The sequence below is a fragment of the Falco peregrinus genome, chromosome W, assembly GCF_023634155.1.
Source record: "Falco peregrinus isolate bFalPer1 chromosome W, bFalPer1.pri, whole genome shotgun sequence".
NCBI classification, from domain to species: domain Eukaryota; kingdom Metazoa; phylum Chordata; class Aves; order Falconiformes; family Falconidae; genus Falco; species Falco peregrinus.
This window is the reverse complement of record NC_073743.1, coordinates 29,434,978-29,697,618: the sequence shown is the minus strand read 5'-3', so window position 1 is coordinate 29,697,618 and position 262,641 is coordinate 29,434,978. Positions and strand designations below refer to the sequence as shown.

The window sequence follows — 262,641 nt, the reverse complement described above, 5'->3', positions numbered from 1 at the left end:
TTTGGTGGTGGACTATATCTTGGTGGAATAGTTGGTACTTCTCTCATGATCATGCGATTGATTGCAATTCTATTGGTAAACTTTCTTCAAACAAGCATATACTAGCATGATAATCAGAAAGACAATCTGTAGAGGGATTTTTAAAGGACTGAAGACATATGTTACCATTGTCCGGGTTGGACAACCCAGGCCTGTTAGTTGAAGCTGCAGAGCAACTTTAAATTGTCCTGGGAACAAGCAGTGTGAGAAAGAAAACAAGCTATGCCCAAACAAGAAGCCAGGTGCAGAGCAAGTCCTGGGAACCGGGGAATCAACACACTCTGATCGGCACACTCTGATCAGGCGCCTGCAGCATGCTCACCGATCAGCAACATGGACCCCCACGTGGCCAGAAACTTTTATCCAATCACCTGTGTGTAGAGTCGTATGAGCGGTTGGTTTAAGTTATAAATATGACCAGTTTGTTTAATAAAGGGAACACGGCATGTAGCTATATCGGTGTGATTGTTGTGACGTGGCCGACTCTCCACGGGGGACCCTCTTCATCTGGCGCCCGAAAAGGGACCCATTTATTCGCTTAAATGCGGTTCACTTAAATGCGGTTTGCTTAAATGATGTTCGCTTAAATGCGGAAGTCTCCGTGCATCGGACCCGAAGGGAAGTTGTCCGATTAGGGAGCTGGAGGTTGGAGGCGGGCAGAACCTGGAAGGCGAAAAGCGGAGTCCAGAGTTCGGTGTAGAGCTGCAGATCGCACCCCCGCCGGAGGTAAGACCGCGTCTAGTAAATCGCGGCAGGGGTCTCAGCTGAATTCCTCTCTGTGAGGGGGGGGCACTCAGGAAGACCGCAACGAGTGCGGCGGGGCTCCCTGCTGATACCCTTTCTGTGAGAGGGGGGAAGCTCTGAGAAGACCGCGATGGAATTAGACGCGGCAATTAAACCGTTAACTAGCATCCTCTTTGAGAGAGGGGAGGGCATTAAAGAAACAGAAATGGAGACCTTAGTTCGCTGGGCATGAAAAAAGAATAAGGTCCCCGAGCCCGCGTTATTGTTTAGTATTGCGGAATGGAGAGAAGTGGGAAATTGCCTCTGGGATACTACGATCAAAGGAGGCAAAGAAGGAAAGGAAGCTAAAGCGTTCGGAGCTACGTGGCGGTCTATAATTAACACTCTGGAAACTATGAAGGCGGAAAAAAAAGTAGCGGCAGCAGCTATGGAAGCCTTGGGAGGAGATGTGGTAGAAAAGCCGGTGGAGCAGAAGGGTGATTCACCTAAGCCTTCTCTCTTGGCTACATTTTTCGGAGTTGGACATACTCGTCCTAGGAAGGGTATGTCAGCCCCTGCGTGCTCAACAGTACAGCAGTATTAGATAAGACAGCAGACAAAACGGAAGTTACTCCTTGGGGGTCTGTTGTAACTGAGCCGGACCCGGAAGAGGCAGCTGAGCCTCCCCAGGAAGGAGGAGCAGCGAGTCCTGCTGCACCAATCGGAGCTGTGGGTGGAGCAAGGCCAAAACGGAGGGTGGCGACAGCTCGTAGGTCACATCAGGGCGGGTTGTATCCTCCTCCTGAAACATCATTGGACGAATTTGAGGAGGAAATCGGGGAGAAACTTTGTGATAACAATACAGAGAAATCCTTACAGGAGGTAATAGATAATTAAGAAACCTGGTAAAGCGAGTTTAAATGAACCTGCCTACTACTTCGATACCTGTAGTTCCTCCAGTTAGCCCAAGTACCCCACCGATGCTGAACTCGAGAAAAGATCCAATTCTACAGCGTTGGTTTGGTGTTGTTCGTGATGCTGTTTTGGAGGGTGATTGACAGGTGACCAGCACATTAGCTTGTCCAGTAGTAGGTTAATAATCTTGGTGCACATAACTGGAATATGATTTATGGAAGGTTAATGATCAGATGTTAGTGATTGGAGTGTTGCAACCTGGTCTTCCAACTTTTATGATGATCCCTCAGATTTGGCAAATTTTTGTGATAGACTTGAAAGACTCTTTTTCACGATTCCCTTACACCCTGATGACACACAAAGAGACTCACTAACGATGATTTGCAACCGTTCCGATCCTGGTTGCATGGCACCGAAGCCAACAGTCCTCGAACTTGTTCACCAGAACAGCGGGCTGCCCTAGATGTTGTGTCCCGCAAGATTCAGACTGGCTGGTGTGGTCGCCGAATGGCGAATCATCCGTTATCTGTTTTGGTTTGTAATGTTGCCGCTTCACCTTTTGCCCTTATTTTGCAATGGCAAAAGAAAAAGGGGGAAATACGGCGATCGTTTTAGAGTGGTTGTTTTTGCCATTGCAACCCAGACATCGTATTTTAAGTCGTCCTGAAGCAGTAGCAGCCTTGGTGAGAAAAGGAAGAGACAGGATTGTTGGAATTGATGGGACTGAACCAGCAGATATCAGTATTCCAGTCCGTGGTGAGGATTATGAGTGGCTCCTGAGACATTCAACAGCCATACAGGAAGCCTTGATGGGCTATACGGGTGTTGTTCACAACAACCGGCCAAAAGGACCTCTCTGGAAGATGTTAGAGCATTACCAGTGGATTGCGAGACCGTTATGCTCAAAAAGACCAGTTGAAGGTCCAACGGTGTTCACAGATGCAGGAAGAAAGATGAAGAAGGCTGCGTGTGTTTGGCAATCCGATAATCAGTGGCAGAAACACGTGATCACTGGTGAACCACGGGACAACCTTCAAACCTTAGAACTGAAAGCAGCGTGTTGGGCATTGGGAAGCTGGAACAACACACCTGTAAACATAGTATCAGACTCATTGTACGTAGTTGGTGTAGTACAGCGCATTGAAGATGCCTTGTTGAGAGAGACAAAGAACCAACATCTTGGTGAAATGTTTCTACAACTGCGTAGTACTCTTCGACAGAGAAAACATGAATTTTGTATTATGCATATTAGAAGTCATCAGCGGACCGTTGGTTTGGGCGAAGGTAATGCTAGAGCTGATGAAGCAGTGAGCTATCTGGCAATAACTCCTCCAACAAATAAGTTTGAAGACGCTCGTAACAGCCACGAGATGTTTCATCAGAATGCAAAGTCTTTGCATCGACAGTATCAAATACCCATAGCAGATGCAAAGGGTATTGTCTGCTCCTGTCCTCAGTGTAGTCATCATGGACCTGGTTTAGGTGTGGGCACTAACCCAAAAGGTCTGAAGGCACTTCAGGTTTGGCAAATGGATGTAACACATGTACCTGACTTTGGGAAGCTTAAGTATGTGCATGTCACAACTGACACCTATTCTCATTTCATATGGGCCACTGCACAAACCGGTGAAAAGGCATTACATGTGGAGAGACACTTAATGTCTTGTTTTGCTGTCATGGGAGTACCTGTAGAAATAAAGACAGACAATGGTCCAGCGTATAGTAGTCAACGAGTCGCTAGGTTTATGACAACTTGGGGAATTAAACACGTTAAAGGGATTCCTCACTCCCCAACGGGGCAAGCAGTTGTTGAAAGGGCAAACCGTACCCTGAAGGATTATCTTCAGAGACAGAAAGTATCGCAGGACATAGATGTAACTAAACGGCTGACTAAGGTGTTGTTTACCTTAAACTATCTCTCCCTTACGGAGGATAGAGAGGGACCACCTGTTGTTATACATCACCAAACAGCGCGAGGGAACCAAACAACTACAGTTCCTGGTTTGAATGTTCTGTATAAAAATATGGCTTCAGGCGTATGGGAAGGACCTAATCCGGTGTTATTTATCGGTAGAGGTTATTTTTGTATCTCCACAGATAAAGGACCTATATGGGTCCCTAGCAAGTTTGTGCGACCTGTATGTCAAGATCAGAAGACGGAAGAGAAGACTCAGAGAGAGAGCAGACAGAATAAACTGTCTGTGTTGTAAGGGATGTAACCCGCGGGTATTGTGCCAGTGTATGCTATGTGGGGTAAAACGGTTCTGTAAGCCAAAGCTTAAATGTAAATGGTGTAAAGAGTGTATGTGTTTGATTAGTAACCAGGCATGAAGCAAGGGAAAACATACGACTAGAGTAATATCATGCTGATTGGAGACGGTATACATCACCCGAATCTGTGAAAGCACAGATTTGTGGTGTGGAACGCAGTAAACTCATTTTTGTTTCTGAGATTTGGTCTGTTTTAGGGCAAGATGGGGAAGAGACTAAAAAGATTTGTTTAAAACAATTTGGCTGTAAAAAAAAAAAAATAAAAAAATGGAAATTGTAGGAGTAAACATGTTTGAGTGGTGGACTTGGTTTACGGTCTTGATGAATTTTTTACCCATTGGCCAAAGTATTTTTGACATCCGCCTAGGACAAACATATGGGTGACATGGGCAAATATCACGGGAGTAACAGACTTTTCTTTATTTCTGAAACATTCAGACAAACCCTTTAGAACTTGTTTAATTGGTATTCCCCTGCAAGAGAAGGAAACAAATTTTGATGTTTTTTGGAATGTTAAAAGAGTGGATCTGTTTTCCAATCAGAATGGTACATGTATGAGTCCAAATGGGCAATATGTTTGGCCTTCTATGCGTAATGCAGCGTGGCAGAAGACGGTTATTGAGAATTTAAATCAGCCACATCATTTACCTTTGCAGGAGCTAGACCTATTGGCTAGCGTTGTACCTGTTGAATATGTTAATGTAACTGCAACTGGTATGGCAGACTGTACCCGCATGTCATCACCACTTTAACCCGTGAATGGCACTGGAGTAATTTGGTTTGGTGACCCGTGGCAGTTATGGCTAACACGTCCAGGTGAACGGGGGTTTTATACAGGGTTTCAAAATCTAACCGGTTCACCTTTTTGGGGTGAACTGAAAACTGGGGGTTTCCATATAGATGTATCAGGGGGTTATCAGTTGCCACCGGGAGTCTTTCTGATATGTGGGGACAGAGCGTGGCCAGGGATTCCTTTGTATCCTGTCGGTGGACCATGTTATTTAGGGCGTTTGACTTTCTTTGCTCCATATATGAAAGACTTCTTAAAGATGACTCAACAATCTCATAGATCACGGAGGGCACTGCGCACCTTTGATGAAACATGTAATGACCGAGTCGATCTACAGTCTTTAACAGCAAATGTCCTAGCCTCCATATTTATGTCGGGGGCAATGGCAGCATTAAATGCTAAGAATATACGAAGGTTAGCATGCTGGGGAGAGAAACAATTTAATCTTACATCACAGATTTTAAGTTCGTTATTGCTTGATGTAGATAGTGTTAGGCATTACAGAATAGGGCTGCAATAGATTTTTTGTTATTAGCACATGGACACGGTTGTGAGGATTTTGAAGGGATGTGTTGTATGAACCTTTCCGATCATTCCATACCAATGCACAAGAAGTTGTCACGACTGCAGGGAAACATGAAGCATATTCTTGCTGATGACAATCCCTGCGATGAATGGTTGAGAGGACTGGGGATAAGAGGTTGGTTAAAGACGTTATTGATGGAAGGAATACGCTTTGTTATAATCATTGTTGTAATGTTTTATTTTTTAGCTGTTTATTTTCTTTTTTGAAGAAAGGGTTAACATCTATTGTGAAACAGACAGGGGCTGTCCAAAAAGAAAAAGGGGGATATGTAGAGGGATTTTTAAAGGCCCGAGGACATATGTTACCATTGTCCGGGTTGGACAACCCAGGCCTGTTAGTTGAAGCTGCAGAGCAGCTTTAAATTGTCCTGGGAACAAGCAGTGTGAGAAAGAAAACAAGCTATGCCCAAACAAGAAGCCAGGTGCAGAGCAAGTCCTGGGAACCGGGGAATCAACACACTCTGATCGGCACACTCTGATCAGGCGCCTGCAGCATGCTCACCGATCAGAGAAACGGACGCCCGCGTGGTCAGAAACTTTTATCCAATCACCTGTGTGTAGAGTCATGTGAGCGGCTGGTTTAAGTTATAAATTACCAGTTTGTTTAATAAAGTGAGCACGGCATGTAGCCATATTGATGTGATTGTTGTGACTTGGCCGACTCTCCACGGGGGACCCTCTTCAAATTTCATTTGATCTTTTACTTTCTGAGTCTGAATCATTTCTAGACACAGGGATAGGCTACATACAGAAATTGAATGTTTTAAACAACTTCACTTTACTGAAATGAGAACTACAGGACAAACACATAGGAGTAAATTATTTTACACTGATTAATTGCTCTTCAGTTTAGCAACTCAGTGTAATATCTGCACACAAAGGAATTGAAATATTGTAATAAACTGATGTAGAAATTATTTTAGAAATTATATTATGCAATGCCTGTGTGTAGACTTCATATAAGAACTTATTGTATCATGCAATCTGTAAACTGAAAATAAGCAATTGTTCATTTTCATAAATTTAAATTTAAAAGGTGTAAATCTCATTTGCTGTAAATAAGTCTGGCTAGAACTTATTTTCTATATTTAATAAAAAGTCATGTATACCTATTTTTGAAAAATATTCCTAATGCAAAACACTTCTCATGCCTGAGCATAGTCAAATTAAAAAAAAAAAGCTTTTTCTTTTGTTTCTTGAATAGTTTTGTCATACAACTTGTTATAAATAACACCCACAATCTGTGAGCATGATGAATGAAAAGTAAGAGACAATGTCCATAGGATGCAACATCATTTATTATAATATAAAGAGAATCCTGATACTGTATGAATGGGATTGTACAAAGCGAAGGCATTAATGTCAAATAAATATTGATACAAAGATGATTTAATTTCTAAAATTGGATATGCTTTCCCTTTTCTATAGGTTATGTTATTTTGAATCATAGAATCACTTAGGTTGGAAAAGACCTTTAAGATCATCAAGTCCAACCATTAACCCAGGACTGCCAAGTACACCATTAAACCATGTCCCTAAGCACCACATCTATTTTTAAATACCTCCAGGGATGGTGATTCCACCACCTCCCTGGGCAGACTGTTCCAATGCTTGACAACCCTTTCAGTGAAGACATTTTTCCTAATATCCAATCTAAACCTCCCCTGGCATAACTTGAGGCTGTTTCCTCTTGTCCTGTTGCTTGCTATCTGGGAGAAGAGACCTCACCTGCCTACAACCTCCTTTCAGGTAGTTGTAGAGAGCAATAAGATCCCCCCTGATTCTCATCTTCTCCAGACTAGACAACCCCAGTTCCCTCAGCCACTCCTCATTAGACTTGTCCTCTAGACCCTTCATCACCTTTGTTGCCCTTCTCTGAACATGCTCCAGTACCTCTATAACTCTCTTGAAATGAGGGGCCCAAAGCTGAACACAGTATTCAAGGTGTGGCCTCCCTAGTGACAAGTACAAAGGGACAATCAGTTCCCTTGTCTGGCCACACTGTTTCTGATACAAGCCAGGATGCTATTGGCCTTCTTGGCCACCTGGGCACACTGCTGGGTCATGTTAAGCTGGCCATCAACCAGCACCCCTAGGTCCTTTTCTGCCAGGCAGCTTTTCAGCCGCTCTTCCCCAAGTCCATAGCATTGCATGAGGTTGTTGTGACCCAAGTGTGGGACCCGGCACTTCCCCTTGTTGAACCTCATACAATTGGCCTTGGCGCATCAACCCAGCCTGTCCATATCACTGCAAAGACTCCCTACCCTCAAAGCAGATCAACACTCCCCCCCCCAACTTGGTGTTGTCTGCAAGCTTCCTGAGGGTGCACTCGATCCCCTCGTCCAGATCATCAAAGGTGTTAAACATTACTGGCCCCAATACTGAGCCCTGGGGAACACCACTTGTGACCGGAAGCCAGCTGGATGTAACTCCATTCACTACCACTCTTTGGGCTCAACAATCCAGCCAGCTTTTTACCCAGCATAAAGTACAACCATCTGAGCCAGGAGCAGCCAGTTTCTCCAGGAGAATGCTGTGGGAGGCAGTGTCAAAGGCTTTGCTAAGGTCCAGGTAGACAACATCCACAGTCTTTCCTTCATCCACTAGGCAGGTCATCTTGTCATAGAAGGAGATCAGGTTTGTCAAGCAGGACCTGCCTTTCATAAACCCATGCTGGCTAAGCCTAATCCCCAGGTTGTCTTGCATGTTCCACATGATGGCACTCAGGATGATCTGTTCCATAACCTTCCCCAGCACCAAAGTCAGGATGAGAGGCCTGTAGTTCCCCAGATACTCTTTCTGGCCCTTCTTGTAGATGGGCATCACATTGGGTAACCTCCAATATTCTGGGACCTCCCCTGTTTGCCAGGCCTGATGATAAATGGTGGAGAGTGGCTTGTTGAGCTCTTCTGCCAGCTCCCTCAGTACCCTTGGGCAGATCCCATCCGGCCCCATGGACTTATGGGTGACTAAGTGGTGAAGCAGGTTACTAACTGTTTCCTCCTGGACTGTGGGGACTTCATTCTGCTCCTCCTCCTCCCTGTCTTCCAGCTCAGGGGACTGAGTACCCAGAGGGAAGATGGTCTGGAACCTCTTAAAGACCGAGACAAAGAAGGCATTAAGTACCTCAGCCTCTTCCTCATCCTTTGTGGCAATGTACCACCACCCCACCACCACCACCCCCTGCATCCAATAAAGGATGCAGATTATCCTTAGCCCTCCTTTTGTTTCTAATGTATTTGTAAATACATTTTTTGTTATCTTTTATGTCAGCGGCCAGCCTGAGTTCTAGCTGGGCTTTCACCTCTCTAATCTTTACTCTGCATAACCTCACGACATCCTTATAGTCCTCCAGAGTTGCCTGCCCCCTTCTTCCAAAGGTGGTAAACTCTCCTCTTTTCCCTGAGTTCCAGCCAAAGCTCTCTATTCAGCCAGGCCTATCTTCTTCCCTGCTGGCTCATCTTTCAGCACATGGGGATGGCATGCTTCTGAGCTTTTAAGACTTCCTTCTTGAAGAATGTCCAGCCTTCCTGGACCCCTTTGCCCTTCAGGACTGTGTCCCTAGGGACTCTGTCAACAAGGCTCTTAAACAGGCCAAAGTCAGCCCTCCAGAAGTCCAAGGTAACAGTTCTGCTGACGCCCCTCTTTACTTCTCTGAGTATTGAAAACTCTATCATTTTGTGATCACTATGCCCAAGACTGTGGATAACTGGCTAGCTGAAAAGGGTCACATAGACATAGTCCAGCTGGCTGGACAAAAATGCACATTGCTCTCAGCTTATCTGAAGTAAAGCAAAAATAACTGTCTTTGGCTGTTCTTGTTACACAATAACAGGAAGATTTTGGTGGGAAAAGAATGTTGCAGGTGGGAACAGATAACTACAGAAGAGAAACTAGGGGCAGGCTTGGTATTTAGGCAACTAACCAATAATGAGCTTAACTTTTGTAATATGTATGAGCTAATTATAACAAGGCATAAAAGGTGACTGTAAGAGACAATAAACGAAGTCTGCTGATCACTCATATTGAGCGACTGTGTCTTCCCTCCGTCGCGACAAATGGCGCCCGAACAGGGACCCTAGAGAGGGCTGAACCTGCGAGCCACGGTTCGACGGAGATTCGGGTACCGGTCCTGAAAGCAGCGCAGGAGGCGGAAGGGCACAGTCCCCGCGCCCGGGAGCACCTACAGAGGGTCCCGCCGGCCACGCGTCGCCGAAGTCTCGCAAAGGCTGCAACAGCGCTGACGAAGGTATGGAGAGACAAGCGACGTACGATTCGCTCATATGCTTTTTAGAAAAGCGGAGCGTTCGGGACATAGATTGTAAAAAGGCATTACCCGGGTTATTAGCGTATGGGATAGCATCCGGGTCCCCCGCGGCAGCGGCGAGCGGCGGCGCGCAGCCCGGCAGGCCCCGTCCCGGCCGCGGTTTCTCTCCGAGGCGGCACCCCCCCGCTCCGATCGGCGCCATGGCGATGCAAGCGGCCAAGCGAGCTAACATCTGGCTGCCCCCAGAGGTCAATCGGATCCTTTATATTCGGAACCTGCCGTATGAAATCACAGCGGAGGAAATGTATGATATCTTTGGGAAATACGGACCTATTCGACAACTCAGAGTTGGAAACACTCCTGAAACAAGAGGAACAGCTTAAGCTTCTCAAGGAAAAATACGGACTTGATTACAAACCCACCAAAAAAAAAAAAAAAAAAAAAAAAAAAAAAAGTGCTTCAGATGTCACCTACAAGAAATGGGTTTCTGCCTTGAACTATCAAACATCTCTGTGCTTAAAGAGAAGCCTTTTTGCCTTGATGGAGATAATTTATTCTGTATTCTGTATTTATGCTGTATTCTGAATGTGGAAATTGGTTGGGACTAGGAGGCTGTCTTAAAGGCATTTTGCAAACGGGATTATTATTTTTGATCATTATTGTAATAATAGTTTTTTGATCAAAACCAGCCAAAATTATTTGTAAGCATTAGGCATATCTGAAGAGAATGCCTTTATTTGAATCAGCAGTTAAGGTGTAGTTTAGTCTGATGCTGTGGTTTTATCTGCTTCTGGTGAATTTTTGAAGTGATGAAATCAGAGATACTAAGAGTTATGAGGTAAAAAGGTAATAATCTAAGTAAGGGTGCTGTCTTTTATGTCTACAAGTGCAATATGCTTTTACGTAGCAGAGAGAAACTTTAACAATAATGTTGCTTGAGCAAGATGTGCATGTGACAACTTGGGAAAAGGGATATCACAACTGGAGTGCAACAGTGTTTCTACGTCTGGCAGAGTGAAATCTTTCAAGACCTGAGTTTAGACAGTCTAAAATAAATTGTTAGTATTCAGAAAACCCATCTTAAGCCTCTTTTGCTTACATAGTGTTATGGAAGTCAACTGCTATTGTAGAGAATTAATGATTTTTTAATACATATTAACAAATACTACTATTTTAACTTGAGGCAGTTGAGTGAGAAATACTCACGTGTAGCATTTGAGGGAATGTCAGCATAAATCGCACTTACAGTAAGACTGCATTTTTAATTACCGTACTCGTTAAGATTCGATGATGCCATAAGACTAAGGCCTTTTATCACAGATTGGTTCTGAACTAAAAGGTGTGTGCACATGTAGATATGCACATTTGTGTTATTTTCCTTAATTGGCTACAAAATAATATAATTAGGTTGGGGAGACTAGATCTTGGGAATTTGTCTATTATACTTCTGTTTGTTAAGGAACGTGCATAACATACAGCACCCATGTAGGCTTGGCTTGTGGCATAGTTGTCAAATTTAGCATAGACGTTCAGACAGATAAGCAACGTACTCTTCTTGTGTGTATCACCTACAAGCCATTATGGCTTAGTGTGTAAATCTGTATGTAACTATTGAAAAATCCCCTTATGAATGTATATAGCTTAGAACTAATTTTTTCCCTTTGTTAATTCTTTGATATCAATGAGGTATTCTTCAGAGAATGTATGGACTGGTTGGTTGCATAAGGGCAGTTGTTATTTGGACAGAAAATTGTTAATGGTCAGGGATTTTCCACTAAAATATTTGCAAATATTCCTAGTCAAACATCATTTTGGTTTCTTTTTGGGTTTTGAGCTTGCATTAGTCCATGTTCAGAACTTTAAAATTACCTTTGAATGTTTTTAAACTTTTTGTATCACTGGAACAGAAAGAGCATCTAAATTAAAGCTTCAAGCTAACTTTATTTTTCGAGTATTTCTGGAATTATACTTCTGAACTGAGATTTTATAAGTTGGCTGTGTATTTTCCTGTGTTAAAACGCTGTTATTGAAAATGGTCAACCAGGCCTATGTCGCCCAAAATAAAAACGGGGGAATTGTGGATAACTGGCTAGCTGAAAAGGGTCACATAGACATAGTCCAGCTGGCTGGACAAAAATGCACATTGCTCTCAGCTTATCTGAAGTAAAGCAAAAATAACTGTCTTTGGCTGTTCTTGTTACACAATAACAGGAAGATTTTGGTGGGAAAAGAATGTTGCAGGTGGGAACAGATAACTACAGAAGAGAAACTAGGGGCAGGCTTGGTATTTAGGCAACTAACCAATAATGAGCTTAACTTTTGTAATATGTATGAGCTAATTATAACAAGGCATAAAAGGTGACTGTAAGAGACAATAAACGAAGTCTGCTGATCACTCATATTGAGCGACTGTGTCTTCCCTCCGTCGCAACACAAGACATCCTCCAACCACCACATATCCCACCAGTCCTTCCCTGTTTGTAAACAACAGGTCCAGTGGGGCATCTCCCCTTGTTGGCTCACTGACAAGCTATATCAGGAAGTCATCTTCCACACACTCCAGGAACTTCCTAGATTGTTTTCTCTCCGCTAGGTCGTATTTCCAGCATACATCCAGTAGGTTGACATCCCCACCAGAAGGAAGGGCTAGCAATCTTGAGACTTCTCCTAGTTGCTTGTAGAATATTTCATCTGCCTCTTCATCCTGGTTGAGTGGTCTATAACAGACTCCCATCAGGATGTCTGCCTTGTTGGCTCTTCCCCTGATTATTACCCATAAACACTCTACTGCCACCATCATTCAGCTGTAGGCAGTCAAAACTCTCCCTGACATACAGAGCTACCCCACCGCCTCTCCTTCCTTGCCTATCCTTTCTCAAGAGTTTGTAGCCATCCATTGCAGCACTCCAGTCATGCAAGTTATCCCACCATGTTTTTGTGATGGTGACTGTCATAGTTTTCCTGCTGCATGATGGCTTCCAGCTCCTCCTGTTTGTTGCCCATGCTTTGGGCATTGAAATAGATGCACTTTAGTTGTGCTACTGATCTTGCCTCCAACCCTGGCATGCCACTCCTAGGCTTATCTCTAGCGAGCTTGGTTTTATTCCCTTCACCCTTTGAATCCAGTTTAAAGCTCTCTTGATGAGCCCTGCTAACTCCTGACCTAGAATCCTTTCTCCCCTTTGAGACAGGTGAACCCCATCTGTTGCTAGCATGCATGGTGCCATGTAAACTGACCCATGATCAAAAAAAAGAAATTTAGCCATTGACACCAGACCCAGAGCCTGGTATTGATCTGTGTGTTCTTCCAATTACACACATCATGCATCCCTGCTAGTGGCAGGATAGAATAAAACACTACTTGAGCTCCTGATTCTTCAACCAGTTGCCCCAAGGTCTCTCTTGACTGCCCTCAGACTTCTTGTCATTTGGACTTCATTGTTGCCCACTTGGAAGACCAATAATGGGTAGTAATCAGAGGGCTGTAACAGACAAGGGAGTTTTCTAGTAACATCCCTTACCCAGGCCCCAGGGAGGCAGCAGACTTCCCTATGGGTTGGATCTGGTCAGCATATCAGGCCCTCCATTCCTCTCAGAGTGGAGTCACTGATGACAACCACCTTTTTTTTCTTAGCAAAGCTGGTCTTGATGCATGGGGTTGACTGATTGTCCCTAGGCAACTCCTCCAACCTAGACAGGCTTTCATTCACATCATCGTTTTCCTGGCCTTCAGGTTCCAGAACCACATATCAATTGTATAGGGTACCTGGGAAGGTGAAGTAGGCCAGGAAGTAGGTGGATCACCTGCTGCCCCTAGCAGTGACCTGTTTCCGTTCCTCCCCATCACTTAGGACCCCTCCATCTGCCTGGTGGCAAGAGGGTAGGGGAGCCTCCACTTCTTGTGGTATGTCCATGCTGTACGTTTGTCATAGCTAGGTTTCTTCTGGGGGGGTGATGACCACTACTGGAGCTCACCTCTTTGAGCCATTAGGAGCCCTCCCTGCAACAACTTGCCACACCATGCTCTTAATCACTCACACTCCCTGGGGTCTGCTTTTGTACGTGGGGGGGTTTGGCTGCCTTCACTCCTGGCCCCGCCTATGCTGAGCTCATCTGGGTCTCAATGCTTCCCCCTCTAGTGGAGTGGGGGCTGGAGCACCCTGTCTCTCTCCCTGCCCTCGCTTCTTGGTTTTGCCAGTTCACAGAAAGCTCCCCACGGTCCCTCAGTGCAATCTTCTTCTCCGGAGCACCTCTGCTGGAGTAGCATGCCTCGGAGACTTCATTTTTGTTATATTAACATTATATTTGTTATATTAAACATATGATATAGCTCTTGATAATTTTATCTTATCAAAGTTGGTCCTGTAGAATAAGAACTTACTATTTCCACACCCTTATAAAGCCCTTTATAAGTCAGTTTTGTACACATGAGCAGTTCTATTAGAAATAATAGAAAGATTTGTCCAAATACAGACTAGCCCATTGAGTAAGGGTGTAACACCAAGTTCTAGGGGGTCAATTGTGCCTTTAAGACACAGTTTTGCATTGCTGCAGTATGGACATGTCTGATCCATCCCAGAGATTTCTGAACGTGATTGTGTATCGACGACACCACAAACATATCCAGATAGATTTATGCCATATATTCTGTCTGAAACTGCTGTGCCACAACCAATCAGGGACAATGGTGTCCATAAATAAACAATTATCTTATGTGAGGTTTTTAGCTTTTGTAATTAAGTTATATTCTCTTCTATGAGCATGCTCTTGAACTCTAATTGGATACTGGAACTATGAGCAGTGGCATACATTTTTCAGAACAATAGGAACTCAAGACAATAGTTAACACTGCATATATAGCTACCACAAGCTGGTCATTTACCTGTGCAAATGGCCTATTAACTAATGACATGATGGCACAAACTGCTGGAGATATACCCATATCTTCCTTGATCTTCACTAGAGAGGAGCTTTTTGGTGTTTCAAGAAACTCTGTTGGGTGATCATTATTTTTCACCAGCTGAAAACTAAGGGACTGTGACATAAGGCAGATGTAGGAAGTTGATTTTCTATGAAAAGTCATTTATGTTGTGTGTATGACCTGTTTTGTCACAAATGAACATGTGATAAAACCTGCCCCTTTAGTATCTTACTGTCCTCAGATATTTTTGCTTATTATTACATTATTTTTTTAAGAGGATACAGAGGCCTTCATTGTTGATCAACTTTAATGATGAACCCACATCAGATGAAGCACAAAATCTTCACTAAGGACTGCTGGTGCGTTATGTGATCACGCTTGGTGGCTTTTAGCTCCATACTTCAGTATCCATGTGATATACTGGCCAATAGTTTTGTGTTGTGTGACTAGCTGTAATGCAAAGGTCTATGCTTCATGAAAAAAATGAGGTTTTGATATGTTTGAAGGCTTTTGTTTCTGCACTGAAATAAAACCTAGAAGTTTTGAAAAATGTCTATGGGAAAGCTAGGAAAGGAAAAGTCTATGAGAGATCTGCACCTAGAAGAAATTGTTAAGTTTTCTAGCTCAGCTATAGTAAGAGGTTTGGGAAGAGAAAGAGGAATCACTAAGAGTCTGCCTTATTTCTTCTACTTCCTGTTCCTTCCTCTGTCTGCATTTTGCAATCTGCTGTCCCTAGTGGCACAGTCATTTCTAGTCTATAAGACCCTTGTGCCTAACATGGCTGAATCAGTAGCCTAAAGTTACTCTTTTACTGCAGCAATGAAAGAAAAACTAATAGTTAACAAGTGACTAGGACTCTTTATAAGTGCTGATCTATAGTCTATATAATGTGACTTTAAGTCACTGAGTAATAAATAGACTAGTGTCATACAGACGTGTCTGGAATGCAGTGAGTACCTCTCTTCTCTTTCACAAAGTTGTTAATGGCTCTGTGAGGAATCAGACTACCACTGTTCATGTTCCCCCAAAACACTGATCTCTTGACATTTTATGCTGACCTTTCTATTTTGTTTTGATTTGTTGTTATCTGATTCATTTCCCAAATCCTGTATTTTACAAACTTTTCTAAGGGGTTAAATGTTTTCAGCAAATTATTCTGTGAACTCAGTCCTAACGATAGATCAGAAGACCTCATAGACACAGCATTTCTCAATCAGTTCCTTTCAGGTGAAAAGGACCAGGTTGTTGCAGATTGTCTTAGTTTTACTGAATCTTTCTATATTTTGTGTTTGTGAAACAGTTAGCTATAGGAACATCTTGATTTTAAGAAGCCAACCTCTATGTTAGCATTATGTTAATTAACACTTATTAAACAATGATGTATGGCTTGTTGTGCTACTTGTCATTTGAGTCTGTGTTACTTGAAGTCTTTACTCTCTAGACCATAACCAGAGCACCTGGGTTCTATTGTGTATAGGATGAGTTATTGGACAGCTTGGCAAGGCAGATATTTAGCCGTCCAACTTGGCAACAAAACTGCCTTTTAAGGTGTCCCGAAGTGAACTACCTTCATTATAATACTAAAAACCACACCCACAGGTCAAGAAGACCCTTGCCCAAGTGAAGACCCTTCCTCTGCACAAGCGTAGTAACAGAAGAGGATGACACAGCAGATATTATAATTATATGCAAATTACTAACCAATCATTGTAACTGGGAATGTACGACCTTGTAATTTTTGTGTATAAATGTAATGGTGAAATCTGCATAGGTGTGCTTGATTTGTGGAGATTCCACTGAGCACCCAGTGCTGCAATAAAGAAGTGCCTGCTTATTTACTTCGCATAGATGGGGTTTTTGTTCCCCAGCTAACAATGTTGTTTGTGCCAATAGAATTTTTCCTACTGAAAGTATATAACTCTCCCTCTTCCCCACTCCAGAAACCAGTTTCCACTGCTTTGAAATTCTGAACACTGAAGCAAACAGGGAAAAACAGGAAATGTGTTTTAGAGAGCAGAAATGAAAACATATGGGGAAACAGTTTCTCACTTCTTTCTTTGCCTCTAAGACAAAATCTGAATGTAACGGTGGCTTCTGAAAACCCTAGCCTTGCAGAAAGAAACAATGTGAGTTTGGTCTCTGAGCTGTACTGGGTACACAGGATTTAATTATAAGAAGAGTGAAGGGATTATTTCCAAAGAATAAAAAATCAGCACTTTTGAAGCAGCAGAGCAGATTCATAACAATGTAAAATTCCATTAAAAAGTTTAGTAATTGTTTGCAGCTGCCTATTAAATCTATTTCCTTTAAATCCCATGGCACTGAAGGCAGAAAGAAAGAGCCTTTATGCAAATTTTTAGGGATCATAGTGCTGGACATAAACCCCTCTATTGTGGACTGCAAACCATTTTTGGTTTGTTTCTGTTTTTTTCCAAATACAGATAACACACACAGCCACTTAATGTTCCAAATCAAAAATAAAATAATGAAGAATTAAAGGAATGTACAGAAAATGGATTAAAATCCTTACAAAACAAAAGAGAAGCACTACTGGAAGTGCTGAGTATTGGACATTCTATTAAATACTGAATCTGCATCTACATCAGGTCATGCCTACTTTACAAAGATAGAAATAAGCTTGGGTAGACTCCTTGTCATGTAATACCACAGTCTGAGTCAAGTCTGAGATTTAGCATCCACAGACATTTTCAACCCAGCTTGTAATTTGCTTTGATTTTAAATGTATGGTATGTTGCACTATGACTCAGCAAAAAAATTGGCCCATGGATATATAAAGAAATGATGCCCTCAGCTAAACTCGTTTGCTTTGTAAAATTTACATCATGGTGGAGCTAAATTTTACTTTCAATAGAATGGTTTTATCTTTCACATAACTATTCCATGGCCTAATTACCCACAGAGGACCTCACTTCCTTGGAAAAAAAATTAAGTAAAAGCCTAAGGCATTCTGAACACAACCCAGAGGTGTTAGATCCAAACAATATCTATTTTCCAAGCACTATGTGCAGTGGAGAGTGAATGGAAATTTTTTTTCAAGGAATTTCTCTGTGAGGTCAGTACAAAGGCAATATCACACTGCGTTATTTTTGCACATTAGCAAATAAGGAAATGTGGGAAATCTGTCTTGTTATTATCTTCCTCTGATATTGGGCAAGCTATTCTTGGATTGATTCAGCAATTTCTTTCCCTTCCGTTCCCTCCCCCTCCATTTCTACACATGTGCAATAAACATCTGTGTTAAGGCAATGACACATTTCTCACTTTGGACCCATTCCTTTCCCTTTTTAGGGAAAGCTCCTTTCCAGAGGACTAAACAGGTGGCAGCATGTTAGTATTTATTTGCACTTCTTATATAAAAGACAATTTTCCAGCACTTTAATGTCACTGTTTGGACAAGAGTATGAGATAGAGAGGGCTCCGAATGCAATTAAAGAAAATTTTAATCCTCCCTAAATTCAGTCCACTTTGCCAAATGTTTCCGACAACTGCTGCAGATGATATACAGTAAGGGGGAAAAGAGTAAACAGATATATCTTATGCAAAGACATCTTCAGCAAAGGAAGGAAAAGAGCTGCAATCCTCTCAAAACTACTGTGTGGTTTGCTGAGCTAGTCCGTGCACTTTCAGAAGATTTCTCTGATGCAGTGATTGGGATGACACAAAAGGTCAAGAGCAGAGATTAAGTTAAATACATTTTTCACTGTAAGAATTTATCATTGTAGTTTACAGAATCTGTGCAAAGCATCTTGTTTAGTAAGTACTCCAGTACAGGTTCATAGAATCATAGAATGGTTTGGTTTGGAAGGGATCTTAAAGATCATCTAGTTCCAACCACCCCTGCCATGGGCAGGGACACATTCCACTAGACCAGGTTGCTCAAAGACCCATCCAACCTGGCCTTGAATACTTCCGCGGAGGGCATCCACAACTTCTCTGGGCAACATGTTCCAGTGCATCATCACCCTCACAGTAAAGAATTTCTTCCTAATATCTAATCTAAGTCTATTCTCTTTCAGTTTAAAACCACTACCCCTCATCCTATCACTGCATGCCTGTGGATAACTGGCTAGCTGAAAAAGTTCACATAGACATAGTCCAGCTGGCTGGACAAAAATGCACATCACTCTCAGCTTATCTGAAGTAAAGCAAAAATACACTGTCCTTGGCTGTTCTTGTTACACAATAACAGGAAGATCACAGTGGGAAAAGAATGTTGCAGGTGGGAACAGATAACTACAGAAGAGAAACTAGGGGCGGGCTTGGTATTTAGGCAACTAACCAATAATGAGCTTAACTTTTGTAATATGTATGAGCTAATTATAACAAGGTATAAAAGATGACTGTAAGGCACAATAAATGAAGTCTGCTGATCACTCATATTGAGTGACTGTGTCTTCCCTCCGTCGCAACAAATGGCGCCCCGAACAGGGACCCTAGAGAGGGCTGAACCTGCGAGCCACGGTTCGACAGAGATTCGGGTACCGGTCCTGAAAGCAGTGCAGGAGGCGGAAGGGCACAGTCCCCGCGCCCGGGAGCACCTACAGAGGGTCCCGCCGGCCACGCGTCGCCAAAGTCTCACAAAGGCTGCAACAGCGCTGACGACGGTATGGAGAGACAAGCGACGTATGATTCGCTCAAATGCTTTTTAGAAAAGCGGAGCATTCGGGACATAGATTGTAAAAAGGAATTACCCGGGTTATTAGCGTATGGGGTAGCAAGGGGTCATTTTGGGAATCCGGATACGGTTTTCAAACATGCAGAGTGGCGTAATTATGGGGACACACTGTTTGCCGAAGTAATAGCCGACAATAAAACAGCCAAAAAACTGATGAAACTGTGGCAAGCTGTCGCTAATGCCCTTTTGCAACATCGAGCCGAACAGAGAGCGGCTGCTGCTGCCTCTGAGCGACTGGGAGTTGCAAGCGGGACTGCAATAGCCACACAGCAGGGAGAATCGGCTTCCCCCCCCCGATTGCCCATTGCCTCCCTCGGTGCATACGCTGACGGTTCAACAGGGGTCTGCGGGAAGGTGGGAACAGTCGCCCTTCCCGTCGCCGCCCTCTTCGAAACCCTCAGCCCCTCTGTCGGGGAATGATGACGTAAGCGAGGAAATAGAGCGTAAAAACCCGATAGAGAGTAGCAAATGTACAAATCCTTTTGCAGAATGTCTTCAGGTTGCCCAAAATAGGCAAAAGGTCTGGAAGCAGATAGCAGAAAGTGCTATGCTTGAGGGTGAACGCAATTTTGCTGCGGGAATCGTGCATGAGGCTTTCCCAGTCACGTATTCACAGCCAGATGTGCAGGGGAATATCACGGTTTCTATCACTAACTTAGATTGGAAATTATTAACTCAGCTACGGGCTACGGTGAGTGAGTCAGGTTTGAAAGGGGAACCCACCAGGCAAATGTTAGATTATATTTGGGGAACTAATATCTTACTCCCGAGTGACATATGCAGTATAATGAAGTTAATCTTGAGCCAACATCAGCAGCTTCTGTTTAATGCTCATTGGCAGGCTGCTTGTCAGGAATCGATAGCAGTGGTTAGACAGCCAGGGGACCCACTGCATGGGGTTACTCTACAGGAGCTGATGGGTTTAGGACCCTATTTTTGAACCGAAGCTCAGGCACTGATGGGACCAGATAAGGCAAAGGAAGCGATGAGGCCAGCTAGACTAGCGCTTGACCGTATAAAGGAACCTGGGGGAATCCCTTCATATATGGGAATCAAGCAGGGAAGAGAGGAGCTATTTGGGTTATTTATCGATCGGGTAGCAAACGCCATACAGGCGGCTGGGGTGCAAGACTATCTCAAAGGCTCCATTTTAAAGCAGTGTGCCATACAGAATTGTAACCCAGCCACACGTAACATCCTAGCTACGCTACCAGGGACATGGACCATAGAAGAAGCTTTGGAAAGAATGGCACAAGTGCCGGTCGGGCCCCAGGCTATGTTAGTCGAGGCAATAAAAGAACTAGGGAGTGCTTTAAAAGAGCAGGCGCAGGCTACCCAAAGTCAGGTCTTGGCAGCCCTTGCTCCTTTGCAAGCCTTTGCTGGGCGATCAAATGCCCGTGGCCCATCTCATCTACGGTGCTTCCGTTGCGGTGTCACTGGACACGTGAGACAGGACTGCAATGTCAACTCCGTATGGTGTCGAAACTGCCGCTCAGACACTCACAACGAAGCTGCTTGTCGTTGATCGGGAAACGGGCGACCCAGCGGGAAGAGCCGCCCCGCGCCGACACAAAAAGCGGCTGCTTGCCCAGCAGCACAAAATCCTTTCCTCTCCGACCCGCAACCAGCGGGAGCCTCGGCTTGGACCTGGCAACAACAGTAGATTGTACCCTATTGGACTCCAAGCCTACAAAACTTGCTACTGGCATACAAGGACCAATTTGTATAAGCGGACAAGCTGTTGGAGCATTACTCATAGAGCGTTCATCAGCCACCATGTTGGGACTCAATGTTTTGGTGGGACTGATTGATAAGGACTTTCACGGAGAAATTCATATTATGGCTCAGACGCTGTTTCCCCCACTCTTTATACCTAAAGGGACCAAGATAGCCCAGTTGATTCCACTACCGCATCTTGCAGGCACCCTCCAACCATTGCAAGAACAACCTCGAGGACAAGGTAACTTTGGGTCTACGGGACAAATGGCTTTATTGACTATTGGCTTGCGTCAACGACCACGGCGATCGGTCACAGTGCAGTATGGAGACCAGACACTCTCGATTACTGCTCTGTTGGATACTGGCGCTGATGTCTCTATAATCAGTGCACACAAATGGCCGGCGCATTGGCCAACCTGTACGACCAATGCCACAGTTGCAGGAGTAGGAGGATTGACCCTCGCTCATAAAATCCCCCCTTCTACGATGGACTATAGCTGACAAAGTTATAAATTGTTGTGTCTCGATTATTCCACTGCCTGAGGGGGTGCATGCTTTGGTAGGCCGTGATATCTTGGCCCAAATGGGGATGGTCCTCACTTCAGACCTCCCTTTCTAGGAGCGGCCATCGCTTGGACTTTCCCGATCCCACTCCGATGGAAGACAGAGGAACCAGTGTGGATAGAGCAGTGGCCGTTAAAAAGGGAAAGTCTAGAACAGGTGCATGAACTGGTTAAAGAGCAGTATCAACAAGGTCATTTGCGTCTGACAACGAGCCCGAGAAGCCCATTCAATCTTCCATCAAAACGCGAAGGGGCTGGCACGAGCCTACAAACTCTCTATGGAGGAGGCTCGGGCCATTGTGAAGGCTTGCCCTATATGTAGTCACCACAACTCAGGCTTAGGGCTCGGTTGCGGGGTCAACCCGTGAGGACTAAAGTCTAATGATGTTTGGCAGATGGATGTTACTCATGTTCCTGCATTCGGTCAATTGAAATATGTGCATGTTACTATAGACACCTATAGCCATATGTTATGGGCCACACTACAGCCCGGGGAAAAGGTCCGGGACGTGCGCCAGCATTTAACTAGTTGCTTTGCTGTTTTAGGGGTGCCTATTACTATTAAAACTGATAACGGTCCTGCATATGGTAGCTGATTACTTAAACGCTTTATGCAAATGTGGAATATTAAACATGTTACTGCAACCCCTCATTCTCCAACTGGACAAGCAATTGTAGAGCGGGCTAACGGGACGCTAAAACATTATATAGAAAAGTTCAAAGAGATTCAGGATGTAAGAGAAAGGGTGGTGAAAGCCCTTTTTGTGCTTAATCATTTGTGTGTGTTTGGGGACAGTAATGAGCCGCCTATAATAAGGCACCACGCTGGCTCAGATCCCCCCAGGCCACCACACATGAAAGTACTGCATAAGGATGCAAATCCAGGACAATGGGTAGGTCCTGTGGAGGTGATTTATGTGGGGCGTGGTTATGTCTGTATTTCTACCAATTCAGGCACTATTTGGGTTCCCAGCCGTTGGGTAAAACCTGCTGTAGAGCACACTGGAGGAGCTCGACGTGAGAACGCTGCTTCGCCTGCACCTTGCGATAGACCCTGTTCTGGAACCTATTCGACATCTGTTCCGATCCCACATACAGGGGACCACGCGTGAAAAACGCGAACTTTTGACAGCAAAGATACAATCCCATAGCAAACGGGATTATTATTTTGATCATTACTGTAATAGTTTTAGTAGTGCTTAGCTGTGCATTTTCCTGTGTTAAAATGCTGTTATTGAAAATGGTCAACCAAGCCTATGCCGCCCAAAATAAAAACGGGGGAATTGTGGATAACTGGCTAGCTGAAAAAGTTCACATAGACATAGTCCAACTGGCTGGACAAAAATGCACATCACTCTCAGCTTATCTGAAGTAAAGCAAAAATACACTGTCCTTGGCTGTTCTTGTTACACAATAACAGGAAGATCGCGGTGGGAAAAGAATGTTGCAGGTGGGAACAGATAACTACAGAAGAGAAACTAGGGGCAGGCTTGGTATTTAGGCAACTAACCAATAATGAGCTTAACTTTTGTAATATGTATGAGCTAATTATAACAAGGTATAAAAGATGACTGTAAGGCACAATAAATGAAGTCTGCTGATCACTCATATTGAGTGACTGTGTCTTCCCTCCGTTGCGACACATGCCCTTGTAAGAAGACCCTCTCCAGCTTTCTTGTAGGCCCCCTTTACATACTGGAAGGCTGCTATAAGGAGTCCCTGGAGCCTTCTCTTCTCCAGGCTGAACAACCCCAACTCTCTCAGCCTGTCTTCATAGGAGAGGAGCTCCAGCCCTCTGATCAGCTTCATGGCCCTCCTCTGGACTCGTTCCAACAGGTCCATGTTATTTTTATGTTGGGGGCCCCAGAGATGAATGCAGTACTCCAGGTGGAGTCTAACCAGAGTGAAGTAGGGAGGTGATTCTCAACCTCTTGATCTCCTGGCCATGCTCCTTTTGATACAGCCCAGGATTCGGTTGGCTTTCTGGGTTGCAAGTACACATTGCCAAGCCATGTTGAGCTTCTTGTCCACCAGCACCCCCAAGTCCTTCTCCTCAGGGCTGCTCTCAATCCATTCTCTGCCCAGCCTGTATTGATAATGGAGGTTATCCCAACCCAGGTGCAGGACCTTGCACTTTAGCCCTGTTGAAGTTCATGAGGTTTACATGGGCTCACCTCTCTAGCATGTCAAGGTCCCTCTGAATGACATCCCTTCCATCCAGTGTCAACTGCACCACTCAGATTGGTGTCATTGGCAAACTTGCTGAGGGTGCACTCAGTTCCACTGTCCATATCACTGACAAAGGTGTCAAACAGCACTGGACCCAGTACAGACCCCTGAGGAACACTACTAGTCACCAGTCTCCACTTGGACATTGAGTGGTTGACCACAACTCTTTGAGTGTAACTATCCAGCCAATTCCTTATCCACTGAGTGGTCCACCTATCAAATCCATGTCTCTCCATTTTAGAGACAAGGATGTCATGCAGGACAGTGTCAAATGCTTTGCACAAGTCCAGGTAGATGATGTCAGTCACTCTTCCCTTATCCACTTATCCAATACTTCCCTTATCCAATGCTGTAACCCTCTCATAGAAGGCCACCAAATTTGTCAGGCATGATTTCCCTTTGTGAAGCCATATTGGCTATCATCAATCACCTTATTTTCCATGTGCCTTAGCATAGTTTCCAGGAGGACCTGCTCCATGATCTTGCTGGGCACCGAGGTGAGACTGACTGGCCTGTAATATCCTGGGTCTTCCTTATTTCCTTTTTTAAAAATGTGGGGTGTGTTTCCCCTTTTCAAGTCACTGGGAACTTCACCAGTCTGCGATGACTCTTAAAATGGAAAGTGTCTTAGCAACTTTATCTGCCAGTTCTCTCAGGACCAATGAATGCATCTCATCAGGTCCTATCCTGATTTTAGATGGGATCAACTTAACTTTTTTCTTAGTAGGTAGTGCAGTGCTGTGTTTTGGCTATGATGTGAGAACAATGTTGCATCTTTTTCTTGATTGCCTGAGGTGTCATGGGCCCATTGAGATAAAAATAATTCACTCTTATGTTGCAAATCCAGACCCACCTGAGCCACTTCAATCTTGGCTGCTTGATCTACCTGCTGGTTGTTTAAATGTTCTTCAGTGGCCCGACTCTTGGGTATGTGAGTGTTGTGCTTTAACCCCGTCCAGCAACCAAGTACCACGCAGCCACTTGCTCACTCCCCCTCACCCAGAGGGATGGGGAGGAGAATTGAAAAGGAATGTAAAACTCAAGGCTTGAGATAAAGAATAATTTATCATAGATAAAGCAAAAGCCACGCATGCAAGCAAAGCAAAGCAAAGCAAAGAATTCATTCACTACTTCCCATGGGCAGACAGGTGTTCAGCCATCCCCAGGAAAGCAGGGCTCCATCACATGTAACGGTTACTCAGGAAGACAAATGCCATAATGCCAAATGTCCCCCCCTTCCTTCTTCTTCCCCCAGTTTATATACTCAGTATGACATCCCATGGTATGGAATACCTCTTTGGCTAGTTTGGGTCACCTGTCCTGGCTGTGTCCCCTCCCAGTTTTCTGTGCCCCTCCAGCCCTCTGGCTGGCAGGGCCCAAGGAACTGAAAAGTCCTTGACTTAGTATAAACATCACCCAGCAACAACTAAAATCATCAGTGTGTTATCAGCATTGTTCTCACATCATAGTCAAAACACAGCACTGTACTAGCTACTAAGAAGAAAATTAACTCTATTCCAGCTGAAACCAGGAAAATATCCACCCCTTATTCCATACCATTTACATCATGCCACACTTTCCAATACAACCTCAGTAACCACCACCACATTTCCCATCCTTTGATATGATTTAAAGAATCAGTCACCAATATTTGAGTGAGCGGAGGTTATCTTTATTTGGCAGCACTGGGTTCATGGGGGATTGCTCCACCAAAGTCATGCACACCAAGGGGACATTTCAGTCCCCTCTTTATACAAGTCACTCATGTCTATTCATTAACTTTCTGGGAAATCATTAACATATCTGGCACCTGGACAATTAGCACATTCCATTCAAGGACCTAGTATATCTTCAAGTTAACAACATTAACATATCTCCTGCCTGGACAACTAGCACACTCCCTATGTCACCCATTCAAGGATTTAGTACATCCTCAAGTTAACAATAAGGGTCTCTTCAGATAAACATGAGCACACCATTCTTCAAATAAATCATATATGGCCCATTATTCACATATAAGGAAAACATTCAGATCAATAGAAACCCAGTGGCAGAGTAATAAATGAATTAGAGACTGAGGTCCAAAAAAGGATAGAGTGGGGCCAGTGGTAGAGACAGGACCACTAAGGGATAAAGTGCTGGTCCTGTAAAAGATAAAAGGGATTGTCAAAAGAATATGGAAAATAGTTTAAAAATTACTAAGAGATGGAGCAGATCAATGGCTGTGTCTAAATTGTTGTTTTGAGAGGCTTTGTATAGGAGTGAGAGCCAGGGGACTTGATTTCCAAACATTTTTCTTCTCCAAGAAGAGTAAGAAAACCACTCTCCCTATGTTTCATCCTCAGAATCAAAATGCAGATGCCTTCAGAGGTTTAGGAAGGGTCATGGTATTGTAGAGGTTGTGATACTTCTCCAAAACTTTGTTACACGTGACTAATGGGAAGAAGAGCTGTTAAAGATGTGTCAGCAGAAGTGAAAGGAACACCCAGCCATAGCTAGGAATCCAAGTTGCACAAGATCCTCTGATCCCATTTCATTCTGTGAAAACATAAGATCCCCAAAATGGTTCAAAAATACTTTGCCAAACTTTATGGACTGCATATGGCAAATTCCTTAGATGTCCCATTTTTAAGCATGTGTAATACATTGTTCTCATGAATTTTCCACACCTTTCAGTGATGACATTAAAAGTTGAGGGCCATTGTTCACAACTTCAGTGCAAGAATGTGGGTGAAGCTTTGTTTTTGTACATTTCTGTGTAATTTTTCTGTTCTTAATTTTTTACATACTCCCAAGTTTTGCACTGAGGGATGCAGCTGAAGGCAGCTGCTACTTCTGTTCATTTGAGATTTTTCCTGTTCAGAGTCCTGAACACTGATGGAGAATTTCTTTTATTCTTTTCTTGTTTGTTCAATTCTCTTAATTAGAATGCAAATCAGTATTCCATTTGTAAGAAAAAAATAGCTAAAAAAGACTTTTTATTGAAATGAACCCACAAGTTCCCTCAGGTTCTTAATCCCACTCTGTTTATTCAAATATAGATGACAATGATAAATATTAAAACTTTGCACTTACAACTTCAAAAAACAAAAAAGTGCACCTTTAAATATCCTTGTGTGTTATCTGGCTTAATCTATCAGGAAACATTCACAATATACTTACATGAGACAGATGTGGAATAAATGACTACAAAAAGGTCTCATATATGTATAAATATTCAAATGTTATCAAAAGAAAAAAGATATTAGGGCATATATTGCTAATTCCGACCTTTGAGTGTGAATGTAGAAAAAAGCAGTAGCTTTAATAAATGGTGACCAAAGTTTTAAGGAAAGGTATCAAGGTATGCAAGCTTTCTCTTGATGTCCTGGTTTCAGCTGGGATAGAGTTAATTTTCTTCTTAGTAGCTGGTATAATGCTGTGTTTTGGATTTGGTGTGAGAACAATGTTGATAGGACACTGATGTTTTTGGTTGTTGCTGGGTGATGTTTATACTAAATCAAGGACTTTTCAGTTTCTCAGGCCCTGCCAGCCAGAGGGCTGGGGGAGCACAGGAAATTGGGAGGGGACACAGCCAGGACAGGTGATCCGAATTAGCCAAAGAGGTATTCCATACCATGGGGCGTCATACTTGGTATATAAACTGGGGCGCAGGGGTTGACTGGGGCCTGCCACTCGTAGCTTGGGGACTGGCTGGGCATCGGTCAGTGGGTGGTAAGCAGTTGTATTGTGCATCACTTGTTTTCTTTTCTCCCTTCCCTTTGGATTTTGTTCCTCTTCCCTTCTCCCTCCTTTTCATTATAATTGTTGTTGTTGTTATTATTGGTTTTATTTCAGTTATCAAATTGTTCTTATCTCAGCCCTTGAGTTTTACATTCCTTCGTGATTCTCCTCCCCATCACTCTGGGGTAGGAGGGAGGGAGGGAGCGAGTGGCTGCGTGTTATTTAGTTACCACCTGGGGTTAAACCACAACAGCCAGTCACAGTAACTGACATACAGACTACACAGCTGACAGACTCCTGGTGGCCTAGCACACCTGCAGTGTAGCTCAGGTTCAGTGTTCAGCTTGCCCCAGCATCCTTGGCCACCACAAACCTTCCAGATGGAAAAATGCATGCAAGCAGCAACTTTTGCTAAGTTTGAATGTCTGGCAAATTCAATTGCAGGTCTGTTTTGAGCTCATTTAGCTGTCCTATGACATGGATGCATTTTATATCACTCTAGTTTGCAGGGATACAATTAGGTTATTGTACCACTTAACGGCTCTGACAGCTCGTGTCCTGTATTGTCCTCTGTCATCACATTTCTATGGCTTTTCAGATCTCATCATAAGTATTGAAGATTTTAGCCACTTCTGTGCCTCCTAATTCTTTTTTCCTTCTGCTGTTGGCCTTATACTAGCTGAAATTTTTCTTTCCCATCTGAACAACATTCGTAAACCATTTTTCTTGTCCATAATTTGTACCACATACTCTGTCTGGTCTGGTCTTATTACAGTAGTATTATACTGAGATGTTGGAGTCCTACTCTGATTTGCTCACACTTAGCTGTACTGTTAAGGACCTGTTGTCAGGGTACTGAGGCACTTTGCTGATGACAGATGGCAGTAGATGACAGGGCTTTTTGAAGCATTTTATCCTACCTACAACAACAGTTCTCAATCTTTGCTCAATCGTCTAGTCCCTGCCAAAATAAAATGGTAAGTAGGTAGCTAGGGAGTTGTGACGGGAGCCATATCTTGAATTGTTAGTGAAAATAATGCCAAAAAAAAAATCATGATCCACATATGCAAATCCAAATATCACAACACTTTTAAACATTCCTACTGTTTTGTCAGAGAAATACAATAGTGGGGCTGCTCTGCATGGCAGGGCAAGCTGGGAGCCAAGGTGATGGCAAGGCAGGCAGGAGTATGACCTCATGGCTGGGGCCCATTCCCACAGTGCCCAAGCAAGATGAACGGAGCAGGTCCAGTGGCAACCCACTGACTGCTGGACGTGTCTGTAGGGATAAGGCAGGTCTGAGGTCAAGCCAAAAAGACTGGCGAGGCAAGGTGAGAACCAGGAGAGCACAAGAGCAGGCCCAGCAAACCTGCAGCATAGCTCAGGAGACAACCAAGAGTAAGGACTTGATCCTGAACACAGCTCCCAAGCCGAGGGCCTCCCCCAGACAAAACTTCTGACAATCAACTGTTTTCACAGCAGCTTGATCCAAGGTTACTTGGCTGTGCTGTATCAAAGCTGATCTTGAACACAGCTTCCTAGGATGGGAGGAAGAATTTACAGCACTGGTTGGTGCACTCAGCACCCTGGCAGGTTTCTGGCAGCTATTGCTGAGGGCTTTCTTTTTTTCATTATTGGTCCCTGTACTCTGCAGCTGACCTGGGCCATGCAGAGTGATACCAACAGGAACACAGGATTAGACCCTGGGGTCCGGCCAGGCTGCAAAAGTTTTGCATTTCTTTGATGTCACATAAGTTTGGAATTGCAACATCACCAGTACAGTACCTATCACTGGTAAATAGTTAGGTAGAAATGTGAATAGGTACAGAGGGTATTTCCATGCAATGTCCCCACTGAATCCCAAACTATAACCTTAATATGCTGAAAATCTGCAGAAAAACATCTAACATACCAATACAGAACTGTGCTAGAGAGACTTGCTAGCTTTTGGCAGGTGTCTTTCAGAGAGTACTCCATTCCTAGAAGGAAATAGATGCACACATTCTCCATAATTTATGCTACTAGTTTACTATTATCTGGCCACTTTTTTTCTGTAGAAGTTAAATGTTTTGAAACACAATTTTTTTAGCATTGCTATGCTTTTTAATTTTTGGTATTGGTTGAGAGCTCTTCTGTTGTTGACTGAAAAATTAACTTCTACTGGTGCTTTTTGTTAAGGATAATACATGAAGCCTGTGATACTTATGAGAGGAGCATGGAAGCTAAGACGTGGAAGGTGTTTTCTAAACTCAAAACAGACCGTGTGGTCAGTATAGCCTCTAATGATTTAAGTGGTAAGTAGCTAGTTCTAAGAGCTAGTGCTGTCCCGCACCCAGATTGTTTGAATTTATCGTGAAACATTTAAGGACATACTTAGAGAAGGTTGGAAAGAGGAGGAAGAGACACGGGTGAGATGAAGACAGAGCATTATGGTATACAATTGCTGCCTGCTTTGGAGCAGTACACAACAAGGTGTGTATGGGCAATGGAGGAAGATCTCCCTCCAGCACAGGCTATATAAGTTCAAACCAGGAACTAGTAAGATCAGCTGAAGACATAGTTCATATCTCAGTCAGGTAATAGAGCCGTTCCTACTGTGGCCCTTCTAACAACCATTAGGAACATTAACGTGCATCATCAGTGTGTCAGCCCGCATACTTAAACAACATACCTTATAGGAGCTATATCAGTAGATTGCAAGTTACCTTCCTGTGTATTTTCAAATTCTGATTATCAGGTTTCTCCAAATTATAGAGAAATTCCATCCTTGTAGAAGATGGACATGCTTAAAAACGAGCAGATGGAAGCAACTTAGTCTGTCCTGTCACTAAAGCAGTGTGAGTTCTGCATGGGACACTGTTGACTCTTTGTGCCCTTGGTCACCTCCCATGCTCTGGTCCACTAGGCTGTTGGCTTTCTGAGATCTTGAGAGCAGGGACCATGGGTATTTGTACATGGCTCAGTACAGATGGCCTGATGTCAGATGACAGTTCAATGTAATAAACCAGTGGAAGAAAAACATTTACTAAAAGTTTTCAAAACTTTTATATTTATTTACTTTGGGAATTTGAATTTTTAAATATTATACTTTTGTCCCTGAAAAGGGGTTAGAAAATAGTTTTTTAAAATCTGAAATTGTCCAATTTTTTAGCCCATAACCAAGGCTAAACAGTTTGTACCTTCTGGATTTGGGGATTCTCAAAAGCTGAAGTGGTCATGCTGTGAGTTAGATCATTCTCAAGACTTATAGATTAAGATATAGATCTTCCCCAGCACAGCCCCTATGTGGAGTCTTGTGAAAGGGCAGTGCAACACCAGAGAAAGTAAGAAAATTAATGCCTGCTGTATTTACAAGAGTCCACATGTGTCAACCTTAGCAGGAGAACATAATCCACCCTTGAGATCAACTCTGTTGAAAATGAAAACAAAGTTTCTGGAATCACGGTACTGGAGAGGACCATAAGTCCAGGCTCCTACAGTCACAGACAACAATGTAAAGAGTTCATTAATTTAGAAGGGTCCCCACAAACCACAAAATACTTCCCAACACTCTGTAACAACCCTACGAACAATGGTGTGGAAGACCAAAAGCCACAAAGACTCCAGTGTGCCACAGGAAGAGGGCAGGGAAGATCCAGCTCACCACCAGTATCTTTGGCCTCTGCAAAAGCAATGCTCCTGGGAGATGAAAATTTTGTGAATTTGTCTTGGGTTGTGCCTTTTTGATTTGACAATTGTTAGTTAAATAAATTTCAACTTGTGCTAGATACCTAAAATAAGCTGCAAAATAAGCCCAAATATTATATTTCATTAGGAAGAGAAAATTAAATAGCCATGAGTCCCTAAAATTATTAGCCTTTTGTCTCAGCTTTGTTAACTACTATTCTGTTGCTTCCCAAAGGAGCTGCGCATTAGCGAACATTACAGATATAGGTATTGATATTATACTGAAGTGTCCTTCTTTGTAAGTAGCAACTGAAGACAGCATTCTTCAGCCTATCTTATAAAGTGTATTTGTGAAAACCCAAATGAAAAAGTGTTTAAGACACAAACCTGTGATTTTCCTTTTCTATTTTAAAGATTCCAAATCTGGAGTGAAGCCCAAATTTGGATTTTTCCCTCTCAAAATATCCTACAAGCATCTGGTTGGGTTGGTGGTTGGTTTGTTTCTGTGCGTCCTACATGATAAATTATAACCATGGTCACATGGAACCTAGCACATATTTTTATTGCATTTGCAAAAGAAAGGCAATAACAACAATAGCAAGAAAAGTTTGATTCTAGAGAGATGTAGAGCCAATTTAGACTCCGCAGGCAAATGTTGCTTTAAAAGTGGCCTGACAGACCTCCCAAAATATAATGAATATGGCATCAGAATATGCTGAAATGGGAATTTTGGTTTGTTGCAAAATTAGAGTATATTATTTTCCCTTCATTGCAGTTTTTCTGTCTAGTATATAGACTATTTTCTTTAAAAACTCTGAATCCTGCTGTTCTCAGTAGGAGTTGCATATTATGGCAGTGCTGTTGGAAGTCTTACTTAGAATGACTGAAATGTTTTTGCAGGGTGTCAACTTCCAAGTCATCATTAATGTTTACAGTCTCAATAGCAGCTTGCATTGCTATAGTACCCTTAAGGAAATATTCCTAACAGAAAAGTAAAATAAAAAGAAGACACATTTTATCAAACACTTATAAGTCAGGGATTGTTCCTGGGCTATTTCAGTAATTTATATTTAAAACAAAGGTGTCCTAAAGAAAAAGAGGGCCTCTCATACTATCAAATCAGTTTTACATACTACTGCATGATGGGATGTGACAGAACTTGGATAGATGCCCCCTCTTATATAACTTCTGTCAGTTCAAATTGAAGCAAGTATGAGAAGAGGGTTAAGGAAAGTGAGGAGGCTTCCTGATAGCAAACTTTTTTGTGAGGTATTCTGTGCCTATTAGTACAGAAAATAAGTCTACCATGATCTTTGTATTTACTTCTAGGCCAAGTTATGCAAAACAAAGCTGTCTTCTGAGTATTTAGTGCCATGCACTGTAGAGAGATCATTGATATAGCAGTTTATGGTCTATAGTGTCACTTCCTCAGCATGAGCTACAGTACATGCGGTAATAATTTTCCCAAGCACACGCAAATTGTGTTAAACTTCATACACTTTTATAGTCAGATTTATGTAGATGAATTTGTTCCATTATTTCTCTAATATTTCACACTGTTTATCAGAAATACAAATTTATTTCATAAAGAAGTAGTCTAGTAACTTGCATTTACTAGGAATATCCTGAATCCATTTTACAAACCATTTTTCTCCTAATAACGTCAGTGTGTTCTTATATTCCAGGTTACTTGAATGCTACAGCTGGGGAGAGGTGATCAGATTTGAGTATTCTCAAATTTGTCAAATCATAATCATTTTATGACATTACGAATGTCTTTTAACAGTGTTTTACATCAGTTATGACAAAGGAAAGCACAAAATCTAATTTGACTTGTAAAAATATCAAACTCTGAAAAGCAGCAAGAGGAAGCTTTTTAGGAAGAAACCTTTAGCAAACAGGAAGTCTAGAGGTATGGTCAAAGTCCAAGAATTAGAACTCATATCCTGATGCTGATCTTACAAGTACCCTACAAACTTTATTTAGTTTTAACCCACAAAATGGCTTTACCCCAACTTTCCTACCAGCCTGAGTAAAGCAAAGGCAAACTGACATGGTCAAAGCCACAGAGTGAACATCAAAGCTCCAAGACCTCAGGTGTCTAAGATGAAAACATCTCAAATGAAACAGGAATCATCTTAGGCTGTTAAAGCTCAGTGCCCTGAAGACAAGACATAAAAGGCCTGTTCTTTTCATACTTTCAACCTACAAAATGGGAAGAATGAGGTGACCTAGTGAAATGAGGCTGTGGAGCCTGCATATTTGACAGCAACTGTAGTGAACTCTTTCTGTTTCTTGTCTTCTATACCCAGTATTGTTGAGCCTGTATCTTCAGGGCCCAGATGAGCTCCTTTAAAGTTAATATGAACAAAAAGGATCACTGTTTATCCCTCATAGGCAAAGCATGACAAAGCTGAGCTTCAGTTTTCTGGTATAGGTCAGGAACATGTAATAGGAGTTTGCATAACGATCCTCTATGTCCTTTTCTGTAAACTGAAAACAAAAATATTAACTCCAGGTGAAATATAAACATTTCTAGGTGGCAGTAAGGATGGGTCAACTTGACAAAATATTAACAACAAAATTATGAAAATTTTATAATAAATGAAATGACACACGCAAGGAGAGAGATGGGTCAGTGCAGATGGTCTCCAAATGCAGCTTCAACAAACAGGCCTGGGTTGTCCAACCCGGACAATCGTAACATATGTCCTCGGGCCTTTAAAAATCCCTCTACATATCCCCCTTTTTCTTTTTGGACAGCCCACGTCTGTTTCACAATAGATGTTAACCCTTTCTTCAAAAAAGAAAATAAACAGCTAAAAAATAAAACATTACAACAATGATTATAACAAAGCGTATTCCTTCCATCAATAACGTCTTTAACCAACCTCTTATCCCCAGTCCTCTCAACCATTCATCGAAGGGATTATCATCAGCAAGAATATGCTTCATGTTTCCCTGCAGTCGTGACAACTTCTTGTGCATTGGTATGGAATGATCGGAAAGGTTCATACAACACATCCCTTCAAAATCCTCACAACCGTGTCCATGTGCTAATAACAAAAAATCTATTGCAGCCCTATTCTGTAATGCCTAACACTATCTACATCAAGCAATAACGAACTTAAAATCTGTGATGTAAGATTAAATTGTTTCTCTCCCCAGCATGCTAACCTTCGTATATTCTTAGCATTTAATGCTGCCATTGCCCCCGACATAAATATGGAGGCTAGGACATTTGCTGTTAAAGACTGTAGATCGACTCGGTCATTACATGTTTCATCAAAGGTGCGCAGTGCCCTCCGTGATCTATGAGATTGTTGAGTCATCTTTAAGAAGTCTTTCATATATGGAGCAAAGAAAGTCAAACGCCCTAAATAACATGGTCCACCGACAGGATACAAAGGAATCCCTGGCCACGCTCTGTCCCCACATATCAGAAAGACTCCCGGTGGCAACTGATAACCCCCTGATACATCTATATGGAAACCCCCAGTTTTCAGTTCACCCCAAAAAGGTGAACCGGTTAGATTTTGAAACCCTGTATAAAACCCCCGTTCACCTGGACGTGTTAGCCATAACTGCCACGGGTCACCAAACCAAATTACTCCAGTGCCATTCACGGGTTAAAGTGGTGATGACATGCGGGTACAGTCTGCCATACCAGTTGCAGTTACATTAACATATTCAACAGGTACAACGCTAGCCAATAGGTCTAGCTCCTGCAAAGGTAAATGATGTGGCTGATTTAAATTCTCAATAACCGTCTTCTGCCACGCTGCATTACGCATAGAAGGCCAAACATATTGCCCATTTGGACTCATACATGTACCATTCTGATTGGAAAACAGATCCACTCTTTTAACATTCCAAAAAACATCAAAATTTGTTTCCTTCTCTTGCAGGGGAATACCAATTAAACAAGTTCTAAAGGGTTTGTCTGAATGTTTCAGAAATAAAGAAAAGTCTGTTACTCCCGTGATATTTGCCCATGTCACCCATATGTTTGTCCTAGGCGGATGTCAAAAATACTTTGGCCAATGGGTAAAAAATTCATCAAGACCGTAAACCAAGTCCACCACTCAAACATGTTTACTCCTACAATTTCCATTTTTTTATTTTTTTTTTTTACAGCCAAATTGTTTTAAACAAATCTTTTTAGTCTCTTCCCCATCTTGCCCTAAAACAGACCAAATCTCAGAAACAAAAATGAGTTTACTGCGTTCCACACCACAAATCTGTGCTTTCACAGATTCGGGTGATGTATACCGTCTCCAATCAGCATGATATTACTCTAGTCGTATGTTTTCCCTTGCTTCATGCCTGGTTACTAATCAAACACATACACTCTTTACACCATTTACATTTAAGCTTTGGCTTACAGAACCGTTTTACCCCACATAGCATACACTGGCACAATACCCGCGGGTTACATCCCTTACAACACAGACAGTTTATTCTGTCTGCTCTCTCTCTGAGTCTTCTCTTCCGTCTTCTGATCTTGACATACAGGTCGCACAAACTTGCTAGGGACCCATATAGGTCCTTTATCTGTGGAGATACAAAAATAACCTCTACCGATAAATAACACCGGATTAGGTCCTTCCCATACGCCTGAAGCCATATTTTTATACAGAACATTCAAACCAGGAACTGTAGTTGTTTGGTTCCCTCGCGCTGTTTGGTGATGTATAACAACAGGTGGTCCCTCTCTATCCTCCGTAAGGGAGAGATAGTTTAAGGTAAACAACACCTTAGTCAGCCGTTTAGTTACATCTATGTCCTGCGATACTTTCTGTCTCTGAAGATAATCCTTCAGGGTACGGTTTGCCCTTTCAACAACTGCTTGCCCCATTGGGGAGTGAGGAATCCCTTTAACGTGTTTAATTCCCCAAGTTGTCATAAACCTAGCGACTCGTTGACTACTATACGCTGGACCATTGTCTGTCTTTATTTCTACAGGTACTCCCATGACAGCAAAACAAGACATTAAGTGTCTCTCCACATGTAATGCCTTTTCACCGGTTTGTGCAGTGGCCCATATGAAATGAGAATAGGTGTCAGTTGTGACATGCACATACTTAAGCTTCCCAAAGTCAGGTACATGTGTTACATCCATTTGCCAAACCTGAAGTGCCTTCAGACCTTTTGGGTTAGTGCCCACACCTAAACCAGGTCCATGATGACTACACTGAGGACAGGAGCAGACAATACCCTTTGCATCTGCTATGGGTATTTGATACTGTCGATGCAAAGACTTTGCATTCTGATGAAACATCTCGTGGCTGTTACGAGCGTCTTCAAACTTATTTGTTGGAGGAGTTATTGCCAGATAGCTCACTGCTTCATCAGCTCTAGCATTACCTTCGCCCAAACCAACGGTCCGCTGATGACTTCTAATATGCATAATACAAAATTCATGTTTTCTCTGTCGAAGAGTACTACGCAGTTGTAGAAACATTTCACCAAGATGTTGGTTCTTTGTCTCTCTCAACAAGGCATCTTCAATGCGCTGTACTACACCAACTACGTACAATGAGTCTGATACTATGTTTACAGGTGTGTTGTTCCAGCTTCCCAATGCCCAACACGCTGCTTTCAGTTCTAAGGTTTGAAGGTTGTCCCGTGGTTCACCAGTGATCACGTGTTTCTGCCACTGATTATCGGATTGCCAAACACACGCAGCCTTCTTCATCTTTCTTCCTGCATCTGTGAACACCGTTGGACCTTCAACTGGTCTTTTTGAGCATAACGGTCTCGCAATCCACTGGTAATGCTCTAACATCTTCCAGAGAGGTCCTTTTGGCCGGTTGTTGTGAACAACACCCGTATAGCCCATCAAGGCTTCCTGTATGGCTGTTGAATGTCTCAGGAGCCACTCATAATCCTCACCACGGACTGGAATACTGATATCTGCTGGTTCAGTCCCATCAATTCCAACAATCCTGTCTCTTCCTTTTCTCACCAAGGCTGCTACTGCTTCAGGACGACTTAAAATACGATGTCTGGGTTGCAATGGCAAAAACAACCACTCTAAAACGATCGCCGTATTTCCCCCTTTTTCTTTTGCCATTGCAAAATAAGGGCAAAAGGTGAAGCGGCAACATTACAAACCAAAACAGATAACGGATGATTCGCCATTCGGCGACCACACCAGCCAGTCTGAATCTTGCGGGACACAACATCTAGGGCAGCCCGCTGTTCTGGTGAACAAGTTCGAGGACTGTTGGCTTCGGTGCCATGCAACCAGGATCGGAACGGTTGCAAATCATCGTTAGTGAGTCTCTTTGTGTGTCATCAGGGTGTAAGGGAATCGTGAAAAAAAGAGTCTTTCAAGTCTATCACAAAAATTTGCCAAATCTGAGGGATCATCATAAAAGTTGGAAGAGCAGGTCGCAACACTCCCATCGCTAACATCTGATCATTAACCTTCCATAAATTATGTCCCAGTTATGGGCATCCAGGTTATTAATCAGTACTGGACAAGCTAACCATCTGGTCACCTGCCAATCACCCTCCAAAACAGCATCACGAATACACCAGACCAACGCTGTAGAATTGGATCTTTTCTCGAGTTCAGCATCGGTGGAGTAGTTGGGCTAACTGGAGGAATTACAGGTATCGAAGTAGTAGGCAGGTTCATTTAAACTCGCTTTACCAGGTTTCTTAATTTATCTATTACCTCCTGTAAGGATTTCTCTGTATTGTTATCACAAAGCTTCTCCCCACCTTCCTCCTCAAATTCGTGCGATGATGTTTCAGGAAGAGGAGGGGACATCGGACGGCACTTTTGCCCGCCCTGATGTGACCTACGAGCTGTCGCCACCCTCCGTTTTGGTCTTGCTCCACCCACAGCTCCGATTGGTGCAGCAGGACTCGCTGCTCCTCCTTCCTGGGGAGGCTCAGCTGCCTCTTCCGGGTCCGGCTCAGTTACAACAGACCCCCAAGGAGTAACTTCCGGTTTGTCCGCTGTCTTGTCTAATAACTCGTGCACTGTTGAACACGCAGGGGATGACATACCCTTCCTAGGACGAATATGCCCAACTCCTAAAACTGTAGCCAAGAGAGAAGGCTTAGGTGAATCACCCTTCTGCTCCACCGGCTTTTCTACCACATCTCCCCCCAACGCTTCTATGGCTGCCGCCGCTGCTTTTTTTCCGCCTTCATAGTTTCCAGAGTGTTAATTATAGACCGCCACGTAGCTCCGAACGCTTTAGCTTCCTTTCCTTCTTTGCCTCCTTTGATCGTAGTATCCCAGAGGCAATTTCCCACTTCTCTCCATTCCGCAATACTAAACAATAACGCGGGCTCGGGGATCTTACTCTTTTTTGGTGCCCAGCGAACTAAGGTCTCCAATTCTGTCTCTTTAATGCCCTCCCCTCTCTCAAAGAGGATGCTAGTTAACGGTTTAATTGCCGCGTCTAATTCCATCGCGGTCTTCTCAGAGCTCCCCCCTCTCACAGAAAGGGTATCAGCGGGGAGCCCCGCCGCACTCGTTGCGGTCTTCCGTAGTGCCCCCCCCTCTCACAGAGAGGAATTCAGCTGAGAGCCCTGACGCGATTTACTAGACGCGGTCTTACCTCCGGCGGGGGTGCGATCTGCAGCTCTACACCGAACTCTGGACTCCGCTTTTCGCCTTCCAGGTTCTGCCCGCCTCCAACCTCCAGCTCCCTAATTGGACAACTTCCCTTCGGGTCCGATACACCGAGACTTCCGCATTTAAGCGAACATCATTTATGCAAACCGCATTTAAGCGAACTGCATTTAAGCGAATAAATGGGTCCCTGTTCGGGCGCCAGACGAAGAGGGTCCCCCGTGGAGAGTCGGCCAAGTAACGACAATCACACCAATATGGCTAAATGTCGTGCTCACTTTATTAAACAAACAGGTTATATTTATAACTTAAACTGACCACTCACCCGACTTTACACACAGGTGATTGGATAAAAGTCTCTGGCGGTGAGCATGCTGCAGGCGCCTGATCGGAGTATGGCGATGAGAGATGAGAGTGTGTTGATTTCGCGGTTCCCAGGACTTGCTCTGCACCTGGCTTCTTGTTTGGGCATAGCTTGTTTTCTTTCTCACACTGCTTGTTCCCAGGACAATTTAAAGCTGCTCTGCAGCTTCAACTAACAGGCCTGGGTTGTCCAACCCGGACAATTGTAACATATGTCCTCGGTCCTTTAAAAATCCCTCTACAGTGTTGGTTTTGGATTTGGTGTGAGAACAATGTTGATAACATGCTGATGTTTTTAATTGTTGCTGGGTAATGTTTATACTAAATGAAGGACTTTTCAGTTTCTCAGGCCCTGCCAGCCAGAGGGCTGGGGGGGCACAGGAAATTGGGCAGGGGGACAGCCAGGACAGGTGACCCAAGCTAGCCAAAGAGGTATTCCATATCATATGACATCATGCTGTGTATATAAACATGGGGAAGAAGAAGGGAGGGGAGGGGCGTTTGGCATTATGGCGTTTGTCTTCCTTAGTAACCGTTATGTGTGACGGAGCGTTGCTTTCCTGGGGATGGCTGAACACCTGCTATCCATGGGAAGTATTGAATGAATTATTTTTTTTTCTTTGCTTGCATGCGTGGCTTTTGCTTTACCTGTTAAATCGTCTTTATCTCAACCCATGAATTTTCTCACTTTTCCTATCCTCTCTCCTATCCCACCGTGGGGGGAGTGAGTGGCTGTGTGGTGCTTAGTTGCCAGCCAGGGTTAAACCATGATATAACTATAGAGTCAGTCTTTGAAAATGCAATAGAAACCATATTAGCCAGGAAGTCTGCACCTGATTATTTTACATCAAATAAGATTCTGTGAGTTTTAAAACATTCTTCTGGATTTGCTTAGATCTAAATCCTCTACAATGTGTAATTTATTGAAACTTCATTTTACAGATGACAAGCATTAAGTACAATATTTCATGTTGATACATATAGGCAGGGAATTGTACAGCACTCCAAAGACTGGTTTCAATTAACTGAAATGAGTAAGACTAGGTTTATAAAGATATTTAGACACCCAAAGCATCAAGGCATTTTTAGTAGAATTTTCAAAGAGAGCTAAGCAGGTCAACTGTCAAACTCCTGTTAACAATCTGTACAGGTTAGGAATGATGGGCTAGACCTCAGAAGAGGCTCACTGTCCTCGTTTCAGCTGGGATAGAGTTAATTTTCTTCTTGATGGTTAGTGCAGTGCTGTGTTTTGGCTATGATGTGAGAACAATGTTGATAGGACACTGATGGTTTTAGTTGTTGCTGGGTGATGTTTATACTAAGTCAAGGACTTTTCAGTTCCTTAGGCCCTGCCAGCCAGAGGGCTCGGGTGGCACAAGAAATCGGGAGGGGACACAGCCAGGACAGGTGACCCAAGCTAGCCAAAGAGGTATTCCATATCATATGACATCATGCTGAGTATATAAACTGGGGGAAGAAGAAGGGAGGGGAGGGGCGTTTGGCATTATGGCGTTTGTCTTCCTGAGTAACTGTTATGCATGACGGAGCCCTGCTTTCCTGAGGATGGCTGAACACCTGCCTGCCCATGGGAAGTGGGGAATGAATTCCTTGCTTTGCTTTGCTTGTGTGCGCGACTTTTGCTTTACCTATTAAATTGTTCTTATCTCAATCCTTGAGTTTTACACTCCTTTCTGATTCTCATCCCCATCCCTCTGGGTGAGGGGAAGTGAGCAAGTGGCTGCGTGGTACTTGGTTGCCAGCCAGGGTTAAACCACGACACTCACATGACTGGATACTAAATATTATGAAGCCCAAAATTCAGGAGACAGCTGTGGAGTCAAAAAACAGAGCCAGAACATATAACACTGATGTGGGTTGATCTTGGCTGGATGCCAGGTGCCCACTAAGCTGCTCTCTCACTCCTCTCCTCAGCAGGACAGGGGGGGAGAAAATAAGATGAGAAAAACTTTTGGGTCAATATAAAGTAATTTTAATGAAGCAATAGCAAAGGCTGCACACAGAAACAAAGAAAACAAAAGATTTATTCCCTACTTCCCATCAGCAGGCAATGTTTGGCCACTTCCTGGGAAGTAGGGCTTCAATATGCGTACTGCTTACTGGTTGCTCCAGAAGACAAATGTTGTAAATAACGCCCCCCCCTTCCTCCTCCTTTCTCTTAGGTTTTATATCTGAGCAGACATCATATGATATGGAATATCCCATTGGTCACTTTGGGTCAGCTGTCCTGGCTATGTCCCCTCCCAAGATCTTGCCTACTACCAGCCCACTGGTGAGAGATGAGGGGAAGTTTGGAGAAACAGCCCTGATGCTGTGAGCACTGCTCAGCAGTAGCCAAAACCCTGGTGTGTTATCACCACCTTTCTAGCTATCAATACAAGCACAGCACTATGAGCGCTGTTATGGGGAAAATTAACTCCATCCCAGCCAGACCCAATAGAAATGCACACAGAGGGAGCTACAGCCAGCCAAAGTGAAACACTGGGAAGAGGGATGCATCTGAAATTCTCCCTCTCTTCTGAACATATCATCTCTCCAGGGAAGAAGTGCACCATGGCCAAAATCCCTTCCTCTATGCACATGCACTGTCATCTGGGCCACATTTTTTCCTTCAAGACAGAGATTGGTCTCCTCCCACCTTTTACAGAGTAGCCTCACAGTCAGAGAACATGGCTTGGATATTGGCCTTTCTTCATCTTGAGGGATGCCAAACTGAACTGGGTTTCAGTGACAGAAATGTCACTGCTGCTTCAACTGGCCATTGAGCCGAGCACAGCTGTGCTAGGAACAGAGGCACTGTGTAAGCTGCACACCGTGACCATGTTGTGTGACTTAAGAGTATGCCTACCCTCCATGCTGGCACACATCCACAGACAGGCCTGAGGCAAACTGTGGCTGCAGACAAGAAGAGATATGAAAAAATGCTGAACAGCCCCACAATGTCTCTCTTGTCTTGGAAGCCTGAATTGTGCTGGTGACCACATTGGATAGATAGAACCTCAGAGCTGGGGAGCCACAGAGCTATAATAGCAATGCATGATCTTCCAGTCCTAATATTCACCACCTCCTCTTGAAATATCCCTGCCTGAAGCATGACAGAAGGTAAAGTATTATGGGAAGTCATCCTTTCTCAGCCAAATATTAGCAGTCATCAGCTGAGATAGACGTTAGCTTAATTTGTTAGAAAATACCACTGAAGGCAATTTAAAATAATTGGGTTTACCTTGCATTGCAGCTGGTTAAGGCACAGACTGAGAATGCTATTGTACCTCAGCTGAGGGGCAATAGCTCTTACACTTCTCTTACTCAATTGCTTCTAAGTGGCTGAACATATTACCAATTTAAATCCCTGTGGCAGTCTAAGCCTGAGATGCCCAAACTTAGCAGTCTATTCTTGACTCTAGGAGAAACTATTTTCAAGACAGGTTTGAGGTCTGTCAGTGATCCAACATTTGGGTACCAAGGCTGTTACCTGTGGACTGCATTTCCCAGAAATATGCCTAGAGCTATACTAAAATGAACTATAGATTGTAATTTAAGATTTTTAAAATAGCAAGGATGATTTTTGCTTCATATATTCAGTGGACTTTAACTGATTTTTTAACAGTAAGTCACAAGTTTGCAAGTCCTCTTACATTTATTCAGTCACTTCTTGTGTATCTACAGCATCTGTAGCAGTGCAGGGAAGCTTCCACAAGCAAACAATTTACTTTACAGCAAATTCCAAGGCAGTATTTAAAGTTTAAATGAAATTCCAGCATTCAAAGTGGGAGGTTTTACAAAAAAAAGTTCCAAGTCTGTCAGTAAAAAGCTTGATTATGGACAAGATGACACACACATAGTAAAGCTCACAAAGGCACAGCTGTGGAAGCACATTCCAATAAAATCTTAAAAGATTACTTTAATAATAAACCATGCATTCTTGAGCATGCCATTGAAGAATTAGTTACCGCATTGCTTTGCTGCAAGCAGATTTTTCACAAACTGTTATTAATACTGCTTTCAAGGCACTCATGTTTCTAAAGTTAAAGTTGACGTCTTCCAAAGGTCTCTGCATTTTAGACCTGCAACGGTCTCTAATTTTAGACCTGCTGAAAAATGGCTTGTTAGGGAAGTGCTGAGACTGATACTGTTCTGTATAATAAGTGGTTAACTTAAACCAAAAAACCTTGGGCAGAACACTGAAGCTATGCCAACAGTAAGATCAGACACAACAAATAGGAGAAAAAGAAGTCATCATCCTAGAAAACATAGCACTGTTTTTGCTATAATCTTTTAATAGTCAGGATTAAAGTCATTGTCCATTTGATTTTGTTTTTACTGTAGCAAAATAAAAATCCTTTTACTTTTCATAAAGTGTAAAGCATGCCCTTTAAGTCCTGCGGTGCTGTATAGATGAAATAACTGAATTCCTGTGGGGCTTTCTGCCTGGATTCCTCCCACATTCAGAAGGAAATCCTATTATATATTTTTAATGTAACAGTTCTGAATTTTAGCATTTAGCTCAGCAATGTGGGACATCAGGGGAGCTGTTCTAAGTTTAATTACAGAAGTTGGAAAACATTTGTACTGCACTGAGAAACAAAATATGATAGATATTTGAATACAAATGAGTGGGAAGTACAAAGGTCAGGTCTGGATGTTGAATGATGAATGATGTACCACTTATCTATAGGATGATGTACTTATGTTTATCTAAAAGTTGGGAAACGTCCAAGGACCCTTATTGCTAACATGACGGATGTACTAATTGCCAAGTCCTTGGATTTGTCATCTTTAAAAAGGCTATCTGGTCCTAAGTTCCTGTTGTTTATGCAATGTGGCAAAGACAAAGACTTAAATCATGGTCACTAGTTTAGTGAGATATGTAAATGAGTTCCTGAAATTGTAATGAATACGTAAACGATTTTCTGGAAAACTAATGAATAGGTATGAGTGACGTATAAAGAGGGGACTGAAAAGTCCCCTCGGTGTGCATGACTTTGGTGGAGCGATCCCCCATGCACCCAGTGCTGCCGAATAAAGATAACCTCCGCTCACTCGAATATTGGTGGCTGATTCTTTAAATCAATGTGACCCAGAAACTGAATTGCACTGACCCAATATTTTGGTTCAGATACAGATAGCCACAGATTTGTGTGTGTGTGTGGTATTTTGATTTTGGTGCTTTTGTGAAACAAAACAAACAAAAAAAGCTGTTGGTTTAGATTTGAACTTTTAAATACCATCACCACATCCACGCTTATACAGACAGATGAGGGGACCCATTTTCTAGAAGAGTGTTTCAGGCCTATAGCTGCCTAAGAAGCATAAATATCCGTGCCCTGTAAACTGTGGATGCCATGCGTTCCTGCATCCCCGCAGGGTCCCCTGGCCCCCCACCCCACTCCCCTCCCGGCATGTTCTCTGGGGGGTTCTGATCTCCTGGTGTTATCACAAATCTGGGTTCTTCACCCGGTGTGCGAGAGCCGACCCACACACAGAGCCGAGATATTTGTTTACTGCATGTCTGTGCAGAGACGAGCACTAAGTGATAAATCCACAAAGCTATCACACCTCTTAACACGTAGTAGAACTTTTTATACACTTTGAACAATTGTTTACAATTACGTTTAGTCACACTTAATTCTCATTGGTTCTTACAAGCCGCGTTTCTATTTAAAGGTGGGGTTTTTTTTTTGTCGTGTTTTCCCCCTCCCCCGTGCATGTTCTGTGGGGAGGGCCTTTGTTAGTAGGGGGCTCTCTTTGCTCGAGGGTGGATCTTTTAGTATGCTAATTAGGATAGTTCACCCATATTTCCAGTAATTTTCTGTTTAGTTTCATTAACTATTTGGTTCTCCTAGCCAGGGGTCCTCAAACTACGGCCCGCGGGCCGGATACAGCCTCCCAGGGTCCTCAATCCGGCCCCCGGTATTTACAGAACCCCCCCGCCGGGGGTTGGGGGGGGAACCAAGCAGCCGCAGATGACTGCCTGCCACTTCATCCGCGCTGGCCCCCTGGTTAAAAAGTTTGAGGACCCCTGGCCTAGAGCTTATCTTGTGGTGCCTCAGCTTGATGTATTTATGGTGTCTGTTCCTTCTCCCAAGGCCATGTGTTGTTAACTGTTTGTAAGGATTTAACTAACAGCCTCTGTTTTTCAAATTCTTTCTTGTTTTTCACTATAGATATTTACTTTTTTTACTCTCTTTTTCTTTTTAAAGTAAATAATTCTTATATCACTGGGAGGGGGCTATTCCGGGCCCCAGCTCCCTGCCGCCCGCAGCAGGGGCCCAAGCGGCGGCTCGCAAGGGGTTAAGCTTGTGAGCACCGACGCGTTGAGGGGGGAGTAGCCAAGGCCAAGCAGCAAAAACATCATAGCACATTCCTGGGTAGATCTCAGCTGCCAGCATCTGATTAAAACCATATCTCTCGCTGTGAGTGGCTAACTAATCTGAAGGCGAGAGTACAACCGAATATTTAACCGGGTCCCCGGTTCTAGCCAGGCTACCGGTTGTAGTTGGATCATGTGCAGAGACGTATGAATTTAACCTGTAAGTAGCTGTGCCAGCGTGGCTGGGCTCCCGCAAAGCATGCGGGGGCTGTCGTCCCCGAGGGGAAAGGGAGAGCTTTTTTTCCCCCAAGGAAGTGACAGTAGATGTTTGTGGTGGGGCTGCCCGAGCCACTGGCTTTCTGGATTGGCCGGGCTGCGGGTGGTGGGCGCTATCAAAAAGGGGGCGCCAGGGGAGGCTCTAACCGCGGCCGGGGCGGGGCTTGGCCTTTCCCATCTACTCGCATTTTACTGCAGCCCCGGGCAAAAGGTGCCGGTGGGGCTAAGTTTTTCCACTGAAAGCCGGCGAGATTGCGGCGGTGTCAGCGCGGAAGGGTGGGGGAGGGTGCCGGGAGCGGTTGGGCTCGGCCGCGCCGCAGTGTGTGTGGGGAGCTCGTGCTACCCGAACTGAGCTGTGGGGGAGTGTGTCCCGGCTGAGACGGGGTGGAAGCCGCCTGCATCCTGCTCTGGCAGGGCCGGCGCCCTGGGGAAGCTTGATCGCAAAACAAATTAAATATGCGTTTTCACTTCTGTGTGCGTGAAGAGGAGGTGATTAAGAAATGCCAAAGTATGTATATAAGCACAAAATTTCACATAATTAACTGAGATGAAAGAATCTAGTAGCAGAGAGGAGGAAAGGGTTAGGATGCTGTGAAGCAGGGGTGGGTTTTTGTTTTGGATAGAGTATCCTTGCTGGGCACCCGTCTATCTGCTGGTGAATCTCAGGATGCTATTTGTGTCTGTAGTAAATAAGTATAGTTAAAGATGTCCAGGATTAACAGAAATGAATCTTTTCTCTTGTCAGAAAAACTAAATTCTCACTTGGTGAGACTTCAAGTCTAACGGTCATCCTATGATAACACTTATGTTGGGGTAGTACCTGTGCTCTGAGCAGTAAAATAAACGCAGGTGTTGCTAATAAAGCTAGATTTATCAGTAGCAGAGCTTCTACCCCTTGGATAAGCTGAGGCTGGTTATTTGAGCACTTACTAGGGAAGCATGCAAATCCACTAGTAAGGTAGGATTAACTTGGGAAGGAATTGTTTCCATTTTCTCTTAATGAAGCTAGTTTGCCTTTAAAAGGTTATATTTTTGACTCGATGTCTTTTGTCACTTATATAAGCAAAACTGTCCAAAATGGACCAAATCTGAGAGCATGTAGGCTTAGCTTTGCCCATTGTATGTTAAGGAATGGGCATAGGTATGCTTAGGGATGGGAACTCTTATGTAGATAAGTAAAATAGAGATGCAGATTCAATTAGAGAAAAGCAATTATGAAGCTATGTATTCTAGCTGGCTGTGAAGACTTATCAGGCACTGGTAAATTGAAAACATGTCCTGATATCTGATAACTGCCAATAAGTCACTATGCTAGTAGGTCTTCAGATAAGTTTCCATTAAGTGATTATAGGACCTTCGAGGAGGTGGGTGAGGCAGTAGGTGGCTAATCAGAGGAGCAAATCAGATACCAAAACAAGCCTTTTCAGGTGAGAAGGGGATTGTCTGAGGGAGTAATCATCTATGTATGTTTAAAGAATCACTGCAGTCACATCCAACAGAACTGCTCTTGAGGCATAACTGGGCTTCCAAAATTCCCTGAATGGTCCAAGGGCATGGTCAACTCTAAAGCAGAAAATGCTATTAATAGTAACTCACTAGAGTCTGCATTTACAGGAGGAGAACCAAGTGGTAGAAATAAATAATTTAGGTTGGAAAAGACCTTTGAGATCATCAAGTCCAATTGTTAACCCAGGACTGCCAAGTACACCACTAAACCATGACCCTAAGCACCATATCTATGCAGTTTTTAAATACCTCCAGGAATAGTGATTCCACCACCTCCCTGGGCAGACTGTTCCAATGCTTGACAACCCTTTCAGTGAAGAAATTTTTCCTAACATCAAACCTAAACCTCTCCTGGCACAACTCAAAGCTGTTTCCTCTTGTCCTGTTGCTTGTTGCCTGGGAGAAGAGACTGGCCCCCACCTGCCTACAGCCTCCTTTCAGGTAGCTGTAGAAAGCAATGAGATCCCCTGAGTCTCCTTTTCTCCAGACTAAACAACCCCTGTTTCCTCAGCTGCTCCTCATAGGACTTGTTCTCTAGACCCTTCACCACCTTTGTTGCCCTTCTTTGGATACACTCCAGCACCTCTACATCCCTCTTGAAGTGAGGGGCTGTCGTGGTTTAACCCCAGCTGGCAACTAAGTACCATGCAGCTGCTTACTCACTCCCCCTCACCCAGAGGGATGGGGAGGAGAATTGAAAAGGAATGTAAAACTCAAGGGTTGAGATAAGAACAGTTTAATAGGTAAAGGAAAAGCTGCGCATGCAAGAAAAGCAAGGAATTGATTCAGCACTTCCCATGGGCAGGCGGGTGTTCGGCCATCCTCAGGAAAGCAGGGCTCCATCACATGTAACAGTTACTCGGGAAGACAAATGCCATAATGCCAGATGTTCCCACCTTCCTCCTTCTTCCCCCAGTTTATATACTCAGCATGACATCCCATGGTATGGAATACCTCTTTGGCTAGTTTGGGTCACCTGTCCTGGCTGTGCCCCCTCCCAGTTTTCTGTGCCCCTCCAGCCCTCTGGCTGGCAGGGCCCAAGGAACTGAAAAGTCCTTCGTTTAGTATAAACGTTACCCAGCAACAACAAAAACCATCTGTGTGCTATCAACATTGTTCTCACACCAAATCCAAAACACAGCACTGCACCAGCTACTAAGAAGAAAATTAACTCTATCCCAGCTGAAACCAGGACAGGGGCCCAAAACTGAACACAGTATTCGAGGTGCGGCCTCCCCAGTGCCAAGTATAGGGAGACAATCGCTTTCCTAGTCCTGCTGGGTACAGTTTTGGATATAAACCAGGATGCTATTTGCCTTCTTGGCCACCTGGGCACACTGCTGGCTCATGTTCAGCCGGCTGTCAACCAGCACCTCCAGGTCCTTTTCTGTCAGGCAGCTTTCCAGCCACTCTTCCCCAAGCCTGATAGTAAGGAGTATGTGAGTGCTAAATGACTGTCAGGCAAACCATCAAAACTTTAGGTCACGAAGTTTGCTAGTTTAGGAACGTTCGGGGTAAAGTGTAGTGAATGTCTGTTGCTCTAAGTCTTAAATAGAGATCATTCTGCTGGGAGGGAATCTAACAAGGTCTTTTGTGCTTGTTACTGCAGACAGGAGACTGGGAGAATGATGAACCTTACTCTGATAGTCCTGTGACTTACGATGATTCTCAACTATTGTGCTTTTACTTCAAGTAAAGGTATTGGCTGAGCACCAGCAGCTGTGCTCAGCACTATTAGTTGGAAGGATGGGCCAAATGCCAAAAATCTGGCATCAGCTTCCTCTTCTAAAGGTAGAGGTGATTATCCATTCTGATGTGTGCCTTCTGCTGTGTTTCTAAGTATCTATATATATCTGCAGTATCCAACCCACTTTTTTTCATTGGGAAGAGTATTGCTTGTCAAAGTGCCTGCATAATTTTATTATTGGACACTACAGACTAGTAGCAGCTATGGATATACTTCTTGCTTAAGGCCTTTACTTCATGAGCTGATATAGAAAGAAGCACTCTAAACAGGTGACTATGATAGATGCAAAGGGTGGCAAAAAGAGGTCTACTACTCCCTTGCCTCAGCATGGACTCCACAGAAATACAACTTGGAGTTATGTTAGAAGGCTCAAATAGAATAAGGTGTCTAAATACCATAGCTCACAAAACAAACTGACTTTAGGAACCTGGTTTTGAGGCTGTATCTGGGTTCAAGGGTCTCAGCATTATAAATAAGCTGGATGAAGCATAGTGGCAGGCCTAGTCAATAAACAAGAGGTACCAGTTTCAACAGGATTATCTTGTTTACATAAGCTGGGCAGCTGAGTGAACAAAGCATCTTCTTTCATCTAACTCATGTCAGCTCTGGTTGATGGGGACATAGACTATTCCAGTTTTCCCTCTGTTGAAAGGATATGCCTTGAAAATGTTATGAAATGTTTGAGGATGAAGTGTCTCAGCTGAAATGCCCTGCAGACCTTTACTCCCAACTACGTGGGTTTTCTTAAAAGCTTCATAGCTGGTGCATGTCACCTTAAAGCTCAAAGCTCAGACATTACAGGGCTAGTTAAGGACAGACTATTGGATTTGGAGCTGAATTTCCTGCTGCCCTGTCAGTTCATGTTGTATGATGAAGCAGTAAGTGAAATGTTTCATAAGGATTATCTCTTGAAGAGAACAAGTAGGTCAAACCCAGGATAATAGACCTTTACCTTGGCTTTCAGGAGGCTTCATAACAATGTCAGCTAGGAACTGGCTCCTCTAACAAAGTATACTGAACTCTTAATGCTGATGTGTCACATAACTGCAAGTCTCCTCCTATGAGAGCTCTAATACACCTGCCCTATGGCTAAAACACTTAGGGATGAGACTCCCTTCCTAGGAAGGGACAGGACAAGTTGGGAACACTAAGGATGTAGTGTTGGTATTGCAACCTGCATTTCTACCTTACAGATTATCTTCTGTTCTCCCTCAAAACAGGGTTATTTCTGCTTTAAAGGAGGGCACATGGGTCACTGAGTAAGAAGTAGTTTTCTAGTAGCTTGAATAGTAGTTGTAGCTGCAAACAGCTGCTAGCCTGGTGATGGAAGGTAAACTCTAGAGCAGGATGGAAGGCTGACACTTGCCCTTGCATATGTCTGATGGATGGGGATATCCATATAATCTGATATCAAGGCCATCAGAGATGGAAAGTTAGAGGGAGCCTGGTCAGGATTACTTCAGAGTCTGGATTTAGGAGCAATAATGTAAACTTCCTCTAATGTACATCACAAACGTGTAACTACAACTACCTATAGGGAAACTTGACTAGCTGTTCAGTAGGGACAACTACTGAAGAAGCTGCAGTGGAGCTCTGAAAACCATGGTTAGATTTACTTTTTTTTTTTTTTTACCTCTGGTACAGATATTTCTGTACCTTCTTTTTAGATTCGTCTTATTTGTTGCCTTTTTTACTGCATATACAAGGGAGAGCTGGGGCCCTTGGTAACGACTAATCTTGAAGGCAAGAGTAACCCTTGTCTTAAGCAGTATGCTTGATACTACCTAACTGAGGGTTGAAACTGCTGTAGAAAAACCTGTCTCCATAAGGTGCAAACAAGTTAATCAGCCTTCTAATAATACATCAGGAACATAACTGCATAACTGGCTGAATAGCAGAGCTCAGAGGGTTGTGAACAGCAGCACAGTCTAGCTGGAGGCCTGTAGCTAGCGGTGTTCCCCAGGGGTCAGTACTGGGTCCAGTCCTGGTCAACTTATTCACCAGTGACCTGGATGAAGGGACAGTGTGCCCTCAGCAAGTTCACTGATGATACAAACCTGGGCAGAGTGGCTGCGCTGCCATTCAGCAAGACCTGGACAGGCTAGAGAGTTGGGCAGAGAGGAACCGAATGAAGTTCAACAAAGGCAAGTGTAGGGTCCTGCACCTGGGGAGGAATAACCCCATGCACCAGTACAGGCTGGGGCTGACCTGCTGGAAGGCAGCTCTGCAGAGAAGAACCTGGGAGTCCTGGTGGACAGCAAGTTGCCCATGGGCCAGCAGTGTGCCCTTGTGGCCAAGAAGGCCGATGGGATCCTGGGGTGCATTAGGAGCAGTGTGGCCAGCAGGTTGAGGGAGGTTATGCTCCCCCTCTACTCTGCCCTGGTGAGGCCGCATCTGGAGTACATCTGTGTCCAGTTCTGGGCTCCCCAGTTCAAGAGAGACAGGGAACTACTGGGGAGGGTCCAGCTGAGGGCTACAAAGATGATGAGGGGACTGGAGCATCTCCCTTATGAGGAAAGGCTGAGAGAGCTGGGCCTGTTTAGCCTGGGGAAGAGATGATCTTATCAATACCTAGAAATGCGGCGAATGAAGAGACGGGACGCAGCTTGATGCAAGCAAATGTCAATTTATTGTACAGAAGCACGAGTTTTTATACACTTTCAGAAGCTGCGCATTTTAAACAGATTGGTTCTTGAAGCTAAGCATTGCATACTAGGCAATCCCCGATTGGTGGTTAACTGCCATCAATTAACCGCAAGGTGTTACCTTTCCTTGGCGCCAAGGATGGCGCCATCCGTCTCCCACTCCCCTGTGCTCTGCAAACATGCCTCATCATGTTAATTGTTGTCTAGACAAGCTCGAGCAAATTCCCCTCAGCTAACTGATTGCCATGCATGGTCCTAGTTTGCAGACCGCTCCTGCATAGAAATACCTTGAGGACGAGTGTCAGGAGGCTGGGGCCAGGCTCTTTTCAGTGGTGCCTAAGTGACAGGACAAGGGGCAATGGGCACAAACTGCAACACAGGAAGTTCCACCTGAACATGAGGAAAACAGTCTTTACTTTGAGGGTGACAGAGCATTGGAACAGGCTGCCCAGAGAGGTTGTGGAGTCTCCTTCTCAGGAGATATTCAAAATCCACCTGGGATGTGATTCTGTGCAACCTGCTCTAGGTGAACCTGCTTTAGCAGGGGGTTGGATTAGATGATCTCCAGAGGGCCCTTCTGACCCTGACCATTCTGTGGTAACGTGCATCTATTAAGAGACACTAAGGAGTGACTCTTGTGACCAGTGACTGGTATGAGAGCTTATTGTTGTGGTTTAACACCGGGTACCATGCAGCCACTCGCTCACTCCCCCCTCACCCAGAGGGATGGGGAGGAGAGTTGGAAAGGAATGTAAAACTCAAGGGTTGAGATAAGAACAATTTAATAGTTGAAATAGAATAAAAATGAAAGAAAAATTATTACAATAACAGTTATAATGAAAAGGGGGAGGAAATGAATAACATCTAGAAGGAAAGGAAGAAAGAAACACATGGTGCACAATATAACTGCTCACCACCGGCCGACTAATGCCCAGCCAGTCCCCGAGCAATGATCTGCCCGCCCTGGCCAACCCCCCAGGCATATACCAGGCATGACATCCCATGGTATGGAATACCTCTTTGGCTAGTTCAGGTCAGCTGTCCTGGCTGTGTCCCCTCCCAATTCCTTGTGCCCCTCCAGCCTTTTTGATAACAAGGCCTGAGGAACTGAAAAGTCTCATATCAAAGCCAAAACACAGCACTGTACTAGCTCCTAAGAAAATAATTAACACCATCCCAGCTGAAACTAGGACACTTATATAACCAGAGTCCAGCAAGTAGCTGGGGGCTAGGTAGAGGGTTCTTCAAATTGTGCTGAAACAAATGTTTAAGCATAGGTTTCTGATTGCTCATGGTATCATCAGGCTGGGTAAGCACTTTCTGGATAAGCAAACTGCAGTACCTTGACACTGTGGTAATGACTACATGGTTTTAAGTTGGGTAAACTCAAAGAATAATACAGCAAAAACCTGTTTATCATGCAGATACATTTGTGAACAGGTAGAGAACACAATTCAGTATAGGCTATGCAGAACATATGCAATCTCTCAGTACAGCTTGCATACACCCAAACTGCAAAGAGGGATAACTCTGCCAGCACTGGGCAGTTAACAGCATGCAGCTGAAATAACCTATGATAACAGCTTCAATATGTGTCAAGTTCCTGCTCTGAGGAAGGGGGGGTGGGGTGGTGAAAAGCATGACTATTGGCAAGAGTCCTTTGCTGTACTAACTAGTAAGAAGATCAGAAATAATCCTTCTAGGCAGTAGGGTGTTAGGTATACAGTTGGAAGTGAAGTGTTTGAGCTGTTGTCTAGTTCAAACTCTGGTTTGCATCTGAGTAAACACTAGCTACCTTGATTAACAACTGCTTTGCTTCCCAGTTGCTTGGTATATCCAGTCTCAACAAGTAGTATTGACAGAAGACGGAGTGGTAGGCACTGCAGGCACATGGCCTGAGATTCCTCATCCTGTGAGCAGGCAGGTGAATACTTTCCTGAGCAATAGCTACAACAGACAACTGAACTCTGGCTTGGGAGCCACTGGCTTATAGGGCTTCAGCACTGGAGTCTGGAGTTAGTGGTATAGAGGTGTGGCCCCTTAGCAAGTTGCAAAGTATGCTGTCTTTCTGGAAGGCTGATATGAAGAAACTTCTAGTGGATAATCTAACTATATAATCTAAGCATAAACCTGTGTTATCAACTGAATAGCTCTCTAACAAGGAAGAATGTACTAGAGTATCAATCTCTTTGTAAAAGAACAGTCTGGAGTTAAGATGCTGGTATTGCTGATACTAAGACTGAATGGGTTTCTTAATCTGAGAAATTAACTAATAGGTTGGTATCCTAAATGCTGAACACAGAGGTTGGAAAGACCAAGACTTGTTGCAAGATGCTGCATTATTCCTGGAACAACTCATAAGTTGAGATAGACTAGCTAGTCTGTCTGGACACTACCTTTGAACAATGAAGTGCCTGGTTGAAGAATAGCTTGTCTATCAAATGGACTGTGACAGTGCTAGTTCCCTTCAACTTGAGATGAAGTTTTCAGGGAACCAGATAGCAATAGCACATGAAGAGCATTTCACTTTCTTCCTTAAAAGTAAGCAGAGGGTAATAGTTGCTAGCTTATATCATAGCAAGTTATTTATATCATACCAGCTTGTTTAAACCAGTCATGACTTCTCCCAAGACCTCTGTTCTAATTGTCCTGCAACAGCTACATTGATTCCCATGACAAGTGTGTGTGTGTAAATTTCAAAAAAGAGCTACTGTGGTAGCTGGGTTGAGAAGTAACTAATCATCTAATCAGTAACGATGTGCTCAAAAACATAGTACAATGGTAGAAAAGTACTGGTCCAATTGCACCACCTGAACTGAGCAATCTGTTCAGTTCCAGCTGTTAACTTAGTGATGTTCACTTGACTGTAATTCAAGTGTGTGGAAAGCACTTTTGGGAACTTAGCAAGAACACAAAGTTAAACTAAAAACCAAACAGCTCAGAGGAGACTGAGAATGCTGTTCTGTTCAATTAATAAAATAGCAGTTGGCAAATAGGCTGAAATGGTAAGATGTCTGGGTAGTGGTTCACAGGCATGATCCTGTGGTACATGCCAACAACTGTAGCTGACATGACTAATTAGAGTAATAAAATCTCTATATACTTCACAGTAGGTACTGGGGGGAAGGGAGCAGCATGGAGGAGGTATTCCCTGAGGTGTCTATTACCACACTTCTATCCTGCTAAGTAGATGAACGTCACCCTTCCCTGTTTCTCATTACTGGCTGTATATGATCAAGACAGCTGGAACATGTGCCCTAATCTCAGATATGTAAGTACAGCTGTAGCATATTCCAAAAGGGTATTCCTGCTGGCAGAGGAAGCCCTTGGCATAAGGCTGCCTTAACACCTCTGCAAAGTATTGATCCATAGTCTCCTAGGTGAGAGGACATCAAATGGGACTTGAAAAAACTTGCATGAAAGAAGTAGAGGCAGCTCCCTAAAGTAAAATCCTGTTACTCTGGAAATACTCTGGCCAACAGGCTAAGTGTCTGGCTTAACCAAGGCCATGATACCAAGCAAATGATCTCTTAACCACAAATTGCATTTCTAACTTCCTATGGCCTAAACAGGACAGCTGAATAGGTTTTTTAACTTGGGTTAAAACCACTGATCTTGGTTTCCCTGCTGTCAAGGAATCACTGGAGAAACTGAGTGGCGGGGGCATCGTTAATCTAGACCTTACTGGTTGAGGGAATGATAGCCTCATTTGTCAGGTAATGTAGGTCAACATCCTTTTCAGTTGTCTCTTACAAGGCTAAGCACAGGGGCTTGGGTTAGACTTGGCAGAATAAGAGCCTGTATTTAGTCAGCTTTCTGGCAAGTGATGCTGTTCTTGCATTCCAGACATGGCATAAACTGAAGGGGAAGAGTTCCCAAGCTGTCTATGAACTCTTCCACCACTTGTCTTTAAGCAGGTACTTGTTATGTATTAGTGTGAACAATATATATCAGGTATAGCCCTACCTGTAGGTAAGGCTAATGTCTTTCATGTGTATTAGTCACTGACTATGCTAGTTATTAACAGACTAATTTTATTATTTTCATAGAGGAGACAAACTAATGGAAGTACTTGCCTTGGGGTTTTGTGACTGTCTGGCTCTATGCAAATAAGTGGTCTGACCTCCATGGGATGAAGGCAGATGGCAATAATGGAGGGATGACTAGAGTATAAAGATGACAGCTTTCCATCTGGAGTTCTACCACTTTACAGTTGCCAAAGTGAGGTCTTGCTTGTGTATATTTGCTCCTTCCTAGGTTGTTTGTTATTGCCCCTTAACTTCAGAGTCAGATACTGTGGCTGTATAACACCAGAGCTGGGTATAGCTCTGCCAACTAAACTGGGGAAACAGAATCACTGACAGGCAGGACTTAGTGCCTTGAGGTTGCTGTTTCTTCTTTTCAGCATGGAGCTGAACAGAATGTCCTAAAGCTCAGCTCCTAGAGAGCATGTCTTCAGGCATTAGTGGGCTTCAATATTCAGCAGAAAACAACCCCTGGACTAACAGGTCTAATGAGAATATTTATTCTTCAAAGTGAATTATTATGTCTGCTTACTGACTGTTATTTTGTTTTTTAAAAGCTACAGCAAACATAGCTGACCACCATCTCATCATGTCTACTGAAGCTGAAACTACTACTATCAACAGCCAACCTGAGCAACAGGCTCCACTGAAAGCACAACCTTCAAAGAAGGAAAAAAAGAAAGGTAAGGAATACTTCTTGAACACCTCCTCTAGTCAGTCTCCTCAATCTTTTGCACTTGCCTAAAACTAAGATCATTCTCACACCATAGCTGAAATAATTCTGAGGTTTCAAGCTGACTAGAAGAGTGAATAAATAAGCTAGTAAAATAAATCTAACCAGAAAGCAGGCTTTTAGCTTGAAAGGGTGTGGTGGTTTTTTTTCTAGCTTTAAGATCTGAAGCTCTCAGTTCCACTTGTTAAATGACTCATTTGCTGAGCCTGACAAGTCACTAAAAGCCTATTGAGGAAGTGACCAGACTCAGGAACATCCTGGTAGCTGTCAGTCTGAACAAGAACTTGCTTTCTCCCCTCCCTCTAGAGAGGGAGTGACATGCTGGACATGGATACAGATTCTAGTCCAGAGAAGCCAGAAAACTCACTTCATAAGAATTATTGTAGATAAGATAATTGATTTTTTTTTTTATAGATTAGGTCATGTAAATGTAAAAACCTCAGAGGTACATACCTAGATGCACACACTGAGTATGTTGAGCATGCAGAGAAGAAAACAAAACAGTTCTGAGAAGTGGGAAGAGTGGAAATAGCAAATATAGCTAAAATATCAAGTGATTACAGGGATGGGGGTACCAGGACTTGTAGAAATGACAGTACTGATAGAAAGTTCTAGCACAGGGACTAGATGATTCTTGCATGCCAAGAAGAGTTCTGACTGTGCCAGAGCTAGAGGCTAACATCTGAAAGGCTTATTGAACATCCTGTATGGCCATGGGAAGTACCTCTTTGCTTGGTGTTGTTGCTTAGCACTTATATCTACTTGGCTGTTGCCTATAAATATTTTAGCCTTATATATGGCAAACAACTGTTCTTGAAGTCCCCAAATATTAAGCATTGGGCTCCACTCTAAACTGAGGCCGGATTCTGTAAGAACACTGTAACCTTAAAAGAGTAACTATCTCGCAGTACATGCACTACTGGAAGGACTAAGGTTATTATTCAGTTATACTCAAGGGATAGTTTTAATATGTACTAATATGACATATTTTTATATATATAAAAAAAAACTCTCAAAGCTACAGCACAGACGTTTCTCTCTTTAAAAAAAAACCAAAAACCCAAAAAAACCCAACAACAACAACAAAAAAACACCCCAAAATAACCCAAACCTTTCTCTGTCTCCAGGGCCAGAAAAGACAAATGAATCTCTCTTGGCCAGGTTCAAAGGTGATGGTGTAAGATACAAAGCTAAACTCATTGGCATTGATGATGTCCCAGAGGCAAGAGGTGACAAAATGAGTCAAGATTCAATGATGAAGCTGAAGGTAAAAGCTTGAGCTAGCATGTAAGGAACATCTTCCGGGTAGCCTTCAGAAAGCTGATCTAATAGTCACTTTAGCATAATTTAAAATACAGCTTATTGGTAACATGTAATAACAGCACCCTCCTAGATGGACACTACTTCTAAAGCTGTAACCCCTTACTTGAAGGACAGTGTTTCTTTAATGGCTTGGGAATACTCCTTTGGGTCTCTTGTTAGCACTCAGTATGGATGTTAATAGCATGAACTTGATTAAAAATAATGAGCTTGAGGTTTGGGTGAGGAAGGGGGGAACTTTGTGCAATTTAACATAAGAACTCAAAGCACAAGCTATCATCCTATGGCAATGGTGACACCAAGAGATATAGATAAGTCAAAGAATAAATGAGACCCTGCAGCAACAAAAATTACTACTTCTAGAGAGCAGAACCCTCACATAGCTTCAATCAGGCCATGAAAGCTGGTAAGGATGCTGCTACTGCAGCAGTTTTGTGAACTAAGATAAGAGGCTTTAACATTCTTAAACATTTACAGAGGAAATGCAATCTAGTTCTGAGGTAACATTTCTAACCTAGTCAGACATGTTGCAAGAAGAACGCTGCTCTAATTGTACAGTTGCATAGGAATATCTAGGTGAGCACTAGTACAGTCACAGCCATGTGCTTATAAGAAATGTAAGGAAACAAGTTAAAGCTCAGTCTAACAGAAGTCTCATCAATACTTTGATATTCATCCTCTTCAGGGCATGGCAGTGGCAGCCCGCTCCCAAGGTCAGCACAAACAGAAGATCTCGGTGAACATCTCCCTCTCTGGTATCAAGATAACAGATGAGAAAACTGGGGTAAGATAGGACTCATTCGCTTAATGTGATTCTTAAAGCAAGTGAGGTGATTGGAAGTTAGGCCAATCTGAACTATAGATTCATTAATTGCATCATATTGGTGAACAGCTAACATGGCTTCACAAAGGGAAATCATGCCTGACAAATTTGGTGGCCTTCTATGAGAGGGTTACAGCATTGGTGGATAAGGGAAGAGTGACTGACGTCATCTACCTGGACTTGTGCAAAGCATTTGACACTGTCCTGCATGACATCCTTGTCTCTAAAATGGAGAGACATGGATTTGATAGGTGGACCACTCAGTGGATAAGGAATTGGCTGGATGGTTACACTCAAAGAGTTGTGGTCAACCACTCAATGTCCAAGTGGAGACTGGTGACTAGTAGTGTTCCTCAGGGGTCTGTACTGGGTCCAGTGCTGTTTGACACCTTTGTCAGTGATATGGACAGTGGAACTGAGTGCACCCTCAGCAAGTTTGCCAATGACACCAATCTGAGTGGTGCAGTTGACACTGGATGGAAGGGATGTCATTCAGAGGGACCTTGACATGCTAGAGAGGTGAGCCCATGTAAACCTCATGAACTTCAACAGGGCTAAGTGCAAGGTCCTGCACCTGGGTTGGGATAACCTCCATTATCAATACAGGCTGGGCAGAGAATGGATTGAGAGCAGCCCTGAGGAGAAGGACTTGGGGGTGCTGGTGGACAAGAAGCTCAACATGGCTTGGCAATGCGTACTTGCAACCCAGAAAGCCAACCAAATCCTGGGCTGCATCAAAAGAAGCATGGCCAGGAGATCAAGAGGTTGAGAATCACCTCCCTACTTCACTCTGGTTAGACTCCACCTGGAGTACTGCATTCATCTCTGGGGCCCCCAACATAAAAATAACATGGACCTGTTGGAACGAGTCCAGAGGAGGGCCATGAAGCTGATCAGAGGGCTGGAGCTCCTCTCCTATGAAGACAGGCTGAGAGAGTTGGGGTTGTTCAGCCTGGAGAAGAGAAGGCTCCAGGGACTCCTTATAGCAGCCTTCCAGTATGTAAAGGGGGCCTACAAGAAAGCTGGAGAGGGACTTCTTACAAGGGCATGCAGTGATAGGATGAGGGGTAGTGGTTTTAAACTGAAAGAGGGTAGACTTAGATTAGATATTAGGAAGAAATTCTTTACTGTGAGGGTGGTGATGCACTGGAACAGGTTGCCCAGAGAAGTTGTGGATGCCCCATCCCTGGAAGTGTTCAAGGCCAGGTTGGATGGGGCTTTGAGCAACCTGGTCTAGTGGAAGGTGTCCCTGTCCATGGCAGGGGGGTTGGAACTGTATGATCTTTAAGGTCCCTTCCAACCCAAACCATTCTATGATCATGCCCCTCTTCTGCATGTAAGAATTGGCTTGTGGAATGGGTTGTAAAGCTACATCCTATTGTGGTTAGTCAAAGCCTGGTGAATCTGAGTCTTGAACTGGAGCCTCCTAAAAATGTTAATTCTAACTATAGAGAAGAGCAACTATTATGTCTCCTTCAATTTAAACTAATATTTACACACCCACCCCTTCTAGATCATAGAGCATGAGCATCCTGTAAACAAAGTCTCCTTCATTGCTCGGGATGTAACAGACAATCGTGCCTTTGGCTATATTTGTGGAGGAGAAGGCCAGCACCAATTTTTTGCAATAAAAACAGCACAACAGGTATGGATCAGAGGCCCTTTTTCACTTGCTATGAGTAAGTGTTTACACAATAGTATTGCTATCTGATAAGGGTGTAGTGTTTTGCTAGTAGCCCTATGAGGTGTAGGAGAACATCAGCACAGATGGATTGGCCTTTTTCTAGAAGGGCAGTAGGAACTGACTGCATCACAAGTGGCTTTTTATTTTGTTCACCTCCTCTGTAGTCCAGAATAAAAGCACTCTAGTAGCCTTGCTTACTATGATCTTGCTTAACACGTCCATGTGCCATGGAAGTCATTAGTGAGATGAATGGAGCCATTATCATGGGCTTTCCTGTACAGTGGCCTGTTGCTGTCAGTGAGAACGCTAATTCTTGAGTTAGATATCCAGAGCTTCACTCAGAATTAGCAGGAAAGTTGTTAGAACTGCACTAGTCTAGTTAGTTCTCATGATGCTTTGTCTTGTGCAACAGAGTTTCTGGGTCCAATGAATGGCATGTCTGGTTCTAGAGTTACTTCTGGGAGGGATACTGATCTTTGTTACAGGACTTCTGCATGGATGAAAACCATATGCAGGGTTTGTCTCTATGAAGAGAAGCTATGCATAAGCAGTACTGGAAACAAGTACTTGGAATTACTCCTGAGTATTATGCAGCTTTGTAAATGACATGAACTTAAGTTGAATATTTGACACTTATTAGCTTGTCATTATAATAGTCATTAAAATGACTTGAAGAGCCAAGGCTTCAAAGCTAGTAATTTCCTTATACACATCCCTGCCCATGCTCCTGGAGAATTGTTGGCAGCTTCAGATCCACTACAGGTGAGACTGAAGGGCTCCTTGTTGGAGTATGTTACTCCAGTAATAGCTGTAACACCCGTTCTTAAGCCTGTTTTATTAGTTTATAGAGTCCTGTGTTGTACTGGCTTCACTGGAATTGTAGATCAAGTACATAAGCCTTCTGTATGTGCTCTGGAATGGAGTCTGTTCTCTGAGCTTTTCACCATGGGGTGCTGCTTGCCAGCCTATAAGTATAGCCAAACTGTAGAAAGCTCTTGACTTGCTGCTAGTTGTTTTTAACACAAACTTGTCTAGCTGATGAGTAAGCACTTCTGCAGCTCAAGACTGCTGCAGCTGTACTGTTTGTCAAAGGTGATAACTCTTGAAATGGCTCTTCCTGCAGTTGCATGTTTAAAACCCTTGATCAGGAGAGGATGATGCTCACATGTAAACAGTGAGATCTGTTCAATACATTCTCTGCTTGAGCAGAAGGTAGTGCCTGAACAGGAGGACTTGTCCTGCTCTTAGATACTGACACAGCTGCTATGTGCCTCAAGCAAAAGGTCCAAATCAGTGTAGCTGAACCTGCCACTATGTCAGCAACTACTCAAAACATTCTTGTTAATGCACGTGCAGGGAATGCAGTGCCTTTCTAATTCTCACTAAACTTCTATCCTGATACAGGTATCACTTAAAACTGGTGTCTGCTCCACAAATTTGAGGTGATTATAATCTTGCCTTATGCTTGCATCATTGATTTACCATTTGCATAGTGTTTAAAGTAAATGTAGTACTAGCTATAGGAGCTTTTTCCAGGTTCAGTGTTAGAGTTGGCAGAAAACAGTGATGCAAATTGTTTTTCTTCTCATCAGGCTACCAGAGGGTTTGGATACCCTTTGCACTTTTGAGGAAATGTGATTAGGACTTGCTATGTACTTAAAGGGTTGCACTACATGCTTTTAGAAGAAAAAAAATTAAAAATGGCAGGCTTGGCACAAGTACAGTTACTTTCCCTGGGGAGTTAACAACAGTTCTAAGCTGGTTGTGCCCCATTACCCTTGGATTCTGCATAAGCTCTTTTATGCAGAGACTCAACAGTCATTTAAACTCTTGCTTTTCCCGTTATCTCAACCTTAGTGTTGCACCATTTAGGAAAGTTTGGCTTGCTGTTCTGTTGCGTTAAAGGGGATGGAGTAATTTGGCAGAAAATAAACCCCCTTGCCTTCTAACTCTCCTCACCGAGGTGGGAGGTTAGGTGCAGCTAGGTTTAAATTCTGAGTGGTGTCCAATTTACCACTATCAGTCCAGTCATGTTTAATAAGGACTTCTACTGAAGCAAGCTGTGAAATAGTATATGGCCTAAAATCTATATTCTTTTTCAGGCTGAGCCTCTAGTTGTTGATCTTAAGGACCTTTTCCAGCTAATATATAATATGAAGAAGAAGGAAGAGGAAGACAAGAAAAAGGCAAGTAAAATTGTAGAAACTGCATTAGTCTGCATAGAAATAAAGCTTGTTTCAGCTCTGGCTTGGTTTTTGGGCTCTTGTGAGACTTTACACTGAGGTCTGTCTGGAGCCAAGATCATTTGAGGCTATTGGTTGGTACCAGCAGTTTGATTACCTCCTAGATCTGGTAAGCTCTCCAAAGCAAGAGGCTTTGGATATTCTATGGGATATCTAGGTACTAAAAGCCTTCTCTTTAGAATGAAGAAGCAATAAGACTGAGGTAAGTCAGTCTAACTCAGCTTCACTTGATTTGGTATGCTGCTGCGATACAACTACCTTTAACTTTCTGCTAGCATTATGGAGGCAACATCAGATGCCCAGTTGCATTGGAAATGGGAGTAAAAGGACTCTCCACAATTAATATTATGTAGTGATCTTCCTCATGCTTCCTCTTTCCATTACTTGCTTTTTCAAGCCTGCAAGTTGTTTGCTTAAGGCAAGTTTCGATATTCCAGTTATTGACGCTATTGTCTAGCTATTACAGAATGGTAGTGAAGTACTACCTGCTGATCAAGCTGGCAAACAAACCAGTAGTCTGCATTTTAGAGTTTTATGCTGATGCTATTAAGGAGGTAATAACTGACTGTCTACAGTGTGGGAAATGTGGTATTTATAGATGTGTTTGCAATAGATCTGCATAATGCTTGATTCTTGCTCTTGTAAGAACTGTAACAGATACTGGTTCTTCTATTTCTGGCTTCAAGGGAATTGACCAGATGGACTTGTTCGGGGATATGTCAACACCTCCTGATGTGAGCAGTCCCACAGTAAGTAGAATCTATCTTAGCTGTCTTGGCTCTTGCTTTGAGAGCAAACTTTGTCCTAGTAATAGATCTGTGTTGTTTGTGGTTTGTTTTTGTTTTTTTTTTACTTTGTTAGTCCTGGTTTCACTGAGACATCTGTTTAGCTATCATCAGTGTACAAGTGTCTTAGGGCTATAATAGTATCTACTTACTAACTAGAATAGCTAATGTCATTCTTATCCAGCAGAGTTCACTTGAGACTGCATGACAGAGATAATTCTGTATTGTTAGTCAGATGCCTTTAGAAATATATACTAGCAGTATATGCCTCTGGTGTTATGAGAGCTATTACAGAAACTCAACTAAAGACCCTTAAAGCTAAAGCTCATTTTATGGACAAGCAAATATTTAAATAAGTCCCTCAGAGTAGACTCCAGGCCATTCTAGATGGGTGGCCCTAGCTCAAGATGTGGCCTAACTCCACAAAAGTATGCATTTAGCATGTCATAGCTCAGTGTGACCCCCCCAAATCCTACTGGCTTATCCTAGGACTATAAGCCACCATCAGCTGTGATCCAATTGGCGCTGCAATAGGTGACAGTCCAGCTAATGACCAAGTCTTACCCTTCTACTGCCAGCTTGGTGGAAAGATGGCATGTTCACCTCTTCCACCTGCAAATAGCTCTCTAATCTTACTCTGAAGCTGAGACAGCAACTTGAAGTCATGCTAAAGCAATGCAACTTCAACTTGTTGATTTCTAGTCCTTTGACAAGGGCTTCTTGACTCAAGTGAAAGTTTAGATACAATTAGTGCTTAATGACTCTACAGTCTCTAGGCTGTAGAACAAGCATCTGATATTTGGCTGTAGAACAAGCATCTGATATTTAACTAATGGATCTTAAAACAGGTGCTTTTAACATTGAGCTTCTGACACTAAATAGCTGTGATGACCACAGTTTGTGGTGCTTGCCCTAATGGCTTATAAGATGAAGCTTTAGTGTAACTTCACTGTGACATTGAATACTTATTAGTATGATGTTCCGGATACCAGGATCTCTCCTGTTTCAGCTATTTTCCTTGAGCTTGTGTATTATGCAGCAAGTAATACGTAAAGCCAACATATTTTTTTTCTTTCTGAACAAATAGGAAACTAAAGAGATTGTGTTAGTGGATCTAAACTCTGAAATTGAGACCAAACAGATTTTTGCAAAAGAGGATCTCTTCTTGAATGGCATCACAACCTCTCTTCTACCACCAAAGTCACAGCTACCCTTCTTGCCTGAGAGTTCTTTCTCTACCAATCTCAGCTTCTTTCCCGCACCTAATCAAGACCCTTTCAGTGATGATCCTTTTGCACAGCCAGACCAAGACCAACCTGCACTGCCTTTATTTAATTCTCTAAAGTCTGCTGATCAGAAGAAGGGAAGTCTGAGTACCTTGACACCAGTGAGTAATGGTGCTTCAAATAGTGATATTGACTACATCAGTAAACAGTTTGACCAGATTTCTAATAGAACTGGCAAACAAGAAGCACTAACAAACCAGTGGCCACTTGCAAGCAAGTTGCCTGCAGCAAGAATGCCAAATGGGGTACCAGAGAAAGAACAGAATGGCTTTCTTAATGCCTTGTCAAACCTGTTTGTGGAAGGTCCTTCCAGAGGAGTATCTCTGCAGAATGGAGTAAAGCTGGATTCTGAAAGCAGTATCCAGCTCATGTCACATGAGTCTATAACAATTAGTCCACCACCACAAAGTACTAAGCCAGGAAGAGGAAGGAGGTCTGTCAAGGTGAACAAGGTGAATTAATGGTGATATGCATGCTGTTACTTAAAGAAGCTGGGTGAAGGAAGCTTTTCTTTCTTCATATTATGTAACTATCTAAACAGCTTCACAGCACACCTACTCTTTTTACCTACCATTTTTTCTAACCTCTCTGCAGTCATGGTACATTCTAACATTCATGAATGCTTCATAGTAACTATGATCACTAAATTATATATTTTCTTCCTTAATGCTGCCATACTTCTGTAAAGGTCTAGTAAGTATACTGCTATGTATATTGTCACTTGATATGATATCAGAACCTGTTATGATAGTTATATGCCCATCAGCCTGTGGTTTCATAACAATGAACTAGTACTAGCTTACAGAAACCTATATAGTTTTGCAGTACCTGCCTATTGAGAGCAATCTCAATCACTTGCCTCAGACACAGGGTGGCTCTGAGTCAGCTGCATTTGTCTTGCACTGAAATGATGCAAGATTCAGTTGCTGACCTTGCCGCAACTGCAGGGGTCAGTGCAGACTGAGCAGGAATAAGGGGGGGGGGGGTGGTGGTGGTGGTGGTATGAAGCTCATTATGCTAGTAAATAATTTGGTCACTTTAAGTCTCATTCTTCTGCTGTTGACTTGCAAACTTGTAACTACTGTATATTATACCTACTTAATGCCATGCATCTCAGTAGGTGTGAACAAAATGGTGAGGTTTGAAACTCTTATACTTGGTCTCTAAAGGATGTGTCAAAGTCCCCTGCTCTGCTGTAGCTGAAATAAAAGCTTGTAGCTCTGAACTGGTGGGTCTTGATCAAGCTAGCATGTGTTCTGCCATGCATCTCACAACAACTTTTTTTCTTTCTAGACTGCATCAAATGACATATTTAGCTCAGACTTGTTTGCGCCAACTACAGAGAGCCTCAGCTTGACCTCGGTGGCACAGACAGGACCTATGCCAACTAATCCATTGGACCTCTTCAAAACAAGTCCTACCACAGCACCTCCATTGGCTGGTCTAGGTTAGTTCACAAAGTGAAGCTCTTGCTCCAGTTTAAGATATTTGTTAATACCCAACAGAGAGGTTCTACTTGTCCTTTACTTCATGTGCAGTACCTCACCCTTTAACTCATGTGCTGTCTGCTCTAAACTATTAAATTCTGTAAATAGACCCCTAAACTTTACATCCTTAACCAGAACAGGGTGTTTTGCTTAAACTTTGACAGCAGCTTGCTGCTTCAGGTAGACAAGGTTCAAGTTTGCCAAGCACAACTTAGGAGGACAGGGTAGCACTGCTGCAGTCTTTAGTAATCATTTACACAGAAGTAATGAAATGGTAAATACTTAGTCCCAGCACAGAAGTAATAGATGTGTGTTCCTACTTCTATCAAGCTCAATTCTGTTTTTCCAGGACCAAAATGGAGCCAAGTAAAAAAATGTTAACCCCCTTCTCCCCCTCCAATGACTTAAAGTGTAAATCAACAGTCTTTTGAAAACAGCACATGAAAAATGTTTTGCCAGTACCCTTGGTGGAATTGATACACTCCTACTAGAGGTCTTCAGATCACTGAAGTGCTGTGTAACAACAATCTTCCCCCCAGGTGGCTTGCCAGCAACTTCTTCATCACCAGGGCATGCACAGACATCTGCCTTCACTCAGGCTGCATCAGTCTTTCCTGTGTCTATGATGCCTGCTTGGCCTACAGGATTTACTCAACCACTTGCCTTTGGTACTCAAGCAGTGCCAAGCTGGAGCCAGCCTGCCTCTTTTGTTCCAGTAACCTCTCAGACCTCTGGGCTCTGGGCACAGCCAGCACAAGTTCCACCTACTTCATGGACACAGCCATCCATTGCTGTAAATCCTTTCCAGAGTAGTGTGTTCCCATCTTCAACACTACCCACTCAGACCTCATCTGTACTACCCTCCATGTCGACAACTAGCCCACCTCAGCCACAACCTACAACTACACCTCAGAAGGAGCTATCCAAGAGAGAGTGTGATGTTTTTATTGCTCTGGATCCACTTGGTGATAGAGAGATGAAGGATGTCAAGGAAATGTTTAAAAACTTCCAGCTGACAAAGCCACCTGCAGTACCAGCAAGGAGAGGAGAGCAGCAAAGCCTTTCAGGTGCTTCTGGATCTTTCAGCAATTATTTTAGTAGTAAAGTAGGCATTTCTCAAAATAGTACAGGTCATGATAACATGGAAGCTAACAAGCTGTCTGCCAAAATGACTGAAAAATCTCTTTCTGCTTGGATAGCTGCTCAGGCAGAGGGATGGCTGATCACTATTCTTTTCTGATAGAACTAAAGTTTTGATTTAATGGTTACTGAGACAGGATTGAAGGACTATCCTCTAATAATGTTAAAGAATTTTAAAGAATTGACCAATGTCAGTGGCCAAACACTGACACCTAGTGTCTTAAACTACTGTGCTAGACTGAAGTAAATTAGGTCTGTAGTGTTAGAAGTCCCATCTAGCTTAAGTGTATTGAGGGACAAGCAGGAGATAAAATTGTGAGGTTGCTCAAAGCAACTTCTGTGTGGGTTTTTGCACACCTAATTAGATGAGCTTTGGTTGCTATACAGACATAGCTGAGTGCTTGTTAAGCTGTTTAGTGATATAGCAGTATGTTTGTCTCTTCCCTAGAACCACCAAAGCCTATTTCCCAACAAACTGTGCTGCCAGCTGATGGCCTGTTTGAAAGTCAAGCTAAACCAGACCTTTTCAGTGCCTCATCTGTAAGTAATAAAACAAAACCAAAAAAAAACCAACCAAAAAACCCCCCAAAACACCAAAGCCACAACACCTCCCCCAGGAGTCTATGATTAGTACCCCAAGCTGCAAGTCCTACCAGGAAGTTCTTCAGCCCTGTATTGGGAGCTTTTACAAAAGACTGTAAAATAATGTAGCTGCAGAAGTCTTCCAATTTGGTTATGCTTACCTCTCTGCAGAAAGACTGAGTATGGATTGTGCAGCTCTAGCTGAACAAATGTGAGGCCCCCATGTTCAGTACCCCCTGGGGGAGGAAGTGGCTTAACCGCTGTTTGGGATACAGCACTTGAAGCCCTTGGTGGAAACTCTGGATCAATCCTGGAATACTGACTTGAGACATCTAGCATTTGGCTAAAACAGACCTAATGACTATACTGGCTCAGCTCCAAATGAGTGTTCATTAAGCACACATGACTTTTCTGACAGATACCTTGCCTCAGACTAGGATAACTGCTAACATGAATTTAGAGCTCTTTTCTCCTATTAAAGCAGTACAGTTAATATGTATTTAGCAAGCACTCTGCAGTATTCTTTTTCCAGAAGGTGTTTGGAACAGTAACTATACAAACTTGCAGAATAAATCTGATGAAACCTGTAAATCCACTAACAACCTATGATCTCCCTTTCTTAGAAGGAGTCTCAGAAACCACCTTCTGGTCCTCTTGGTGATTCTTTTGGCAACCCATTTGCATAGATTGGGTAAGTCTTCACTAATAAGACAACCTACTTCATTCTCCAAAATTGATTTGGAAAATCTTTGTCAAAGAGCTGTCTTAAACTACACTGGCTTAACTTTAATGCTTCTCTGAAGTATGTCAAACAGTCCCTAAAAGAACATTTCTGCTAGAGTACCTCTATTCACACTTGTATATGGCTGCATTCTGGCTAAGCCTTAGCTGGCTTTGCTTTATTAGAAATAAAGATTTTATTCTTCCACTGGCTTAAATCTCAAGGTCACAATAGATCTAGATTTCCCTTCCTTGAGGAAAGTTAATGAACAAATGTGCTGGAAAAACTCAGAGGGGCTGACTAAAATCTTTTGGATATCTCTTTAGGAACCTGTTAGCACACAGTGTCCTATACAGCTTTTTGAAGTTTAACCCCTTCCAGAGTAAAAACAGGATAAGGGTTATTAGAGCTCTTGTCACCAGAAACTAACGTAACTCAAACTTCTTATCATTGACTAGATAACATGAACTATCAGACTGGCAAATCTATTCTTCTGCCACACCTCTAAGTCTTCCTCTGAAATACTGTTTAGCTTCTAACAGAAGACAAGTGTTGCTGTTTATTGCTTTAGTTTTTGTTCTCTTAGTGGCTCTAAGTTAGTTTAAGCAATAGAACTATAACTTATAGCCATCCTAACCTTAAGTCTTTTTCATCATGCTAGGCATAACCAGAAAAGTACAAATGGAATATAACTGGACCTCTTCTCAACATGACTCTTTTACTTGTTTCATTTTGCTGTCTGCCACTCTTGCTGCTGTTCCATGATGTCTGTAATCTAAAACATGTCCAGGTGGATTGAAACATGAACCCTCAAAGAATATGCTGTGAAGATGATAATTCAGGGCAAAGCAAATGGAAAGTTGGACTCATGCTGAAGACCCAAATTCAAATTGGTGGATGTTCATTTTACTTTATTTCTTTGCAATCTTCCACAGAAGAGCTTAGAAACATTAAGTTTTGCATCTTGTAAATACGGTCACCACAATGCCTCTGTGGCACTTACTGTCTTTAAAATATAGAAACTGAATGTACCTGGGGAAGAAATGTTGCCTTCATGTAAGGGAACTGAATTAGTAGCTAAAACTGCATGCTTTAAACAACTAGGTCAGTTGCATGTTATCACAACAGCAGCCATTTGTAAAGTTAAGTGGACACTACTTCTGTTTGGTGACTGGACATATGACTTGGTCTCTGATCCACAAAGATGTAAACTGTAAGGTAGGAAGGGAAAAATCCAATACTTGTCCATTCAACTGATGGTAAAAGTAGCAATCTGCCATAAACACATAATACAGGGACTAACTGTGGGGTCTATAACAGAACTGCTGGGGTCCTGAGTACTAGAGGCCTACACCAGGGGTCCCCAAACTACGGCCCGCGAGCCAGATACGGCCCCCCAGGGTCCTCAATCCGGCCCCTGGTATTTACAGACACACACACACCCCCATCTCCTCTGCCGGGCAAGCTCAGTCGGCAGCCTCTGCACTGCGAGGTCCAGCCAACTCGGGCGAATCGCCAGAGCCCCGGCGCGGCAAAGTCCCTTCAGTCCCTTCTGGCCACCCTGTCCGGACTGCGCGGCCGGGCTGAGGAGGGGGGCGGCGGCATCAGCGAGGGGGGCGGCTCCCCCGTCTCTCCCTCCCTCCCTCCAGCTCCCAGGCAGGACAAGCAAGCCAGCACCAGTAGGAAGTGCGCGCACCATCATGTCAAAAAAAAGAACAATTGACTCTGAGTGCGGGGTGTTCCAAGAAAAGTGGACTTCTGATTATTTTTCCACGGAGTACAAAGAGCGAGCTGTTTGTCTGATATGCCAGAATTCAGTGTCTGTGTCAAAGGAATACAATTTGCGTCGACACTACGAAACTCAACATAAAGGTAAATATGATTCTTTGGTCGGACAAGTGAGAAAAGATAAAATATTAAGACTGAAACATGGATTGACAACTCAGCAAAATACGTTTGTGAAGCAAAAGCAGCTCAATATGTCATCACTTCGAGCAAGCTATCAAGTTGCCAAGCCCGTAGCGCGCACTGGCAGAGCATTCACAGAGGGAGAATTTGTTAAAGAATGCCTTCTTTCTGTGGCCAAAGAGATGTGTCCAGAGAAGGCGGATTTATTTAGTACAGTGAGGCTTTCAGGACCTGCAATTACACGAAGGACTGAAGAAATGGGGGAAAATTTGAATCTGCAGTTGCAAAACTCCTCAAAAAAACTTTGCTGTTTCTCATTGGCACTCGCCAAAAGCAATGATGTTCGTGATTCTGCACAACTTCTAATTTTCATTCGTGGGACAAATGATCGTTTCAAAGTCACAGAGGAGCTTGCTGCACTGAAAAGCACCAAAGGAACAATTACAGGAGAGGATATCCATGAGAAAGTTTGCCAAACTATGAACGATTTGGAGCTGGACTGGGGTAAACTATTCAGTGTGACACCTGGTGGTGCTCCTAGCGTGGTGGGGTCCATGAAAGGAGTGGTTGCACACATTAACAAAGAGATGGACAAACGCAGCCATTCACATCCAATAGCCATACACCGCATCATCCACCAACAAGCCCTGTGTTGTAAATCACTGAAGCTGGACTCTGTCATGAAAATTGTGCTTTCTTGTGTTAACTGCATTAGAGCTCACGCACTAAACCACAGACAGTGTCAGGAATTTCTGTCTGAGCTAAATGTTGCCTATGAAGATATTCTGTACCACACAGAAGTCCGCTGGCTGAGTCGAGGGACAGTTTTGAAACGATTTTATGACTTACTTCCACAGGTTTATGATTTTGTGCTTTCTAAAAACAAAGAAGTACCAGAGCTCAAAGATGCAGAACGGAAATGGCACCTTGCGTTTCTGACAGATGTAACAGAGCTACTCAACAATTTCAGTGTCCAGCTTCAAGGAAAGGGGAAGCTCATCTGTGATGTGTATTCACATGTGAAAGCATTTCAAGTCAAATTAGACCTGCTCATTAACCAAGTAAAGGAGGAAAACTTCTGCCATCTCCCCACAACTCAAAACCTGTCTGCAGAAAAACCAGCAGTCGCATTCCCAAACAAAACGTGTATGGATGTACTAGAAATGTTGCAAAAGGAGTTTCAAATTAGATTTAAAGAGCTTCGTCTCCATGAACAGGACATGCAGCTTTTCCGGAACCCATTTTCTGTTGACATTGAAACTGTTGATCCGATTTACCAAATGGAATTGGCCGAGCTACAGACTTGTGACTCGCTGAAAGATGCATTCAAATCAAGCAGCCTTACTAATTTCTATGCGTCTCTCCCCTCAGAGACATATCATAATCTCAGGAACCATGCACTCCAAATTGCAACCATCTTTGGCAGCACCTATGTCTGTGAGCAGACTTTTTCCCAAATGAAACATCTGAAATCTCCAGTCAGATCCAGACTAACTGATGAACACTTGCATCACTTGCTACGACTGGCAGTGACAAATATGGAACCTAACACTGACCATCTCATTAGCCAAAAGCAGGCCCATAGTTCACATTGAAATATTATTGGTTTTTGTTGATTACAATTGTTCTTAATTTAAAATATTGCATTCTTTTCCCTGTTTTTTGTGCACTACTACAAACAAAATATGTGCAGTGTGCATAGGGATTTGTTCATTTTTTTCCAAACTATAGTCCGGCCCCCGACAGTGTCTGAGGGACAGTGAACTGCCCCCCTGTTTAAAAAGTTTGATGACCCCTGGTTTAGGTCTAAAGGATTATATGTACACAGCCACTCATCAGAGTCAGCCTTTGCCTGTCAGAGCCCTCTCAAGGACATTCACTGAAACAGTTTTGTGGATAACTGGCTAGCTGAAAAAGGTCACATAGACATAGTCCAGCTGGCTGGACAAAAATGCACATCGCTCTCAGCTTATCTGAAGTAAAGCAAAAATACACTATCCTTGGCTGTTCTTGTTACACAGTAACAGGAAGATTGCGGTGGGAAAAGGATGTTGCAGGTGGGAACAGATAACTATAGAAGAGAAACTAGGGGCGGGCTTGATATTTAGGCAACTAACCAATAATGAGCTTAACTTTTGTAATATGTATGAGCTAATTATAACAAGGTATAAAAGATGACTGTAAGGCACAATAAATGAAGTCTGCTGATCACTCATATTGAGTGACTGTGTCTTCCCTCCGTCGCGACACAGTTTCACAAAGTTGAAATGATAGATGATTTATTAAGGTGACAGATATAAGAAGTTTGGAATTGCCGTTGATAAATGCACTCTACTGCAAAAATCGAGCTTGAGTTAAGAGTGCAATGCTCTTGTTAACTATACTGTCCTGGGTAATATCCAACATAGTCAGAGGAGCAAGTCTTACCAAAGCGGTGTCTGTGCTTGGGGAGGAGAGAGGTCCAGGCTCATCAACCCATCCAGTAGTTGGAGATCTTGTCCTCAAAAAAGAGGATTCTAAAATGCCAGATTTATACTCATGGCAAGGTAGGACTAAGTCAATTACTGTGTGCTGATTGGTCCTTAGCAAGGATTGTCAATTCTGGAAGGCCAGTGGTGTCCCATGGTTCATCACAGAGTGGGGGGGATTCAGTACAGATTTATGGTACACATTCATGGTACAGACTTATGGTTACAGATTTACGGGAGTTTTCCTTGCTTTTTCTGAAGCAACACATGTCACCCTGGGTGTCACTCAGTCAGTTTGCTTGTTAGACTGCATTTGTTATCTGTTTTGTGAGATAAGCATGCTGTTCAAGTCAAACTCCCACTACTTCCTGCTGATTCATGGCAGCTTTGGTGATTGGCACCAGAAACTCCGGTGTCCCACAACAACTCGATGTGCAAGTGGAAACCAATGATGAGTGGCATTCCTCAGGGGTCGGTATTGGGACCAGTGCTGTTCAAAAGCTTTGTCGGGGACATGGACAGTGGGATCGAGTGCACCCTCAGCAAGTTTATTGATGACACCAAGCTGTGTGGTGTGATCAACACATTGGAGGGAGGGACGCCATCCAGAGGGACCTTGACAAGCTAGAGAGGTGGGCATGTGCAAACCTCATGAGGTTCAACAAGGCCAAGTGCAAGGTTCTGCACCTGGGTTGGGGCAACCCCCAGTATCAATACAGGCTGGGCAGAGAATGGATTGACAGCAGCCCTGAGGAGAAGGACTTGGGGGTGTTGGTAGATGAGAATCTCAGCATGGCCCGACAATGTGCGATTGCAACCCAGAAAGCCAACTGAATTCTGGGCTGCATCAAAAGAAGCATGGCCAGCAGGTTGAGGAAGATTATTCTCCCCCTCTACTCCACTCTTGTGAGACCTCACCTGGAGTAGAGTACTGCATTCATCTCTGGGGCCCCCAACATAAAAATAACATGGACCTGTTGGAACGAGTCCAGAGGAGGGCCATGAAGCTGATCAGAGGGCTGGAGCTCCTCTCCTATGAAGACAGGCTGAGAGAGTTGGGGTTGTTCAGCCTGGAGAAGAGAAGGCTCCAGGGACTCCTTATAGCAGCCTTCCAGTATGTAAAGGGGGCCTACAAGAAAGCTGGAGAGGGTCTTCTTACAAGGGCATGCAGTGATAGGATGAGGGGTAGTGGTTTTAAACTGAAAGAGGGTAGACTTAGATTAGATATTAGGAAGAAATTCTTTACTGTGAGGGTGGTGATGCACTGGAACAGGTTGCCCAGAGAAGTTGTGGATGCCCCATCCCTGGAAGTGTTCAAGGCCAGGTTGGATGGGGCTTTGAGCAACCTGGTCTAGTGGAAGGTGTCCCTGTCCATGGCAGGGGGTTGGAACTGTATGATCTTTAAGGTCCCTTCCAACCCAAACCATTCCATGATTCTATGATTCTATGACATAATCCTATTACAAGAGTCTTATACATGTGTCATGACTTGATATGGCAGAAAAGTTAAAAGTGATACTACCACTGTTTTTCTGCTCTTTTTATTTATAATTTTATTTAATTTTATTTAATCTTCTAAATCAGTATTAACATTTTAGAAATGCAACGAATCATTGTAAAAACTAATTTACAATTTTTGAGATGAAATATAATATTCATGAATACTTGATAAAACCAGATTTTTATGAGTAGCACAGAATCTGAATTGAACAACTACCCTTAGAGAGAAGGGAAAACTAAGTGAAAAATGATGGACTGCAAAACAGGAAAACAATTACCTGACCTTGTGAAGCTATTTTTATATGGCTGGCTACTTCTATACTTCAATTTGATTATTATTTGCTGGGTTTGTTCCAGAGAAATTGGGAAGTCTGGGTGACAGAACTTGTCTTGGCTATGGCTGTCTGAAGCTTCAGGACATGATGTAGGGTATATCTGTTTATTTAAACTTTTTCCTAAGAAAGGAGAAGAGCAAGTATATGCAAATACTATTTCTTGTAGTGGAACTTCTTTTCCTTTATGAGTTAACATTTTTAGACATACACTGATTTTATTAGGTAAGTTTAACAAATGTCAGGGTAAGAAATAGATCAGCACTTGAGCCTGCAGTGAGACCCATTAACTAAATCAAGAAAGCAATGAAAAGATATATGTTTTCCCCTTTTTCTGTTTTTAATTACTTCATGTATTAAGGAGTGGAGCACTGAAAACATCTGGTGTATAATGCCAATGGTCATGCTGTATCCACTTGAATTACTATCTCATCACAAGGCAAGTGCTATTTAAAAAAGGGAAAGTAAGCAGGAAAATTCATTTTTTAAAAAAAGTAACTTTACTTGACAGACCAAAATCTTTAGATGTGGCGATAGAGCAGTTATGTAGAAAGTCATTTCTCAGCAGCGCGAGCTCTTCAGGAAAAGAAGGCTTTTTGCCACGTTTTCTGGCGGAGCATAATGCTTGCTACCGAAACCGGCGCACCGCTGCGAAGCGGGGGCAGAGGGGAAGCCCCCTCGGATGTCCCTTCGCCCCTGCCGGGCCGCCACCCTCCTCTCCCCTCAGCTTTAGCCTCTTGGGGTAGAGCTACCGGAGGTGCCTGCGGAGAAGTTCTACCCCGCTGAAGCCCTGCAGCGAACCCGTCGGCGGATGCAGCCCTTTGGACCGCGCGGTTTTAAGAACACCGGTGCTTCTCCCTGGATCACGCTTCCAGCATCCCTGTGTGGTGGGCACCTGGGTGTCTCCTGATACCCAAGCGCCCATCCCGCCACACAGAGGCGCTGGAAACGTGACTCAAGTGTTTTTATCTGGGCAGGCAGAGCCCTATATCACCGCTCCAGGAAGCCCAAGGAGCGGCAACTCTGAACCGCCCTCTGGTATTTGAGGCTGCCGCCCGCCCCGAACGGCCCCAAGGCACCACTTCAACTGGGAGAGGGGCTATAGCTAAGCAAGGCCTCTCAGGGGCGGCAACGGCCACTCAACCTCGCTCCAGCCACCCCTACGCTCTTTCCGTTGGCGGCGCGGCTACTGGGAGGCAGCGGCGGCTTCGCGGACTTCTCGCGAGAGCGGGCGAGGTTTCTGGTGTTGTGACTCTGGGAGCCGTAAATATGGCGGTGAGTCTTCGTGCTCGCTCGTTGAGGCACCTCCGCATCCGAGGTAAGGGGTTTGGGCAGGCCGCTAAAGTAAGCTACTTCCTCCGCTCTCCTTTGGCGGCTCTTGCTCTATGTCGTTTGGCTCTATGCCATTCCCTCTGCTTCCTTCTTCCTCCTCTTTCTTCGGTTCCTTCCTTCCCGCCAGCCTAACGCACTTCTCTCCCCCATCCCCGCAGGTCGGAACGATAGCGGCGAGGAGAACGTCCCTCTTGATCTCAGTCGAGGTACGGTACGGGCCGGTGAGGTGAGGGTCGCTGCCTGTCCCTTGCTGCGCGCCCGCCGAGTAGCTGCCGGCGGCGAGCGGCCTGGTGCCCCGGGCCGGCGCGGCGGCGCGGGGGGGCAAGGTGGAGTGGGGGTTGCCGGGTGCTGGTGCTCGGCCCGGCGTCCTGTAGTGAGCGGACCTGTCTGTAGGTGGAAGTCTCTCCCCAGCCCCCATTGCCTGTGGGGCAGCACGTGCCCACAGGGCTGGCCTCCCCTGGCCGCGGGCAAGGGGAGGCCCTGCGTGTGGGCTGAGACTCCTCGGCCGCTTCTAGGATTGTTTTCGAAGGGGGTTGTTGTTTGTAGATGGGGCTGTTTACAGTGGCCTGTCGGCGCCGTGCTTGTCAACCTCGCCCCCGGGGCTCCCTCCGGCCGTGGCTCAGCTCGGTGGGTCGGGACCGTACACTTCTGGGGAGCGCCTCGGCGGTGGCGGCTAATCCTGCCTCAATCCTTTGTCGTATATCCGTACCTGTCTTAGGCAGGTTGGCCGCCGTATTTGCCGTGAGACCAAAAGACTCGTCTCACGTTTATTTGTTAAGTTGCTCCAGAATGCCCTCCACTGCTCTCAGATTGTGTGTGTGTGTGGTTGGTTGGAATAAGAGGAAGGAAACAACAATAATGTTTGCTACAACACTAATTAGTTGTCTCTCAGACAATAGTAACTCGTTCCCTACCCAAATCTATAGCTCATCTAGTTTTGCTGAAGGTTAAGGTAAGGGTTACACTCTCTCCAAGAGCTGAATAAAATGCGGAAACCAAACTGGCCTAGTAGCAGTGATGATCTTCCCTCAGGCAGAAGATCATGATCTGGGGGAGGAAGTAACTGTTCTGCTTCTGGAGATTCAGGACTGATGCTATCCAGAATAGATCCATTTATAATTTTTTTTATTAAGCAGTTTTACCATGGGCTGAAAGTTATGTCTGCATATGTATTTTAGTTCCTGGGAAAAGCTGTGAGGGTTTTTCAGTTTAAAGCAACAGGCTCTTATGTCTCCTCTTACCTGATTTGAAGAATCAGTCAGCAATATGCAGGCGAGCGGAGGTTATCTTTATTCGGCGGCACTGGGTGCATGGGGGATCGCTCCACCAAAGTCATGCACACCGAGGGGACTTTTCAGTCCCCCCTTTATACAGGCTACTCATACCTATTCATTAGTTTTCCAAGAAATCGTTTACATATTCCTTACAATTCTGAGAATTCATTTACATATCTCATGCCTGCACAATGTTCTTGAGGAGTTGTCTCTATGTAGACTATTGCATAGCAGTCATGTTTAAAGTTTCCATCTTCGCCACGTTACATGTACAACAGGAATCTAAGACAAAATGTCCCTTTTTAAAGATAACCAACCCAAGGACTTAGCAGTCTGTGCATCCGTCATGTGGCAATGAGGGTCCTTGGACATCTCCTGACTTTTAACTAAACATAGGTGCGTCATCCTTTACATAAGTGGTACAGCATTCACTATTCATACCTTATCTCCAAATGGACACGATTGCTTTAGTGTGAGACACTGTCTTTAGAATTAAAACAAACAGAACTTTTGTCAACAAAATTGGGGACAAGGGCCTTAACGGTTCAAACGGGACACAATCACTTACTGTAAGCAGTGTTATCTGTTTAGATACTTACAGAATCAGGATTTTAATGAATGGGTTTTATTTGAATCTGAGGTTGCAATCTCCCACTGCCACAATTATCTTTGTCCTACTTTCAGCTAATTTTCTGTTCATGTCAGTGGATTGCAACACTTTATCAGCTTGTCTCCTCTTTTGGCCAGAACTTTCTCACTTGGAGGCTTCTTTCTGCATAACTTAGATAATGCTTTTCTTTTCACCATCCATTCTTTGTTTCTCATCCTTCCCAAGGCTGACTCCCTTGATTAGAAGTCCCTTCATTCATCACTTTTAACAACTTTAGAGAGTCAGCCTGACCTAAACTTTGTGCACAGATTTGTTTAACATACAGTTAAATGCCAAATCAGAGTTTGATAATTTGGGAGTTTGGACAGCACTGGAGTGGTTGCTGTTTAGTGATGGCTTGCCAAACATGAGTTAGCATACAAGTCAGACTTTTGCTAGTCCATAGCTGTGGACTATATACTAACTCCATTCTTTCCATGTGAGAAGTCAGTGCTGTTAAGTATTTCAGAACTAATAATAGATGCAGGGAGGGTGCTAGCCCTGTTTGTGCTGCTTTGACTCCTACTTCTTCTTGGCTTTTTGTACGGTAAGACTCAGAAATGCTTTGCTGCATGTAGAGCTGATCTAACTTTCTCTGTGTGCTTTTTGCTTGCTCTTTTCTATGCTGCTGTAGTTTGAGGGGTGCCCACGTTTTCCCAGAACACACCATGTTGTTCTCTTACGTATTTTTACCATGGCTGGTATAGTAGGTTTTACTCTTTGGAGCTTTTTGGTGCTCTGCTTCTTTAAAAATTATATATAATAATGTTTATGAAAGGCATTTTATATGATGGTGCATTTTGTGTGTGTGTGTGTGTGAACACTATGTACAAAGATTAGCCTGGTAAAAGATAATAATGTAAAGCCTGTGGTTTGTGGTTTCTGGTTTTGTTTTTTTGTCTTTTAAACTTCTGGGCCACTCATCCCTGGCTGTACCCCATCTCTTATTTTGATAAATATTCTTTTGGGACAATGATTTTCTTAACTTTTTTGTAGAAAATAAATTTGCTGAAAGGATGATCAACACTGGAAAAATTGACCCCAGCACAAATATGGTTGGGCATAATGCTGGTATAACAATAAAAAAACCTGTGCAGATACAGGCTAGACTGGTTGCTTTTGTCTACTTAAGGTCATATATTGTGTCTTCTGTTGATTACAAAATTGCAGTTAATAATTGGGATTCAGAGTACTTTGGGTTTGGCCTTGTGTTATATTACCTGCTCAGAATAGAACAGAAAAGGACAGACTCACCACCAGTGCAATTCCCATTGCAGTCATCTGGAAGGAATTGGCAGTAGGATGAGGCAGACTGTCCCTTCTGGCCTTAAGTTACAAGTCTGATTTCAGTAGTCTAATCAAACCAATTGGCATTATCAACCAGGTTATTGCATTCGGTAGGAATTATTACATTGAGTCCGGTCATGGTTGTGTATTTAACTATGCTACAAGTATTATATGTTTTTAGCATAATTCTTCTTCATCTGCAATATTTTACAGGGATTCCAAACAGAATTACAGAAGTTTATGTATCTCCCAAAGCTCTGGGCTCTGTAAAAGGGTTGTGTAATCCACACTTCGTTTGCTGCTAAGTTCTTTGCTTATCTCTGTAACTGAATCTACTTACAAACTGATTTTAAAAATTTATTACTGTTTCAGTATCACCTTATCCTGTTGGGTGACCAGTACCCCTTCCTTTGCTGGCGTTTCAGCTGTTGCCTCTGGGCTGTGAAGGCCTAAATAGTTTGGAACTTTCCTAGTTGAGAGCAGTGTCTTACAGTGCCTTATCTGTAGTCAAGCTCCTTTTTAAATCTTCCATTAAGGGATCCCTGTTTTTTTGGATTCCTGTAGCTCTGAGTCTGCAATGGCTATTAGGAATTTTTCAAGCTTGTTCATTTACTGAAGCTTTGGAGAGATACAAGGGTGCAAATGCTGATGGTTAAGTGCTGTTCATGTCTGTATGTCTTAGTCTTCACTTTCAAATATACTTTTTAATTAACTGAAACATACCTGTTACCCTCAAAAAGGAGGAAATTATCTGCAACATTAATTATTAATAAATGTGCATTATGAGATACTACTATGCTTTAGCAGCTCTTCTTGTATGGCTGATTCCTATATCTTATAAGACTCAACATTTACAGCAAGAACATGAGACAAATATGAATAAAATAGCTGAGAAAACTGGCTTTTTTCTCCCCAAGAGTGAATTTCACAAAAATGGCTTAGTGTTATCTGAAAAAATAAAAATAAAAATACCCTTTTCCTTTTTTCCCCTCCCTTCTCCATCATTTCCTTCTATCATGTAGATAAATGGAACTTTTGTATTTATTTTTAACTTCACATGATCTGAACTGTATTGCTTTTCTTACTGTGCTTACATCATTTTAAACCATGTTGTATTTGATTCCATGTGCCAAATTGTAATGTGTTGCATCCAGGGCAAATGTCTCAGGATGCTGTTTGTAGTTTACAGCCCACAAAAATGTTGGGTGTTTTTAAGGGTTATTTGCAGGATAGCTAAAGAAGGCTGGATGAATTTTGTCCCCAAATTCAGCTTGAAATTTAGTTGTTACCGAAATCTCGGAATGAAGAACTTATCAACACCAATGTGATGCAGATAAGCAGACACTTCTTTATTAACGGCCGGGTGCGTGAGTGAGTCCTCTCACGATCAACGCACACCAAGTTTCAAAATCAGACACCATATATAGAACTTATTCATACATATTCATTAAGTATTTATGCATAAACATAATATTTCTCGAAAATCATTACCATACTCTCCTCCCATATCCGATTCTGCGCAGTAAAGGTTAGAAAGGTCCAGAAATGGGTCTGGGGTACGATTTGGGTAGGTGGTATTTGGGTCGGTGGTCGCAATCTCCCCCTGCCGGAATTACCTTTTACTAAAGTTCACGGTTTCTTGGCAGGTAGCTACAAGCTGTTCCAGTCGACTCTCCCCAGTTCCCATTAATTCTACATTCTGACATTTCAATACACTTTCTACATACAGAAGACTGGTCAAATACAAAGAAATCTGTAAAATCCCAAATTTGTTACCTAAGTTTAAAACAATGATTCTAGCCCATTCTTCTGGCCTTGGTACAGGGTTGTACAGAGGATTTCATAGCAGCTTTTGCTGTGCAAGTACAAGTTTCATTAAAATATATTTGTTATTCCAAATGATTTTATAAAATCAAATAAAGTTAATTAATTCTAACTTATTAGCAGATCTGTAACATAGTGACCACACTATTTTTAGCTTCCTTCATCAATATGGAAAAAGCAGAGAGGGATGCTGCTCACTTGTCTGATACTGAGAGTTCAAGTAGCAGGGGAGGAAAAAAACCCTTTTGGAGCACTTGCAGCAAGGCAGTGGGGAACCAGCGCAGAGATGGTAGCTGATGTCTATACTTTCTTAGTGGCTCAAAGGCAGTTCTTCCACACTAATGGCAAAACTGTTATGGAAAGCTGTTCTTTGTTGTATGCTCTTGCAATACATGGTCTGGCTTGAAAAGATGGAGAAGTGGGGCTCCACTGCACCTCAGAAACACTATTTTAAAAATACCCAAATAAACAAAATGTGGGCACCTTTAACCCTTGCTTTGCAGTATGCCATCATTGTGGTGGGTGACTATAACAGGATGCTTGCGTGAGAGCAATAGCTCTTTTTTTGCTTCCTTGTTTGTGAATCTGTAACAGAAGCCATAATAGGAACAAGGCAGTATTTAGCAACTTTATTTTTCTTTTGGCTCTTCTGAGTTATAGAGGGGCAACTTGAAAAATAGCTGGAGGGAGATCTCACTTGCATTACTGAGTAATTCTCTACTGTATTATTCTTGAATATTGTTTTGGGGTTTTTCTATGTAGTTGGAGACTAAAGGGGAAGTTGTTGATAGTGGTGGTCTGCTAACTTCTTTGGCAACATGTAACCTTTTGGTAGGTTTTAAAAGTAAGGGACTTAGAGGTGCTCAGTATATGCACTCCAGAATTAATGCATATAATTAGCTTTCCTGTCTGTACTTGTGCTTCAGTCGACCATTGTTTTGGAATTGTATAGTACTCTGGTCTGGTTAGATTATTAACACTTGCATACCTTCGGCTTTGCTTCCTAAGGTATTACTGCTTTTACAATCTTAGGACTTTTCAGAAGTATTAAAATGGTGCGTTTACAATATTTTCACTTTCATTTCTTGAAAACAGGAACAACAGAAACACACCCCTCATCATAATTACAGTAAATAAGGAAGTTATGTTAATGATAGCCTTCCCAGAAAGAAATACATCAGAGATTTGCCTGATCTCATGATCTTTGTGCATACTTTACCAATTACCTGATAATCTCAGATTTTTTTACCTTAATAATATAGAAGAGATGCTCAATGTTCAGGTAGTGTGTTGTGGTGTGGTTTTCTTTTTTTTTATTATTTTCTTAAAAATGGGAAGAAGTTAAATACTTGGTTATAGTAAAAATTGGTGTTTTACAGACTGGTTATACCCATACAAACCCAAACACTGCAGAAAAGAAGAATGTTCAAGAGGGTTACAGGATGGCTTGAGAATTTGTTGAAATGATGGCTGACTAGTATTGGAGAATGTGCTGAAAATCAGATATGCTTTTTGTCTTTCATACTGATTAAGACTCCCGCCTGAGACTTTTAAAAAATAACAATAAATGTCATGAATAATCTGCCTTAAAACCAACTAGCTGCTTACAGATAAGACATAAGCATGTGACTTGAGGCTTTGATAACTACACAATAGATTACATAAAATAAGGGATTTGCTTTTCATTAGAAGTGGTTTTTACAGCATGCAGGTAGGCAGATGCTTATACCATAGTGCAGGTTTCTGCATAGAGCAGTGCTTCTGTGATTATTTCTAATACAGAAGGGAAGATGCCATAACACTGCTACACAAGTGCTGGTTGATATTTGACAAATTGTTTTAACTGGAACACTTTTTAACTTTCACTCTCACAATGAAATGCATTTTGCTTTATCCTAGTTTAAAACTCTGTAGTATTAGTATATTCGTGTATACTGCAGAAATTATTTTTTTTTTCTCCATTTGCCAACCATCTGTTGTGGTGAGGGAAAAATTGGGTAGAATGGATCAGAGAAAAAGTAGAAGTTAGCAAAACTTCAGAGCATGATTAGTAAGGACTGTATTCACCAGCTGCAAGGATTTAGTGAAGGAGGAATGCTGATAAAGATGTATAACTGAGAAAGTGAGAAAATAGAGTTAAAAAACCCCAACACAAAACCCAACAAAAACAACCCCAGTCCCAAAGAACAAAACCCCCTATTTAGTTGTATATTCTTAGGTATGTGCTAACAGTAAAATTCAGTCACAGAACTAAAAGCTCTATAGGACTCATGTTCTTATGTTTTTGTTATATTCGTCAGAGTATAGCAAGCTGCATCTCAACAGTGGCTTGAATAGGTTTGGGTAACTAAATATTTATGAGTAAGTCTCTTCACCCAAATTCTGCCTGAATAGCACTGTCTTTGAAATCAACATTGTTCATTAATAAATTAGTCTGATGAAGTCTTTAAGAAAGTTTTCTTAAAAGGGGAGATTTTGTTTATAGAATAGAATATTTTCAGTTGGACTAGATGATCGTTGTAGTTCCCTTCCAACTGCCTGACCACTTCAAGGCTGATGACAAGTTATGTTAAGGGTATTATCCGAATGCCTCTTAAACACTGACAGGCTTGGGGCATTGACCACCTCTCTAGGAAGCCTCTTCCAGTGTTTGACAAACCTCTCGGTAAAGAAATGCTTCCTAATGTCCAGTCTAAACCTCCCCTGATGCAGCTTTGAATCATGATTACGTGTCCTATCACTGGATATCAGGGAGAAGACATCAGCACCTCCACTTCCCCTCCTCAGGAAGCTGTAGAGCGTGGGAGAGGAGGATAGAGGATGTCTGAAGAGAGAGATGTATGAGAGGAGGATGGAGAATGTTTGACCTGGCAGGAGATGAGAGAACAGCTGGGTATTGTGAAGGAGAGTAGGAAAGATGAACATGGTTATCTAGTGTTTAATAGGTGTCTGCATGCTTGTAGTGATATATAGCTATGTAACTGCATGAATGGTTTCTGCCCTGAGCCTGGTGGTGCATGCAGCTGCGGTTTGTGTCCGGGCTCAGAGATGTAAATAGGGGCTTCTCTGTACAATAAAGTGTCTCTGGTTGCACCACAACTGGAGTCTGTGCCTTCGTACACCACAAATGGCACCCCACGGTGGGGCTTAAGTAGGAGGCTCATGGAGCCCGAACCTGTGGTGTAGCCTGACTGAACTGGGATCCGCGGAAATTTTGTGCACCCATCACCCACAAAAAAGGTGAGCAGTCAGGAACCATGGGAGGGAAGTTATCCCGAGATCAACAGTGCAGCCTGGATGTATTGCGACGGCTGCTTGCAGCTCAGCAATGAGCTGTGATGGGTCTACAGCTAATGACTCTGTTAGAATGGAATCGTGACAAAGTGCTGGACTTTCCACCTGATGGCACTTTGCAAATTCCTGCCTGGCAAGTGGTCATCAGATGATTATATGATGCTGCCGTGGAGGGGGACTCCGCGTCGGGAATGCATTTAGCACCTTGGTAGCAAATCCTGACTACTCTTCATCAAGTGTGGACTAATTCTACTAACATTGCTAAACCAGAGGAGGCTGTAAATTCCACCAACAGCGTGACTCTTCTCAACGCATCGTCAACAACGGCGACTCCATCCACACCTCCTCTGCCCCCAAAGCTCCTGTCAGTGATTGCAGCGACCCTCACAGCACAGGACCAAGCACGGGAACAGGACAACTCAGACAATGATTCCATTGACACTGATAAACTTTTTGATCCAGGTCCTATAGATTTGGAAAAGGAACCAGACCTTTTTCCTCCCCCTCCTGATGCATTGATTGTATTTTTGGGGAAGGTGAAAGGTGGTCCGGGGGATCGGTAGCAGGAATGCGAGCAGGAGGCGCTTAAGCGAGGGGATTTGGGAGTCGCTATGGCATGTCCAGTATTTTATTGGCCAAATCAACCTTGAGAGTGGCAGCCTGTGCAATATGAGGCTGTTAAAGAGTTAAGCAAAGCAGTGCGGGAAGGGGGGATTCATAGCACATTTGCTATGTCCCTTCTTGAAGTGATGGCAGAGCCTTATACACTCACACTGCATGACTGGAAGTTATTGCTTTGTATGGTACTAACTGATACAGTATATGATGTGGTTATCTGATTTTTGTGAGCTGTGTAGTGGCTTCGATTGAAAACCTTAATTGGAGAATTGCTGTTAACTATGAGCAGTTGGCTGGGGAAAATAATCATGCCGCTTCCATGACTCGGGCAGGTTATCCCAGGGACAACTATTTGCAAATTAAGGAGGTAACTATTAAGGCAGTCCTGAAGATACTGGAGTCTGGGCATGCCTCTAGTCACTCTAGTGAGTTGTTTGCCACGGTTTGGCAGAGTCCTAAAGAGTCATATACTAACTTTATTCATTGGCTTCAGAATATTTTGCAACAAGTTCAGCATGAGGAAGCTCGAGGGCTGCTCTTAAAACAACTAGATATGATAATGCTAATGAAGATTGCAAATGGGCATTGCAGCACTTTCACAATCGCAACCCCAACTTGTGTCAAATGATTATAACAGACCTCACAGCAGAATGTAACTCTCAGGCTGAGTTCTGGAATGCAGCGCAATGCGTTTTTTCTTCTTCAATCTCTTCTGATGCATTTTTTTCTTCTCTAGTCTCTTCTGTAGGAATAGCACATGCTCTTAAATTGCTTAATAAATTAGGCTGCTGGCTTGCTAAAGAAAGTAATGCTACAAGCACTGCTTTTTCTCGATTATTAGCAGGTGTCGATTCTGTCTGTCATGTGTCGCTACAGAACTGAGCTGCTATTGATATTTTTTTTTTATTGTTAGCACAGGGACACAAGTGTGAAGACTTTGGTGGGATGTGTTGCATGAATCTGAGTGACCACTCTGAATCAATTCACAAAAGCATACAAAACTTAAAAGCCTTAAACAAAGATCTGCAGCAGAGCCATGGGCGGGATGCCTTTGGTCTCTTCTCATGGCTGGGAAACTTTGGGCCATTGATCAAAAATATTGCAGGATTTATTATAATTGCCTTAACTGCCTTGTTGATGTTTGCCTTGTATCTCCCATGCCGTTTTTCCTGTATTCAGTGTTTAGTTGACTGTAACATAAATCAGGTCGTGGTCACCCAGCTACACACAATTTTTGCCTTGTCGCAATTAACAAGCAAAAAAGGGGGAGATGTGGGAGAGGAGGATAGAGGATGTCTGAAGAGAGAGATGTATGAGAGGAGGATGGAGAATGTTTGACCTGGCAGGAGATGAGAGAACAGCTGGGTATTGTGAAGGAGAGTAGGAAAGATGAACATGGTTATCTAGTGTTTAATAGGTGTCTGCATGCTTGTAGAGATATATAGCTATGTAACTGCATGAATGGTTTCTGCCCTGAGCCTGGTGGTACATACAGCTGGAATTTGTGTCTGGGCTCAGAGATAAAATATGAGCTTCTCTGTACAATAAAGGGTCTCTGGTTGCACCACAACCTGAGTCCGTGCCTTTGTACGCCATAGTAGAGAACAAAAAGTTTTAAATTTACTGGTTTTGTTCTTCACTGTCTAGACTTCTCTAAGCTCCTTGATTTTGTCTGAGTACTACTTATTGTTACTGTTTTGGCCACATCTGACCCATTTATTCAGGTAGCTGCTCCTGGAATATTTCAGGAAGCTACTTTTAAAAATTATTTTTATTTGTAGAAATGAAAGACACTTAATTGTCTGAGGTGTAAAATGAAAAGCACAAAGATTTTGAATTCGCACAGCTTCACCCTCAGAAGCACCATGGGAAATAATATGAAGGTATTCGGTTATCATTATGGGCCAACTTGAGTCAGCATCTCAGTGATAAATGAGGTAAGTCAAGAAAGAATAGACTATTGAGGGGTCTTAAAATTATAATGAGTAATTTATCTTTTTTTTTTTATTAGCTAGAAAAGCAAGAACTTCTGAAGGGTTAAAGAGTAAGGGTTGGTTAATCAGAACTAAGAAATCTCTGCAACAATGGTCTGAACTGGGGTTATAAATAAAAATTGTCTTTGTCAACACCAACATGAGCTGTTAGGCTTGACAATGAAATGTTAAGGCCATGATACTACTACTTTTGGGGGATAAATCTCTGATTGTGTGTCACATTTTTCCCATTTCTGCATTAGTTCATGTTCCTCAATGCTGTTGCATGAGATTTTGTGGCAGGAAGATATGCAGTGCTGTAACTGGTCTTTAAGAGAAAGTCACATGCCTTAGTTGGTAGAATCTAGAATGTATTTTATCTCTTTTCAAGTCCATTTTAATGTAAGAGACACAATAGTCAGAGACTATATCTCTATTTGTAAAGTCATGTTATTTTGTTTAAATATTTACATCTGCAAAGCATGAAGTTCCATTAGGTCTGCCTACCTTCCCTATTGTCTTTATTTTTATTAAAAATGAGTCGTGGTAGAGAAACAGTAAACTTTCTACTTCTTTCTAATATATCATGCATGTCCAGAAGAGGAGAAACAGGATAGCCTGTCTTTCCTTGAAGTCAATATTCAGAGGAATCCTAAACTTGGGATGGATCCAGTAAGATTTTCATTGTCTAATGCTCTGTGATCACATCAAAGAGTTTTTTGTTGGTGGTATGGGTGTATCCAGACAGATGCATACACAAATTCCAATTTAAATGCAAAGTTATTGCATGTTTGGTTTCATTATGCGTAGTGTTCTGTGCAATGCAAGGTGGTTATGTCTTTACTTGTGGCTGTGTATCTGACAGTTGACTTTGCTTCTTGTTGTGACTAAGGTTTGTGGAAGAGAATATTTCATACAAGCTGTTGATGATTGAGATTGATGCCTGTCTTGTCTTCCCAAAATCCCACTGACCCTTTGTCTGAAAAAAATCATAATTATGTGGTGTGGCAGTAGCATGTCTGTACATGTGCTAAAGTCTCATTATAAGCAGTGTAGTCAGTACAATTGATTCACCCTTGAGTAGACACCTTGCAGCTAGTCAGGTTAATTGTTTTAGACTTAATTGGCTGATAGATGAGATCTTCATTAACTACAGTGGGAGCTGAGACATCTAGCACAGGTTTATACACCTGAACTCAGGTGCCTACCTGTAGGTGTCTTAATCTTTAAATACTGTCTTGTATTCCTGATGGTAGTGCAAGTACAGGCTCTTGTCTTTCCAAATATGTTCTGGATATATCCTGATAAGATTGCTAGATGTGTCTGCTTTTTCAAATGTGTTGCTTTTTTAAGTTTTTAAACTACAGAAGTTGATAACAAACTCAGCTTGGTTTGTAGAGAGGTGGCGAGAAGGTCCTTTCTTTACATCTCTGATACCTTTCATTATACAAAGGAAATAAAAAGTATATAAATATCCTTTCAGAATGAACAGGGAAATAAAAGAATGTATATACTCCACAAATTCAACTGTAGCTGTTCATACTGTAGTAGGAAGCAAGTTTCTTTTACTGGAAGTTAGTATGGAGCACCTCACACAAAACCCTTCTCTTTGCTGCTTTCCGGATGTTTGGACTATTCTTCAGGCTTTTTCTAAAGACTTTATTTTACATAATGCAATTTTTTTTTTCTTTTTTGGTAATGTAATACTTCTTAACAGTTCACGTCTCCAGCATAGCCTTGGTATTTCATTTATTTCAAACTACAGTGCTGTTGATAGTGTTGTAGTGCCTATTGCAGAATGCAGTGTCTAATCCAAGATTGCACAAAAATCCTGCAGTCAATCATCTCTCTTTGAAAAATGTCCTACCCCAGTACTGCTGTGTACAGAGCTTATTGCAGTTTCTGTTACAGTAGCTCTGTGTGCAGCTCTCTGCCCAGCCCCACTACACTGCTTGTCCCCACTACCTCAACTCCCAGCCTTATTCCCAAAGGTGGGGCAATATTGTCTCTTCTCACCATGTTTGGTAGTCCTTTTCCACTTCCCAACAAAATGCAGGGTCATTGACTGGTATCTGAATCCCAGGGGGTGGAGTGGGGTGGATTGGGGGTGTTTGGTGGTAGTTTTTTTTGTGTGTGTGTTGTTGGAACAGTGGACCCTTAAGAAGAAAGGAGAAGCTCCTAGTCCCTCTGCTTACCCTGTAGTTCACTTCTCACTGAAAAGTCCCAGCCTTCTAGTAAGTTTAGGGTGATTGTGGACAGAAATTAATATGGAGAGCAGAAGAGAGACCTGTCTTCCCAAAATCTCACTGACCCTTTGTCTAAAGGGAGAAATCACGTGGTGTGGCAGTAACATGCTATCTTTTTACTTCTGTCCAAGTGTGCTTCTTGCCTTTAAATTACAAAGGGATTAAGGATAAAGCTTTTCAGTTATGAGATGCTAGGACTGGAGTTTCAGAAACTAAATGGATTTCTTTGTTAACTGTAAGTCCAAGATATTGATTAAAATCTGCTTTAAAATAGGAGTCTCTCCACCGTAGGCTTTAGCATTTATTCTAGAGAACTCAGGTATGTCTGATTTTGGTTCTAGGCATAAATCAAATTGATGATTCTTGAGGGAAAATGATCTGTGTCCTTAATTAAGACCAGGAGAGTACCTGTTATATTTGGGAAACTGTGTATTTTGAATGCATTTTTAGATTTTTTTTTTTATTATTTTTTTGAACTGTATCTGCTAATAACCTGTTTTCTTTTGCAGAACCCTGTGATAATATGAGAGAGATTCTCCAAAATGTGGCCAAGTTACAAGGTGTTTCAAATATGCGAAAACTAGGTCACTTGAATAATTTTACTAAGGTAAGAGCTCAAATGGTATTGAAACAACTGATCATATAGGCAAAATATTTTATATGTGCTTTATCAGGTGTTGGCTGGGAGATTCATGAAACAACTTAGTATTGTGGAACAGTACTTGGAATCTATGTACTGTGGGAGAGGAAAGGAGCAAATAAGGACAAGCAAATATGTGAATGCAGGGTTATGCTGAAGTTTGTCTACGTGTCCTACTGGCTGATTTTTTGTAGTATTTTAGTGCTTAGAAGCCTGAATTATCTCTCAATTCGTGGGTTAAGTTGCACAGAGCTAAAGATTGGTTCCTGCTCCACAGAATTGAATCAAAAATGTGAAATGCCAGACTTTGGATGTAAACTGACAAAGTATGGTAAGGGAGGGGACTGTTATCAATGAGCATGATATGCAGTGGTTTGGGCACTAATAGAATAACAACTGTTAACTTTCATTGCTGATTTCATAGTGAAAAAGATTTAAAGAGGTGATTTCTAGAAATGGTCTGTATTGCTGATTTTTTGAGGTGCTTTTTCGAAATACAAGCTTCCAAATCATAGGAATGTGAAAGGTACTTGCCTGAAAGTATGACAGATACATTGGAAGTTGATGTGAGCTGACAAGAGGTAAGAATTAAAAACTTACTGCAGAATAAGAGATGGTAGTCTGAAGAAAGAGACTGTGAAAGGCCTTCAGGAGAGCAAGTACCATTTTTTTTGGTAGAGGAAGAACACATGGAGAGCAGCAGAGAGGACTGATGGGATGTGAACAGGTAGTTATGAAAGGGGTGTTGTTTGTAGCATACTGGATGGTTGTGGTTGGACCAGCATTCCATTTGTTGAGGCAAGGGAAAAGTGCATTGCAGTCAGTGAGCTAGGAGACATCTGAGCTTCAGTGTGTTACCTGAACGGATGGACTGATACGCAGAAGGAGCTGCCTTTCTTACAGAGCGCCACAGATAGGGTGACATGCCTGAACATGAAACTCAGGTTTCTGTGACAACAAATGGATCCTGCAATTGGCAGTAGCCAAGAAAAATAAATTAGTAGTGGAGAATTTTGTGGGGAAAGCAAGGTTATTGTTGTAGATGAGCTGATAACAAATCACTGAGTAAGATAACTGGGAGGCTGCTTGACAGTTTTGAGACAATCTCAAGTGAAAGAATAAATGCTCGAGGGCAGGTTTGGGGGTCCGATTGATATGAGAAGGACAAACATGCATCATAATTTTTGAAGTAGGCATGCTTCTTGGCTGTTGAAAGCACTCTGTAAAATTGAACAACGCTTCAGTGATAGTGTATGAGATTCAGTTAGCAGGAGGGTGCATACGAGAACAAAATTATGATAGCAAATTGATCTTCTACTGCATTAATAACAAATCTGTAAATGTTCCATTTTCCGAGTTGGTTCAGATCACATGTAGGTACATAGCATTCACTGAGGAACAACTTATACTGACATCTTTTCTTTGGGTCATTGCCTTATTGCATCTGTCAGTCTATGTCAGACATCTACCATTGACAAAATGCTGCTGCTGTTACTGAGATTCCAAACTGTATTTCAAGAAAGTCCATTTTTCTGCTAGAAAAAATGATGTGTAGCTGTATTTCCTTTTTGTGCTGACCTGGAAACTTATAAATGTAGGTGCTTTCAAATTCTCTAGTTGCCTTAAAATCAGAGCTGGATTAATTTGCAGATGCATGATCCTAGTGAAAAACCAATAGTTGAAAGTATGGATCTTAAAACAGTGTTGATTTTACTACTACAGATGTTAAGCATCTATAAATGTGGTAAATTATTAAATATGCATAATGTAATTAAAGGATGAACCAAAAATTCTTTTTTAAAGTTAGTTTTGAAAAATTGATAATTGAATATTTGAAGAATTGGTTTCTTGTACTTTACCTAGTGTTAAAATTGGAAAATATGTACAAAACCACAAGGAAGGTTTTCATAAATTGAACTTAAGATTGGCAAGAAATGATGAATTTGTGAAAAGCATCTAGCTAAAATTAAATATTAATTTTGAAGACAGAGGCTGTTCATAACCTGGTTTTGATCCTGAATCAGTGTGACCCTGTATAAAGGAATCATCCAACTCTATTTGATGTTTAGCACTTGTTTCTTATATTCATTTTCCTGTAATACGTTTTACAAATGTATAACTTGTACATTTGGTTTTGGAAACTCTTCCTATTTTTGTTTGAACTGTAAATGCAGTTATGAATAGAATAAAAGTAGCAAATTGTATTGTATAGTCTCCTTTGTGGTTGGAACAGTTCTGTGTGTTTTGTTTTCATTGCAGTGTTTAAGAATGAAAGCCTGGAGTTTGGGGGAAATTTTTTTTAATTTCCTTTTTGTACTCTGGTCTTCTACCATGAGTTGATATAGTCTCAGTTCCTCCTTTGTGAGATAGGAATGTGGGAAAGATGGTGAGGTTTTGTGATGTTAGATGTGCTAAGAGCTGAAGATGTTTGTATTCTGTCTTGGAATTATATTGATGGTGGTGAACTTGATTTGTCTGTAAATTCTTGCATTTTATGGTCCATTTGAAAGGCTACTAGTTGCGACGAGCGAGGGGAAGCATGCGGCCGACTCAATATGAGTGATAGAGCAAGCTTCGATTTATTACGGCGCGATTATGTCTTATATACAGTTCCAGTTAATTATGCCTACTAGTCATCTGCTGATTGGCTAAGCTCTAAAGGGTTACATTTTCATACGTCCTCCTACTTGCGGTTTCTGCGGATAGCTAGCTACATATTTTTTTTTCCTCTCTTGTCTACGCGAATTCCTCAAAGTTATTTACAACATTAGGCACAAGGTCAGTGTTTTTCTCAGCTTCCTTATCAGCATGCCTCAGCATAGCTGCAAGGCCTGCTTCAGCTAACTTACGCTAACTTTGTTTCACAAAGATCTTTAAGGGAGTCATGGCCATGATCACACAGCCATTCTGCAACAACTAGTGATCTAGGATATTTTTCCTATGGGCAGGGAAAGTACCTTTGAAAAAATGTTTACACCATATTTCTGATAAAATAATACAGACAAAAAAAAAAATCTATAAAACTTAACTCTCCTGCTAGGAGTATTATTGTACTTAAAAGAAAATGTTGGCACCAGTCTAAGCAATTGTTCCTAGCTGCCCCAAATTCTTCCTTCAAAGACTGAGCAACTCTCACATTTGGAAGAAATACTGTTCTTTTTTGGTCAGAGGAAGCAAAATGTTTGTATTCATGTGGAAATAAGTAATGTAAGTTAACGTGGACTTTCCTGACAGAGATCATGGTAGACATTAAGTTTTATATTTGGAGACATCTGAGGTATGTTAGGTTCAAGTTTCTTTCCTTGAAAGAGGACTAGATTTTTAAGGCGGTGTGTGGAGGTATCCCCTATTTATTAAGGAGAAGGAAAGCAATCACCCTTGTAAAATTAGTGAACTAGACTCCAGGATTTTATTCAGAAGTTAATCAATTTTATATAGAGTTATTTAAAATAATGACGGTCAGCAATCAACAGAATTTGTTAATTTATCTACAGGAATAATGCTGTAAGGCAGATATTTTCTTTGACACTTGCATGCCTGAGAGGTGTAACTATTTTCATTTGTCATTCCCTTCAAGAGGAGTTTTAACTAGTGACATTCAAGTCACCGCAGCACCCATGTTTACTGTACAAAGTATGCTGTATACATATTTTACAAAAACTTGTATTTTGTGCATCAAATTTTAGCTACTACTTGTTATTAGTAAAAACTTCAATGTTTATGTTCATGGCTCTTTGGCTGTAGAACATGGATTATTCTTGCTTAACAGGTGCTGTAGCATCTTAAGTTTTCTGCTCCATGAAATTAGCATTCTCATTTCTGATGTTACTCAGGCTATGGAAAGTTATGAATTGCATATGTACAGGTTTGTACATATGTTTTGTTATGAATTGCAGCTGTACAGGTTTGGAAATTTTTCTCCTCATCACCTAATACCTGAAACTGCAGTTTTGTGGGCAAAAAGGCTTGTGAAGTACTGCCTAATCTGTACTGGACAGAAATAATCTTCTTTCAAACCACCTGCATTCCTATTTAAGCTAATCTGAATTTTGACCTGAAAACTGTTTGAGGATTTGACCTCTAGTAAGCAGTCAATGATGCTTTCAGTTGTCTCAGCAGTTTGCAAGTTCAGCAGGTGGCTTTGGCTCCAGTAAGCTGACTAGGTGTCATGATTTAACCCCAGCTGGCAACCAAGCACCACGCAGCCACTCACTCACTCCCCCCTCACCCAGAGGGATGGGGAGGAGAATTGAAAAGGAATGTAAAACTTGAGGGTTGAGATAAGAACAATTTAATAGGTAAAGCAAAAGCTGCGCATGCAAGCAAAGCAAGGAATTCATTCAGCACTTCCCATGGGCAGGCAGGTGTTCAGCCATCCCCAGGAAAGCAGGGCTCCATCACGTGTAACGGTTACTCGGGAAGACAAATGCCATAATGCCAGATGTCCCCCCCCTTCCTCCTTCTTCCCCCAGTTTATATACTCAGCATGACATCCCATGGTATGGAATACCTCTTTGGCTAGCTTGGGTCACCTGTCCTGGCTGTGCCCCCTCCCAATTTCCTGTGCCCCTCCAGCCCTCACTGGCAGGGCCCAAGGAACTGAAAGGTCCTTGACTTAATATAATAATCACCCAGCAACAACAAAAACCATCTGTGTGCTATCAACATTGTTCTCACACCAAATCCAAAACACAGCACTGCACTAGCTACTAAAAAGAAAATTAACTCTATCCCAGCTGAAACCAGGACACTAGGTTTACCCATCTTTCATTTATATGGCCAGCTACATAAAGCAAGCACCTTGAAGTTTCCTAACTTTTGCTGATTAATACTAAAACATTATTGTTATTTCTTTGGGGCTTTCCCCACCCCCATGAAAAGTAGTAAGTGATAAATTACTGAAAACCAGAAGGAACTGTACAATTGCATTTACCTAGTGGAAAATATATTTTGCATTTGAAGTATTCATTTAGAATCCTTTATTATAGAAGGTTTATTCCACTGTTAGCTTCTGAGAAATCCTTCATACCTTTTTAAACTTAAAAGCATATTTAAATAATGAACAGAAAAAAAGATCCACAGGTATTGTTATAGGGATTTCTGTTTTTCATTCAAAAAAGGTGCTGTTTTAAGGATGAAATGAAACTTAATTCATTTTAGCTTAACCCTAGCAATTGAATGGCATCAGTGATACGGAAAGTGATATTTTCAGTTAGCTCAAAACTAATTCTATCATTATTTAATGAGACTCTACTACTCTGCTTGATATATCTGTTAGCTTTTGACCATGCTGCTAAATTTCACTAGGATATGGATTGATTTTTGGGGCTCTCACGGATTCAGTCTTTCTGATTTATTGTTCCTTACATAGTTTCTTGCTCTGCTTATGTTGTCATTTTAGGGTCTTGGCTGTCCTTTGCAAATCCCGAGTATTGTAGAATCTGAATATAGTATTGACTGACTGTAACATTCATCCAAATAGCTATACAGCACTATGGGCAAAACTTGTTACCTCATGATGAGATATGTAGCAGATAGAATATCTGTTTAGGGGCATTCAGCTGTGAAGCAAACATGGAGAGCTAATGGGTCTAAATCCAGAGGACACTGTTTCAGTAAGGGCTTCTCTTAAGGTTAGGATCTACTAAGTAGTCTCCTCATAAATATTACCAGTGATAGTTCAAACTGTATTTCCAAAATTGCAGTATAATAATTACATTGTAGACACATGGAATAATATAATACTTTTACCTATTAATTGCTGTGACTATTAAATATAAATTTGAACAGTCTTGGCATGCACTCAACTTGTATATGCTGTTGACCTCCTGTGGTTTTGTTATTTTGAGCTATTGTTTCCAAGACATGTTGTGTTACTCATATTGCTATGACTCATCCAAGTAGCATGAAAAACTTGTAGCTGACAATAAACATGAAAAAAACCTTCACTGTAAGTTAGTCACTGTCTGGCCTAGCATAAGTATCATTTCGTCCTAATATTAAATCATCCACTCAAAGATTCTGTGCTATTCCCATTCATTTGCCTTTATATCAAAATTTTTTAATTTTAGAGTTGAATTATAGGCAGTTTTAACATGCAAAGTATACCCTCTGTGTGTGTATCTACACATTGAAATTTATTGTGTGTATATATAAAATATATACAGTTTATATAAAACATGTATGTAAAATATAAAGTATATTTGCATAGTTACAATATTTACATAATATGATAATCCATTGCCATTTTAGTAAAATATAGCGATGTGTAGTCAAATGCAGATTTTAGTATTCTAGTACTGCTTGTCTTCAAACTTAAAATACAATGATATGCATATTAATCGTTAAATGTTACAGTCAAAAACATGAGTTATACTTGACTTGTTAGGAATTCAGGCATCAACAAACATCACTGTATTTGGGCCAGAATCACTGACCTGCTTAATGTTGTTTGAAGTTGAAATGAGAAGAAAATGGCAAAGTTTTCCACTAAATGTATTTAAAACCAGACATTTACTTATAACTGAGCAAATACCCAAGCATTGAGACCAGATGAACAGTATCTTTATAGCAGCTTCCATGATGACTTCCCCCCCCCCCAACATATATCAATCCAACCCTACTTTTGTTATTTCTTTTCCCCTCGACTAAATAAATCCAATGTTTCAGCCTTCATGGGTGTATTTTCTAGATGCCTTGTACACTTTTCTGCTACAACTTTTTCCGGTTTGTCTGCTCTTAAAATGTAGTGCCCAAAATTTTGTTGTTTATGCAGTTTTGAGAGCAACCTGTGAAGTGGAAAAAAGGTCTCTTAAACATAATGTAGTCCTACTAGTATTTCCAAAGGTAAAACTTCCCTTTTTGGAAACTACATTGCTTTAAGTAATTTAGTTTATATATTGCTGTAACTTATAGATCTTGCTTTACTTTTGAAATTGTTTTTGCATTTGAGATTTTGAATGTTTTCTGGACATCTTGTATTTTTCTGCTGGACTCCTTTCAACTTTTCTGTCTCTCTTAATGTGTGGAACCTTGAATGATATGATATGCTGTTCCCTTTTGATGCATTAAAGGGGATGGAGTAATTTAGCAGAAAATAAACCCCCTCACCTTCTAATTCTCCTCACCGAGGTGGGAGGTTACATACAGCTAGGTTTAAACTGAGTGATGTCCAATTTACCACTATCAGTCCAGTTGCGTTTAATATGTATATTAAACTACCACGGGTCTGGATACACTGATAGCAGTCTGCACTGCCAGTCCAGTCTTACTTGTGAACTAGCACGGCTGCACTCTAAGGTAGGGTCATGTTCAATGAGAAACTGCGATGACCAGCTACTTAACAGTGCAGGGTTTTTTTGTGCAACAGATATATAGGTTCTTGGATTGCCAGCGATAGTGACTTTTTTCCAAAAAGGCACATGCAAATAAAATGTTATAAAGTATAAAATGCGCAGAAAAGTTACAAACAATACAGCCTGGCTATAAATGTTAAAGAATAACTCTCTAGAGATATTTCTAAGTCTCCCAAAGAAGCACTTAGTTAAAGTCTCACCCAAGGCATCCCAAGGAGGGGAGAAGAAAGACTCAGCCCATTGACTGATCCCAGGAGTCTATCTCGGTGGTGTCTTCCCCACTTGTCCCTTCATTCATTCACTTTTTATACTTTTTTTTACTCTCAGGTAGAGCTTGAGTGACTCTAGTCATACATTCCTTTATTATGATTGGTGCAAAGTTCTCTCGCTTTCATTTAAAGGTACAGTTAATTTTAAATTTATCACGCATGCTTCCCAAGCAGGGAATTCACTCTCTTTGGGAGGCCATTTGAGTAGGAGGTCTTGATCTCCCACTACCACTATTATTTTACCCTAGCATCCTTGAGTCTTATCTCTTCAGCAATTTGTTTTCTTTCAGCAGTTAGCAGTCCTTGTCTGAAGGCTCCTTATTTACATTCTTGTTGAGCTCATCTGCCTTGAAGTGCTGAGTGGGCCAAGTTCCTGACTTTCTCGCAGATAATGAAGCTCCTGCTTGTGTCTTTGACACAGTTGTTGGCCCAGTAACAGACATCTTCTCATATATTTTCCATTTGACAGCCGCTATGCAGCTTATCAGCTGTATGGTACCATCACGTTCCCAATCCTGCAGGGAGTACAGCAGAGCCTGGCCGTGGTTTCTCCACTCCGCTCCACCCTCCACTACTCCTCTAGGATAGCAGGTTGTGTGGCTTAGGGGACTGTGGTGATGTAGATTCCGTGCATGCCAACTGTCCTGAAGGCGCTAGCTGTATTTTAGCCTAAAAAGCTTTCCGTAATACTACACTTCTATTAGGACCCAATTTTTCTCTAATCCCCCCCCCCCCAAGGTGATTTTCCCACACCTTTATTTAATTGAATTTTCTTATCCAGTTTGGTCGCTTCTTTCAAATCACTGAAACATTTTGAATTCTGATCTTGCTGTCCATATTTTAAATTCTTTTCTAACTGGAAATCCTGTAAGCACATTACCGTGTGTAAATTGTAAAGAAAGCCAATACATAAGGTAACGGTGGCCTGTTGGAATGAGAGTAAACAAATCTTGTACTTACTTTTTTCCAGGTATTTTTATCTGTTCATTTTCTGAGAGGTGTTTCACATGTATGCACAGACACAATCACACACTTTGATAATAATTATCATCACATTCAGCAACTTTGTATCTACACAGCAGTTAAACTTTCCTCAAGTTATAACTGTTGTCAGGTTACATGACTATGAGTTTCAAGATAAGGTCAAGTTTCTTTCTACATCAGTGAGGGTGTGTGCAATGGGAGTACATACATAGAGGAAAACAGTTGGTATTGAGGAGCTAATATCCACACTATATATTTGGTAAGGAGTGGTTACTGAGGACTAGACTAGAGTTAGTCCAGCGAACTGAATGCCTTTTAGCAATTGCAGCAGGTTAGGTGGGTTCCTGGAATGTTGTCTGCTTTAGTTTCATCTCAGGACTGCCTAAGATGCAAACCAAAGCATGGTAAGTGTGATGACAGACTTGCTTAAAAAACGTCCTCGTGTTCCACACAATAGCAGCTTTCTCAGAAATAGGGGTTTGGGGTTTTTTGATTTTGGTTGGGTTTGGTTTTTTGTTTCCCTACATCAGAATTATGATTCTGGTTTGTTTTTTTTTAAGTAGGAAAAAAGACTTGAAGGTAATCTGGTATGTTAAATTAGGATTTCTCATTTGTGTCTGGGGTACAATGACAGGGAAAGGTTTAGATGTATAAAAGATGAGCCTAAACAACTGTTGATGTACTTGTCTGAAACTGAACAATGAACTGTTTTTACTCACTGCCTTATCACACTGTTTTGCTTACACTGCTAGCCAATTTTTAGAGTTCATAACTTGTCAATAGAAATGCTAGAGCAGCAGTGGTGGCCTTAGGCAGTCTAAGAACATGGCATAAAAATAGATTGATACTAGGAAGTGTCATACTGTCATAACCAGTTAATGCACATAACTACCTAGTTTATTATCACTTAAATTTGAAAGGTGGAAGAAAATAGGTTGTATAATAACTTTCCTTATGTTTTATAATAATCTGATTATATCCACAGTTAAAAATGTAAAATCCTAAATATTTCAACTAACTTTTATTATTATTTTATTATTATTTATTATGGAGCTGATCTAGGCCAATTTAATAATCTATCTCATTAACAACTTTGGATTTCAGCATTACCATTATGCATTTTTCTCACAATATGGAAAATAATTGTGGTAAAAAACCCCATAATGTGGTCCTTGGGAGAATTTCTACTTGTTGAGCATAAACCTAAGTGTCTGATCTTACACCTTTTATGCTAATAAAATGGGTTTACTTAAAAGCAGAGTTTCTACAATATGCTGATTTTTCACATGGAGTGAACAGTAGAACAGGAACATGGAATATGTTAAATATTTAAACTTACAGTAGCCTTCAATTAACTGTTCATTTAGATTATAAATTTCTTATTGTTGGTAGTAAATACACATAATGAATCATAGAATAGTTTGGAGTGTAAGGGACCTTTAAAGGGTATCTATCACCTCTCTGGGCAGCCTGTACCAATGTTTCGCTACCCCCATTGTAAAAAATGTTCTTCCTTATATCTAGTCTGAATCTACCCTCTTTCAGTTTAAAACCATTCCCCTTGTCCTATTGCTACAGGCCCTATTAAAGTCTGTCCTCATCTTTCTTATAAGCCCCCTTTTAATATTGAAAGGATGCAGTAAGGTCTCCCCGGACCCTTCTCTTCTTCAGGCTGAACAACCCCAACTCTCTCAGCCTGTCCTCATAGGAGAGGCACTCCATCTCTGATCATTTTTGTGGCCCTCCTCTGGACCCATTCCAACAGGTCCGTGTTTTTCTTGTACTGAGGACTCCAGAGCTGGATGCAGGACTCCAGGTGGGGTCTCACGAGAGCAGAGTAGAGGGGGAGAATCACCTCTCTCAAGCTGTTGGCCATGCTTTTGATGGAGCCCAGGGTTCAGTTGGCTTTCTGGGGTGCGAGCACACATTGCCGGCTCATGTTGAGCTTTTTATCCACTAGTACACCCAAGTCCTCCTTCTCAGGGCTGCTCTCAATCCATTCTCTGCCCAGCCTGTATTGATACTGGGGGTTGCCCCAACCCAGGTGCAGAACCTTGCACTTGGCACAGAACATGAACATGGCACAGTCTTGATATATTTTAATAATATTATAACAGAGAGATTCACTAGTTGGCACAAAGTCTTCCTGAATTCCTCACTGAGGAGAAATGGCTAATACCATACTGGCTCAGAACTGAAAGCAAAACTGGAACCTCCTTCAAAAAGGACAAAGTGCACAGCTATTGCAATCAGTATTAGTCACTTGAGTTTTTCGAAGTGCTTTGGGAATTGGACTTAATATTAAAGTATTTTATAATTTTAACTAGGGGTAGTAAATGAGATAAGTAGGAATTTCTTTGCCGCTCTTGCAAAGGAGAACAGCATCAGCTCTTCTTACAGAAGAGACAGTTTTCCTTTTCTCAAGAGGCTAAAACATAGGCATGTGCTAGATTGCCTGCCCCTTTTGAGATCGGTTTTGGACGTGAAAATTTTACTTGTAAATCTTCAGTTTTGTGCTCAAAATAGACAGATATGGTTCAAATGTTTGGAATTTGCAACAGTTTATTGGTGTCTTTTTATGTGTATAAATTCAGCCTTTGCACTGATTGTTTTCAGAGGTACAAATTCTATGGAATCGATGGCAGGCCAGGCCAAATGTCACTTAAGGGCTTTTGGTGGTGCCTTTTTTCTATGCCTGTGCTGCTGTGGCAAAATAATGACAGTGAACCATCAGTATCAGTCTTTGCTTCAAAACTCACCTATGATTTGAAGAATCAGTCAGCAGTATTCAAGCGAGCAGAGGTTATCTTTATTCGGCAGCGCTGGGTGCATGGGGGATTGCTCCACCAAAGTCATGCACACCGAGGGAACGTTTCAGCCCCCTCTTTATACAAGTCACTCATGTCTATTCATTAACTTTCTGGGAAATCATTAACATATCTGGCACCTGGACAATTAGCACATTCCATTCAAGGACCTAGTATATCTTCAAGTTAACAACATTAACATATCTTGTGCCTGGACAATGTCCTTGAGGAGTTGTCTCTATGTAGACTCTATTCCTCAGCGGCCGTGTTTAAAGTTTCCATCTTCGCCACGTTGCATGTACAACAGGAATCTAAGACCAAATGTCCCTTTTTAAAGATAACCAACCCAAGGACTTAGCAGTCTGTGCATCCGTCATGTGGCAATGAGGGTCCTTGGACATTTCCTGACTTCTAACTAAACATAGGTGCGTCATCCTTTACATAAGTGGTACAGCATTCACTATTCACCTAAGTCCTTTTTTGAATGCAGATGTGCTTTGACTTCAGTCTTTTTCATCTCTGCTCAGGTTACCAATTGCACAACTAATAGCCCTTCTGAAAATAACTTAAAGGCAGCAAGAGGAGCAATCTGGAGTTGAAAAATTAACCTGTAGGCAGTCTACATAATTGTGCAAACTTTTTTCTAGTATGAGAGGCCACAGGTTTGTGTTTCTGATGTATATAGCATAGAATACTGACAGCAGAAATTCTCAGGGAAGTCTGAAGTTGGTAAATTTCCTCTTGCCATCAATGAAATTCCTCAGCTTTCTTCGAAAGCATTTCCAGAAATCTTCAGTTTTACATAGTCATTTTTAAAGACTTATTAGTAATAGATGTTTTCTTCTATTTTCAGCTTCTTTGTAATACTGGCCATGCTGAAGAAAAGCTAGGTTTTACATATGACGGCATCATAATATGGTAAGTAGTAAGGAGCACTAGAGCAATACTAGGCTACTTTAATTATTCTAGGTGCAATTAAATAAATTTTTTTGTTGTACTCTTGAGCAAGTATTTTGTAGTTTTAATGTGTTTGAAATTTCACAATGCAAATATATGTGCCTTAAAAATATTTTAATGAGTAAAATTAAATACATTATATGCTTTTGCGCAAAGAGGGGGAAAACCCCCTCCAAAATAAAGTATGGATTTCTTTATTATATTCCTCATAAATGTAAAAGATACTTCTAAATATCTCAGTACTTGGAGAAAGCACTTTTAGTAAATGTGCTCTTACAGAATTTAGAGCATACTCTTGATGTAGAACCAGGATTTAAAGATAAATATTTTACATTAATTTGATGTGAATATCTTTGTAGCATTGCTTTCCTTGCTAGTAAAACACCCTGTGTATGTACTTTCAAGGGGAATTTCCCTATATTGTGTTGCCATTTGACAGTCAAAAGTAATTACATGCTTTTTTCCAGAACTTCTGTGTTTTTGCACAGACATTGGTAAACTTGTCTTGAGGCTTAGCATTGGTGGCAGAAACAACTAAAATCTAGTATTTAATATAATTTAGGTGTTCGTTCAGTTTAGTTATATGACTTTAAAAAGCAAGCAAGCTTAGAAAAGCTAGTTACTCTTTAGGTAAAAATTTGGGAAAACCTAGTACTTTTTCTTGTGGAAATATTGTAAGTTGTTTTGTTAAATAGAACTGATTTTCCTTGCTAGAGCTAAAAAATGTTAATAAGTGGTTTTGTGAATCTGCATTTTGCTGTGAGCTTTAATAGGTTATTGTCTTCTGATCTTATTTATGTAATCTATTATAGTGTTTTATGACGGGACTAAACATCACTTAAGAGTATAACTTCAAAATTCAGAGTTCTTTACCAAATATTTTTAAATACAGGTCTTAAAAGGTTATACAAATACTATTGTTTATTTTTATAGGAAAAAGTTTGCATAAAGATCTGCTAATCCAAACATAATTAAGGATATTGATAAGGAGCAGATAAAATTATTATTCTAAGCAGACAAGTGAAGAAAAACAGCCTTCTACTTAAAAAAAAAAAAAAGAAGGCAAAAACAGTTTCTCAAAAAATTAAAGACTGAGCAGGAAAATTATCTTGGTTAGCAATGTTACTTTGGTCAGTCCAGTGATTCTTCTGTGTATGTACATGAGAAGCAAATTTTTTATACATATATGTAATTATTCTGCTATAGTGATAATTTTCAAAGCTCAAGCATACAACCCAAATAGATATTAACAACCATAATTGTGCTGGTTGGTGCTTTTTCAGAAATATTTATAGGATGGATTGTTTTTATGAAATACAGATATTTCAAGCAATTTTAAAAATTTTGCCCTACAGGATTATAGCCATTCTGCAGTAGTATTCTGTTTGCAGGTTATTTTGCTATACAGCTACTCTGAGTAACCTGCATATACTGAGCTTTTTAATTAATTTAGGAAATTACCTTGAGGGTAGGCTAAGTCCTTCGGAAATAATATGGGAGTTCTGTAATTTGCTCTGATGTTCTCAAGTTTATCTTAATTTCTATAGGAAAACTTTTTTGTTCTACAGAATAAACATGTTGAGAAGCATGAATGGAAAACCTTAAAGCAGGGGTCCTCAAACTACGGCCCGTGGGCTGGATACGGCCCCCCAGGGTCCTCAATCCGGCCCCTGGTATTTACAGAACCCCCCTGCCGGGGGTTGGGGGGGGGGGGGGGGGGACGGGACCCAAGCAGCCGCAGATGACTGCCTGCCCCTTCATCTGCGCTGGCCCCCTGGTTAAAAAGTTTGAGGACCCCTGCCTAAGGGCAAGGAGAGAAGACACCCTACTTTTAAAATTGGTCTGAGACTTGGCAAGTGGGGCTTAAAAGCAACCTTAACTTTTCTTCTCCTTGGGTAGATATTTTCAGAACTTTATCATAGGTACCTGCTTGTAGAGCTTAACTTGTATATTTATATGTAAAGTTTAACATTTATTATTGAGGATAGGGAACACTACAGGCAAATTGTGTTGAACGGTTCATCTGGGCAGTGTCCCGTACTCAAATTCCCTTCATAGCTAAAGTTCCTTTATCCTTTAGGAAGTATTTTTCAGGGAAACAGTAGCAGATCATGCAAAGCCTTCTGCTAAAGCCTTTCATGCAGTTCTCTAGCAGAAGCCTACTCAAAGGACTAACAAATTATGAACTCAAACCCTACTCTAACTGCATACCTCAAAGAGGAGCCTGATAACAGTGTTGAAAACTTGCAAATTAAAAGTAATTGCAAACAGCTGTCACTGTTTTAATTGGCATTCATCACAACTGCATCTGTATTATGCTGACACTGGGATCCTGGTGTATTTAATCTCAGAACGTGTCATCTTCTGAGAGATTAGATCATAAAAGCATGAGGGCAACATATTTGTCAGGGTTGAAGGTTATTAACATGCGCTGAAAGCAGCAAAGAGTGAGCAAGCTATGTAGAGGAGCAACTAGAGCAAGCAGTGTTATTTTGTAAAACCGACTAGCTTTTTCGTTTGGATTCTCTTTCCCAATAACTTTTTTCCATGTTTCTGAATTTGTATTTTGCTGTTAGTGTAAGGCATAATTCAGTATTGTGACCCAAAGAGTCATGTAGGATGAACTCGCTCCCCTTGGGACCAGCAACTAAGTTTGTGATTCCCTTGGACTGAATTAAGGTGAAACAACACCAACCAGCCAGCTTTATTAACACAAAATACAAGATGTGGTTAAATTCAGTGACAATTACCTTACCTGGATAAGCAAGTCCCGTGCCACATGTTACTTAGATCTAGTCACTATTCAATAAAGAGAGGAGAATGAATATTACCACCTATGGATCTAAGAAGATCCTCTTCACCCTGGGTGTCTTGAAAGTTTGGGTGGGGCTTCTACCATCATCATTTCAGGTGTTATGCTTTAGAGAGGACACCTCCTCATTTACATACAAAGTGAGGGTGGGTGTGGTCTGTGTGTGAGCAGTGGTCCCAGGGGGTCCTCATCAGTGGTCGTGAGGGGTTTAGGCAACCCCTGCTGTGCATGAGCAGTTGCCTTGTTACCACGGAAGTTTTTTCCAGGAAGTGCTAGCTAGATCTTGCCTTTGCAAGACCTAAAGCCATTACATCCTGTGCTGATACAAAGATCGGCAGCATCCAAACCCCCTTGCTTTCTAACCTTGCTGAAGTGGGAGGCTAGGTGTGGCTGAGTAAGGAGTCTGACAGAATAAAAATAACAGCAGACTGTTATTAAACAAGGCATTCTTTATTACAGCGTTGGGGTAGGACTGGGGATAGTTCCACCATAAGTGCTCCAACAATCTGGCAAACTTTCAGAGGCTATATACCATAGTTACACATATACATGGGATTTCCTGGAACTCATTAGCATATGCAAGTGTCTGGTCCGCATGTGCAGTAGTCTCTCCTGGTGGTCTCCGAGTCTTCTATTGTTGCCATTCTTTTGTAACTTTCTTATCGTTATGGTCCTGCACATCTCTGTAAGGTAAAATTTTCCCAGAGCCTCTTTTGTTCAGGTAAGTACGTATGGTGCTTATGGCATCTTCCTTGTTCTTGGGCCTTAACCCTTTCAGTACCACTTTGTGGTTACCATGTTAGGCAACAGCAGCTCACTTTGCAATAGCTACAGCTGATTTGTTCCTCTCCAATTTGAGCAGAACAGCTTTGCGCCATTTCTGCTTGAATTTGTGCACTAAGCAATGTTTAAGGCAATTATCAATATATCAGTTCCTTACATTCAGAAATATTCATTAGCTTGTTAATGGTGGTGGTTAGGCAGATGTTTCTAGTTAGAGTGAGCACAGACACATAGTAATTGGGATTGGTTATGAGAGCAACTAGGCTATGTTTTTGCTCCTTGTTTACGAGTGCTTCATCATGTAGAGACACTTAAGTTATACTCTTTTTCTCCTTCTTGTGAATGTAGAATTATGGCAATGTTTGTTTAAAATCTTTTTGCATAAAATGGTTATAATGTGTGTTGGCCATCAGCTTGTAATGCTGAAACATGCTGGCTTACATTGGGAAAACTTCACTGTTACTGGAACCAGAAACATTTCTTTGGTTTATATGTTCAGAAAGAGACATTCATGAATATACTTTCACAGAGCAGAAGACTTATAACTTGTTACAAATATAGAGGAAATGGCTCACATGAAAAATAGGTATAACAATGATTCACAGAGCTGTGAACTTACCCATCTGAAAATCATCTTGAGCAGTGAGGAAAAAAATTCTGGAGACTTGGGGCTGTACTCTGGGACAAAAATGCAAACTGACATTTTATTTATATAAGGTTCCTTTTAAAATCACTCAGTAGTGACGGGCAGAATCAGACTCCACAATCTTATCAGATTGTAAAATAGGTATGTTTATTCAGCGCTGGGCAGCACTACCCCCCAAAGCCATACGCGCCCGGGTCAACAATTTGCCTCAATTTATATAATCAAATGCTGCATATACATAAGATTTCCAAATATGCATATACATATTCATAACCTAGCCCCGCTTCATATTAAAATTAGTTCCAAGAAGTCATTTCCATAAGTCCCTCCCAACTATGCTTGTGTGGTGCCTCTTGGTGGGGGTTGTGGGGACGAAGGTCTTGGTAGTCTCCCTCGCTCTGAACTTTTTACCTTCTTTCTTCGCAGACTCAGTTGTTCCTTGGTCTTTGTCCAAACTATAGAGTTGGTTTTAGCTAGTTCTCATCACGAACTGTCCTTCAGGAGGAAGTGTAGACTCCTTGCTTCAGTTAATTTACACAATGGTTAGTAAAACAAAGCATTATTTATCAACAACAGTCTAGGTAATCGTTAAGCAATTAGATCTACTAAAATTTCTTTAACCCCTTCCCTCAGTCCCCCCTTTTCTAGAAAATTAGTAAATTCTTTTACTATACTCAATCTAATACATTGGTTTTTTATCTAACAATTTTTCAAAATATTTGTTGGACTCTAGTTTCCATTGTAATTGATTTTTCTTCCATTCACTATAGGAATCTCCTGTGTTTTGGAAACACCACAAGCCGCGTCAAACTGTTATGCAAAATATTATGGACAACAGGATAATTATTATTATTATAACAATTGTTTTAACCATGTTAAATTTGGTAACCAGAAGGTCAGTTTTTCCCACAGCTCGGAAAACCCCCAAGATATGTCATCTTGAGTTACTTCATGTAAGATCTTTGCCTGTTTCCTGATTTCCTGTAAGTCAGCAGTGATTCGGCCATCTGGTCTACGTACATACAACAGCTGACATGAATTATTGTACATACCCCTCCTTGCGAGGCTAATAATAGATCTAAAGCCATACGATTTTGTGCTACTACTTTTGACAGGCTCGTAATTTCTTCTTGGAGGGCTCTGATTGCATCTATAGTTTTGTTTTCAATTGTTTATATTACAGCTGAGATGTTCACTATAGCTTTCTCTAACTCACTAACTCCCAATGATGGGATTAGCCATCGTATAAAGCTATGATAGCCTGTCGGCCTTTCAATTAAGGGGTTATCTGTCCTTTGATTTCTGATCAAAATGCTCCTCTGTCCTCTTCTCACAGGGTCTAGTGTTGTTTTATCAATAATAGTGATGTTAGGAAGCAGAGCGCCTAAGGTACACACTCCTTGCTACCCCAGAGGCAAAGTTTTCCGAGCTGCTGTGCCACACAACCAATACCACCCTGTTCCTACCGGAACTGGAAGACCAGTATAATTATGTGCCTGGAACGCTGGGTCTATAGTTGTCTTGTTCAATGAAATGGATTCGTTACACTTTGAGTATTTTCTGACAAACATGCCGTTTCCCGAACTTACCAAACAACGGTCTCCCAAGGTATTGGCTGTTATTGTTTCCATTTCTAGCTCCTAGTCCCACTTGGCTTGGGAATCTTTTCCAAGAGTGGCATTTTGCCAGAAAGTAACATTTGTCCAAGAAACATTCAATGGCAATGGAACACCTATTAAGGGCATTCCATGGCCAGAATGTTTTGGCATTTGGGTACAAATCCAACAATCAGTTTTATTTATAATTTGGGTAATATTCTGTGTTAACTGTACATACAAATTCTCTTGCCAAGCAGCCACGCTAATCACCTGTAGGTGCTGACGCAGAAGGCTCGGACGCAACTTATATGACCAATGCGATCAAGTTAGTGCCCCTTTATTAATAGACTCACAGCAATTTATACTCTACAGCTAAAAATACACACGCTACGCAGGCTTTGTTATGTAAAAGGTGATAGGTTAAACCTACTTGTTCACACGCTTCCATCTCCCCTATGATTGGTCCTGGTGTGGTGCCCACACGCTGCTCCCCCCTTGTGCAGGCATCCTGTTTTTTCTCATCTTTCTGTCCAAGTCTCTTATCTCTCTGTGAATACACAGTTTCTTTGTCTCCCTTGGCCTTGCATATGTCCTTCATAACACCTGCAGCTTGTTAGAGCTGCGGCCTGTTATTACAACCCAGTTATTCGGTCTGGATTGTTCATAATATGTCTGTTTTCTTCCAGCCACTCCACAAATCCCCCTTTTTGTTTTTGAGCAATCCAGACCCCATTCTTAGACATCTGTTTAACCCATTCATTATGCGTTGCAAACATTGAAACAAACAAGGAAGTAACAATCTCAAAATCAAGAACACTATTAACACTACCAGTGCTCCTTTAACTACAGTCTGCAACCATCCCCTCAGCCCGAGGCTATTGAGCCAGTCAGAAAAAGGATCATGTCTTTCAGTAACGTGTTTCATATTCTTGCGCAGTGCTGCTAATTGCTGAGCTATGCTTTTTGAGTGATCAGACAAATTGAAACAACACATCCCTTCAAAATCTTCACAACCATGTCCATGTGCTAACAATAAAAAATCTATGGCAACTTGATTCTGCAAAGTAGCATGTCTAACACCCTCTACATCAGTAAGTAGCTCACTTATCATTCGTGAAGTCAAATTAAATTGTTTCTGGCCCCAACATGCTAATCTACGTATATTTTTTTGCATTTATGGCTGCCATTCCTCCTGGAAGAAAAATGGATGTGGCTATAGCAGCGGCTACTGATGGCAGCTGTATGTTGTCATTACATGTATCATCAAACGTTCGAATAGATCTGCGTGATCTCCCATAATTCCTATTGGCATTTAATAAATCTTTCATGTGAGGAGCAAACGATGTTAACCGTCCAAGGTAACGAGGCCCACCAACAGGTTGCATGGGAATACCAGGCCATCCTCTATCTCCACTAATCAGAAACACTCCTGGCGGAAGTTTTAAAACCTCCTGTGGTGCTTACATGTAACCCTCCTGTTCTTAAGTTACTCTAAAGAGAATGCCCTGTGACATTTAGATAACCTACATACCGGCCCTGTTCCCCTTGCCTTGTAAACCAACTATGCCACGGTTTATCAAACCAGATAACTCCTGTACCATTCACTGGTTGGAGCTGTGATGACATGCTTTTACAACCTGGCATTGTGGTTGCAGTAACATTAACATATTTGACAGGCACAACACTAGCCAATAAGTCTTAACTCCTGTAAAGGTAACTGATATAATTGATTTAAATTCTCAATGACCGTTTTCTGGCAAGCTGCGCAACACATAGAGGGCCAAACATATCTGCCATTTGGGCTTAAACAAGAACCGCTTTCTCTGTTAGCCAGGCTTACGCTCTGTGGATTCCAATACCCATCAAAGTCTGTTTCATTCTCCTGCAAAGGGATACCTATCAAACAGGTTCGAAAAGGGTTATCTGCTTGTTGCAAGCTCAGATAAAAATCTGTTACCCCAGCTGTATTTGCCCATGTTACCCAAATATTCGTTCTGGGTAAAATGTCAGAAATTCCCTCGCTACCTGGCAGAAAACAAATTAACATAACCATGATCCACATTTGAGGTGTTGCCATCATTTTACCTCCTTTTTCCAACTGCTCCAATGCACCTGCAAGCTTCGAGGAATGTTTATTCTAATTCTACAAATCCTGTCAACTATCTTATTATTCTGATTAATACACTGCAAAGCTAAGCATCTTAAAAGCCTGAAAGTAATTTCTGCTAAAAACCCTTCACCTAAGGTCCTTAATTAAGCTTAAAACCTCAAGAAAACTATTGTTATTCTCTAAGTATTGACACTTGTCTTTCTATATTAACAGCAGATTACCAGTATGCTAACACAGCTACAAAGTCAGACAACCTGCTCGCTTCAGAACAAAACACAACCCGATCATTACATGAGTGACATTTAAACACACTATCCCGATCACATGCACGTGTGACTTTCCAAGTCTTCTTGTCACACCATGCGCAATGTATTAAAACCCAAGTTCAGACCACGCTCTCTGCAAGCTGTGTCGTTTTTCTTGATCTGTTCTGAGCTGAGCGGCTGCCTTCACATGGAGTCAAGACCAGGTTCAGTCGATGTTGGTGTCGTTGAAGTGCCTCAGGACGTAAGGCTACCGTCGATATTGACCCATGCCCTGTAAAACATAAGAAATTAAACCTGATCCTCTACTTCAGGGGTCCTCAAACTTTTTAAACAGCCTTCTGCACTGCCTCTTGAACCTCGAAAGGATGCCCCACTCCCCAGCCAGAGGGCCCCCCGCTGGAGAGTCAGACATTCTGGGGGACAGGGAGGATTGGGGGCAGCTTGATGATGGTCTGTATCCCTGGCATGATGTTAAAATCCTCCATCGACAATTAAAAGAGTTAAAGACTAATTGAAAGGAAGGCCAAGCTCCAATACAAGAGTGGGTTAAGAAAGACCATGTGTCCTCAAACTTTTTAAACAGGGGGCCGGTTCACTGTCCCTCAGACACTGTCGGGGGCCGGACTATAGTTTGGAAAAAAATGAACAAATCCCTATGCACACTGCACATATTTTGTTTGTAGTAGTGCACAAAAAACAGGGAAAAGAATGCAATATTTTAAATTAAGAACAATTGTAATCAACAAAAACCAATAATATTTCAATGTGAACTATGGGCCTGCTTTTGGCTAATGAGATGGTCAGTGTTAGGTTCCATATTTGTCACTGCCAGTCGTAGCAAGTGATGCAAGTGTTCATCAGTTAGTCTGGATCTGACTGGAGATTTCAGATGTTTCATTTGGGAAAAAGTCTGCTCACAGACATAGGTGCTGCCAAAGATGGTTGCAATTTGGAGTGCATGGTTCCTGAGATTATGATATGTCTCTGAGGGGAGAGACGCATAGAAATTAGTAAGGCTGCTTGATTTGAATGCATCTTTCAGCGAGTCACAAGTCTGTAGCTCGGCCAATTCCATTTGGTAAATCGGATCAACAGTTTCAATGTCAACAGAAAATGGGTTCCGGAAAAGCTGCATGTCCTGTTCATGGAGACGAAGCTCTTTAAATCTAATTTGAAACTCCTTTTGCAACATTTCTAGTACATCCATACACGTTTTGTTTGGGAATGCGACTGCTGGTTTTTCTGCAGACAGGTTTTGAGTTGTGGGGAGATGGCAGAAGTTTTCCTCCTTTACTTGGTTAATGAGCAGGTCTAATTTGACTTGAAATGCTTTCACATGTGAATACACATCACAGATGAGCTTCCCCTTTCCTTGAAGCTGGACACTGAAATTGTTGAGTAGCTCTGTTACATCTGTCAGAAACGCAAGGTGCCATTTCCGTTCTGCATCTTTGAGCTCTGGTACTTCTTTGTTTTTAGAAAGCACAAAATCATAAACCTGTGGAAGTAAGTCATAAAATCGTTTCAAAACTGTCCCTCGACTCAGCCAGCGGACTTCTGTGTGGTACAGAATATCTTCATAGGCAACATTTAGCTCAGACAGAAATTCCTGACACTGTCTGTGGTTTAGTGCGTGAGCTCTAATGCAGTTAACACAAGAAAGCACAATTTTCATGACAGAGTCCAGCTTCAGTGATTTACAACACAGGGCTTGTTGGTGGATGATGCGGTGTATGGCTATTGGATGTGAATGGCTGCGTTTGTCCATCTCTTTGTTAATGTGTGCAACCACTCCTTTCATGGACCCCACCACGCTAGGAGCACCACCAGGTGTCTCACTGAATAGTTTACCCCAGTCCAGCTCCAAATCGTTCATAGTTTGGCAAACTTTCTCATGGATATCCTCTCCTGTAGTTGTTCCTTTGGTGCTTTTCAGTGCAGCAAGCTCCTCTGTGACTTTGAAACGATCATTTGTCCCACGAATGAAAATTAGAAGTTGTGCAGAATCACGAACATCATTGCTTTTGGCGAGTGCCAATGAGAAACAGCAAAGTTTTTTTGAGGAGTTTTGCAACTGCAGATTCAAATTTTCCCCCATTTCTTCAGTCCTTCGTGTAATTGCAGGTCCTGAAAGCCTCACTGTACTAAATAAATCCGCCTTCTCTGGACACATCTCTTTGGCCACAGAAAGAAGGCATTCTTTAACAAATTCTCCCTCTGTGAATGCTCTGCCAGTGCGCGCTACGAGCTTGGCAACTTGATAGCTTGCTCGAAGTGATGACATATTGAGCTGCTTTTGCTTCACAAACGTATTTTGCTGAGTTGTCAATCCATGTTTCAGTCTTAATATTTTATCTTTTCTCACTTGTCCGACCAAAGAATCATATTTACCTTTATGTTGAGTTTCGTAGTGTCGACGCAAATTGTATTCCTTTGACACAGACACTGAATTCTGGCATATCAGACAAACAGCTCGCTCTTTGTACTCCGTGAAAAAATAATCAGAAGTCCACTTTTCTTGGAACACCCCGCACTCGGAGTCAATTGTTCTTTTTTTTGACATGATGGTGCGCGCACTTCCTACTGGTGCTGGCTTGCTTGTCCTGCCTGGGAGCTGGAGGGAGGGAGGGAGAGACGGGGGAGCCGCCCCCCTCGCTGATGCCGCCGCCCCCCTCCTCAGCCCGGCCGCGCAGTCCGGACAGGGTGGCCAGAAGGGACTGAAGGGACTTTGCCGCGCCGGGGCTCTGGCGATTCGCCCGAGTTGGCTGGACCTCGCAGTGCAGAGGCTGCCGACTGAGCTTGCCCGGCAGAGGAGATGGGGGGGGGGGTGTGTGTCTGTAAATACCAGGGGCCGGATTGAGGACCCTGGGGGGCCGTATCCGGCTCGCGGGCCGTAGTTTGGGGACCCCTGGTGTAGGCCTCTAGTACTCAGGACCCCAGCAGTTCTGTTACAGACCCCACAGTTAGTCCCTTTATTACGTGTTTATGGCAGAGTGACTTTTACACAGGGTGACTTGTCTGCAGAAAGAATCAGAAGATTTTGTCCTTGGAATAGCTGTTTACCATTCTTGACTATCCTAGAATAAGAAAAGATGAAATAAAATTTCAATTTGTATATGTTGAAATTCAGTCTCACTGACTGAAGTACTTAGTTTTTTAGATGTCCACTAAAACAATCCTACTAAAATATGTGGCTGAGAGTTGGTGTTCTTTTGATGTTTTGTGGTTTTTTTCTTGGTTTTGTTGGTGTGGGGGATGGTTGCTTTTTTTGTTGGTTTTGGTTTTTTTCTTTCTCTGTCGTCAGGCAAGAGGGGCAAATTTTTTTTAGAGCCTTCAAAACTCCATCTCTGGAGGTTTTCAAAATCTCCATTCTTTTTACTTAGCTTGTAAATTTAGGAAAATACATTATGATGATACTTATGTTTAGGATAGTTCACCTTGGTGCAAGCAAAATGGTTTCAAAATCTATTTAAAGATAAATACATTTTGGTTATATTTTGAAATTAAATCTCTAGAAATCTGTGATGTGTGGGGCTGCTTACGTTATGGCTTTCATATTTCATGTAAACATATTGGTGCTATAACATCTTTAGTGACTGGTGCATATAATTAAGGTGCAAATTTGTCTTTTAGGTATGAAGACATTGTGTTGAGGACTCATGGTTATGGATTGGCAGTCTAGCAGAGGAGGAAACGCTTTCCACCTGTTAATTTTCTTGAAAATTGCAACTAATTCAGAATATCTTTTCAGGACTAATATTGTGCTCAGCTGTTTTTTCAAATAACAACTCATATAGAAGTCTTAGTAATATATAATTTCAGGGATGTACAAACTGTTCTGTAAAAAAAATTTTAAATTGGTTTGTAGCTTTTTCAGATTAATATATTGTCTATATCTGCTGGCAGGGTGAAGTTTTGCCTTCTCAGCTGTACAGGTGAATATCTCAAAGACAAAATTAATGCAGTATTTCTCTTTAGAAATCAAACTTTATTTTAAATGGGTAGGTGTTAGCTGCATGTCAGTTGGTGAAGTCTATATGCTGCTAAATAATTGTTTGTTCCCCTTGTTTTTTTCATTGTAGTCTGCGGTTAGCTTTACTAAATGAAGCAAAAGAGGTGCGAGCAGCAGGATTACGAGCCCTCCGCTATCTCATTCGAGACTCCAGTATTCTCCAGAAGGTGCTAAAGCTGAAAGTGGATTACTTGATAGCCAGGTAATTTTCCCTTCCTTTCTTGTTGTAAATCACTTGTTTTTTCATGGTTGAGAGAGGTGACAAAAGGTATTTTCATATCTTCTTACATTCTTGATATGTAGCTTTATAAAAGTATTTTTTCTTTAACATTAATAATGTCCCTTATTAAAAATAGAGGGATAATACATAACACTAGCTAATCCAAATAAAAAGATGACCTAATATATGATATACTATGAGTAATTTAAAAATTAGACAAATTATAGGTGTTTTTGAATTGTAAATGTCACTAATCATAAATTAATCTGTGGTGTTATTAGAAGGTTGAAACTTAAGTAATTTTCATGTCTTAAGTTTGTTTTATGGGAGTTGTTCTGATTCTTTGTATTATCACAGTACTTCAGAGCCTCTAGTACAAAGTCAGGGGAAAAAAGTAGTTCATGCCCAAGAATTTGTAATTTAAGCATAATCCATGACGCAACAGAAGAATACTAAAGGACAAACTAATAACGAGACAGTAAGATCAATATCATGAGTAGATCTAAATATTATAGTTTCTAGCATTTCTTTTGTTAAAATCTTGTTAGATTTAATATACTGATATATATGTATTTTTATAAATATACACATATAGTCAATTTTAGCATGCTGTTTAATTTTGTTGGAGCAAAAGGACTTTTCTGATCTGAGAACACACAAAACAATGTGAAATGTTACAAATACTTTTAGTTTCTTTTGAAATGACAAATGCAGCTAGCTCAGAAAATATTTATTGAAGCTGTTACACCTTATCACTGTATATTTGAGAACATTCTAGTGATTCAATTATAATGAAGATGACTGGAAAAAATATAAAATGTAACTAATTGACCAGTCACGATGAGTATGCTTGCTGAAAGGCAGAATTTTTAAACAATCAGTCATAATATTCTCCTGTTTATTCAGTTGTATAAATATTAATGCAAGATGTTAACAACACTAACTTTCACCTTAACTGTTATAAACAAAACATGTTTTTAAATGTATTTTAGGTGTATTGACATACAGCAGAGTAATGAAGTAGAAAGAACACAAGCACTTCGATTAGTCAGAAAGGTAAAATCTAACTATATATGGTCTTATCAGCTATGCCAGTCAGCTGTGCTGATTTCAAGTTTTCTCCATCAGCATTTTTATTTTTCACACAGTCTTTAATACCTTACCTCACTTTATCATGTGAGAAGAAATTACTGCTGATAATTCAAAAGGGAGAAGGAAGGGTAATACTGAGACTTGTTTATATTTTAACCTCTTACCACTGAGAATCTTGAGTGGGCTAGAAAAATCCTCCTAATTTTTCTTTGATAGAGATCAAACTGGATTAGATTTGGAAAAAAAATTCAAATTATGAATGCAAGGGTGTAAGAACCATATTATTATGTTTCATCTAATGATTTAACTTTATTGTATAGTGTGTTTAAGCATCTGTAAATCAAGGATGGGACATTTTCTGCCATTTCAGAAATGAGGCTAATTGCTATTGCTGGAATAATCAATTGAAGGAATGCTTCTAGCTTTATTGCTTTATCCACAGAGGTTGAAGCTATCTGTAGTTCTTTTCTCAAATACATGATAAGGCTTATTTAGTCTGTGGTGGTTACTGTCCTGTGTACCCATGGATGTGAGATGTTTGAAGCTGTGGTAGTTGCATTTTCAAGTTAATCCTAGAGAAATTGGCATATGCAGCTACTGAAGCTTTTTTTTTTCAGGCAGTATAGTACTGTACCTTTGCACTGGACTTTTCTATTTTTTTATCTTGCTTACATTTTTTTACTTCTACTGAGCATCTTAGGAAAAACTACCAAAGACTCAAGTAAGGTTTGAAGTAGTTGGAAGAATTGTTCCCCAGCAGCGCTGTGTGTATTTAATCTGTTTTATGTGTATATGTATTTTTTGATAGATATATTTAGGTTGAAAATATGAAAGCTTGATATGCAATTTCTTTTCTTAAAATGAGCTCACTTGGTTTCTTACAGAAGAGACAATACGCTTGATTAACAATTGTGCCAAAAAGTTTTAAAGCTTAAACATCCACGCCACCCAAACAAAAACCACAACCATAAAGGAATGGATCCTTGAGGAAGTCACCATTTTAAAAAGTTCTTTGCTAATCTGGTTTAAAAAAGAGCTTCAGTGTAGGGGCAGAATAACTTAAATCAGAAGATGGAATAGAAACACAATTATAAGGAATTGTTTTTATATGGGTCAGAAATGTGTCCTCATATTCCTGGGCTTTCTTGAGTATTTCCTAGTTGAGCAGACTTCTGTCTTGCTTGAAAGAAACAAGAGGAAGCAAGAGAAATAAATCCATTAGTTTGACTTAAAAAAATGAACCTGAAAGATAAATGTTAAAAAAATATGGCTGATCACATGTGCTTTTTTCTTTTTTTTCTCTGTCATTGTACAAAGATGCTGTGCATGGGATGTACACGCATGGAATGTACATGCTTTACAAGGATGGTGATGATTCTCTGATGCCGAGAACTGTGTTGATGAATGATGTTTCATAACATCTTTTGCTACCTAGAACATCCTTGTTTCTTAAAAGATCATGTCAGACAAACAAAAAGCTACCCAACCTGCCTATAAATAAAGTTAACACCTTTTTCATTCCTGTCTGGGCTGCAGCAGTTAAGCATGCATTGACACAGAGCAGTCAATATTTGAGAAACTCTCTCTTTCACAAAGGATATTGTGGCACATGTCCTGAATGGCACATTCTGTATTTTCACAATGTCTTTTTATTATCCAGCTCTTGTCCTTTTCCCATCTTTCCTCATCTCTTGCAAGATTTCAGATTCAGTAGTTTGATACCAGGATTCCTAAAAGATTATATGAAGATCTTAAGAGAGGAGATGAATGGCAAATATAACAATCAGATTTAATTAATTTGTGCAGGAGATAATTTACCATAAGCTGTGGAAGAGCTAAACTGGGTTTCACTAGCATCTCAGAACTATTGTTTTCTGTTCCAAAGTATGGATGCAGTTTTTAACTTCATCTTTGATAACTAAAATGAATAGCATGGATATAAAATTTTAAAACATTCTCTCACTTCTCTTTGTTTTCATAGTCAAAGAACAAAATGTAAAATATTAACCCTGTTTTGTGAATTTATAAAAGACACTTAATAAACTTGTTTAAAAAATGATACAGGTTAAAGTAGTGTAGAAAAGAAAAACAACTTTAAAGTTTTTAAACTTGGTTTCTGATTATTATTTTTTTAGGACTTTGAGTGCTCATATTCTCTTTTGACTATACTCTGTGGGGCAGTGTTTAGTACTATCACCTCTACATTTCATAGTAAGAGCTTTGTAATTTAGCAGTGTCATCTTTAGCAATGCTTCAAAAAGTGTTTCTTCATCTAATAGAATTCATTCTGTCCATTCTTCAGTAATTTAATAGGAAGAAAATTTTATCTTCAAAGCAGAAGTCAGGATGAGGTATAATATGAACCACCTTCTTTCTTCCTCTTTTTTTTTTTTTTTTAAAGGAATCTTTAAAGACCAAATTCACAGTCCTTGTTACTTATTTCATCATAGCTGCTTGTAAGTAGCCTTGCATTACCTGTCCTTGGTCTTTAGAATTGCATTTTGATATGTAGAGCAGAACGAAGGCAGATGGACTGTATTTATTATTTGTATTTATTCTACTAAAATACTTGGAATTTAATATTACAAGGAAGAAATCTTTCCTTTTCATGTCTTAAAACCAAAGAAAACAATGAAACAAAACAGTTTTAGGAGGCTGCTTGTGTCCTCACGCTTAAGTACATGTTAATATCAGTAGAAAAAAAGGTTAGAATTCTGTAGAGTGGATTGGTACACCCATTCTACTGCTAATTCTTGTTATTTCATGCCACTGTAAAAGTGAAAACCTACGTGGGTGGGGAAGAGTTTGGGTTTTATTTAGAGTCCTATCTTAAAGCTTCCTGTTTTATGGGTGACAACATTATGTATGACAAGTTTCTCAAAAACACATCTTAAAAATAAACTTGTTAAAGCATTCAAATAAATTTGTCATAATTGTTGATCTCTTCATTTTAATATTCTCTGCAAAGATGGGAGGAAGTAATCCTCTGAACAAATAACTGTAAGACATCTAAGGGAGCTGTAAAATGAATATAGGACAAAGCTGTTTTGGAAAAATAATGGATATAAGTCTGCTTTTGTTGGAAACAAAAGGGATATTAAATTAAACCTTGGTTATTCATTCTTCAGTTAAAAACTAAAACCAATTTACAATAAATTTGAGACAGAATAGAACAGATTTTAACAGCCAGTGCTCCTTTATACTACTGAAGAGCTCCTGTGTCATGGAAATCCTCGGAAGCTAGTTTAGGACAAGCAGGATTTATACCAGATTAAAAGAGAAAAACCCTGTGCACACATTAAAGCCAAAAAAACCCCACTTCACCCTCCAAATGAGACTTTGACTACAAAGGCTGAGTAGCTCTCTATTCACATTTTTTCATAGTTTGCTAAAATTCAATATACATATCCTGTATACTATGGAACATGAACATCACTATAGTTAAACAGATGTATTAATAAGGGGAAATAGTTTTTTTTGTCTGACTGCTTAAAAAGGGAACAGCATAATTTGTTATAACCCACTCAACCATGTCACATTTTTTTCTACTAATAAATAAAATTGAGATGTTAAAAAATGCTCAGTATCCACTGAACATCTAAAAACTTTTAAAGTTTATTGTGTTTAAAGTGTGTGAGTTTTTTTGTGACGTATATAGCTATATAACTTATGATGAAGTTTTATTACACAGCAGTTTTAGGAAGATCAGGTACTTTACAAGAGGATATAGGGGTGTTGCTGACAGTTGCCTTCTAAATACTATAGCAGCTTCTTTTGTTGACTGTCCTTTTTTGTAGTCTGCAGCAGCCTAAGGATCTCTCTACAAAACAAGAGAGTTTAGTCTTGGCTAATTAAAAAAATTGAATAGGTATTGAAGATAGATATCTGGTGCAGCATGAATGAATCTTCTAGAAGAGTTTGTAATCTGCTCTGTGTTATTGGATAGTGTTCTCTTGCAATAAAGAAATTCTTGGAAAAAATCTGAAGGTAGCAGTAGTCCTCTCTGCAACAGTCAGGGTTTTTTTACTCTTTCTTATAATAAAATAATATAAAATAAAAAAAAAAAAGAAGCAGGAAGAGAATGGTAAATTGATGAATGAAGAATTTCAAGAACAAAAGAAAGTGTTTTTTGGATTTGCAGGATACAACCAAGTAATATATGGAGTGGTCTGGTAGTATCTAGGAAACAAAATGCTAGTGAATCTGTGAGTATATTTAAAGAAATATTATTAAGAAACAAGAGGGCTTTTTCTTTCACTTTTGGCAGATGATCACTGTGAATGCTTCATTGTTCCCCAGTTCTATTACTAATTCTTTAATAGCAGTTGGAAATGATGGTCTTCAAGAAAGAGACAGAATGGTTCGAGCGTGTATAGCCATTATCTGTGAACTAGGTAAGATAACTGAAAGCTAATTAAGAAAAATTTTGATGTGGTTGTCAACAGTCTTCTAAGATTCTTTTCTGTGGATTCCTATTACATAGATTGTATTCAAATAATTAAGGGTATTTGTTTAATAACTAATGAATCAGATGTTAAATGTTCTTAAAGTCCATTTAATATATTTTAGTCATTACTTTGATATAAAACAAAATCACTTTAACTTAAAATCAAAATCTCTTAAGTGAAGTACCTGAAGATTTCAGGTACTTTAAGACTTGCCAATTTTTGCATTACTTTAAAAATGTTTCCCTGTGCAGTTGATGTTTCTAAAACTAGTGGATTGGAAGTAGGTAAAGTTCCATACACGTGGTATTGACAAATGTACAAGTGTTCAGAAAACTAAAAAATATTTTCCTTTAAAATTTTTTACAGTGGGTATTGTGATTAGCTGTCTTCTGGAAGTCAGTATTTGTGTCCACGTAAAGGCTATCTGGACAGTGATTTATATTAACTCCCTATACTTGTGTGTGGGTGCTTATTTTTAAAGATTTTTTTCAGTTTTATATCAATCAATGAGAAATAACTTCAGCAACATTTTCAAGATACAAACTTCTCTTTTAAAGAACTAAACAATCTGTTACTCATTTATATTCTTATATAAACATTTTATCCATGTCAGTCCAGTGAAACACAACACCTTTTTGCAGGGAAATTCAGACGCTAATGTATGGAAACTTGGTTGGAAATAAGCTGGGAAATTGCTGCACAGTGGCGACTGACTGACCAGTATTTTTGTTGATTATAAATTAATCAAAAAATCTCAATTTATTGCTAATATCAGTCATTCAAAGCTTTATTGTATGCCTCAGCAGTGTTTAGGAAGGAAAAGATATATGTGCTAATCAGAGAAGTTTGTTGCTTTGGAAGTCATGAAATGTTTTCTTTCATATCGTTAGCCGGAGTGATGTCTTTTTCTTTATTTAGCACTTCAGAATCCCGAGGTGGTGGCTCTTCGGGGTGGTTTAAGTACCATCTTGAAAAATGTGATTGATTGTCAGATAAGCCGAATAAATGAGGCTTTGATAACTACAGTTTTGCACCTCATTAATCATCCAAAGACCCGACAGTATGTGCGAGCAGATCTAGAGTTAGAGGTGAGTTCAGTTTTACTTGTGTAGTGACAGAAGTTAAATATTGTATTACTAATGAAAATTTTTAAACATTTTCACTTCAGATTTCACCCTCTGTATTAGTGCAAAATGTTTAAATGCAACATTTTGGGCTAAGAGCTTAATTATTTATAAAGTAGGAATAACATGATGGATTGGACTGGGATTTGTTAACTATTCTCATGTGAAAGTAATGCATGTCTTTCTTTTGTTTAGCGAATTTTAGCTCCTTACACAGATTTTCACTACAGGCATAATCCAGACACAGCAGAAGGACAACTCAAGTAAGTGTTAGTGCTGCTACTTATGCTGCTAGTTGTGTTCATGGTATTGGAATTAAACTATTTTTCTTTCCAAAGTGACAAGATAAAGGCAATTAGATAATATTAAACTATTTGAAGTTGAATATGATAGTAGGTTAGAATGCAACTTACTAAAATATTGTTAAGTGTTTCAGATTTAAAAGGGAAAATTAGTTTTACCCTTCTTCCCTTCCCCTCATTATATTTCTTTTACTTTAAAAAATCATCACAATTTACTTCAGGTATGGGTTTCTTTTTTATCTAGCTTTAAACATCAGCAACGAGGAGTTTGCATTTGAGCTAGTTTTATGTTTGATGGTTGTATGATCAGGCTCAGAAATGGAAACAAGAGGTTCTAACTTGATATCGGGGGGGGGAATAAATATATTATGTGAGGCCAGTCAAGCGTTGGAACAGGCTGTCCGGAGAGGTCCTGCAGCCTTTGTCCTTGAGAGTTTCTAAGACCTTGCTGTAGTCTTACTGTCAGTGAAGGCTTCAGAGTGAATCATCCAACCAAATATAGATCACTTTTGATGTGAACCTCCTACTGTGGAACCTCCACTAAAAAAAGAAAAGTAACAATACTTTAAAAATTCTAACCTCTGTGTGTGTGTGTACACATTGCATACATATATATGTAGTAACAGATTTTTCTTACTCTGAATTTTGTCCCCCATCTAAAATTTCAGTTTACTACTTTTTACTTGCTATGTTAGTAACACTGTTTGTTTTACAGTAATTAACTGTGTATTGTGACATTTGTTATTTTAATGACAGAGAGGACAGAGAAGCACGGTTCCTAGCTAGTAAAATGGGAATAGTGGCAGCATTTCGATCATGGGCAGGTAAGGTTTTTTTTGTTTTTTCTAAGTTGGATGATTGGAAGGGGAATTTTACTTTCTAGTGTAAAAAAGTGATTTATTTAAGCACAGAATCTGTCTCTTGATCTGTATAATTTCTGTTGATGCCTTCCTACAATGGTACTGTTCTGCTGATTGACTTGTGACAACTTAAACAATTGTAAGAATTCAGTATCATATTTTAATGTGAGCTTTTGAGGTTAGAACGCAGTAGGCATCCATTGAGCTTGTAAGTTGATCAGTTGGGATATATCCTTTTCTCCCATCTTTAACTTATTTTGTAATGATTCTGTACCTGTACTGTTTACAAATCCTATACCAGCACCTGTGCTACCCAAGTGTCCCACCAAGCTCTTTTCCTCTGACATAATGGTAAATGTGGAAATGAGATATTAAAATGAATAACGTTCTTCTGATACTGTTGTGCAACTGAAACACAGGTGGCCAGTATTCTATTTAATTAGTTAGTATTAGTAACAGGGTGATTCCAAAAAACAGTTATATAATCAACCCAGATTGATCTATTTTGTATCACAGTAGCATTAATACAAAATAGCATATTGAGCATAGCTAAAGTTATGGTACCACTACTGCTAAAATTATACATATTAGTAGTATCATTAACACAACAATTACAAGCTATTTCTATAGTACATACGCAAGGAATAGAAATATTATAGCATTTGATAGCATCAGTACTATCATTTGATAAGGTCACTGTGTCTTGATCCATTTGATATTGCACAAAGAGATGTCCATTCCTTCCAAGGGCTCTCCACAAGGTCACTCCTCGTGAAAACATCAGGTTAACTATCTGACAAGGCTTATTCGCATCGCAGGTATAGTTGCCTTGTGTTCGTAAGTGGGTGCTATTTCTCTACCACCAGCTTGCAGTCGTTGTATTAATCTTTCTCAGATAGTTTCTTGGGGTAATGGCACCGTCCAAATGGACCATAAGATACAGGACAAGATTCAGGATCCAAAACAGGTAGTTCTGTAAAAGACAAGGCTAAAAGATATGATATCATTCTCAAAGATAATATCTGTTAGCGGGGACATATTCCCATTTGAATTCATATTTCTTCTGGGTTACTTTATACAAAGGAGCCAGAATTTGCCCTAAATGTGGAATATGATGTTTCCAGAATCCAAATAATCCAATAAATCTTTGTGCATCAGTTTCATTTTGTGGTGTTGCAAAATCCAAAATTTTCTGCCTGGCTTTTGGCAGTATTTCTCTGTGCCCACAATGCCACTGCATCCCTAAAAACTTCACTGTCTGAGCCAGTCCCTGGATTTTGCTTGGATTAATCTCCCATCCTTTGTTTTTCATATGCTAGATTACCAATTCTAATGGATTTTGCACCTCTTGCTCAGTTTCCTCCTGAATCATAATGTCATTGATATAGTGTACTATCTGTGTGGTGGCTGGTAAAGTGAATAAATCCAAATGCTCAGCCCATTGTTTAATGACAAATAGTGGGGATATGTATTCACCCTTAAGGCAGATGGGTAAAAGTATACTGTCTGCCTTGCCAAGTAAAGGCAAACTGATCCCAGTGCTCCTCAGCAATGGGTATTGTAAAGAAAGCATTAGCCAAATCAATTACTGCATACCAGGTTCCTGGATGTTATTGCACTTTTTCAATCAAAGTAATGATACCTGGCACTCTGGCCATTAACAGTGGAGTATATTTCTTCATCCCTCTGTAATCAACAGTCATTTGCCAGATCCCATCACTTTTTTTTACTGGCCACACTGGACTATTCCAGGTGGTGGTGGTGGGTTTTAAAACTCCTGTCTCTAACAAATTCTTTATTGTTTGTGAAATTTCCTCATGTCCCCCTGGAATTCTATATTGTTTCATTGTAACAATTTTCGCTGCAGAAGGAATTTGTATAGGGGGCATTCTTACTTTCCCCACAAGTACAGGTTTAGCCATAATATATGGCTTTACTCCAAATTGATATTGTCTTGTAAATGTAAAGTTAACCCTTTTAAAATATCAATTGCAATAATATATTCAGGGATTAGGACAATCATAAATAAATAGGTTCTTTTTGGCAAATTTCCTATTTTCATTTCAATTTTAGTTTGAACAGATTCAATTTGTTTCCCTCCTAATCCAGTAATAACAACTTTTTGACCTTTAAATCGCTTTGGATTTCCATAAATTAGAGAGGCCTCCGTTTCAGTATCTAAAAGGGCCCTAACCTGTTGGAGGGGAATCAATTTTTCCAATAAATTTGCAGCTCCACATGTGGGCGACCGTCTTTCTCATGGGTCATCAAAATACGGCCCACGGGCCAGATACAGCCCCCCAGGGTCCTCAATCCGGCCCCTGGTATTTACAGACACACACACCCCCCCCATCTCCTCTGCTGGGCAAGCTCAGTCGGCAGCCTCTGCACTGCGAGGTCCAGCCAACTCGGGCAAATCGTCAGAGCCCCGGCGCGGCAAAGTCCCTTCAGTCCCTTCTGGCCACCCTGTCCGGACTGCGCGGCCGGGCTGAGGAGGGGGGCGGCGGCATCAGCGAGGGGGGCGGCTCCCCCGTCTCTCCCTCCCTCCCTCCAGCTCCCAGGCAGGACAAGCAAGCCAGCACCAGTAGGAAGTGCGCGCACCATCATGTCAAAAAAAAGAACAATTGACTCCGAGTGCGGGGTGTTCCAAGAAAAGTGGACTTCTGATTATTTTTTCACGGAGTACAAAGAGCGAGCTGTTTGTCTGATATGCCAGAATTCAGTGTCTGTGTCAAAGGAATACAATTTGCGTCGACACTACGAAACTCAACATAAAGGTAAATATGATTCTTTGGTCGGACAAGTGAGAAAAGATAAAATATTAAGACTGAAACATGGATTGACAACTCAGCAAAATACGTTTGTGAAGCAAAAGCAGCTCAATATGTCATCACTTCGAGCAAGCTATCAAGTTGCCAAGCTCGTAGCGCGCACTGGCAGAGCATTCACAGAGGGAGAATTTGTTAAAGAATGCCTTCTTTCTGTGGCCAAAGAGATGTGTCCAGAGAAGGCGGATTTATTTAGTACAGTGAGGCTTTCAGGACCTGCAATTACACGAAGGACTGAAGAAATGGGGGAAAATTTGAATCTGCAGTTGCAAAACTCCTCAAAAAAACTTTGCTGTTTCTCATTGGCACTCGCCAAAAGCAATGATGTTCGTGATTCTGCACAACTTCTAATTTTCATTCGTGGGACAAATGATCGTTTCAAAGTCACAGAGGAGCTTGCTGCACTGAAAAGCACCAAAGGAACAACTACAGGAGAGGATATCCATGAGAAAGTTTGCCAAACTATGAACAATTTGGAGCTGGACTGGGGTAAACTATTCAGTGTGACACCTGGTGGTGCTCCTAGCGTGGTGGGGTCCATGAAAGGAGTGGTTGCACACATTAACAAAGAGATGGACAAACGCAGCCATTCACATCCAATAGCCATACACCGCATCATCCACCAACAAGCCCTGTGTTGTAAATCACTGAAGCTGGACTCTGGCATGAAAATTGTGCTTTCTTGTGTTAACTGCATTAGAGCTCACGCACTAAACCACAGACAGTGTCAGGAATTTCTGTCTGAGCTAAATGTTGCCTATGAAGATATTCTGTACCACACAGAAGTCCGCTGGCTGAGTCGAGGGACAGTTTTGAAACGATTTTATGACTTACTTCCACAGGTTTATGATTTTGTGCTTTCTAAAAACAAAGAAGTACCAGAGCTCAAAGATGCAGAACGGAAATGGCACCTTGCGTTTCTGACAGATGTAACAGAGCTACTCAACAATTTCAGTGTCCAGCTTCAAGGAAAGGGGAAGCTCATCTGTGATGTGTATTCACATGTGAAAGCATTTCAAGTCAAATTAGACCTGCTCATTAACCAAGTAAAGGAGGAAAACTTCTGCCATCTCCCCACAACTCAAAACCTGTCTGCAGAAAAACCAGCAGTCGCATTCCCAAACAAAACGTGTATGGATGTACTAGAAATGTTGCAAAAGGAGTTTCAAATTAGATTTAAAGAGCTTCGTCTCCATGAACAGGACATGCAGCTTTTCCGGAACCCATTTTCTGTTGACATTGAAACTGTTGATCCGATTTACCAAATGGAATTGGCCGAGCTACAGACTTGTGACTCGCTGAAAGATGCATTCAAATCAAGCAGCCTTACTAATTTCTATGCGTCTCTCCCCTCAGAGACATATCATAATCTCAGGAACCATGCACTCCAAATTGCAACCATCTTTGGCAGCACCTATGTCTGTGAGCAGACTTTTTCCCAAATGAAACATCTGAAATCTCCAGTCAGATCCAGACTAACTGATGAACACTTGCATCACTTGCTACGACTGGCAGTGACAAATATGGAACCTAACACTGACCATCTCATTAGCCAAAAGCAGGCCCATAGTTCACATTGAAATATTATTGGTTTTTGTTGATTACAATTGTTCTTAATTTAAAATATTGCATTCTTTTCCCTGTTTTTTGTGCACTACTACAAACAAAATATGTGCAGTGTGCATAGGGATTTGTTCATTTTTTTCCAAACTATAGTCCGGCCCCCGACAGTGTCTGAGGGACAGTGAACCGGCCCCCTGTTTAAAAAGTTTGAGGACACATGGTCTTTCTTAACCCACTCTTGTATTGGAGCTTCCTTTCAATTAGTCTTTTAACTCTTTTAATTGTCGATGGAGGATTTTAACATCATGCCAGGGATACAGACCATCATCAAGCTGCCCCCAATCCTCCCTGTCCCCCAGAATGTCTGACTCTCCAGCGGGGGGCCCTCTGGCTGGGGAGTGGGGCATCCTTTCAAGGTTCAAGAGGCAGTGCAGAAGGCTGAGCTGTATCCTCTAGTGATTCTACAAACTTTTCTGGCTATAACTATTTACTTTCTTACTTGGTTTGTTCAGTCCTCACTGTTTATATAACCTCCATATCTCATTCGTAGGAATTCCATCAATTTTATCTCGAGTCATCCCATCCTTTAACAAGGCAGCAAACATTCCTCTCCATGAAATCCTACTATTTTCAGCTTTATTATTTTCATTTCTATCACCACACCCTGCATTTTATTCCGGACCCCATTCTCCTAAACCTCCCAGTTGTTGTACCTTCTCAATTACTTCTGCTATAGGGTTCCCTGTCTCATTTATTAAAATCGTCATCATGACAAGATTGTCATATATGCAGGCGGAGCAGTTTTAATGATTGTATTCCTAATAGGTGCGGTTAACCCAATCTGTATCATTGTGTCAATGTCTCCTATAAAGATAGCAGTTTTCATCCCTTCCTCTTTAAGACACTGTATGCAGTCTTGTAATGTGTACCAGGGGCGATCTCCTCCTGGCCATTCCCCCTCCATGGGGTATTTGCAGTTGCAACCCGCAGCTGTCAAGGTTAACAAATTAGTGTCTCCCTGATAATGCTTTCAAAAAGTATCTTGCACAAAAGAATCAGAACTCAATATTACAACTTCTTGCTATCCACAGCATCCAGTGCAGTTCCAGACGCTCCTAAATCATACAGCTGCACCATCCAAGTGAGCAAAGGTTCCCCTGGTTTCTGCTGGAATCGCTCAGTCACATTATTAATTTCATGCTGAGTATAATCCTCAATTACATCATGTCTCACTTGCCATCCATCTGGCCCTGGTTCTAATTTTCTCCTGATGACAGGTTTTATCTCTACAGTCTCAGAAACAAATTCTCCCCCTATACTCGCATCTGAATCAGTTGAGTCCCATATATCACCATCTCACTTGTCAGGATCCCACTGTGTTCCTGCTTCAGCAATAACTGTGCACACCTTATTCACTCTACCCCACTGCTTATGATACTTATACTGAGCAGCCCTAACAGCTGCCTTCTCTGCCACAGTCTGATAAGCATCCAACTTAGCTGTCAACAAACAATACTGGCAATGTAACAGGACCACCTTACTTTGCAAATCACATATTTGTTTCTCTAACTTCACTTTCTCTACACAAATCTGCTCTCGCTGCTGATGCTGTTTCCTATAAGCAGTTAATAAAATCCATCCACGTTGCCCTAATGTGGCCACTTCCTTCCCTTTTTCAACAGGTATCTTTTGCATACATCTTAGCACATCAAGGGGTTCTGCTTCTCTCAAGCATGAATCCCAACTTTCACAGAGTCCAGCACAATGAGACCACTTGGTGGCCAAAGTACAATAAGGCAATTGTTCCCACCTGGGAATATTATCATTGCACTAGTGGCATTTGAAGTTACCTTTTTTTCCTAAATAGAGATAGTTTTGCTTCATATCCTCTCTGTGACGCCAATTTATATTTTGGTGATTGACTGGATACCAAGCAAAAATGAATTCCAAATCAAATATAAGAATAAATGCAGTTTATTATATTACAATATAATAAAGGAAAATAGCACACAATATGATAAAAGGAAACAGTACTAGTTATTATGCACAATATGATAAAAGAGCAATAGGAGCAAAGCATCACATCATTACTCCAAAGTGTTACAGAGACTAAGAAAAGGATACATCACCATTTGCCACCTTTAACATCATCCAGGCCCACACTTCAGCTGGGAAGCCCCATTGCAGCCAGCGCTAGGAGTCTTTCGGTAACAGAAAATTCCTGCACAGTGCGTCTACCTGTAGGTGAGGCTTCTGGCCCAGTCCCGGAGCTTGCCCGCCTTTATACTCAGTGAAAAACAGAAATAGTTTACACACCTAGTGTATGCAAACTTTTAAGTTTAGGCTAAGTGCAGGCATGCACTATCTCATGGTTCATAAGGTTCACACACACCAGGGATCTTGGCCAGATGCCCGAACGTGGTGGAGTCACCGTCATGACACAGCTGCACACAGTATTTATTGTCTGGATGGTCCTGCTCATATCTTGCTTGTTTGGGGGGCTCAGGACAAACACCACCTGCTCGTTAAAGTTGCCCTTGAACTCCCTGAGCTCCCTGTCCATGTTAAGCAATCCCTAATTAAAGACAAAGACTTTGTCATAAGCAGTAATCAATTTAATAAGTTTTCACAACAGGTACTAAGATGTGTTTTGATGCTGTTAAATTGGAGGACTCATACATAGTTTTCTTTGACTAACTACTAACAAGACACAGGTTGGGGGTTTTTTTGGCCTTTTTTTTCCTTAGTATAGAATGCCATATAAGTTGTACCTTGATTGTACTTCTTCACATTTGATGGGTGAGAGGATGTTGAAAATAGCATCATAAGATAAGAATTTCTCTTTGAGATGGTTCTGCCATTGTAAATAAGAAATCTATTTGCCTATGCAAAGAGATATCAACAGAATAGTTTCATTAGCGCCTGCTTTTACCAAGTGCTATAGTTGAAGATGAGCTGCAGTATGGACATAGTTTTAGATTTTTTTATGTGGTAGACATTTCTAAATTGAAAAATTAGATTTTCACATTTTTCTAAATCCTTTTTCTGCAATATTACAATATTTAACATGAAGATATTGCCTCAGAGAGTGCTTGTTCTTGTAGTTGAGACAGTGTCTTGCAAATAAACTAAATCAGTTGAAATGACCATTTACCAAGTGGTATCACCTCTGGGGTAACATATTTAAGAAAGGGGAAAAAAACCTGTGCAACACCAACAACAGTCAGAAGAGAGGAGTGAGAGTATGTGAGAGAAACAGCTATGCAGACATCAGGGTCAGTGAAGAAGGAGGGGGAGGAGGTGCTCCAGGCACCAGAGCAGAGATTCCTTTGCAGCCCATGGTGAAGACCATGGTGAGGCAGGCTGTCCCCCTGCAGCCCATGGAGGTTAATGGTGGAGCAGATATCCACCTACAGCCCATAGAGGACCCCACGCCAGAGCAGGTGGATGTGCCTGAAGGAGGCTGTGACCCTGTAGAGAGCCTGCGCTGGAGCAGGCTCCTGGCAGGACCTGTGAACCCCCATGGAGAGAGAAGCCCATGCTGGAGCAGGTTTTCTGGCAGGACTTGTGACCCCATAGGGGACCCATGCTGGAGCAGTCTGTTCCTGAAGAACTGCACCCCATGTATGAAACCCACACTGGAGCAGTTCATTAAGAACTGTAGCCCATGGAAAGGACTCATGTTGGAGAAGTTTGTAGAGGACTGTCTTTTGTGGGAGGTACCTCACGCTGGAGCAAGGGAAGAGAGTGAGGAAGGAGCAGCAGAGACAATATGTGATGAGCTGACCGTAACCCCCATTCCCTGTCCCTTTGCACTACTTGGGGGAAGGTAGAGAAATCAGGAGTGTAGTTAAGCCTGGGAAGAAGGGTAGGGGTGGGGGGAAGGTGTTTTAAGATTTAGTTTTTATTTCTCATTATTTTACTCTTGATTTGTATGGTAATAAATTAAACTAATTTCCCCAAGTCGAGTCTGTTTTGCCCATGATGGTAATTGCTGAGTGATCTCCCTGTCCTTATCTTGACCCACAAGCCTTCCGTTATATTTTTCTCTCCCCTTGTCCAGTTGAGGATGGGGAGTGATAGAGCAGCTTGGTGGGCACCTGGCACCCAATAGAGGTCAACTCACCACAGACCATTTTATACTCTTGGGGTGGAGGTAGGGGTGGGGAAAGGCCTCTGAGGTGCACTGTGGTGACTTGTGGAATCAGACTCCACAATCTATCAGATTGTAAAGTAGGTCACAGGGATAGTCCCACCAAAGCCATGTGCGCCTGGGGCAACAACTTGCCTCAATTTATACAATCAAATGTTGCATATACATAAGATTTCCAAATATGCATATACATATTCATAGCCTAGGCCCACTTCATATTAAAATTAGTTCCAAGAAGTCATTTCCATAAGTCCCTCCCAACTATGCTTGCGTGGTGCCTCTTGGTGGGGGTCATGGGGATGAAGGCTTGGTAGTCTCCCTCGCTCTGAACTTTTTACCTTATCTCTTTGCGCAGACTCAGTTGTTCCTCTCAGTTGTTCCTTGGTCTTTGTCCAAACTATACAGTTGGTTTTAGCTAGTTCTTATCAGGAACTGTCCTTCAGGAGGAACTGCAGACTCCTTGCTTCAGTTAATGGTTAGTAAAAAAAAAACTCAAAAAAACCCCCCAAAAACAAAAAACAAAACAAAACAAACCCCACCTCACAACAGTTAGTAAAACAAAGCATTATTTATCAACAACAATTTAGGTAATCATTAAGCAATTAGATCTACTAAAATTTCTTTAACCCCTTCCCTCAGTGGAACATATTTAAATGCCCTTAATGTCTATGTGGCCATGTGTACTTGTCATAAGTTTTTGTGACATGGAAGTTTCGAACTTGAGGACTTGATCTTCAAGTTCATATAAAACACATGTCATTAAAGTTAGATATGTATTAGTGAAAATAAATAGACGAGTAGGTAATAATTTTCATTTTTTAGTAAATATTAATGAATGAAGATTTGGGTTTATATATAATATGTAAGACGTAAAGGTGTGTAAACCTGGCTTTTTGTTCATTTAAAGTTGTATTTTGGAGAAACTTGTTTTATTCTATGAAAATTCTGGAGATGAGCACTTGTCATTTGGGTAAAGATGATTAAAAACGATGCACAGAGAATGTTATTCCAAGTATATTTAAACTCGCTGTTTAGAATTCTCCTGAGATTAAAGGTAACTAAATTATTAGTTTAACATACAGCTTTTGATGGAGAAACAGCTCACGGTTCTGCTAAGATGATTTATATCTTTCAGGTTTAATATTTATCCTTTACTGACAATTTTGTCTTTTCTTTCTGCCATTTCATCCACGTAAATGTTGGTTATGCAGATAATTTGAGAATATTGTTCACAGTAAAGAGGGTAAAAGTAGCTCTATTTTTTAATGAAGAAACAAAGTTTTGTCATTAGAAAGCTTTGTTAAACATTTATTAGAAAGGAGATGACATTATAGAGGTGAAAAATGTTTATGATTAATAATTTTCATCATCTGTGCTTGTACTCAAACTGGAAATCAAATTTAACAATGTGACTAATGCTTTTTTTTTGCTTGGTGATGGAATATTATGTATTTAATGTTTCCTAGGTATTATCAGTTTGTGCAAACCTGGAAATTCTGGGATTCAGTCTCTTATTGGGGTACTCTGTATACCAAATATGGAAATACGGGTAGGTAGTGAATAATTAGTACTGATATAGGAATAATATTGGATGTTTTAATGAACATTTAAAATTTTGATGATTTTATCCGTTTAGTGGTTTAAATGCAGACTCCAATTATGAGACAACTAGCCTTGACTTTATTTGACCCCCACGTCTAAGTCAATAATCCCATTATAAAACTCCTTAAGCAAGTTGCTTGCTTTTTCTGTCTCAGTTCCTTGCACATAAAATGATAGTGGAATCACACCCTGTATGTCTGAGAGCAGGGAGTGGAGGAGAGAAAAGTGCATGAATTAACTTTTACTCTGACCACAAGTCCAAGCAAAATCACAGTAGCTGCAGTTATGAGTTTAAAGCATTGAATCTGAGATAAATAAAAATGTGACTTCCCAATTACCTGCTAAATCAAGTGGATGGTGGCAGCACTAACTGTTCTAAAAAACTGTAATCCGAGTAGCCTGAGCTTCTGTAGAATTTATAGTGACAGTCAGGCACGCTTCTAAAGTAAACAAGCCCCTTCCTTTCTCTTCTCCAGATCACAGAATCATAGAATGGTTTGGGTTGGAAGGGACCTTAAAGATCATCTAGTTCCAACCTGGCCTTGAACACTTCCAGGGATGGGGCATACATGACTTCTCTGGGCAACCTGTTCCAGTGCATCACCACCCTCACAGTAAAGAATTTCTTCCTAATATCTAATCTAAATCTACCCTCTTTCAGTTTAAAACTATTACCATTCATCCTATCACTACACTCCCTGATAAAGAGTCCCTCCCCACCTTTCCTGTAGGCCCCCTTTAAGTACAGGAAGGCTGCTATAAGGTCTCCCCAGAGCCTTCTCTTCTTCAGGCTGAAGAAGCCCAACTCTCTCAGCTTGTCATCATAGGAGAGGTGCTCCAGCCCTCTGATCAGCTTCATGGCCCTCCTCTGGACTCATTCCAACAGGTCCATGTTCTTCTTATGTTGGGGGCCCTAGAGCTGAATGCAATGCTCCAGGTTGGGGTATTACAAGAGCAAAGCAGAGAGGTGATTCTCAACCTCTCAACCTCTCAACCTGCTGGTCACACTTCTTTTGATGCAGCCCAGGATTCGGTTGGCTTTCTGGGCTGCAAGCACACATTGCGAGCCCATGTTGAGGTTCTCATCCACCAGCACCCCCAAGTCCTTCTTCTCAGGGCTGCCGTCAATCCATTATTCTCTGCCCAGCCTGTACTGATACTGGGGGTTGCCCCAACCCAGGTGCAGGACCTTGCACTTGGCCTTGTTGAACCTCATGAAGTTTGCACATGCCCACCTCTCTAGCCTGTCAAGGTCCCTCTGGACGACAGCATCCCTTTCCTCCAGCATGTCGACTGCATCACTCAGCTTGGTGTCATTGGCAAACTTGCTTAGGGTGCGCTCGATCCCACTGTCCATGTCCCTGACAAAGATTTTGAACAGCACTGGTCCCAGTACAGACCCCTGAAGAACACCACTTGTCACCGATCTCCACTTTGACTTTAAGTTGCTGACCACAACTCTTTGAGTGCAACCATCCAGCCAATTCCTTATCCACCGAGTGGTCCACCTGTCAAATCCATGTCTCTCCATTTTAGAGACAAGGATGTCGTGCGGGACAGTGTCAAATGCTTTGCACAAGTCCAGGTAGATGACATCGGTCACTCTTCCCTCATCCGTCCGTGCTGTAACCCCGTCATAGAAGGCCAACAAATTTGTCAAGCATGATTTGCCCTTAGTTAAGCCATGTTGGCGGTCACCAATCACCTCCTTATTTTCCATGTGCCTTAGCATAGTTTCCAGGAGGATCTGCTCCATGATCTTGCTGGGCACCGAGGTGAGACTGACCAGCCTGTAGTTTCCCAGGTCTTCCTTATTCCCCTTTTTAAAAATGAGGGTTACGTCTCCCCTTTTTTAGTCACTGGGAACTTCACCGGACTGCAAGGACCTCTCAAATATGATGGAGAGTGACTTAGTCACTTCATCCGCCAGTTCCCTCAGGACCCGTGGATGCATCTCATCAGGTCCCATGGACTTGTGCACTTTCAGGTTCCTTAGATGGTCTCAAACCTGATCTTCTCCTATAGCGGGTGGTTCTTCATTCTCCCAGTCCCCCGCCTTTGCCTTCTGTGACTTGGGCGGTGTGGTTGGAGTACTTGCAGGTGAAGACTGAGGCAAAAAAGTCATTGAGTACCTCAGCCTTCTCCATGTCCTGGGTAACCAGGGTCCCCCGTTTCCTTCCAGAGAGGGCCCACATTTTCCCTAGTCTTCCTTTTATCGCTGACATACCTATAGAAGCTTTTCTTGTTGCCCTTGATGTCCCTGGCCAGATTTAATTCTATCAGGGCTTCAGCTTTCCTAACCTGATCCATGGCTGCTTGGACACTTTCTCTGTATTCCTCCCAGGCGACCTGTCCTTACTTCCATCCCCTGTAGGCTTCCTTTTTGTGTTTGAGTTTGTCCTGTTCACCCATGCAGGCCTCCTGGTGTTTTTGCCTGACTTCCTCTTTGTTGGGAGGCATCGCTCCTGAGCTTGGAGGAGGTGATCCTTGCATATTAACCAACTTTCTTGGGCGCCTCTTCCCTGCAGGGCTCTATCCCATGGTGCTCTACCAAGCAGATCCCTGAAGAGGCCAAAGTCAGCTCTCCTGAATTCCACGGTAGTGATCTTGCTGTATGCCCTCCTTGCTGCTCTAAGGATCTTGAACTCCACCATTTCATGGTCCCTGCAGCCAAGGCTGCCCTTAAGCTTCACATTCCTCACTCAGCCCCTCCTTGTTGGTGAGAACAAGGTCCAGCATAGCTCCTCTCCTCGTTGGCTCCTCTATCACTTGGAGAAGGAAGTTATCATCAACCCATTCAAAGAACCTCCTGGATTGCTTATGCCCTGCTATGTTGCCCCTCCCAACAGATATCATGGTGATTGTAGCCCCCCAATGGGACCAGGGCTTGTGAACTTTAGGCATCTCCTATCTGCCTCTAAAGGACCTCATCCTCTCATTCTTCCTGGTCGTGTGGCCTGTAGCAGACCCCCACTATAATGTCACTTTTCCCTGTCCCTGCCCTCCCTTTAATCCTCACCCATAAGCTCTCAGTCAGCTCTTTATTTATCCCCAGGCAGAGGTCTGTGAACTCCAGCTGATTGTTGACATAGAAGGCAACACCCCCTCCTCTTTGCCTGTCCTTCCTAAAGAGTCTATATCCTTCCATTCCAACACTCCAGTCATATGCATCATCCCACAACATCTTGTGATGCCAATAAGACCATGGCCCTACAGGCGTGGGCATGTAACTCCTGTTGTTTATTCCCCATGCTACGTGTGTTTGAATAGAGACATTTAAGTTGATGATGATGAAGCTGACTCACTGGCTGGAGTGGCTGGAATTCCTTTGTGCTGCTCTTCAGGTGATGTCCCACTGCCTTGTGATCCCTCTCCAGGCTCTGGGCGTCTATTGCTGTCACTGGCATCAAACTGGTAGGAGTGGGATGGATTGAGGTTCCCCTCCCCCAGCAACTTTAGTTTAAAGCCCTCCTCACCAGCTTGGCCAGCCTATGACTGAAGATGCTCTTCCCCTTCTCTTACAGATGGACCCCATCAGCCCCCAGTAGACTGGGTTTAAGTCCATGGTCTAAGTACCAAACTCCTGTCTGTGGCACCAGTCCTGTAACCATTTGTTGATTTGCCAGATTCAATTGGTCCTTTCAAGCCCCTTCCCTTTGACCGGGAGGACTGATGAAAAATCTACCTGTGCTCCATAGTCCCTTACTGCCGCTCCCAGGGCTCTGTAATCCTTCTTGATGCCCCTCAGACTGCTCCTGGTTTAACACTGGTGCCCATGTGGAACAACAGCAGTGGATAATAGTGAATTGTAAAGATTCGTAGCCTGTCAGTAACATCCCTGATATGAGTCCCTGGCAAGCAGCATACCTTTCCAGAGAGCACATCAGATTGGTAAATAGGTGCCTCTGTACCTCTCAGAGGAATTTTGCCTACTGCTGTCACCCATCTCTTTTTCTTAGTTGCACTGGTTATTATACAACGGGCAGGTTGGGCTGCCTTACTCAGCTCCAGCATCTCTTGTGATGTGATGGGTCTTTACTCTTCAGTTGGCAGAACAGCAAAGCATTTGATTCATTCAGATTATGAAAATAAGCATGTTATCCTAAAAGAAACCCTGAAACAAAGACACCAATTTTAGCACTCTAGAAATCACGACTTCAAAAATAATAGTAAACATTTTTGTAAATCTATAAAATTTCTGAAACTTCTGGTTTGTTTGTTTTTTGCTAGCATGGTCTGCTTGAGGTTCTTTATGATATATTTCGCCTTCCTCTCCCTGTTGTTGCAGAAGAGTTTATTGAGGCACTTCTCAGTGTAGGTAAGTAGTTTAGTACTGGTTCACATAAAAATTCTTTTTATTAAGCTCTTCTACAAATTTGAAGCCTTCACTGTTACTTCTGTCTTGTAAAGTATGTCAATCTTAACCATTTCATCACTGAATTCATTGGGTGTTCTGAAGCCCTGTTTAAAACTTTAGCAATTGTTCAGTGTTGATCAAGCTACTAGAAGTCTAACTTTCTTCTGGTATCCTTACTATATATCAGTTGTAAGTTTCATACAAGAGCAGTAGTGTAGCATTTACACAAAAGACTAAATGCGTTACTATAAATTAGACTTCTTTGAAGTGTTAGAAGCATTAGTAATATAGAAGTGTCAGTGCATGCTACAGAAGTTGTGAAAAAGGGTCTTTGCTATATATTGTGTATCTGCTAGCTATCTGCTGCACTTCAGCAGACTTACTTTTCCCAGGGCAAGTGTATGTGTTTTCATGCCTATATATTTAGCAGAGTTAGTCTTTTATCTTTAGAATTGCTCCTTTGTAAACCAAAGAGTATCTTCTGCTTTGTCTCACAGTGCAAAAGTATGAGCCCAAAAGAAGCAAGTCTCGGCCTTTAATGTTCCAGCAATTCTATTCAAACCCTGGTTATAAGTGTCTTTGTCATGCAGTTGTATCATCAAGCTTAATCCCTGTTATGTGCTTATAAGTAAATAAATCATTCTTTATCGCAAACTTGCTACTTTGCAACATATGGATGTATGGTTTAAAATTTTAGATGTTTATGATATTTTCTGTTAAACAAGTTTGATGTGTTTATGAATTGGAAATTTCATTATTTTGGTTGATACTTAAATGAGATCTTTGTCCTAGCTTTGAAGTTAGCCTTGTTTTGTGCAGGAGTGTGGATTTTATGACTTGTTAGAGATCCCTTCTGACAAAATTTTCTATAATTTTAAACCTGAAATAACAGTAGGAATTATTTACATATTGACAACTATTAAATTAACACCATGAAATCCAGTGATATAATTACCATTGTCCATATTTTCTTGTTATAGATCCAAGCAGATTTCAGGACTGCTGGAGACTTTCTGATGGCTTTGTAGCTGCTGAAGCTAAAACTATACTACCACATCGAGCCAGGTCAAGGTGAACATTTTGCAAACTCAGTCTAAACTCTTGTTTTAGTTTTCTGTTGTTGTTGACAAAAATATTTGTTGTTTTCTTGCAGACACAATAAGAAATGTACTTTCTAAACCATTTCCATACCTTTTTCTCCTTAGGCCTGATCTCATGGATAATTATTTGGCTTTAGTGCTTTCAGCTTTCATTACTAATGGACTTCTAGAGGTAACTAATGTCTTGAAGTTTAAATGGATGCTTGCTACTTTTTTTTCTATAAACATTAAAATAAGGTGTTATACATTAAATGTAATAATTTTAAAACTTTTTTGAAGGGTCTGGTTGAAGTGATCACAAGTAGTGATGACCATATATCTGTTAGAGCAACTATCCTTTTAGGAGAACTTTTGCACATGGTAAGTAAGACTTTTTGCTGATAATAGGTAGTATTAGTAGCTCACTGTAAATAGATATTTCCTATTATAGCTTTGAATTTATGTTACAAATTTGGAAGATCCACTTTTCATTCAAAATAATAGGTTATTTTATATTACAGCATATGTCACTTCATATATTAAATCCAGCATGAATCGATAGGAAGGCAGTTTGGAATGTGCTGAAAGTGCTAGGGCTTATGCTTCAAGGACAGTCCTCAGTAACCGGTTGTATTTTAAAGCTGGACTCCTGCAAACTCACTCATTGGTTACTGTGTTTGGGAAAAGGACTATTGATGCTTTTTGATTTTCCTAAAGTGATGGTAGCTCTGTGGCAGTTTGTTTAGCTTTCTGCTTCACAGGCTAGGCAGATGAAACTCTTTTCATGTTCACCTTGATGTGGCTTGGGAACTTCATGTTATTCATTCAGGCAACTCCAACTTGGAGTGCTCTTTCAGCACTGCTGTTGGTAGCCCCTGCTGCAGAGAAGCTGAAGGGACCTTGCTTCGTTCCTTTTCCCTCTCCTTAAAATCTCTCTTAGAGTAGCTTCTCTTTTTTTCCTTCACACTGTATCACAAGAAAATTAAAGTTTTACCATTCCATACTGACAGGATTTATATTTATTTCAACAGCTAGAGATGAGAGGAAATTGTAAATTTATTCGTAGAATCATAGAATATCTCCAGTTGGAAGGGACCCATAAGGGTCATCGAGTCCAACTCCCTGCTCCTCACAGGACTACCTGAAACTAAATCATATCACTAAGAGTATTGTCCAGATGCTCCTTGAACTCTGATAGGCTTGATGCCATGACCACTTCCCTGGGGAGCCTGTTCCAGTGACCAATCACCCTCTCAGTGAAGAACCTTTTCTTAATGTCCAATCTGAACTTCCCCTGACGCAGCTTCATTCCATTTCCTCGTGTCCTATTGCTGGTCACCAGAGAGAGGAGATCAGCACCTCCCCCTCTGCTGTCCCCCTTGAGGAAGTTGTAGACTGCGAAGAGGTCACCCCTCAGCCTTCTCTAAGCTGAACAAGCCAAGTGACCTCAGCCGCTCCTCATAAGTCTTGCCCTCGAGGCCTTTCACCATCTTGGTCACCCTGCTCTGGACACACTCTAGCAATTTGTTCTTCTTATACTGAGGCACCCAAAACTGCACACAGTACTCGAGGTGGGGCCGCACCAGTGCGGTGTAGATTGGGACAATCACCTCCCTTGACTGGCTAGCTATGCTGTGCTCGATGCACCCCAGGGCACGGTTGGCCCTTTTGGCTGCCAGGGCACACTGTTGACTCATATTCAACTTGCCATCAACCCAAACCCCCAGATCTCTTTCCGCAGGGCTGTTCTCCAGCCTCTTGTCCAACAATTTGTATGTACAACCAGGATTACCCCGTGCCAGGTGGAGAATCCAGCACTTGCTCTTGTTAAATTTCACACGGTTGGTGATTGCCCAGCTCTCTAGTCTATCCAGATCTCTCTGTAAGGCCTCTCTACCCTTGAGGGAGTCCACAGCACCTCCTAGTTTAGTATTGTCAGCAAACTTACTTAATGTACATTTGACTCCTGAGTCCAGATCATTTATAAAAACATTAAAGAGCACTGGCCCTAAAATAGAGGCCTGGGGAATCCCACTGGCTGCCAGCCTGATGTATCTCCATTTACTATAACCCTTTAAGCCTGACCCGTCAGCCATTTGCTCACCCAATATACTATGGACTTCTCTAGCCGCATGCTGGACAGTTTACCCAGAAGGATACTGTGAGAGACAGTATCAAAAGCTATGCTAAAATCCAGAAACACCACATCTACTGGCTTCCTTTGTTCAGCTAGATGGGTGACCTTGTCATAAAAGGAAATTAAGTTAGTTAAACAGGACTTTCCCCTCATGAACCCATGCTGGCTATGACCAATGCCTGCATTGTCTCTCAAGTGGTTTTCAATAACTCCCAGAATAACCTTCTCCATAATTTTGCCAGGCACTGAAGTGAGACTGACAGGCCTGTGATTATCAGGGTTTTCCTTCTTACTCTTCTTGAAAATTGGGGCAATATTTGACAGCTTCCAGTCGACTGGGACCTCTCCAGACTCCCAAGACCCTTGAAAAATAATGGAGAGAGGTCCCGTGATGACATCAGCCAGCTCTTTCAGTACCCTGGGATGAATCTTATTGGGCCCCATAGATTTATGCGCATCCAGCTGGAGCAGCAAGTCTCAAACAAGTTCAGGGTCGGCTGGGAGCTTATCATTCCTCCAGTCAGGGCCTTCCAACACAGGGCTCTGAGGGTCCCAGGGCCCATCATTGGTGTTAAAGACAGAGGTGAAGGAGGCATTAAATAGCTCTGCTTTGTCTATGTCCCTATTTGTGAGGTGAGTGAACTCATCAAGCAAGAGCCCAATGTTATCTCTGATTCTTGTTTTGCTGTTAACATATTTTAAAAAGCTCTTTTTGTTGTCCTTCACAGTGCTGGCCAGCTTGAACTCTAATCGAGCTTTGGCCACACATTTTCTCCCTACAGTGGTAAACAGCATCTCTGTAGTCCTCCCATGTTGCCTGTCCTTGCTTCCAAAGTCTGCACACTTTCCTTTTCCACCTAAGTTCTAGAAGATCCCTGCTCAGCCAAGCTGGCCTGCCCCACTTGCTTGACTTCTGATGCTTTGGAATTGCCTGCTCCTGCACTTTTAAGAGATGGCTCTTAAAAAGTGACCAGCATTCCTGGACCCCAATACCCTCAAAAGCAGATTCCCAGGGAACCTTACACACTAGCTCCTTCAGCAGCCCGAAGTCTGCTCTCCCCATATCCAGGGTTGAAGTTTTGCTGGCAGTTTTTCCTACTATCGCCAATGATTTGGAACTCAGCTACTTCCTGGTCACTGTGACCAAGACAGCCACCAATCACCACTTCGCCCACAAGCCCCTCTCTGTTTACAAACAACAAATCTAGAAGGGAACCTTTCCTAGTTGGCTCCCTTAGTACCTGCACCGAGAAGTTATCTTCAACATGCTTCAGAAATTTCCTGGACCTGTTCATGTCCACTGTATGATATTCCCAGCTGATGTCTGGGAAGTTAAAATCCACTCATAAGGACAAGGGCAGCTGATCTAGAGATATCCCTTAATTCCTTGTAGAATAATTCATTGGTGTCATTGTCCTGGCTGGGTAGTCAATAGTAGACTCCTACAACAAGATCTACTTTATTTGTTTTCCTGTTAATCCTTACCCAGAGGTTTTCAACCATGTTGTCACCAACTGCAAGTACCATACAATCCAACCCATCTGTTATGTACAGCACCATGCCCCCGCCTCACCTGCCCTGCCTATCCCTCCTGAGGAGCATATAACCATCCATCACAGCACTACTGTATTTGTCTTGCTCAGGTTGATTTAGCCTACTCTCGACCAAAACCAACCAAAAGAAACCTGCCTGAAGAGCAGAACTTAACCTAAATTATTTTGGTTTAGAGATGATATTGTTTTCATATACACTCTAGTGCCTTCTTTCAGCCTGCTGAGAAACTGTTAGTCATGTGAAGTGATATGATTTACCTTTCTTGCAAAACAGTTCTTTCTTTTTTATGGCCTTTCTTGATGGCAAGAAGCATATGCAGCAGAGCAGTTTTTGATCGGATTTCCTGTGGTTTGGTTTTTTATCTCTTTTTTTCCCCAAATGAACTCCAAAAAAGATGACCACAATCATCAGGTATAGGATTGCTTATCACTACAGTGATTTACAACAGCTCAGTTCAGTAGCATGGATTACAACCACAACAAATCTGTTCTTTAGTCTCTTCAGTGATTTTTTTTTCTTTAAGTAATTGGTGGAATTTTTTTTGAGTTTTCAGTCATCCATGTAGTTTAAAAAGAGGAATCTGCATTAATGTATACTATTAAATGTCCAGTAACTTATGAAGTTATTTCTATTTATCAGATAATTTTTTGGTGCAGAATCGTTGGTAGTCAAAAGTATTGAATGAACATCATAAATTGTGTTTCTGATTTTAGGGTTTTTTAGTACTTTTATACATGTGACATAAGGATATGTGATGCTTTGCATGTTTTTGCATTTTACAACTTTAAAAACCACCAATGCAAAAAATACAAATGAGAAGGCTCCAAAAGAAGGCTCTGAGTCCTAAAATTATCTTAAGTTATTTTCAGTTGTATTTCAGATTGATTAATTAGATCAAATATTCAAAATGGTATGTGTAATTATTTCTCTGCTATTATGCAAAAGGTAGTTTTGTTTTCATGCATTTGTGAAAGTCTTGTGAAAAGTGGTAGATTCTTCAAATGCTCATCCTAAAGAGATGGCTGAAAATGTTGTAATAAGTTATTCTAACTAGTCTTCTGTTGTTATTTAGGCAAACACAATCCTTCCTCATTCTCACAGCCATCACCTGCACTGCTTACCAACGCTAATGAATATGGCAGCATCTTTTGACATCATGAAAGAGAAAAGACTGTAAGAATTCTAAGTTACACTTAAAAGTGAAAATTTGTATGTCTCCTTTTCCCCCTGCAGTTGAGTGAAAACCTACACTACGAGTTTTCTGATGGCTGAAACCACTTCTGTCTTTATTTAAAAAAAAAATGGAATATAGAAATGCTCTGTGACACTAGGGAAATAGTTTCCAGTGCATGATTCCCAAAGTGTGATCTATTTACAGTAACAGTTTAGAAATTCAGACATTTGGAAAGAAAGTTTTGATAGTAGATTTCAGAACACTGTTGCACAGACTGCAAGATTTTATTACTTTTTTTACACAGAATTTTTCTTAAATTAACTCTAAGGCACTGTTTGACCAAGCACCATCTGAGACATGTTCTGTGTGTTTGACCTCTTCATTGTTTCACACTTCTTTTTCGGCATTTTGATACAGTTAAGCTTTCCAAACTAAAAAAGTCTGTACCAATTTTTATCTTTTGGTGTTTATCTATAGCTAATGAAATAGTAATAGACCAAATCAGTGAATCATTATTAGTGTGAACAAGAGCAAAAAACCATAATATTGGCATGGGGCCGTTTTTTTAAAAACTTTTTTTTAGAAGAAAATTATCATTGTAACAATAGTAATTATGTTAAAGCTTTCTGGTGCTTTTGTTTGAAGTTTGCACTGATAATTTTTTTCAGTTCAGTTCATTTCCATTTAAATAAAACACTGAACAGAAAATTTAAACATCTTCGTGCAGCATTCTGCAGTGGCATGTTAAGCAGCATTAGGAACTGTTTGGCACTCATGGTACTCGAGGTATTTTTAGGCATCTGACTTGAAACAAATGTTTATAGAAGTTTTCTATTCCTCTTTGAATGAGAAATACCTGAATTTTGAAATTTTAAAAACCTATGGGCTTTTTTGTTTTCCTTAATTTTTAGAATTTCTCTATACATCTAGTAATCTTGCAATTTAACCTCAGAAGTGCTCTGTCATAAATTAAATACTGTCTCCTGGGTATTTCACACAATTTAAACTCTCTTGTGTAAAATAATTTATTAGATTCCAGTGTCTTTAAAATGTGTTTCTCTAACTCAGTGGTCTTACTTGCATTTCTTTGTAGAACACCATTTAAATTGAGTGTGTCGGGGTTTTTTCTAATAGTAAATTATAGGAAATGTTTTTGTTAATTACCCTTGCCATTCCTGATCTGGTTTGTTAGGTCAATATTCTGATAAATGTATCGTAACTTTGTATTTTGTCTTCCGTTGTGTTGTCAGTGATAAAGTACAGAATCTTTTTGAAATGCTACTGTGAAATGATAAATGCTGCTTGTAGAGTGCTTCCCAGAAACTTAATGCTCTTCTGCTTTTTAGTTTTGAAGGTTTCTTGCATGTTACTAGAAGATTTTGATACGTGAAAACACAGCTATTTTTCAAAAAGATCATATCTGAAACTCCTTCACAGGGTATTCCACTTGGTCAAAGGTGTGGGAGGAGAGGAAGGATGAAAAGCAAAAGGAATATATTTGTGGATTACTTGCAGTATTTTTACTTTTTGGACATACCTGATAGAGTAGTAAGAAGTCCAGGTTTTGTTGGAATAAAGTGATTTTGTAGATGTAGTATTTGTGATATTTAGAGATCTTGGTTTTGGTCAACACTCTGCATTGTTTCATACTCTGAAAAACTGTAAACACTGTTACAGATTAAATTTATGTAATTTAGGTAGGTGATCGAATTCACAGGTATTTGTTTGTTTGAAGAGAATACAAAAAACCCACTCTCCTACTGTTAAAGGAAAAATTTACACAGACATGGGTACCACTAGGCTTGCTTTAATCACAACTCAGGATTGGGCCACCACCTCAGTGAGTGGCAGAGAACAAAGGGATACAGCACAGCTTATATACACTTATCAAATCATTAATCAATGTCTGAAGTTTTTAGAAGTTTCCTTTGGTCTTGTCAGTTCTGTGAATCCATCACCTGACCCTGTCCCAGTTGATTCATCTATTTGATTCCAGTCTCTGCCTCGGTTCCAAGGTCCTCCTCGGATCATGATCTTCTTTCTGCCTGCTTTAACTCACACAATCCTTCGAGCACATTTAGTCTTTGAACAATCAATTCCTATTCACATATACTAATTTTTTCTAGAAACACCTGTGTTTCTGAGAGCACCTGTGTATACAAATTGATCACCTATTATTTCTCTATTCTCCCACTGATTAACTTGACTAAGTTTTAAACCAGCCTTGGATTAAGGCTGTACAAGGGACAAGGCCTGGTTCTGCCATTTAGCAGCTTCAGCACTTTCAATTTCTTAATTCAAAATACATTTTCTTTAACACCTACCCTATGAGAATTTTTGTTTATGGGGAAGAAAGGTAGACTTACCTCCTGGTTTTTGCACATCCTTATTTTATTTGCTCAGTAATTTTTTTTTCTGCTACTGTTATTTTGCAATTAACTGTTTCTGCCCGTGTCAAATGTCATTTCTATTACTTCCTATTTTTCATAGAAAATTTCTTACATGCTTTTGGTGAGCTGTTTAGATATAAAGAGCAGGAAATATACTACTGATACTCCTGCCACCCTCTGGGGAGGGGAAGAGAATTTACAAGAAATAGTATTTTTAATCAGTTGAAGCTAGCCATCTCAACTTCACTGTGGAATGTTGATCTGCTGTGACATCTCACAGTACTTTACCAACTTTAAACTTTGCAATATCTTCTGGGAACTCTGAAAGGTACCACTAATTGCAGAGTAGAAGAAAAGTTATCAATAAGGCTCATACTTTGATACTTAGAAATTCTGAAATACATTTTTCTGTATAATTTTAGTACAAGACTGAGGGATATGGTAGTATAAAAACATATAAAGAGGCTTTGGAATTGTTGATGAATTCTTTCTTGAGCTATATTTATTTAACTCAAGATATAGCAGTGGCACTCTTTAGTTGAATAAGTTGTCAAATACCGATTATAGTATTTTTTTTCTATTAGACGAGCAAGTGCCGCCCTCAGCTGTTTAAAACGTTTTCATGAGATGAAGAAAAGAGGACCTAAACCTTACAGCCTCCATTTAGATCATATTATTCAGAAAGCAATCTCAACCCACCAAAAAAGGGATCAATACCGTGTGCAGAAAGACATCTTTATTTTAAAGGTATTACCATTACTGATTTTCAAAACTGAATTTGATTTTGTATTTTGGAGGCTTATATCCCACCCCCCAAGCTTCATTCTGTCATTTAATTCAGAGTAATTTATGTGATTTCTTTGTAGAATATTTTTCATTTAATTTTTCTTCTAGCTACTTGTGGATAATATATTGTATTTCTAGAAATTGAGGAGTGAAATTACAATAATTTTTAATGCTTTTAAGTCCCAATTATAATCTCTTACTATTAGATTTTTAATGCAGTTCTAGAACCATGCAGTTTACTTTCAAATGCAAAAAATACTGTGGAGCATAGCCCTTTTAATGATTATTACATGAACAGTAAGTATATCATGTGACAAGACATGATGCAAGGAAACTTACTGTATTTTTTTTATGTCTGTATTCCAGGATACAGAAGAAGCACTTGTAATGAATCTTCGAGACAGCCAAGTTCTCATTCATAAAGAGAACCTTGAGTGGAATTGGAATCTGATAGGGACCATATTGAAGGTGAGCATAAAATGGGCGTGATACTATTTTTATAAAATTATTGGGGGATGGGAGTGGGGTGTGTATTGTGTGTCTCCATTACACATGTGAGCTTTGACTTTCTAATATCAATTCCATACTATATCCTATAACCTCTTTGATTTCAGAAAATTAGGATCTCATGGGTTTAATCAGTGCTGATATAGTATCTTTGTATACAACCCTTAAACTATATACAAAAATACACTACAGTTAAATCACAAGTTTCTTAATAAGCATATATTAAATTTTAGACAACTTTATTTGTATAGAAATAGACTTTATGGAATGAGATATAGTGACTTTAAAGGTGCTAATAATTTAGACTTCAATCCAAACTACATAGGATACTGCCTTGTTCAGTTTCATAGCAGATTTTTTTAAAAAATAAAAAATAATGTGCACTGAAAATAAAGGCTGGAGGTGGGTTTTAGATCAAGCTTCACATGCTTAGACTGAGCCACATATGAAAACTTCAGTATTATGCAGTCTTATTGTACGTTTTGAACTAATACAAATAATTTCATAGCATCAAGTTCATTACAAAATGAATTTGTTTTCACAAATTATAGGAAACATCTCTGACAGAGGGAATTATCTTAAATATATTTAATGTACAGCTTTTAAGGGACTGCCTCTTTTTTTTAAGCAGAGGAGTTACTTTCTTTGAGTAAGAAAACCTTCTGAGTACTCCATATAGTCTTAGAGCCAAAATAGCTCCTGTCATTCTGTGCATCAAAGCCATCCTTCCATTGTTACCCCCAAGTAACATTTTCTAACATTTTCATACTGTCATATTTACTATGTTATTATAAAGATGTCAAAAGTACAAAACAGAGTTAATGGTGACAAACATTATCAGGATAATATTAAAAAACCCAACACCCGCCTGTCACGTTGAGTCTGATGAGTGGCCAGGGTGGGGGCAACAGCCCTCCTGTTGAGTCAGGAGGTTTGGAGAGGATCCCCTTGCTTTCTAAACTCCTTCTCAGAGAGGAGTCTAGGTGCAGCTAGATCCAATCCTAGTCTCAGACCTGGTCAATGGGTCTAAAGGATTATGTGTACAGCTGCTCATCAGAGTTAATGTTTGTCTGTCAGAGCCCAGTTAAGGATTTTCACTAAAACAGTTTCACAGAGTTGAAAAAAATAAATAGATGATTCATTAAGGCAACAGATATAACAAGTTCGGGATTGCTGTTGATAAATACATGTACTGCAAAAATCAAGCTCGAGTTAAAAGTACAGCGCTTTTGTTAGTAATATTGTCCTGGATAGCATCCGATGTAATCGGAAGCACAAATCTTACCAAAGAGGCATCCCTGCTTGGGGAGGAGAGGGGTCCAGGCCTGTCAACCCATCCTGTAGTCAGGGTTCTCATCCTCAGAGAGAAAAAAAAATAATCTAAAATGCCAGATTTTATACTCATGACAAGGTGGGACCAAGTCAATTATTGTGTGCCAATTGGCCCTTAACAAGGTGTCCATTCAGGAAGGTCAGTTGGGCCCAATGGTTCAGTGCAGAGCAGAGAGGATTCAGTACAGATAGATTTACGGTTACAGATGCGCAGGAGTCTTCCTAGCCTTCAACGAAGCAACACCAAGCTATGAGGCCCCTGCTTCACTCCAGGTGTCGCTCAGTTGGTTTGCTTGTTAGACTGCATCTGTTATCTATTCTGTAAGATAAACATGCTGTTCAAGTCAAACTCCCGTATCCACTTTGAGCTGAATACAGTTGTTCATTGTTAGGTCAGGATGGGAGGGGGGGGAAGAGGGGAGCACACCGCCACCCCATCCCACCACCACCCCCAAATAAAATCCCCCTAAAAATTTCTGTGTAGTTTTTCATGGACTAATAAACTTAAGAGAGTAAGAATCTCTCTGGTATAAAGACTTGAATAGGTACATGACAGTAGCTTTGTTCCACTGAATTCCACTGTTTACAGAATTTTTACTGTAATACTACTAGACTACTAGATATCTATGATTATTCATCATAGATATTTTTACCTTTGATTCAGTATTAAAGATATTATCAAGAAACTGTTCTTCAGAATCTCACTTTTTAATTAGTTTGTGTAGTACTTTGATAATGGAAGTTTTATGTAGTTGACAACCAAGGGAGTTTTTGGTTTGTTCTGGGTTTTTTATCCCTTGAAATTTAGGTCAAGCTGTCAGTTTTCTTGTTATCTCAGACCTCCCATGCAGTATATTTTCTAGTGTCCTGTCGAACAGTTCTAAATGTCTTAAAATCAGAGATGACTTCTGTCTCTCAGAATGAGAAGTTACTGTGTTTTCTGGTTAAATTCTAACCACTTTCGTTCCTGTTAACATTATCTTAGCTTACACTGGATTTGTGCAGTTTACTAGAGTGGTCCATCTTTAGTCCCTGAATCAGCAGGATCCAGATTCCAGTGTTTGGACTTCACCATCTCATGTGGCTACTCACCTCCCTTCTGTCTCAGTTGCAGCCTCACAGCTGCGGAGCATCAGCTTTCCTACCACCTCGCTACTTGCATCTCATATGCTCCCTTACTGCCTTTTTTTACTTGCTTAGCTTGCTAAGCTGCTAAAAAGAGCAGCAAAAGTGGCAGTGGTCAGGATGGAGGAATTGAGACTGTTAACAGTAGAGCTTCATACTTAATATGGTACTGTGGGTTCAATGTTACTAGTGTAGTCAGTTTTACTAATCATTAACTAGTGCACTATATGTCTTAATGTTGCTATACCAATTGGAAATATATAACTGTATTGCTTAGGTAGGAAAGAAAAATGTTTGACATACTTTTTTCTGTCTCTTCCAAGATACTAGTAGCAACAAAAATAAATCTAAAACCATAGAGTCAACAGATGGCTGTAAAAACAGAGGAAAATTTAATATGAAGAAAAGATAGCTCCAGAAGAGAGTATTATAGCTTTGTGTGATCCTTTTTAAAACATCTTACAAAGTATCAACAGAGGAGTTTAAATACCATTTTAATAAGCAATATTTAGGTGAGCTATAACAGAAAAATTATTATTTTTAAACCAAGTCAGATTAATAGTAACAAGAACAACAACACCTGATTTACCTGTTATGTGTATCAAAATGTTTGCTATTTGCAGAGAAGAAACTGAGAAAAATTGTTTATTTTTGTTAGCATGTCATAGTTTGCTATTTTCATAGAAAGTATTTAACACAGAGGTCTGCTTGAGTATCAAGAATTTTATTTTAACGTGGTTAAGTGCAGTGCTATATGCCTGGCCACCTGGGTTAGACTTGCTGGCTTTAGTGGCTGTATGATGAAGCTGTGATTCCTAGAGACTTGTTAGTCCTGGTGTGATGGGTTGACCTTGGCTGATCACCAGGTGCCCATCAAGCTGCTCTATCACTCCCCCTCCTCAGTAGGACAAGTGGAAAAAAGATGAATGAAAGCTCATGGGTTGAGTTAAGGCTGGAGAGATCACTTACCAATTACTGCCACAGGCTAAACATACTCGACTTGGGGAAATTAATTTAATTTATTGCCAATTAATAACAGAGGAGGATAGTGGGAAACAAAGACAAAACTAAAAACACCTTCCCCCTACCCCTCCACTTCTTCCCAGGCTCAACTTCACTCATAACTCTTCTACCTCCTCTCCTGGCAGTGCAGGGGGGATGGGGAAAGGGAGTTGCAGTCAGTTGGAGCAAGAATGTGGGCTTTTCAGTAAAATAAGAGGTTATTTTATAGATAACACATTATTAGGTGAATAGAACTGTAATAGAAATTAGTAAATTTTAGTGACTAATCAAGGACTGATGTACAAGTTTCATATAATGCTATATTTGCTGTTTTTTCTAGTGGCCAAATGTAAATCTAAGGAACTATAAAGATGAACAATTGCACAGGTATGTAAAAATTACATAGACTTCCTTTGAAGAAAAAAATTTGGAAAAACTGGGGTTTAATGTTCCAATAAATCATTCTTTGATGTGTCACACATAAAACAATCTATAGATAAGCAGCAGAAATAAAAATTCAGATAATTAGGTTGCAATATTTGCTTTAAATAAACAGGTCTTTAAGCTTTAGTGGTTTCTTTTCTGTGCACAGATACATTATATATTTACTCCCTAAAACAAGAACCATATTAGCTTTGCAAATGCCCTATTTCATTTTAAATGTTAAAGTATTACCTCTTTAACATTTCATACATTAGTGTTTGATGTCAGCACTTGACAAATTTTGATGGAATAGGTCTACAGTTGTACCACTATATAGTTAATAGCTTTCATCAAAACCCAAGAGGAAGTTATTTTTAGTTGCTATTAATGACAAGGGAAGCATGTGTGATTTGAAAAGACAGTCAGTACAGCTCTGATTCCTTTTTTATGTCTGTTGGCATTAAGGTATTTTTATTACTTTTGTGCATGTGTGGTAATAGCGTTCCTAATTAGTTCTTGGATGTCACTTTTAACATGAATTTCAGAAATTGATTTGATTAAACAAACTACTTTGAAGAGTAGTTCTGTATTTGTAGGCATGGAAAGCTACTTCTGCATGAATTTGAGGAAAAACCTAAAGGAAAAACATATCCTGAAAGGCTCACGCTGCATAATTTTACATTTTCCTACAAAGTAATCAGGCAACTTTTATATTCCCAGCATAAGTAGTAGTCCCATTGTAATCATAGTCATAATTTAATTTTACATTTGTGTTTTTTTCTGATTTTTTTTTAAAACCTTTTCATTTGGTTGATCCTTTCTACAGGATTGTGGGTTAGATGCTTTAATGGCTTTAAATTGCTGTTGTTCTTGTTGAATTATAACTATTTAACCACCAAATCTCTCTAGTTTCACTGCTGATCATAAAAAATTTTCATCCACTTTGTTTTTGAAATGTAAATTTATTTGTTCTTCCATAAGTTGATTTTTTTTTCTTTTACTGTTAGTGTGTTTGTGATGATCTTATGGCTGTTAAAGTGAAATTCAAGATATTTTTGATATAGAATAGATCATTTCATAGAGATACAGTTAATGCAGTGTGTGTATACACATGTACATATATATACATACATATATATACACTTAAGTATACATGTATATATACACTCATATAAATGTGTGCAAATATATGTAATATATTTATTGCTAATAACCCAGAGTAAAATACACTTCATTTGACAAAATTTAAAGAAGCCCTCAGATTTCCTTTATAATTGGTCCTGTGTTTGGAGTTGGGATAGTGGCTTACTCTCATTTTTTTAACTAAAGACAGTACTTTAGTTAAACTTTCTTAATGCTTGACATATCTACTTTCAGACAGAACATTCTGTATTCTTTTAAAGCACAAATGTGTTTATTTTTTTACTAAGAATTGATGGGGGAAGCTCTTTGCTGAAATTTTTTCCTGCAATGTGAAATTCAAACTATATTGCTCACCATGGTTTCAAAAAGTCTGAGAGTCTGCATTTGCGATCACTGTGTTGTGCTTCAGAAATGTTTGTGAGGTGAATGAAAATACTGTTGCTGAAAAAAAATGTTCTGCCAGAAAAAGGCCATTTTTTTTTTACAGTAGCGTTAACTATTTCTTTCTTAACTAAGGAAAAGTCATGTCACATAAACATTAAGACAGACTCGTCTTTAGCTCTTTGTAAGTCTAGATAGTATAGTCTTTGAAACCCACCACAGGATAAACTATAGCAGAATAAATAAGCATGAGAATGAGAACGAAGCTATGGCTTCTAAGAGCACAGAGATTTTGAGTTCCTTTGCTTATTTTACATCATGGCATAGACCGTACAGCTGCATCTCTGAAATTGTGTCTGGATAGACTCATTACTGATACTTGCTATTCTTTTTTAATAACTTTTGAACATTTATTGCCAATAAGCTAATTTAGTGATAAATTATATTTTATACCAGTATCATTTTGTAATGTGAGACTGTCCTCATCTTACTGAAATATAACAAGTTCTTTTTTATTTTCCATAGGTTTGTAAGAAGATTGCTATATTTTTACAAGCCTAGCAGTAAACTGTATGCCAACCTGGATCTGGACTATGCCAAGGCTAAGCAGCTCACTGTGGTGGGTTGTCAGTTTACTGAATTTCTTCTTGAATCAGAAGAGGTAAGAAATTTTCAGCTACAAGACTGGAGATAGAATGAGGAGTGCTGCTGTACGCCACTTAGAGGAAAAAAACTTAATTTTAGTAAAGACTTCTGTAGACTTTGGGTGTTAAACCTAAAATGATCAGCGTAATTAAGAAATATAACTTAAAATCTTGAATTGTCCAGATAAGACACTGGGAAGACAACTGTGTTTAAGTACGAGTTTCATTAAATACAGCTTTATTAAATGCAACTTAGGGTTTGGTTGTGGGGGTTTTTTTGTTTGCTTCTGTTGGGAGTTTTTTGTTTGGATTTTTTTCTATGTATATCCTTTGTTTGTCTGCCTCCTTTCTTCTTGTGTGCTAAAGACTTTTATGCCTTGGGCCAGAATTAAATGTCATTGAATGATCCTTTTCTTGGAAAGAATAGAATTGGTCCCAAGATGTCTTCAAGCTAAACTCCTTTTATTTGCCTTGAACCTTTTTCTTTAGTTTGAATTGTGTTTGCCAAACAGCATTTCTATTTTGTATCTGTATTGTGTTTGTACATTTTAAGGAATTTTAAATGATGGATTTTGGTAAAGAAGAGATGCCCAGTTCTGTTACTAGTAAATGCTATTACTCTTTGTTTTGTTAGGATGGACAAGGTTACCTGGAGGAATTGGTTAAAGATATTGTAAATTGGCTCAATTCTTCATCAGGAACGAAACCTGAACATTGTCTTCAAAATAATGGGTTACTAAATACCCTTAGCCAGCACTACTTTCTGTTTTTTGGTACTCTCTCTTGTCAACCTCATGGAGTGAAAATGCTTGAAAAATGTAATGTGTTTCAGTGGTGAGTGTTTTTATTCTGTTTGAATTGTACTTACGGGTATAACTGTTATGAAACTTGTAAACTGTGCATGAGGACCACTGAAAGCTGAAAAATTTAAAATTATTTTGATTTATTTTCAAGTAAAGATCCTTAGTTGTGCAGGTTTTGAGTGGTTTTTTTAAGTGGCCTTTTAGTCTGTCTTACTGAACAGATATGCGTGATTGTGTTACAAAATAGCTTACTTTTTCCTGTCCACACCTATCTGACAGAAATCAGTATCAGGAAAGATGATACTGTACTGAAATGTTTAAAAAAACAAACAAAGCAAGCCACCAAAAAAAACCAAAACAAAAAAAACCACAACAAAACCTCAACAAACTGGTAGGTATCATACTGTGTGTGAAATGTGATGATGCATGTTGTACCTAAACTTCAGTTCAAAATTTTCTTTGGGTACAAATAAATTTACCTTCCTTTGGGAGTAATTTGGCCAATGGCCAGTTTATTTGAAATATAGTAAATTTGAAGAGAAGATTCAGGTGGTTTGATGTACTCTGGGTTTTTTTTAAGTTGTTTTCATTGCTTATTAGAATGCAAGTTTTTTACTGGCTATAGAAAACTTCATTTACAATAAAATCTATACAGTTAATAGGACTAACCTTATGTCAAGCTGTATACACAGAATGTTTTATAATGTGGAATTGTTCACAGAGCTTCATGAACATCCAAGTATACTGACAAGACTGTTACATAGCAATTTAAAAAAGTGTTGGTTTGGTGTGGTTTTTTCCCTTGCAGTTTAGTGCATTATTTGGTCTCCCTTTGACTCTAACAGCTGTAACAGTTTAAAGTCAGTCCATTTCATGTAAGACCTTACTTTGTTTTCTTCTGCATTTATGGAACTGAAAATCTAATTCAGAGTATTCAAGTTTAAATTAGTGAGTGAGTGAGTTTTAGTGGATTCAAATACTAATTTTTATTTCCTCCCCTCCCCCCCCCCCAGTCTCCTTAATCTTTGTTCTTTGAAGAACCAGGATCACTTGTTAAAATTGACTGTTTCTAGTTTGGATTACAGCAGAGATGGGTTAGCAAGAGTCATCCTTTCTAAAATCCTGACAGCAGCTACTGATGTAAGTTTGATTCAACTTACGTTCCATTGTTATTTGCCACTAGAAGTTTATGTTGTTATTCAAGGTGTGTGACTTTAAGATAATATATATGCAGAAAGGTTTTTATGTTTGTGTTTAGAGAAATGAAACTCCTATTCATATAGCTTTTGAATTTGCTGTGGACTTCATGCCTTCATTGTATTTGTGCTCAAGAAATTAAGTCATTCAAACAGATGTTTCTCTCATGTATGAAGGGAGCTAAAGTCTTTAAATGTGTAAATCTAATATAAACCAAATATAACATTATTGTCTAGGTCAGTGGACATCCTAAATCAATGGTGAAGGCACTGTTTTCACAAACAGAAATGTGTATTTCTAGCAGGAATAAGCAGATTAACCTTCCAGTGATATATACTATTTTCATAATGATTGAGATTACTGTGGTGGAATTGAGTAGAAGGTATAGCTCCTGGAACAAGGGGGTGGTTCAGAAGTAGGCATTGAGATTTGCACTTCTGAATTAAAGGTGAGTGGAAATAACATGCAGACTTAGGAAAGGAAGCTCTTGAACCTTTAAGAAAAGAGAAATCAGGTGTAGCATAGTAGACAAACATTAATGTCAGGGAAATGACAATTATTAAGTTGAAATCTAACTAGGAAAGAACTTTCAGTACTTAAGGGAAAGCTATTCCTCTCACTTGGACAAGGCAGAGTATGCTCTAAAGTAGATACAAGAGGGAATAAGGTAGACACTAGCTTTAAATATCTCTTATTTAGGAAGAGGAGAGGGAAAGAAAGAAATCAAGGATATTTCCAAGACTAAAAGATGTGATAATTCTTATAGGTAAAGAGAGGAGTCTAAAAGTAATAAAGATAGTTAGGGTTGAAGGAATGACTCATTGAAAGAAGAGGGTAAGACTCCCTACTGACTGATTTTTAAGTAATTTTTCAAAGAAGTGATGACTTTGATATCCTTTCTCCAAAGGTGTTTTATGCCTAGTCTGAGCAAGGAAATAGAAATTCACATGTTGTGATGATATGCCTGTGTCTTTATTAGACTTCTAAGCTTCTGTTAGATGACTGCTGGTTAAAAGCTGTTTAGACAGTGGAATTTCATTTAGCTGTTTCTATTGAGATTTCATGTCAATGGGTACTGGCTCCCTCCACCGCCTCCCAGGAGGAAACAAAGGAAACAAACCAGAATACATTCAACTCTGATACAGGTATCACTAGCTGTAAGCAGACTGGCTTGAAGTGGGGTGGAGATAGTGTCTGAACATACGGTCCCAAGCGTATACAAAGCCAGAAAGAGAGCTTCTGCTGCTGTTAGTGATGATAACTAAAAATACAGTTTCCACCTATTTGTAGTTCAGCTTAATGAACAATGGGTAGTAAATACTTCTTGTACTTCAGTTGCAAATAGGATAGATGTCACTCTCCAGCACCTTAGAAATTAAGAAAGCTTGTAGAGACCTGTACTGGTTTTGGCTGGGATAGTTAATTTTCTTCATAGCAGCTTGTATGGGGCTGTTTTGGATTTGTGCTGGAAACAATGTTTATAACACAGAGATGTTTTAGTTATTGCTGAGCAGTGCTTACACAGAGTCAAGGCCTTTTATGCTCCTCACACTGCCCTGCCAGCGAGTAGGCTGGGGGTGCACAAGAAGTTTGGAGGGGGTACAGCTGGGATATCTGATTCCAAGTGACCAAAGGGATATTCCATATCATATGATGTCATGCTCAGCAATAAAATGGGGGGCCACTGCTTGGGGACTGGCTGGGCATTGGTTGGTTAGTGGTGAGCAATTGTTTCTTTTGCATCACTTGTTTTTCTTGGGGTTTATTTTCCTCTCTCTTTGTGTGTTTTTTTTCCATTTTTTTTTATTTCTTTGTAGTTGTTAAACTGTTTTTATCTCAACCCACACGTTTTCTCACTTTTACCCTTCTGATTTTCTCTCCCCCACGACCCCACTGGAGGGAAAGTGAGCGAGTGCTTTGTGGTGCTTAGTTGCTGGCCAGATTTAAGCCATGACAAGCCTACAGGTTTATCCATTTCAGTTCTGGTCTGTTTGGGATTGTGAAAAGGATTGAAGATCATGATCTGAATTTTAATAGGCTGCACTGGTATTACCATGAGTATTTAATGCCAAAGCTTGACAGATGTCAAGGTAAAACCCATTGGAGAAAGCTAAGAGACATTATACAGACTCAGAAACTTAAGAACTCAAATTTTGGAACTCCAACCTAAATAATTAAAGATGGAGATCTTTCTTGCTAGAAACACTGGTACTCACATCCGTGATGTTTTAAGGTCTTAGCCTATGTTAGTAGCCTATGACTGCTGAGTTCTAATGTTTCTGTTTCCCAGTCTCACATTGATGCATGGATCTAGCAACGTTGTCTAGGGAAACAGCAGAGATTAAATAACTGTCTATTTTTGGAAGTCTCTTGAAATGTAAAAGAATAGAAATTATTAGGATATATTTTCTCAACTGCCTAACACCAACTTATGAGAAAGGTTTCAGTTTAATTTATAAAATATGTGCATTGATAGGTCAGTAGTCCTTAATGCCAGAGTTAGGTGTGCAGTCAGGTATAGCAGGTCTCTAACAATAGTGATCTCTAGGAAAACTCACAGCTGAGATGTGTTGTGACTTAAATTCTCCTGTTCAGTGTTGTACTGGATGAGACTGTACCCTGATTTTTGTACCCTGCAGTACCATGAGAATCCCTTGAATGTTTTCTTAAAAACAAAAAGTATAACACATTTAAGAAATATAAAAAAATTAAATCTTGTTTATCACAGATGTAAATGAATCTTTTACTATCAGGATACTATAAGAGAAGGAAGATTTACTGTTTGAACCTCTTAAATAGAGCCTGACTTTCTTTGTGATAGTGTATTGAATCCTTAGGGATAAATAAAAACACTTCAGTGTTTTGTTTCCCAAATTAGTTGACCTGCTTGGAATTCATAAGAAAATATTTTGTATTTTTGGTCTAAAAGAAGAAAAGCACAAATAGAATGGACTGTCTTAGCCAGCAGAAATGGATCTACATTTGCATCAACCACTGATGATTTCATACTTGGATAAAATTTATTTACTTCCTTAAGAAATTCTTTTCCTGATTTACATGTGCCCAGCTGCATAAATTCTTATGGTGGAAAATGAGCTGCTGAGAATTTGAGGAGAAAATGTCATTAACTACTACTTGACAAAAAAACAAAATGCTGACCTTTCAAAGAACCCTTTGGTAATGCTTGGTGTACAGAATATTGCCAGTATCATCTCTTGGACAAAATGCTTGTATTTATTGTTTCTGGTGTTTGTGCTCCCAATAGAAGATCAAAGCATAAAGAGCTAATCCAAAGGATAAAACGTTTTGATTATTCTGATATTAACTGTATTCTTAATGGTATAAGTGGTATTTTTGAGCTACTGTAATTGGCAAAACTACAAGTCTCTTCCAGAAACTAAAATATTTGTGTGAGGTGGAAGTAGTAGTCAATTCAGAGAGGATAAGATACCAGAAAGAATATGGAAATAATGAACTGACAGATACTTGCATGGGCAGTTTCACTGAATGAGGAATAATTTGGAAGTATGTCTGCTTAGATGTTAGGGGAAGGTATCTGCCATTTTCTGATGTTTACCATCTGGAATTCTGAAACAGCAGCATGGTCAACAACAAACAAAGATTTACTCCTTTGTGTTTAGTAAGCACAATAGGAAAATATTGAAACTTGGTGCAGTTTATACCACTCAACTACTCTGTCCCACAGGGAGTATATATTTTTTAATATTACCAAAACTGTCATTCTGTCACCTTGGACAAGTGAATCCTAAGATTAAAAATGAACATGCAGTTCCATTCAAAGAAGGCACTTGCAAGCCCTTCCAACTTCCCTTTTCAAGGACTTCTGATGAGGATCTGGTAGGATGAGTAGACCCCATATAGTAAGCAAATGCCTATGGAACGGTTTGTATTGATTCAGAATCTAGAAGACAAATTGTGATTTTTTTGATTCTGTATGCTACCTCTGGCTTCTAAATTATGTTTAAAAACAATAAAAATGCATGGAACTGGGCATAATTTCTAAAAAGATGTGTTCTGTAAGGGAGAAAGACCATCTCCAGTAAGGCTTCTTCCCTACAGAAATTTTAATTCCCTGAGAAGTTTTTAAATGAAATATCTTACTTTTAGTATCTTTATTTAAGAGCTAAAGATGCTCTATTTCATGAGCTAACTGAGGTTATAGCCTCATACACCTTTTGCAGTTACCCAAAGATGTGAAGCAGGTTTGTTAGCCATTGCAAATGCGTGTCTCAGAAGAAGGAAAAGTCATTTCTGTAGTCAGTTTAGTGTTAGAAGGGGAGAGTAGCTTTTTTGGGGTGACTATATACAACAGAAACATTTACAGAGCAATATCTTTACAGATCAGCGAATCAGAAGAACATCTTAACCTACTTCCAGATGTGCTTTGGTCATTCATGCTGAAGCAAATTAATACTGCCTCAGTTGCCTTTCTGCCAGCTCATGGTAGAAATAGCAGAGTAGCCAGTGCTTCCTCAAGTGCTGCAGTTCATGACCTTTTTTCTTCATGAGTGACCAAGAGGTAGATTTATCCTATATCTACTGGCATCTATGCTGAGCTTTATGTAATCATCTGAGCATAGTGACCTCTGACTTGTGTCATCACTTCTGTGGGTCACAAAGACCTTTACTATTAAAAGTAAGAATCTTCTGACAGATATAGTACAGGGCTTTATCTATGTTTTTTATGTAGTTCATGCTTGGGGGAAAGAGGGGAATGCCTGTTTCCTCAGATATCCTTTACACTGGTTTTCCTTTTGTTTCCCATCAAAAGTAAAAACATTCCAGGATTTTGCTTCATCTTTTCCTTCCCCAAGCAGAAAATAAATTGTGCTATTTCTGCACTAGCTATCTGGATAGATTAATTTATGTTCAGGAAGTATTTCAGGAAGTGAAGATTATTATCTTTTGTTCTCTGTATCCCATTCAGTATAGTTATAGTAGTAACGATTTTTTTTTTATAGACAGATTTTAACACTTGAACTACAATGACACTGAATTCTGGTTTCACGTTATTGTGTTATTCTGTAGACTTAACATCTAGATCAAGTGATCATTTCAGCATAGTAGCTCTTGTTCTCATCTTTAATAGGTATGCTGCTAGTCATCTATTCCATATACAAGGTATACCACAAATGGGATGCAAGCCATTTCAAAACAGTTGTGCAGCCTAGATTAGAATTGCAAATCACTGTTGCCACAGTCATTCTTGGTACTTGTGTGACATCATTCCCACCTCCCTTCCAAAAAATAAGCCTCTGTATATTGAATAAATAGAAATGTGCACATGATACTTGAAATTGAAATAACAAGACAATATTTTTTAAATTAACTGTGCACATTGACATTTCCTACTCCCATTTTCTTTCAAGTCCTGCTTGCCAAGTATTTCTGGAGGGGGAAAAAAACCAACAAAACAGAAGATATTGTTAACCTAGGTAGTGCTGTCCAACCTGGACCAATTCACCTATCTGTTAAAGATATTCACATGCATCCCATCACAGATAATTTATAATTTAACATATAAAAAATGTACTTGATTATAGCTATCATAGCCTTAAAGGTGTAAGGACTGAAGACCTGAAGAAGGATTTTGTCTTTTATAGCTATGCTTGTCTAAGTAAAGATAACACCTTTCCCGGTAAGCATACGTTTTCAGGATTGTTCTGTGCTTACTCCAGAGCAAATTCTTGTAGATTAAGCCTGTTTGCTTCTATTTTGCATGTAATTTTTCTAATAAAAATTATGTTAATCTGTTTGTGCTGTTTATTTGGCAAGGAACTGACAAGGTGGTACTTTCTGCTGTCACTTAGAGAAATTCATAGTAGTAAACTAAGTGTTGGGAGACTATCATATTACAGAAAATAACATTTTTATATTTGGAAGGTTTTCTGAGAAGCTTTGAAGATCAGATACTTTTGGGAAATAAAATTTATTACAATAAATTCCCCAGAGATTCTAAGATTTTCTTGTTTTTTTCAAAACATTACATACATGATAGTATATACAATTGCACTGGTCATTTACAAGGTATTTCTACTGAGTATTCTGATGAATTTATGTGATGCCATCACAGCGAATGACTAATTGATAAGGGCTTTCCAAGGAGATTTGCAGTGACCAGATTACTTGTGATCTCAGACTCAAATTTCCCATTTGATAAGATAGAAATAGCTTTCAAGTAGACTGTAGTTTTGATGCATTAAGGTGTGCAATGCAGTTACTTGCTATAAAATATGGTAATTGAAATGTATTTTTAAAAGTGATAAATCATTAACTACATTAGCTATTTTTCTTTCATTCAAAAAAGTATTTTCCTTATTTTTGCAGAGCTGCAGGTTGTATGCAACAAAACACTTACGAGTATTACTGAGAGCAAATGTAGAGTTCTTCAGCAACTGGGGGATTGAGTTACTGGTGACCCAGTTACATGATAAAAATAAAATTATTTCTTCTGAGGCACTTGATATTCTAGATGAGGCATGTGAAGACAAGGTGAGCATCCTTTCCCCTTTCAACTTCTCTTTGGTATGCTACTCTGTAAACTGTTCCCCACCCTCTGCCCAACAGCAAAATAAAAGTATGCAAGAAGCTACTGATTATTTCCTTTCTTGATTGTCACTGATGGACTTCATAATAGTTTATAGACCCCTTACTGAAAATACTGCAGTATTAATGACAAGAAAATGTAGACTTCTGGATCATGCTTACTTTTAAATATTAATTCAGACTAATTCAGATATTTTGATAATTATAGTTTTTGTAAAGGGGATAATATTAGGATGAGGTTAGTGCTGTTTGATACTTTTATGAAAAACTTGCTACCTCATTGCTTGCAGACTGTTGTAATTGTTATAGTTTTCAGAATTATATAGTGCTTGGATATTCTTTATGCATTTTTAATTCTTTTAGGCCAATCTTCATGCCCTTATCCAAATGAAACCAGCTCTTTCTCACCTTGGAGACAAAGGTTTGCTTCTACTCCTAAGGTAAATGTTGAATATGCTGTTTGACTTTGCACTGTGGAAACAATAAGTTGTTTTTTTTATTCAAATAATGCAATTTAAGTGGAGTACTTACTGTCTGATGTTACTTTACAGATTTCTGTCCATTCCAAAGGGGTTTTCTTATCTAAATGAAAGAGGTTATGTAACAAAACAAATGGAAAAGTGGCAAAAGGTAATGCTAAGAATAAAATGTGTGTTTGCTTGAAAGTAGGAAGAGGAAGAGTGTGAATATGCAGGTTTAGAACGTCAAAGAGTATTAAAAATAGTGTACATTCATATATCTGCATTGCTAATGCCAATACATTTTTTTACCTCAGTGACTTATGATTTTGCTGAAAATGGTTGACAGGGACTAGAAGTTCCATAGCTCCTCTGTACATGCGTGCTTTTGATTTACCCAGGCCTTTTATATAATTTAGATATTCCAGCAAATATTTCAGCAGTCGTGACTTCCTGACTTGTCAAAGTAGATTGTTGTGTAAGGTCTTCTCCAGAGAAGTGTGGAAAGGAATACTGCTTTTCAAGATTCCTGTCATCTCTGGTTATAGAATCATTTAGGTTGGAAAAGACCTTTAAGATCATCAAGTCCAACTGTTAACCTAACGCTACCAAATCCACCACTAAACCATGTTCCTAAGCACCACATTTACATGTCTTTTAAATACCTCCAGGGATGGTGATTCAACCACTTCCCTAGGCAGACTATTCCAATGCTTCACAACCCTTTCAGGGAAGAAATTTTTCCTAATATCCAATCTAAACCTCCCCTGGGGCAACTTGAGGCTGTTTCCTCTAATCATACAAACATAGAATCATAGAATGGTTTGGGTTGGAAGGGACCTTAAAGATCATCCAGTTCCAACCTCCCTGCCATGGACAGGGACACCTTCCACTAGACCAGGTTGCTCAAAGCCACATTCAACCTGGCCTTGAACACTTCCAGGGATGGGGCATACATGACTTCTCTGGGCAACCTGTTCCAGTGCATCACCACCCTCACAGTAAAGAATTTCTTCCTAATATCTAATCTAAATCTACCCTCTTTCAGTTTAAAACTATTACCATTCATCCTATCACTACACTCCCTGATAAAGAGTCCCTCCCCACCTTTCCTGTAGGCCCCCTTTAAGTACAGGAAGGCTGCTATAAGGTCTCCCCAGAGCCTTCTCTTCTTCAGGCTGAAGAAGCCCAACTCTCTCAGCTTGTCATCATAGGAGAGGTGCTCCAGCCCTCTGATCAGCTTCATGGCCCTCCTCTGGACTCATTCCAACAGGTCCATGTTCTTCTTATGTTGGGGGCCCTAGAGCTGAATGCAATGCTCCAGGTTGGGGTATTACAAGAGCAAAGCAGAGAGGTGATTCTCAACCTCTCAACCTCTCAACCTGCTGGTCACACTTCTTTTGATGCAGCCCAGGATTCGGTTGGCTTTCTGGGCTGCAAGCACACATTGCGAGCCCATGTTGAGGTTCTCATCCACCAGCACCCCCAAGTCCTTCTTCTCAGGGCTGCCGTCAATCCATTATTCTCTGCCCAGCCTGTACTGATACTGGGGGTTGCCCCAACCCAGGTGCAGGACCTTGCACTTGGCCTTGTTGAACCTCATGAAGTTTGCACATGCCCACCTCTCTAGCCTGTCAAGGTCCCTCTGGACGACAGCATCCCTTTCCTCCAGCATGTCGACTGCATCACTCAGCTTGGTGTCATTGGCAAACTTGCTTAGGGTGCGCTCGATCCCACTGTCCATGTCCCTGACAAAGATTTTGAACAGCACTGGTCCCAGTACAGACCCCTGAAGAACACCACTTGTCACCGATCTCCACTTTGACTTTAAGTTGCTGACCACAACTCTTTGAGTGCAACCATCCAGCCAATTCCTTATCCACCGAGTGGTCCACCTGTCAAATCCATGTCTCTCCATTTTAGAGACAAGGATGTCGTGCGGGACAGTGTCAAATGCTTTGCACAAGTCCAGGTAGATGACATCGGTCACTCTTCCCTCATCCGTCCGTGCTGTAACCCCGTCATAGAAGGCCAACAAATTTGTCAAGCATGATTTGCCCTTAGTTAAGCCATGTTGGCGGTCACCAATCACCTCCTTATTTTCCATGTGCCTTAGCATAGTTTCCAGGAGGATCTGCTCCATGATCTTGCTGGGCACCGAGGTGAGACTGACCAGCCTGTAGTTTCCCAGGTCTTCCTTATTCCCCTTTTTAAAAATGAGGGTTACGTCTCCCCTTTTTTAGTCACTGGGAACTTCACCGGACTGCAAGGACCTCTCAAATATGATGGAGAGTGACTTAGTCACTTCATCCGCCAGTTCCCTCAGGACCCGTGGATGCATCTCATCAGGTCCCATGGACTTGTGCACTTTCAGGTTCCTTAGATGGTCTCAAACCTGATCTTCTCCTATAGCGGGTGGTTCTTCATTCTCCCAGTCCCCCGCCTTTGCCTTCTGTGACTTGGGCGGTGTGGTTGGAGTACTTGCAGGTGAAGACTGAGGCAAAAAAGTCATTGAGTACCTCAGCCTTCTCCATGTCCTGGGTAACCAGGGTCCCCCGTTTCCTTCCAGAGAGGGCCCACATTTTCCCTAGTCTTCCTTTTATCGCTGACATACCTATAGAAGCTTTTCTTGTTGCCCTTGATGTCCCTGGCCAGATTTAATTCTATCAGGGCTTCAGCTTTCCTAACCTGATCCATGGCTGCTTGGACACTTTCTCTGTATTCCTCCCAGGCGACCTGTCCTTACTTCCATCCCCTGTAGGCTTCCTTTTTGTGTTTGAGTTTGTCCTGTTCACCCATGCAGGCCTCCTGGTGTTTTTGCCTGACTTCCTCTTTGTTGGGAGGCATCGCTCCTGAGCTTGGAGGAGGTGATCCTTGCATATTAACCAACTTTCTTGGGCGCCTCTTCCCTGCAGGGCTCTATCCCATGGTGCTCTACCAAGCAGATCCCTGAAGAGGCCAAAGTCAGCTCTCCTGAATTCCACGGTAGTGATCTTGCTGTATGCCCTCCTTGCTGCTCTAAGGATCTTGAACTCCACCATTTCATGGTCCCTGCAGCCAAGGCTGCCCTTAAGCATGAAATGGTGCAGTTCAAGATCTTTAGGGCAGCAAGGAGGGCATACAGCAGTATCACTTACTGCTTGGGAGAAGAGACCAAGACCAACACCCACCTATTTACAACCTCCTTTCAGGTAGATGTAGAGAGTGAGAAGGTCTCCCCTCAGCCTCCTTTTCTCCAGACTAAACAACACCAGTTCCCTCAGCTGCTCCTCATAAGACTTGTTCTCTACACCCTTCATCAGCCTCATTGTCCTTCTCTGGACATTCCCCAGCACCTTTACATCTCTTGAAGTGAGGGACCCAAAAGTGAGCACAGTATTCTAGGTGTGGCCTCACCAGTGGTGAGTATAGGGGGACAATCATTTACTTTGTCCTGCTGGCCACACTGTTTCTGATACAAGCCAGGATGCTATTGGCCTTCTTGGCTGCCTGGGCACACTGCTGGGTCATGTTAAGCTGACTCTTGACCAACACGCCCAGGTCCTTTTCTGCCAGACAGCTTTCCAGCCACTCTTCCCCAAGTCTCTAGCATTGCATGGAGTTGTTGTGACCCAAGTGCAGGATCCAGCACTTCTTGTTGAACCTCATACAATTGGCCTCAGCTCATTGGTCCAGCCTGTCCGGATCCCTCTGTAGACCTTTCCTTCCCTCAAGCAGATCAACACTCTCCCCCCAACTTGGTGTCTGCAAACTTCCTGAGGGTGCACTCAGTCCTCTCATCCAGATCGTTGATAAAGATGGTAAACAGAACTGTCCCCAATACTGAGCTCTGGGGAACACCACTTGTGACTGGCCGCCAACTGGATGCTGTGGGAAATAGTGTCAAAGGTTTTACTAAAGTCCAGGTAAACAACATCCACAGCCTTTCCCTCATCCACTAAGTGGGTCACCTTGCCATGGAAGGAGATCAGGTTTATCAAGCTGGACCTGCCTTTCATAAGCCCATGCTGGCTGAGCCTGATCACCTGGTGTTCCTGCACATGCCATGTGATGGCACTCAGGATGATCTGTTCCATAACCTTCCCCAGCACTGAGGTCAGACTGACAGGCCTGTATGTAGTTCCCTGGATTCTTCTTCCTGCCCTTCTTGTAGATGGGCATCACATTTGCTAATCTCCAGTCAACTGGGCCCTCCCCAGTTTGCCAGGACAGCTGATAAATGACTGAAAGTGGCTTGGTGAGCTCCTCTGCCAGCTCCCTCAGTACCCTTGGGTGGATCCCATCCAGCCCCATAGACTTGTGTGTGTCTAAGTGGAGCAGCAGGTCGCTATCCATTTCCCCTTGGATTATGGGGGCTTCATTCTGCTCCCCATCCCTGTGTTCCAGCTTAGGGGGTTGGGTACCCTGAGAACAATTGGTCTTTGTTGTCGCTAATTAAAGTTAAATCTAGATCTCATGAAGAGCTTATGCTGTTAGGAAGTAAATAGGAACACATGACCCATTAAGAAAAAGACTTCATTGTCATGACTAGAATAAAACTCTTCATACATTATTTTGTTTTTATAATCCATTACAAATGCTTGGTTTCATTCCCGTAGGCTTTTCAGCATTTTTTTTAATAACTTACAAGCTGTCACTTCTCTAGGAATACTGAAATGCATGGTGATCTGTTGAGATTATTTGGGTTAGTCACATGTGGAATACTTCCTTCTTTCCTTCCTTTTTTAATAAATTCACTGAAATAATTATGGAATCAGTTGTCAACTCTCTGCAAACTCATTGTATGTATGAAGTACAGTAATTTTGATGAGCCTCACCTTCAAATCATAAAGAAATTCAGCCTTCCTTAAGGACCATTTGAATTGTACCACCTCAGTGTATTTTGTCAACCTTTGTCATCTTTTAGGAATATAATTTAAAGTATGTTGAATTGATTGAAGAACAACTTAATGAAGCACTTACAACTTATCGCAAACCTGTTGATGGTGATAACTATGTTCGTCGGAGCAACCAAAGGTAAACTCTCCAAAAGAATCCTCTTCATCTGAAAAAAACTCAACAGTAACTCATTGCATTACACTGCAGTGTATTTTAAAAGAAAATTTCAGAATTGCTGAGAAAACATGATTTCTCTTTCTACCAGATTACAACGACCACATGTCTACCTGCCAGTTCACCTTTATGGCCAACTGGTGCACCATAAAACAGGCTGCTATTTATTGGAGTCTCAGGTAAGGATAATAATAACTACTTATAACTTGAACAATTTTTAAAGAGTATTATAATCCTTTTAAAATATGTTTTAAAAGAGATGGAATTTAAACAGTCTTTGCAAAATAGGTAGTTTATGAAAGTCTCAAGTTACATGGGGCCAAAAAGTTGTGAAGACAGTTTTTGCCATCTCATGTAAAATTCCTTCCTGAGCACAAATATCAGAGAAATACCTTGCAACGTTTTTCTTAAAATGGCTACCAAAGCTTAGAATGGAAATCAACTCATCAACAGAAATAATGTTTCAGTCTGTGTGTGAGTGAATTTTGTATATTGACAAGTAAAACTGTACCTATCCTTTTATGCATACAAAAACATGGAGATGAGGGAATAAAATCTTTCTAATATCCTGAAGAGCTAAGAAAACAAACCCTAAGCCAATTCATAGTAGCTTAAATAAATTTACTTTTAATGTGAGTTTGCAAGATGATGTAATGAATTCTATATAATAGTTAAAAAGTTCAAGAGAAAGCTTATATGTTGTAGAGTGTTAATCTGATTAATCTTTTCTCTTTATGAAATCTGAATTAACCTGATGTTAACGTTAAAATTTTCTACCTGCATTACTATCGCTGTTAATTTACGGTTATTATGCTAGAACTACCACTATTTTATTTTAGGGTACATACTTTAAATTAGCACTTTATTTTTATTAAAACTGCAAGAGAACTTGTTTTACTGAGGTCTCCTTTTAATTTTCAACTGAGTATTTTTTTTTCTTCTGTTTTTCTCTTTCAGAATATTGTTACAGATCTAAGTTACACTGTTCATTCCCCAGTTCTGGATAAATGGGAAGGTATTAAGCAGCTGAAAGCAGCCCTTTGGGCCTTGGTTAGTAATAGATTTACAATCTTTTTGCAGCTGTTTGAGTTCTGTTATGTCACTTGATTCTGAAATAACTAAGCAAAATCCCTTAAAATCATTCTTTGGGGGTTTTGTCATAAAATGTGTGTGATTTTCCAGATTAGTGGAAAGTACTTTAACTGGACTTTCAGATGAAAATTGTTCACTGCACCTGTTTTGTTCTGAGTCTTTTAATAGTCAGTTTGTCTTTCTTTTTGGGGTTTTGTTTGTGGGTTTGTTGGTTTGGGTTTTTTTGGGAGGGGCAGGCAGGCAGGGGATGTTGTTGGTTTTTTTGAGGTTTTTTTTGTTTTAAACCAAATAAAAATAACAGACTGCCACGTATAGAAACAGTATTACTATGGAACCAGTAGTTGCCACTTGCTGTGATCTATTTTTCTACTTTTAATATATTTATTGTGGTGTTCCAAAATTCAGTTTTTCTGGAAGAAAATTGGCTGCCACTGTTGATGCGTGTGAATATATATGGTCATGACATCCCTGATACTTGGGATAATATGAGGAAAACCTAGTGTCTGTGCCTATACAAGCTACACTTCTAAAGTCGCTTTGCCACCTCAACTGTTTATCTACCTCTTTCTTGTCTTCCCCTAAGTTTATTTTGGAACATTTATCCAAGGTGACTATTACTGGAAGATATTGTAGGTATGTAATAAAATACCTGTTTAAGAAGAATGTAAAATGAGTAATTCAAGATCATACTGCTAAGTGTACTAGAATTGGTAAAATGAGGAATATGTAGTAAACTGTGACCAGTTTTAGGTATTATACATGGTGTCCTGAGTCCTTTTTTGGATTTGCATGACTAGGAAATGCCCAAAAGGGTGCTCAAATCTCTAATTGCTTTGAGGAGATATGGCTTGAAACTGTACCACCCACCAAACAAAGATGTCAAAAGCTTTACACTGATAGTGCTGCAGATCACATCAACATCAAAATCAAAACTTATTTGACAAACTGTCTTATTCCAGGGCAATATCGGATCATCAAATTGGGGTCTTAACTTGCTTCAAGAGGAGAATGTAATTCCTGATATAATGGCACTTGCGCAACATTGTGAGGTTCTCTCCATTAGAGGGTATGTGTATCTGTTTTATACATAAAATTTACAGATGGTAGTTCCAGTAGGTTTTCAAATAGCCTTACCTAATTTATGTGAATATAGTTTTGCTACTTACTTGAAAATAAATTTTTAAAGATCATTGAACAATCCCAGTCCTATACAATCTCAGAATTGTATAGGAAGTCTAAAAGAACATGCAGTAAGCAAATGAAACTTATGAAAAAAGATGCATACTACTTTTTTCCTTTTTTAAAAAAATAATTAAATATTTGCTACTTATATCTCTGTTGGAATCTATTTATTAATTATAATTTTTATTCAAATAGATGATCTTTTGCCTAATACTGCTACTGCATTAATGTTTGTCCTTTAAAAAAAAAAGGTACTTTTCTACTTTATGTATTAAGGTACTTTTCTACTTTATGTATTTGGCACTCATAATAATTATTTTTTATTTTTTATTAGTGTATTGTTCTCAGGTATTTTAGTGTATTTCTTAAGCTTCCATTGTTTTGCAAATAAAAATCAGGAACAAAAAGCTATTTAGCAATTTTGTGAAGTTTCTGCTGAATTGTTTTGAAACTGTTTCCTTTCAGGAGAGAAATAAGTTTAGCTAAATTTGATGCTATTATTGTTGCTTTTTTTCTATATATACATTAAATACAGAACCTGTGTCTACGTGCTTGGTCTAATAGCCAAAACTAAACAAGGATGTGACATTTTGAAGCATCATAACTGGGATGCAGTTAGACACAGTCGTAGACAGCCTTGGCCAGTGGTCCCTGATGACATGGAGCAGCTCTGCAATGAACTTTCTTCTATACCCAGTACTCTTAGCTTGAACTCTGAGTCCACCAGTTCTAGGCATAACAGTGAAAGTGAATCTATGCCTTCAAGTAAGTAACAACAACAACACAAAAAAACCCCAACCAAACAACAACAAAAAAAACCACCACAAAAATGCATTTTGGTGTTCTTACTGATTTTTTGGCAGGATGAGGTTCAGGGAAATGGTTTAAAGGTGGTATTGCAAGAAAGAAGAGTACAAGCCAGGGGACAGTAATATGCATTCAGAGAGATGTAATCAAGTGAGAGGGAAGAGAACAGTGTCTTAAATTTACATTTGGTGTAGAAATAAATTTTAACATTAGGGTAAGTTACTAGGTTTTTATGTCAAGTTATGGCAGCTTGCTATAATACCCTTCAGAAATCTCCATGCTTTAGGTATAAAGATACATTTACTTGTTTGTCCTCAAAGGAATAAAGGAATATTTTGAATATATATTCTGTGTATACACACACATATATATAGTATTGCTGTATTTAAATTCTTGTATATTTTGTGTATTTAATACATTTTAATTTTGCTATTGATATTTGAAATTTAAATCCAGAAATATAGCATATTTAGATATCGTTAAAGGAACGCATCAGTTGTAATCCTAGTAGCTGAATATTTGCACTGAAATAAGATAGTGTGGCTTTTCTTCAGCTCAAGTACACCTGAAGATAATTTACAGTACTAAGTTCTGCAGAAAAAATGTTGAATTCAAATTGTGGTAAAACACAGTGTCTCCCACTTTAGCTTTTATAGAATTGCTTACTTTTTCACAACATAGTTTATACACTTTGAAGAAACATCCATTTTCAGTGACAAATTTTCATATAATTTCAGGTATGTTCATCATGGAGGATGACCGTTTTGGTAGTACTTCCACTAGTACATTTTTCCTAGATATTACTGAAGATGCAGAACAAATATTTTATGACAGACCTGGACCTTCAAAGGACAAAGACCGTAGTCCCTTTCCTTTTTTTTCTTCTAGCAGACTTGTGAAAAACCGTATTCTAAGCTCTCTTACTCTACCTAATAAAAAACATAAAAGTAGCAGTGATCCAAAAGGAGGAAAGCTGACATCGGACAGTAAATCAGGCCTGAGGCGAAATCGTACTGCAACAGAAACTTCCAGTAGCATAGACTTTCTTGCTGAGGAAGAATTAAACCCTGTTTTCAGAGTTCCTAAAATCCAGGCTTTACGATTAGAAACTTCTTTTGTTGGAAGTAAGCACATGGAAGATACTGATTGTACTCCAAGTATTGGAGAACATGACCTAAAGCTGCCAAAAGGTCTTGGAAATGAAATTCATCAGGAAAACACAAGCAGAGAAAGGCTAATAGGAGATGGTACTACACAAACACATTTCAAGAGTCGTAGCCTAAGTTTTAATACAGATACTACAACAAGTGGCATAAGCTCAATGAGCTCTAGCCCTTCAAGGGAGACTGTAGGTGTGGACACTACAAACATAGATACTGACTGTGGAAGTTTGAGTACTGTGGTAAGCACAAAAACAGTTAAACCAAGTCACTGTTCAACACCACAGTCTAACCACCTGACTCTCTCAAAATCCAGCTCTGTATCCCTGGTACTCCCAGGGACTTCTCATACGCTTCCCCGAAGAGCCCAGTCTCTTAAGGCTCCTTCTTTTGCTACAATAAAAAATCTTGCTGACTATAACTTTAGCTATGCAAGTTCCCGAGATGCCTTTGGCTATGCTACACTAAAACGCTTACAACAGCAGAGAATGCATCCTTCACTGTCTCACTCAGAAGCCCTAGCATCTCCAGCAAAGGATGTGCTGTTTACTGACACTATTACCATGAAGTCTGGCAGCCTGGATTCTCGGCTGACCCCAAGCCGGTAAGGGATTATTATGTGCTTGTTTCTTGCTTCAAAGATGTAAGAGCAATTAAATAAGAAAAGTTATCTTTCTAATATTTTTTTCCATCTTCATCTGAAAGTGACAGTTGTTGCAGGACGATTCATAACTTTGCTGAAAGCAGTACCAATATTAGGAGGAGAATAGGCTAATGAGAAGTCTGAATTTTCTAAGTGCTGTCAGAGAAGCCCAGCTTTCATAGCTGTCCTCAGTCCCTTTAATGCTGTTAGTGACAAAGGGGAGTATGTTTCCTTCTATCACATTTGTTTCCTGTTTAACTTTTTTTTAATATTTAAATGCAACTGTACTGCTAACATTGCTGAAGTTACAATCACACAAAATTGCTCGTGCAGTCAGAGCTGTATTTCAGATGAGAATTTTTTCAATGTCATTTGGTGAGGTTTTAGGACAGGGACTCCTGCCAGTATGCTATATTGCTGTTCCCTGTGGCACTGAGGCCAGTGATGAGAAACTGGTACCACTGATATGAATGTGAGTTTGGCTTCTTAGCTACAACAGAGCAAAGATTTTACTCATAGGGTTAATTTTTAGATTGCAGTGTCACCTCTTTATTTTTGAGTAATATTAGCTCTTCTGAAGACTAATTAGTTATATATCTGTAGCTTGTGACATTGACACTGTTCCAGCAGCTACAGTCAGTGCTTAACAACTTTTCTCTTAAAAGCTCTTCTACTTCCCAAACTTTTCCTTTCAAATCAGCTTTTAGCTAGTGGATTGGATTTTCAGATAATTATTGAAAGGGAAAAGACACTTTCTATCTCTGTATTTACCTGAATATCCTGTCTCACATGAGAGAAAGGGGGGAATTTACCAGCACATTAGTCTTCCTTACTGCACAGAAGAGCAAATGCTGGTCCCTGAATTTCAATCCACATACCAAGTTGAATGTCTGTAGTGCCTGTTTATTACTACTAGTTTCCTTTCTGGTTAAGAGCAACATTAATTTTATTTATATTTTCACATGATTCTGCAAAGATGCCATAAAAGATAAGTTTTGTTCCCTTTGTTCTTTTAAGTTGGAACTAGACTGTGTGTGCCAATTAAATTAAGGATGATTCGGTAGTTAAGCTGCACCATCCTGGAAATCAGAAGTGCTGTTCCTTGCTTTGTCACTGGCTTCCTGTGCTAATGCAGGAACAAGTCAGTGTCATTTCAGTAGCAGTAGATTCTGTTCTGGCTGTAGTCATGCTGTACGGTTCCTTGCAGTCATGCCCTTGATATGTAAAGCAGCCTCCCTGCAGTGGACTTTCACCCTGAGACTCAGCATGCAGTGTAATACTAACGGTATTCATGGTGCTTAGTTGTTCATGATCTCTCATATCAGTGGTTAGGTGCAAGGATTTGAGCTGACCTGTTTTAATGTTTAACTGAAATGACCAGAGTGCTCATATCTGAGAAGGTTAAAAAAATTACAGATGTACATATTACAAAAGATTGTCAGATTGTCTTGGTTACTGATATAATTGATTGGAAAGACTGTGATTTAACTAGTATATGGGGTTTTTTCTTATTGGTTATAGCTCAGTATCTCCACTGCATAATTGTGGTCCTTTTAATTTCAGAGTATGTTACTACTTCCAGCTAAATATTGTCTTTAACTGCTGTTTAATAATAAATTGGAAAGAAATATTCTGTCCTTTTTTGTCTTCTAAGGCTATTCTTCTGTCAGTCTGCAGAAATTTTCTTTGATTCATGCTTCATTCACAAATTCAGGTATTCATAGCAAGTAGCAGCTGTAAATTGACTTCAGTGATGTTTCTAGTTCTTCCATGCGTTCAAAAGTTTGAAAGGCTTATTTCTTTGCACAAATTATTTTATGAGGATAAATTTTCCACCTCTGTCTTTAAAGACCAACCAAAAACGTTAAGGTGCATGTCTCATATCCTGATCGTGGCTCTTGCCCCATCCACCTGCATACATGATTTCATGAAAACTTATCAGTGTTTATCACTACTGATGATATATGTGTTAGCTTTTCCAACAGAAGCAGGGACAAATGTTTAGGATTAATACATATATCTTTATATTGAGAGTAATTATAGAATACTTTATTATGAAATAACTAATGCAATTGGTAACTTTGGGTTTTGAAGTATGGCTTGAGTTTTATTGCAAGTCCACTGCTACCTTAATTAGCATTGGTCAGAATTAGTAGCAAGAAAACTGTTGATGTCCTATAATCTGCGTTCTGCACATTCCCATCGCATAATAATGTCTTGAACAACACATAGTAAAACCATAATAATTTATTTTTATCTTGGTATAAATCTGTTAAGCTGCTATGGATGAGAAGACATTTTAATTGCCCATCTAAACAAAAAAAAAAAATGATAGAAAATTATTTCTAAGGCAAAAAGTCCAGCTCAAGAAATAAAACGTTCACTGTATTTACCTTCCAATTTATAATAATTTGCATTAATATAATATGAATTTACTGTTCCTAAGGAGCATCTCTTTTTACTAGGAAGCTTTAATCCACTGCATAGACCACCTGTTTAGGTTGATTAGCAGAAAGCATTTTATCTTCAATGAGAAGTAAAATGACAGATGGCCAAAAGAGAGATTTCCATTATCAGGACTTTTATCAGCACTGAGGACTTGTTCTCCAGCCTCCTCTCTCCTGTCTCCTTTCCCAACCTATTTCTTTCTTTGTTCCTCAGGCTGCTTGTCACAGTCAGCTCTGCTCACTGCTCAGGTTCAAGTTTATTCTTTGTTCATGTTGAGCAAATTCTTCTTCCGTGCTTGGGTGACCTAGTGGGTGGCTTCTTTAGAATACAGGAAAAAAAATGTTCTTTGCTCTCATCTCTGGTACTCAGCAGGCTCAAGCTCTGTGCTAACAGTTTAAAAGCCTAAATCTTTATTGACTGTGTCTGGGCTGTAAATCTTCAAAGCCTGGTAAGTTGGAGACAATTTGTGTTTTTACAGGGTTGGCAACCCCTTAAGCAGAAGTTCCATCCTGCTATCTTTCAAGTCCCTGTCCCAGGACTTTAAACAAACAAACAAAAAAAATCACAAATTTTTACCCGAGGTACTACCAATCCATGCAATACAACATGAGACAGAACAAAGGCAGTGAGCCTATAGCTGTAATTTGATATTGTAACAAGCTCTGGGTTTTACAGTGGGAAGATGAGGATAGTCTTTGTGTCAGCAGTCCTCCTTATTTGTAATGTGCCAGAATGAGACATTTACCAAGGTTGTGATTTATTATTTCAATGTTACAGGTTCATGAAAGCTTTAAGTTATGCCTCTTTAGATAAAGAAGATTTATTAAGTCCTATTAACCAAACCACACTTCAGCGTTCCTCCTCTGTTCGCTCCATGGTTTCTAATGCTACGTATGGTAGCTCTGATGATTACCTTGGCCTTGCTCTCCCAGTGAATATCAATGAAATATTCCAGGTATGTATGTGATAACAGATTAATTTGCATTTTCATACTGGAAGGTAGTTAACTGTTGCATTATCATCAGAATAGATTAGATCTACAGAAATGAGGAAAACTGGATGTAGTACTTTCAAGGAATGCATTTTGGAGAACAAGAGTTACTTTTCTAACCCTTTTTACAGAAAAGTGCTAGTCTGTTTTGTATTATTAGGCAAATAATGACACACTAGGTTAGAAGTGTGTTCAACAGTTGTAGCATAAATAAGCTGTCATAAGATTTTTAGTTGTCAGCTAGCTTTTATACTAAAATTAGCATAGTCTGTGGGCATTTGTTAATATCTCTTTAGCCAACCATATGTTCATTGGTCAACCATAAATTATGTGCATAATCCCACAGTAAACTTTCTGCTACCATGATCTTGATTTAATATTACTTTATTTGTATATTTATCATCATAGCATTAAAATATATTGTCTTTACTTAACCTTACAGGTATATTTCTTTAAATTAAAACAGTTTATCTTAAGTATCAATTGTCTTCCTCTCTCTACTTAGTTAAAACACATTCCCATCTAACAAACTGATGCATCACAATGTTTAATATTCTGTTACCTAATTATCAAAACCAGGATATGGTCTATGTCAAAGGTAAATCAGTGGCTTCCTTATCTTTAGTTTACTTAGTCTTTGCCTTTCAAACCTAAATTTCTTACTAAAGATAGAGCAAATGCAAGATTTTCCATCATACCTGCTTCTATTTCCCCTTTATGAAAAGACTACTTCATTTCTCTCTCCTCCACAGTCTTTATGCATATTTATGTTGCATCACTTCTTTTCTCTCAACTGTTTTTGTAGATAACATCTTACAGGCAACAATTTAGATGTCCTGGGTGGTTTTGCTCTACGTTCCCGAGCTCTCCAGTGTTGTAGAGTGGTTGTGGACAGATCATTAATAGCCACTTCTGGGTCACTGGTTTCCTTACAGCCTGTCACCACTATGTTTTACTATTTACTGACTGTTCATAAGCCTTGCTTAATAAATGTTCATTCACAAATGTATGTTTTTCTCATTGGCTTTTCCTTACTACTTAGGAGCCCATTCTTAATTTCTTCCTCCAATTGGATCTTTTTCCTGAAGTAAAAAATTGACAACATGTTATTTCCACCTGTGCTTATTTTAACTTTCATTTGAATATTCTAGGTAAAGGAAATTCCATATTTCCAGAAGAAAACTACACCCCCATTTGATGACTCTGGAGCTAGGGTCTTTGCACCTGATGCAGAAGGTATTAGTTTTGTTCCTCTTCTGTACCTTTCTGTTGTTTGTTTGTACATTGGGTGGGGTGAAGTGTTGGGGTTTATTTGTTGATTTTTCTTTACAGAAAAGGTTATTTTTAGCTGTTAATTTTTGAGAGCTGTTTTCTGGATTCAGGATAGCAGGCTATTAATTCCCTGGTTTATGTAGTTCAAGACAATGTGGTGTTGCTTCAAAGCTTGATCCAGCTCTAATAAACTAAGAAGGAAAGTCTACATATCTTTGATTATAATATGAGCTAATGTTAATTGAAAACTGGTAGTGATACTGCATTAAAGAAAGTAACAATTTAAGCTAAGATAAAATATGTATGCCATATATATATTGAACTGTTATATTTTGACTCCCCTTTGATTACACGTGAATTTATAGGAGCCAATAACAGTGTTAGATGCGTATTTCAGAAAGTAAATTTTGTCTCTCTGTGATGTTTCTGTGACATTTGATCAGTGGAGGTGATGGAACATGGTACAAGAAAATTGCAAGTGCTCAGTAATGCCTGGCTTGTTCTGGAATGCACTTTTGTTTTTTTACTCCAGAGTTGTCAAAAATCTGTAGGGCATCAATATGTATCTTTTCAGTAGGACAACTGAAAAAGAAACATCAGTACTGGTCCTAAAGTAGTATAGGATAACTATTGTCTTGCTTCTTAATTAACTGGAATTTTATTGCAAGCACTTTGAACATCCTAATAGACACATCTTACTGATATTTCTTTTTCTTTTGTGTTGTTAATGTAATATATAAAGATGACTTTCCCGAAAGTGTGGTTTTGTAGTTTACTGTTTCAGTGTAAAGTAGCGCCTGTTTAAGATTGTATTTGTTGGTAATTTCCACCCAGGGAAGGGCATGTCACTACATTGTCTTTGGCTTGTTTCTGCATTGTTGAGTCTAGTTTCATCCTATTACAGGCACTAAGTTACAGGGGTTTAAATTATGTTTCTGGTTTCATTGGTGCATATGTTGTTTATACATCTGGTATATTGTTGTACTAATCTTGTTTGATACTATGAAAATTCGTAACATATTAATGTTCCATGGGTATTACTAATGTTGATATGTCAGGATTTACCACATATCTTCTTAACAGTATGTTTGTTTAGAGGTTGTATTCTGTCCGTTGCAATGTTTCGTTATATATGATAAGACAGGGCTAAAATGTGATGTTTATTTCCCGAATGCCAACAAATCTTTGGAGCTTAACCATTAAAAAAAAGTTTCTAGATCTTCACACACACACCCCCCTCTCAGCCTTAAAAAGCTTAAAAGGGGAAATTTAATTCAAATAATATTTTATTAACTCTTTGTTGTGTGGGGGTTTTTTTCTGATGTCTAATTGCTTATATACAGGTCTTCCATCAGGTACAAGTGATGTTGTCAAAAGTCCTTTTCAGACGCTCCGACAGCAGATCAGTCTCACAGAAATAATGAATACCAGCCGTTCAGACGCCTCTCAGTTTTTAGAAAATACAGAGGATACAGGGCTACAGGAGCACACAGATGAGAACTGCCTTTACTGTGTCTGCATTCAAATACTGGATTACCAGCATAACAACAAAGTGAACTCTTCATATAGTCATACAGGTTAGTGTTCCTTGTGGGAAAGTATGATAAAACTGAATAAAAATATTGAATTTTGTTAATCTTTAAAATTGATGAATCTATAAGGAGTTTTGTTGGTGGGTTTAGAGTGATTGGGGTTTTTTGGGGGTGGGGGTGGTTTGGGGATTTTTTTCTTACTATTGACCTTGACATTAATTCTCCTTAATAAGCTCGCTATGTAACCAATGGTATTTCTATGGTTGTTTCCATCTTTTCTGTTTCTAGTGGTGTTAGTAGTTTAATATTTCTAAAAGCTAATAAAAATATAAAATTCAGAAGCTTATTTAGTACTTACAAATTGATGTCCTGAAAAATGAGGTTTGCGGTCAAACCAATGAAAAGTCTGACTTCAAAGCAAGTCTGTACTGTAAAACAAAACAAAGGAAATCTGATTGAGGAGTCTGTTGCAGTTGAGCTGTAACTTCTGGGATTTAGTCATCTTTCTTCATATTTTGAGATTCAGAACAGATTCAGAATGATTTTCTTCCTAACCTCCTCTGCAGAGCTTGCAGTTACATAAAAAGATAATCCCATAATGGAAATTCCAATTTCTTAGTAGGAATCCTTACCATTTTACAACAGTGTTATGCATTCAGGTAGTAACACATAAAGAGTACTGTTGTCAAGGGGGAAGATGCACAAAATGTGAGGAATGTCTGAGAGAGCTCAAGTTCAGTGTTGAGAAGAGATGGCAAATAAAATTCCAGTTATAGTCTTCAATTAGCATGAGGGGATTACAGGCAAGGCAGACCCAGGCTCTTGTCAGAAGCACAAAGCTGAAGGATGGAGACCATGGATATGTGCTATAGGAATGGAAATTCCAGTTAAACATAAGGGGAAAAACTCTTCGCAGTGTAACTTGATCTCAGTTTGAAGTGAGCCCTTCTTTGAACAAGAGATTGAACTAGTTGATCTCCAGAAGTCCCTTCAGACCTGTTTTTCTATGGTACTGTTAACTGCACAATAATTAAAAGCTTGGATTTTACATTCATCTCTTTACATCCAAAACACCAAAGGCTATGGATAGTGAAACCTCCCAGAAGTATCTTACCTGTCACATCTTTCTGTTGATGAAGTCAGAGCCCTTTCTGCAAGACCTGCAGTAATTGTATGAACAAAAAGCTTGTGCAAGAGCATCTTTATTATGTTATTGATATATCCATGCTCTATTTTACATGAGTTCTACATGTGATTACAGTTTTTTAGGCTTCTGTCAGTGCTAAAAATTTGATTATTTTCACTCGAGTATTATAAGATTTTTTTTAAAATGTTATTTTTAGATGTTTTGAGTATGATTTGTCCAAAATCAAACATCTAGTTTCCAGCTGGTTTATATGCTGATAGTTACCATATGCATGCTTACCACTGTTAAAAAATAAGAAAAGCATTTGAAGTGAGGAAAAGTGTGAATAACAAAGATGCAAAATCTTGTTTCTCTCATATTTTTCAGACATTCCATATACTGACTGGTGTGGGCAGACCATACACAATCACTTAGATGTGCATTCCTCCAAATTTTCTGGAATTTCAAGCTGTAGTGATGCAGTATCCCGTGTTTCATCTAGCAGCATCAGGAGTACAGATCTTGTACTAGGTAAGTTTGAAAGCCTTATGATTATTAGAGACTATAACTCTTAAAGTATTTTTTAGGTATTGTGGAAAAATAATATTTATATATACTGCAACAAAGTAATGCTCTTAATTTAAAAAAACCAACAACAAACAAACAAACAAAAAACCGCAAAAGCCCCTCTTTGGATGCCCTAATCATTATCCAGGAAGGTAGTTGCATTATCAATGACTATGGCAGATGGCATACATTCAAACTGTTCTGCTTTAGCTTTATGACTTTTTTGCAGGTAATGTAAATGCAGCTCTGTATCTGACATTATAATCAATTGCCTTTTTCCCCCAGAGTGTTGGTAGTTTAAAAAAAACCAAAACAAACACTTTAAAAAAATAATTACTGAATTTCTGTAAAGAGAAAGACATTTCTTTTTTAGGCTTGTGTTTTACATTTTGAATTATTTTAATTTCTTATCAAGTAGCTGGTTGCTAACTTCGCCAGTATCTGATACAAACAGAACAGGTAATCACCCAATTTGTAACATGATTTAGTGATAGAGACAGCACTGTAATTGAATCTCACAGATTTTTCTAAATGTCACACAGCATTTATGAAATGCTAGTTTACCTTTTTTTTTAATATTTCCATGTTAAATTTAATGAAAATAATATTTTTGTTTGGTTTAATTTTAATGGGAACATTTGTGGTAGTTCAGAATACACGCATAAATATGTACTCGTGTGTGTGTGTAATGCTAAAACAGACTTATGTGGCATAAGATTAGCACAATCAAAGACTGTTCTGGTTAAACTCCATACTGCTGAATTTGTTTTTCTAGGAGTAAAATCAATCCCAGATGATACACCAGTGTGCAGAATACTTCTGCGGAAAGAAGTCTTACGTTTAGTAATCAATTTGAGTAGTTCAGTAGGAACTAAGGGTCATGAAACAGGACTTCTGACGTAAGTTAAATACATTTCAGATGTTTTAGCAACATTTAGTTGTATGTATTTGCAAAGATCTCTGAGATAGTGATTCACCTTATTTCTGACTTCTCAAAAAATTGTCAGGCAGGTATAATTGTAGGTCATTGGGGATGATTGAACGTAATGTAAAAGCTAAGCAAAGAATTTGCCTTTTAATATGTTTGTTCTGTCTTTAATTTCTTACTCTTCCCCATTATTTTTCAAATCAATAATTCAACTGTAGTGATGTTTCATTACGTACCCAGTATGTCATGCATCTTTAAAAAAGAAATGATAATTCTTTTTTGTTATTTGTGCCAAATAATATATATCAGATAACCAGAATAACAATCTGAAAGTAACTTCTTGAGAAACACAAATCTGCTTTAAACAAGAGTACAACTACTGGAATTAATTTATAGAAAATCTCATGTTAAAATATAGGAATATAAATCCAGGGACCATGCATGATGATAAAAAATGTAGGTATATGGGCTAGTGATGTTGGAAACTGACATACAACTGCTAAAAGAAAATGCAGAAATGCTAATTTTAGTTTTAAAAATGCTTACAGGTAATTAAGTTAGCTTTTAGTATTTTTTATTACTGCTGTACATGTGGATGCCTATTCTTTGATATACTGTTCTCTTTCAACATCATTATTTTAAGACTAGGTGATCTCAGAGATTCTGTGCAACTTTCAATTTATATATTCTGTTTCATCTCATTAATAGGAAATTCTTCCAGTTTGGTACAAAATAATGCTTTCTGTTCTGATTTTCTTGCTTCATCAGATCCAGAATGTATAACGCCTATTACTGAAGAGTTCTATTTTCTTAATGATGTCAATCAAAATTTAATTGAACAGTTTTTAAAAATATGATGATAATTGTTCAAGACTTAAAATTTTGCTTTTCCTGTTGATCAGAATTAAGGAGAAATATCCCCAAGCATTTGATGACATATGCCTTTACTCTGAGGTGTCCTACTTGTTAGCACATTGTACATTTCGACTTCCATCTCGAAGGTTCATTCAGGAGCTATTTCAAGATGTACAGTTCTTACAAGTAAGTGGAAAGTTCAGATGCATTGAATGCACTAAAATGTGCCAGCTGGGTTCAGGTTTCATGTTCTGAATGCTTTCAGATATGTCTTAAAGGAAACCATTTTATGATGTTTTTCTAGTGACATTAATACTTTATCTGTCTTTGTCTTTTAGATGCATGAGGAAGCAGAGGCTATTTTAGCAACACCAACAAAACAGCCAGTAATTGATACATCAGCTGAATCCTGACCACTGTCTCATGCAGTGCATTGCATATAGACTTTCTGAAATCCTCAAACAACCTCCGAATGACTAGATAAAAAGCTTTAGAGCATCATTTTCTAGACTGTTCCAGAAGCTATTGGTACCTGAAGACTGAACTGAAAACTTTTCCTTAACCAATTACTGCCCCAGTCTTTTGTGCCCTTTGGGGAGTTATTAAATATTACCATAGTTTTAATAATAGTAATTGCTATTATATGCAAGAGCTGAGCACTGAACACCTCCACAAGTTTTCATTTCATATTTTGCCATAAATTAAAAAAAAAAAAGGACAACACACAGGGACATCTTTTATGATTGACTTCTGATTCTGTTCCAGAGAAGCAGAATGATGCCTTGCTTTGTAGTCCCTGGATACCAGGAATCGGAGAGATGAGGGTGCATTCCATTGCCAGCAATGGGGAGCCGTGCTGTAATTATGGACACCAGGGGATTAATGTTAGCCCTTCTCTGTTGGTTTTTGTATTGTTTATAACGCTACCTGGGGGGGGGGGGGTGGTGGTTTAACTTCAAACAGAAAGAAAAGCCTCTGAATCTGAGGTTTCCTTTAAGTTATTTTAATATTACTATAGTTGTAAACAATTTTATTAGCAGTCTCTCCAATTTCATTACACTTACGTACATGTATCTTATCTGAACCAGTTAAGGATTTTCACTACAGTTTAATTTAGAAATAACAAATCATTTAAACTTAAAATGCTGAAATCAGATTGTTTTCCCTGAATGATATGCACGTGTTTGCAGTTTCTATACTCATGCTCATATACTATGAATTTTGGTCTTACTCTTAACTAAAAACCTTTAAAAAGCATTATTTGTATCAGATAAATTAATATTTTATAAATTAAACTTGAATACATTTAATCATTGCTGCTTTTGTGAGAAGACATGAGTGTTTTCCAAGTTCCATGGAAACAGCCTTTTATAAAAACAAAGTTTTAATTGGAATTTTCAATGGATTAGTGATCAAGCATCAAATAGTACTAATAATTGTAGTGAAAAGCCTTAAGTAGCAAATTTTGAAGCAACAGTAATTATAATTTTATATTAGCATTTGACTTGACTTCCCCAATTACTTCCACAAGGGTCTGTTTCTCTCCACTGAGTGGGGAGGAAGACAAAACTGGGTGCTGCAAGTGTCCTTTTGGAGAGAGAAACTTTTTCAGCTGTCTGAAATTCAGAGATACAGAATGCTCCCAGCTGTCATGGACGTTGCTTGGAGCTGGAGACGTATGTTGGGCCCTTGGCATGTTGTATTTGAAACAGTCACTTTTCCTCATCTGACAATTCTTGTTTGACCTATGTACCCTAAATGTGCTCTCATTGGCTGGTGGCAGTGGTTTTTTCCCAAGGCACAATGAAGTGTTAAAGTATTCAGTAGTTTAGGGTACAGTGGCTTGGCACATTGAGGTAAGCTGCCCCTGTAAACATTTTAAAAGGCAGCAGTGAGAATACTGCTTGTCTTTTTGTCATCTTATTTCAAAACATATCTAGTGGTCTTGAACGAGAGAGTTGTAATTTGCAGTGAGAAGCTGAAAAAAACCCTATAGCACCTTTACTAGGTGCCTCAAGAGAAAAATTTGACAAATAGGTAATAATCAAAGCCTAGTGAGAGATGAAAGACTTGTTGCTGCTTCTTAGTCTATGTCCTGATCTTGGTATTTGGCTTTTTGGACTTCAGGAAGCTGGTATTACCTTGTAAGTGTGAGCTCAAGCTGAGCATAGTGAAAGAATTATTGCCAGGCTTCAGAGCATCTCTGAGGTTTCCTATTGCCTCCTGACAGGGCTGCACAGAAGTCCTGTTATTCAGGGCTTTGCTGTGGAGCCAGTTGAAAGCAAGTCCCATAACTTTTTTTTTCCCAGTTACACTTCTATTATCATGTGCTTATTAAAGGTATACTAGGTGAGAGTAAAATCTGATAACTGTAAAAGACCTTTGGGGACATGCTAGAAACCACGTTTGTAATTTGCTAGAAGCCCCCCATCTCCTTGGTTATTAACTCCTGATTCTGGTTCCCTGGATAGTTTTATTTTGAACAGATTTGTATGTTCAGTAAAGAATGTGGATTTTCTTTGGACTATTTTTGTAACACAGATGGATAGCAATGCCACAGCATGCAGAAATTGCACATTTTGCTTGAATTGCTTTGTAAAATACACTATTTTATTAGAGAAATGTAATTTATGCCAAAAAAGCGTAACATGCCATTTTGCTACTGAATAGGGTGTTTTAGCACAGGAATAAATGTCTTGGGGTGGGGGGGGGAAGGCAGATGTCTTCTAGATTTAATTGAAAAAATTCTTTCAATACTGGGCTGTCAGCATCCCTAAAAATGCATTACAAGAGATGATGTAAATTAATCATTCTGAGGAGGGAAGGGATCAAGAAAAATCTCAAGACTTATTCCCCTGTCCCATGTGGTGGTGGTAGTTGTTTTTTTTTTTTAGTAACACGCTGCTACATGTTTGGAGGTTCTAGTGGTTGTAGGTCACTGAACAGACATTGAAATCTGATTTATATTGTATACCTGTAATATAGAAAGAAAAAGTATTTATATTTTTTCCATAAGAATATTGCATTGAGCTGTGTATAATTTAAACAGAGGTTTGTCCCAAAATGATATTGCCTACCTTGATTTTTTGTGTGTGTAGTTTTTTCCTCTTTTTTTGTATAGCGTGTACAGTTCATCTCTATGCACATTAAAAGCCTCCTGAAGTGTAATCTTATCAAAGGGATGCATTGTTAATAAAATGTGCTTAAACTTCTTAAAGTTGTTCTGCTCTCATCTGTACCTCTCAGCATTAGAAATGGGTTGGAATTTTATTGATATTTGTAAGTTACTAATTAACTAGAACAACCTGAAGCTTTCCAAATAAACTTTTTTTAATCGAAAATATATTTTACATTAATGGTTTGTAAGATGTCTTATAAAAATAGTTTCATAGTTTGCCTTTTTTAAAAATTAAAAAAAGAGTACTGATACTGAGAAATCATTTTCCATTATGTGATGTTTGCACATTAAGTATTAGCATTTTGACAACAGATGTGAAAGTTGAATTATAAACAATGACAGAAATAAACAGTTTTCAGTTTTGAAATCATTCAACCATTAATGTAAGACAGATGTTTTAAAAAATTATACATGCCCTCCACCCACCCATGCAAAAATCCTTTTCTAATTTTTAGTTCTAGTGCCTGGACTGTATTGTTTGACTTTGGCGTTATGCTCTTTGGAATCTTCTGTTTGTGTGCTTTTAAGCACAGGTAGTTTCATGAAACACCACCTGTCAGAACCAGCAAGCAGATTTATAGATAAAAAGGAGCTAACTTCTCATCGCATCACCAAGCAAACTGTTTCCTTGCTTCAAGATAATGAAATTTCATTAGTGCAAAATCTCCCCAGGAAAAGACCAAGGGAGCTGTGTCTGCCAGAGCTGAGGTGGGAACTCCAACCAGGCCAAATTGTCTCACCTCACCATGAAGAACACATTTAAAATGAAGGCATCTATTCTGTTCTGTTGACTGGCAAACTGGTAACAATGGACGAGGAGAAGGCTGAGGTACTCAACAACTTCTTTGCCTCAGTCTTCAAAGGCATTCTCTCATCCCACACCTCCCAAGTGGATGGACTGCAAAGCAGGGACTTGGGGAGCAAAGTCCCTCCCACTGTTAGAGACCCCCTGAGTAACCTGAACATACATAAGTCTATGGGACCTCATGAGATGGATCTCAGACTCTTGAGGGAATTGGCTGATGTAGTTGCCAAGCCACTCTCCATCATATTTGAAGTCATGGCAGTCAGGTTAAGTCCCTGGTAACCGGAAAAAGGGAAACATTGCACCCATTTCTAAAAAGTATAGAAAGAAGGACCCTGGGAGCTACTGACCTGTCAGCCTCACCTCTGTGCCTGGGAAGATCATGGAACAGATCTTCCCAGAAGCTATGTTAAGGCACATGGAAGACAAGGAGGTGATTCGAGACATCCAGCGTGGCTTCACCAAGGGCAAGTCTTGCCTGACCAACCTAGTGGCCTTCTATGATGGAGTGACTACATCAGCGGACAAGGGAAGAGCTAAGGATGTCATCTATCTGGACTTCTATAAGGCCTTTGACACTGTCCCACACAACATCCTTCTCTCTAAATTGGAGAGATATGGATTTGATGGATGGACTGTTTGGTGGATAAGGAATTGGATGGAGATAAGCGACAAGTGGTGCCCCTCAGGGGTCTATATTGGGACCAGTGCTGTTTCAGTATCTTCATCAATGACATAGACAATGGGATTGAGTGCACGCTCAGCAAAATTGCAATGACACCAAGCTGAGTGGTGCAGTTGACACACCTGAAGGACAGGGGTGCCATCCAGAGGTGCCGCGATGAGAGACGGGACACTGCTTGATGCAAGCAAATGTCAATTTATTGTATACAATCACAAGTTTATATATATTATCAGAGGCCAAGCTCTTTAAACAGATTGGTTCTTTAAACTAAGCATTACATACTAGGCAATCCCTAATTGGTTAACTACAAACAAAGAACACTTTAAGTAAGTTTCTACAGTCATCAATTAACAGCAACATGTTACTTCTTGGCACCATCAGTTCCTCATTCCCTTATCTTTTCTCGGCCTGTGGGTTGTTATCTATTCACATTCCTTGTCCTCCCGAGGTTTACAGCTGTCCTCCCAAGGTTTATGGCTGACAAGCTCCAGCACATCCCCACTTATCAGCTGGACCATACTTGGAGACTTGCCTCTCAGGCCCTGTCTCACATCTCCCCTTTCCTGTTGCACAAAAAGAACTTTCTTCATAGAGCGTGCTATCCACTTTTGTAGACACTGCAACAAACAGGGTAAAAAGAGTAACAAGAAGACAAAAGATTGCCATTTGATTTTCATTCAGTCATTGATTAATTACCATTTGATTATTGTTTGATGATTAATAAACCCCTTTTAGGTAGCTCCATAACAATGACTTCTTTTAATAATTCACCTGCGACAAAAATTGGCATAGTCAGCACCATGGCAGATTCAATCACTGACTACTTACAGAGGCATGGAGTTAACACCACCAAAATTTTCAGATGACTGGGCATGAGAAAAGCAGGATAATTGGAATAAGATAAAAGAACAGTTAAACCTTGTAAGAGGGAAACTGAAAGATGGTAAAGAGAAGAGGATAAGATGCAAAATATTTGGAATGTGTTTGGGAGCTTCATAACAGTATAAGAAATTTAAAGAACAGGAGAGTGTTACAAGATGTGGTTAAACAAAGAAAGCAACAAGAAATGCTGTTATATCTGTGAATAGAGCAATTGCAGAAACATTTAGTGGAGGAAAAATAAAAATGCAGGAATTCTGAGGATAAACTAGAATTTATGAGAATTTTGGCTCCCAGTCTGCTAGATCCTGTGAAACTTTGTAAGCTAATTGTTTCCCTGCAAGATTGGGATGGAGATCTTTGGGACGATTCCCACCAAGAACTTTGTGATGAGAGTGAATTAGATGAATCAGAATTTAAGGTAGCCCCTATTATTAAAATTGAGATATTTGCTGGATCTCAAGGGAGCAACCAGAGAGATACCATAAAGGCTATTCCATAGGACCCCCTTCAAATGGCCAATCTGCACTAAAAATGTGGGTGGAAGCCTGGAAAAAGCAAGACTGAATATCTGTGGCATGTCTCCTTAAGTGGAGGTGATCATATTATGTTAGATCAAAGTGAAGTGTATGGCTTTTGGGGACCAGGAGGGACCAGCTCCTAACACTGAACCACACTCTATTACATGGCGAGTAGCATATCAGGGAGGGGGCATAGACCCTCAGGACAGCGGGGAGCCCAGTGCTATACCAATAAGATCATTAAGTGAACTTTCTGCTGCTGCTACAAAAGCAGCCTGCTCTCAGGCTATGTACAACAGGGGTGCATATGGTAATTATTCATCCCAACAAAGAAGAAATCAGGCCAAAATGCCAGGAGGACTGCATAGATGAACAAAGAGCTCCTGGACAAAATAAAAAAAAAAAAAAAAACAAACAAAAACAAAAAAAAAAAAAAAAGAAAGCCTACAGAAGGTGAAAGCAAGGACAGGTAGCCCAGGAAGAATACAGAGAAATTGTCCAAGCATCCAGGGATGAGGTTAGGAAAACTAAAGCCCTGATAGAGTTAAATCTGGCCAGGGACATGAAAACAAGCAAAGCTTCTATAAGTATGATGGCAATAAAAGGAAGACAAGGGAAAATGTGGGCCCTCTCTGGAAGGAAACGGGAGACCTGGTTACCCAGGACATGGAGAAGGCTGAGATACTCAATGTTTTCTTTGCCTTGGTCTTCACCAACAAGTGCTCCAGTCACACTGCCCAAGTTGCAGTACGCAAAGGCAGGGACTGGGAGAATGAAGAACCGCCCACTGTAGGAGATCAGGTTTGAGACCATCTAAGGAACCTGGCTTGTTTCCCCCACACCCGTTAAAATTGTATGTCTGGGCATTGTGATGCACCATGGCGTTTTATCATAAGAATGTGCCTTAAAAGGTTGAGTTTGATAAGTAGGACTGGGAAGTGAGTATGCCAATTAAGATTGGTACGAAGATGAAGTATTCTACAAGCAGCTGGGAGAAGTCTCACAATCGCTAGCCCTTGTTCTTGTGGAAGACTTCAATTTACCAGATGTCCACTGGAAATACAACACAGTGGAGAGGAAACAGTCTAGAAGGTTCCTGAAGTGTGTAGAACAACTTCCTGACACAGCTGTTAAGTGAGCCAACCAGGGGAGATGCCCCACTTGACCTACTGTTTATGAACAGAGAAAAACTTATGGGTGATGTGGTGGTTGGAGGCTATCCCTGTCTCTGCCCCTGTAGGTCCCTAAGCCATGAGACTGCTGATAAGGGGAGCCCCTGATGTTCTAAAATCCTGCCTCATTGCAAAAAGTTATGAAATAAGACAAAACATAGAACATAATGCTCAGGAGGGTCAGGACAGGCACTCCCACCTCCGACCCATCCCGACCTGGACAGATGTGGTGCATGGTATTGTAAATCATAGTTGAGAAATGGGGTGGGATGAACCAACACCAGCAGGGCAATCCTGAGCTGATGCAGACACCAGATGGATCTGGCAAGTAAAAGAGACTCTGCAGAACCCCTGACACTTTCCCCGATCTCTTAAACCCTGCAATGGAAGACTATCAATGAGGTAACACAGATGGCCCTCATATTTATGTTCTAATTGGCCCCCAAAGACAACTAGAGACATTTTAAAGTGACACAGTAGCTCAAATTTCAATACTTTCAAATTTGGATGCTCAAAGAATTAATGTTAAGCCCAGCCGACAAAGGGTTAAAATAATAGGATTTACCAGCAAAAGTTAAATATGCCCTGTAGCTAAAGTAAAATTGTTATTGCCAGGGGAGAAAAGGATATCAAGGCACCAATTAGCAGTAGTTTCAGGGAAGGAAAATGTTTTAGGCTTTGATGTATTACAAGGACGAGTTTGGAAAATGCCGGACAGTAGTGTTTGGTCTTTTGGCTGCCGAGAGCATAATTGGTTAGCAGCTACCCGTGTGTGTCAGTGAACTGGCATAGTTTGCTTGCTGTGAGCTGCATCCACACTGCCTGACTCAAAAATAATGAATGTCCCTCAGTATCCTATCTCTGCAGCTGACCAGATGGGAATTGCAGAGTTCATAGCTGACCTAGAAAAACATACGTGATCTCCCAAATGCAGTCTCATATAATTCCCCAGTGTGGCTGTTGACGTGGAAGGCTCGGACACAACTTGTACGACCAATGTGATCAAGTTAGTGCCACTTTATTAAGGGTTACACAGCAATTTATACTCTACAGGTGCTATTAATAGACCCACACCAATTTATACCCCCAGCTAAAAATACACACGCTACTCAGGCTTTGTTATGTAAAGGTGATAGGTTAAAACTACTCGTTCACACGCTTCCATCTCCCCTATGATTGGTCCCGGTGTGGCACCCACACGCTGCTCCCCCCTTGTGCAGGCATCCTGCTTTTTCTGATCTTTCTGTCCAAGTCTCTTATCTCTCTGTGAATACACAGTTTCTTTGTCTCCCTTGGCCTTGCATATGTCCTTCAAAACACCTGCAGCTTGTTACAGCTTCGACCTGCTCAGCCTGCTATTACAACAAAGTTACTTGATCTGGATTGCTCATAATATGTCCCTTGTCTTCCAGCCACTCCACATGTGGCCACTTAAAACAACAGATGGGAGATGGCGCTTAACCCTACACTATAGAAAGTTAAGTGCAAACACTGCTCCTCTTACGGCTGCCGTCCCAAACACTGTAAGATTAACTGCTATCCTACAAGCTGCTGCTCACCCCTGGATGGTGATACGACATGTAAAATATATGTTCTTTATGGTGCCACTGCAAGAGGAGGATAAAAGAAAAATTGCTTTTACTTGGGATGGGATACAATTTACTTTTAACAGACTTCCTTAGGGCTATAAGCATTCATAGAATCATAGAATCATTTAGGTTGGAAAACACATCTCAAAAGATCATCAAGTCCACCTGTAAACCTAACATTGAAATGCACCACTAACCCATGTCCCTTAAGCACCACATCTACGCGTTTTTTAAATACCTCCAGGGACAGTGATTCCACCACTTTCCTGGGCAGCCTGTTCCAATGCTTGACCACCCTTTCAGGGAAGAAGGTTTTCCTAACAGCCAATCTAAACCTCCCCTGGTGCAACTAGAGGCCATTTCCTCTCGTCCTATCACTTGTTACTTGGGAGAAGAGACCAACACCCACCTCGCTACAACCTCCTTTCCGGTAGTTGTAGAGTGTGATAAGGTCTGCCCTGAGCCTCCTTTTTTTCCAGGCTAAACAACCCAGTTCCCTCAGCCGTTCCTCATAAGACTTGTTCTTTAGACCCTTCAACAGCTTCGTTGCTCCTCTTTGGACACACTCCAGCACTTCAATGTCCCTCTTGTAGTGAGTGGCCCCAAACTGAACACAGTAATCAAGGTGCAGCCTCACCAGTGCCAAGTGCAGGGGGTCAATCACTTCACTAGTCCTGCTGGCTACACTATTTCTGATACAAGCCAGGGTGCTGTTGGCCTTCTTGGCCACCTGGGCACACTGGGGGCTCACATTCAGCCGGCTGTCAACCAGCACCCCCAAGTCCTTTTCCGCCAGGCAGCTTTCCAGCCATTCTTCCCCAAGGCTGTAGCATTGCGTGGGTTTCTCATGACCTAATTTTGAGAAACCTAATTTTAAGAAAAAAACCCTAATTTTAAGAAAATATGGGTTTTTCAGATGCACAGAAGGCAAGTAAATCATCCATAATTGGTTGGAATCAGGAACTTACCTGCCTTTGTAATAGTGGTGGTGTGGGTGTGAAGGTCTAGGATTAGAAATGAAAAGTTTCTAGGGAGGAGCTATAGCCTTTTTATACACCAAGTAAAAGTTTCAGTAAAGGGTGCAACTGGCCAAACTGAAAAGGCTTATTTTTGTAAATCTTTAAAATATAAGTTGGGAAAACAGATAGGGATCCATAAATTCCTATATACAAACAGGGTAAAAAGAGTAACAAGAAGACAAAACCGACTAAGGCATAAACAATCGTCTTCACTAAACTTCTTAACCATCCTGACAGCCCCCATCCTCCAAAAAATTTATCCAACCAATCCCAGCTGTTTTCTTGTGAAAGTTTAAAGACTACAGCTTTAAGTTGTTGAATGCTGGCATGAACCGATTCCGAATGGTCAGAGAGATTCATGCAGCACATGCCATCAAAATCCTTACAGCTGTGTCCTTGCGCTAGAAGCAAAAAATCTATAGCGGCCCTATTTTGCAGTGAAGCATGGTGAACACTGTCTACATCTAATAAAAGACCAGACAATGCATTGCTAGTAGCATTCGTTTCTTTAGCAAGCCAGTAGCCAAGCTTATCTAAAGTTGCTAATGCTCTTCCAGCGGCCGCTCCAGGTTTAAAAAAGGAGGCAGCAAAGCGTTGGCTAAAAGACCAAAACTCCACGTGGTCGTCACAATCGGGAGCATATGCATGAATGCCACGCTTTGCCCTATGAGAGAGACGGTGCTGTAAAATCATAGATGTATTAGGAGTCAGGACAGAAAGGCATCCGAGGCTACATGGACCTAACTATTAATTTCATTAACAAGACAGCCTTCACACCATCGTTTGGCTAATACTACTCTACACCACCATTCCTTTTTACAGTTATAACACACACATAAGACCCAAGGCTTACAGCGCCCGCATATAGTACAAGAAATTCCTGCGACTGATACTTCTCTACATTTTCAGTCCACAGCATTCAGTTTATACTGCTTCAGTTATTCATGATCCCAGAAGGTTCAGAAGCTTGTTGATCGAGGGGATGATCCGGAGGATGATCGGAGTCCTCACCGGATGATTGTGGTAGGGATTAACGGAAGGGTCGTACGTTCTTTGCCGGAATCCACCTGGGGCCTTTTTCTGTGGAAACACAAGCATAACGTCTTCCCCATGTCACAAGAGGATATGGTCCCATAATCTTACCTGTTTCTGGATCACGGACCAACACCGGAGGTTTAATTCATGCCTCAAGTGAAGCATTCGCATTAAAATGCCGAACTATCGGAGGATTATTATCTATTAAAGAACAATTCAAAAAATTGAAAACATACAGAGCTTTCTTTAGTCGTTCCTCAGGGGTTGCAGTCCCCATTCCCCCTTTTTGTTGTTGTAGTAAGCGTTTCAAAGACTGATGAGAGTGTTCAATCAAAGATTGACCTGTAGGGGAATGAGGAGTACCAGTAATGTGAGTTATGCCCCATGAGGCAAGGAAGTCCTTTGTTGCAGCTGAGATATATGTGAGACCGTTGTCCGTTTTTATTTGGGAGGGTATGCCCAAGGTGGCAAAAGCATGCATCAAATGCTTGCGGACATCGCGAGCTTTCTCTCCTGTGTGACAAGAAGAAAACAGAGCACCTGAAAAGGTGTCAATAGAGGAATGGACATATTTTAATTTACCAAACTCTGGATAATGTGTAACGTCCATTTGCCATAGTTGTAAGCTCTGTAGTCCTCTAGGATTAACCCCTCCTGCTATGGACGGAAAAGAATGCCTTTGGCAGTCAGGACATACAGCGATAATATAGACGCTTGATGGGAGGTAAGCCCAAACTGCCGTTTGACACCTCCAGCATTCTGGTAAAAGAAAGAATGGCTTAGTTTAGCCTGTGCTAGACGATCTGGTAGGACTTGTATGATATTTGGTATTTTTCATCTTTTGATTTGGATGAATCTCCTGAATCTTGAAATAGATATTTAAATAACATGTTTAAATAGGGTTTTTTAGTTTTACTACAGTTTTTAATTAATATAAGACTATGGAACAATGAGTTTTTGTTTCTACATTAATTGCCGCGGAAACATGATCCAGTTCTAACTTTAAATATTGAATAATATATATGAAAACAGTTAAAGACAGAGCAGTATTTTCCATTTAATAGTTCTAAGGAAATTGAAAGCATATGTTTAAGCCATGTGTCATTTATTTTGGTTGTTTATCTTGATATGGAGAAATAGTGTGAAATGGGGACAACGGACATCGATTGTGATTGTATATGTCTGCTCAAGGAATGTGGGTATGGTGACTAGTCATGGGTGCGGTGTCTGGTCACATAGGCACACAGCTCTGAGGAGACAACTACAGTTTTGAGGAGACGCCTGCCCTTCTTCCTCTAACAAAGGGGCTATTTAAAAAAGAATGAGAAAAGGATGAGAGACATTCCAATGCTATCTAGAGGGAGGGAGTGCTAAGTCTCCTTGCTGGAGAGGATCAGATGGTCACAAGGACATGAATCACCTACAAACCTGCAAGACCACCACATTCCAGGCAAAGGACTGATAAGCTAATTAACATACAAAGCAAGAGTAAGGGGGTTTAGGTAGCAAATATGTATAGGCATTAATTGAATATTCTTTTGTTTTATTGTATAAATGTGAGATGGTTCATCACTTCGGGCATGCACGCTTGTGGAGGAGCGATCCCCCGTGCATCTGCGCGCAATAAACATACCTACTTTATAACTTTCGAGTTATAGAGTCTAATTCCGCACGTCAGTTTGGCGAGCCAGGCAGGAGGATTTCTGCTCTGCTGAGGGACCAGCTGCAGAGCGGACGCTCCTAGGCGCGCCCCAGGATATTTCCTCGGAGGAGCCTCCTCTTCTCAGCTGTTCACCCGGGAGCAGAAGAGAAACCCCTGGATCCACAGATAAAACGGTATGTTTAGAAACGGGGCGGCTGGTGAGACGCAGGGAGACGTCCGGCGCGCAGCGTAGTCCCCAGGAGGAAAGGTACCTTGGGAGGGGGTTTGCTGACCAAGGGGTGGCCGCTAGCGATCTTGAGGGCAGATCGAGCAAACCCAAGGTTACTGCCATTCCTAAAAGCCCGGAGGCCTCGTGATGGAAAGCGGGGGGCAGGACGGAATAAGGCGGAATCTCACAGTAACAAGTAACAAGAGGGACCTCATAGCAAAAGTAAAAAGGAAACTTTTGCGTAGGAAAAAAAAAAAAAAAAAAAAAAGGGGAAGTTAAAAACTTCCTTTAGGTTTAGAATTGGGGAATTCCTAGAATGTAACAACTGAAATAGCACTCTGTGTCTTGTTTGTTCTATGTGTTGTCTTGTTACATGTTCAAAACTTGGAGTTATGAAATGTATGTTGAAAAATAATAATATTCTGGTAATTCTAGGCAAATACCGGAAAACTTAACACTCTGCTTAAGACCAGGAAAAATTTGGGGTTTTGTTTGTTGATTGGTTTTTTTGGCAATTGTTCATTGAAATGCATACTTTGTGAACTGTCACTGTTCCTATTGGTTGTACACAAGTGCACGGTACTGTATAACATACTGCTTGTGTGACTGAGGGCTGCCCGGAGAGTGTGAATGGTGTGATTGAGATGCACATTTTGATTTTCTATGTATAGCTTAATTATTTTGACTGAGTGTGAGTGCAAGAGTGCTTGAGACACGCGTTTGAGTGCAAAACGAGTAAAGAGCTCTATCCGCGTTTCTGACCTTGGGTGGCTAAGGTGGCCGGAGAAAAACAAAGTAATTAAAATTGCGAAATGGGAAATGGAAGAAGTTAGCCCTGTGAAAAATCACCCTTGGGTTGTATATTAAAACATTGGAGGGATATCGTAGGACAGGGTGGTACCGAAAATAGAAGGAAATTGATTAAATATTGTAATCAGTGGTGGCCTTTGTATAAATCAGGGAGTGATGCGAAATGGCCTCAGGAGGGAGGAACGTTAGTTTATAACACTCTCCTGCAATTAATGTTGTTTCTGAGAAGAGAGGGAAAATGGGACGAAGTATCATATGCAGACACGTTCTTCATCCTCCAGGACAAACCTGAGTGGCAAAAGGACTGTGGATTAGTACCCCCTCGGGATCCTATCGTACTAGCACTACAAAGAGAGGATAGGAGGGAGCATAAAGGAAGGTTGAAAAGATGTTCCTCAGCATGTAGTATTGGACAAAGGTGTATCAAATTAAACGGAGAACAAGAGCCCAAATTAAATGATTTATTCAATCCACCTTATAGAGTGGAGAGACAAGGTTCGGCCGGGGCTCCCAGTCCACCCCCAGGCGAACAAGAAGAAGAAATCCCACAAGTTATTTCTAAAGAAAGCCAAACACCCGCTCCCACACAAGGAAACACAAAAACCGCCATTACGGCTCCAAATAGTCCGGTGTCTTCACGCACCAGACAGAAGTCTATCTTACAGGCACCCCTCCGAGAAGCCATAAATCCGGACGGAGGAACAATGAAAATAAAAGTTCCGTTCACGGGCGCTGATCTGAGAGAATGGAAAGAGGTTGCCCGAGAATACCGTAATGATCCGATAAAGACGGCACAGAATTTTAAATTTCTAATAAAACAGCACAATCCTGACTGGAGTGATATACAATTATTATTAGATTGTTTGACTGAAACTGAAAAGCAACTAGTCATAAAAACAGCGGGGGATCTCACGAAGGAACACTATAATATAAAGGGAGATATTTATAGAGAATGGTTTCCTTTGTTGGGCCCGGAATGGGACCCAAACTGCGCCGCTGAAATGGGAAAATTACAGGCATACCAGGAATGGATATTCAGAGGAATGGAGAAAGCAATTCCTAGAACAATAAATTGGGCAGCATTATACAAGGTTAGACAGGGTCCCTCTGAAACACCTTCAGAATTCTTAGACAGAATAAGAGATGCAATGCGCCGGCACACGTCTCTGGACCCAAATTCGGAGGTAGGCACACAGCAACTAATATCCCTCTTTTTGGGACAATCACAGGGGGATATTAGGAGCAAGTTGCAAAAATTGAGACCTCCTGAAAATAAAGACTTGGAAAAATTAGTAGAGGAAGCATGGAGAATATTTAGTAATCGAGAAGAAGGTTACAAGCAGGACCAAAAGAAAATATTAGCAGTAGTAAGAGAGAATGAGAATCGAAAATCTAAAGTTAAATCAAGGCGTGGGCTGACACCCCTGGGTAGGAATCGGTGTGCAATATGCAAAAGGACAGGACACTGGAAAAACGAATGCCCTGAACACCGACATCAAGAAAACACTAAATGGCGCAATAATCAAGGGAAAACAATAGCTCACATAGAAGAAGAAAATTGACTAGCCGACCCATTAGTAAAAATAAAATTAGGAGAAGAACAGGAGGAGGTGGAATTTTTAATAGACACGGGAGCTACCTATTCGGTTTTTAACCAAGCTTTAATGCCTTTGGGAAATGATTATGTTTCAGTAAAGGGTGCAACTGGCCAAACTGAAAAGGCTTATTTTTGTAAACCTTTAAAATATAAGTTGGGAAAACAGATAGGGATCCATAAATTCCTATTTATGCCAAATTCCCCAAAGGCCCTTCTTGGTAGGGACTTATCAGAACAATTAGAGGCAACAATCAAATTTAAAAAAGGGGAAGTTACTCTGGAGGTAAATGATCATCAATACATACAGGTTATGAGCCTATCTTTGGCCAGTACTCCTATAAAAAGGGAAATTGATACCAGAATTATTGATCAGGTATATCCCGGAGTATGGGCAATTGACATACCGGGAAGCGCCAAGAATGCATCACCCGTAATAGTAAAACTGAAGGAAGAGCAGAGTGCGGTAAGAATTAAACAATACTCACTGAAAAGGGAAGATAGGGAAGGAATTTGTCCAAACATAGAGCGATTCATAGAACTGAAACTACTAAAAGAATGTGAGTCAGAATTTAACACACCTATCCTCCCAGTTAAAAAACCTGATGGGTCCTATAGGATAGTTCAAGACTTAAGGGCCATTAACAAAATAACAGAGGATCTATATCCTGTAGTAGCTAACCCCTATACCTTACTAACCACCCTGACACCTGACCTAGCTTGGTTCACAGTTTTAGATTTAAAAGATGCCTTCTTTTGCCTCCCCCTCCACGAAGCCAGCCAAAGAATTTTTGCTTTTGAATGGGAAAATCCCAAAAGCGGTCAAAAGACCCAGCTCACATGGACGGTGTTGCCACAGGGGTTTAAAAATAGCCCCACAATTTTTGGAAACCAATTAGCAAAGGATTTGGAGTTATGGGAACCACCGTCAGGAGAAGGGAAAGTGTTACAATATGCAGACGATCTTCTTATTGCAACCAGAACCGAAGAATCTTGTATTATTTGGACTGTGAGTCTGTTGAACTTTCAGGGACTACAAGGATATCGGGTTTCTAAGAAGAAGGCACAGGTGGTGTTACAACAGGTCACATACCTAGGGTACGAGATCAGTGCCGGACAACGGGTCCTGGGGAAGGCCCGAAAAGAAGCCATATGCCAAGCCCCCCGACCATGAACTGTAAAGGAACTACAGACATTCCTGGGAATGACAGGATGGTGCCGGCTTTGGATATGTGATTATGGCTTGCTTGTTAAACCATTATATTCCCTGATAGCAGCTAATCAGAAGGATCTTCAGTGGGATGCTGAATCAGACAGAGCTTTCCATGAACTGAAGAAAGCCTTGATGTCGGCACCAGCACTAGGACTTCCTGATGTGAGTAAGCCATTTTTCCTATTTTCCCATGAGAAACAGGGAATGACATTAGGAATATTGGCACAAGATTTGGGACCATACAGACGGGCAGTGGCATACTTCTCTAAACAGCTGGATGCCACTGCAAAAGGATGGCCTGGTTGCCTGAGAGCAGTAGCAGCTGTCATCCTAAACATCCAGGAGGCCCGGAAGTTTACCCTGGGCCAGAAAATGACTGTCTTAGTATCCCACACAGTGTCTGCAGTCCTTGAAACAAAAGGGGGGCATTGGCTCTCCCCACAGAGATTCCTAAAATACCAGGCCATAATGGTAGAACAAGATGATGTTGAGATCGTGACTACAAACATCGTCAATCCGGCCTCATTTCTTAATGGGAATATTGGAGAATCAGTCGATCATGACTGTCTAGAAACAATCGAAGCCACTTATTCTAGTCGGACAGATCTCAAGGATGTTCCTATTAATGGAGCTGAACATTGGTTCACGGATGGGAGCAGCTATATGCTGAATGGAAAGCGACATTCCGGATATGCTGTTACAACCTCTGAAGAAGTGATAGAATCGGGGCCGCTACCGGCTGACACTTCGGCACAAAAGGCTGAAATCATAGCCCTTACTCGAGCTCTGGAGAGAGCTCGGGGAAAACCTATAAATATTTGGACTAATTCTAAATATGCCTTTGGAGCGGTACATGCTCATGGAGCAATATGGAAAGAAAGGGGACTGTTAAACTCCCAAGGAAAAATCATCAAACATGCGGAAGAAATTTTGAAACTCCTAAATGCGGTCCAGCTTCCTGAAAGGGTGGCAATTATGCACATTAAGGCACACCAGAAAGTGAGCACAGAATTGGAAAGAGGAAATGAACTGGCGGACAGGGAAGCAAAACAGGCAGCCAGAAAAGCAATCAAGGTAGAGGGTGCGCTAATACCCGATGGACAAATATCTCTAGAAGGTAAACCAGACTATACAAAAGAAGATCGCAAACTGATTTCTGACCTAGAGGGATCATATAATGAGGAAGGGTGGGCTATAATCTCACATGGGAGAATAGTGATTCCTTCCTACATGGTATGGTCAGTAGTCCGGGAAGAACATAGAAAAAGGCACTGGGGGGCAGAAGCTCTATATAAGGATCTCACTAAAAACATAATAGCATGAAATTTGTATACTACTATTAGACAAGTAACCCAACAATGTGACCTTTGTCTCCAGACTAATCCTAAGATTACCAAGGGGCCAAAGTTGGGAAAAACTGGGAGAGGAAATGTTCCAGGGCAACATTGGCAGATCGATTTCTCGGAACTTCCTAGAAAAGGGGGGTATCGATATTTAATGGTACTAACAGATACCTTTTCAGGTTGGCCAGAAGCCTTCCCGTGCAGAACTGCTAAAGCCCGGGAAGTGACCAAAATACTACTCCAAGAGATAATACCTAGGTTTGGAGTCCCAGCGGTAATGTCCTCGGATAGAGGACCACATTTTGTGTCCAGAATAGTACAACAGATCAGCCACCATCTAGGAATAGATTGGCAATTGCATACCCCATACCGACCACAATCGAGTGGCCAGGTGGAAAAGATGAATCATCTAATCAAACAACAGATTGTCAAGTTAGGTCAAGAAACAAATCTAACTTGGCCCCAGTCTTTGCCATTAGCTCTTACACGAATACGAACTAGACCAAGAGCAAAAGAGGGGCTTAGCCCATTTGAAATTTTATATGGATGACCCTGTGGGGTGCAAAAGGGGATGTCTTCACAGATTGGTGAAGAAACAATGACTTCCTATATGGTGGCACTAAACAAACAATTAATAAGAATTGAGAAGCATGTGATGGGAACACGCAGTAGGGGTCTGGATGGACCTGTTCATGATATACAGCCAGGGGACTATGTATACGTTAAGTGTTTTACAGATAAAACCCTGGAACCACAGTGGACTGGACCTTTTCAAGTCCTACTCGCCACCTACACTGCAATCAAGGTTGAGGGACAGAATTCTTGGATTCATCATACCCGGATTAAGAAAGCCCCTGCAACTTCGTGGAAAGTAACCCCAGATAGAAAAGAACTGAAACTCAAATTTACTCGGACAAATGGGAACAATGTGGGTGGCAAGTAAGTGAACCTGAGCGGTTGTGGATCCACCATATGGGAAGGGCACCACAACAAACAATATAGAACAAAAGAGTCTGGGACTGAGCCAGTGGCCAGTCTTGCCCAACTTGTTATCGGTAAGCCCCAACTCAAACAAAGATATTTTGATCAAAACAGATTTTATATGTATATATGAGGAACGTTTAGATTCTTAAAATGATCAATAGTGGGTTTAAACCATTTGTGGTTTTTTGTACCCTCTCTCTTGCCTACAACCAAGTGCCTGATAACTGGCCTTGGAATCATGCCCAGAAAAAACACACTGGAATAATGGGAAAGGTGGACTCAAAGACGAAACTAGCTATGGTAGTTTTTTTCTGAAAATGAGGTGTACCAAAGGAATCAATGGGACCGGGAGGATGTACACAAAGTCGACCGATTATGGGGAAAATTAGGAGATAGGATAAAAGTAGGGTGTCAAACATATAATGAAAAGGATAACACCAAGATTTCGGGAGACACCCTGATTAATGTCAGAAAGGTAGATAAGGAATTTACCCTTCTAAATACAACCATGTGCTTTAATTCACGGGAATGTTGGCACAATTTTAACTTAAACGAGCCCATCTTTATAATATGCCTAGGAAAGGAATCCCCAAGAACAGCTCTGATTTATAAGATTAAAATAACAATCATACTAACCACTGTTCCTACCACCACCACAGTTACAACAATCCCATTAACACTTGATCTTAAATTAACTAAACCAAATCCAAAAATTTGTACAATTGGACCATATGTAATCAGAAATACAGGTCAGCAACAAATGTTGTTTAACCCAGAATGGTTGTTGCAGAATGGCTGTGTGATCACGGCCATGACTCCCTTAAAGATCTTTGTGAAACAAAGTTAGCGTAAGTTAGCTGAAGCAGGCCTTGCAGCTATGCTGAGGCATGCTGATAAGGAAGCTGAGAAAAACACTGACCTTGTGCCTAATGTTGTAAATAACTTTGAGGAATTCGCGTAGACAAGAGAGGAAAAAAAATATGTAGCTAGCTATCCGCAGAAACCGCAAGTAGGAGGATGTATGAAAATGTAACCCTTTAGAGCTTAGCCAATCAGCAGATGACTAGTAGGCATAATTAACTGGAACTGTATATAAGACATAATCGCGCCGTAATAAATCGAAGCTTGCTCTATCACTCATATTGAGTCGGCCGCGTGCTTCCCCTCGCTCGTCAAAGTGGCGCCCGAACAGGGACCCCCAATCCCTGTTCTTCACCGGACAGCGAGGACGGAGAAGCACTGGTAGCAGCGACCAGGGAGCAAAGATCGACTGATGCTGGCATCGTGCCCGATCCGTGCTTGAACCAACATTAATCAAGGAAAGGTTCGCCGTCCGTGAGTGACTACCCAGGGAAAAGGCTGCATCTTAATCAAGGAAAAGAACTGTTTAAAGCGCGCTATGGAAAAAGAGGTAGCACTTGCTCTTTTACAACGCTTTTTAGAAAAGCGGGGAGTAGGCCCTTTAAAAGATCTGGCCGCGTTAATTGCATTAGGTAGAGCAAAAGGATATTTTGCAGATCCTGAGCATATGTTTGAAGTAGAAGAATGGCGTAATTATGGGGATTGTTTATGGGATTCAGTAACTGATGATGATAAAGCTGCTAAGAAATTAATGAAACCTTGGAGAGAAGTTATTAATTGTTTAAAAAGATATAAAGTTGAAAAACAAATGGCAGCAGCTGCTTCCAGCCGACTCGAACGGTCTGACCCGGCTGCTGGGTGTCTTACGGCAGGAGGTGATTATTTTACCCCCCCTGCCTCGGGAATCCCTGTTCCTGTTGTTCGCCGACCCTCAGACCATCCTCCTCCCCCTCCTCCTCCGGAGGAAAAAGCTTGTCCCTCGGCACCACCTCAAGAGGAGGTGCAGGGAGAATCACAAGAAAGTGAAACTGAGGAGGAGACATGTGACAAAAATGAGAGGGCAGACGATGGGAAGTTAAAAACTGATTCAGCTAATAAAACTTTTAAACCGCCTTGCCTTCACCCGCAGCCACGACTAATTCGAGTCGGTTGGGACAAAATAGTCCGAGAAGCGATGGAACAAAAAGACTTTGATGTCGTAGCTCAAATTAATCATCAAGCCTATCCAGTGATTTACACTGTTGATAATGCAGGAAAAATTATGCCATGTGAAAATTACATTCCAATACCCCCTTTATCACAAACAGTGCTCTCTGTACCACCTATAGAGCCCACTGTACCACCTATAGACCCTTCGTGTCCTCTGCCCCCCCCTCCCCCCCGCCACAGTAGCCTCGGGGGGGCCAGAGGGCGGGGACATATCTGACGAAAGTGCTGCTGAGGAAGAAAATAGCAGTGGGCAGTCATTACAAAATTCTAAAAAAAAAAAAAAAAAAAAGGAACAAAAAATACAGTAAACAAACTGGTGCGTTCTACGCACATTAATTGGCAAAAAATAGCACAAGAAGCAGTTGCTCAGGGAATATTTGATATTGCTGAGCAAGTCAACCCTCCACAAGCTTTCCCTGTAACGTATCAGATGAATGCCGCTAACCAAAGACAGGGAACCTGGGAGGCTTTGATTGGAAAATATTGTCAGTTACGTAGTACAGTGAATGAGTCAGGCCTCCACAGTGAGCCCACCAGATATACCTAACTTTATGAAAGGGCCGTTATTGTGCCAGTGTATTCTGGAGAATAGTAACAGTTACACCAAAGGCATTTTAGTAACCCTGCCCTTAGATTCTTCTGTAGAAACAATGCTAGAGCGAATGAGTTGGGTGCCAGTAGGTCAGCAAGCCTTGCTAGTGGAAGCAATCCAAGCAGTAGGGAGAGATTTAGTGCAAGCCCAAAGTCAGGCTTTTGCAGCGCTTGCGCCTCTGCGCCCCCCTGGGGCTACCGCGCCCCCAAAGCCAGCAACCACCACGCGCCGAGACTTCCCCTGCTATCGATGCGGGAAGCCAGGACATACCCATGACTGATAAATCGAAGCTTGCTCTATCACTCATATTGAGTCGGCCGCGCGCTTCCCCTCGCTCGTCAAATGGTCTCTTAAAAGAATAGAGTTACAGATACAAGTCAATGTTTCTGATGTTAAGCCATCCTGTTCCCCCTTCTTACGGACCTCTTATGAGGGATGGACAACTTGGTTAAGAAAAAGGGGAAATATTTATCGAAACAGAATAGTGAGAGATGTAACTGGAATGTTGGGAACAGGACTCGGAGTATTAAATTACATAGACTCAGAGGTGATAATGAATAAACTAGCCGCCACCACGGCCGATCTATCAAAACTACAACAACCACTAAAATCTTCATTATTAGCATTAGGGGCACACCAATGGTTGATATCGAAGGTACTCCCCAGGTGGGAACAAATAAACATGGAAGATCATCAACTCATCACTAAGGCGTTAGGTGGTTTACAGGACGATGTCGCCCTGGCTCTAAGTTGTATCCAAGCCCAAATGTGGATGCAATCAATAGCTGCATCCATAATAAGAGAAGGAGAGGAAGGCATATTTCCTACGGAAATTCGAAAGATGGTTTGGGACAATGCTACGGAGGTAGAAAGAAAACTCCAGTCATGGTGGAGTATGGTGAACTTCACCTACGACCCCAACACACACACCATCACAGCTTTTGTATTAACCATACATAATGCAGTAATAGTTACCATACACCCGATTGTAGCCCTTGGAATTAACCATAATGGGGTGCTCCTATTGATGTATGGAATTAAACTCTATAACTCGAAAGTTATAAAGTAGGTATGTTTATTGTGTGCAGATGCACGGGGGATCGCTCCTCCACAAGCGTGCATGCCCGAAGTGACGAACCATCTCACATTTATACAATAAAACAAATGAATATTCAATTAATGCCTATACATATTCCTTACCTAAACCCGCTTACTCTCGCTTCCTATGTTAATTAGCTTATCAGTCCTTTGCCTGGAATGTGGTGGTCTTGCAGGTTTATAGGTGATTCATGTCCTTGTGACCATCTGATCCTCTCCAGCAAGGAGACTTAGCACTCCCTCCCTCTAGATAACATTGGAATGTCTCTCATCCTTTTCTCATCCTTTTTATAAATAGCCCCTTTGTCAGAGGAAGAAGGGTAGGTGTCTCCTCAAAGCTGTGTGACTATGTGACCAGACACCACACCTATGACCAGTCACCATACCCACATTCCTTGAGCAGACATATACAATCACAATCGATGTCCATTGTCCCCATTTCACACTATTTCTCCATATCACTATATCCTTTTGAACATAGAACATGGGTCAGAAAGACAGGCAATAAGTGGCAAACAGTAGATTTAGAATCTTGTATTATGCGAGAACAGCAGGGCTTCCTCTGTGAAAGCAATACCATAATAGCTCAGGATACTTGTTTAGATACAGATCAGAAAATATGTCTTTTCGAGGCCCGACCAAGTGCAAACTTGAAAACAGTAATAATATATGCAGGGAAGGGATGTGCGTGTTTGAGAACTAAGTGTAACACAATAACCGTAGATGGGGAGGTAAAGGAGACTGCACAATATTCAAATTACTGTATCTGTAATTTTACTACTATCACAGGATGCGATTTTAGTTACTCAGCCCCAGTAGTGTCTCATCAATTCTTAAAATCCAACTTTACCCTATCACAGATGATAATTCCTACCCCCATAGGACTAAATATAAGTAGTATAAAAGAACTATTAGAACATGCAGATTTACAACGTATAGTGGAAGAAACCAAAGAAAAGGGACACGAAACTCTTCTTATGATCCGTCATGATGTAGAGGGGATCAAGAAAGTTTTAAAAAAGGTTAAACAGGATGGAAACCATAATTGGTGGGATACTCTCTTTGGCTGGTCACCTTCTGCAACAGGAATTCTTAACACTATGGTACACCCCATTGTGATCTTATTGATCAGTTTAGGAATTTCCTTAATACTAACCATTATGTTATATTTGTGGGTTTGGAGAATGTTTAAAAGGTTAACACTTACGTATGATGCTTTATATCATTCGGGAAGACTGCTTAAGTAAAAGAATTTACTTAGTTTGATTGAAAAGGGGGGATTGATATGGAGAAATAGTGTGAAATGGGGACAATGGACATCGATCATGATTGTATATGTCTGCTCAAGGAATGTGGGTATGGTGACTGGTCATGGGTGTGGTGTCTGGTCACATAGTCACACAGCTTTGAGGAGACACCTACCCTTCTTCCTCTAACAAAGGGGCTATTTATAAAAAGGATGAGAAAAGGATGAGAGACATTCCAATGTTATCTAGAGGGAGGGAGTGCTAAGTCTCCTTGCTGGAGAGGATCAGATGGTCACAAGGACATGAATCACCTATAAACCTGCAAGACCACCACATTCCAGGCAAAGGACTGATAAGCTAATTAACATACGAAGCGAGAGTAAGGGGGTTTAGGTAACGAATATGTATAGGCGTTAATTGAATATTCATTTGTTTTATTGTATAAATGTGAGATGGTTCATCACTTCGGGCATGCACGCTTGTGGAGGAGCGATCCCCCGTGCATCTGCGCGCAATAAACATACCTACTTTATAACTTTCGAGTTATAGAGTCTAATTCCATACATCAATTGGGTCCAAGATGTTTCAGAAAGCACTAAGGTGTCACCTGGCGTTTCGCATCTGTCTTGTGGAGCACATCCCACAAGGAAATCTCCAGTTGCTTTCAGTACATTTATTGCATACTGTGACCTTGCTGTGCAGTGCCATCCTATCAATGTGTATTGGATTTGTATGGCAAAGTTTTGGTATCAGTCCCATCTGGGTCACCATTCCACCCCTTGCCTCTGTGAATCACATATTTAAGAATTATTATTAAAATCCACATTCATTACATAATCTTCACAAACTTTACTTACATCAACAAAAAGAATACCCCACACTAAAATCAAAATAACATCACAATGCCGACAAAAGTGGACAATTTACACACAATTCACCCCTCGTCCCTTCACCACAATTACAAACTTACAAAATACGAAATTCCCTACAGTCATTCTGCTCTTCGCTCTCTAGCTGAGTTCAGTCGTGTTTTGCCTGTTACGGCTCTTAATTACTCTCTTTATCTTGAATTCCTCATGACCCAAGTTGGGCTCCACAAAGGACTGTGATGGGTTGATCTTGGCTGGATTCCAGATGCCTACCAAGCTGCTCTATCACACCCTTCCTCAGCAGGACAGGAGGAGAAGAAATTATGACAGAAAAAAACTCATGGGTCAAGGTAAAGGCAGTTTAATAAAGCAAAAGCAAAGGTCATGTGCAGAAGCAAAGAAAACCAAAAGATTTATTCTCTACTTCCCATCAACAGGCAATGTCCAACCACTTCCTGGGAAGTAGTGCTTCAGTACATGTAACAGTTGCTCCAGAAGACAAATGCCTTAATGATGAATGGCCCCCATCCTCCTTTCTCCTAGCTTTTATAGCTGACCAAACATCATATGGTATGGAATATCCCTTTGGTCATTTTGGGTTAGCTGTCCTGGCTATGTCCCCTCCCAACCTCTTGCTCACCCCCAGCCTACTGGCCTTTGAGGGGTGAGGGGGGGAATGTTGGAGATACATCCTTGATGCTGTGTGACCACTGCTCAGCAATAGCCAAAACACTGGTGTGTTATCAACACCTTTCTAGCTACAAATACAAAGCACAGCACTATGAGGGCTGCTGTGGGGAAAGTTAACTCCTTCTCAGACAGACCCAATACAATCTGTCAGAACAATTACAGGCATAAGCTGCTTTTGAACATTATTATAGCTTTATTATAGATATCTTCTTTTAATAGGTCCTATTCTGTTGGGATTTCATGAATTATTAATGAAATAAGTTTTTGTTCTGAACTTTTTTTAGTTTTCAGTTATAGGCTCTCTTGGATATGGACAGTGCAGCTCCTCGGGCTCTGGTGTCTAGCTAAGCTTTCAAAGGAGAATTTGTCACTAATGCAATAGAAGTAACAATTTGTCAAATCCTTTAAGGAAAACACCCATCACATTGCAGAAAGCATAGAAAAAAGTGGATTCCTACTAGTATAAAGAGTTAGTGCAAGAAGGGCTATATTGCATTCACCATGTTACATCTGCATCAGATAGTGCTAATGGGAAAAAAACATCCCCTTTACTTAGTCTCAATCCAAGTCATTAATATAGAGTGAGACACAACTGGGTTGTGAGGATGGCTGTGTTGTTATTAAGAGATTTTTGGAAAAGGGAGGATTTTTTAATGAGTGCTCATCAATTATATTAAGAGAAGCACACAAAGGAACAAAGCCACATAGATAAATATTAGCCATGGGTTGATATTTTAACTGTTATTCTAAGACTGTATGTGCCATCAGAAAGGATTCATTCAGTTATTGCAACTGTAGTGTGCTGACTGAGAGCTTTTTTTTTTTTTAGCAAAGACAACAACTTGCCACTCACTGGGGACTAACACAATCTCTCCGTTGGCTCCAGTGACAGGGGCTTGTGCCTCTAGTGCACACACATGCACCCACACAAATTGATAAATATGTGAAATGTAAAACTGATGTAAGTTACTACTGAGAAGCTGCTTGCATCTGTTGAGTGTTTCAAAGTTCTGGGCTGCAGTGCTAGAACTTCTGATGGTTATAAAGTTTTCATTATTCCTAAATTTATTAGTTTTTTCTCAGACTGGCTTAGAGAATATAAAGCTAAAGGTACCATCTTCACAAATGTTTTATGCATTTCTAAGATGGCAGATTGAATATATCAGTAGTTTAATAGATTATGGCTTTTGAGGTTTTCTGCCTTTAGAAAATGCTCCTTAGAGAATAAATTTTCTTTTGTTGACACTGGAGGGAATGGCATTTTAGAAATTAAAAGTCCTGAGTTTTGGGCATAATGTTGTTTTCAGGATGCTTGAATGTGAGGACCCTGGTACCTGCTATTTATATGTGAATTTGTTACTGTGAGGCAAAAGAGCAAATCAATTTATCTGTCCACCAGTAGAAAGTCCTGGTCTTGCAAATCCCCACTCATACGACTAATTGTTGACATTTTCCATGGAGGTATAATGTGGATACATTTTTTGTAGGATCTCTCTCTTCTAGTTGTTTTTGCACTGCTGAACAAAGCACACAGACTCAACAGTGAATTGGAAGGATTCTCTACTTGGGGTAACATGCACATGACGTGCATTCTGATTTCAAAGGCTTGTCCATGTGACTACTCAGAGATCAGGAGTGCTCTATCTAGTATTTGTATCTACTTATTTATTTATTTATTTGCTTCTAAAATCTTAATTTTACTCAGGAAAATTGACTGGCAGTACATGTCAGTGAGCTGAGTCACTCATGCCAATGTCTCCTTTTCAGGTATCAAACACATGCCCTTTTAATGAACAGAGCCCTTCAGTCTAGACAAATAAACATTCAGATGAGACCCTTTTCCCACTGCTACCAAAACCCTAACTCACAGACAAATGAAAACCTGATGAAGGATATATGACAGGATCCATTCCTCTCCCCCTCGATAACCTCAGTCTGTCATGAATGGAACTGGCCTTCATCCTGGCAAGCAACTCAGACAACGGTCAGTGTTGTCAATAAATCACTGTAGTCCTGAAGTTATGAACTCCCCAAAAAGCTTGCTATAACTCTTGATGTTCAGGTAATCACATGCCTTAAGGCTGCAAAAGTTTTAAAATAGGTTTACTCATGTTGATATTATACTCATTAGATAAAAAAAAAATGTGCTCCCTTACAAAGGACAAAACAGGAGCAAGTTTATTGTTGCTTCATTCTCAGGGCAAAATGTCTCCTTTGCTCTCTTGTCTGTAACAAGCTGAAGTGCCCACCATTATGAGAAGCATATGACAGATGTTCTCAGAAGAAGAGAATGTTTTCTAAAGAGTGGGACTTCTGCTTCCTCTGAAGTAGCTTTCATGTAAATAGTGACTGGTAGCTAGTACTGAGCTAAAGACTGTTTATGGTCTTTTTCGCATAAGTGGTAATGGGTATGAGGGAGTTTGGCTTAGCATTACTCCCTTTGGTTATTCTAGCCCCTTTCTGGTTTTTTTCATCTTATCTGCCATGAAACAGAGGCAATTTTAAGTAAGAGAGATTTTATTTTCTACATTTTAGCCACTGATTTTCTTTGTTCTGTGTAGAGAGGTTTCATATACTGATATAATCATCATCATAATAAAATAATAATTCATTGTCACTTAGTTTCTCCAGGGTAAATGTGATTACAGTCCAGTTCAGCACAGTTAGATTTTAGCTCACTTGAGTCCAGAAAATATTCTGTGCAATAATACTAGCAGTGCTCTGGATGGACAGCATTGCAGTAAGTCTTTGCATCATAGTACAATGCCATGTAGCCTCTCTTTGTGTAATATAGTGCTAGGTACAATGTCTTCACTGCTTAATTCATTCCTAAAAGGACTTTCTTGTTGCATCACAGAATTTTTATTTTTTTTGAAGTGGAACAATGCAGCAATTACTTCTATGCTGAGAACAGAGTTGCTTCTGACTGTCTGATACTTTAATTCAATCATTTTTTCTTCTGCTTTTAAATTTTAGTGGCAATATACTCAAAGAAGGCAGTAGCTCTCTTGATATACTTGCCTTGCTTCCTGATGGTCAATTCACTCTTTTTCCTTCCTTCAGAATGACAGATATATTGTCTGAGCAAGCAAAGGCTTCATATCAATGAGTCAAATGCAGTTATGCTTAGACCAAGTAAAATACACATTTATTGGCATGTAGCAGAATAAAAAGGCAAGTGAAAATAAAACCTAATTTTAAGAAAATATGGATTTTTCAGATGCACAGAAGGCAAGTAAATCATCCGTAATTGGTTGGAATCAGGAACTTACCTGCCTTTGTAATAGTGGTGGTGTGGGTGTGAAGGTCTAGGATTAGAAATGAAAAGTTTCTAGGGAGGAGCTATAGCCTTTTTATACACCAACTGGTTTAGTATTTAAAAATATCCAATCAACAAGATTTAGGACACAAAAAAGTCTTATCTGGGTCTGAAACAGAAGTATCAAACATCAAACAAGGAGAGACCAACTTCTCTGAGCTTGATTTGATTATAGCAGTCAGTTATCAATTTGTGAGAAAAGATGGTTGCAACATTGTGCTAGCAGAAAAACTAGTCAAATATTCCTTCTATGATCCTGGGGTGAGATTGTTATCCACAGAAATTAGCAGGAAATTAATTATTTAAAATACCTAGTTATAAAAAAAATAAGAAAACCATAACCTGGCATGGTCTATTTAAAATGAGACAAAAACCTCTTTTTACATCCTATCCTGGAACAAAGATATACCAAGGAGGCTAAAAAAAAATAGAGTTATCAAATTGTGATACTCTGCTACAAGACTCAGACTTCCTCTTCTTAATTTTATTTTTGCTTTTTCCTCTCACTTTGACATTTGATTAATGATAATAACTCTCCAAATATCTTGTCCTTTATCTCTTAAAAGGCCTATGCATGGATGTATACTTTTAACTAGAGTTCCTGAATGTGCATGAGGTCTATTCAAGTGCTTTAAAGTTAAACACATGTAAAATGTGCAGATCAGGGCATTTATTGATAGACTTGGCCTGAATCTAAAATTGTTTTTCCAAAAGCACCTTGCTGCCACTTTTATAGGTATAGGTGTTCTACTTTGTCAGCAATGGAGCCGTAGCAGAAATGTAATTCTGCCCACCAGCAGAGTTTTAAGACTGTTTTTGGATGGAGTTAGGCAACAGATGAAGACTGATAGATTCACATCACCCTATCAATACAAATACTCCAGCCACTGGTGGAGCTCTACTAGTGGGAAAATATTGCCACAGAATCTTATAGCAGAAAAGACCTTTGTGTAGGTCAAAGAAGATATTTCCCCTACCCACTCCCTTGTCCTGCTACAGCTGGATAAAAAAGTGAACTTTAATGTCTCCCGTTACTCAGATCCTATTCCATAAGTCCTAATTAAACCTGCATATTCTGGCTAAAGTTTTCCATTAACACCTTTTCAGTATTTCTGAAATATTCCATTCCATACTGTCGTGGTTTAACCCCGGCTGGCAACCAAGCACTATGCAGCTACTTGCTCACTCCCCCTCACCCAGAGGGATGGGGAGGAGAATCAGAAAGGAATGTAAAACTCAAGGGTTGAGCTAAGAACAATTTCATAGGTAAAGCAAAAGCCACGCATGCAAGCAAAGCAAAGCAAGGAATTCATTCACTATTTGTTGGGGTCTGCAGCGGGTCTGCAGACAAGTTAGTTGACTTCAAAGACTTAGCCGTGTACCTTTAAGACAACCACAAATTGTCAGGTATGTAAACAGGGTGTGAAGAACCGGAACTTAGAACCGCAGCATACGGGCACCTACAGCAACAGCAAATAGCAAGCAAGAAGAAGAACACAAAAACCTATCAGGGTCTGACACATGTACTGTCTAAGATATATAAATAATTTGTATAAACAATAAAGGCCATTTTGTCCGAACCCAGCCATGCAGACATAGTGTTTTTTTAGTCCACCTTGACCTGCGTCACCACAACTATTTCCCATGGGCAGGCAGGTGTTCAGCCATCCCCAGGAAAGCAGGGCTCCATCACTTGTAACGGTTACTCGGGAAGACAAGCGCCATAAGGCTGAATGTCCCCCCCTTTCCATCTTCTTCCCCCAGTTTATATACTCAGCATGATGTCATATGGTATGGAATATCCCTTTGGCTGGTTCAGGTCAGCACTCCTGGCTGTGTGCCCTCCCAATTTCCCATGCCCCTCCAGCCCTCTGGTTGGCAAGGCCCAAGAAACTGAAAAGTCCTTGACTTAGTATAAAAATTACCCAGCAACAACTAAAAACATCAGCACGTTATCAACACTGTTCTCACATCATAGCCAAAACACAGCACTGTACTAGCTACTAAGAAGAAAGTTAACTATCCCATCTGAAACCAGGACACATATGTCCTCTGTCAGGACAAGAGGAAATGGCCTCAACTTATGCCAGGGGAGGTTAAGATTGGATATCAGGAAAATCTTCACAGAAATGGTGGTTAAGCTTTGGAACGGGCTTCGCAGGGAGGTGGTGGAATCACCGTCTCTGGAGGTGTTTAAAGAAACCCATAAATGAGGTGCTTAGGGACATGGTTTAGTGGTGGACTTGGCAGTCCTGTGTTAAAGGTTGAGCTTGGTGATCTTAAAGGTCTTTTTCAACCTAAATGATTCTATGATGCTATGAAACAGCATAGTAGAATTGCTTTAATAATAAGATTGAAATAGAAGAATATACATAGTGAGTTGAGGCCATTTCCTTTTGTCCTGTCACTTGCTATCTGGGAGAAAAGACTTATCCCTACCTGTCTACAGCCTCCTTTCAGGTAGTTGTAGAGAGCAATATGGTCCTGCCCTGAGTCTCCTCCTCTCCAGGATAAACAACCGCAGTTCCCTCAGGCACTCCTCATAAGACTTGTGCTGCAGACCCTTCACCAGCCCTCATTGCCCTTCTTTGGATGTACTGCAGCACCTCAATGTCTGTCTTGTAGTGAGGGGCCCAAAACTGAACACAGTATTCAAGGTGCGGCCTCACCAGTGCCAAGTATAGGGGGACAATCACTTCCCTTGTCCTGCTGGCCACACTATTTTGGATGCAGGCCCGGATGCTATTGGCTTTCTTGGCAAGCCACACTGGGGGTTCACATTCAGGTGGTTTTTGACCAACGCCCTCAGGTCCTCTTTTGCCAGGCAGCTTTCCAGCCACCCTTTCCCCAAGCCTGTAGTGTTGCATGGAGTTGTTGTGACCCAAGTGCAGGACCTGGCACTTAGCCATTTGAATCTCATACGATAGGCCTTGGCCCATTGATCCATCCTGTCCAGATCCCTCTGCAAAGCCTTCCTACCCTCAAGCAGATGAACACTCAATCCCCTCATACAGATCGTGGATAAAGATATTAAACAGGACTGGCCCCAATAATGAGTTCGGGGGAACACCGCTTGTGACCAGCCGCCAATTGGATTTAACTCCATTCACTACTGATGATAACTACAGGGTGACTGGTCTTACTATTAAAGACTAAGGAAAATAAGGCATTAAGTACCTTAGCCTTTTCCTCATCCTTTGTGGCAATGTTCCTCACAGCATCCAATAAAGGATGGAGATTATCTTTGGCCCTCCTTTTGTTTCTAATGTATTTGTAAAAACATTTTTTGTTATCTTTTTCAGCAATGGCTAGCCTGAGTTCTAGCTGTTCTGTTTTATTGAGATTCAGAAAAAATCCTGCACCCCCTCTGGTGAAGAACAAGAAAAGGTTACAGGTTATCACTAGCTCTCTAGCTAATAAAAGACATAAAAGATTAGTGCTTGAAGATTGCACAAACATCTTTTAACTGTGGACAAGCGTTTGCAAAATGGTCTTATATAGTAGCTGTTGATAATTTTTATTTTAAAAGGACGGACACTGGGAGTGCTCAAGTCAAGTTAGTAGCCTTATAGGAGTCACATCCTCAATTCATCTGTGTCATCGATCACATTTCAGTGGGGCTGTGGCAGCATATACACAGCTGGTGGCTGGTCTCCTTTCATTGACAGTGGCCACTGTCAGGTGTTTCAAAAGAACAGTGAACAATTCCAGTAATGGGAATTTTTCTTCAATTGACCCAAGCTGCTAATGACAGTTTCATGCCTCTTGGAAACAGGGACTTGGAATATTTAAACTATTTTTTTCATTGACAAGACATGCTTATATTATTTTTAGGAAGTCCTATGCATTGACATTTTGTGACAATGAATTTCACAGCTTTATTACTATTTTGCATAAAATAATGGTTTTTGCCTTTAATTAGCTGATATTCAGTCATTTAATAGCCTCTTGGTTTTATAGTAATTTTGAGAAAGCAAAAAGAAATTACTTCATGTAGTTTTGGAATGTGTAATTTCTTTTCTCCTGAATATCCTCTGTAAGCTAACTATGCCAAAGAATTAGTTTCTTTTTCTTATAGAAGTCTTTTCATGTTATGCTATTCTTTTGAATCCCTTCTATTGTTACTGCATCTCTTTTACAGTACCCAGAATTATAGAAGAGAGTACACCACTGATATACAGAGTGACTCTCTAATCCATTTGGTATTATATGCACATATGCATTAATAACCCTTAAAATCTCACACCTGTCCCTGCACATTACAAAGGTTGTTTGCACAAACCTCTCCATATTGTCACCAGGTTTTTTTATGAATTGTTTGCTTACAGTAGAAGAAATTATTTCTTGTGATACATATGGTTTTCCATGTCTTTCATCTGCCAGGTTGGTAGATAACTAACTTTCTCAAATCCTCTCAAATTTGTCATGTGTTCACTCATCTCAACAAACTGAAATAACTTTCCCTTTTTTTATAATTGTTTTTTTCTTTTCTGACCCTTTGTGGAGTTAGTTAGAATAGAATAGTTCCAGTTGGGAAAGGACTAAAACAATTGTCTAGTCCGATTGCCTGATCTCTTCAGGACTAAAAAAAAGATAAAGCGTGTTATTAAGGGCATTGTCCAAATGCCTCTTAAACACTGACAGGCTTGGGGCATCGACCAGCTCTCTAGGAAGCCTGTTCCAATGTTTGACTACCTTGTCGATAAAGACATGTTTCCTAATGTCAAGTCTGAACCTCCTCGACAGCATTCAGCTGTTTCCACGTGTCCTGTCATTAGATAGAAGGGAGAAGAGATCAGCACCTCCCTCTCTGCTTCCCCTCCTCAGGAAGCTGTAGAGCAGGGGTCCTCAAACTTTTTAACCAGGGGGCCGGCGCGGATGAAGGGGCAGGCAGTCATCTGCGGCTGCTTGGTTTTCCCCCCCAACCCCCGGTGGGGGGGGCGGGGGGGTTCTGCAAATACCGGGGGCCGGATTGAGGACCCTGGGGGGCCGTATCTGGCCCGCGGGCCATAGTTTGAGGACCCCTGCTGTAGAGCAATGAGGTCACCCCTCAGCCTTCTTTTCTCCAAACTAGACAAACCCAGAGTCCTTAGCAGCTCTTCATAGGACATGCCTTCCAGCCCTTTCACCAGCTTTGTTGCCCTCCTCTGGACACATTCAAGGACCCTTTCTTAAATTGTGGGGCCCAGAACCGAATACAATATTCAAAGTGATGCCACACAAACACTAAATAGAGCTGGATAATGACCTCTTTTGACTGTCTGGTTATGCTGTGTGTAATGCATCCCAGGATATGGTTTTCCTTTTTGGCTGCCAGGGCACACTGCTGACTCATATTGAGCCTGCTGTCAACCAGCACCCCCAGATTCCTTTCTGTAGAACTTCTCTCCAACCATTCCTCCCCCAATCTATACTTGTTCCCAGCATTACTCCATCTTAGGTGCAGAATCAGGCATTTCTTGTTAAATTTCATGCCATTGATGATTGCCCAATGCTCCAGTCTATCTAGATCCCTCTGCATGGCATCTCATCCCTCCAGCAAGTCAACAGCACCTCCCAGTTTGGTATCATCAGCAAACTTACTAATGGTGCATTCAACTCCTGCATCCAGATCATTGATAATTTTATTGAACAGAACTGGCCCTAGAATTGAGTCCTGAGGAACACCACTGGGGACTGGTTGCCAGCCAGTTGTAGCACCATTCTCTACAACCCTTTGAGCCCTGCCATTCAGCCAGTTCTTCACCCAGCACACTGCGTACCTGCTCATCTCATAGTTGGACAACTTGTTGTGAGGTACAGGCTGTTGTTTGGAAAAAAACAACAAAGAAGTGTGCTGAAGAAGGGAAACACCACTGAAGCCATAAAGAGAGGAACAGAACTGGGTGTAGGCTGGGTAGTTTCTCCTTTCTGAGGCCCTCAATCCCTCCTGTGTATTGTGAAAACAATGCCTCACTCACACCCTCCGTCTCAAGGGGAACAAAGCTCAAACACAAAAACTATCTATCATCTAAAGGGGAGCACACATCCAGCTTTGTAACACCTCCATGTTGTGTCTAAACTGATAAAAAAGGCTTGCCTATCAAAGTTATCCATATGAAAAGCCTACGTGACTGTGAGGATATAAAATCTCAGCTCAGAGAGTGCTCTATGGAGCTCCCTCTCAGCTGACCTGAGATCCCTTATTGTCACGCAGCGCTTTCCCTCTGAGCAGGTCATATGTCTATTTACTTTGTCCGCTTGTAGCTTACTATAATGTGTCGATCAACTTTGTAGTCTATTTCTTTACCTTTCTGTGTGTTGTTTATTATAATACTATCAAGGGTGATCAGCATATGATCATTACCTCCATTATATCAACAGGGATAGTGGTTTGCTTGTGAGTATTGATTTATGGTGTTTTATTAAAGTAATCATATTAATCACACAGTGAGTCCTAGTGTTTGGTTGTACCTCCTGGGTCTATAACCAGTGAAGCGGATTCCCCGCTCTGGGTAGCAGGTGGGAAGTTTGTCGGGTCACAACAATAATTAACTCATGCTAGCTGTTATTAGTGATTATAGTTTGGTTGTATATCACTTCAAGCTTCTTTTTGCAGACAGTACCTATCACTAGCAATCATGAATCTTGATTTGTCACGATTTTATACTAATAGTGTTATTCTGTAAACTGTTAGTGTTAGTCCTTTGTGGGCACTACCAGTTGCCAGCAGCAGGTAACATATTCAAATAAAGTGGGAAGACCTGCTGAGGGGTCCCCCTTATGCTGTTGGTGCATTTCTCTAAACAAGTCAGTTGAACTGCCCTCTGATCCAGCAGGACTGTTCAGTGAAGGGTCCCTATAATGGGATGCTGACAGACTGGTCAGGCACAAGGGTCTCAGCTTTCCTGGGGCACTGATAGACAGATCAAACACTAGGGGTTGATAAAATCTCCCCCTCCTTTCCCGTGACAGGAATAAGGGGTGGATACTGTCCTCGTTTCAGCCAGGACAGAGTTAATTTTCTTCATAGTAGCTGGTGCAGTGCTGTGTTTTGGATTTGGTGTGAGAACAATGCTGATAGGACACTGATGTTTTTAGTTGTTGCTGGGTAATGTTTATATTCAGTCAAGGACTTTTCAGTTCCTTGGGCCCTGCCAGCCAGAGGGCTGGAGGGGCATGGGAAATTGGGAAGGGACACAACCAGGACAGGTGACCCAAACTAGCCAAAGGGATATTCCATACCATATGACATCATGCTGAGTATATAAGCTGGGGGAAGAAGGAAGGGGGGGGGGGGGCATTTGGCATTATGGCATTTGTCTTCCCAAGTAATCATTATGCGTGATGGAGTGATGGAGCCCTGCTTTCCTGGGGATGGCTGAGCACCTGCCTGCCCATGGGAAGTAGTGATTGAATTCCTTGTTTTGATTTGCTTGCATGTGCAGCTTCTACCTTATCTTTTAAACTGTCTTTATCTCAACCCACGAGTTTTCTTACTTTTATTCTTCTGACCCTCTCCCCCATCCCGCTGTGGAGGGAATGAACGAGTAGCTGCGTGGTGTTTGGTTGCTGGCTAGGGTTAAACTACGACACCTTACTAATTGATGGTAACACCTGTTGACCTCCTTGTCCACTGTTTCTTTTTCACTACTGAAGCAGTTGATGTAGTTGTTTAGGTCCCTATCTCACCCATGGTGTCCTCAAATGCAGTTTGGGTCCCTGCCTCTGCTATCGTGGTCTCAGATGTAGTTTGCATCCTGGTCTCAGTCAAGGCATTCTCAGAGGTAGTATTATATATCTGTGCAAGTAATCTATCACAAGTATATCTGCTGTTAAATTGTTGATAAGTTTGCTTTACTAATGATAAGTTTGTAGTAAGCTGTAATAGTATATACCTACTTAGGTTTTGCTATTATAATGATTGTTGCCATAATATTGATTGTTGCTGTAATTAATTGTTGTTATAATTTATTGCTGCCATAGTATTTACTGACTATAATTTGCAATATCTTAATAACCTGGGCTGCTGTTGTGACTCGACAGACTTCCTGCCTGCTACCCAGAGTGGGGAATCCGCTTCACCTGTTGTTATAGACCCGGGTGGTGCAACCAAACACTAGGACTCACTGTGTGATTAATATGATTACTTTAATAAAACACCATAAATCAATACTCACAAGCAAACCACTATTCCCCCTTTTTTGTTTTTGCAGCATGTCTTTAAGAGACCGATGAGTTCGTTCAACAATAGCCTGTCCAGTGGGCGAGTGGGGAATGCCTGCCACTTGGGTAATGTCCCAATTTTGCAAAAACAGGCATGTGTGTTGTGCTATATATGCTGGGCCATTGTCGGTTTTAATTTGAGCAGGAACTCCCATGGTAGCAAAACAAGCAAGCCAATGACGGTAAACGTCACGTCTTTTCTCCCTGGTGCAGTGGCAAAAACATAGTGTGAAAAGGTGTCAACTGAAACATGAACATATTTAAGATTCCCAAACAAGGGAATGTGTGATATCAGTTTGCCAAATTTCTTGGGCTTGGAGGTCACAGGGTTTAACACTGGGATAAAGGGGTAAAGGGCTGACGTTTTGACAGTCGGGAAGGCCCTCACAATCTTCCGGGCCTATTCTTGTGTCAGGTGATATGAATGTTGCAGCGCCTTAGCATTTTGGTGAAAAAAGTCGTGTGAAAGCTTAGCCTGTTGATAAGCACCGGGGGTAACAACAGACGTGGTAAAAATGTCCGCCACCTTATTGCCTTCAACAATGGGACCAGGCAATGAGGTGTGTGACCGCACATGCAAAACGAAATAGTCATAACAGTGATGCTCCAATAGGAACAAAAGATGTTTCAACAAAACAACTGTTGGTTAGAAACCATTTTTAAAAATGAAGCTTCCAATCTAGGCACTATACCTACAACATATAAAGAATCTGCAACTAGGTTTAAAGGTTGTTGTCTGAACAATGTGAAGGCACGAACAGCTGCAGCTAACTCCACTATTTGTGTAGAGCCAGTAACAAAGATAACATCTGAGTCCCAGTACCCTTGCTCATTTTTCCATGATACCATGATAACAGCCTTTCCCAAAGGTCCCGAGCCATCAATGAAAACAGTCAGGGCATTTGGGATAGGTACATGAGAAATATGCATTTTCAATTGTAAGGACAAATCAGTTAAAGAGTGAAGCAATTTATGTCGAGGAATAGAAAAGGCAATGGTTCCACTAAAGTCGGCCAGAGCAGACTGCAGTGAGAGGCTTTGCTTAACCCAAAAATCAAAGTCCTGTTTGGCCAAAGGTATAAAAATGGTGGCTGGGTCATGGGCCATAAGTTCCTGCAGACGATGTTGACCCTTTTGAATGAGGAGCACCAACATGTCAATAAGAGTTATCAGTGTTTTGGAAAAAGAGTAAGGCAAAAAGATCCACCCCAAAATCCTTAATGAATCCTGGTGTTCAGCTGCCCATTGAAACAAAAGAGCATGAGGCTGAAATTCATTATAAAACAAAACCAACAAACCAGGCAAAGTTAGTGTAATGTGATGACTCTGATCCTCCTGTATGTTATTGGTTATGGTTTGCAAAGTCCTTTTGGCCTTGAAGGTGAGTGTACGCGGCGACAACAAATTAGAGTCTCATTTTAACAGGGTAAACAAAGGTACCAGGTCTTGCGTAGTTATTCCCAGATATGGTCGCACCCAGTTGATGGTACCCAGTAACTTTTGCAGGTCATTGAGGGTCCTGACATTTGTAGCAAGGTGTAAAGGTTGAGGAAGAATATCTGTCTCAATTTTCCATCCAAGATATCTCCATAGCGCTTGAGTTTGGACCTTTTCCTCTGCTATACAGAGGCTGGCGTTGCTTAATGATCGTCTTAGGTCCATCACGGCTTGAGTGACCAATGAGGAGGATGATGCCGATACTAAAATGTCATCCATATAGTGGTAGATGAAAACCTGCGGGTACCTTTTGCGAACAGGACTGATAGCCTGCGCTACAACATTTGACACATGGTGGGGCTGTTTAACATGCCTTGTGGCAACACAGCCCAGTGAAAACGCATGGTGGGTTCCTGATGATTAATTGCTGGTACCCTAAATGCAAACCGAGGTGCATCGTCAGGATGTAATGGTATGGCGAAGAAACTGTCTTTAAGATCAATCACTATAAGTGACCAGGAGTCTGGCAGCATAGCAGGAGAGGGGATGCTGGGTTGTAAAGCTCCCATAGGCTCAATCACTGCATTGATAGCTCGCAAGTCATGTAGAAGTTGCCACTTGCCACTCTTTTTTTGGTATTACAAAGACAGGAGTATTCCACAGGCTAGTGGAGGGTACAATACAGCCTGCTTTGAGTTGCTCCTGCACCAGTTCATGCAATTTGTGCAGCCTTTCTGTGCGCAAGGGCCACTGTTCCACCCACACTGGTGTATCTGTTTTCCAGGTGAGTTTAATCGTTGGCTGCACCTCAGTGGCCCTCAGGACAAATTTGTCTTCAAGGTAACCCCCCATTGGCTCAGCAAATCATATCCTCACAGAGTGCAGGGGATTTGCATGACATATGGAGTGATATGTCCTCGTTGTCCTTCAGGGTTGAGTACTAAAATTGGTCTGGCACTTTGTTTAGGCAGCTGTATTCCCCCAACACATACTATTGCTGATGTGGGGTCTTTCAAAGGCGACTCTTCCACCAGTCCAATTGCAAAACTACCGAAACATCAGCGCCAGTGTCCACTAAGCCTGAAAAGGGTCTTCCCTCAATATAACAGGTTAATAATGGTTGGTTGTGAGTAATTTGGTGTGCCCACATAATATGTGGAAGGTTGGTGCTGCCAAACTGTCCTGGTTTAACCCCAGCCGACAACCAAGCACCACAGAGACGCTTGCTTACTCCCTTCCACCTGGAAGGGTGGGGAGGAGAATCAGAAAGGAATGTAAAATTTGATGGTTGAGATAAGAACAATTTAATAATTGAAACAGAATAAAGAGGTAAGAATAACAATAATAACAATAATAATAACAATTATAATGGAAAGGTGGGGGGAAAGGATAAAATCCAAAGGAAAAAGGAAAAGGAAAACAAGTGATACACAGTACAACTGCTCACCACCCACTGATCGATGCCCAGCCAGTCCCCGAGTAACGATCCTCCCCTCAGCTAACCCTCCAAGTTTATATACCAAGCATGACATCCCATGGTATGGAATACCTCTTTGGCTGGTTCAGGTCAGCTGACCTGGCTGTGTCCCTTCCCACTCTCTTGTGCCCCTCCAGCACTCTGGCTGGCAAGGCCCAAGAAACTGAAAAGTCCTTGACTTAGTATAAATATTACTCAGCAACAACTAAAAACATCAGTGTGGTTATCAACATTGTTCTCACATCATAGCCAAAACACAGCACTGTACTAACTATTAAGAAGAAAGTTAACTCCATCCCACCCAAAACCAGGACACAAACCCACCTTGCCTTTTGCTTCTCCCTTTTGGACCCACATTTTGAAATAATACAAGCTGAGCTATTTTTTCTCCCTTTTGAATATGACACGGAGGGGATGGGGTCCAAGCCATAATTTTTATTTCACCAATGTAATTGGCGTCAATCACTCCAGGAAGTATAAACAGCCCTGAGTGAGTTACTGAAGAGCGTCCCAGCAAAAGCGCATTACAGTCATTCCCTAAGGGACCTGTCCTGGTTTCAGCTGGGATAGAGTTAATTTTCTTCTTAGTAGGTAGCACAGTGCTGTGTTTTGGCTATGATGTGAGAACAATGTTGAGAGGACACTGATGTTTTTAGTTGTTGCTGGGTGATATTTAAACTAAATCAAGGACTTTTTAGTTTCTTGGGCCCTGCCAGCGAGAGGGCTGGGGGGGCACAGGAAATTGGGAGGGGACACAGCCAGGACAGGTGACCCAAGCTAGCCAAAGAGGTATTCCATACCATATGACGTCATGCTGAATATATAAACTGGGGGAAGAAGAAGGAAGGGGGGGGCTCAACATTTGGCATTATGGCGTTTGTCTTCCCGAGGAACCGTTACATGTGATTTAGCCCTGCTTTCCTGGGGATGGCCGAACACCTGTCTGCCCATGGGAAGTAGTGAATGAATTCCTTGCTTTGCTTTGCTTGTGTGCGCAGCTTTTGCTCTACCTATTAAATTGTTCTTATCTCAACCCTTGAGTTTTACATTCCTTTCAGATTTTCCTCCCCATCCCTCTGGGTAAGGGGAAGTGAGCAAGTGGCTGCATGGTGCTTGGTTCCCAGCCAGGGTTAAAGCATGACAGGGACCCCAGACTCCGGTTGGGAGCAAATGTACAGTGGTATCAGTGATTAAGATTGACTGGGAGACGGACAAGTCCACTCTGGCATTGCACCGGGTGGCCAGCCAGAGGTCTGAGGCCAACTGTCAAGAGTCGGCTGTTGTTGGACTGTCATCACTGCCGGACTTTTTGTCTGGGCATGCCGCAGTTTCGCACTCCATTTCCCGTTTCCCTGATTTGGGGGAAGGGCATGGCCATCCTGATGGAATTTAGAACAGCACTCATTGGCCCAGTGATGCCCTTTTTGGCAGCGTGGGCAAGGTCTTGAGGGAGTCTTGGGCCCATTAGTTTTTTTCCTCTCTACCACCTTACATTCTTTTTTGAAGTGACCTACTTGATCACAATTAAAACAAGAGCCTCATTGTGCATTTGCCACTACCATTTGCCGTGACAAGGCAGCAGCAAGTATATCTGCGCAATGGGTCTCAGTGCCAACATTCTGGCAAGCCCTTATCATATCTGCTAATGCAAAGTTACTATTCTGAAGTGTACACAAAATTCTTTGACAATCCGCATTTGCATTTTCAACCACAAGCTGCATGAGAAGTAATTGTAAATTGTTGTCAGAGCATCTAAGTTCTTTTACAGCTTTGTATGGGAGTTACTCCCACACAGCAGGTCGCCCCGCCTGGTACCAGACGGGGAATGCACTGAGTAATTCCACATCTCCTTCTCATAGCCTCCTTTCTGCTGATCTACAGCACCATAGTATACTTTGGACGACTCACCGGAATGTGACAACTCAGCTGGTTTTGCCCAAAATGCAGGATCTGTGGGTGGGGGCGATTTTGGCTGTTTCGGTCCAGGCTCCTTGGTCATAGGGTTAAACAGAGCTGTTGGCTCAGTTGGAAGCACAGGGATTACACCTGCATCGTTGTTATCTGGTGGGTAGAGATCTGGCTCCTTTTCCGGATCTACTAAGCCTGGGTTGAAAGGATCATCAGGCTCAGGATCGTTATGCAAAGACAGTGGCTGCTGTTCTTTATCTCCGCTTGCTGTTGATGAGGCTGCTGCGCTATAATGCGGAAGTTTTGCCACATTAACAGTCTGTAAGTGGCTAAGAGTTGAAAATACTTGCCACGTTATCAGCAAACTCTTTGATTTCTCACCGTTTCGCTGTCCCAACTCATCCCCAATATGTTTCCATACGGTGATATTCAGCACGCCCTCTCTAAGGAACCAAGAACAATTGTCCCGAGCCTACGCCAAGAGGGTTACAATGGATAGCTGAGACACATTGTCCCCATAAGTCCTTAAAATTTTCTGCAAAACATCCATATGATTTTTCTGTTCCCATGGTAATGATTGTCCTGTGGTTCCCAGCCGCTCACTTGCCGTCCTGCAGTGGTGATGAGAGTGCTTGTGTATCCGTCTTCCCTTTTTCCCTGGTTCAGCTGGGCTATGCCATCAGAGTTGTAGTTTTTATCCCTCAGGTCCCTGTTCGGGTGCCATTTGTGGCATATGAAGGCACAGACCCCAAGTCAGTGAAGAAGTGAGATCTTTTATTGCATACATAAGTGCTGGTTATATACAATTGCTTATCTACCCAAGTTCTGCCCTGGAATGTGCCTACGTGCAGCAGAGCACCTGGGAATTTGTCTATGTGTAGCAAAGCAGTTGCTCATTGTGAGCTGTTCACACGCTTGCGGTTTCACTGCCAAGTTTGGCCACTTATCTGTACACTAACGGTTCTGCCAATGCAGCCTTGTTTCTCTACAAGGTCAACTTTTTTCGTCCCTTACAGAGATTGTAATGGATATACCTTTACATTGTTGCAACCCATGATATGAGTTTCATGCTATAGGAATGACTGTAGCAGGAACCACCTGAACCATTGGAGGACAAGCCTTACAAGAAGCAGTGCAAGTGCAGCAGTGACCTGACCTGAGCTAGCTTTGATTGGGCAGGACCAGCTTGGCTGGCAGATGCTCTGGTATCAACCAGCCAGGTAGCCTTTGCTAAATGTTTATCCCAGTGTTCGAAAGTTTCAACACCCATTGATTTCAGTTAAACCATGGCATGCGTTTAGTGCACCCCAGGATGCGGTTTGCTCTCTTGGCTGCCAGGGCACACTCCTGACTCATATTGAGCCTGTTGTCAACCAGCACCCCCAGATCCCTTTCCGCAGGGCTGCTCTCCAGCCACTCCTCTCCCAATTTATACTCGTGCCCGGCATTACTCCATCTTAGGTGCAGAATCTGGCATTTGGACTTGTTAAATTTCATCCCATTAATCATAGCCCAATGCTCCAATCTATCTAGATCCCTCTGCAAGGCCTCTTGTCCTGCAAGAGAGTCAACAGCACCTCCCAGTTTGGTATCGTCAGCAAACTTGCTAATGGTGCATTCAATTCCTGCTTCCAGATCATTGATAAAAATATTGAACACAATTGGCCCTAGAATTGGGTCCTGAGGAACACCACTGGTGACCGGTTGCCAGCCAGATGTAGCCCCATTCACTACAATTCTCTGAGCCTTGCCGTTCAGGCGGTTCTTCACCCAGCACACCATGTACCTGCTCATCTCACAGTTGGACAGCTTGTCCAGAAGGATGCTATGAGGGACAGTATCCAGAAAGACTACATCCACTGCCTTCCCTTCATCCACTAGGTGGGTGACCTTACCATAGAAGGATATCAAATTAGTTAGACAAGACTTTCCCTTTGTAAACCCACGTTGACTGTGCCCGATGATTGCATTATTCCTTAAATGCCTTTCAATAGTACCCAGTATGATCTTCATAATTTTCCCAGGAACTGAGGCTAGACTAACGGGTCTGTAGTTCCCTGGGTCTTCCCTCATGCCCTTCTTGTAAATTGGAATAACGTTGGCTAGCTTCCAGTCAGCGGGGACCTCCCCAGACTCCCAAGACCTTTGGTAGATGATCGAGAAGGGTACTGCCGTAACATCCGCTAGCTCCTTCAGAACTCTGGGGTGAATCCCATCAGGCCCCATGGACTTGTGTACATTCAGATGATACAGCTGGTCCCTTACAGTTTCAGTGTCCACAAATGGAAAGTCACTGTTCCCACGCTCATGGTCCTCCGACTCCGGGGACTGGGCAGCCCGAAGTCTCTCAGTATTATTAAAGACTGAGGCAAAAAAAGCATTGAATGCCTCTGCTTTTTCTGCATCGCTATTAGTCAGGTGACCATCTTCAACAGGTATCGGTCCAATGTTTACTTTAGACCTCCTCTTGCCGTTAATGTACTTTAAAAAGCCCTTGTTTGTCACAACACTGCCCAGTTTCAACTCTAATTGAGCTTTGGCCTTTTGTGTCTTCTCCCTGCATATATGAACCACAGCTCTGTACTCTTCCTGTGAAGCCCGACCTCGCTTCCAGAGATCATGCAATTTCTTTTTCCTCTTGAGCTCCACGAGGAGTTCCCTGTTCAGCCAAGGTGGTCTTCTGCCCTGCTTGCTTGACTTTTGACACACTGGAATTGCCTTCTCCTGTGCTTCTAAAAGGTGGTTCTTAAAGACTGACCAGCACTCATGGACTCCTAAGCCCTCAAAAGCAGATTCCTAGGGGACACTGCTAAGTAGCTCCCTGAATCACTTAAAGTTTGCTCTCTTGAAGCCCAGCGTAGCAACTCTGCTGACCTTTTTTTCTCACTACACTGAAAATTTTACACTCAACCCTTTTGTGATCACTGTGGCCAAGACAGCCACCTACCATCACGTCTCCCACAAGCCCTTCTCTGTTCACAAACAACAACTCCAGGAGGGCATCTTTCCTAGTTGGCTCACAGAGTACTTGTGCCGAGACATTATCTCCCACAAACTTCAAGAATTTCACAGACTGCTCATCTCTAGCAGTATGATATTCCCGGTTGATGTCTGGGAAGTTGAAATCTCCCATAAGAACAAGGGCTACCAATCCAGAGATTTCTCCCGATTGCCTACAGAAGAACTCATCAGTGCTGTCATCCTGGCTGGGCGATCGGTAGTAGATACCCACTGCAACATCTCCTTTGTTTTCCACACCCCCACCCCACCCCAGTCCTCACCCAGAGGCTCTCTACCACATCACCGCTAACTGTACGGGCTGTGCAATCAAACCTCTCCCTTACATATAGTGCAACACCTCCACCTTGCCTGCCCTGCCTGTCCTTCCTGAACAGCACGTAGTCCTCCATCCCAGCACGCCGATCGTGGGACTCATTCCATCAAGTCTCACTAATAAGAATGATATCATAGTTCTGGGAACTAACCAGCACTACCAGTTCATCCTGTTTCTTTCTCATATTGCATGCACTGGTGTACAAGCATTTCAGATGTGGTCCTAAGCCCTCCATGTTCCCAGAAGCAGTGTAAATGTTCCCACTATCATTGCCACCCTTAGGCGATGTCATGTCAACCCTTGGTTTACCTTCAGCTCTCCTGATGATATCCCCTTCCCACCATCTATTCTAGTTTAAAGCCCTCTCAATCAGTCCCACCAGCGTGCAACCAAAGACATGCTTCCACCATCAAGACAGGTGGATCCTGTCAGGCCCCAGCATACCCTGTGCCTTGAAGTCTCTTCCATTATTTAAACCTCCAAAGTTTTGGCAGTGGCACCAGTCTTGGAGCCAGGTATTTATATCTTGGACTCACTTGTTTTTTCCAGTATCTCTCTCTAATACTGGGAGGATTGAGGAAAACATACCTGTGCTCCTGAATTTTTTAGCTTTCTTCCCAGGGCCCTGAAATCTCTTTTGTTTTACCATGTACTTCTTGTCGCAACATCATTAGTACCCACATGAAATAGCAGGAATGGATAATAGTCTGAAGGCTGTACTAAGCTCATCAGTTTTCTGGTGACCTCCCTGATTCTGGCCCCAGGGAGGCAGTAAATTTTCCTGAAAAGAGGGTCTCATCTGCAGATGGGTGCTTCCATTCTGCTCAGGAAGGAGTCACCTATGACAGTAACTCACCATTGTTTCTTCTCAGACCTGGTCTTAATGCTGCTCTTGATGAGAAGGGTTGGTTGATCTGATATTGGTGAAAGGAATTTCACAGATTGCTCCTCTTCTATCTCATCATGTCCTTTTTCTACCATACTCAGAGTCTCATACCTATTCTGTAAAGGTAGCTGAGAGGGAAAGGAGGGGTTCCTCTTACAGCTCCATGCAATAACTTCTCTCTAACCCTTGTATCACTGCCTTCATCCAGGTGCCAAACAGATATTGGACCTACCTCCATAGTGGCCATGCTGAGTTGGCTTGTGTACAAGAGATGGCAGAGGCCAGCTACATTGGTCTATCTCTTTCTCAGACACTCCTCAGTCTGCCCACCTCCTCCTGAAGCTCAGCCAACAGGCAGAGTTCATCTGCCTGGACATATCTCCCAGAGTAGCCCCAGGAACACCCTGCAGCCTGGGTGTATATGCATGGGGAAGAGTGTACCCTCAGCAACTTTGCAGATGGCACCAAAACTGGGAGGAGTGGCTGATATGCCAGAGGGTCTGTCACCCAACACTAAGGGGACAGACATATTCTTTTAGGAATCCTTGGAAGAATGATGATGGCACTAAATTGTACTTACAATTAAAGTTTTATTTTCTTAGTAGGATTTTTACAATTAGCACAGAATTTATTATTAGAATGGCATAGGTTTTCTACAAGCAGAATCAATGTAGCACAAATTATAAGCACTGTAATGCAGAATTTATAATACAACTTTACTTATGATTTCTAATCACCTGGACCCTCTGCAGATTGGGTCAGAACTTCATAGGCAGTTTGCTGTATCAATATAAAAATAAAAATCTAGACTCAAAAAATCATATAAAAGAATACTAGTTACTCACTCAAGCCTCAGAGGAAGCAGACAACAGTGGAGGCATCCCTGGCCGCCAGGGATTCATGGGTCTCACTGCCCAGCAGCAGTTCGAGTCCAAGGTCCCCACTTAGGACCTGGAACTCCTTGATTTTATAGATAGTGCTCTGTGTGCTGTTATGCTTCCCTGTTCTGTGATTGGGTCATCAACATCATCTGGTTGACCGGGTGCCTGGGACCTTCAAGGCTGGTAAGGAGGGGAGTAATTGGCCTGGCACCCAGGAATCTTGAGGCTGGTAGGGAGAAGAAGAAATATATTTGGTTTGTCTACTTGGTTCACAGGACCTTCAGGGCCCGATAATGAGGGAAAGAATGAATACGTGACCTGCTCAGGGGTTGTGACATCTTATAAAATGGCATTAGTTATGCTAACCGCATTATAAGGGGTCAGGAGCAGAGGGTACCGATCACACCCAACCCACTGATACTGTTACAAACCAGGAAGGACACCAGTGGTGGTGGTACTGTCACATCTTACCCATGGCCTAGAGCTTAGAAACAGGGTCATAAGGAGAACTCCACGGCAGAATGAACTGCTTGTTGTCTGACTGTTATTCATCCAAGGAGGGAACAGAGTATAAAACATTGATTTTAGTAACTGATATGCATAAAGATTTAAAGCAAGATATAACACAAAATAACGTAATTTCAACAGCCAAAATAAAAGCTAAGATTAACAAAATGTGACAGGCCATTACTCTGAAGTCAAATAACCAAGACCACAGCCAAAACCAGATAGTTGATAGACCTTCTGACAAGGGTTGTTCTTACATTATTTGGTGAAAGTTTGTTGTGGTTTAACCCCAGCTGGCAACCAAGTACCATACAGCCTCTCACTCACTAACCCCCCTGCCCCCAGCAGGACGGGGAGGAGAATCAGGAAAAATTAATGAGTCATCTGAAGTGATATTCTGTCATCAGCAAAGTGCTGCTACTGAAGCATCTTTAGTCTTCTAAACTTTTGCTTTCAACAAACCCAGTTTTCCGTTAATACTACCACACTCACTGCTCTCTCCTAGGTGTTGAGTATCCCAGCAAGAAACAGTCAATGCTATGTCTTGAATGCTATGTCTTGTTAAGATCACAGTTGACAGAGCTACCCACCACTGTCAAACTGATTAAAAACTGAGCAGCTGACTGATGTACAGAAAGAGCCATTGCTTCCTTAGCAAACCAAGCTAAAACTTGAAGAAATAAATATTCCTTAATCCTGGAAACATAATGCAAGATGATGAGTACGAGTATAAGAAGATATGGCTTCAAGCCAAAGAAAAATCTTTCAAAATTATTAAACCAAATATGTCTAGGATGAGAAAACAAAGTTGGGATGGAATGATTGCCTAGAACTTTGTAAGAATGCTATATAGTTTATCCTGAAAGACATGGAAATCTAACAAAACAAAAAAAAATACAACTTTATAAAATGTTTTACATTAAATGTTCAACATTTCTGTCTTTAAGTATCTTGCATATCTGAATTAAAAGCAGCTTATGAAGAAAATGATAAAGATAATGTTGCTGTTCAAAGATACTTAAAAAGGCCTAAAACCTTTGCTTAAGTTAATAGTGTTTTGAAATGAGGTGGCACAGAGTTGGAAACACACTTACAATTTTTTTATATTGTGGTTTTTAATTAGTTTTTTTTGGGGGGGTTAAATGTGAAGAGAGAGATACTCAATAATTTAGCTAGTAGAAGTGTTAAATTGCTCATTATTTTAAATTTCTTCTCTATCTCTACTCATAAAAAGAAATGTGAAAAAATTAATTAATCTACTCTCACTATCTGGGGCTTAAAACTGCTTCTTGTTATCTTTGTTTTCATCTACAGAAACTGGCCTCCCCTAAGGCAGGCAAAAAATCCTCACCCTAAACCCCATACATTATTATCTGTAGTGCAAGTTGCACGACTATGACTATTAGACTGGCACCTTTCCCCACAAATTGCAGTATGTACACTGTAATTTTTTTCTAAGCCAGACCTGGGAAATCAAGGTAATAAAGTACTAAACACTGATATTCTACTTTGTACTGCAGAACATCAAGGCACAAGAAGTTTCTGCTGTAGTACCATGTCCTCTAGAGTTAGTATTTCATAGTAGCAATCCAACTGCTGTTAATAGCAAAACAGAAAACCTCAGAGACCAATGTTCTCATTTTCATCCCTGTGCCTATATCCAGCTCTGTCTGACAAAGTATAAATCTAAGACCCAATTGCTTGAAGATGCTGCTACTGTTTTTATGAGATAGTTCATGGTAAAGTTCAAACAAACAAAAAAACCCCTAACTTTCACCTCCCCATTTTTTTTCATCATCTCTATAATGAAGTATTTGAGACTTACTCCTTATTCATTTAGATAAGATAAAGAGAAATGGTGAGTCATCTAGGAAGCTTAAGCATTTCCTACTCCAGTACTGTAAAACAATCTAATCTTTCACAGTGGTTATCATCCATCTCTTTGCAGAAGATTGTTAGAGAGCATCTAGCCAGGTATCCACACACTCGCAAAGCCTACTTAACCAAAGCAAAAGGGGGGGTGGGGGGGAAAGAGAAAGGCAGACCAGAGGAAAGAGAAAACATTGCTTCTTTACTTTCCTTTGCTCTGAAAGGAAGCATTTTTCCACAGTTGCAAGTCTCTACCCACACTATTCAGACTTGGAGAAATATTAGGAATTAGCTACCTTACTAAGGTCATGTAGCTTACTGGGGTTTTGCAGTTAAATCCCCATACACAGGGAGAAAAGGTCAAGGAAACCTAAACAGGACAGATATCACCCTGATGTATAGGGTCCAAGATCTTGAGTCCAGAGCATGACCTTCTGCCTGCCCGTGACTAGCTAAAATTTGCACTTATGTGATTTACTCACACAAGAAATTCACATAAAGCTTTGTTAAAATACAAATATCTAGTTTATATATAGTTTTCCTTTAGAAAAAGGTAATATTTCTAAAACAAGATGACGGCTGGCAAATATCTTGAAAAGCAGAAATAGGCTCTTAGGGTTTTGTTGGTTTCTTTTTTTCCAAGAATATCAAGAAGCCACAAATTTAGTTTTTGGTGAAGCTCAGGGGAAAGCAACAATGAAAATCAAAGTACAAGCTTATACTTTAAAAACATAGAATCACTGAGGTTGGAAAGCAACACCTCTGGAGACTGTCTAGTCCAGACCCCCGTGATCAAAGCCAAGTCAACTAGAGCAGGTTGCTCAGGGCCATGCCCAGTCAGGTTTTGAGCATCTCTGAGGATGGAGATCCAAGAGCCTCTCTGGGCCACCTGTTCCAGAAGAAAGGAAGTACTTTGCAACACTGCAATATATGAGAGGCACAGATTCAAAAACATTTTTCAAAGTTATATTCTAAAGAAAACTTTTGAGAACTTTGAAATGCACTAGCCCTGAGTCTACCACATTATCAAAACCAGATTTCAGTAAAACTGCTTTGTATGAGTATCAAAGAGTGGATATAGGGTTTCAAATTTGCCAATAATCTACATGCAACCAAACATGATTTCAGAACCTAAGTCACGTTTGAAAAAAGGTCATTGTGCTTCTCAAAATTCTACAAAAATTTTTAAGTTTATATATAAATTAATTTATTTCTACCCTACACTTGATCTGTGTTCCTGAATACACCTTCAGGAATGACAGTAAAAACAAGTAGTGCAATCCAGAATGGCATACACTAAAAAGGAGAGAAGTAAAGGGGTGCTTTATTTTAACTGTCAAAACATCCTGAAAAGAGTACAAACCTATTGAACAGTATAAATCAAGGACAAAAAAGGGGGGAAGAACAGAATTCAAACCTTGCTTCTTCTCCCCACAAAACCACAAAAAATAATTGAGCCTGTATAGAACTATATGGAGTGATGTGAACAGGTTATAGGAGCCAAACATGCACAAAGCTCATTGACACAGAAGTCGCTTCTTAAAGAGTCAAAGTAGTGTCAGTGAGAGCTGATAATCCTTTCTTTCTAATTCATCAGAATACTGTATTTTCTCTACCACATTTATTTTAAAAGATAGGAAGGAAATACCAGCTTAGAGAGATTTTTATAGATTTCTTAATGGTCTGAAGGAGGACAAAAAAAGCTTTCTGCAAACTGTACAAGAAATTAAACAATTATACAAACAAATAGTTCTGTGACCTGCTTTACAATACTATTTGCATCTTATTAAAAAAAGGGAACAAACCCAGCATTTCCCCCACAAGTCAAACAGGAAATTAACACTGAATTAACTATTTTTGTAATCTACAGTAGAACAACATTATGAAGTAGCATGACAAATTTCACTATAATAATCAGAGAATAGCATAAAAACATATTTAGAAGTGGGGAAAATCAAGTCCTTTCAAAGGAAATGTTACGTTCCATTGCAAAATGTTAGCGTTGCCAAAAATATTTGTCTTTCTTGGATACTTCACATAATAGCAGGCATGAAACTAACTGCGGTGAGAACTTGGGCTTCAATGCACCTCTTCACTTTTTCTCAAACCTTCCCTCTCTCCCCCTCAAAGGACTCAAATGCTACTTACCTATACCATAGTTTTCAGCTTTATTTCATTTTCCTTTAGAACACAGTTTTGAGGATACATGGGACTATAATTAAAATCCCTTACAAAAGCAAGCAAGCTATGTCAATCATACCACTTTGGGTAGGCTCTTGCTTTTTTACTGAGCAGGAAAAAGTGCATGTTGCAGGGAATAGTAGACTATTGTTGTGGGTTGACCTTGGCTGGATGCCAGGTGCCCACCAAGCCACTCCATCACTCCCCTCCTCAGCAGAACAGGGAGGGAGAAAATAAGATGGAAAAAAAACTTGTGGGTCAAGATAAAGGCAGTTTAATGAAGAAATAGCAAAAGGTACATGCACGGAAGTGAAGGAAAACAAAAGATGTTATTCTCTATTTCCCATCAGCAGGGCTTCGGTATGCACAAAGGTTGCTCTGGAAAAGAATGAATGCCCCCCCTTCCTCCTCCTTTCTCTTAGCTTTTATATCTGAGCAGACATCATATGGTACGGAATATCCCACTGGTCACTTTGGGTCAGCTGTCCTGTCTCCTCCCAAGATCTTGCCCACTCCCAGCCTACTGGGGGGGGGGGAGGTTGGAGAGAGCCTGGATGCTGTGTGAGCGCTGCTCAGCAGTAGTCAAAACACTGGTGTGTTAGCACCACCTTTCTAGCTACCAATACAAAGCACAGCACTGTGAGGGCTGCTATGGGGCTCAGCCAGACCCAATATACAACTATAACCACACCATTTCACAGCAAATGTGGAAAGCAATCTGCCTATCTCGCCGCTAGAGATTAATTTAAGAAAATATAGTCTGCCACTGAATCACAAAATTTTCAACCACATGATGCAAACTGTTATGCTACTGTTAAAGACACCCTGCAACTAAAACAGTATGCCCTTTAATCTAAAGGACTTACGTCTCATGAGTGCCAAAAAAGAATATAGGCATTTTATTCATAGGAGGTTTTACTGCTCCATCTGGAATTTCATCCGCCTAAGAGAGAGAGAGAGACTAGAATTAAAGTTTAGTAACAGTTAAAAACACCCTAGGGGAAAACACTTAAGTGTTCAGTATTAACCTGAAGAAACAAAATACTATCAAAAAAGTGAAAAAGATTTAAACAAAACAAGACTCAAGGGTTATATATAAAAAAAAACCCAAATAAATGAGTGATATTTGTAAGGGTATGCAGAAGGACAGTGTTTGTTCCTTTAAGGGTATCTGGTCAAAGACCTTTTCAATGCAAAAAAGGGTATAATAAGAAAAGGAGGAAACCATAAACCAGAATATACAGGGACACAAACCTGACCAACAAATAATAAGGGATACAGTGACTAGAACCAAACCTGTTTGCTCACTCTAACTGTTAAGGATATGGAGGTGTGAGAATGTTTATTCCAGCAAGGTTATCTAATCAGGGACCTTGTCAGTTGAGAAATTAAGGAAAAGGGGGAAGCCAGAAACAAAATATGCAGAGACACAGACCTGACAAAACAAACACCTAGAGAGTGAGAAGAAACAAACCTTGCCACTCACACTCATTGATGGGCTATCAAGAAACTACAGGCACCACTTCCGGGAAGACCAACCTGGACTTTGCAACTAAGACCATAAACCAGGGGAGATCCAGGACACCAGACTGGGACGGACATGTTGGGCAAACGGAAAGCAGAGAGAAACAGACTGGAATAGAAAGAAAGGGTTGAAAACAGGGCTGGTCAGTATGCTTGTCTAGCTGAGCCCTGTGCCTGATCACTGCAGTCCTTCCTGTCTTCTTATTAAATCCTTTCTCAGCTGTCTCTCTGTGTAATCTCACTCTCCACCCCATGTGTATGTTTGCTGCAAAGACTAAGTGCCAGGTACAGAAGTCAGACTGGGGGTGTAGGCAAATACATGTATTGGGTTTACAAGATTATTTTTTTTTTGGGGGGGGGGGGGGAGGGAAGGGAGCAGAGCAGGGGCTGCAGAGGTGATCTCTGTGAGAAAATGATCTGCCCCTGTGCCAGACTGAGCCAGTTCCAGCCAGCTTCAAAACAGACCCACTGTTGGCCAAAGCTGAGCCAATCGCCAATCAGAGATGCTGGTGGCAGTTCTGTGACAACATATTTCAGAAAGGGGAAAAAAGGCTGTGCAACAGCAGCTGGGAGAGGGGAGTGAGAAAATGTGAGAGAAACAACTCTGCAGACACCAAGGACAGTGAAGAAGGAGGGGAAGGTGGTACTCCAGGTGCTGTAGCAGAGATTGCCCTACAGCCTACAGAAAAGACAAAGGTGATGCAGGTTGTCTCCCTGCAGCCCAGCCGAGGTCTATGGTGGAGCAGATATCCACACTGCAGCCCGTGGATGACCCCACACCGGAGGAGGTGGATATACCCTAAAGGAAGCTGCAGCCTGTGGAGACCCCACACAGAAGCAGGCTCCTGGCAGGAGCTGTGGCCTGTGGAGAGGACCCCATGCAGGAACAGGTTGTCTGGCAGGAACTGTGGCCCGTTGGGGATCCACGCTGGAGCAATCTGTTACTGAAGGACAGTTCCCTGTGGAAAGGACCCATATTGGTGCAGTTCTTGAAAGATTGTTTCCTGTGGGAGGGACCCCATGCTGGAGCAGAGGTACAGTGTGAGGAGGAAGGAGCAGCAGAGATGAAGTGTTACAAGCTGACTGCAGCCCCCATTCCCCAGCCCTCCTGCGTTGCTCATGGGTGGAGGAGTTAGGAGTGAAGGTGAGCCTGATATGGAGAAATAGTGTGAAATGGGGACAATGGACACCGACTGTGATTGTATATGTCTACTCAGGAATGTGGGTATGGTGACTAGTCATGGGTGCGGTGTCTGGTCACATAGTCACACAGCTCTGAGGAGCCAACTACAGTTTTGAGGAGACGCCTGCCCCTCTTCCTCTAACAAAGGGGAGACGGGGAGACGCCTGCCCTTCTTCCTCTAACAAAGGGGCTATTTAAAAAAGAATGAGAAAAGGATGAGAGACATTCCAATGCTATCTAGAGGGAGGGAGTGCTAAGTCTCCTTGCTGGAGAAGATCGGATGGTCACAAGGACATGAATCACCTACAAACCTGCAAGACCACCACATTCCAGGCAAAGGACTGATAAGCTAATTAACATACGAAGCGAGAGTAAGGGGGTTTAGGTAACGAATATGTATAGGCGTTAATTGAATATTCATTTGTTTTATTGTATAAATGTGAGATGGTTCGTCACTTCGGGCATGCACACTTGTGGAGGAGCGATCCCCCGTGCATCTGCGCGCAATAAACATACCTACTTTATAACTTTCGAGTTATAGAGTTTAATTCCGTACGTCAAGCCTGGGAAGAAGGGGTGGGGTGGGGTGAAGGTGGTTTTAGTTTTGTTTTATTTTGTTTTGTTTCTCACTATCCTACTCTATTTTTAATTGGCAGCATCAAATTAAATTAATTTCCCCAGCTTGAGTCTGTTTTGCCTGTGACTGTGACAGGTGAGAGATCTCCCTGTCCTTATCTTGACCCAGGAGCTCTTTCGTATTATTTTCTCCCCCTGTCCTGCTGAAAAGGGTGAGCGAAAGAGCAGTTTGGTGGGTACCTGGCAGCCAGCCAATGTTAACCTGCCACACCCTGGCCTGTGGTGTCAGCTACTAGAGTGGGTGAGAGTCTTGGCTGCCAGCCACTGGGGCAACATCAGGGTGAGTACTGAAAAGCAGCTACTGGGAGGGATCAGCATGTGTGAGACAAGTAAGGGGCTCAAAACCAGTGGCTGGAGCAGGACTGTGGGTTGTAGTGGAATGAAGCTGGGATAATTAGCATTGATAATATACAACTGTGGGTTGGCTTCAGGGGCAGTGGGTTGGCTGATGTAGGTAAGGTGCAGGTGTGGCTCGTTAAGTTAAGTGGTTGAGAGCCAATGAAGAGAGAGTAGAGTGGAAGAAGTAAGAGGAGAGAGAACACATGCCTTGGAGGTGAGATGAGGAGAAGGCAGTAGAGGGACTGGTATGAAGGGTATGCTGGTATAAGATGGTGAAAGATGTTGCAGTGTGGTAGTTTGGATAGTGCTGCAACAGTGGGTCACAGCCCATGTGCCTGCTGCCAGCTGCTAGGGGGGGCAGAGTGTCTGTATCTTCCTGAAACTGGGTGTGTGAGGGTGTGTGTGTAATTCACTAGCAAGCCTCAAGCTGGACTAGCTGGTGAGTAGGAAGCCCCAAGTCCAGTCAAGGGTATCACTTGTGTGGAGGGTCTGTGCTGGTATGTCTGGGAGGATTTGCGAATGTGGGGTGCCTGTGGGACAAGTGCTGCATATTTGTGTTTGCCAGCAAGCATCAAGCTGGACTAGCTGGCGAGTAGGGAACCCATGAAGCAGGTAAGAGGGCCTAGGATCAGGGCAGGAATGCCAGTACTAGGGGAATCGGCAAATGTGTGTGTGCGCTTGTGGATCTAAAGAGTGTCATGTGTGTGCCTTTGCTAGTTGAATTTCTGTCTCTACTGGCCATAGAGGAGAAGGAAGGGGACTTGGCTGTGTTTTATGTGAGTCCTATATGTAGGTGCTGTTGAAGGCAGCACCTTGTCTGTAGCAGTCTGTGTAGCCAGCTGTGTCAGTATCCTGTGTGTGCGTGTGTTTCTGGGATATGTGCTCAGCTTCACTACTGGTTGAACCTGTAAATGGGAAAGCAGCAGCCTCATCCTTCAGCCTGGGCATAAAGCCTGGGTTCACCAGACTGGGCTCCAGCAGACGAGCCAGAGGGAGTCCTGAGCTGCGGAAGGCGGCTGCGCTCGTTAGTATTGTTAAAGGATGTTACAACTGTTAACAAAAAAACATAAAAAAGCATTCACAATTTTCAAATTACCATTTACTTAAAGGATGGAGTATAGGTAAATAGCAGTATTCAGTTCCTCCCAAATATCACCGCCTCCTCACCATAATCTATAGCAACACTTCCTGTTCCCATACCCAGCTGATGACTTACCCAAGCCCAAATGTCATATGTTATGAAAAATAGTGGCTGCTTTGTTGTTTGGTTTTTTTTTTTTTTTTTAAATAATTTTACCCTCTGGATATTTTGTATATGAGCCCACAACCATGAACTGAAGTACAGCGTTCAACAAACTTGTTGTCACAGAATGTCAGACTCACAGAATGGTTGAGGTTGGAAGGGACCTCTGGAGGTCATCTGGTCCAAACCTCTTGCTCAAGCAGGGCCACCTAGAGCTGTTTACCCATGACTGTGTCCAGATGGCTTTTGAATATTTCCAAGGAGGGAGACTCCACAACCTCCCTGGGCAACCTGTTCCAGCGCTCAGTCACCCTCACAGTAAAAAAGTGTTTCCTGGTGATCGGATGGAACGGTGGCCTGTGTTTCAGGTTGTGCCCATTGTCTCTGGTCCTGTCACTGGGCGCCACTGCAAAGAGCTTGGCTCCGTCTTCTTCTGCACCCTCCCTTCAGATATTTATATACATTGATCCCCCCTGAGCCTTCTCTTCCCCAGGCTAAACAGTCCCAGCTCCCTCAGCCTTTCCTCATAGGAGAGATGCTCGAGCCCCTTCATCTTCATGGCCCTTTGCTGGATTCTCTCCAATAGCTCTGTATCTGTCTTGTACTGGAGAGCCCAGAATAAGTCACAGGACTCCAGGTGTGGCCTCACGAGTGCCGAGTAGAGGGAAAGGATCACCTCCCTCGACCTCCTGTCAACACTGTTCCTAATGCAGCTCAGGATACCATTGGCCTCCCTTGCTGCAAGGGCACGCTGCTGGCTCATGTTCAATCTGGTGTCCACCAGGACCCCCAGGTCCTTTTCTGCAAAGCTGCTTTCCAGATGGGTGGCCACCAGCATATCTCAGTGCATGGGGTTGTTCCTTCCCAGGTGCAGGACTTGGCACTTCCCCTTGCTGAACTTCATGAGGTTCCTGTTGGCCCATTTCTCCAGCCCGTCAAGGTCCCTCTGGATGGCAGCACGACCCTGTGACATATCAGCCACTCCTCCCAGTTTTGGTGCCACAGTTGTTGGCCCAGCAACAGACATCTTCTCATATAGTTTACAGCCGCTATGCAGCTTATCGGCTGTATGGTACCATCATGTTCCCAATCCTGCAGGGAGTACAGCAGAGCCTGGCCACGGTGTCTCCACTCTGCTCCACCCTCCACTGCTCCTCTAGGATAGCAGGTTGTGTGGTTTAGGGAACTGTGGTGATGTAGATTTCGTGCATGTCAACCGTCCAAAAGGCGATAGCTGTATTTTACCCTAAAAAGCTTTCTGTAATACTATGCTTCTATTAGGACCCAATTTTTCTCTAATTCCCCCCTCGAGGTGATTTTCCCACAGGGGACCCATGCTGGAGCAGGAGAAAAGTGTGAGGAGGTAGGAGTGGCAGAGAGGAGCTGTCATGTACTGACTGCAACCCCCCGTTCCCCATCTCTCCTGCACCACTTGGGGCAGGAGAGGGGTAGAGGAGCTGGGAATGGAAGAGTGAAGTTGAGCCTGGGAACAAGGGGTAGGAGGAAGGTGTTTTAGGTTTTGTCTTTGTTTCTCACCATCCTGCTCTATTATTTAAATTGGCAATAAATTAAATTAACTTTCCCCAGGTGCCCACCAAGCTGCTCTCTCTCTCACTCCCCCTCCTCAGCAGGACAGGGGGAGAAAATAAGATGATAAAGCTTGTGGGACAAGGAGTTTGCTCACCAATTACCGTCATGGGCAAAACACACTCAAATTGGGGAAGTTTAGTTTATTGCCAATTAGAAATGGAATTAAAACCACCTTCCCCTCACCCCATCCCTTCTTCCCAGGCTCAACTTTGCTCCTTCATTCCCAACTCTTCTACCTCCTCCCCACCCTGTGAGTGGCACAGTGGAATGGGAAATGGGGATTGCAGTCAGTTCATAACAGTTCATCTCTGCTGCTCTTTCCTCCTCATACTGTTCCCCTGCTCCAGCATGGGGTCCCTCCCATGGGATACAGTCCTTCACGAACTAATCCAACCTGAGGTGGGCCAATAACTCGACACAACACACCGCCTCTCCTGTCCTGAGCAACCACCATAACAGATGGAGTCCAAATCATTGGCCTAAATGAACTCAACAGACATTTCATATGGGTGGCCCATAGACTAAGGGAATGATGTCTATGGGCGGGAATGGAGGGATGGTTAATGAGGATGTATTGGATAGTGTGGGTCCTGAGCATGATGTATATGGTATGGAATAAGGGGCAGAGATTGTTCTTGTTTTGGCTGGGATAGAGATAATTTTCTTCATAGTAGCTTGAATGGTGCCATGTTTTGGATTTGTGATGGAAACAGTGTTGATAACGCACCGATGTTTTGGCTATTACTGAACAGCGCTTGCACAGTGTCAAGGCCTTTTCTATTTCTCACTCTGCCCTGCCAGCGAGTAAGCTGAGGGTGCACAAGAAGTTGGGAGGGGACATCTGACCCCAAACTGACCAAAGGGATATTCCATACCATATGACATCACTCTCAGCAGTCAGAGAAAAGAAGGGTGAAGGGGAACACAGATAACAGAAGCAGAAAACAGATGTAGCAGTTTGTGCAGCAATCTCTGGATTTTTCTTTGGGAGCTTCTAGATCTTCTGGGGACACAGGGTACAGGATCATCAGGGAACTCCTACAAAGCCTCCAAGAAACATGAGGTTTCCTACTGCTGTCAGGTAAGGGGAGCTAAAACGGTGTGGACCTGAGGAAGCTCTAAGCAGCTTCTAACAAGCTTGGTCATCTGCCCTTGACCCAGAGTGCCTGGGGCCTTTGTTGCAGCTACACTCTGATTAGGGAGGGTCAAGCACCTGCTTAGCAAGTGCCAGGCAGAGGCCCCTATAAAAGCCATGCCCAGTGCAGCAGATTATAAAAAAGTTGCAAAGAAGGGTTTCTCCTTTTAATGTGAACCAGCCTAAGTGTTTTCACTTATGGTGATGATACACCACAGGGTAGTTTCCCTGGCAGGTTTTGGAGCAGCTGCCCCTGCTATGGCAGAGGCTTTGATGCAGGGAGACCTTCAGGTAGTGGATGCAGCCCTGTGATTTCCAGGTTGTAGAGAGCGCCTGGGGGCCTCTCTCTGAGGCCAGGAGAGATGGCCCTCTGTCCTGCAGGAGGTGTGCTGTCTTGGAGGAGCTGTGTTACCAAGTGGAGGAGTTATGGGAGGAAGTGAGCAGGCTGCGCAGCATCAAAGAAGATGAAAGGGAGATAGACAGGATCTTCTCTGAGACACAACAGCTTGAAGAGCCCCAGATCCCAACTGCAGTAGAGACACAGGCCCTAGTACTAAGGTAAGTGCAACCTTTGGTGAAGGGGAAGAACGGAAGCAGGGGACTTGTGGCACCAAGCAGGCTCCTGCCCCACCTAATGGCTTACAGCTGCAAAATAGGTTCACTGCCCTCAAAGGTGAATCATAGAATGATTTGGGTTGGAAGGGACCTTAGAGATTGTCTAGTTCCAACTCCCCTGCCATGGGCAGAGACACCTTCCGCTAGACCAGGTTGCTCAAAGCCCCATCCAACCTGGCCTTGAACACTTCCAGGGATGGGGCTTCCACAGCTTCTCTGGGCAACTTGTTCCAGTGTCTCGCCACCCCCACAGTAAAGAATTTCTTCCCGATATCTAATCTAAATCTATCCTCTTTCAGTTTAAAACCACTACCCCTTGTCTTAGAGCTACATGCCCTTGTAAAAAGTCCCTCTCCAGCTTTCTTGTAGGCCCCCTTTAGGTACTGGAAGGCTGCTGTAAGATCTCCCTGGAGCCTTCTCTTCTCCAGGCTGAACAACCCCAACTCTCTCAGCCTGTCTTCATAGGAGAGGTGCTCCAGCCTCCTGTTCATGTTAGCGGCCCTCCTCTGGACTCGCTCCAACAGGTCCATGTCCTTCTTATGTTGGGGGCCCCAGAGCTGAACACAGTACTCCAGGTGGGGTCTCATCAGAGTGGAGTAGAGGGGCAGAATCCCCTCCCTCGACATTCTGGTCGTGCTTCTTTTGATGCAGCCCAGGATTTGCTTGGCTTTCTGGGCTGCAAGCGCACCTTGGCGGGCCATGTTGAGTTTGTTGCCCACCAGCACTCCCAAGTCTTTCTCCTCAGGGCTGCTCTCAGTCCATTCTCCGCCCAGCCTGTATTGATACTACGGGTCACCCCGACCCAGGTGCAGGACCTTGCACTTGGCCTTGTTGAACCTGAGGTTGAGGTTTGTACAGGCCCACGTCTCAAGCCTCTCAAGGTCCCTCTGGATGGCATCTCTTCCCTCCAGCGTGTTGACCGTACCACACAGCTTGGTGTTGTCAGCAAAATTGCTGAGGGTGCACTCGATCCCACTGTCCATGTCACTGACAAAGATGTTGAACAGCACTGGTCCCAGTACGGACCTCTGAGGAACACCACTTGTCACCGGTCTCCACGTGAACATTGAGCCGTTGACCGTATCTCTTTGAGTGCAACCATCCAGCCAATTCCTTATCCACCAAGTGGTCCACCTGTCAAATCCACGTCTCTGCAGGCAGTTTAGAGACAAGGATTTTGTGCAGGACAGTGTCAAAAACTTCACACAAGCCCAGGTAGATGACGCCAGTTGCTCGTCCCTCATCCATCAACGCTGCAGCTCCGTCATAGACGGCCACCAATTTGTCAGGCATGACAGCATGATAGCCGTGTTGGCTGTCACCAGTCACCTCCTTATTTTCCATGTGCTTTAGCATAGTTTCCAGGAGGATCTGCTCCATGATCTTGCCAGGCACAGAGGTGAGACTGACCGGCCTGTAGTTTCCTGGGTCTTCCTTATCAACTTCCTTCCTGAAGAGAAGCCAGGTGTGCTTTCAAGCAAAGGATCTGGGTGACCTCACCCCAAACCATGCAAGACCACCAGGAGTAAGCAACGAGTGATAGTGGGTGACTCCCTGCTGCAGGGGACAGAGGCACCCATCTGCCTACCTGACCTATCAACAAGAGAGGTTTGCTGCTGGCTGGGGACCTGGATCTGGGATGTTGTGGAGGGACTGCCCAGGTTTGTCTGGCCCTCTGACTATTACCCCCTGCTGTTCTTCCATGTGGGCACTGATGATACTGCCAGGGGCAACCTGGAGAGTATCAGAAGTGACTACAGAGCTCTGGAGGTGGCAGTCAAGGGCATGAGGGCCCAGGTGGTGTTCTCCTCAGTCCTGCTGGTGAGGGGAAAGGGTGCAAGGAGGAGGGCACTGATAATGCATGTCAACAATTGGTTCTGGAACTGGTGTCAGCAACAGGGTTTTGGTTTCTATGACCATGGGACCCAGTTTGCAGATCAGCGTCTGCTTGGGAGAGGTGGGATCCTAAGCAGGGCAAGGTATCATCAGTAGGATGGCTGACCTGGTAAAGAGGGCTTTAAACTAGGAATGAATGGAGGGAGAGAGTTACCAGCAGCCCTGTGAGGGAGTGTCAGGCAAGGTTGATAAGCAACTGGCCTGGAGTAATGTGACAGGAAGGGATCACAAAATCAAAAAAACCAGGACTCAAGCAAGGTCGCTGCCAGCATTTGCATGTAAGCAAGGAGGTACCTACAAGGCACCATTATGGAGGAACCCCCAAAAGCCTTTCTGGGAAATCGGTATGCTAGGTTGCCTCTGACCTGGTAAGGAGGGCTTTAAACTAGGAATGGTGTGATGGGGGAGGGGCCCTGGATCCCAGTCTCCTCAGTTGCTGGCTCCTGGACATATGAGCCCTCGAGGCCACAGCCCTACTCCAGTTGCTAGTACAAATCATTATGCATACACAGCTGGCAGCTACTGGGCAGACTGACTGACTGAGCCCAGCTTCTGGAGGGATCCACCTTGTACGTACGTATGTATGTTCTCACTAGTGGACCTCCATCTTGCTCAGCCAGAGAGGAGAGCATGATGAAGTCGTTGGTGCTGTCTGTGTTTGTGTGAGTGCTCTGAGTGTCTGTCTGTGTTGCTCTGCGTGGCTGGCCATGTATATATATCTGGTGTATATGTGTGCTGTGTGGGTGGGCCTGCTGGGAAAACACCTTCAGTCTTGCTACTGGTTGGACCTGAGGACACAGAGCAGCAGCAACCTCATCTTTCTTGGGCTGTTGGATCCAGCACGATATATTTTCCGCTAATACACATTGTCTTAAGGATTTGACTTTATTGGTAGCCAATTACTTTTCTGAATCATAAAGCGAATCACAGAACAAGAATTTCATACCTGGCTTTAAAAAAAAACAACCCTCACACACATACACACTGTTTAATACTTCAGAAGACAACATTTAAAAACAGTGACCAAATAAACACTAAAATAAATAGGCACGAAGACAAAGATAGCTTTCCTCTAAATAAGAAAGTAGCAACTACAGTTTTCAGCTTGCAGTGGTAAGACAGGAAAAAAATCTCTTTTATGTTGCCCGATGTATAAGAGAGTTTACTTTGCTTTTAACTTTTCCAAAGGGGTTTAAAGTTCACTTTCTAATTATGAGATACGCCTGATACTCTAAGTATTTCCAAGTTGGCAAGCACTCCTTCCTAGAATAAAATCTGTATTTGCTGTATTAAAATTTAAAAATACTACACTGGTCTAAAGGATAAAAAAATGCATATCACATCCTTAAATAACCAGGAATCTGCCCATCCTCTGTTGAGAAAATCTGAATATCTAAATACAAAACTTATAGGAAAAAACCCTCTCCTTCCATGTACTACTGTGAAGTTTCCCTCCACAGAACAAAATAATCCCACCACATATATGGGAGGAAAAATGAGGGGTAAGGGAAGGAGAAGGATATCGTTCATTTTTTCAAGTTTTTTTGGGGTGTGTGTGTAAATTCTAGTGATAAATAAGACTCTTTATATGGAGAGTACACAATGCCAGCAAACAGATGAAGAGTTTATGTGATGTAAACACAAAACATCTGTAATGATCCTAAATGGGTCAGGAATAAAGAGAAGACAGATAAGGGTGACATTCTAGTCAATGTCTGCTACAGGCCACCTGGTTAGGAAGAAAAGGTCGATCAGGCCCTCTACAGACAGCTAGGAGCAGCTGCACGTTCAGAAGCCCTGGTCCTCATGGGGGACTTCAACCACCCTGATATCTGCTGGAGGGACAACACAGCAGGGCATAAGCAATCCAGGGAGGTTCCTGGACTGCATAGATGACAAATTCCTGACCCAAGTGATAGAGGAGTCAACAAGGAGAGGCGCTCAGCTGGACCTCATACTCACCAACAAGGAGGGGCTCATTGGGGATCTGAAGGTTGAAGGCAGCCTTGGCTGCAGTGATTATGAGATGATGGAGTTCAGAATCCCGAGAGAAGGGAGGAGTACTAAAAGCAGAATCACAGCCCTAGAATTCAGTAGAACAGACTTTGGCATCTTCAAAGATTTTCTTGGAAGTGTTCTGTGGGTAAAGGCCCTGGAGGGAAGAGGGACCCATGAAATCTGGTTAATATTCAAGGATCACCTCCAAGCTTGAGTGGTCCATCTCAAGGAGTAGGAAGTCAGGCAAAAATGCCCAGAGGTCTGCGTGGATGAGCAAGTATCTCCTGGCCAAACACAAACACAAAAAGGAAGCATACAGATGGTGGAAGCAAGGATGGGTAACCTGGGAGGAATACAGAAACATTGTCTGAGCATGCAAGGATGAAGACAAAAGATAAAAGATAAAAGCTCCAATGGAATTGAATCTGGCCAAGGATGTCAATGGCAACAAGAAGGGCTTCTATAAGTACATAGGCGACAAAAGGAAGATGAGGGAAAATCTGGTCCCATTGCTGAATGGGGCAGGGTCCCTGGTGACACAGGACGTGGAAAAGGCTGAGATGCTGAATGCTGCCCTTGCCTCAGTCTTTACTGGTAAAACCGGCCTTCAGGAATCCCAGGCCCCAGAGACCAGGGGGAAAATGTGAAGCAAGGAAGATGTATTCTTGGTGGAAGAGGGTCAGGTCAGGGACTACTTAAACAAACTGGACATACATAAGTCCATGGGCTCTGATGGGATGCACCCACAAGTGCTGAGGGAGCTGGCTGATGTCATTGTGAGGCCACTCTCATTAATCTTTGATTGATCGTTGTGACTGGCAGAGGTGCCCGAGGACTGGAGGAAAGCTGTTGCTGCTCCTCTCTTCAAGAAGGGTGACCCAGGGAACTAGAGGCTGGTGAGCCTCACCTCGATCCCTGGGAAAGTGATGGAGCAGCTAATCCTGGGAACAGGCACATGAAAGACAAGAAAGTCATCAGGAGTAGTCATCATGGCTTCACCAAGGGGAAGTCATTCTTGACCAACTTGAGAAACTTCTATGATGAAATGACTGGCCTGGTAAATGAGGGGAGAACGCTCACTATACTGCTTGGACTTCAGGAAGGCTTTTGACACTGTCTTCCATAAGATCCTCACAGAGAAGCTGTTCATATAAGGGCTGAATGAGCAGACAGGGAGGTGGACTGAAAACTGGCTGAACGGCCAGACTCACAGCATGGTAATCAGTGGCACAAAGTCCAGTTGGAGGCCAGTAACTAGCGGCATACCCCAGGGGTCAATACTGGGTCTGATCCTGTTCAACACCTTAATTAATGAACTGGACAATGCGGCAGAGTGTACCCTCAGCAAGTTTGCTGATGACACAAAACTGGGAGGAGTGGCTGATATGTCACAGGGTCGTGCTGCCATCCAGAGGGACCTTGACGGGCTGGAGAAATGGGCCAACAGGAACCTCATGAAGTTCAGCAAGGGGAAGTGCCAAGTCCTGCACCTGGGAAGGAACAACCCCATGCACTGAGATATGCTGGTGGCCACCCATCTGGAAAGCAGCTTTGCAGAAAAGGACCTGGGGGTCCTGGTGGACACCAGATTGAACATGAGCCAGCAGCGTGCCCTTGCAGCAAGGGAGGCCAATGGTATCCTGAGCTGCATTAGGAACAGTGTTGACAGGAGGTCGAGGGAGGTGATCCTTTCCCTCTACTCGGCACTCGTGAGGCCACACCTGGAGTCCTGTGACTTATTCTGGGCTCTCCAGTACAAGACAGATACAGAGCTATTGGAGAGAATCCAGCAAAGGGCCATGAAGATGAAGGGGCTCGAGCATCTCTCCTATGAGGAAAGGCTGAGGGAGCTGGGACTGTTTAGCCTGGGGAAGAGAAGGCTCAGGGGGGATCAATGTATATAAATATCTGAAGGGAGGGTGCAGAAGAAGACGGAGCCAAGCTCTTTGCAGTGGCGCCCAGTGACAGGACCAGAGACAATGGGCACAACCTGAAACACAGGCCACCGTTCCATCCGATCACCAGGAAACACTTTTTTACTGTGAGGGTGACTGAGCGCTGGAACAGGTTGCCCAGGGAGGTTGTGGAGTCTCCCTCCTTGGAAATATTCAAAAGCCATCTGGACACAGTCATGGGTAAACAGCTCTAGGTGGCCCTGCTTGAGCAAGAGGTTTGGACCAGATGACCTCCAGAGGTCCCTTCCAACCTCAACCATTCTGTGAGTCTGACATTCTGTGACAACAAGTTTGTTGAACGCTGTACTTCAGTTCATGGTTGTGGGCTCATATACAAAATATCCAGAGGGTAAAATTATTTAAAAAAAAAAAAAAAAACCAAACAACAAAGCAGCCACTATTTTTCATAACATATGACATTTGGGCTTGGGTAAGTCATCAGCTGGGTATGGGAACAGGAAGTGTTGCTATAGATTATGGTGAGGAGGCGGTGATATTTGGGAGGAACTGAATACTGCTATTTACCTATACTCCATCCTTTAAGTAAATGGTAATTTGAAAATTGTGAATGCTTTTTTATGTTTTTTTGTTAACAGTTGTAACATCCTTTAACAATACTAACGAGCGCAGCCGCCTTCCGCAGCTCAGGACTCCCTCTGGCTCGTCTGCTGGAGCCCAGTCTGGTGAACCCAGGCTTTATGCCCAGGCTGAAGGATGAGGCTGCTGCTTTCCCATTTACAGGTTCAACCAGTAGTGAAGCTGAGCACATATCCCAGAAACACACGCACACACAGGATACTGACACAGCTGGCTACACAGACTGCTACAGACAAGGTGCTGCCTTCAACAGCACCTACATATAGGACTCACATAAAACACAGCCAAGTCCCCTTCCTTCTCCTCTATGGCCAGTAGAGACAGAAATTCAACTAGCAAAGGCACACACATGACACTCTTTAGATCCACAAGCGCACACACACATTTGCCGATTCCCCTAGTACTGGCATTCCTGCCCTGATCCTAGGCCCTCTTACCTGCTTCATGGGTTCCCTACTCGCCAGCTAGTCCAGCTTGATGCTTGCTGGCAAACACAAATATGCAGCACTTGTCCCACAGGCACCCCACATTCGCAAATCCTCCCAGACATACCAGCACAGACCCTCCACACAAGTGATACCCTTGACTGGACTTGGGGCTTCCTACTCACCAGCTAGTCCAGCTTGAGGCTTGCTAGTGAATTACACACACACCCTCACACACCCAGTTTCAGGAAGATACAGACACTCTGCCCCCCCTAGCAGCTGGCAGCAGGCACATGGGCTGTGACCCACTGTTGCAGCACTATCCAAACTACCACACTGCAACATCTTTCACCATCTTATACCAGCATACCCTTCATACCAGTCCCTCTACTGCCTTCTCCTCATCTCACCTCCAAGGCATGTGTTCTCTCTCCTCTTACTTCTTCCACTCTACTCTCTCTTCATTGGCTCTCAACCACTTAACTTAACGAGCCACACCTGCACCTTACCTACATCAGCCAACCCACTGCCCCTGAAGCCAACCCACAGTTGTATATTATCAATGCTAATTATCCCAGCTTCATTCCACTACAACCCACAGTCCTGCTCCAGCCACTGGTTTTGAGCCCCTTACTTGTCTCACACATGCTGATCCCTCCCAGTAGCTGCTTTTCAGTACTCACCCTGATGTTGCCCCAGTGGCTGGCAGCCAAGACTCTCACCCACTCTAGTAGCTGACACCACAGGCCAGGGTGTGGCAGGTTAACATTGGCTGGCTGCCAGGTACCCACCAAACTGCTCTTTCGCTCACCCTTTTCAGCAGGACAGGGGGAGAAAATAATACGAAAGAGCTCCTGGGTCAAGATAAGGACAGGGAGATCTCTCACCTGTCACAGTCACAGGCAAAACAGACTCAAGCTGGGGAAATTAATTTAATTTGATGCTGCCAATTAAAAATAGAGTAGGATAGTGAGAAACAAAACAAAATAAAACAAAACTAAAACCACCTTCACCCCACCCCACCCCTTCTTCCCAGGCTTGACGTACGGAATTAAACTCTATAACTCGAAAGTTATAAAGTAGGTATGTTTATTGCGCGCAGATGCACGGGGGATCGCTCCTCCACAAGTGTGCATGCCCGAAGTGACGAACCATCTCACATTTATACAATAAAACAAATGAATATTCAATTAACGCCTATACATATTCGTTACCTAAACCCCCTTACTCTCGCTTCGTATGTTAATTAGCTTATCAGTCCTTTGCCTGGAATGTGGTGGTCTTGCAGGTTTGTAGGTGATTCATGTCCTTGTGACCATCCGATCTTCTCCAGCAAGGAGACTTAGCACTCCCTCCCTCTAGATAGCATTGGAATGTCTCTCATCCTTTTCTCATTCTTTTTTAAATAGCCCCTTTGTTAGAGGAAGAAGGGCAGGCGTCTCCCCGTCTCCCCTTTGTTAGAGGAAGAGGGGCAGGCGTCTCCTCAAAACTGTAGTTGGCTCCTCAGAGCTGTGTGACTATGTGACCAGACACCGCACCCATGACTAGTCACCATACCCACATTCCTGAGTAGACATATACAATCACAGTCGGTGTCCATTGTCCCCATTTCACACTATTTCTCCATATCAGGCTCACCTTCACTCCTAACTCCTCCACCCATGAGCAACGCAGGAGGGCTGGGGAATGGGGGCTGCAGTCAGCTTGTAACACTTCATCTCTGCTGCTCCTTCCTCCTCACACTGTACCTCTGCTCCAGCATGGGGTCCCTCCCACAGGAAACAATCTTTCAAGAACTGCACCAATATGGGTCCTTTCCACAGGGAACTGTCCTTCAGTAACAGATTGCTCCAGCGTGGATCCCCAACGGGCCACAGTTCCTGCCAGACAACCTGTTCCTGCATGGGGTCCTCTCCACAGGCCACAGCTCCTGCCAGGAGCCTGCTTCTGTGTGGGGTCTCCACAGGCTGCAGCTTCCTTTAGGGTATATCCACCTCCTCCGGTGTGGGGTCATCCACGGGCTGCAGTGTGGATATCTGCTCCACCATAGACCTCGGCTGGGCTGCAGGGAGACAACCTGCATCACCTTTGTCTTTTCTGTAGGCTGTAGGGCAATCTCTGCTACAGCACCTGGAGTACCACCTTCCCCTCCTTCTTCACTGTCCTTGGTGTCTGCAGAGTTGTTTCTCTCACATTTTCTCACTCCCCTCTCCCAGCTGCTGTTGCACAGCCTTTTTTCCCCTTTCTGAAATATGTTGTCACAGAACTGCCACCAGCATCTCTGATTGGCGATTGGCTCAGCTTTGGCCAACAGTGGGTCTGTTTTGAAGCTGGCTGGAACTGGCTCAGTCTGGCACAGGGGCAGATCATTTTCTCACAGAGATCACCTCTGCAGCCCCTGCTCTGCTCCCTTCCCTCCCCCCCCCCCCCCAAAAAAAAAATAATCTTGTAAACCCAATACATGTATTTGCCTACACCCCCAGTCTGACTTCTGTACCTGGCACTTAGTCTTTGCAGCAAACATACACATGGGGTGGAGAGTGAGATTACACAGAGAGACAGCTGAGAAAGGATTTAATAAGAAGACAGGAAGGACTGCAGTGATCAGGCACAGGGCTCAGCTAGACAAGCATACTGACCAGCCCTGTTTTCAACCCTTTCTTTCTATTCCAGTCTGTTTCTCTCTGCTTTCCGTTTGCCCAACATGTCCGTCCCAGTCTGGTGTCCTGGATCTCCCCTGGTTTATGGTCTTAGTTGCAAAGTCCAGGTTGGTCTTCCCGGAAGTGGTGCCTGTAGTTTCTTGATAGCCCATCAATGAGTGTGAGTGGCAAGGTTTGTTTCTTCTCACTCTCTAGGTGTTTGTTTTGTCAGGTCTGTGTCTCTGCATATTTTGTTTCTGGCTTCCCCCTTTTCCTTAATTTCTCAACTGACAAGGTCCCTGATTAGATAACCTTGCTGGAATAAACATTCTCACACCTCCATATCCTTAACAGTTAGAGTGAGCAAACAGGTTTGGTTCTAGTCACTGTATCCCTTATTATTTGTTGGTCAGGTTTGTGTCCCTGTATATTCTGGTTTATGGTTTCCTCCTTTTCTTATTATACCCTTTTTTGCATTGAAAAGGTCTTTGACCAGATACCCTTAAAGGAACAAACACTGTCCTTCTGCATACCCTTACAAATATCACTCATTTATTTGGGTTTTTTTTTATATATAACCCTTGAGTCTTGTTTTGTTTAAATCTTTTTCACTTTTTTGATAGTATTTTGTTTCTTCAGGTTAATACTGAACACTTAAGTGTTTTCCCCTAGGGTGTTTTTAACTGTTACTAAACTTTAATTCTAGTCTCTCTCTCTCTCTTAGGCGGATGAAATTCCAGATGGAGCAGTAAAACCTCCTATGAATAAAATGCCTATATTCTTTTTTGGCACTCATGAGACGTAAGTCCTTTAGATTAAAGGGCATACTGTTTTAGTTGCAGGGTGTCTTTAACAGTAGCATAACAGTTTGCATCATGTGGTTGAAAATTTTGTGATTCAGTGGCAGACTATATTTTCTTAAATTAATCTCTAGCGGCGAGATAGGCAGATTGCTTTCCACATTTGCTGTGAAATGGTGTGGTTATAGTTGTATATTGGGTCTGGCTGAGCCCCATAGCAGCCCTCACAGTGCTGTGCTTTGTATTGGTAGCTAGAAAGGTGGTGCTAACACACCAGTGTTTTGACTACTGCTGAGCAGCGCTCACACAGCATCCAGGCTCTCTCCAACCTCCCCCCCCCCCAGTAGGCTGGGAGTGGGCAAGATCTTGGGAGGAGACAGGACAGCTGACCCAAAGTGACCAGTGGGATATTCCGTACCATATGATGTCTGCTCAGATATAAAAGCTAAGAGAAAGGAGGAGGAAGGGGGGGCATTCATTCTTTTCCAGAGCAACCTTTGTGCATACCGAAGCCCTGCTGATGGGAAATAGAGAATAACATCTTTTGTTTTCCTTCACTTCCGTGCATGTACCTTTTGCTATTTCTTCATTAAACTGCCTTTATCTTGACCCACAAGTTTTTTTTCCATCTTATTTTCTCCCTCCCTGTTCTGCTGAGGAGGGGAGTGATGGAGTGGCTTGGTGGGCACCTGGCATCCAGCCAAGGTCAACCCACAACAATAGTCTACTATTCCCTGCAACATGCACTTTTTCCTGCTCAGTAAAAAAGCAAGAGCCTACCCAAAGTGGTATGATTGACATAGCTTGCTTGCTTTTGTAAGGGATTTTAATTATAGTCCCATGTATCCTCAAAACTGTGTTCTAAAGGAAAATGAAATAAAGCTGAAAACTATGGTATAGGTAAGTAGCATTTGAGTCCTTTGAGGGGGAGAGAGGGAAGGTTTGAGAAAAAGTGAAGAGGTGCATTGAAGCCCAAGTTCTCACCGCAGTTAGTTTCATGCCTGCTATTATGTGAAGTATCCAAGAAAGACAAATATTTTTGGCAACGCTAACATTTTGCAATGGAACGTAACATTTCCTTTGAAAGGACTTGATTTTCCCCACTTCTAAATATGTTTTTATGCTATTCTCTGATTATTATAGTGAAATTTGTCATGCTACTTCATAATGTTGTTCTACTGTAGATTACAAAAATAGTTAATTCAGTGTTAATTTCCTGTTTGACTTGTGGGGGAAATGCTGGGTTTGTTCCCTTTTTTTAATAAGATGCAAATAGTATTGTAAAGCAGGTCACAGAACTATTTGTTTGTATAATTGTTTAATTTCTTGTACAGTTTGCAGAAAGCTTTTTTTGTCCTCCTTCAGACCATTAAGAAATCTATAAAAATCTCTCTAAGCTGGTATTTCCTTCCTATCTTTTAAAATAAATGTGGTAGAGAAAATACAGTATTCTGATGAATTAGAAAGAAAGGATTATCAGCTCTCACTGACACTACTTTGACTCTTTAAGAAGCGACTTCTGTGTCAATGAGCTTTGTGCATGTTTGGCTCCTATAACCTGTTCACATCACTCCATATAGTTCTATACAGGCTCAATTATTTTTTGTGGTTTTGTGGGGAGAAGAAGCAAGGTTTGAATTCTGTTCTTCCCCCCTTTTTTGTCCTTGATTTATACTGTTCAATAGGTTTGTACTCTTTTCAGGATGTTTTGACAGTTAAAATAAAGCACCCCTTTACTTCTCTCCTTTTTAGTGTATGCCATTCTGGATTGCACTACTTGTTTTTACTGTCATTCCTGAAGGTGTATTCAGGAACACAGATCAAGTGTAGGGTAGAAATAAATTAATTTATATATAAACTTAAAAATTTTTGTAGAATTTTGAGAAGCACAATGACCTTTTTTCAAACGTGACTTAGGTTCTGAAATCATGTTTGGTTGCATGTAGATTATTGGCAAATTTGAAACCCTATATCCACTCTTTGATACTCATACAAAGCAGTTTTACTGAAATCTGGTTTTGATAATGTGGTAGACTCAGGGCTAGTGCATTTCAAAGTTCTCAAAAGTTTTCTTTAGAATATAACTTTGAAAAATGTTTTTGAATCTGTGCCTCTCATATATTGCAGTGTTGCAAAGTACTTCCTTTCTTCTGGAACAGGTGGCCCAGAGAGGCTCTTGGATCTCCATCCTCAGAGATGCTCAAAACCTGACTGGGCATGGCCCTGAGCAACCTGCTCTAGTTGACTTGGCTTTGATCACGGGGGTCTGGACTAGACAGTCTCCAGAGGTGTTGCTTTCCAACCTCAGTGATTCTATGTTTTTAAAGTATAAGCTTGTACTTTGATTTTCATTGTTGCTTTCCCCTGAGCTTCACCAAAAACTAAATTTGTGGCTTCTTGATATTCTTGGAAAAAAAGAAACCAACAAAACCCTAAGAGCCTATTTCTGCTTTTCAAGATATTTGCCAGCCGTCATCTTGTTTTAGAAATATTACCTTTTTCTAAAGGAAAACTATATATAAACTAGATATTTGTATTTTAACAAAGCTTTATGTGAATTTCTTGTGTGAGTAAATCACATAAGTGCAAATTTTAGCTAGTCACGGGCAGGCAGAAGGTCATGCTCTGGACTCAAGATCTTGGACCCTATACATCAGGGTGATATCTGTCCTGTTTAGGTTTCCTTGACCTTTTCTCCCTGTGTATGGGGATTTAACTGCAAAACCCCAGTAAGCTACATGACCTTAGTAAGGTAGCTAATTCCTAATATTTCTCCAAGTCTGAATAGTGTGGGTAGAGACTTGCAACTGTGGAAAAATGCTTCCTTTCAGAGCAAAGGAAAGTAAAGAAGCAATGTTTTCTCTTTCCTCTGGTCTGCCTTTCTCTTTCCCCCCCACCCCCCCTTTTGCTTTGGTTAAGTAGGCTTTGCGAGTGTGTGGATACCTGGCTAGATGCTCTCTAACAATCTTCTGCAAAGAGATGGATGATAACCACTGTGAAAGATTAGATTGTTTTACAGTACTGGAGTAGGAAATGCTTAAGCTTCCTAGATGACTCACCATTTCTCTTTATCTTATCTAAATGAATAAGGAGTAAGTCTCAAATACTTCATTATAGAGATGATGAAAAAAAATGGGGAGGTGAAAGTTAGGGGTTTTTTTGTTTGTTTGAACTTTACCATGAACTATCTCATAAAAACAGTAGCAGCATCTTCAAGCAATTGGGTCTTAGATTTATACTTTGTCAGACAGAGCTGGATATAGGCACAGGGATGAAAATGAGAACATTGGTCTCTGAGGTTTTCTGTTTTGCTATTAACAGCAGTTGGATTGCTACTATGAAATACTAACTCTAGAGGACATGGTACTACAGCAGAAACTTCTTGTGCCTTGATGTTCTGCAGTACAAAGTAGAATATCAGTGTTTAGTACTTTATTACCTTGATTTCCCAGGTCTGGCTTAGAAAAAAATTACAGTGTACATACTGCAATTTGTGGGGAAAGGTGCCAGTCTAATAGTCATAGTCGTGCAACTTGCACTACAGATAATAATGTATGGGGTTTAGGGTGAGGATTTTTTGCCTGCCTTAGGGGAGGCCAGTTTCTGTAGATGAAAACAAAGATAACAAGAAGCAGTTTTAAGCCCCAGATAGTGAGAGTAGATTAATTAATTTTTTCACATTTCTTTTTATGAGTAGAGATAGAGAAGAAATTTAAAATAATGAGCAATTTAACACTTCTACTAGCTAAATTATTGAGTATCTCTCTCTTCACATTTAACCCCCCCAAAAAAAACTAATTAAAAACCACAATATAAAAAAATTGTAAGTGTGTTTCCAACTCTGTGCCACCTCATTTCAAAACACTATTAACTTAAGCAAAGGTTTTAGGCCTTTTTAAGTATCTTTGAACAGCAACATTATCTTTATCATTTTCTTCATAAGCTGCTTTTAATTCAGATATGCAAGATACTTAAAGACAGAAATGTTGAACATTTAATGTAAAACATTTTATAAAGTTGTATTTTTTTTTGTTTTGTTAGATTTCCATGTCTTTCAGGATAAACTATATAGCATTCTTACAAAGTTCTAGGCAATCATTCCATCCCAACTTTGTTTTCTCATCCTAGACATATTTGGTTTAATAATTTTGAAAGATTTTTCTTTGGCTTGAAGCCATATCTTCTTATACTCGTACTCATCATCTTGCATTATGTTTCCAGGATTAAGGAATATTTATTTCTTCAAGTTTTAGCTTGGTTTGCTAAGGAAGCAATGGCTCTTTCTGTACATCAGTCAGCTGCTCAGTTTTTAATCAGTTTGACAGTGGTGGGTAGCTCTGTCAACTGTGATCTTAACAAGACATAGCATTCAAGACATAGCATTGACTGTTTCTTGCTGGGATACTCAACACCTAGGAGAGAGCAGTGAGTGTGGTAGTATTAACGGAAAACTGGGTTTGTTGAAAGCAAAAGTTTAGAAGACTAAAGATGCTTCAGTAGCAGCACTTTGCTGATGACAGAATATCACTTCAGATGACTCATTAATTTTTCCTGATTCTCCTCCCCGTCCTGCTGGGGGCAGGGGGGTTAGTGAGTGAGAGGCTGTATGGTACTTGGTTGCCAGCTGGGGTTAAACCACAACAAACTTTCACCAAATAATGTAAGAACAACCCTTGTCAGAAGGTCTATCAACTATCTGGTTTTGGCTGTGGTCTTGGTTATTTGACTTCAGAGTAATGGCCTGTCACATTTTGTTAATCTTAGCTTTTATTTTGGCTGTTGAAATTACGTTATTTTGTGTTATATCTTGCTTTAAATCTTTATGCATATCAGTTACTAAAATCAATGTTTTATACTCTGTTCCCTCCTTGGATGAATAACAGTCAGACAACAAGCAGTTCATTCTGCCGTGGAGTTCTCCTTATGACCCTGTTTCTAAGCTCTAGGCCATGGGTAAGATGTGACAGTACCACCACCACTGGTGTCCTTCCTGGTTTGTAACAGTATCAGTGGGTTGGGTGTGATCGGTACCCTCTGCTCCTGACCCCTTATAATGCGGTTAGCATAACTAATGCCATTTTATAAGATGTCACAACCCCTGAGCAGGTCACGTATTCATTCTTTCCCTCATTATCGGGCCCTGAAGGTCCTGTGAACCAAGTAGACAAACCAAATATATTTCTTCTTCTCCCTACCAGCCTCAAGATTCCTGGGTGCCAGGCCAATTACTCCCCTCCTTACCAGCCTTGAAGGTCCCAGGCACCCGGTCAACCAGATGATGTTGATGACCCAATCACAGAACAGGGAAGCATAACAGCACACAGAGCACTATCTATAAAATCAAGGAGTTCCAGGTCCTAAGTGGGGACCTTGGACTCGAACTGCTGCTGGGCAGTGAGACCCATGAATCCCTGGCGGCCAGGGATGCCTCCACTGTTGTCTGCTTCCTCTGAGGCTTGAGTGAGTAACTAGTATTCTTTTATATGATTTTTTGAGTCTAGATTTTTATTTTTATATTGATACAGCAAACTGCCTATGAAGTTCTGACCCAATCTGCAGAGGGTCCAGGTGATTAGAAATCATAAGTAAAGTTGTATTATAAATTCTGCATTACAGTGCTTATAATTTGTGCTACATTGATTCTGCTTGTAGAAAACCTATGCCATTCTAATAATAAATTCTGTGCTAATTGTAAAAATCCTACTAAGAAAATAAAACTTTAATTGTAAGCACAATTTAGTGCCATCATCATTCTTCCAAGGATTCCTAAAAGAATATGTCTGTCCCCTTAGTGTTGGGTGACAGACCCTCTGGCATATCAGCCACTCCTCCCAGTTTTGGTGCCATCTGCAAAGTTGCTGAGGGTACACTCTTCCCCATGCATATACACCCAGGCTGCAGGGTGTTCCTGGGGCTACTCTGGGAGATATGTCCAGGCAGATGAACTCTGCCTGTTGGCTGAGCTTCAGGAGGAGGTGGGCAGACTGAGGAGTGTCTGAGAAAGAGATAGACCAATGTAGCTGGCCTCTGCCATCTCTTGTACACAAGCCAACTCAGCATGGCCACTATGGAGGTAGGTCCAATATCTGTTTGGCACCTGGATGAAGGCAGTGATACAAGGGTTAGAGAGAAGTTATTGCATGGAGCTGTAAGAGGAACCCCTCCTTTCCCTCTCAGCTACCTTTACAGAATAGGTATGAGACTCTGAGTATGGTAGAAAAAGGACATGATGAGATAGAAGAGGAGCAATCTGTGAAATTCCTTTCACCAATATCAGATCAACCAACCCTTCTCATCAAGAGCAGCATTAAGACCAGGTCTGAGAAGAAACAATGGTGAGTTACTGTCATAGGTGACTCCTTCCTGAGCAGAATGGAAGCACCCATCTGCAGATGAGACCCTCTTTTCAGGAAAATTTACTGCCTCCCTGGGGCCAGAATCAGGGAGGTCACCAGAAAACTGATGAGCTTAGTACAGCCTTCAGACTATTATCCATTCCTGCTATTTCATGTGGGTACTAATGATGTTGCGACAAGAAGTACATGGTAAAACAAAAGAGATTTCAGGGCCCTGGGAAGAAAGCTAAAAAATTCAGGAGCACAGGTATGTTTTCCTCAATCCTCCCAGTATTAGAGAGAGATACTGGAAAAAACAAGTGAGTCCAAGATATAAATACCTGGCTCCAAGACTGGTGCCACTGCCAAAACTTTGGAGGTTTAAATAATGGAAGAGACTTCAAGGCACAGGGTATGCTGGGGCCTGACAGGATCCACCTGTCTTGATGGTGGAAGCATGTCTTTGGTTGCACGCTGGTGGGACTGATTGAGAGGGCTTTAAACTAGAATAGATGGTGGGAAGGGGATATCATCAGGAGAGCTGAAGGTAAACCAAGGGTTTACTGGATTTACTTCTCTCCTTTTTAGTGTATGCCATTCTGGATTGCACTACTTGTTTTTACTGTCATTCCTGAAGGTGTATTCAGGAACACAGATCAAGTGTAGGGTAGAAATAAATTAATTTATATATTAATTTATATATAAACTTAAAAAAAAAAGCCATCTGGACACAGTCATGGGTAAACAGCTCTAGGTGGCCCTGCTTGAGCAAGAGGTTTGGACCAGATGACCTCCAGAGGTCCCTTCCAACCCCAACTGTTCTGTGATTGAAAGAGTGGTGGTGATTGGAGTTGCATCCGGCTGGCAATCCGTCACAAGTGGTGTTCCCCAGGGTTCAGTGTTGGGGCCAGTTCTGTTTAACATCTTTATCAACAATCTGGATGAGGGGATCAAGCGTACCCTCAGGAAGTCTGCAGACAACGCCAAGCTGGGGGAGACTGTCGATCTGCTGGAAGGAAGGAAGGCTCTCCAGAGGGATCCGGACAGGCTGGACCAGTGGGCCGAGGCCAATTGCATGTGGTTCAACAAGGAGAAGTGCCGGGTCCTGCACTTGGGTCATGAGAAACCCCACGCAATGCTACAGCCTTGGGGAAGAGTGGCTGGAAAGCTGCCTGGCGGAAAAGGACTTGGCGGTGCTGGTTGACAGCCGGCTGAATGTGAGCCCCCAGTGTGCCCAGGTGGCCAAGAAGGCCAACAGCACCCTGGCTTGTATCAGAAACAGTGTGGCCAGCAGGACTAGGGAAGTGATTGACCCCCTGCACTGGGCACTGGTGAGGCCACACCTCGAATACAATGTTCAGTTTTGGGCCCCTCACTACAAGAAAGACATTGAGGTGCCTGATCGCATCCAAAGAAGGGCAACGAGGCTGGGCGAAGGGTCTAGACAACAAGTCTTATGAGGAACGGCCGGCTGAGGGAACTGGGGTTGTTTAGCCTGGAGAGGAGGAGGCTCAGGGCGGGACCGTATTGCTCTCTTACAACTACCGGAAAGGAGGTTGTAGCGAGGTGGGTGTTGGTCTCTTCTCCCAGGTAACTAGCAACAAGACAAGAGGAAACGGTCTCAAGTTGCACCAGGGGAGGTTTAGATTGGCTGTTAGGAAAACCTTCTTCCCTGAAAGGGTGGTCAAGCACTGGAACAGGCTGCCCAGGGACATGGTGGAATCACCATCCCTAGAAAGCGTTTAAAAAGATGCAGTGCCTAGCGGCATGGTTTAGTGATGGACTTGGCAGTGCTAGGTTAACGGTTGGACTCCATGATCTTAAAGGTCTCTTCCAACCTAAATGATTCTGTGATTCTAAAAATACGATTTTTTTTGAATTTTAAGTGTTGTTCAATTTTAAGCTAGAATAATGATTACCTTAAGGCTGACTGCACACTTATCTGTCCAAGTAGTTCCAAATACAGACGCTTCTAATTGACAGGCAGCTTGGAGAATGGGAACCAGGCCTCCATGACTAATGCACAGAATCATGTGCTAGGCAATAGCCTTCTCAGAGTGTGGAAAGATCCATTCTGTGATGCCGTGATCTTACCAAGGAGCCTACCAGAGAAGTAAATATGAGACATTTCAAATGAACAAAACAAACTAGAAAAATGGGCAGTGAGAGGATTACAATCCTCCCAAAAGAGAAGTCTAGCATAACCCATATATATTTATGTTGGGGTTTTGGTGGGGGTTTTTTTGTTTTGTTTTGGTTTTTTTTTCCCCTGCATTTAAACTGAGAGCGCTAATATCACCATATGAACACTGGACGTTATCTGTAGTCATTACAGCATGATATTGTGAAGTACACACACTGAGCCTGAAATCCTGACCTTACTCCTACTGATGGCCAGTTTCTTTTTTTATTTTAACACAAGGAAGCCTCTGTAACTCAGAACCTGTGGAAGCTTCTCAGGTGTGTTAGTTACACAGCTGCTTCTTTTTGTTATATCAAGGGGTTATTTCTCTGTCTGTGGTGGTTGCATAATGTATTTGTTGTTGTGAAATTGTTAGCTATTAATGCTTCCTTTCCATGGAAGAATTTAGCATTTATTTAGAACAGTTGGTCCAGAGAAGTGATTTCTGGTAACAGACTAATTTAACTCAGTAAGTGCTCTGTTAAGAGAAAATATTCTTCCCTGGAAGGCTGACACATAGGGCCTAATTTTTAAATTTGTCTTTAATTTTTAGTCAGGGATGCTGTTACACAAGCAAAATTATCCCAGAGCTGTGTACCTGTTACAAATATAATTGCTGTAATTATACTGAGTTTCCCTAATATTATATGGAATTTACACAGCATAAGGCATTAGCTTTGAATATTTCTCTTGAAACATTTGAAGAGTTTCTTAATGAACATCACCAAGGTTTATGTCAGAATATTCTTTCTTGTTTTAAGAAAGGGACAAATTGTGTTTGGTTATTTTCTTTTTCATTTGTTTGCTGGCAGCTGAACACAAATCGTGCAAATCCAGTATGTAAAATGACTCTGGCACCTTCCATAAATTAGTTGTAATTTTCCAAAGACACCGTTCTAGCGCATCAGTTGGTTTACTTACAGAAATTAGCATTTCTCTACCCATTAGTAATATTACTTTTTGCATAGATGGTAACAATATTAAGCTTTTCTACTTGATGAGCATATACATGTCTAACCCTCTGAGATGGTTTATATGTTCATTTGCAAATATTTCTGTACCATCTATCTTTGTTGAGAAGCTGTCTTTGATTAATAGTGGTGTATTTCAATACAAGCTACAGAGAGGAGTGTTTACATTTAATAGGCAATAGCATTAATTTAAAGTTGGGGAAGGACAAGTAATCAAATTGAATAACAGAGATTCTACATGCAAGGTGCCATTCTACCTCCACACCCTTTACGTACATTCAGTTTAGTTTATAATGGTAGCATTTCCAACCCCTTGAATAACCCAGGGTTGGTAGGGCAAAAATCATGGCTTAAAGCCACCATACCCCACATTCCCTATCATGTGCAAGTTTGGTGACTTGACACCGACTCCTACCTTGTGTTGTCCATAAGAAGGTATATAGTAGTCCCTTTTCTTAAAAGAACGGTATTCTATATCCATGTTTATATCCATGTGTCAAATCTTGTTCCCCTTGGAATTTGCAATGCTATTGCCACTGGCTTCAGTGATGCCATGGTTTGCCTATTTGATGTGTAAGCTCATCTGGTTGCCACTATCCCAGGTCAGGAAAGCATTTAGATGGGTTGAACGTGCTCCAAGTTTGTATAAAGATGCTTCCATGAATCTGGAGGTAAGGCCTTTCATTTTCCAAATTCATACACATGCACAGGTATGGAGTTTCAGTGGAATAATCATTCCCTTCAGATAAACAAGTGTTAAGTGACTGCAGGATCAGGACACAAAACACTGACCTTTTGATCAGAACAAAACCACCTTCAGAGTATCTTACAAAAAATGTTCGATGGAATATCCACTCTGTCCTCTGTTACATTTTAATTATTTTATATACACGCTGTAAGTAAAGAAATGTAGCTTTTCACTGCAAACTACACTATGAACCTAGTGAAATGCATGTGCTCTATATTGCAGTAGCGCTACTGCATTCACTTCCAGAGGAAAGTATATGATGAACCTTTCTGAATGACATGGTGGTGTTTGTGTATGATACGACACAGGCACAATGACTGGTGAGAACTTAGCACAACCTTCTGGGCAGCACATTTCCCCAAAGGTGGGTCAGTTGGTTTCCTGGGAGCAGCGAAGAAGGATTTGTTCATGTATAAATGGCCTTAGACTAGAACCACCATACTTGAAACTGTTTGGTATGAATTCAGCTGAGGCCCTTTTCTTTGCACCCTTCTGCGCAAGCTGCTACGTTTGTTGGCTGATTTTGTTAACTGCACTTTGGTGAGTCTTGAAGGGAGCAGGGAGAAAAGAGGGAGAAAAGGAAAGAGGACTGGAAGACTTATTACATACTTGCTCGCTCAACCTACTCTATAGAAATAGGAATAGCTAACTTTAATAGTCAAGAGTAGTCATACCAAAACTTAAGATTCTGGGAGGGTTTTTTTGATCACAAAGGATCAACTATTTGACAGTAGCACTTCTGTACCATCTGGTTCTTGTGCAATCTCAGAATTTGTTGTCCTAATGGTATAGCAGTCTTCATTTCTAAAAATGAACTTACATTATGAGAAAACTCAACTGCTTTTGTTGATTTATCACAAAAACAGAGTATCAAATTCTGTATTTGAAAATATCTACACGTCACAAAAAGACATTATACTGGATCTGGCTGGGAATTTTCTTCATAGCAGCCCGTATGTTGCTGTGTTTTAGATCTGTAGCTAAAACAGTGTTGATAACACACACACCAATGTTTTGGCTATTGCTGAACAGTGTTTGCACAGTGTGGAGGCTTTCTCTTTTTCCCCACTCTGCCGCAGCCACCCTTCCCCCCCCGGGAATAGGCTAGGTGTGGGCAAGTATTTTGCTGAGACACAGCTAGGACACATAGCTAGGACAGTTGATCCAAATTAACCAAAGAGATATTTCATGCCATATAAAGTCATGCTCAGCAATAAAAAACGGGGGCTCAGTCTTTCCAAAGTAGCTGTTGCTTGGAGACTGCCTGGGTGTCAGTCTGCTGGTGGGAGGTGGTAAGCCATTGCTTCTCCATCA

At 41.3% G+C, this 262,641-nt stretch overlaps 2 protein-coding genes across 8 annotated transcripts; both read left to right on the top strand.

Annotated features, from left to right (window-relative positions):
* The first annotated feature begins 45,434 nt into the window (after positions 1–45,434).
* Positions 45,435–69,199, top strand: LOC129783030 (disabled homolog 2-like). 2 transcript variants are annotated; one of them, XM_055792688.1, is made up of 13 exons: positions 45,435–45,615; positions 56,158–56,277; positions 57,455–57,594; positions 58,333–58,431; positions 59,984–60,115; positions 62,257–62,340; positions 63,084–63,146; positions 64,270–64,920; positions 65,762–65,915; positions 66,495–67,022; positions 67,544–67,635; positions 68,301–68,368; positions 69,060–69,199. In XM_055792688.1, the coding sequence occupies exons 1-12, from the start codon at positions 45,603–45,605 to the stop codon at positions 68,361–68,363; spliced, it is 2,139 nt and encodes a 712-aa protein (XP_055648663.1). In that variant the 5' UTR covers positions 45,435–45,602; the 3' UTR covers positions 68,364–68,368; positions 69,060–69,199. The 2 variants fall into 2 exon arrangements, with proteins under 2 accessions (XP_055648663.1, XP_055648664.1); XM_055792689.1 differs by having other exon boundaries at positions 56,152–56,277; positions 64,270–64,911.
* Positions 69,200–75,270: 6,071 nt separating this feature from the next.
* LOC129783027 (rapamycin-insensitive companion of mTOR-like) lies at positions 75,271–184,465 on the top strand. Of its 6 annotated transcripts, XM_055792681.1 has the most exons (39): positions 75,885–75,924; positions 76,097–76,144; positions 86,666–86,821; positions 89,613–89,710; positions 102,012–102,076; positions 114,413–114,544; positions 115,555–115,618; positions 119,922–120,048; positions 121,021–121,190; positions 121,422–121,489; positions 122,285–122,352; positions 132,399–132,481; positions 136,765–136,852; positions 137,872–137,962; positions 138,097–138,163; positions 138,271–138,351; positions 142,734–142,834; positions 145,810–145,972; positions 146,378–146,479; positions 150,318–150,364; positions 152,450–152,585; positions 153,203–153,402; positions 154,385–154,511; positions 160,917–161,081; positions 161,499–161,575; positions 161,687–161,765; positions 166,500–166,609; positions 166,737–166,824; positions 167,603–167,695; positions 168,697–168,803; positions 169,455–169,684; positions 170,464–171,490; positions 174,755–174,932; positions 176,120–176,204; positions 177,584–177,817; positions 179,286–179,429; positions 180,241–180,364; positions 181,296–181,434; positions 181,587–184,465. In XM_055792681.1, exons 4-39 carry the CDS (start codon positions 89,627–89,629, stop codon positions 181,659–181,661), a joined length of 5,019 nt encoding a protein of 1,672 aa, XP_055648656.1. In that variant the 5' UTR covers positions 75,885–75,924; positions 76,097–76,144; positions 86,666–86,821; positions 89,613–89,626; the 3' UTR covers positions 181,662–184,465. The 6 variants fall into 6 exon arrangements, with proteins under 6 accessions (XP_055648655.1, XP_055648654.1, XP_055648653.1 ...); XM_055792680.1 differs by lacking the exon at positions 86,666–86,821 and having other exon boundaries at positions 75,271–75,924; positions 154,445–154,511; XM_055792679.1 differs by lacking the exon at positions 86,666–86,821 and having other exon boundaries at positions 75,272–75,924; positions 137,872–137,956.
* Positions 184,466–262,641: the final 78,176 nt, after the last annotated feature.

What these genes read in the sequence shown, in the direction of transcription:
- LOC129783030 (XM_055792688.1), top strand. An exon ending in ATTCAATGATGAAGCTGAAG is followed by an intron (nt 57,595 to 58,332) that starts GTAAAAGCTTGA and finishes CATCCTCTTCAG; the next exon opens with GGCATGGCAGTGGCAGCCCG. An exon ending in CTGATGTGAGCAGTCCCACA is followed by an intron (nt 63,147 to 64,269) that starts GTAAGTAGAATC and finishes CTGAACAAATAG; the next exon opens with GAAACTAAAGAGATTGTGTT.
- LOC129783027 (XM_055792678.1), top strand. Translation starts at nt 75,876, where the DNA reads ATGGCGGTGAGTCTTCGTGCTCGCTCGTTGAGGCACCTCCGCATCCGA. An exon ending in GAGGCACCTCCGCATCCGAG is followed by an intron (nt 75,925 to 76,096) that starts GTAAGGGGTTTG and finishes CCATCCCCGCAG; the next exon opens with GTCGGAACGATAGCGGCGAG. An exon ending in ACAGCAGAAGGACAACTCAA is followed by an intron (nt 121,490 to 122,284) that starts GTAAGTGTTAGT and finishes TTTTAATGACAG; the next exon opens with AGAGGACAGAGAAGCACGGT.